Source organism: Sinohyriopsis cumingii, chromosome 4 (assembly GCF_028554795.1).
Source record: "Sinohyriopsis cumingii isolate HCF-2022 chromosome 4, ASM2855479v2, whole genome shotgun sequence".
NCBI classification, from domain to species: domain Eukaryota; kingdom Metazoa; phylum Mollusca; class Bivalvia; order Unionida; family Unionidae; genus Sinohyriopsis; species Sinohyriopsis cumingii.
This window is the reverse complement of record NC_142964.1, coordinates 70,391,215-70,635,007: the sequence shown is the minus strand read 5'-3', so window position 1 is coordinate 70,635,007 and position 243,793 is coordinate 70,391,215. Positions and strand designations below refer to the sequence as shown.

Below are 243,793 nucleotides of genomic sequence, written 5' to 3'. Positions count from 1 at the left end.
GGATACCATTACGACTCGTGGAGGTATGTACCAAAGGTGCCTAAGAGTGAAGACTGCAAAGTGATAAAATAAAAGTTAGGAAACATTGTCATCTCTAACAGGACGAACAGAGAAGTTGGCAATAAGAACTTCCCTTCAAAGATGAAACTCTTCTAACTTGTTTTGATACATAAAACTTCCAAACTGCTTCTAGGGAATTGGTACCAATCTGATATCAAGGGGAGATCACAAACTGCCACCTAGGTAGTCAGATAACTTTTAGCCTTTTAGTTAAAGGCTTTAACCTTGGAGAGATGGATTTGTAAGGTAACCATAGTTCTCCTGAGGTATTATGATTGGGTAACATATGTGAAATAGAAAGGACAACAGCAAAAAGAAAATGGTACCATTCCTGTTTAAAGCAAGTTTCTGCTGGAGAAACATTTGAAGATGGAATCCACAGCTTTTGTCGTGAATGCTATAAGATCTGACAATGGGGGGGGGGAGGGCTCTTTGATCTTCAGGATGTGTACCTTTACATTATTATCTTCCTCATCACATCCCACATAAGGTCACTTGGGATCCCAAACATCAAGTGGCCATTTAGAGTACCTCTGATTAACTGTCTTGTTGTTGGTCCATAGTGAACAAACTGGTTCTTATGCACAACCTAGAAAATCTAGAACTTACTCCATCTTATGATTTCATCTATACGGGGATACATTTTTCTCATGAACAGAGGATTATTCCATGTCCCAATGGATCAAGAACTTGCAAAGCAATGGAACAGTGCAAATGTCTGCAAATAAGGACTCTTCTCTTTCTACTTCCTATCAAACCATTTGGTGCAAACAGTGTTAAATTGCAACTATCGTATAAAGCACATGTTGCAGATCTGATTTCCTATGTTGGCAGATGTAGTGAATCAAATCTGGGAATTTCATTTCAGAATGTAAAAAGTGTGAGCAGTGAACTTGTTCGATGATTTAGACACGAGTGAAATATTCAGCATGTTGTTATCATGTATTATTCTATTAATGATACACATTATAAGAAACATTAATTCACATCTCACCTTCATAATGAAGAACAGATTGAAAATTGAATAGCCATCTATACTTGCAGTTAAGTCCATCTGAAAACCATTAGAAATAGACCTTCAATGTCACCTTATGAAACTTTTCAGACTGCACAAATTTTTTATTCAATAATTACTCCAGCTGAAAAGTTCTGTTCAAGTGGGAGCAGACATATGCTTCAAACAAGAGTGTCAGTCAGTCAGTCAGTGAGCAAGCGAGTCAATCAGTCAACCAGTCAGTGGGTGAGTCAGTGAGTGATTTGGATTTTTAACATAGCTTTAACAAAATTTCAGTCATATTGCTAAGATGTCTGCAGTGTTGCAATTAAGAGTGACGTCTAGCAATAAGGCATTATGCTGCAGACATGTAGCATCATGTCCCAGCCAGTCGCATTATTCTGACACCAGACCAACAAGTCCTAACACTAACCTCTTAATGCTGAGCGCCTATTGAGGCAGATGTTAGTACCATTTTTATAGGTCTTTGGTATGACTCGGCTGGTTCGAACCTGTGACCTCCCACATTTGAGGCAAACGCTCTAACCACTAGGACACCATTGCAGTCAGACAAAAGTATGAATTTGAATACAAAGTCTCTGGATCTCCCAGGCATAAGGCTATGTTATCAGGGAGATGGAAAAACAAAGAAGCATCATTACACCCACTGTTTTGGGTCCACATCATTACACCCACTGTTTTGGGTCCACATCATTACACCCTCTGTTTTGGGTCCAAGGTCTTCACATCCTAAACACAGTTACTGAGAACAGATTTCTGCAATGAGGTTTTTAAAAATTGATCCATTAATCTTAATTCCTCATATTCCAAACAAACAAGGTGGCAAATTCTGCCGAGTGCTTTAAGTAATGGCCATACATGAGGGATATATCATTTGTAAAACTAATTGATAAGATTTGATGCAAAAGGTCTGTTATATTTGGTAACATTCTGCTCAGCAGCTTTGAGAAGGCATGCAAAAATGTATCTATCTTCAGTAGCAGTGGTCATTTAAGCATTTCAACAAACATGAAAGGTCAAAGTGCAAAAATGGTCTCTATCTTATTTGGTCCAATCCAGTTCAATGGGTTTGAGAAGCCACGTAAAAGTCATTCTAATTTCCATAAGCACATTTGATGAAGACAGAACTCTTAAACAAAGGTATTGGTACTGGAATGCTCCTGTTAACTTCTGTTGAAACTCATCAAGCAAATTTTGAAAAGCACCAATATAGCAAATGAAAATGCAAAACAAATGAAAGACCACACCATAAACTAAAAGTAGAATGTAATCATCAGGTTAAATATTAGGTACCATGGCTGTACATGAAACAGCTTAAGAAATCTGGAACTAAATGTTGATATTCAAATTTGATGCCTACTTACATAATAATAAACAATAGCAACAACAATGCCATTAGAACAGTGATATCTATGTATTGTGCACTGCAAGTGTGACAAAAAAACAAAACTAGCGTAGGAGTAGAATTTTTTTAATATATGTATATATAATATGTAGAAAACCTTAGCCAAACCAAAATAGTCACTCAAAATATGAACTTGGTAACACAATCTACTTGACATTGATAATGCATGTACAGTGTCTATAGGTAGCCTGTTATTCTTATGTACAGTATACTGTCACTAATGTGTACAGTTAAGTATACAATGCTGAGCTTTTTGTGAGAATTAAATGTACAGATATGTATTTTATGCTTACTAAAAGTCAATGTTGTCTGAGTTAAATAAATGGGTGGTACATGCATCCTGCCCTCCTTAAAGTGTATCCTGCTGCCCTAAGAATTCACAGTGTTGACATGATAATAAAATTGCCCTTTATAAGTTCAGCCACAAACTCTGAAGCTAATGTTCTTTAAACACATGTGTATTTTATTGAAATCAATTCATTTCACAACCCACAATACATTTCTATTTTAAAAATTGATTGAATTTATTATATGGTTAAACTGCAATTACTGCGTAACAACCAAGATATTATGCCCTTGAAAGTGTATTGTTCTGCATAAAATGCCTCCATAGGGAAGGTGCACCCTGCTGTATTGGATGGTCAAGAGACAACAATGGAAGAATGCAATACATATTTTACAAAAATAAAGAAAATACTGTTCCTTTCCAGAGATTTTCACAGGAGAATGAAGAACTGAGAGATTTTTGTATGATTCGAATATATGTCCAATAAAGATACTGATGCCCATAATTAAGCCTTATTAAAGTGGAAAGGTTTCCATGGAACAAGATGTTTCTCAATTTCTGGAGTTAATATTTGTCATAAAAACTGTAGTATTGGCTTCCATAAATACTTAACACCGAGCTGATGCTGATGGGCAACTGCTGTTTTGCATAATTCTTTGAAAAAGGGGAGGCAGTAAGAAAAGAATTTCATAATTGAAACAAACTCAATCATTCATATTTCACATGGATATTTGTGGGTATGATCTACAAAACCAATTTGATCTGCGCATTTTCATTTTAAATGCCATTTATAATGAAGCAATAACATTAAATTTGTGCCTGTGTTCATTTTAACGTGATTGCGGGAGCCATGTGACTTCAAGCAGCTTACATTTACATGTATTCGTTTGTTTGAGAATTATGGATAAATAATCATCACATGAAAACTTAAGAGATATAATCTGCCAAAGGACTTCCTTCATTTACAAGTAGCATATGGGAAATTACTTTCAATGTATGCCAATTTTCAATTTACACCATAACCTCAGGAGCACATCAGTGGTGTAAATGAATCATTAACTGTAATGATCTTGGAGTAACTGGTTCCATACAGCAACTTGTGAAGACCCTCCAGCTTGACAAACATATGCCTGGTCATGGGCATGTTTTAATATTCCAAATTATTAGTTTGTGAGGAGTGAGAGAAATAAACATTTGTATATTATTTTCCTCTTTTCTATGGCTACCCACCCTTTCATCAAAATCTGCCAGGCACAAATAAGCATTCATGAGTATATGCCCACAACATAAAAATTTGTCAGGCTATACAGGTAAATAAGGTGTAATGTACAACTACTGCTTCCTAGCACTTATTTCATTTTACCTACAATATAGATGCCTTTTTTATATCATATACATCATATAAAAGAAATCTTTAAGTCAATACAAAATAAAAGTAATATCAAATAAAAAGTGCAAGTGCCTTAAATATAGAGTAATTATTCAAATTGCCATATGCAACGCATGTCATGGATACACAAGCTTGTAGATCATTTAAATCATTAACACACCATTATATGCTAAGTTCTGTTTTATAAGTACAGAATAAAAGACAAAGATAACAAAAACTTTGAGATCATGTAAAACCAAAAGCAACTGAACTGGAAAAAGTGAAGAGAAACTCTTTTAAGTAAATGTTTAATATTAGTGAACAAAAGAAAAACAATCAATTTAATCATGTTTAAAGATGCTATGTATAGAACATATCAAAAACCACCATTAAGGATGTGTAAATTTTGAAGATAAAAAGCATCCCTTATATCTATAAGTCACAAATGACAGAATTGTTCATGACAAAAAAAATTACAATGTAGAAAAAATAAAAAGTTTGTAAAATTAAAATATAAAACAACTATTGCATAAACATGTGGGCTTTATAAAGACTTTCTGGAAAACTACTATCATGATATGTTTGCTAACAACCAGTTGGTAAGTAGCAAGCGAATAATGCACGTATTAATACTGCACACACAGAATGGGATTTCGTTCACAAAATAATACAAAAATATAGTACATACACTCAATAATAGTTCTAATAAGAATTATACCCAGATGCTTGTAGGGAATACAAGTGAGAACAATGCTCACAGTGGGAACTATTTTAAAGACATATGCATAAGGTAATTAAAAAGTATAAAATAAAATGAATGAAAATGACACAATTTCAATGGTAGTGAGGACAGAGACCATTTACTTTTGCAGACCAATATAAACATGATGAATGATAATTATGTAAAAAAGATACTGAATAAGTGCCATGGCAAAGGATTGTTTAAATCCCTAACTAAAAATATGGAATGATGATCAGATCTACAAGCGGAAATAAATATTAGATAAGGCTGGATAAACTGAAGAAAAAAATAAACAGTGACCATTATCAAATTTCACACCAGCATGCGTGGAGGAAATCAGAAAACATTTCAAGCATAGACAAGTTTATGGGAGTTGGATAATCATTAACAACCACAGGGAAAAAGGTCATGATCCTGCAAAAATGGCTCAGTAAGCATTTTGATATTCGGCTGGACTATAAGGACAATGCCTCAAAGATAATGGTTATCCAAAAATCATATTCGGTATGAGAGAAAAGTGAGTGTTAGTACATCTCTTGGTATATTTTGTCATGATATATGCAGAGAGATAGAGAAGAGAGGAAGGAAAGAATAAGCTTAAGTGGAAAGTTAATGATGTGTCAGGACATTTCTATGAAAATGAACATTTTAGTGTAGTAACTTCTTTTAGGTGAACTGGAATTGTTTCCACCTGCAGTGTTTATATAAACAGTTATCATCTACCATATCTTATTCTGGTGATTATTTTATACCAGAGGTCTTGTCCCCCACCCCTCAACCCCAATGATCTTCCAGATGAGCCAGAATCACCAGCCATATATCTATCAATAACAGTCAATTACTGTAAAGAAAAAAAAGCAACCAAAAAAAAATGTAAGAGGAAACATCTTTAAAAGAAAATTCTCACACCCTGAAAAAGTAATGCACCCAAAATTGGTCACATGATTATGCTGTATAAGAATTACAACTAATAATGGCATTATAACATGTGTACATCAAAGTTTTCAATTCTGAGTTAAATTTGTTATACAATACTGACGGAAGGTTTATCTAAGAATAAAAAAGATGTTATGGCAACGAAAGTTAATAAATGCACTGCTGAAGGATGGAAAATAGGATATTTTTTAATGTATGTTTCATTTTCGCTTGCTATATGCTGTGAATTTTAGTATCTTAAACTGAAATCATAAATCCAATCCATCACATTTTCAAGTTTCTCATCTAATGCAATTTGTGTGAAAAAATCTCAGTCACATAATGTTATTTCAACAAGATTAAACATGAACATACCATGAGAAAAGAATCCTCAAGTTCTTATTAGTTTTTACATATATGTTGAGTGTATCATATAACGTCAACATTTTTTGTTTAACTTAAAAACTTTACTGCAGCAGGAATCATAAGCAACATAATCTTATCAATTTCTGCACAAAAGAGAATTTAACAAAGCATGTAGAATAATATTTAAGGAAAAAAGTCAAAAACTGATAAAAGCTACAGAGAAGGGATCAAAGAAAATATCAGAATTATAGTTAAATTATACTGAAAAACACCTAATATCTAAACATATTAGTGTTAGAAAATAGGTATTTATTTGTAACATGGTTTAAACAGTTTTATAAATGAAGTCACAGATTCCACCCCACCACACCCATCCCCAAAGTGAAAATTATTACAAAATCTTGATATTATAGAATCTGTTTGTATAGTTCAATAAAAATAACCAGGACTCAATTTTAGCTGCTAATGTTTTGGAATGTGGGAGAATACATGTGACCTGAAACAAATGTGATGGAATATACTTAAAAAATAAATCTGAAAAGATGACAGGCAAACTGCTTCCAAAAGAGGAAAAAAAATTCAGCCTCTTATACATTGTTAACTCTTCCACATCTGAAATCTCATTGACAACATATAAATCTAAATGTGTATGCTGTCATTTAATTAAAAAGATGAGACAGTGTGGCAAAAACAAGTAAAGCAAGAGACACCACTAAAGAAAGCATAATTAATGTACCATATTTACCAGCTTTATAATTATGGTCAAGCTGAAAACAATACAGACCCTATTCTGCCGTTGCATCATATTCCAACAAATCAGAGTCAATACTCTATTTTCTACTTATTATGCATAGCAAACTGCATAGACCCAGATCTGCCAGTGCATTATGTAATGGCAGATCTGGATCTTTGCAGTTTTCAGTTTGATCCAACTTACATACAGGTATTTATGGTAATTGATGGAATACCAATACAACCATGTCTGCACCTTAGCAAAGTAGCAAAGTCTTTTCTGTAAAACCAAAGTTTTTCTGTTAATCATTTTTTCACTCTAGGAACACTGCCAATTTCAAACAAATTGGATATATATAAAAAAACAATCAAACAACATATCTGGTTACACAGTATGAACTGTCTAAGTGTGTGATCATTAGGGCACCAGATATTATCCTAGTCAAATCAGCAAACAACAGGTGTCATTACTTGATTGATCACAAAGTGCACAGGACAAGGTTGGCTAGTGGTTCACTGGAATTTCAAATAAACAAATGACTGACAGATGGAGGAAGAGGTAGGCAGATGTAGTAAAGGGATTCTTCAATTCAATTAAAAGGTCTCTGTCCATAAATGAGATTGTTTTAAGTGAAACACTGTCTTAATATCATGTATCAGCAGATTAAACAAAACTGGAAGAATAATAAAAACATATTTTAAAGCAACATATGATACTGTCTACACTTCATTTATGATCCAGTAACAAATATACAGCCCAAAAGTCATACATTTTGTACACTGTAACCAAAAATGGAAATATTCCATTCAATAAAAAAAATGTATGCCTTATTATGGCATAATTCTATGCCATCTCATGTGGCATAATCCTAACATTTTTGTATGATGTTTTGGATATGATCAGTAAAGCTGTTTCAGTGGGATTAGCTAAATGACAATTACTGACAAGTTATCCATCCAGACAAATCTAAAGTACTTTTTTTGTCCATGTTTCAAAATGACATCTTTCACATGCTCACACAACTGTGATTTTCTTACAGGTAAACACTGGAACTCATGCACTGATCTGAATACAGGAATGACTTAAATCTATGAAGAAGCTAACATGTACAATGATCATCTTTGACTAAAATGCTGACAATCAAAATGCACATTTTAAAGTGCAAAAAGTAAATGCACACAAAAATTAAAAATAGTAAATACATTCAGACAAAAACAAGAATATATTTAAGTACATAAAACACACCATAAAGTCTAAATAAAAGCAAGGCAGAATTTTCCGCATGTGAAGTTAATCAAACAATACAGTTTAATTGTAACAAGCCAGCAACCTGGAAGAAAATGCAACTTGTTGCTAAAACTTCACCTTCAATTTGCAGTAAAGTGACGTTCATTTGTCATGTATTTGCCAGTTACCAGGTAAGATACAATATAGTTCCAATCACCTCTCGGATTAATTGTAACATGCCAGCAACTAGAAAGGAAAAGTAGTTTTGGGGTGTAAAACTTCTCCTGCAATTAGCAGTAAAGTGATATTCATTTTGCTATGTATTTGCTAACTATCAGGTAAGAATATTTGCATCATCAAGTTTAGCAAATCATAGTATTGGTTTTGCAATTTGAATGTGTAAGTAATAGCAACAAAGGTCCGCTTGAACCTTAATTATACATGGCCATCACAAATTATCTATCAATGTGTTTACCCATGAACATGAATCTCCTCACCAACATGAGCACATTTCAACTAGCCAACAATATACACAAGTCACTCAAGCATGCAGATTAGTTCATAGTGAAAAGATTTGGTGTGAATGAGTTACTTTCGTAAAAATGTATCTACATTCCATTTTTCATATGTATAGGTTTAAAAAAAAAGAAGACATGGTGGGTGTAATTGATGAAATGCTCACCATTCAAATGTACAAATTAAGTTGCAATTTCCTAGTTTTGATACAGCTAAGATACATCCATATACCAATTCTTCTTCAGTGCAAGTGAAATAAGGTGTGAGATACTAGTGGGGTAATGAATGAATGAACAAATAAACAGCCAAAAGACTATATCCCTTCCCAACACAAAACTGATCACTGTTGCATTAAATAATCAATGACTTTGAAATTATAAACATCAGTACTGACATTTTATTTCTTCTAAATCAACTTCAGAAAGATTGTATGCAACTTAAGGCATAAAGACAGTTTGTTGATACTGCAGAGGAATAAAGTCAGAGCAAACAAAATGTTACTTTATGTTTAGACATGTTTCATGTCATTCAAGTTACACTGATAAACCAGCCTAGCGGCCTTCAACACTAGACCTGATCACATATCAAGTTATTATATGGCATGAGACTACGATAAAATATCCCATAATAATCTGATTTTTTATAGTCACAAACTTTACAAAGAAGAAAGTATTCTCTATCTAGTGTAAAATACATGCAGAAATAATTTTATACCACAGCAGCAGCTACAAGCACTAAAACTACTACTACTCTGACTACTACTACTATTATTAAAAACTATATTGTATTACATTGGTCTAATCATCAATATATATCAAGTATCCCTGATGGTCTTGCACTTCTTTCTGTTCTGACCTGAAAGAAAAGTTATTTCTCACCCAATCTGAAGCCTAGGATTGTCCCTGCAAAGGTTCCAAATAAATTAATGTCTTGCTGTCTTGCCCTCTGCCACTGCAGTTACATATCCCAAGTGTTTATTACTTGCAAAAACTTTAACAATGAAGTGTGAAACCAGATGATGCATCTGACACCATTTCTGCTGCTGTTGCCACTGAAGAAGTTAGGTCTCTATCGGCTAAATGAAGGCTCATCAAGAAAGAAAAACTTCTTCTTCCTAAACAAAAACATGAGAGATCCCTATGGTAACACCTAATAACATGGTACAACATTAACAATCTGCCCAAGTGGGCCTGATCCTGCTCATCTGGATAGCTTGCAAAATTCACATACATATTGAAATTGCTAAGGGGAAAGAAAAACTTGGAACACATACCATATTTACTCACTTATAAGTCAAGTCTAACTGCAAACAAAGATCCTAATCTGCCATAGCATAAAGCACCTGCAGATCAGGTTCTATGTTGTTTGTGCGACTGATTACTCCTAACAAACTGCACAGACCCAGATGATGTGATGGCAGATCTGGGTCTGTGCAGTTTACAGCTGGGCTCGTCTTATAAGCAAGTATATTCAGTAGTTGCTACATGGTAACGACAATGTTCTTCTTTCCTAGACCATATATAAAGGGTCACTTTCCTGGTATAAAAAGGCCATATCACATATATGATCAGCATTGTTCCCCTGAACTTTATCAGATCGCTCCCTGCTCCCAGGCACTTGGCTCTAATTCATAAACTGTTCATAGCTCCACCATTAATGTATTTACCCACTTGTCATTACAAGGTATCCTGGTTTTTGCAAAATTCAGTCAAATTCTGTTGAGCAGTTTTTGAAAGGTTTTTCTACTTTTAATAACTGCCATTTTATAATGGTGAACTAGCATCATTTAAACAATATGAAAGAGTTTCATGCCAAGATGCTTTCTTTTAAATTTTGTCAAATCTACTGAAGAGTTTTTGTAAAGAAGTCATATTAATGTATCTCTATTTTAGAAATGGTGGCCACATTTAACGGTAGATTGGCATCATTTAGACAAATCTAAAAAAGATCTTCATGCCAAGATGATGTCAGTCAAATTGGGTAAAATTCTGTCAAGTTGTTTAATGGTTGCTTAATGGTTTTTCTATCTGTATTAATGGCAGCTATATTTTATGGTGGCTCTGCATCTTTGCAACAAATAAGAAACACTTCATGCCAAAATGCTGTCAAAGTTTGTCAAATTCTGTTGAACAGTTTTTAAGAAATCATTGAAAGGATTTTCAATTGTTAGTAATTTGGCGATATTTGCTAACAGATTGGCATTATCTGTGTAAATTGTAAGTTCTTCAAGCCAGCCTGCTTTTTTTAAATTTAGTAAAATTCTGCAGAGTGGTTTTTCAGAAGTTGTACACAGAAACATGTCTGATCCAAAATGGAAGAAGGATCATTATTTAAACTCACTTGGTCTCCTGGCCAGGAAAGCTAAAAATATGATACAATATGTTGGATGTTAATCTAATGCTTCAAATACTGTAGCTATTCTAACAGAATCCCTCTTCTAATAAACGCACCCCTTTTTTACCACAAAGAAAGACATCCTACCTTACTGAGGCTTATAGATCCATACATATCCATTAAGGTATGCCCAAATAATTAAAACAGTAAACAAGTAATCCAACAATTGCTAGAGAAATCAAAACAAATTAATTTACAAATGTTTTCAATCAAACAGCAATGTACAGTATTCAGTGACCCCTTTGGAGATTGTATCGCCCCCAGGGCATCTATAAGAATAATTGCAGTATGCAGGTTAAATAAAATAATTCTTCTTGGCCAAAAAAGGGATAAAATAACTATTAGCATTTATTAATAAAGCAGAAAACTGTATTTTGATTCAGAAGAAGAAAAAAAACTAAATTCAAATATATATGATTAATTTCTGCCCAAAAATTGCATCAATATGGTTAATAAAACAAAATGTGAAGCATCAACCTCCTTTTCCCTAATGCCAATATATTTTTAGTGACAAAACAATATTTTGTGCCAAAAAAGAAAACTTCAAGAAAATTAATTTGTATAATATAGTTTCTCCAAGACTTCTTCCCTAATCATGTTAATGTTAGAAAAATATACTCTTAAATCCAGCCCTTACAAAAATACAAAAATTCATCTTTCCCATCTATATGTGATGTAGACAAAAGGGAAGAAACTTTTTTTTACACATCACCTCCACTAACTTCACTTCGCAGCTACCCATCAACTAGATGTTTACCAGTTTAAACTCGGTGATGCATTTGCAGGAAGATGTTGGAGGATTTAATAGCAATGTGATCGAATAAGTATTCTCTGAAAAAAGTAATTTACTAAAACATTTACATTCTCTAATGATTACATTTCCCGATCACATTAACATTATAAGAATAGGTAACATGAAGAATATCCATTCAACAGATATGCCATGAACAGCTGGCATGTTGGTTGAATGGTGGTCATATGATGGTCATTGATGGACACCTGGAAATAATGAAGATATCCTTGGATTTCAAGAAGCCAAAGTATGATATTAATTGTACTGGGCAAAAGCTTAAATTGGTATACACTAATGGGCTGTCACCCAGTGGTGTCAAGGGGAGGTAAGGGGAATGAGTTTCTTCCCTTTGTGTACATGGTCTACACACAGGAAAGATGAGAGGGCTAGACTGCCACCTATATATCACTGGAATATTTCACACCACAAAGAGGAACATTTTGCCTAGATTACCCAAGAAAAGCCAACAGAAAACTTTAAATAGGACACTCAAGGCCTAGTCTGTTTAGGAATTGAGCTGATGTATGTATGGGTTAATAAAAACATATTAATAGTCTTCATGTATGCATAAAAATGCCCATATTCCAATTAAAAGATGCCAGTATAAACCATATCTATTACAACTTTGACCAACCCTCCTTGTTTATAGGGTTGGGTTATGTCGGGTAGGGTCAAAAGGTCTCAATGATGACAACTAAATCTGCTTTGTTTGAAACAAAAAACATACAATCTCTCTAACCTACCCAAAAAGATTAGGACCCCTTTTCTAAAATCTGTCTGATCATAAACAATAAAATTAGACTGATAGCCCCTAAATCAGTTATCTACTTCGCTGTTTTAATTTATTAATGTCAATTACTTTCAGCTTGAACGGAAAGAAAATGATTTTGCAAAATTCCTAAGACTTTTAATAGTCTTACTTTACTGTCATGATTGCACATAATGTAGTACTAATTTACACATTCATCAGCTAGACGACATGCCTTGACCTGTGAAATTACGACACTTGTGCATGAAATGTGTGTCAATGAGACAGAGCTGCATGCAAAAAGGTGAATCAAAATGATAAAAGGAATGTTTTTTTGACATTTTGTTAAAAAAGACACGAAAGAAACTACAAATAGATGACCTTTTGTATTGTGTACAAGGAGTTAAAAATGAAACAAGGTCTGCTGAACATGCATCCATGGGAAAATAGATTTGTATGTCATCACTTCTATTTTGAAATAATACCTTGAAAAAATAGTTACATGTACATAAATATTAGCCCTAGAAAAGTAAAATATCTATCTTGTAATGAATACACAGTGTGCATAATAATAAAACTATATACACACTTCACATTTCTAGGATATAGACGGTGATATGTTATGCAAAAATAAAGCCTACAACACAAATGAAGTAACTTACAAAAAAGATGCATTAAATCTTTAAAATCTAACACACCCACACGCATTTGGATGCAAAGCTTAATACTACATTAAAATACTGGGACTGATTGTCTAAAAGAAGCACTTAAATTTTCCAAGTGATAAACAAAGACAACATACAATGAAGCTGAAAACCTGATAATAAAACAAAAGTTTCATGTCACTGCATTTCTATAAATGTGGAAATTAGAGGAGTGATATGTATATATCTTCTTCACACACACACATGCACACACACACACACAACTGTTAAGTCCGATACCACAGAAAACTATTCAATTACTTAATTATGTGTAAATCACAATTTTCTCAGACCAAGCTAACTAAAGACTTGGAAACATTGCAAAGTTGAGTATTAAGGTTGAAGGTTTATTCCAGATCTAAGTTAAAATTTTTTTTAGAAATTATATCCTTCCAGCATTTACCAAAGAAATGATTTTACATTTTAACTGCAAAAAATACCACCAATATTCCAAATTGAAAATTAGCACAATGAAAATGGCAACAAATCGTCTGAGATCAGAGATGTTTCATGTGGAATTGTTTTGATATCATATCAAAAACAAGGTGCTCTAACACGGAATGACAAAATTAAAATGAAACATAAAGAGAGATTGTTTTGTACTTGCAATACTAACATTAAGCAGATAAAAATGCATATTCACATGTTTTTGGGACAAGACCTCAATGAATGATCAGGAAATAAGACATGTTTAGCTATGAAAATTGCTCCTAAATGCGATGTCTGGAAACAATTTACACTAAAAAAAAACATAAGACTGCTTATAGCAGTCAAAATTTAAAATAGATAATAACATGTTCACACAAGACTCACTTCTGACATTTGGATATAAAAACCTATATATGCATCTGTATAACATATATTTGAACATTTCATTACTTAATCAATACTTCCTCTCAGACAAGGATTCATTATGGAGATGCTTTGGTAAACTGTGTCTCTATGACTTCATCTTGACAAGTGGTATATTTTTATGTGATGAGCATTGATTACAAACCCATTCAGCATACACTTCCTGTGTCAACATGAGAAATGCTGGTTCTGTTAGACCAGTGCATGCTCGATGGAACCAAAAATTACACCCACTCTCACACAATATGGCTTGGTCATTATCGTGCACTTCTTTATGACAAACTCCACAGGGATATATTGGTGGTGCATTTGGATTGGATGGATTGAAAATCATTGATGCATTCGGTGGATACACTTTGCCAGCCATTGGTGGTCCAGACATAGGGGGTAATGGACCTGGAACTGGCATTCTTGTTTGCATGTGCCTCTGACCAAGTGTCAGTCTATGTGGCAAAGGAGCATGGGGTTGATCATCAAAAGGATTCTGTGCAACTAATGGCCCCGGGGTTGGTCCCATAGGCACAGGAGGAATTAGGTCTTTGGCATTGGTATTATACTGAAAAATGGCAAGAAAAAAATAGTATGATGGCATAGCATAATCAATATATTTTCACTCTTTTTTCATGGCTTATTCAGGAAATCTTTCTCAAAGATATTAAAATATTTTTTATTGACAAAGCAATAGGTTGAGCAATTATAAGCTTAAAATAATAAGCCAGAACTCTGAGTTTAAAAAAAACAAACATGCAGAGAACAAATTCTCTTAAACTGGGTTACAGCAGTCTTGTATATAGAAAAAAATTTATGAAACACTACTATATATATATTCATGCATACAGTACAGGTCACATTTATTTTCGGAACCCCACGCATCAAAGTGGGGGACTTGATCCCATCCACTTTTGCTCCACGATGGAGCAATAAAATACAGACAAATCACAACCATACTTTAGCCAGCATGGCGATGGTACCTCAACTGTGGAGCAGCTGATCGGCATTACTGATTTTAACAGCCAATCAATGAACACCCATGGAAAAACCAAGAGGTCACGAATGATTTACAAATAAAGACCATTAAAAAAAATCAGTAAGCTTTATTTTGAACATATATATGGACAACAGAAATTAATTTTTTAAGTCTTGTATATCTTGCACATTCATAAAACTTAAATGCTGACTTGACGAGAGCCATACCTTGCTGAGCTTCTCCTGAACAGTGTAAATTTATGCTACTGTTTAAATATGAAAAGTAATCCTGTGAGGTATGAACAATTAAATTCCAGATAACAGCAGCATCTGCTAAAAAATACAAACAACAAAAACAGAAAGAAATTAATGTACACATCAATGCAAATCAAGTGTTTAGTACTTAAGCAGTAATGGCCTTGTTACAAGATTAAACATACATGTACACAACTATTAAACTTGTTCAATTCTGAATGCATGGGTAATGTAGGGGGCTGGCCATTTAATTTTATGGGGCTAAATTAATATATAGGCTATACATGGTAGCCAATATAACTAGTGGAGGAAGAACCCCATAAAACCACAATAAGAACCACTGGCCCTCAGGGAGCAACTGGCAAACTTTCTTCTATACCCACAAACACTGAGCTTGATTCTCAAACCCACATGTAGTACTCATCAAGATGCATCCACTCATCAAGTTTCATGAATCTAGATAGCAAAGTATTAACAGCATTCACTAAACTTATGTGGTCATGAGCTAAAACTTGACCTAAGCATGTCAAATGTAGGTTACAGTGACCATTTTGCATGGGTGTGGAACTAACAAGAACAAAAATCATCTAATTTGATAATTCTAGCATGAACTGATATTGAACTGATATTGAGAAATAAACTTAAAACACTTTATTGAACCGAAGTCAGTTCAGCACAAAATATGGGCCATAGCAAACTCCTTGTGTGATGAGAGCATAGTAACTGTTATGATACACACCCTCATCAAATTTCTTATTTCCAGTTATAACAGTATATATACAGGATTCTAGATACCTGAGCTAAACACAAATATTATAACCAAAAATGTACACTGTAGCATATATGCACAAAACTATCCCCATATCCCCCACTCAACTGGGTCTAAGTGTTGTGAGACCCACTTCAAACTGTTGCCTTGGACCAAGGAAGAAAGAAAGATTGAGATACAGTGAGGGTTTACTATTAGTAAAAGGCAAACTAGAGCTTATGTTGATATGTTGTTTTAAATCACGCTGGCCTTAAATAAATGTGATTTTATCTTATCTTACATGCTTTTATATGTACAGATACCAATGCCAAGGATAGTATAATTGCTTTACTCTGTGTGTGTGTGTGTGTGTGTGTGTGTGATTAGGATGTTTAATGTAGCTTTAACAATTTTTCAGTCATATCACTACTATGTCTGCAGTGTGACAGTTTATAGTGATGTCTAGTACTGGGGCAACATGCTGCAGACATGTAGCATCATGTCCCACCCAGTCACATTATCCTGACACCAGGCTGACCAGTCCTAACACTAACCTCTTAATGCTGAGTGCCTAGCAAGGCAGCTGTTAGAAACATTTTTATAAGTCTTTTGTATGACTCGGCCAGGGTTCGAACCCACGACCTCCTGCTGCTGAGGCAGACGCTCTAACCACTAGGCCACTTGAGCAGTCCGCTTTAATGCAAAGAGCTAAAAAGTGAAGACAGAACAATATTAACCATAAGACTACCAACTCTATCTGAATGTAATGGTTTTTACACCAGCTAATGGATTCCTTAATGCACACATACCCTCAATTTCCTGACCAGGATTTCACGATTTTAGGAGACTGAGGGACTAGGTCTCACCATGTCAAAAGACTGACGAGACCTCTGTGTGTGTGATTAGGATTTTTAACATAGCTTTAACAATTTTTCAGTTATATCCCTATGATGTCTGCAGTGTGGCAGTTTATAGTGATGTCCAGCACTGGGGCATCATGCCGCAGACATGTAGCATGATGTCCCACCCAGTCACATTATCCTGACACCAGGCCGACCAGTCCTAACACTAACCCCTCAATGCTGAGCACCAAGCAAGGCAGCTGTTAGTACCATTTTTGTAAGTCTTTGGTATGACCCGGCCGGGGATTGAACCCACAACCTCCCACTTCCAAGACTGACGCTCTAACCACTATGCCACTGGAGCGGTAACGAGACCTCTGTATTAAATAGTTTCATTATCCTGGCCTGGAAATGAAAATTTGTATGGGCTGCCAGACAGATGGATGAATACATCAATTACATACAAATGGGGGGCTGGTGGAGGGAATATGCAAATCCTCAGGCTTTTACTGCATATTCCAACCCCTTTCCACTCTCCCTGACCCCCAAATAGTGACCCATGGATCTTACTGCAAAACTTCAATATAAACATGATTCATTTTCTGCTATAACTGCAAATATGAAGTTTGGTCAGAGACAATCTGAAAATCTTATTGTGACATCTTTGTACATACGAATTTTAGCACTCTGAATTAATGCATTATTTCAAAGAATAATTAATGCAATCTATTCCCATAAATTGTTATTCGGATGCTGACACATGCAGATCAACTAAATCCAGGCCTGGAAACCATAACATTCTCAGAGTCTGAGATTGAGATTTGAACATCAACCAATCAACAAAATCTTGTGCTCACAAGTTTGCTGACCAAGAAATCAACCAATCAAATACAGTTTTACTTTTGTAATGCCACATTTGACTTGTTGAAAGTGAAAATTCCTTCTCAAACTCAAGCTTTATGTTCTTCAGGTCAGATGAACTAGGTGCTTAACTATATATGGACTGCATATTCTATATCTTCAAGAGTACTTTTTCATAAATAATCTTATCAAAAACTTGCCTGTCCTTGGGATTTCTTTCGTCGCTTTGGCGGTGTGTTGGGCTGACTGAACTGTTCATCACCAGGATTTCCTAGGTTTGGAGAATCTGAAATTTCAATGAAGAATTATATAATAAGAAAATAACATTCATACTGAAATAAAATTTACTGTGATAATAGAAAATAACATGAAAGTAAATGTAGCATTTTGATTTCCTCAAGACATTAAAGACCCATTTCATACTTAAATGATCATTTGCTTGACATATCAGAATATACACGAGTATACAATAACTGTCCATGGGTTCCATAGTGTATACCATCATACAGTGTGAATATATTATAATGAAGTACATTATATAATACTCCTTCATTATAATACAATCCATGAAGCCATAAAATACGCTGTTTCATAGTGAGACTGCCTTATTATGAAATATGATACAGATCGACCATCTGCATACTGTACTGCTTCACTAAATTTTTAACCAACAAAGATATAATCATAGGTTTCAAAATGCTTTCAAATGCTCAAGAAGATAATGACACATTTCAGAAACATTTTAACTGATTCTTTAAAATTAAAAATTTCTCCATGGCCGGAATCAAGGTCCTCAACTTTATAATTGCACCAGGATTATGACCCAATCCAACATCTTTTACAAACAAAGTCTGTTCTGTATATTCACCCTACCTGACGCTGATGTATGGAATCGCATCATTGGTCAAATGAGGCCATTCCCAAACTAAAAGTACACAAATATTTAAATACAGCATCAATCTAACATCAACATCCTAGTCTCTAAAACTTCAATAAAATTCAATTTTGTGCAGCATAGGCTATAACGTAGCCTGGAATGCTGCGGTGCTGAGGGTCTTAAGGTTAGTGATCAGCAAACAGGTGAATACAGACACTTACCATGATGATACTATATACGTCTATTAGTTGTTCTTTACTATTTATTAAAATGCATTTAGTTTCCACTTTAAATCAGATGATTGTGGGAAATGTAGATTCCAGGATATGCAAGGGAAGTTACTCTGATATTGTGGCAATACCCTAAAAATATCCATACAATGGCATATACTTGTCCTAATGTTTGGAACTTAATGTATATGTTGCATAACGGGCAAGTCAACTTGAAAAATGTATGCTACTTAATGGCCCTCATTCTGCCACCTGACCCTCAAACAACAGAAACTTACTTTGAGAGAATTAAGCAATGCCTCTTTAATCACCTGTAATGGGGAAGATGCTGGATTGTTGGTGAGAATGGGCCCACCAACAATAGCATGAATGTACATGTCGACCATTAACTATTTAAACTCCAGCTGCTCCATCAAAAAGTAAGAAGTCATGTACATCCAAGTTTAAAAGTCAACATCACTTGTAAATGACACCAAAATACAACAACATTAACATATTTCACATTTTGACTCATATAATGCTACCACATATTTGATCTCTTGCTTCTTGACAATGATGGTAATTATTAGACCAACAAGAAGATCTCCGCTTTTTTTCTGACATTACTGGCAGCGGAATAATGTCAGAAAGAAATAAAAGCAGAGATCTACTTGTTGAGCTATGTAAGTATGTGACCCAATTCCTGCATAACATCATTGGACATGATCAGATCACGAACTGGTTAAAAGATCTGTTACAGTGATATTTTAGAACATGGGTACGGCTATGTTTGGAAACTGAAATTTAGGAGTGCATTTTTAAAATAATGTTCTTGCCATCAATCACCAAATCAACTGTGATGCAGAACTAGTAATTTATTGTCAACCAGTGTATATGACAGAAGCACATGATAGGTAGCGATATGCAGTAAAATACCGAAAACCTCGAATACCGCGATACCACAGAACCCGCGATATCGTAGAAATTTACTTATACTAGTCACACCAACAACGCAAAGGACGCTATACACAAAAGAAGCACAAAATCAAGTTTTATAACAAAAATAAACCTTGGACTTGAGATGGTGTCCTTCTCCCTTTGGGCATTAGTTTATGTTTTTAGAACAAATTCTTCTGTGTAACATTATAAATTAAACATAATCGCATCTCTAGAACAAAACTGAACAATTTCATAGCCGGAAAGATGAGATGCGGAACAAATTTCGCTGAGCGCAAGTTAAAGACCGGAAAGAAAGGTGGCGTGCCCATTAAACGAGGAACAAGCTGCATACGTAAATACAGTTAAAGCGACACTTGTTTTTTGTTGTGGGGTGTGTGTGTGTTTGTTTGTCTTTAAATATACAAATATCTTTTAATTGTTTTATAAAAACGTTATGTTTTAAGAGCATACATAACGCCTCTTATAATAGATATGTTCTTCATCAATAGTTATGTATGCATGTATGTATGTATGTATGTAAGATCCCTCCCGTACTTTATCGGAGCCACGTCAACTTATAATTATTAGTTTAACATCAATGTTTACCACGAAAGTTGTCTTTAAAATAAGATAACATTTATTTAGAGTCGGTGTAATTAAACCAACAATTTAACATAACCTTTACTGATTTAAAAATAAATAAATTGTATGCCTTTTCTTCAAGTCTTTTGAAACACCAATAAATATATTTTTTAAACAGGATTTTTTATTTCATGTGATTTTTCACTTAATTTTTCCCCCAGCCTATTTCCAGAGTTTTGGCTGATTTACTGACCGAAGTAGTATAGTGGGACAATATGGTCTCAAACGGGAATTAACATTAACTAATGTTAAACCAACAAAAATAGGAACCCTGTGGCCTCCGACTGGAATTTAATATCGAGACTATATGGGGAGGGGGGTGCTGTCTTTATGGCATCTAACTAGAAAGGTAATGTTAAAATTACCGTAGGTTTAACATGATGTGTTTGTTTGGCGGCAAGGAAAAACGTGACTTTTTTATTCCCCTTTTCGCTATAAACGCTTTTTAATAAGCCTTTAAGGCACAATGCTAAAAAAGTGTAGGTGTAACATGTACTTTGACCAATCCATTCATATAATATCCATGCCTCCTCCCCCATTTACTATCTAACACGCGGTTTGGAGTGACCAACATTCAGATTTTGTGAAAATAAAGTAATTCTTTTAACAATATATTATCTTTAATTTCAAAACATCTGTGGAGCAATCTGATGTAAATCAATCAAAAAGAGTTCGTTCTCCTGACCACAGTAATACTACATTTTGTTACATATTTTGATCAATATAATCACACATTTGCGAATAAAAATTAAATTAACACTTCTTTTCTCCACTCATTTCTACCACACCATTCCATCGACTAGATGGTAATGGGTCAAGAAAGAGCAGTCAGTCTCATTTGCAGGAGGAGTCTATATTGAAGGATATATTATATATTATAAAGAAGTACTTAACGGCATCTCAGTAAAAAAAAAGATGGCTATGTAGTGCCAAAAAATGGTTAATTGCACAGTGAATGAATTGCACAGAACTTAAGACATAATGCTGCACAAAGCATAAAAGATAAAATATAAAACGTAAATATGCATAATAAACTGTGAAATATAAAACAAGGAACAACAGATAAAGTAACACGTTTAAAATCGTTGAAACGTGATTATAATTTCTTGTACAGACAAAATTCCCTTAAAAATTCCAAGATTTCCTCGGGTGGTACATTCTCGTAGTTTCTTCAAACAGTTCACGTTAAAATAACGCTGTCTCACGCGGTGCAAATCGACATACTTAACAAGAATGTTCTCAAAAATTAATGGACACTGGCATGGCACACAGTCTGGTCGCTGTTGTCCCCTAAATTGGTATCCATGAGTCGGGAAAGTGTTTAAAATACCGACGGCACATGACTACGACATCACTCAGGTTTGTTCTTTACGAGCCCTCATCATTTAGGGGTTAGTGTTAGGACTGGTCCCCTTGGTGTCAGGATAATGTGACATCATCCGACATGTCTGCGGCATGAGTCCCCTGTGCTAGACATCACTATAAACTGCCACACTGCAGACTTCGTAGCGATATGGCTGAAAAGTTTTAAAGCTACGTTAAAAATTCAAATCACACACATGCGCGCGGGCGCGCGCGAGGGATGCGCATCATAAATAGTGAGTTATTAAAGTTTGTTTGTGTAGTTTTCATTTCACATATTTTGCCAAATATGACGTACATGCCAACGGAGATAGAAACAGGCACGTATCCATTAAAACAAAAGAACAAAAGTTAAAACCACATTAAAAGAATACCCAAAATACATTTTCTCGATAAAAATTCTTGTTTACTTCTTTTTCAAAATACCCACGTATACAGAAAGGGTGGTGACACAGATTTAAAACAAAACAAAAAATATCAAAAGGGGTCGCCTCGAAGCTGGTTTATCATAGTCAAAGGTCAGAGAGTTGTCCACACTAATTAAAACAAAACAGCGTCTGACCCAGGGTGTTTAGATGGTAGGATTCGAGTCTGCATTCTTTCGGTCTCAAGTCTATCACGCTAACCACTGAGACACCGCAGCTTCTGGAGCCAAGTGTGAAGAAGTGTGTGATGAAGAACAGTAAAGAGATATAATCTATTTTAACAACTTAGTTAACATATTAATCGTTTACTTCACAAGATAAAATGGTATAATATTTCTTCCTTAAAATCTACTCTGGTAGGAAGTTGAATCATTACATTGCCGTCGACGAGAATCCTCTAACGTGCTTCAAATCTGGTCCATATTTAAACAATGTAATCAAATCCGATGTTTATTGAAATACTTTTAACTATTTCCAACTCATCAACCCACTGGATTTCGCACCATCCTTCACTCACGAGCGCGTGAGCAAACTATGCGATTGACCTCCATCCATCTTTGCTAGCCAAGGTTCCGATATGATAATCCCATCTACGCCTTGGCAAATCGAAAAAAATGTTTTTTGTAAGTTTAGCATCAAAGTGGATGCAATGGCTTGCCGCAGCATCCAATGAAATTCACAGACCAAAAGCACGGAAATAGGTGCAGATAGGGTTATCATATCGGAACCTTGGCTAGCGAAGATGATAGATCTACGTTTGTTCTATGTCTTTCACAACCAACACCTAAAGCCCCATGTATACTTATACGTATAATGTGTAATCTTTCCTACTCTAAAGTGCGTGATATCAATTATGTATTTTGTACATATGTGTGTAAGCACTCATGCTATTGTCATAGATGTTTGCATGATTGTGTGATTACTCCTACCATTATCAGGGGCGATAACCAATATGATTGAAATCAAATCGCCGCTGTCCTACGTGAAGATCTGACGACGACCGCTTAAGGGCCATGTTCTGGTGACCTTTGAATTAGCCAATATAAATGCAGCTTTAAAAAATCAGAAAGTGAATCAGATCGTTCGGTTCACATTCACGTTCTTTATCCTCACTGCTTAGTCTCCGAACGCGAAAATATAAGACTTCATGTGACTGATTGTTAAAATTAGCGATTATGGTAATAACATAGGTTGCAAGAACATGAAACCCAATCGCTCTCTCTCTCAGATTTTCATGTATAACAGTGGATATCTGATTTTAATTAGATTGGGGTGATAGCATGTTTGTATATGTATTATCACTGTTACCATCTTGTTGGTTAGTAAATGCGGGTATAGGTTATTAGATAAACATCCATTCCAGCGTGATAGAACGTTTGTGCATCTGTTAGCATTCCTACCCTTTTGTTGATTTGTAAGTGTGAGTGTTGGTCAATCACAATGGTGCATTGGTTATAAAGCTGAGTTTTAATATTACATGTATTTCCATCTTTTTGGACGGTTGTAGCATCAACATTCTCCTTGTACACAGGGTGCGATTTTGAAAACTGTTCCTAAAACCATAACATACATATGGGCTAATGTTAAACTCGCCTTGTTTCCAGCGTGACATATGTTTACATTTTTAAACCATGAATATGACAATCATTAAAAACTGCCTAATGATAACTTCTCCTTGTCTCCCAAGTGTCATATGTGATATGCTTATGTGTGATTTTTAAAACTACCCCCCACCCACATACATGCACACACATAAAATTAATTTTCCATTGACTCCAGAGTGCGATGATCAAGTTCCACCTGTAGACATTCTTCTATGAAATTTTCCCAAGATGACGGTCTGATGTTAAATTCACTTATCTGTAAAATTCATTGCTGTTTACTATACTAAATCTGATTCCTTTTTATTTGGTATGCTTAGTTTAGTGATGGAGTGAAAATTCACCACAAATCGTCGAGGTACAAGAAGGCCAAAGCTGCCACCCTAAACATATAACAGGAAAAGAAGCAACAAACAGACTTTCTATAAGTGTTTGAAGATATTTTAATCAGCGAGATGCGAGAATTGAGTATAGGATCAATAACCATAGAAGTGCGGCACAAGGGCTTTAGCGATTATACTCATAAAAACAGTGGCGTACACAGGGTGCATGGCGCCCGGATCGACGATGAAGGCCCAAATGGGTTTTCGCGCTACAGGACCTCTGGCGCCCGTGCTTTTGGGCCTCGAGACATCTGGCGCCGGTGCCCTCCACCCGTCCCCGTTTGTACGCTTCTGCATATAAACCAATATAAATATTCTTCAGGTATCCATTAATGGAGTTGTTTAATTCATTCATAATGTCTGATTAGTCAGTCTTTCCATGTAGATTTTTCCATTCATGAATAACTTGTAAGTTGAAGAAGAAAAAAGTAGTTTCGAATATTAATCGAGAAGCAACTTAACATTTTAAATTTGAGACTGTCCTAAACGAAAAGATGTTGTGTTTAGCTGAACAAGTACTCATACTAATTGTCCGGATTTGTGAATGAAAAATAAAATATGAATTTCAAACTTCGGAGAAAGTAATTTTTCCCGAACACAGTAGTTCCGCACCATGTTAATTCGAATCAAGTAATAGTACGAAGGAAGAAACAAAAGTTAAACCAAATACAAAAATCGAAAGGGATACATATTTTCAAATATACTTTCCAGCTATGTTACATTTTGTATGAACAACATTTTAAACTTAAAATACATTATCTGGCGAATATAACTGTAGATATATTATTTATTTTGTTCCATCTATGATGCAGTAGCCGAATATGCGTTCCAGTTTATCACAATAAGAATGATATGGTATGTGTGTCCCTTTTAAATTCCAATGAGAGAGTATGGCTGCCGACAATTGAATTTGGACAACTAAGAAATATCTGTTCGCTTATGTATTTTTTCGTACCAATGTAATTCATAATATTGGTGTGAGAAATATCAGTAAGTACACAGATATCATTTCTGTTTCATTTCACGGATTCCTAAATCAATATTCATCGTGTTTACTTTGCAGGAACAACTGTTGTTGATTGAAATAGAAAGTAGATTTTAGTGTTGGTAATGCACAATTCATTACATGTGGGTAGGGGATAGTACACTGAGTGTGAACAAGTGACTGTAAATTATGGTAACAGTGATGGCCCATTTCTTTAAAATTAAGAATCCTCAAACATTTAGCAATGAATGTTTGAAACGATAACATAAAAAAAAAAAAACAAATTCCATGCCTTTTTCGCATAATAAATAATACTTTTAGTGGTATGGGTTTTCTACACCTACTGTTTGCAATCAAATGGATTTTGTTGGTCCTGAACAACCTTGACAGTAGGTCCTAAAACAAAGTATTTCCTGTATTACCAGAACGCTGTATTATCACGGTATTTAATCTTCTTATCGGTACGTATTAAACTGTTTTGCTATTGCTGCTTATAATTTGTAAAGTTTTATTGGCTATCCCTCTTTCTATTCCTATGAAAAAAATCGTTGTCAATCGAAGCACATAAGTGTAAATAAAACAGATTATGGTTGCTGACTCAGATTAACATACCATGGGGGAACAACTCTGTATTATTGTGGTATTTGCCTAACTTATGTATGGCAGCACGCAGATATTATAATATACATAAAATACAACTTACCTATGAGAAAAAAATGCCCACTCTTATGTTGGCATAATATTTCCACAATAAACAAAAGGGTCCAATGATAAAATCGAACACAAGTATAATTCAAGTGTAAATCCATGAATAACAACGTTACAGATTACAAGCAATTATTATTTAACATTATATGAATTTTAAATGCGATGCGGGCAATGAAATGTAAATACATAACACTGTTATTAATATCATTGAAATATTACTGATTTCAAGAATGTTTAACTGTTATTCTTATTTTCATACGAGAAGCATGATCATAAGCAACATTTTGTTCATTTTGGTCCATATTGACTACCATGAAATGAAAATGCAACCTTAAGGACATTTATGTCACCATCAGATTATGACTGATAATCATCAAACATCAGATGATACAATGAATATATTTCATAATCAAAGCCAATGCAGGTATAACAGTTCGAGTGGAGTTTTTTATATGATAATCAACATAATTGCATGTACTTTACAAAAAGTGATGTTCATTCTTTTTCATTGTAAACTTATACAAAATCTTGACATTTTAGAGGAAATTGTGTTATAAGATATTTGCATCCATCCTGGTTACAGCTTTACATTTGTAAACAGCTGCTAGCTGGTGCATGTCCAAAATTAATTGGAAAATCCTGTTTGCCGCAATGATATAGCGCCTGCGATAATACATTGTTGGAGTATACTGGACATAGCAGCATTTTATGATGAAAACAATTGCACAATTGTATAGGTATTTTTGTAATACTAATAACACAAATATCAGTCAAAAACATTATACTGATCTAGTGTTATTATCTTACAGCTTTCAAAAATGAGGACATGCTGGATAGTGGGTGTATCTGTACCATTTATATGTATATATTTAAGAACAGAAAAGGATGACATGTACATGAAAAGACGTATGACAACCTTATCTGATCCCCAAAATGAACAGTGTGAAATATTTTTATATTCTCTTCACACTTATCTAACTTTACATCTGTTTATTCTACCACAACTTGTAATTTCATTTTCTATTCTTCATTAATGAATGTGTCTTGAGTTTAAATCTTTAACCACTTTCTTGGTATCCTTGTACTGGGTTCAAGGCAAAATGTAAAAAAGATAAAAAAAATGTGTTGTCTAATATTTCCTCTTTATGTAGACTATCAGCCAGAGGAAAGCCTATCATTGTATCCCACTTTCTGAAGCACCCATATCTTTGTAAATGACTGTGCTGTACAATGATACAGATTAATTTAGCCAGTGTTTAAGTGTCACATGCAAAACAATATCAATAACTATTTTTCACAAATGCAGAAAAATTTCATTAAATATGTATATGACTGATTGTACAAATAAGCATCAACACATTCCCTATATATGACATATTTGACACACTAGAATCCACTGAAAAAAGCACATGGAAGATTATTACATCTATCAATGTCATATTTAATGTAACTAAATTGCGCTGTAATTTAACATTGACAGAACTGTGATGTATCCTGGTCTAAAGTATGTAACTGTTCACGTCTCTTACTTGATTAGGATGTAATTTTGTTAAAATTCATCTTTAATTTGGGGACCCCGAGTGGTCTAAAGTGCTCATAGTTCCAGATCACTGTCATCTCACCTCTATCTGCATGGGTTCAAGTCAGGCTCAGCTAATGTGGGTACGTGAGAAAGCCTGCCAGTTGCTTCCCATGGGTTGGTGGTTCCTCCCGGGGTTTTCCAGGGTTCTTCCTCCACCAGTTATACTGACTGCCATGTATAGCCTATCTTGTGCTGAAAAATGGCAGCACCCCCGATGCTTTAAACTGTACCTGTTTGTTCATGCGAAGCATCTGCCTGATCAAACTGTTGATTATAGAATTTTTTAAAATGGTGTCCAGAAAGTGATGCTTGTTTAAGACGAAGGGAGAAAATAAACTTATAGAAAAGCGTTAATAATCAACACAGAAGAATCAGAAGGAGTAGTTAGATTCCTGTTAATTAAAGCTGGAAAGGACACAATTACTTTTATTGGACATCACATGCCAATTTGAGTATGACTTGTGGCGGGAGATATGATTGCTGTCATCAAGTGAAATGGAAAAGAATTTCCAAGAATTATATCAAGTTGAGAGATAGCAACAAGCCATTGAGCTGCATAGGGCTTGGAACTAGAGTTTGTGCAGCTGTACTAGTATAGTGGTAAATAAAGTCTACGCGTACTTTATAAACATTTCAGTTGAACGTAATGTTTATCGTCGATGCGTCGAACTTTTAATTACGTTTTCCAGCTTTATAATAGCAGTTATTGATATTTTATTGCACCTTACTGAAAACTGTTCAATCTTACATGAAAAAAATCAATGGACTTGTTCAGGGTTGGCAGGTCTGAAATATCAAAGATGTACATCACAGAATTGTCAGTTCACTTTTCGACTTATTCTTAAATTTTGTAACAAATTTTGGAGATTGACTCTCCTCCTCCTCAGAACTGACACTATCTTTCTGTTTCTTTCTAGCCTCGGTGTCAGAATATTCATCACTGGCAGATTGTTTTTGAGACAGAGATAGAAAAGAAAATATACTTCTTTGCACCATTGTGATTTTAAAGTTCAGATGTATGCACTGAGTGTTATGTCCATTAAATTTTTTTTCTGAATGATCCATGACTTAAAGTGTTTGAGGTTTTGAACGTTTGCCAATTTAAGCAAATTAATTGCCGATAAAATACAATTCCAAACAGAAAACTGGCTTAGCAAGAAGCCATGTATTCTCATTTTGTCTACCTGATTATATTTTAAAGTGCAATCAAACAAATGCTGATATTTTATCAGAAATGAATCCAGTGAAGTCATAAATGATTCCAGACTTTTAAGCATCATGCTAAATGAAGCAACTTACCAATAAAACAATTAAAGTTGGTCCACTTCTGTTAAAAACCAGCTTCGTGAGCCACCATAATGATATGCTTCAGTTCTGACCACAGGGGCTTGTTACAAAGAAAATTAGGAGTTTACGTCAATGAACTGAGGGCTGGAGTCTAACCTTTAACAATATAACAATGTCTAGATTATTGTTGAGCAGATGTCATTCTTTGCCTCCTACAGTAAATTTGTTCTGGACAGCGTACTCTTAGTAAGAAAGTAAGCTGGAACCAAATCAAGGGTAATTAAAATTGATGTTCCAGCCAAAATATACATGCGTCAAAAAGACGCACAAGTCAAAATTTCTGTGAATCAAAAATGGATAATTTTTTAATTGCAAGTGTCAAAACCCTAGGGTACATGTCTGTTGAAAATCTTGTTTTTGTACATCGAGTCTAGAACTTTGAAAGCTTTCTACAGATACCTATGTTGATTAAAGAAGTTGGTAATTTTATAGTGTCATTGGAATCAGAAGTCTTGAAAAAGTCTACATAAGACTATAAAAACAACTTCTTTTTACTCAGGTATTTCTGGCCCATTGTTTTAAGGGAAAAAAAACATTATCTATTACTGAGTAGCTTTTGCAGAATCCCAGCTGAGCTTCTTCAGTTTTATTATTGGCTTCATACCACTAAATGAGGTGTTGGTTTAAAATTGTATTTAAGATATCAGTGAGAGAGATTCTCCTGTACTTGTTAGGGTTATCAGAAGAGCCTATTTTGTGTAACAGGAGGAAAATGCTTTCACCCCATTGTTTATGGAAGTGCCTAGTAAAAAACTGTGTTAAATAATATGACTAAATAAGGACATATACTTGGAGTTTTTTTTATCATTTCGGCTATTATTCCATCCAGTCCACTAGACTTTCCTGATATTAGGGATTGGATGCTTTTGAGAACTTCAGCTTCAAATATCGGAGTTTCAAAAACATCAGGGGTTTCAGCCATAGAATTTAAATGGTGGTTGATTTCTGAGTCACAATCACAACCTGAAGTACCACTGATGACTCAAAATTGTGCTGTTACTGCATACTTTGCATGTACATGTTTGTTTGATCAGCTTCCAAAGCTTTGAGACATCTGGCCTTCATTCTTTTTAATTCCTGTTTCTTTATATACTTATAAATCTCTGTTTTCATGTGAATCGTATTGGTACTCATTTTTGTCAGATTTTGAATGAACTATAAATCTAAAATTTATGGAGAGAATATTTTTTGCCTTTTGAGGAGATTACTTTGTTTATCCCACCAAAATGGTCTTTTTCTTATCTTTTTTACCCTGAAACAACATATATCAGGTTGACTTATGATATTTATCAATGATGCAGTGCACAACTTCTCAATCCCACAGGATAAAGAATGATTATATTGATATTGAAATTCAGAAAGTTCACATTGTAATGAATTAAAATTTCATTAGTCTTTTTTTTCTTCATTTTATTTGTACCTGTCAATATGTGTATAATTCTAATGTTGGCAAGTGGAAAAGTGACCACAGACATAATGGGAAAGTGTACAGATTCACTGTTAGAGCCAGTTTTGAAATCTGTGCAATATTTAAAGAGGCCGATTGAAGTGATCATATAGATATCTACACTGTCCCATTCATTTGTGATACATGTGATATTTCCATCACAATCTTGATGCATTATACCATTTAAGATACATGTATGTATAGAGTATGTTTCACATATGACAGTCAGTGAGATATGGAATGCATTACAAACAGAACCAAAGATCATGAGAAGAACTTAGCATTAGCTAATTAACCTAAATAAACCTTATATGTATGCATAAATGGGATATATATTGAATTTGCATGTAAGTGTTGTGGTTGTGTATGCTTTTCCGCAAGTGTGTGAGAAACACACATGTGATTCTAACAGTGGTATGCCAGCATTTCAACTTTAAAGGCCATCTACAGCACATTTTTTTCATAGAATTAATTTAAAAAATATTTTGTGTTTTTATATGTTCTGTCAACAGATTATAGAAATCAGCCAGAACCAGTCTACTGGGGACCAGAAATGTCTAGTTCCAACAATGCAATGACTGGTGCAGTGAAATGTGGCACTGCTGTAGGATTAGATTTGTTCATGTCCCTTGGTATTTTAATTTCCGGTAGTACATCAGACTGTTCCAATATTTGAGCTCTTTGCATCAAAATCATATGGTATACCTGTCTGATGGGTCAGTAGTTGAGAGTAATCATAGAATTCAGCAAGGCTATGCCATTGGGCATAACCGACTTTTGATCCGGAAATCGGATTCCACCGGACAGTATGAACTTCCGATTAATCGGAGTCGGACAAGGCAGGAACGACTGATTCGGATAATAAAAATAATAAAGTTGAATTTCTATAGCACCGTGTCTAACACTGCGTGTCATTCGATAGTGCGTTAATAAAGTTAAATAAGAAGTCGGAAAAGTCCAATATGGTCAACACAACGGGGTGAAACGATAATACTTGAGTTAGACTGAAAGATTTAAATTTATTAAAATATATAATACAGTCCTACCCGTTTATGTCAACATCCTCAATAATGAAGGCATAATATTGAATACATTGACACATGCTAATGAGGTATTAAAAGAAAATGATTCTTACAATCGTAAATATAAATAAAGTTAATAAGGAAACTTTCACAGCACAATAAACTTGTTTCAATCACCGATCACTTTGGAAAATGCAAGAATCGATCAGATTTCATTGCTTTTATTTAAGTCGCCACAAGAGGCCAACTTTATAGGACCAAACAAAAGCCTGTTTTATTTTTATTTGACCGCGACATTAAAGCATGGCAGCAAGATCAACTAATTGTTGAATAAAGTACAGGATGGAACTGGCTGCTTGCCGACATAAATGATTAAGGCGGGAAAATTAAAGCCTGGCGGCAAGATCAACTAATTGTTGAACAAAGAATGGGTCGGAACTGGCAGCTGGTCGACATAAATGATTAGGCGGCAAAACGTGTGTAACACGGTTTAAAAAGTTAATTTGAAAAACCTTTTAATTTAGCATTTCCGATTAATTGAATCATATCCGGAATCGGAAAAATTTCATGCCCAAAATCCGGAATCGGAAATCAGTAGAAAAATGCTAATCGGTTATGCCCTACTATGCCACAATAGTATACAAAAGTCTGAAAACTTGAAATTTTGCCTGGATACTGTACTAATTGTTCATTCATTCTATAAACTTTAACTGAGAAATAATGTAGTTCATCAATTGCATCTGAAAGATTAAAATCTCATTTATTTCATATCTTAAATGTGTAAATTGTTAAATGTTACAGAAATAAGATAAATTGAAGAAATCTTCATTCTGTACATTTTATCTTGGTAAAAAGGATAGATCCTCTAGTATTAATTTCATAATGATTATTATTGTATTGAAATTTATCATGTGCAATTAGGAAGGACCTATTTTACTTTTTTTATATAGATGAATTGTTTGAGGAGAAGAATGTGGTGCTTTATAGTATAAAGGAATCTCTTTGGCTGTAGTATTTTGGCAATAATATGTTTATTTCCTACCATGGTATTGATATAGTAGAGGTGTACAGTATACTGGTTATCATGGTATTTTTTGTGATGGTACATACCACAGTACTTTTTCAAAGTACTGGTGTGTCAATAGTTCCTGTCAGTAAGAAATGTATGGAAATTCCCTAGGAATCTTGTTACAAGTTTAACGATATTAACAGCATGTTTTTATTACTCATTAGAAAGTAGATCAAAAAATTTTAGAAAACAGTTTTATCTGTCATAGATTAATGGTGAATTTTACAAATATATTTATGATCTCTTAATTACATGCTTGACACGAGTCATGCCACCATGGTGGGCAAATGGAATGTGATTAAGCTTATTTGTGCCAACAGAATAATGTGACTGGGTTGGACATCATATTACATGTCTGCGGCATGATGCTCCAGTGCTGGACATCACTATAAACTGCCACAATGCAGACATCATAGCAGTATGACTGAAAAATTGTTAAAGCTACATTAAATATCCAAATCACACCCACACACACACATAAAATTTCAGATTTAAAAAAAACAAAAATCAATACCAACAACAATCACATCATAGATTAGTTACTAGCATATGTGAATGTGTTCAGTAGATGCATTCATTTTTAAGACTAAAATCGTAGCACACTTATTTTCTGTCAGATTGTTACATAATTGCTGAAGTCCACCAAAGATGTTCTCATTTATTTGAGTGTTTTATGTTTGCTGGTATTTTCTCTTAAATACCTTGTCTTGGTGGCATCCTACTTAGTCCTATTTTTATCAGTAGGCTCTCTAATGTCAGCATGTCTTTCACAGTGTAAGATATTATGTAACCCTATTCATTCCACTTTAGTTACAGCTTTCAGAACATGTATAACAATTAACATACACATAGCAAATTCATCTACTGTATGTACTGGCCATTTAATTTTGTGGGACGGGTTTGTGATTTTAAAAAAAAAAACTGAAATCTTTCTCTTTTTATCAAGATAATTATATTTTTCCAAATAATATCATGGATATAATACAGTGATAATTTTGTTAGACATTTTTCCTGCTTTAGACTGACAGAGTTTAAACAAACACTTGTCAGGCCCTGCTCCAAAACATTTAATTATTGGTGCTAATATCATTGCAGCATACCATGGTAAGACTCCTGGTACATTCAGAAATACTGTGGTAAAAAAATGTTTGTGGTACCCAGCTCTGTGATATAGTCTTGCTGTTTTCCATCTTTACAGTTAAGTTTTCAACTTGAATCCATTTTCAGGCCATGAATTTTCCATGAACATATGTTTGGTTCTTCAAAAGTTGCAAGATTGATGAAGTAGTACCCTTTAGTTTTAGTAGTGTACATATATATTTACATGCTTTCTGAAAAAAATATTGTTCAATTTTCATTATACTCTGTCAGGAAAGATGTCCCAGCCAGTGGCCCCCTCTCCTGTGCCCAGGCCAGCAAGTACCAGCAGCCTACAAAGCATCAAGAGCAATTCCTCCGGCTGGAGTGATAGAAATCGAGATCGTGGGCCACGACCTAACCAGCCGGTCTGTATCAGTGAGGAGGTTAAAATTGGAGTAAACCTTGCTGTGGAACGCTTTCGCATGAATGAGGAGCAGAAAGGTGGATAATGCTTTGAGAATTTTCTGATTTGCTCATTATGAATTGCCATACAATTTTGGGGGAATATTATGTTAAAATTCTTTTAATGTTTAGCTTAACTGACCATAAGACCAAGTGAACTTGTGGTAATGCATCTGGCTTGCATTGGTTGTGTGTCATTAGTCAACAATGACTATTTTGCACTTTTTGTTTCAAAGACCACTGGATCAATTGCAAAACTTGGCATAGAGCTTACCAGCATGTAGTTCATTTAAGTTTATACAAATAATGCCTGTCTGCTGTCAAATACAGTAACCATTGCTAAAAATTTAAAAGCCTCTTCTCAGAAGTTGCTGAACAGAATTTGGCCATATTTGTGAAAAGCATCCTGGCATAAAGGCTTTTCAGGTTTATATAAATAGTGCTGATCTGCTTCAATACTACCATCTTTACTGAATATCAGAAAAACCTTCAAGAGACTTCTCAAAAAGTGTGAAATGGTATTTTTCCAAATATGTCAGAAGGCATCCTGGAAATAAGGCAGTTCTGGTTTGTACAAATGTCTGTTGATACTAAAAAATAGTAAAATCTTCAAAAGATTTCATAATACCATTGAAAAGAATTTGACCAAATTTGATAGAATTCATCCGTACATGAAGGCCTTGCAAGATTTTAGACTCAATGTTCACTCTTCTAACAGATATTGCTGTTGTTGCTATTAATACTAGAAAAACCTTGAAATGACTTCCATAAAAGATCCACACTCTAAACATTTGACCAAATTTGACAGATCATTCTAGAATAAAGACTTCACAGTTTTGTGCAGTTGATGATGATCCATTATTAAATATGGCCACTGTTACAAAAACAAAATAAACCTTTAATTTATAGGAAAAAATGCTCAGAATTCTACCAAATATTTATTGAAAGCATTCTTGCATAAAGGCATTCCAGACTTTATTCAAATGATGATCCCCAAAAATATTTGGCCTCTGTTTGCAAAATTAGAAAAACCTTTTCTTTTTGAATGTGGTCAGCAGAAGTTGACAAAATTAGACAGAAAGCATACTAGAGTAAGGCCCTTAAAATAGCCAGTCAACTGTGAATTATGGATGTCATTTCTAAAAAATGTAAGAAGCTTTTATTTGTCAACATTATAGCATAAGTCATCTTGGCCAACTACCCTGGCATTTGCCTGTGAGGTAGGTGACTGCCAGGTGAGCAATCTCAAGCCCAGTTGGATGTTTTTAACCAGAGGAGCAACTCAGCTAATGGTTTGACCAAGGAACTACAGTAATATTTCTTTCTAAATCTTAAAATTGCACATTTCCCATAGGATTGCAACCAGATTCAACACAGAGTTTTGGTTTACTGGGTTCACTAATGGGTTTCATGCACAAATTATTTGTTGCAACATTTGATAATTGGTACCCTTTTTTTAACAAAAAAAATGCTGCAAAAATATTGATAATGCTCCATTATGTATATCTCTTTTTGGATGCTGACCAGAAACATTCTGTCTGACAGGTTTGATGAATGGCATTTTTCATCACTATCTAGCCAAGTTATTGCCCTCTGATCAGCTCCATAACTGTACAAATTTTGATATTCTAAAAGAAATCTTTGAAAACATAACCAAAGTTTGTGTGAAAGTTAACTTGCATGGCCTTTTATGGCTTAAAATTAAGTTGTGCCCAAATCACAATGACATAGGTTTCAAAATGTAAATGTGCATATCTTATTAAATTTGTGCAGTTTTATTGGTTGAACTTTGCAATATGAAAACTCTGAAACCTTGTGATTAAATCAGTTTCCAAGCTGAACATGTTTGTTTAAATCTCTATTCAGATTGTTTCCTATTACAACTCTGGCATCTCAAATACTCACAGGGCACTTACTACGTGCCAGTAGCTGGGTAGTTTTCCCACTTGAATCTGATAGAGGAGCTGGTTACATTTTGCTGCCTCCTCTACCCCAGAATGGGGGAGCACACTCAAAGATCCCATGTTACTTCATGTTACTTCCAGTTGATGGAATGCTTTGACTCTTATTTCACTCTTAAATACTAAATTTTAAATGTTAAAAATATTTGTTAACCACTTTATCTGTTAGGAAAAGTTTAGGGCTTTATCAGCTAGTTGAAGTTTCAGAATTCTGTGATTTCATTTCTGCAACACAACTTTGGTATCTAAACTTCAAGGGTGGCTTGCATTTGTGGTAAGGATAAACTCAATTACCTGGTCAGTGGTAAGGGTCACTCAATGAAAGAAGAATAGCAATTTCAGCACATAGCTTGAGTTCTCCACCACCAGTTACCAATTTTCTGGATAGTTTGCACATGGGTTGAATAAGAACCCATTGGTTTGGGGGTCAAAAGGTCAGATGTCAAGGATGCTGAATGAAAGATTTTGTTGTTGTTGTGGGGTTTAACGCCATTTTTCAGCACACGATAGGCTATACATGGCGGCCAGTATTAATGGTGGAGGAAGAACCCGGGAAAACCCTGGAAAGAACCACCGACCCACAAGAAGCTACTGGCAAGCTTTCTCACATACCCACATTGGCTGAATCTTAGACTCAAACCGCCGCAGACAGAGGTGATATGGCAGTGATCCGTAACGAAGAACGCTTTAGACCACTCGGCCACTTGGGGCCCCTTGAATGAAAGAAGAAAAATCGTTTCTACACAGTAACTCAAGTTGTCCATTATCTTCAGTTAATAAACATTGTGGATGGCTTTCACTTGGGGTATGGAAAAAGTCCATATATATATCATGGTCAAAAGATCAGAGGTCATGTAATTGAGTAAAAGAAGAATAATGGTTTCTGCATAGTAACTCAAGTTCTGCATTGCAGATCAGTACCAAATGTTGCTGATTGCTTACAAGTAGGGTATGGAAGAAGCTTTAAATTTTGAAATCAAATAGTTAAAGATCAAGGACACTGTGACTGGAAGAAGAAAAAATAGTTTTGCAAAATAACTTTTATTTCTACAACACAAATGTGAACTTAACTTTGCAGATGGCTTGCACATGTGGTTTAGGACAATGACTATTGCTTTTGGTGTTAAATGTCAAAGAAACAGTGGCTAAAAGGAGAAAATTGGTTTATGCATGAAAATATCAGTTCTCAACAACATACCTTCACCACCAAAGTTTGTGGATGATTTATCCACTGAGTACAAAGAAGCCTGCTAACTTTGGGATCAAAAGCTCACAGATCAAGGTCACCAAGACTGAAACAAAGTTCTTTTCTGCTTAACTTTACTTACAGATCGTGTACCTTTTACCAAGTTGGTTTTGTTGTCGTAGGGTTTAATGCCATTTTCCAGCACAACATAGGCTATACATGGCGGCCAGTGTATATATATATAGATATAGATAGATAGATAGATATATATATATATATATATATATATATATATATATATATATATATATATATATATATATATATATATATATATATATATGGAAGAAGAACCCAGAAAACCCTGGAAAGAACTACTGACCCATGAGAAGGTACTGGCAAGCTTTCTCACATACCCACATTGACTGAATCCGAGACACAAGCCCATGCAGACAGAGGTGAGATGGCAGTGATTTGTAACGGTGAGCGCTTTAGATCACTCGAGGCCCTGACCAAGTTTGTGGAGGGCTTGCAATTTAGATATGGCTGAGGCCTATTGGTTTTGGGTAATAAAGGTCATGATCACTCTGGCTCAAAGAAAACAGTTTTGCAGAATACATTCTTGCTGCTGAGCCCTGCAAGTCTGCTAATAATTCAGAATTATATCTCACGCAGTTTAAAACTAGTTATGCATGAGAACTCGTACAATAAAAACTTAACTCATGTAATAAAAATCTATGAAGCAGAACTAATCTAAAATGAAGTCAGACAGCTTTGCTCTGTCTAAGGTTGTCTACTTTAGTCTTCATGATCAAGATGTTTTTTGTGTGTGTCTGTTGACCTTTTTGTTACTTCATTCCCACTGTCTTATTGCACATGACCAGAAGTCATATGCACTCAAGACAATGGCCATTTGTATGTTGACCAGAAATTAAAGTTCCCTGTCCTTGGATTTCTGCCATGGATCATGTTATTGAACATGTCATTGATAACTTGGAGTCTTTTATACTTAGGACACATTTCTGTAGACCACTCATTGAATAGTAACAATTGAAGTTTCTCTTGATCAGAGTTAGAACATTGATAGCATATGATGACCCCCCCCCTTTTTTTAATAGAAAATAACAGTCAAAACTTAAGATCCCATGTTTGTGTTGAAGCAAAGGCCTCTGCAGACTACATATTTCGAGAAGAGTTTCTCTGCATAGGAACATTCACACTGGAAACAAAAACAGATTTTTCATCTTTTGAAAATGTCAGCAGAATAATGCAGTTTAATGGTGGTTTATATTAAGATTTCAAATTCAACAGAGTACCTCTCCAGCTAATACTTGGCAGCAACACTTGAATAACTCGTGTTTTGCAATAAGTTCTTGACCAAACTTTATGCATGACTTGCACTTAGGATAATAAAGAAACCTATAAATTCTTGGCTCAGTGGTTAAAAGGTCATGGTCATGGTAATTCTAATAAGAAAATAATGGTTTCTGCACAATAAATTTAGTTCAAGAATGCTTCCTTGACCAAAGGTTGAGGTCATTATGACCCATTGGTCAGTAATCTCCAGAGTAAGTCATATCCTGATACCTACAGAGGATTGTTAAATACAGGTCAGTCCTATAATGTGCTGTTGATGTTACTCTTGTTGCACTCTGTATACATAATGGTATAACCCAGATCATGAAATCTGATGAGGATATGCATTTTATTTGAGTTTTACTATGCCCTTATCATTAAATTAGGTCACTAACCCATATTTTATGCTTCACTGAATTTGTTTTCAGTTTTATATTTTAAGTTTATTTCTCAAGTGCTTTTCATGCTAGAGTCATCAAATTTAGTGATTGAACATATCTCTAGTAGTAGTACCCACTTCCATGAAAAGAAGTTGACTGTGACCTACATTTGTATTTGACTGGCATAGAAAGATTTTGTATTAGGTCATGACTACATATTATTTTGCATCCATTATAAATTAAGTACTGTTATACCTGGGATCAAGAAATTTGGTGAGGGGATGCATCTTGATGAGAATAATGTAGAACTTGTGGATGTTAGCTTTAGTTTTTAATCTTGTGGCTTTATTTTTCAGAACTAGAGTTCCCTTCCTCACTTACAGCTACAGAAAGGGCATACATCCATAGACTTTGTGAAGATCTGGGGCTAAAGTCAAGGAGTAGAGGGTATGAATACATCAAAAGTTGATAAAAATAGCTTTATTTTGTGTGTAATGTGCAGGCTGAGGTTTACCATTATGGTATTTGAGAATTTCACGAGCAGCAGTGAAGAGATTTGATCTGGGGAAAAATTGTGCAAAGCCATACAGTGTTTTATTTGGTGAGATAAATAGTTGTCCCCTACCTTTTCACTGAAAGTGGGGCACACAGCATTATAATTTTCTTTCTCTCCCTCTGTCTATCCATCTTTTGTTTTTGTTGTGTAACTTGTAAGCCTGTTGAGATTAAGGGATGAAACTTGTATTTGTTTAGCATCATCAGAAGGTGTGTTTCATACTGAATTGAAGGTCAAGGTCGGGTTCAGTATATAAAGTTTTCCACCACTTTCTTAACATTTTTTAACTTTCAAATCTGCTGAGATTAAAGGATGAAAATTGCATCAGATCTTCAAGGTTAAAATCATGTATCAATATTTTAGGATTAGATGTATTGTCCCATCCTATTTAGCTTAAAAGCTATTTGTGATAAATTGATGAAATTTATTATCACCAGATTTTTTTATAGTCAGGGACACTACAGGGTAAAGATCATGCAACATTTTAAGGTTTCTTTTGTTTTAAAGCAGTTTGAGGTACAAGGTTGAACCATGGTACATTGCTCTTTCAGAATTTGATGGCAACTCTTGTATCATGATCAAAGTTTTCTATTTAGGGACAAAATCATGGAAAAATTTGTTGCCCATTTCTGCATTTTTACTCTGATTATGACCAAGATAAATCATGAACCTTGGTTACTTGCCATATCTGTTATGTAACTTTACAACTTGGTGACAAAGGTCACAATCAGATTTCATCAATGTGCACTAAAGTGAGCTTAACTCCGTAGGTAGGTCATATGTTCACAGAATTCACTTGTTATTCCTATTTATTCATTACTTTTTGATGGCCTCTTGCATAATCATTTGGAACCTAGGATTAACCTGTTATTTTTGCTTATCTGTACATGTAGAATGGGAGGTATAGCAGTAAATAGATCTTTGCATATGTGTTTTGTTCTTGCGACTAAAATACAATTCATAGTCATGTAGGCATTGGGGACTGATCTTTAAGCTACAGGCTAATTGTTTAGAATTTGATTACACGTACCTTTAAATTGCATTTGTTCACTTTTTTTTGCTCCTCATTGCTTGGAAGATCTATATATAAATGCTTCGAGAAATACATACAACAAAGTCACTGTTACAGTACGTCAACATTTTCAGACAATGCCAAGCAAGATGTGTGATCCAGTTTAAACTAGATTGAATAATACACAATGATGTAACAGTGAAAGCACCACATGTTGGAAGAAAATGGAACTACCTTCTACATTGGTAATGATTAGACCTGACATATGCTTTCCTTGACCTAATTTAGTGCTAGTCTGCCATTGTAAACGTCCATACCAATCTCTCTATTTCGTCCAGAAGTTTTGTGATAACTAAGGTACAGAATACTTAACAGTTAGGAATGAACAGACTGGTAAAACTACTTGATTATTAAAGTTTAGAACAACAATTAACATTTTATATAAGGTTAATAGAGGCGCCTACATGACTATGTTGATGTATCAGAGCTAAATATAGATATTCCAATGCCTGAGGCACATTTAAATCCAGATTGGGCTCCTGCTGTGTTCAAAATGAGTCACCCATTGGGGCCTGCCCTGAAAAAATGTTATTTAATTTGCCTGAAAGAAACCTTGAGCCTACCTACAGAATGCAGCATTTTCATTTTCAAGTTCATGGGACTCCATTTGAAGGTCCAGCCACTTCATGAAAATCATTTGCTAAATGGTATCAAAAGCAATATACTTTGTGTAAAAAGCAAAGCATGTGATATATGAATGGGGAACTGTACTGTTTCTGTTTTCTGTACTTCTTTGGTACTTATAATTAGTGCTTACTTGTACTGCATGAATTAATAATAAACTGCCCCATTGTGATGCTGACTTGAACACTGGTTAAATATAATGAGCAGCTGGAGGATTATTGATTTATAAAAGCCCCCCCCCCCCAACAATGTTTTTCATTCTAAAGGAACTAAGATCATTACATCTTTTTTTATTCCATTTGTCTCAGAGAGTTGGTATTTAATTTTATTAATCTGGAGTGTTTTCTGCAATTGTGACACATCCACATAGCTACAGCTCTCCCCCATTATGACGTGGTTGTCAGGGTCCATAACTACCAACCATGTTATATACTGAACAGTGGAATAGTGAAAATGATCAAAAATGTTGAGTATACTTGTATGTTTGGGGAAGGGGTATAAAAAAACACCAGTCAAATGCATTATAGTAATACATAATCTTTCTTCCAAATCTTACAAATTTTGATCCTGTTCTGAACATTGTCAAATGAGTTAATGTCCCTGTAGCACAGCTTCAGTGTCTTCAAAATCCTCCTCCATTAATCCCATAAAATCACAATCCAGTTGATGAAATAAGCTTTCCTTTTCCTGGACTTCTCCATTGCAAGAATAAAGGTCTTGATACACTTGTACATACTGAGAAAACTAAATTCACTTTTAAATCTGATTTCACTGGAAAGTGATACTTAATTGTTTCAATAGACCTTATTCGTACTGTAGATACAGAAAGCAAATGAACACCTATCTCATCTGGGTTGCACTGCAACAGATTCCAGAAAGCAGTGGCAACAAGCTGGTCTTTGTATAATCAATGAGCTGTGTTTAAAGAGATAAAGTCACTGATCTGCTGGAGTGGCTTTAGTGCTAAAGGCAAATTTGACCTTCGTGTGTACTTTAGGCAGATACAATAGTTAATACAAACCAGTGACAATTATGACTTATTAGAGACATGGGTAATTTCAGATATTTAATAGCCTATTAGAAATACAATATCTTACCTTGACTGAATACAACAGTGGCTAATAAGAGTTAAACCATGATCTTTAAAATGTGTTCTGGTAATGTCTAAATCAAGTGCACTAGTTGTTGTTCTGAAGGTTTCAGATGATAGATGTCAAAAATTATTTTAAATTTATTTTAAAAATTATTATTTTATAATTTTGATTTTGGGGTCCAAATTGCTACTGCATTAAACTCAGAATCACATTATAGTGAGGCAAGTTATAATGGAGAAAGCTGTATCACATGATTAATTATGAAACTTGAAGCTACTGTTTTATACTGTTGAGATGAAAACTAAAAAAAAGAGACCAGTGCCTTGCTGACTTCATTTCTGTTTTCAGTGTTGATCAAGATAAATGGAGATGTTTTTCTGCATTCAGATTATGAAACTACTTCAAGGTTCCAAAATATTCATACCTACAGATGATAATAATATATATCAACCTGATGGCCAAACTGAAGGCATACAGTCAGCGATTGAAAGAATCGAAGTGTATGCCACATTCCATACCTGATTATGTAGAAATTGTGAAATTGTTGGTGATCTTGTCAATTGCAAGCCCCTTGACAGCAGAATATGAATGAGTATTCATTCTCTTGAACAGTATCACAAGTATAAAGGACTGGCTTTTTAAATTTTTGGAAGGGTTGTTTGTGTCAAAATAATAGTACAGACCTATGGCCTTGTCTGGCAAGAGGATTTTAAGTTGGGGCAAGTGACTTTTTTCAGTCACTTGTCCAGGGCTTATATGAGAAGAAAATTTTCTTCGGACACTGTCTGTACACTCTCTGTTGTGTTTATGCATCAGTGCATATAAAGTGTAATAAAATCAGGTGACAGAGAGATTTAGAAAGCAAGGAAATACAGTAGAAAAGATTTTTAAACTAAACTGTTGGATTTTGGATAGTATTCTTTTATTGTGTCAATAGTGTCATATGTTCTGTTTTTACAGAAGTAGAGGAAAGCATCTGTTGTACACCTGGTATCTCTGTCCATTCATACATCCTCACTGCATCTCAAATATTCTTTTTTCTTTGTTTTTAGGCAACAGTTTGGAGTGGATTTCATGTCACCACATGGGAAGGGGGCCAAGGGGGCTAACTATGTATATACATGTGCATTATTTGTACATTCTTTGTTAAGTGTTTGCATTTTGGCTGATGACAACATAGGTTTTATGCATACTGTAAACCAAGAATCAAGATTCTTGGATGAGGCATTGCATCTTGATGAGTACTATACCCACATCATACGATACATAGCTGTGACACATTTCTTGCATTGCTTTGGTGTAATTTTATGTTTTAAGATTATTTTTCAAGCACTGTTTATGCTACAATCATTAAATTAAATGATTATTTGCATCCTTATTAGTACCACTCCCTTCAAGGTAGCTGTGATCTACATTTTACATGTAACTGTCTTAGGCTAAGTTTTTTGTGTTTTGCTCATGACCACATAAGATTTTTTTGCATCTAGTGAAATTACTTTCCTACCTTGACTCATGAAACTTTGATGAATATGTGTATTAATGAATGCTAAACCTTTGTTGTAAATGTAGGTCTCAGTGAGCCATATTTTACACTTCACTGACTTTGGTGAATTTTGGTGTTTCGGTGTTATTTCTTCTGCTCTGGTTATATCACAGTCATTAAACTGGACAGTTGTATGCATCTCTTTTGATATCATAACCTTTGGATAAAAAATTCACTGTGACCCACATTTCGTATTTTACTGGTTTTTGTATGTAGCTTTTGGAGACATAACTCTAATAATGCTCAGTCTTGGGACAGGAAAAATAATGTTATTATCATAAATAATAATACTTGTTAAATTCTGGTGATGTATTTCTTTGTGCTAAATGATTTGTTAAGTTTCTCTTCAGTGCACATAAACGTGAAGTATTTTACTCTTCTTCATCTCTGTAATCATTAAGAGATATGCAGAACAATTTTGATTATGGTTTGTTTTTTGTATCACTTGGTTTCATCTAAAATTAACAACACTGGTAAGGAAAAATCATAAGATGTTGAAAATGAATTGATTTATTCCAAATTTTAAAAAAAAACTCTTTGACAGTTCTTCAAACAAGTTTTAAAATCAATTAATTTATTCCAAATTAAAAAAAAAAACTCTTTGAAACTTCTTCAAACAAGTTTTAATTATCAAGATATCTCTATTAGAACCAAAGTTACAATAACATTATGTTGTCATTAAGTTGTCAAAAATTGATTCATTTTCAGAATTTATTGTCTTGTAACAATGCCTGGTTTGTTTTGATCCATGACAGATAAAACCAACCATAATCTTAATTAAAATGGTGTAGTTTGTTTATTTTTGAAGATATTTTTATGAAACTTGGCAGTTCTTTGTAAGTTTTCCTGCTGAATGTATTTTGCTGTCAGATATTTTGTATGTTTATGTGGTAATGAGTTAGCTTAATTTTTTTTGGGTAAAAACTCTGCTAGGCTGAACCCCAGATCATCATAATTGCTGCCTGAGTGAAAGTTTCTTGAATTGGTGCAGATGCTTTCTACATTTTATACATGAATCGTGTCCCATGCAAACCATGTAATTTTAGTGACAAATAAAATTAAAAACTTAAGTTTTGTGCATATCATTTAGTCCTAAAAATATATGTACCTGATCATTTCAATTACTAATGACTTGATTATTTCTTTTGGAAATATTTTTGAAGATGGAAATCTATCTTGTATTTTCATGCAAATGAAATGACCCCGAATCAGCTGTGAAGTCATCCCAGTGTATTGTTCTCATCTGTTCCAATGATACAAGACCATCAGACATTTGACTCAGAAATATCAGGTGTTGACACAGGGCTTTATCCTGTTTCACTGAATTAAATGATAGTTCAGATTTGTATACACCCCCGTCCCCAATCTACAGAGGAGGGATATAGTTTGCCCATATCCAGGTGTCCTGGTCCAAACAGTCAAAGAATTTGTCTGTTCAGTAACTTTAGAAGGACAGAAAGAGTTGATATAAAATTTGATATTACGTTTTATATTAAAAAGACCTAGTTTTAAGTTACAAGTTGGATTTTTACCATTTTTAGTGCAAAATTTTACAGGGTTGTGGCCTCTTTTTGACATGGACCATTGCAATTCAAGTTTGTTTCCACTTAGTAAGTTGTGAAGGTCTTTGTGGATTGATATGTAATTGGCATGATGCTTTATTTACATTAATTATAATAAGCAATATATGCACAGATTAATTACATGGTCCTGCACCTGACTGCTTGACTTAGATACCCAACTGGAAACTCTGTTCCTCCTGCAAAGTTTTACACATATTAATTATTATATCTGTTTCATGACAATATAGGACAAGATCGATTGTCACTTTTGTCTTGCATTATGGTACAGAGTTATTTCTGCTGTTCCGTCTGGAACTTTGCACCTATAATTTGACTCTATTTAACAAGTTTTAAAATACTTCATGGATATAATTCACACTTGGTGCAGGCTTTATGTTAAGAAGACCTAGGTTATGTTTGATTTGAAGTGTTGCAAGATTTTTCAGAGGAATGGGTGTTTAATATTTGAATTTTCTCTTGATTTCCCACACTGTAACTTTTGAAGGACTCTTGGATTAAAACCAAATTTCATATGAGGCTTTATATATAGAAGACCTAAGTTGAGTTTAATATTTACTGTTTTCGGGGACCCAGATGGCTGAGTGATCAAAAGTGCTCGTCTTTACTGCCATCTCACCTTGGTCCATGTGCATTCAAATCTTGGGTTCAGCCAATGTGGGTATGTAGGAAGCTCACCAGTAGCGTCCCATGAGTTAGTGGTTCTTACTGTGGTTTTCACAGGTTCTTCCTCCATCAATATAGCCTATTTTGTGCTGAAAAATGGCGTTAAACTCAAAATTGCAATTTATTGTCTAGGGTTGAAATGATTCATCAGTATATCAATACTTTTACCATACCAATACACATATCAAAACAAGGCGGAGAATCAATACCAAATGATACTTACCATATGCAAATTATTTTAGTTTTCAGCAATTATGAATAATTATTAGTTCATGTTATTCTTTAAATTGAAAATTCATCTGAGACAGATGATGCAGGCACAAGTTTTCATTTTTGTTAGAAAGAAAAAGGCTATTGGCAACACCCTTTTGCCTTCTACAGATTAACTTAGAGTGATGTGGTTAGCAATCTGTGCTCCTCTTTGCCAATTCCATGCTAATTATATTATCCAAACAGCATGTTCAGTATAAAGCAGACATTTCACATGTGTTCCAGATGTATAATGAAGTACTTTACTCATCATTTAGCCAAACTTTTTCATTTTGCAATGTTTCTTTGTTGATTCATATCTTGTTTTCCAGGGTCGAGTTTAAAAGCCATGCTACCAGTGTGTCATGCAGTGAAATATCTTACATTGCATTCCCATTGATATTTATTATTTGTTCCGGTCCTGGGTCATCTTCACTAGTCAAGGTTCCGATAAGCCTATTTTCACCTTGGCGGATCGAACAGCTATATTGGTGCTTTGCCCTAGCAACATTTTTGGGTTTCATGTGTTACCTCCCTTAGTATGCAATGCCAACTTACCAATAATGTGGTTCATTGTACATCTGCAGAAAATGGTGGTTGCAATTGACCTCAAAAGGATACTTTGGAAGTTTAACATTGAAAGTATGACTGTGTGCCAGAGGGAAGCCATTACATGTGTATTTGAATGAAAAATATTTGTGCAAACATGGACCAGCACTGGAAAATTGCTTATTTATCAGTCCATTCAAGTTGTGTGTTCCCCTTGAAATGATTACATAGGAATAACCAATGAAATTCACAGACTTGAAGCTCAGAAATATCTGCTTGATATACCAAGGTGTAGATAGGGTTATTGGAACTTTGGCTAGTGAAGATGGTCCAGGGTAAACATTAACCACCAATCAGAACTTATGTAGCTTATTCCTAGCATGAGAAACATGAAGTGTTGGAAAATAAATATAGAAACTTGAGCAAAAGTGGCCGTTAATTGATCTGTAAAGTACTTAATGTTTACATGGGGAACAAATTGAAATGTCTCTTTTTATGTTTAGATGTTTAATTCTTTTATAGAATGGGAGTGGGTATTGTCAATAATTTTCCTTAACAAAGAAAAACAAGTATCTGTGAATCAAATTACTCTTTTGCATCTGCAGAAAATACAGTGTGATAGATTTTTTTGGTATTCATCCACATTATCATGCCCGAACTTATTTTAGTTGACACTTAACATGCACAAAGAAATTGCATTATTACTTCTGTTTTGAAGATAATATCATAATGTCTTCCAAATTAAAGTGAGACTTGAAATTGGTAAGATGTTTTTTAAGCATTTATTCATTGCAAAACAAAGGGTGTGGTGGTCAGAGCGAGTCTTGCGTTTGATCAAATGGAGCAGTCTTAAATGGCCTAAAAGATTGAATTGACCACACTAGATAATCTGTTTGGAACTATTTTTGTTATCTTGTCATAGATAAAAAATGACATATAAATCGATGCTACATCTATGTCCGTCTTTAATCTGCGTGCTGGAAATACAGGCAGTATCTCTATACCATAAAAGGGCACCACCTACTACTGACAGACCCTCTAAAGATGGAAAGACCATCAAGTTCATATGTGTATCAATTATATATTTTATTGTAGGCTGTGTATCATGAATCTTATTGATACATTGCACAAGTGTATCATTTAATCCTTAATATTGGCAGGGGCATCCATGACATGGACACAATTCTAGTTTCAAATTTTGAATTTTTATAGAATTGTAGGAAAAGAAATTATTACATGGCAACTAAATTGTCGATCCCAAATAAGTTCCTGTGTCTGAATTTGTCATTAGTCATTCTTTTGCAAGGATATGCTGTAGTAATCGTCTTGATTTCTTTGTCAAATCATTCACAGAAAGGGAGCAGACAGGTTCATCAGCATTTTCAAAAAAGAAAAATCTCAGTGTGTGTCAGCTGCCGGCACCTTCCAATTGGCCCGTAATTCTTGCCACCAGATTCATTGTCTATTGCAACGCTTTCCTGTCACAAACAAGGAGCGCCAAGAACTTCAGCCAAGGACTGATAAAAGTCATGTTGATGAAGGTGGGTATTTCATAATACATTCACATTCAGCCCTTATGTAATTAAGCAAGGACTGTTATTGCCCCTAATGGTTGATATAATGTGTCTCATGACATGTACGTCCTGATGCATTAAATATGTTGATACACATCATGAGCTTAATTTCATATAAATAGCATATGATCAACCTAATTTTGTCATCACAGTTCAATACCATCTTAGTATTACTTGCTTTTTTTAAATTTTAATAAATACAAATTTAATTCATTATCATAGTTGGTCATAATGTGACAAAATTTTAAGGAAAATTGATACAATATGAATAAAGCTAGACCAGACAATGCATTTTAGTCTTGTCCAGATGTCACTGAATTAATAAAATTTCATAATTGTGTAAAGTTGTGTGGTTGTATTGTGTATATTATGATATGTGGGTGGCAGTACAACATACATATTGTATTGTCACAAAAAAATCACCATTCCCAATATGTATGACTATTGTTTCATCCCATTTGATGGTGCAGCAGGAATGCACTTTCTTTGCACATCTTTGATCTTGGCTTAAATCCCTGATGCAACACATTCATGAGTAAGTTGCAGACATTTTACAATTTTTGGCAGATTTCTTTTTTTTTTTTAAATCAGGAAAGGTCCTGAGATTGGCATATGTTTGCTTAGAAAAAAGTGATTGGTTTGTTTTGGGGCATGTTATTCCTTTTGGTGATTGCCACCTGCTTGCCACAGAGTATAGCTAGTAAATGGCAGCATTTGTCAGCTCAGTATATTTTTGAACTAGGCAATATGTGTATTATTCTAATGGGCTATCATTAGAGAAACTATGATAGCCCACATTAAAATTTGGTAACCCATAATTTTTACTGGATAAACATTTACATTTAACATGTCACTAAAAACATCTAGACCATTAAAATTGTATGGTGGTGACAGATTCAGAAAAACAGAGAGACAAACACTCCAAGTGCATAAAGTTGTTATTTTATTATTTTTATTTTTTTTTTAACATTCAGCACTCAAATTTCAGTAATTTAAGCACAACAGACATGCTTAGAACATTAGAAATCTTTTTTTAGCTTTTGCGAAATAAAGAAATAATTTATCTTAAATTATAATACAAATAAAAATAAAGCAGTAGACCTGGATAACATGGCATGTTACAGTGTATAGCAGGGTCTGTTTAAGATCTATCCAGATCATAACTATAATATACACATTTTGTTCTTCAAAAATATATATTCTTTTACTTTCAAGACAAGTCTTTCAAAAGATCTGAGTATGTCTTGATGCTATTTTGTTCTTAAATGAAGTACAGACTAAAATCTGAGAGCATTTGGCCAAATGTGATTAGCCACATTTGTTTCGTTAAAGAAAAGTAATAGCATATTAACCAACTTTGGCATTCCTTGGCTGAAGAAAAGTAACAGCATGTTAACCAACTTTGGCATTCCTTGGCTACCATTGCTGTTCAGCCAACTTAACTGAAATGGAGCATAACAGAATTTGAGAAACTCACCCACTTGATTATGCTTGGATATACATTAGTAAGGAAAACATTAGTATAAAAAGCGTAGTATGACTAAAGGACTTCATGTTGATTTGGTGCAACAGTGTCATTATGGGATGCCAGGTATGTGAGATATTCTTGAAAATTTGACCTCTAGTTCTTTAGGATACATGTTGTTGGTACCACTTATTCAGGCATTAAGAGTTCATCCCATGCCGGTCATAAATATCATGGTCAGTGTCTTTCATTGTTGGACTAAACTTTATACTTATAGTGAAAAATAAATGTAGTAGGTTGTCCTACAGACAGTAGTTTGAAAACCAAACTTTGGTAGTCCTGTTTTATGGACTACTGTTATTTCCCCTGATCAGCATGGATTCAAGCCATAATTGAAATGGAAAAATATGTATATAAAAATATCAACCGAGATATTAAACATGCCTGGAAGTGGGAATGGTTTTGAACAGGAAGTTGATGCCAATTTGCTTTGGTAGTTTGCTGAAAAGTTAATGTTTCTGGATAAACATAATGTACTTTGTGTCAGAACTATATGAAAAATGCTTCACATAGAAACAAAACATTTAAAAGTTATGTGGGAATGAATATTCACAAGCTATCCATAGTCTGCCAGGTGAGAATGAACTTCAGATTAATGCATGGTTTATTTATTATTTTTATAAAGAAAGTTTGAATTCTTTCATTACTTGAGAGTGGGGTTGAATAATGTACCCTCAACCACTCTGACAACCAACTTCCCCAGGGTGTAATGGGGGGGGGGGCAATGGTTTCTGCCTATGGGGACCATGGTGCCTGATTTGTTTTAACTACTAAAAAATTAATAATAAGAAGAACAAAAATGCTTTATATTCACCTGGTCCCTCCCTCCCCAAAATAAGGGCACTGCCATCTCCAATCCCGGCTAGAATAGGATCCCTGATCCAGATTTCTGATTCTTGTAAAATTGCTTCACTTTCTTGCCTGAAGTGGTTGCCCATTCAGGATCTTTAGTTTGAATAATAATAATAATAATATGTAAGTTCTCTGGTTTCCTTCTCAAACACTCAACGTGACTGGAAGATTATAATACTTAGAGCTTGAGTTTCCATTTTTAGCTGATAACAAATGACCTTTCAGAAGTAAGATCATTTGGGATTAGTCGAAGCAAAATGTTGGGATTGAACTTTAGCTCAAGAGTTTTGTGATTTCCAGGCCTGTGCTGTCAAGAGCGCTTTCATTAAGCTGCAAGAACTTGTGTAATTGATGTAAGACAAAGTTTAAACAAGTTTAAATCCAATTTTGTTGATAATTTACATGTGAAAATTAAGATGTTTTTATGAACCAATTTTTCTTCTGTGGGCTGTTCCAGTACAGCATACTTGAGCACTTTTACTGTGGAGTAGTCATCCATAGATGTAACTGAGAATTTTTTATTACTTTCCCTTGAGTAATTGGAGAACCCTGGCATATATTGTCATAACACTGGGTATCATATGTTTAAATTAAATGGCTCTGTTGAAGTTTGTAGAATGCTGTTAATATCATACATTTTGTTGGAAACATTATGCATGAAAAGCATAGCATATCCTGGTATTCAATCCATTTTGACACAGCCCTGCAATAGAAGAATAAATGGGTAGAACATAACTTTTAAACTGCTTACAACTTGAATAGATTATTTGTTTGGTATTCCAGGTTTTGACATTTGTACCTCAAAATGATTGATGTAGGGTGACATTTCATGATTCCTCTTGTAATTGAATATGTGGCCATGCTGCATTATTCAACAAGGCTATGTTGCATGATAGTAAATGTTGCAAGTGAAATAAATCAATAGCATCCACCACCTCCACATTTATTCAGTAACATACTATCCATGCCCATTCCCAAGGGACCACATAATACAGTTTAGAATTCAAGCAAATAGAAATACCAACCATTCTGGATTTTATGGACTTAATACAGTGTGACCCCGCTATAGTGCTCTCCATTATAACGCGAATTCGGATATAACATGGTCATGGCATTGCTCCCGAAATTTCATATACATGTATTTTTCTTGTGCACAAAAAAAAGTCTTAAAAAGTATGAAAAAAAACATAAAATGTTGCTTATCATTTTGATGAAGAGATCGCATATGAATAATACAAGACGATCGTGGCTTGGCTCCTGAAATTTTATATGCATTTTTCTCGTACACAAAAAAGTATTTTTTTCTTCTTAAAAGTTAGAAGAAGAAAAAAAACCGCATAAAAAGTTTATTCTGGGATCATGTAGGTCTTCGCCAGAGTCGCAAACTTGGATTGTTTTTCCTTATTGGCTGCAAAACATACCATGTGGCTTTTTTATTTATTGGCGACATTGTTGGCTGTTTAAAATTTTTTATACAACCATTGGTTTGGAGTGCAGAAATTCAGAGGCCCCATGAAAGGAAGCCACAAACTGGATATAAAATGCACTGAAATGTATCTATTGTTACATAAACAAATTCTTTGTCCATTCTGACAAACCATCTAAACAGTGCACTGTTATATCATAATCCGCTTATCTTGACATCTAGAATGAGTTCTGTATGTTCTGAAATATCCGCTTTTTTGTTGTTGACATTTCTGGTAACGGAGATCAACCGGATGAGGCATTGTCTCGTAATCTATCTTTCATCAGATTTTCGGCCACTCGCTAGTAATTAATACATTTACAAAGACTGACATTTGTATGTGGATGGTAAGTAAAATTCCTCTTCTTTTCACTCAGAATTAAATCCTTCAGAACACTCACGTTTTCTGTAATAATCCCTGTCATCAGAACACCTGCGTCTCTATCGTCTATTGACCCTTTGTTATTTTTCAGACACATGCGTGGAAGGCAGCATCATACTGCTACCACGAATGTAACAAAAACAAAAAAATACATCTTATTGGTTTATTCAGTAGGCATGGAGGGACAGTAACTAGAATAGTCTAAACGACAGCCAATTCCTTTTTAAAAATGAACCCAGATAAAATAGTCTGCTAAAATTTCAAAGGAAACAGATTACCTTTGAAGCACCGACTGTTATGAAAACGTACTCAGCAAATGGAAAAAATACCAGTCTCAATCATGCAATACAATTATTTGATGTTGTCGCCACAATAAGAAATGGGCATTCGTTTGGTTCTCCAAAGCTGTCCTTTAGCGGTGACTTCAATAGCGCATGCACCCTTCATCAAAGAAAGCCGACTACAATCTTTCAACAACAGCAAAGAACTTTTCTTCCAAGGAAGTCAGTACCAGACTTATATAAAAGTGATGGAATCTGATGGATTTTTGCATTTTTCAACATGACTGGAACACATTAACTGTGCTGTGAAAGTTTCCTTTTTGTAGGGAAAAAGTTTATGCTTACGAACGCTACCAATGGCAGCTTAAAACGCAAACTAACTTTTACCAACTTGGAATGTACTTTAAATGTGTTTTGTCATTAGTTACGTGATTGCATTATGTTTTTCCACTCAGTTCAGACCAATATGACCTGTTACAGAATTAATGAATATTTTAAAGCTGTGTGTGTGCATATTTTCAATGGAATCACTTGTATTGTGGATTCAGTGTATATGATGTGGTTCACAGGTAAGTACACAGTGTTGATACTCTAGTCATGCTACACATTAGACATTTATATATAAACAGGATTCACGTATATGTACCAATTCATGGTTCTCTAAATAAAGTAAACTATTATATTATGTCTTCTCTGTTTTCACTACAGGTGTATTTCTCATTTAATATGCATCAATTTAAGATGGTAACTTTGCCGACGAATCACGTATTTTACCATCCGCATTTATTAACCCCACCCACCCACCCACAATTTTTTTTGTTTTTTTGGGGGGGTATATTTTCTTCAGCTAACTGATTTGGTTGCATATAACATGGTTCAGTATATAACGTGGTTGGGTTTTATGGCTCCCAACTACCATGTTATAGCGGGGTCACACTGTAATGAATTTTATCAACTACATGTATTGACATTCCGATTTATGATGAAATATTGGGATATGATTTTGAACAGGAGTTTTTGTTGTTGACCCCATGTCAAAATTGTCTTGTGCTGTTGATTGGTACATAGATTGTAGTTTCTAAATTGAAGAAAGCATCATGTAAATATCAAGAAGTCAGTCTTTTTAGATTGTAATTAGATGAAAATGGTGGCTGAAAAAAGTGAAAAGAAATGTTCATGTGAACTAATGTTGGTGATTTTTTTTTTACCCAATATGTTTAAGAAATTCATGGTTCAGGAATTGAGCAATGCTTTCACCATTTATTATTGTAGGATTTTCATTGTTTCTGACTGGGCAGGTATGTGTAGGTCCATAGGAAGATGCAGCATGATTGTATAGGTTGTTTTATATCTAGTGAACTTTTTATCTATATTAGATGAGCTGCATAGATTCCACAAAATCAACAGTAGGATTCCTGATAAAAATGCTCAAGGGCTGGTTTCTTGGAATAGACAACAGTCTTGACACTAACCTGTTTTAGGAGGATATTGCACCCTACCACATAAGTGTCCTCCCTCCCCATGAGTGCCCTTTTGTCTTTGGTGGCTGCCCTGTCTTAAATATGTGGACAAATGTGGCAAATAGTAGCATTCTAGATGTGCATCTTGGGCTTGGCATTAAGAACAGTGCAGATATTGTCTAATTGCACCAGTGGAGTTTATAAAAAACAAATTACACTCATTGATTTGGTGCCTTCAGAAGAGACTTTTTTAAACTTAAATGCCTTGCCCAGACTACTGGTATAGGGAGAATGCTGAATGACTTGAGTAACCAGTTTACAGATTTCTCCATTAAGTAAATTACCTGATAACATTTACATGTGGCATAGTTCCATTGTGTAATACGAATGTGAGCTATACACCATACTGAATATTCAGAGACAAGTTCTTGGCCACTTGTAAGCATGCTTATGAAGTTCTAACTGCTTCCTCAAGAAAAGCCCAAGTACACGCTGCTATTGATACAAAAGATGGTATAGCTTGTACAAATGTACCCTTAGATCAACTTATTTCAAGTCCTGAAAACTTAATAAAGATGAGATTTTGCATAATCAGTTGCTTGAATTTCAAGCTATCTTTGCAACATTGTCAGATGATATGGTGTGAATTAACTTAATATGGGACAAATGATTGATACAGGTACTGCTCATTCAAGGCACTGTTCATCCAAATCAACAGCTGCAAGACAGATTACTGTGTAAAATTGGAGAAAAGAAAAGACAGGAAGATTAAATAAGGGCAAAGTGGGAATCATCAAGTCCTCTTTGAGCTCTTGGTGCTCTCCAATAAAGTTGTATTTGTGTTGGCAGTTTCTGATTTTGTCATCTTTTCTCATATAACTTAAATTTGGGAGACCCACAAACATGTAATTGACATTTTAGTCTGCTTGAAGTAAACTCTGAGGGGCCTTTACAGTATAGATAGGAAACTACATTTATCATCTTTTTGGGAGGGCTGTAGTTGAGAGGTAGTGAAAGTTACATTCCATATTTAAATGTATGTGGATTCCTTAAAAAAAGATGATCTCATAGCGTCTTCTCAAGAAACTTTTTTTCTGTTATTTCAGCCTCAAAGGAGTTTGCCAAAGGTGCTATAGGCCGTTTAAACAATGGAGTACCGCAGGTGCCTCCTAAACGGGGTGATTCTGACTTGCTGGCATTTAGAGAGAGTTTACCAATTACAAGATATGCTAGAGACATTCTGCAAGCCATCAATAATAACCAGGTTGTACTTGTGTCTGGTGAAACAGGATCAGGCAAGACAACCCAGGTAAAGTATATATATATGCTCCAGTCTTCCAATGAGGGTTGTTTTTTTTTCTCATATCTAAGTTTGATAATAGGTATTACATTGGTATAATATAGCAGCTCAGTAAACTGCTGTCTAAAATTCTCATTTGCTATAAGTCGGTTGGATTTCACATACTTGTGTCTTTATTAAGTTTACCAGATTATAGAAAAAAAAGTAGAGAAATGTTGATACAGCTACCCATCTGCTGTAATCATTGTTCATACCATTTACTTAAGGTCTTTATTATATTCTTATGAAAGTTTGTCGTCTTGCAGTTTTTAAGGAGATAGGACTTATTGTAATTTTTAGCACTAATGGTCATAGACCAGAAAAGCTTATGTGATCTATTGTCCATCTGTCCCTTAGCACAAATTTGTTGTTGCTACTCCTCTGAATCTACTTGGAGGACAACTTTGAAACTTAATACACACATTCATCCGAAGGTCTAGTTAGTCTTAAATGAAATTGGTGCTGCTCAGACATATGGAAAATGTTATCACTACTCCATTTGAACAGATGTTCATATGAACATGTGGTTTTCACTACAAGCCTTATTATGATACATAGTTATTTCTAAATGAAAACGATGCTTATATGAAGTCCATTGTGGCAACCATGGTAGCCATGTTGAAAACCTTGTTATTGCTGCTCCTCCTGAACAGAAAGTCATATTAACATACAGTTTTCGTCTGAAGATTCTTTATGATGTCAAGTTGGTCATAAACGAAAATGGTGCTAATCTGATGAACAATATGACCACAGTAGTAGCCATTTTAAAAATTGTGTTATCGCTGCTCCCGACAGGATGGTAATGTTTACACAGGGTTTTCACTTAAAGATTTTTATGATATCTAGTTGGTGCTAAATGAAATTGGTGCCGACTTTACATCAATTTGCTGACAGAATAATGTTATTGCTACTCCTTCAGAATGGACAGCCATATTGGCATGGAGTTTTCACCTCAACACTGCTTATGATGTTTAGTTGGTCATAAATAATAATAGTGCCAAATAGTATCAAATATGGGGCCCCAAGTGGCCAAGTGGTCTAAAGCGCACTCCGTTACGGATCACTGCCATCTCACCTCTGTCTGTGCCGGTTCGAGTCTTGGATTCAGCCAGTGTGGGTATGTGAGAAAGCTTGCCGGTAGCTTCTTGTGGGTCAGTGGTTCTTTCTGGGGTTTTCCCTGGTTCTTCCTTCACCATTAATACTGGCCGCCATGTATAGCCTATCGTGTGCTGAAAAATGGCATTAAACCCCACAACAACAACTGACATAAAATATAGCTATAACTGCAGCAGTATTGGAAAAATATTGCTATCATCCTGAATAGAAAGACAAATTCAGAGATGCTGCCAGGGTTCTTGAGTGAGCAAATCAAAGTTGTACATATAAAAATTCACTCTGCATAGCATAATGTTTACTAAGCTGTTAAAATAAACTGAATAAATAAGCAAATTTTTTAAAAAATTTATGCAAAAATCTTGACCATTACGTTACATATGGTTACAAAAGAACACTTAAGACAGTAGGTAAGTTTTGTAATCTTATAGCAATTATGGGAAAAAAGTCTAGTTTTATGTCTGAATTTGGCATTTTAATTTTACAATGTGCTGAATCACCAGATCACATGAATTTCAGAGCATAGATATCCATGAGAGAATACAGTACAGCTCACACAATTTTTCAATTCCCCATGTTTTGAAGGGGGTGGAGAGGATTAAGAAGAAAAAAAACTCACTTTTTCTCCATGCGTCCAGATAAAAAAGAAGTGGTTTACTGTTCATGACCCCAGCAAGCATGCACTAAAGAAGTTCACAGAGAGAGTGAGAGGGGACACTGATTTATCTACAACTTTATCTCATTCAGGAACAGTTGGTGGATTTTTTTTAATGCTGAAAAACTGTTGTAGCTCAGTTAATTATAAACATTAGCTGGTTCTGACAAAGATAATATATGATAACATAATGCCAGATCATGACATTGCCTCATTAACTGTATTATTAAAGGAGACCAGAAATCAAACTTTTCCTTTTACATATGTAATTCTCTACAGATTTTAATTTGACTGTAATGTTTATAAATTAAATATTGTAAGCGGGTAGTGATTATATTCTGTGGAAGATACCATGATTCTGTAAATTGCTGAGTTTTTCTGACTTTTGATGAGACGACAGATCCCGTGGTCCCATGATGCAATAATTGACAGTCCTCAAATACAAACATAAACATGGCGAGTGTGACAGACAGGAGGAGACCAGATTTGGGTTGCACATTCAAAAGTTGAATCTGCTGTCTGATATAATAGTTTATGTACTGTACTGGTCAGTGCTCAAAGAATTTTTTTAGGCACAGGCCACGGGCTGGTGATTTAAATAAATTCAAGCCCTGACTGAAATTCCACAAGCTCGGACAGTTCATACCTGTCAGCTCTCAAGCCGGGAGAAAAACCTCCCGATTTTTGGGGTATTTCCTCATCTCCCTACCGATCTCATAATATCTCCCAATTTTTTGCAGTGAAGTCCCGATTATTACATTATGTCTGTCAATTTTCATTTCTCAGAAAGAAAAAAAAAACCAAACCATACATAAACAGAAATAACGTATGCAATCCACAGATGCCATATTCTGTTTTATCACTTTTGAATATTGTAGTGATGAAATCAGTGCTGGATTTAGGCATAAGCTAAACAAGCTTCAGCTTAGGGCCTCACTGTCTGAACTCAAAATCTGAAGGGGCCTCTCAATTTTGTTTTATACCAAATAGGGCCTCTACAGCTTCCCATACCTTAGGGCCTCACTATGTCTAAACTGCCACACTGCAGACATAGTAGCAGTATGACAAAAATTGTTTAAACTATGTTAAAAATCCAAGTCACACACACACAAACACATTTAAATCCGGCACTGGCCGAAATAATTAATATCACTTGACAGTTTTTTTTCTTTAGTAAATAGAACGTTAAGATTAAACATTATTCATGTAAATTTCAGATATTTTTAAACAACTACAACAGTACTATAGTATTAAAAAAAATTAAAAGCATAAAATTGTGACCAATTAGCTTAAATAAATGATCACTGTGAATGCTGTGGAATTTTCTCTGCAAACATAATCGCATCTCCATTTCCACCAAAGAAACTAGGCCAGTTAACACCTGACATTTCTCTACCATATATGTAAAGTTTAATTACCATGATTAAATTAAAACAAAGAATAAAACAAAATATACCATTCTGTGTATTTGCCCCTAAAGAACTAATTCAGAATAAATATTCTATTCAGTAAACAGTGTTACATGCATTAAGACTTAAACCTAGGGAAATAAGGTGGGGCACAAAATGTGGGAATGGTTGCCACAAGTAACGTAACTTGTGACTGCAGATTTGAACTGTTAAAATGAAGTCCTAGGCATCGTAAGTTACAACAAAATAGGCATTGTTTATTTGGCAATCAATTGTTGGTGCTTATATATACACACTGTCGAACATGGTTTCTTTGAAGTATGTCCAAAGGGCAGTCCTTTTCACAAGATAAATGTAATGATAAGGATTAACTGTTAGTCGCACTGGCTTTATTGTTTGCATACTTAAATCAAAACTTTAGCTATTTTGCAGTTTAGCCAGAGATGACCAGAATATGAAAAAGGGGCTTGTCCTGGGGGAATAATAAGGCGTATCACAGGGAGAAATGGCACGTCCCATGGGTGCTCCCACATTGGGGCAAGGGGGGTGGGGTCAATAGTCTCCTCCCCCCAGTTTGTATTGTCAGCCAGTTAATGTAAAACTTTGACCTCTTTTCTTTTAATCACTGCTATTTAAACTACCCAAGGGATAGTTTTACATCAGTTCCAGTCATTACAGATTACCGTTTATACATACTACATGTAACCGGCATAGACTGAAGAATTTTTTTTTAAACTTTTTTTTTTTAAGATTAAGATTTTTTTAAAGATTACTGAAAATTGTGTTTTCTCAAAGCACGACAGGTTTAGAATCTTATTTTTAGCAAAGCTTCCATTTGATTAAAATCAGATCTCAATTTCATCTAGGACAGTGGTGATTTGATTTAGATTGTGCCATGTTAAGGCATGTATGTCAAAATCTTAAAAATACATTTACTCATTTCACCAGTGCGATCAAAGTTTCCTCAGGCAAGCAATTTTTGTTTCGACAAGCCCGATGGGCACCTCACTTTGAATACAGGATGGGCCCAAACTAAAATCAATGGGGCCCCGTGTATCGGGCTGTCAGATTTTTTTAGCACTGCTGTTGTAGATATAAGATCTGTGAATTGATTGTTGCATTTTTTGGTCACTTACTTGGCCTTCTGCCTATTTTCATAACTCGCATGTTTAAGACTTTTCCCAGGATTTAAAATATCCAATGGTATGTCTGGAACAGCGCCAGCTTTTAGTCTAGGTCTAGCATTTGTGTATCCTAGAGCTGCCATTCTTTCAGGATCCATCTCGTAACATTCCTTTGAGAAATGTAATGAGCACAGAGTGCTGTATGGTGTTGCTTTGCAATCGACTCGCTTGTAATAATGTATCCATACTTTCTTATGTCTTTATCTTTTGGAAAAGAAAAAAAAGTTGTCCACCGGCTTTTCTTAATGTGCTATTAGACCCATAAGCAACCCAAGACTGCATTGTTTTTTACTCTGGCAGCTCCCACTTGGGATGCTGAAGTCGCTACTATGATGTCACATCCCGAAAGTAACCTTGGATGATAATAATAAAAACCTCAGAATAAGGTTTTCTTATATAGTGCTTTTATTATTATTCTATATTTCTATTGGTTTCTGGTCTCCTTTAAACTGTACTGTTACTACATTTTTTGTACAATGAATCTAATGGGTTTTTTTCAATACTAATTTGTTGTAATCTATAGATGTATTCATGGCCTTGTTTCTGTTGTACTTCATGCAGTATACTTTTCTAATGATCATATGAGAAAGTATGTGTGAAAAGTACAATAAATGTTGAACAGATTGATAACAAAATCGCATTCATAACTGACTGAAGTGAAAGAAAATTAAACAAGTAGCGACAGTTATCCCATGCATGAGTTCTCATTAACAGAATGTACGATTTCTTCTGACATCTAATCACAGGATCATAGAGGGGTAATTAAAACTTATGAAACCATAGTTTTGGCAATTGCTGTATGATCATACAAAAATAAAAATTATTGTTAAAAGCTAACTGGGTATGTAGTGTTCTGTAATATGAAGATCATATCAAAGTTAAGTTCACTCTAATGCTGAATTTCTGTATGTTGTGAAGAAAAGAAGATGCATTCATGCACTTAATAATGTGTGAGGGCCCCCAAGTGGCTGAGTGGTCTAAAGCGCTCACTGTTCCGGATCACTGCCATCTCACCTCTGTCTGTGTGGGTTCGAGTCTCAGGCTCAGCCAGCGTGGGTACGTGGGAAAGTCTGCCAGTAGCATCTTGTGGGTAGGTGGTTCTTTCCTGGGTTTTCCAGGGTTCTTCCTCCACCAGTTATACTGGCTGCCATGTATATCCTATCTTGTGCTGAAGAATGGCGTTAAACCCTAAAACAGCAGCAACAAATCTTTTAAGAACAACAACAACATGTGTGCATGGGCAGGGGCACTACGTATATGTTGGTCTGAGATACATGTCAAAGGGAGAGGGAAAGAACATTAATATTTCATATCTTTACTTTAGTTGAAACTACCATTTTTAAAATTAGTTATCAAAGTAGGATGTTTCTAGTATAAATTGTTGCATAAAAGTCATTACAGATACATGTAGGTTCACACATAAACTTTTTGAAGATAGGTACTCAGATGCAGACTAATAACATAACCATCAGAAGCCATCAGCTTGTTTTGTGTTCCCTGCCATTAATGTGTTAATTTCATGTCTGAACTGATAACTTGATAGCACTCTTCTGCAGGTTGGTTTTCTTATGCTGACAGTAAACAATAAACTTAGGGATATGTGAACATTGTTTATTTTATTGAATGATAATTCTCTTCAGTCATACTGTATTACTACAGGATATTCCATTGTTTGATTCTCATAAAGAAATGTTAGTGATGGAAAGACGAACCTATGAACTTATAAAAACAGCTAGTATTAAATATTTGCATATATATGTGTGTTGTCTTCTATTCCTTATGTCATCGGTGTGTTGTCTTTCATTCCTTGTTATCCGTGTGTTGTCTTTCATTCCTTGTGTCAGTCAGATTACCGAAGTAAATATTATTTGTTAATGAGGAGGAGCTAAAAATAAGATTAGTTGTCTAAAATGGACAATGGTCTTGCTTGCAACTACTTAACAGTGATGTAATTCCATCTTTGGTTATTAACAAATTAGATCTACATCACTCACTCATTTGGCTCCCTTTTTGTAGAACTATCTTGGATGAAAATTAGATCCTGCCTTTTAAAAATCATGAGTGGAACACATTACCAACAGAAATTATAAGTAATCCATCTATGCAAAATCTAAAACCTTACTTGAACTGGGATAAACATAAACATATTACTTTTACATATTCTGGCACTGATGATTGGGTAGACCAAGTCCATCATATGCTCCTTGAAACCAGCTACTTTAAATATCAACTTATTTTCAAATCATGTTTCCAACACTAGGTTCTGTACACACAATGCGAGTTTCAAAAGTAATGCTGAAATGCTTGTTAACAGTAACCAGATTTTTAAGTTTTCATTGCGTATTAGGCAATCTTCAGAAGTAAAATATTAACAATTGACTATATATCTACACATTCACAAACTGAAATCTGAAAAAGTCATAAGTGATATGAAAAGTAGTATATAATAGACATTATGGCATCATGGGGGATAAAATCGTGAAATTTGTGTATATGAATGTTTTAGTCACATACTTGATCTACTTTTGAGGATTTTAATTTTAGTATATACTAAACAGAGTAGAGCAGGAAGAAAGAGTGTGTGTGTGTGATTAGGATTTTTAATGTAGCTTTAACAATTTTTCAGTCATATTGCTACAATGTCTGCAGTGTGGCAGTTTATAGTGATGTCTAGCACTGGGGCATCATGCCGCAGACATGTAGCATGATGTCCCATCTAGTCGCATTATCCTGACACCAGGCTGACCAGTCCTAACACTAACCTGTTAATGCTGAGTGCCTAGTGAGGCAGCTCTTAGTACCATTTTTTGTAAGTCTTTGGTATGACTTGGCCAGGGTTCGAACCCACGACCTCCTGCTTCCGAGGTGGATGCTCTAACCACTAGGCCACCAGAACGGTCTGGAAGAAAGAGAGGCAGATACTTAGGTATTGGGTAAATGAATAATGTGCTATGGTGATTTCCTTGGGTATTTCCTACTCTTGTTTTGGTGACAAGCTGGGAGTTCCCTCCTTCAAATGAAATCCTGGTAGCATATTGAAATGGGCTTTTGACCTGAAGATTTTTTTTATGATGTCTAGTTGGACCTAAACAAAAAGGGTACTAATCTGACACAGTGGCCATCTTGGAAGTCTTGTTGTTGCTACTTCTAGTTGGCTGGTCACATCAGAATGGGGTTTTCACCAGAAGTCTTCATGTGATAACTATTTGGATCTGAATGAAAAAGTTGCTGGTTTAATATTTAAAATGGTTGTCATAGCTGCTTTCTTGAAAACCTTGTCATCATAACCTCTCAAGCAGAAAGTCATATTGACATGGAGTTTCACCAGATGTTTGTGATATCTAGTTGGTTTTAAATTAAAATGGTGCTGATCTTATCTCCAGTATGGCCATCATTGTGTCCTTTTATAAATCTTGCTGTTGCTAATTTTTTTACAGGATGGTCATATTGACATGGGATTTTCACCCAGACTTCTTATGATATTTAGTTGGTCATAAATGAAAATAGTGATGCTTTGACTTCAGTACAGTAGACCCTGTCTTGAAAGACCATCCCTTCTGCCACAAAATACTGGCCTCTCAAGACAGCTGGTCTCTCATGACAGGTCATACCACTATATAACGAATAAATCTGTTCAAGAGAACATGGTCTCTCAAGACAGGTGGCCTTTCATAACAGTGGTCTCTCAAGACAAGTTTAATATGAACTCTGCAAAATCAAAGTACCCTGGCATATATTTTTTAAAAATTGCCATCCCTGGGTACCATGTATGTTTAAATGGAACAGCCCTTAGGGAACACAGTTGTAGGCAAGCTATCACATTTCCCCTTAGAGATTACCATAGTATAACACTTTATAATGATTATGAATAATTATACAAGAGTTATTGCAATGACCCTTTATCAGCTGTGATGTATGCACTATCCTTTGGTAAGATCTGCATCATCCATTATTAAGTGTGTTTGTGTACTTACAGGTACCACAGATGATTCTAGAAGATTGTCATGTGCGTGGACAGCCTTGTAGGATTATCTGTACACAACCAAGAAGACTAGCTGCATTGAGTATATCAGAGAGGGTGTCCCAGGAGAGGGGAGAGAAAGTTGGACAGACAGTTGGCTTTCAGATTCGATTGGAAAGTAGGTAGGTAGAAAAATTTTGATTACATCTTAAAAGGTTCTCTTCATAAAGTTTGAAAGTGGTTGTTTTCTTTCTTATTTGGAAACTGTAGTATCATTTATTTTCATTGGGCTCAATTTTCATGGTTTTGTATTTTAAAAATGGCATTTTCGTGGGTACTTAAATTTGTGATTTTGCTTGTCAAAGTTTGTATATTAGTAGGTATTTAATTTCATGGTTCAACCTCTACAAATACCCAAATTAAAGAATACAAATGAATAAAACTATGCTGATGCAAACGGCGGTCACTTTAATGTTTAAAACAATGCTACCACCTGTATGAGCACAAATCAAATGATAATTACCTTTTCACACAGTTTTCAAGCTTTAAAAAATTTTAAAATTTTTTCTCTAAAAAAATACACACATTTTTAGGACTTGGCTACAATAGTGTTACATCAGAATTCATTATATAATGAAATATGTTATAGTGTGGTTACTTCTGTTATTTGTTCGTGTGTGTGTGTGTGTCTATATATATATATGGATGACAGTATGTTCATGATTTATGAGCACATTTTTACTTTAGAGGTATTTAAATTACCTCATGGCCTAACTATATACATGTAAATGTAGTAGAACGCCAGTTATACAGATTGTTCAATTGTACTGACTCATGTCCTCCCCCATAAAATGTAACTCTGCATATTAAAATCAAATACCGTCGTATCATTTATTTTCATTGGGCTCAATTTTCATGGTTTTGTATTTTTTTTTTAAAGCCGTTTTTGTGGGTACTTAAATTGATTTTGCCTGTCAAAGTTTGCATATTAGTAGGTATTTAATTTCATGGTTCAACCTCTACAAATACCCAAAATAAAGAATACAAAAGAATAAAACTATGCCAACACAAACGGCGGTCACTTTAATGTTTAAAACAATACTGCCACTTGTATGAGCACAAATCAAAGACCTGGCAAGTTCAATACTTACACATTGTTTTTGACCAAGTGATTAACATCAGTCGAAGCAGATGCAGCCAACAACATTAAAAAAATACTTCCATCTCTATGAGCACAAGTAAAACACCTGTCAAGATTAATCACTTTTGCCATGTTTTCATTTGAGTGCTCAACATCAAAGGAAGCCGACGCAGCCAACAACACTAGGCCACTTGATTATTAAAGTACTTATGAATGATCTCTTACTTAAACCACTGTCCATCAAGTTGCACCATCTGTACTTTCTGACAATCATGGCGTTAACACAGTGGCTTAAGAGTGGTAAAATTCAGCTTGGACCCCCCTCGGTTCCTGGACTTCCTAACCTGTCAGAAGCTGCAAACACAGCACAGGCTCTTGCTTACCAGGCAGCTGATGACGCAGTAGAACCCCTGCTTCAGTCACTATCCCGGAAAAGAAAGCAAGGAGAGTATAACAGAGTGGTATGCTAAACAGGTCATGGACACCGTTATGGAAAAAGATGTTACTGGTGACAATCAGTGCACAGCATTAGTAAATCATGCAACCTCATTAATCAAGCCAATTCACACTGAATGGATAATTGCAGCTCACACGACAATGAGTGAAAGATCGGACCTAATTATTAGTGGTTTTGAGAAAGCCGGAGTTGTTTAATGTAGCATTTTGGGGATTATTTACCTGAGAAACATTTGTGAGTATCATGAGACTTAATTGACACGATGCTGATACAGTGGCTTTGTCCAAAGATCTGTGAAGTGTGAGCTTTAATACTCTGCTGTAATTAGTGTATATACATAGTTTTTCATTAATGATAGTGTTTCAAGAAATAGTTAGAGTATTTTGCATGATTGCTGCTCATTTGGATTAAAAATGCATGGATAAAATGAAATGTGCTTTCAGAAGGATTTAAATGTTTCAACAACAGTTGTACTCGAATGAAGGATCGATTTGAATAAGTATTAAATTTAATTTCATATACTGTTACAGTGGAACCCTGCTATAACATGATAATTTGGGTCCCAAAAATTGGGTCACGTTAATAGCGGGGTTGCATTATTGCAGGGTTTTACAGTATTTTACTTTTTTCAGAGAACAACTCATTGGCACATATACGTGTATTCATGTCTAATGTATATGATGATAGGGTATCAACATGGATGACATCCTTCAGAAACACATAAGTTCTATCATACCCCAAGGCAGGAACAATCTTCTCTCCCTTTTAGATCATCTGGTGAACTGGGAAAAGTCAGACCTGTCCATCTCAGAGTTTTGTCCATCTGGGCATGGAACTTTTAACCAGCTGGAACCTGGTGCGATTTTCTCATGTTCATCTTATCAAAATCATCAAACTTATCAAGTCCATTTCCAACAGGACTTGGTTTTCAGTGAGAAAGATTTTGCAGTTCCTCAGCTTGTTCAGTATGGCAGCAGACTTGATCCCACTTAGTTGTCTTTTTCTGCGCACTTAAACAGTCATGATCACACCTGAGATTCAATCATTCCTGTGTCAGTGGTGCAACCCAGGTTGCCGGGGGTGGTGGGGAATCCTGCTGGAGAAGCCCCAAGTGGAAATAACTATGTACTAATATCAGTGCACATATTTGGGGTACCTACCAGTTGCCAGACATCACTACTGTCTGTGGTATGTGGGAGCTAAGGGAATGGTATGTGGGAGCTAAGAGAATGGCCTGTACACATCAGCATCCTAAAAATGAAGGCTGTCATCAATGCCATTCACTTCTGAGAAGATCTACTCTCATGTAAGATAGTCCTCATTAGGTCTGACAACTCTGGTGGTGACCTATCTCAAACCCAAAGGCACCAAATCACCCAACCTGTGTGTTCTGATTTTATCTATGACAATCCCCACTTCAACGTACAAATCAGACACATTCCTAGCAGACTGAGAGGAAATTGGCTAAGAAGCTTTGAGCCATCTGTGCGAGCCTCATGTTCAAACGTAACATTTCGATCCAAGATAAAATAGAAGTTATTGGCTGTCACAAGATTTGAGCTTCTGAAGTTCTTATTTCAAAGATTTAGTGTTGCAGAGGTAAACCTTACATCTGGTTGGTCTGGTAGCAGTAGCACAGATGGCCATCAGACCTAACTAGGTTAATCAACACAGTCATCCTGTTAGCTTCATTGGATATACTGGTGAAATTTTTTCGGTAAGATTTCAATATTCGTCTTCTTGACCGTATGTAAGGGTCATGGATCATGTGACCCAGGCTGTGTTATGTAATTAAGAGAATAGGTTATCATTCATATGGGGAGCCAGCCATCATTCTCTAGAAAGATACTCAGTATTCCCTCCTCCTATTACTTATTCTTCTTGCATTATGTGGTAGAGCATCTGCCTTGGATGTGGGAGGCCGCAGGTTCGAACCCCGACTGAGTCATACCAAAGACTTTTAAAAATGGTCATAACAGCTGCCTCACTTGGCGCTCAGCATTAAGAGGTTAGTGTTAGGACTGGTCGGCCTGGTGTCAGGATAATGTGACTGGGTGGAACATATGCTACATGTCTGCAGCATGATGTCCAAATCTAAACATCACTATAAACTGCCACACTGCAGACATCGTAGCGATATGACTGAATCTTTTTATAGAGCTACATTAAAAATCTAAATCACACACACAACATCTTATATTAAGTTATTGGGGAACGTATTCAGAAGAAAAAGCAAATTTTTAAGTAAATTATGTTTCTTTGAGAGTACTTAACCAATCACAATGCTTAAAACCACTCCCAACCACCAAGCAAGCATCCTCATTTGTATATCGCTGAACTAAAAACTAGCAATACCTGGTGGTGGCAAGAGGAGATAATAGTCAAGAATTTTTGTAATTTGTCTATATGAAATAGACAAGTAAAGATGATTTTTATATTTTAGTAGAGCTAGATTCACAAGTTAGCAGGCTAATATTCCTAATGTAATGTGATTAGGTAAATATTTTTGGAGAAACATAATTTACTTACAAATTTGCTTTACCAGATTGAATGATTTGTGTAAATTCTGGTATTTGTTTATTACACCCTAATATCTTCAGCCCTGTTACAAGGAAACCTTGCAGTAACATACTTTGTTATAACAAATTTGGATACACTGCACTCAGGGTTCACATTAGGCTGTGCTCTTGTGTCATTGAACTTTTTTTTATATATTTGGTTCAAGAATGCTTTCTCCAGGGTGTCTGTAAGGCACATAAAATAACAAAGACCGGAGAAAATGAAGACAGAAGATCACAGTTGATTTTAGACTGGATTGCTTGCATTCCAGGCTTACCAAGTAGAGTACACTAATTGCTGAATAATCTTAAGATGATTCATTTCATTAGCTGACATAAATATTGTACTGATTTGATTAGCTTGGGCACCAGTTAAAAGCATATGATCCATGATGACTTATAGAAAATGTTGAGACAGTCTGGAGTTTTGTTTGCCCCAATGTCCTTGTCGGCTAAAATAACTGTGACCTTAACAGTGGGCAAGGCATTTGTAGAAAACTGATGTGGTCTGACAAAAACTGATTTAAAGCTTGTAATATTGAAAAGGAGTACATTTATGGCAGAAAATAATAAATGTTATGATGCAAGTACCTGTGATGATAATACATGTATGTTTTAATTGCTTGGCTAAACAAGATACTGGTGTGGTGTTTGTAAACCCTAATGTTTTTTCTAAATGACCCCACTTTTTTTCCCTGGTATGCTTGTTGTGCTCCACTTGTTCATTCTTTGGAATGAGGACCGCACAGTCATGGTATGGCTTCAAAAATGTTGGAGCCTCATCACTAATTTCTCCTGGCTGATTTGAATTACTGCAAAGTTTATTGCAAAAGTAAATGAGTCTGATTTGTTAATATGGTGAGATGTGCTGTAGTTTTTGGAGAAAAAAGTTTGTCCAACTTTAAAGATGTTAAAAGTATGTATTTTTGAATTTTAGTGCAAATGTATCAATAGGATATCATGGTACTTTGCTATTAGTGTATTATTTTTGAATGACTTGAGCTGTTATAAAAGCTGATAATTGTTGATCTAATTTGTGCTGAACCATCAGCAAGAGTGCTGATAATTCTTATTTGTGTTTGTCTTCAGTGCATTTTGTAAATTGTTGTTCTATCCAGGCCAAACAATAAATCATGAATGCATGCTCAGTCAACCAGCATACATACCCATGCACTCAACAATGTCATTATTGAAATAGTTTATCACCAGAATTGATAAACTGATTTACCTACTGGGTAAGTAATTGCAAATCATCAACATTAATCCCTTAACTAGCGATTGTTGCAACTATTTGGTGCTGCTTTATTAACAATCTTGAAACAAAAGCCTTTGTTGTCAGCCATTGGTCACAGCAAAAATTGATCAGCAGCTAAAATCAATAATTTCAAACTCAGTCTCCAGTAACTATCACTTACCGATAGTAAGTGGAATGAGATATGCTGTGTTTGAAGATGCTGCCAAGGTTGAGAATATTTGTTGGCTCATTTACCATCGACAGTGATACATTGTACCTGGAAATTTGAATCAATATTATGAAATTCTCAACTTTTATTAGGAAATCATATATTTTGTTACATTTTCTTTCTAAACAACATTTTTAATAAACCCTAAATAACATTTATTCATTGAAAATTGACAAATGAATTATGTCACATATGCCTACAAGTTGCAGTACTTTAATAAATAAATACCAATTAAATAAATTTTTTCAAGTGAAATTAGTGTTTTAATTCTATCTTTTAGTTCAGTTTAAGTGTAATCATCACGTGTCCTCTTGTATTCAAATGTGAAATATGTCACTCTACTGTAACAGCTATGTTTGCAAGTGTTTCTCAGAGAATCTACTTAAATGCTGATCATATATTTGTATCTGACTTCCAAAGTGTTTGTTCTTTTGTTGCACTGCATTAAAACCAGACCTTTGTATTATGTTAATTCTGTTGTTTTTTATCAGATCAAATAAAGGGAGTAGAATAAAAGGAAAGGTAAAAGGCGTGCAAATCCTACCTGTAAAAGAGCTAGTGGCCCTTGTCATATGTCAGTTCAATTAATTTAAATTGATCATTGAATAGCTTAAAAATATTACTGTGTAAGTAATAGAATTAAACTACCTTAAATTAGCCCTCCTCTTTTACAAATGTGATCAAAGATAGCAAGGCAACCAAGCATAACAAATACTTGGTGAAATAATAAGATTTGTTTCACATAAATGGTTCATTGTGGAGAAGTGAGTTTCAGAGTTCATAGGTAACTTAAAATTCCTAAATTGCCACTCAGAGATTTCCTCTGTGTGTGTGTGATTTAGACGTTTAATGCTTAGATTTTGAATGCAGCTTTAACAATAGTACTCTTATCACTACAGTTTTGGCAGTGTGCTAGTGACAGTGATATTGAGCACTGAGGCATTGAATCAACACTACAAAACAAAGTCATGTAATACACCATGTTTTTCGTACATGTGAAGGTTGTTGAAACCAGTTGAAATAATGTTATTGATCTTTCAGAGATTGGGCATCTTGAATTAAAGGTAATATATAAAGAAAACTAACAACTTCATTAGTAAAAGTTGTATTGACAGTTTTTCCTAATAAGACTGTAAAATGAGTATTCGGTGATTAAACAAGCCCAATTTGCTCCCCAGCCCAAATATTTTTGTATGCCCAGGAATGTCACCCCTTATTGTTTTGGAGGTCATTTAGCTAAGTACTAATGTTTAAGCAAGTGTCTATTTGACTATTCAGTAAAAAAATAATTCATTAAACTTAATGTCATCTACAATATTTTCATATATATTTATAATCTTTGTATTGTAAAAAAGAGAAGAACATTATAAGGCATTGGCTTTTATTCAGATCCTTTACTTTTTATATTATAAATTTTGTAATCTCTAAGTTTAGGAAATAAAATACATTTAAAGTAATATTTCCCAAAAGCCCTTGAATTTATCGGGGAATCCAAATGTTAAAATTTAATAAATATATCGCTTTTTAAGCACGGAATATTTGTTGAAAATGTATTTTCCCCAAACTAAGAATAAATAAATAATATTTCATAAATTTGGATGGATGAAATTTCACATGACTATCAAGTCAACAGGTGGAGTAGATCCCCTTTACTAGAGTGACATGCAAAATTACTATTATTTTTCTTTTCTTTGCTACTTTTGCACCCATTTTTGGAGGTAAACACAAAGCAACATGTGGAGAAAGTTCAATTTCTGTAAGTAAAAATACTCCTTAAAACTTGTAGAAGTCCTTGAGAAAACAATTCTCTGGAATTGTATGATCCATGAATCAGGTTTTCAAGGATTAATATGTGTACATTAATCATTAGTTTGGTCATATTATGGCAACAAGTTCTTGATAAATCCATAAAACTGCTGAATGATATTTTTTTCCCAGAGTTTCTCCAAGGACATTACTGACCTTCTGCACCAATGGTGTCTTGCTTAGGACTTTGATGGGAGGGGATTCTGCCATGGATACTGTCACACATGTCATAGTGGTAAGTTTTTTGAAAACTCATATAGTCATTGTCTGTTGTTTTAGTTATTTGATCAGATTCCCAATGACCTTGTGTATTCTTTCTCAATATAAATTTCATAATTCAACCAGATGTCAGTAATATTTATGTCTTGTATTCCTCGACCATCAACAGTCCCTTTGCTACCTGATTTGAAACAGCTTCTTTTTCAAGAGCCACTTACAATGCTGGCTATGTTCTATAAATAATTTCCACTGATCTAAGCAGACTTGCCAACCCTATGATTTTGCTCTAAGTCTTACGAAAATGACCCTTAAAATATGGATTTACGGAATAAAATGAAAAAATACAGAAATAAGATTGTTGCTTGTCCATGTTTGATTGGATCTGGGTTTAACGTTAGCTTTAATAGGATTAGTCAGAGAACCAGACTAACTTTATAGTAGTACTTAAGATGCTTTACACTGCACATATTTTTCCAAGAAAAACATGTCTGTGATTAAATTGTTGTTGTTTTTGTTGTTGTAGGGTTTAATGCCATTTTTCAGCACACGATGGGCTGTACATGGCGGCCAGTATTAATGGTGGAGGAAGAACCCGGGAAAACCCCGGAAAGAGCCACCGACCCACGAGAAGCTACTGGCAAGCTTTCTCACATACCCACATTAGCTGAATCTGAGACTCGAACCCATGCAGACAGAGTTGAGATGTTAGTGATCCATAACGGAGAGCGCTTTAGACCACTCGGGGCCCCGATTAAATTGTTGATTATAGAATTATTTAAGAATAAAAAGGAATATTTAGATTGTTCTGAATAAAAGCAGGAAGGGACACAGTTATACTTTCTGAACATCACGTGTATATTTGTTTGTCACATGACAGGAGATACAATTGTCATCATGTGAAATGAAGAAACATATTCTAAGAATTACATCAAGTTGAGAGATAGCAACAAATCATCGAGCTGCATAGGGTTCGGAACTAAAGTTTGTGCTATTGTACTAGTAGTAAGTAAGGTCTATGCTTACTTTACAAACTTTTCAAATGACCATAATGTTACCGTCGATGCATCAGTTTGGAATACCGAACTTTTAAAATACACATTTTCCAACTTGACAAGAGCAGTACATGATATTTTGTTGCACCTTTAAGTTACTGAAAACTGGTCAGACTTATGTAAGATATCATCTGCCTTACTGAGATGATCTTGTTAGGAATGGCATGTCTTTCTAAGCCATCTCACTGAGTGCACCTCAGCCAACTTTAACTAAAGCATTTTAAGCATCTTTTGTATATTGCAAGCACATTCTTGCAACATGAAGTTGAAAATGGTAGAACATATTTCCAAGAATATGTTTCCATTTGGGCATGAACAGTGCTGCCTGGGATTCTTGAAGGGACAATTTATATGCATAAATAGTGAATTCCAGTTAGGATTGGACACTCCAGTTTAATCCTAGCAACAGCACCTCTCTTTCCAGCCATGATACATGCACCATTGGTTCCAAGAGCAGCAAGTTTGGTTTTTGAGTCCTTTTATTCTCATGTTCAGCTGGAAACTTCTCCACAATGACACTGGCATTGGCAGTTGATTTATTTTTTTCACATCTAGTACTTTCACTGAGCAGCAACAAAAGAGTTCCTGCTTATTTCTTTTCTCCTTCAGCTTTTCCTGTTCTACAACCATGGCAACATCTTCCTGAAACTCAGAAACACTCTTGTGGCTTGCATGCTCAAATACCCTATTACAAGTTAGCTTCAGGTCCAAACTGTCAAACAGCTCAAGAATATGCTTGAAATCTTTCTTGAGAAATTCACTTTTGACTAGATAATGTGCTTTAAAATTTCTGCATCTTTTAACAGTTGGTTTTCCACAGCTATAACATGGTTGGCAGCTGAAAAGTAACAGCAAAAAGAATGTTTAGATAATTTTGAGGAATTAATGTAGTCAGTGGTAAAGCATTTAGCAATTCAGGTTAAAAGTATATCTGGTAAGACTTAATACTACAGTAACAAATTCAATGACTACATATCACTAGAATCAATACTACTTCAGCCAGAATTTATCTTTAAATTTAAAGAGTGCTAATATACAGGGTTCTTGCGGTCTTTGAAGGTCATTGTCAGTTCGGGAAAAATGAGGTAGCATTTTAAAGGCCTTGAAAGTTTGGGAAAATCTAGCAGATTACCCTGAGGTCTTTAAAAGTCTTAGTAAATTTAAATAAACCCAAACATTTTAATTTCTTTCCATAATCACAAATAAAATTGTCCAAGGTTGTTAGATTCGGATGTAGTCGAGTTTTCGTGGTTTCTTTCTTTTGATTATTTATAGTTTGAATTTCATCATTAAACAGTATTGTAACATTTTGCATTCATTGTTTTCTCATATAACCTGACCTGTATACAAAATGTTAGCAAAAATAGGTCTTGGAAATCTTTGTTTGTGGTCTTTGAAAGTTTGGGAAAAGTCTTTGAATTTATCATTCAGAATTCTGTATGAACCCTGTAATAAATCAAAGAAACTACCCATTACTACTAAATAGATATGAGACAAATGTTACGTCAAGTACAACTACTACTACTACTACTAATACAACTATTACACTCCCTTTACTTAAAAATTGTTTAAATCTGTGATCCTGTTTTTACAATAGACACAGTTTGGTAAACAACAATACAATAGTATGTAGGAAATCAAGAATCAAACTATTACAAAATCACATGCATCTTTTGGTTTAAAAAAAGTTTCTTTATCATGGGAAATGAAGATTAATCTGATGGAACTTAAGGCAATCATACGAGACTATTGCATAAAATAATTAATGTACATTTATCTTTTATGTCAAATAATAATTAATGCGACAGGAACTCATTTTTGCTCATTAATAATTTGTTAAGCATACTCATTTATAACATGTCCCACATCTTTATCCATTTTTATTAAATTTAATTTATATAACACAACATGTAACTTTGATGTTTGACAGTAAGATTAATATGTTCAATCCATTTAGTTTTGAAGTAATAAATTAGTTACAATTGATGCCCAGCCAGTTATAGTGAACTGTTTACTTACACTTAGCTTGAGTCTCGGATTCAGCTAATGTGGGTATGTGAGAAAGCTTGCCAGTAGCTTCTCATGGGTCGGTGGTACTTTCCGAGGTTTTCCTGGGTTCTTCTTCCACCATTAATATTGGCCGCCATGTATAGCCTATCGTGTGCTGAAAAATGGTGTTAAACCCTACTACAACAACAACAACAACAACTTACCCTTAGCATGATACACATTTGTTGTTTTGGGTGAGGTTTTGTGTCCATCAGCATAAGCTGTGTCAAGTTTGACCTCAGTGCAGCATGAATAGTGCCTGCGTCCATAATTATCTTGCACGTGGCAATCCATTGAATCCAAATACAATCATTTACATAACTTTTACACATTTGTAGATAGAATCTCATTTTTGTTAGATTGGATCTGGCTTCGTCAGTGTGATCAAGCTTTCTCTTGGGTTTAGCAGGGCTTGTTCAACCTGTTTTAACCAACTATTAAATGTCCTTGTGCATCAGATGAATAGTTTAGCAATTCATATGAGTTCCAAATGAATAAAACTTGTGTCAGGTGTGAATTATTGAATTATTGGTTCTAATTTGTAAATCTATTGACCCACCTCATTAACAGAAATGCAGTAACATATATTAGCAGCAAAATAAATGTGCCATTGGCTGTAAGATTGAATATTTAGAATTTAATCGTAAGTAAATGTAGTCAGTGAAATGTATAACTGCCATAACATCATAGTTCTCCCAGATATGGTTCTGCATCCTAAAATTGTGCCTAAGCCATGTGGTATATTTTTGTTTGGGACATTTTTATTTGAATCAATCAACACCCTGTCATCCTTTTCAAAGGTAATAAATCTCATTGTCTGTGAATATTATTAATCATTTAAGCCTGTGATCAAGCCCTTAATCTTCCCGTGAGTGACTGCTTTATTTACCCATCAACAAATGGGCCACCATTTTACAAGTAGCAGTAGACAAAAATATAGGTTACAGGCCAGTTTTTATCTGGAGGTAATCTCAGAATAGTAGGTTAAAATTTAAAGCCTCTGATATGCACAAAAACATGACTCTGCATAAGAAAAAAAATTAACATGAAAGAAAAGTGACCATAAAATACTGTCTTTTGTTTTAACAAACTGTTAGAATGTCATTGCTTTTCTTGACTTGCAGGATGAGGTGCATGAGCGTGACAGGTTCAGTGATTTTATACTAATTGCCTTGAGAGATTTGCTTCCCAAATTTCCACATTTGAGACTAGTGCTGATGAGTGCAGCTCTCAACATACAGCTGTTTGTAAAGTACTTCAACAACTGCCCTGTTGTCAGTGGTAAGTTTGCATGCATGTACTTATTCTCCTTTTTTAAAAATTTGGTGAATTAGATCTTGACATTGGATATCAGTGTAGATGCATTCATTGACAAAATAAACAAGAAATTAAATTAAACTGTTGATGGATATACATTAGTGTCTTGCCTACCACAAAATATCCTAATGAAAACCACAAGTTAGACAAACAAACAGATATTTGTCAAAATTAGATGGCGGTCTCATTATGGAGGTAAATTTGTTTTTTCATACTTGTAAACCTGGTTACTGTTTTAGAATGGTCTTTATTCAAGGTTGGTTACATTGTGGGGGTTGCTTTTATGACAGCTCTTTGTTATTATTGCCTATCAAGTTTAGATCTTTCGTAAGTTATTTCAGAGATGATTGAACAGATCTTTTGTTTTACAATTTGTACCCATCCTTAAAAAGAGGGTCAAATAATATTTGAAATTTTTTATACATTGTCGTTCACCAGATACTAACTTCAGTATAAAAATCACAGAAATCGTAGTTACATGGCAGGCTTTAATTGAGTTTCTTGACATTGTAATTTATCCTTGCCTAAAAGTATGGTGCTTAAGACAGGATTAATTCACATCACAAGAGGAGTAAGTTTTCTATTTCGTATTTTGATGCATTCATTTGTAGGATAGTTGGAGGTATATATATACTTTAAGTTGTTCATATACGTGTATAATGCATCAAAATAGGATTAGATTTCTTTATTAAGGTTATTATTTCATGCCATTCATGTTATAGTAAAGAAACATGGGGTGAGGGAAATGGTTTAACATGCATTTTATCAAGTACAGTACCCTTATCACCTTCACCATTTTGGTTACTATAGTTTTTATTCTTATATGTCAGTTACAAGTGTTCAGTTTTGAATGTTTCCTAAGGCTGGAATGTCTTTGATACATGAAGTCCACATATTTCTAGTTCACTAAAATTGCTTACTTTTTTCTTCTTTTTTTTTCTTTAACCAGTACCTGGTAGCTTGTTCAATGTACAGGAATTTTTTCTGGAAGATATTCTTAATTGGTGAGTATTATTAAAGAGAAATTGAATGCATTTTAAAGAATAAAAAAAACTCAGTAAACTGTAAGTTTAAAGACAAATTCATTATGCAATAATTGTTTTTATTTTGTTATACCCAAGATCAAGCAGTAGCAAACTATGACCCATGAGCTGGATCTGGCCAGTGACATGGTTTGATCTGCTTATTTACATCATCGGGTGTAGCTTGAAAAATCACATACCCGGCCTGCACTATGGTAGAAGTTGCCCAGGCCTGCCCAAAATGCAATATGGTGCAAATGTTGGGGGCCTTGGACTCGTGTTAACAATTTATAAGTCAGAATGAGTGGATCAGATCTACGAGGTTTAACTACAGTTAGTGCATCAACTCATATATATAAAGGAATGTATTACTCACTTTCATTATCAGTACCTGTAATAAAGATAATTTAATGTATTTCAATTTCTTGCATTTTTGCTTCATTTTTGCTTCTTTGGATTTGCAGTTATCAATCCTTCCACCCATGTATGCATACATACCTTTATGCATAAATCTTTAAAACATATAGTATGCAAAGATCTTCCTCATTTTAGCATAGTAGTTGGGGTCAATTACCACCAATAGTATTATGTACAAAATGATGTTATAGTGAGTGCCATATTATGCTGTTGTTGCTGTTGCTGTTGTAGGGTTTAACGCCATTTTTCAGCACACGATAGGCTATAAATGGCAGCCAGTATTAATGGTGGAGGAAGAACCCGGGAAAAGCCCGGAAAGAACCACCGACCCACGAGAAGCTACTGGCAAGCTTTCTCACATACCCACATTGGCTGAATCCGAGACTCGAACCCATGCAGACAGAGGTGAGATGGCAGTGATCTGTAACGGAGAGCGCTTTAGACCACTCGGCCACTCGGGGCCCCGCCATATTATGTAACAACTGGTATCACAAGAAAAGCATTATATTTTGAATATTTAAAATTTATCTGTTAAAAGTGTCATAAATTTAAAGTAAAGATAAAACACTAAAGTTCCTCTTTTCTTTCAACCTATATTGTATTACCTAATACAAACAAAAATTGGTGATGGGTTCCATAGTAGTACTGTGTTATATCTGAAATCTGGTTAGAACAAAGTGCATTATAATGAGGGAGAACATACATATGCAGACCTGCCAATCCTTATGATTTTGCCACAAGTTTTATAGAAATGACCCTGAAAATATGGACTTTTTACAGAATAAAAGTACAAATTACTGAAATAAAATTGTTTGCAGCAAAATCCAGATACTGGCTTGTCAGATTTAGATCTGGGTTTCTTATTAGATTCAGTGGAGTTGGTCAGGGGAACCAGACTAACTTTACTGGAGTGCCTCATATGCTTTAAACTGCACATATTTTTTTAGTGAAATGTCTGCATGATCATGATGTTGCTTGTTTGTTTTTTTAAATGACATCCAACAAACAATACATTTTTAGGATGAAAGGGACAATCCTGAAAAAGACAATAAACCTCATAGGAAGTTTTAATAGTTTGTGCCAAAGAATGAAAAAGAAACATTCAAATTCTTGGGGGAAAAAACAGGAACGGACAACAAATTTAGTGGACATCTTGTGTGGATTTGAGTATGACTTATGGCAGGAAAGATGATTGTCGTTGCCATGGCCCATTTGAATTATTTTTTGAAGGATTACGTCAAGATGAGAGATAGCAAGAAGCCATTGAGCTCTGTAAGGTTTGGAAATGCAGACTGAAACTGTACTGGAGGTAATTAACACATAACCCCTGGAGGTTTTTGCCATTTTTGCCTGAAAATCGAGTAGGAAACACATTTTGAAAGCTATTTCTGAATGGACTCGAAAACACCAAATCCCCAGTCATCTTTCAATAACATACTGCCTAGTTGTGTTAGAAACATCGTTTTTCTTTGGCTATTTGACTTGCGCATGAACAGAAGGGTGAAAGTTGGACTGGTTTTTTTTATTTTATTTTTTGTTATTTTTTTTTATTATTTTTTTTGCTAAACGGAGCCATTATTTTCATATGGAGACCACTCTTTATTCCAAATGCCCATCTTATCCTACTTTTTGCAAAGGCTTATCTGTCTGCTTGCAGTTCATACCGGTTTGCCTTAGATCTGAGACCAAAAAGTCTAAAATCCGGACACAAAATCCGACCACGGGCGAATTTTGCGCTAAAAAAAAGCCGGGTCCAAAAAATGAGGTTTTTCTATCTGTATTTTGTAGTGCAACTAGATATTCCAGATTATTTGGTATCATTGTAGAGCTACATCTGTCTACCTTCCTATATAATACCATCCACATTAGTGTATCATGCATGACCATGATGCTACAGAGCTCAGCAGTAGGCTACTACCTCCTGCCCCGTAAAGTCGTCGCTAGGGGTTAATGTGTTAAGGCCCAAATATACTTTACAAGAACACAATGTTTACCATCACAGCATTGGTCTTGAATTACACTTCTGGACTGTTAAATGCATGTTTTCCAGATTGTACATGATATATTGTTATACCTTACTGAAAAAGGTCTATTTTACAGGGGAAAAAATCGACTGAATCAGTGAGGGCACATTGTTACCTTGTGTAAATGTTTAATTTTTGAATAGAATTGGAGTGGATGTGTCAGTAGTTTTTTTCTTCACTAATTAAAACACCTTTTGCCATGGCATTTTTTTGCATCTGCAGGAAGTAGTGTCATAGATTTTGGTTTATTCATCCTCATTCCCATATTCATTCATGTTCTAGATGAGATTTTCCTTGCACAAGGAAATTGCATTATTTCTTCTGATTTGAAGATGACATAATATCTTCCATGATTTTAGTGAGACATGAAATTGTTAATAAGATGATTTTAAAGCAGTCATGCAGTGCAAGACAAAGGGCAGGATGGCCAAAGTGAGTCTTGCATCTGATCAATGAAGCAGTCTTGAATGGCCTAAAATATTTAATAAAAGTAACTGACAACTAGTATGTGAAACTATTTTTGTTATCTTGTCCTGGATTAGAATGGAATATAAATCTATGTCAAGACTATGTTTGTCTGTAATCTGCATGCTGGAAATACAACCAGTATGTCAGCACCATAAAAGGGTGCAACCTACCACAGACGGACCTTCTAAAGATGGAAAAGGCCATCAAGTTTTTATGTATATCAATAATGTATCATATACTCGTCTGCATATTGTGAGTCATATCGATATGCAGTGTATCATTTCACCTCTAAAAACAATAACACAAATTTTTCAGAGAAAGGGTCATGTGGGTGAAAGAATGCCAAGAACAGTAGGGTTGAATATATCATTGTCATTTGGTATGCATGCCTTGCTAAATAACTTGTTAATAAAATGAGAGGTATCACTGTGAAATGAGAATATTTCTGAAAAGTGAAAGTAAGTGGTCAGATGCATAAAAACAGAGATCTTGGGGATAATATCACTTTAATTTATTAATATGGGCAATTTTCCATGACCTAGTCATCAACATATTTGTTAATCGCCTCTCTTGAAGATGTCTGTTGGCATTTCGTATGAAGGTTATCATTTATCATTATATTAAATATAAATTTGCTGGCATAAGGATGTATAACTAGTCTAACTAAACCATCAGCCACAGAATGACAAATGCTTATCTGCCTAATGCTCATGATATGTAAAGGGCAGAATTTATAACCAGGAACATGAATTACATGGATGGTCTGCTGAATATAGTGGGTCATAAGTTTTGTGCATTTGGAAGAAATGCAGCCTAGATTAACCATGTACTTTGTTCTCAAAAACTACCTTTTTTCATTTAGGAATTTGGTGTTTGCATGCATAATCTTAGAGATGATTCCTTATTTTAATTAATACTCATAAGATAAAAATATTCTTGGTTTTTGAATAGAATCGTTTTGTTTTTGTAGGACTGGATATACAAACAAGAAAATGGAAAAATATAAGAAGGAATATACCAAAAGTAAGTTGTTATATGGTTGATGGCTCATCTTTTGTTGCTTGAGCTTTTGTCTTATCATGGGTCATGGAACATGGCAGTCCTTTCATGTACCAAATCATGTAGAGAGAATTGTATTACTTTTTCAGAAATAATGGCAGGGTGGCATTGAGGTCAGTAATTGTATGGTCTTTTGTTTACATTTTTTAAATATAGGTTACATGCATCATAGTACTTCATCGCAGTTTAAAATTCATGCTTGTCTCTATGTGATCTTTATGCTTTTCTTATGCTTCATGGAAATATTACAGTAAATAAAATTCCACCTTCATAAAATTTATAACTTATTTTGTTGATTAAGGTACACTTCTGAGGTTTCAATTTGGAAAAAAGAGGTTCTGTGATATTGTCATTATTCCTGCTAATTGATGGTTTGGTTTTGTGGAGTTTAACACCATGTTTCAGTACATGATAGGCTGTACACGGCAGGAAGTATATTTTGATGGAGGAGTAACCTAGTAAGAACCACAACCCACAGGAAGGTAGCAGCAAGCTTTCTCTCATCCCCACAACTTTTTGAGCTGAGACTTGAACTCATGCAGACAGAGGTGAAATGTATGAGTGATCTGTAAAGGTGAGTACCTTGGACCACTCAGCACCCCCAGTCTCCCCTCACCCCCATTAATTGAACACATACTGCTGTTTTTAGAGGTTAATTGTTTTGATCTACTTATTATATTTTGTTTTCCTGTATGACTTGAGTTGAAGAAATGGAGGATTTTAATAAACAAAGGTATTATCAGTGAGACAAATAAACTGGATGTTTGTAATTCCAGCAAAGCAGCAACAGGTGCAACTGGATGAGTGGTGCAGTAAGGAAACCACCAGTGTGGCTGAAGCAGCATCTGGGCCCAACCAGCCCCACATATTGAATCAAGGGTTCAAATTAACCAACACTGATTCATCCATGGAGAATGTGACTGAGAGTATGGACAGCTTTGGAAAGGAGAAGGAGAAAGACGAGGTGGAACCCTGGCTTGCACAGGAACTAGATAGGCTTATTGGTGAAGTCTGGCTGACTGGGGATGAAGATTTATTCTCACAGATACTCCACCTGATACTGACAGAGAATGTTTCAGGTACTTCTTTTACACTAAATATACCCAGTATGTTCCTTAGCCTGTGACCTTCTGTGTTATTTCATGATCAACTTTGGAAAGGCACATATACCATATATACTCAGTTATAAAACAACCTAACTATAAGTTGACCCACCAAAACTACCGCTGCCATTTGTTAGGGCATCTAAAAGGTAAAAAAAATGTTTACCCTCATATAAATTAAGGTGTATTTTGAAAACCAAAGCTTTCTGTAATGGTTGGCTTCTTGCCAGTGAATAAGAGTTGTGCTTGTGGAAAAATAAATAAACCAAATTCATGTTCTGCAGAGCAGTTTTTATGTTTCTCAGAAAAGTCTTTAATTTATAACTTGAAATCTCCATTGTATGCATTATTTTCTCCTTTCCCCATATTGGTGAAACTTATGGGTACCCAGTAACTAAGAGAATACTGACAATTCAGAAAATTGTGTCATTATTTATATGGAAATCTCAATCAAAGGTTTCTACAACCAAACTGGTATCACATTTTGGCATGACAAGGAGTTAAACTAAGCACTGACAGTTAACTGAATTTGGACTTTACTTAGCACTGAACAAGTATTAAATTCATGACTTGATCAAAAAATTGCCAATTGGTACGAATGCTACCTTTACAAGTAAGGAATTAAAATCAGACACACACAGGGAGTCATTAAATTACTCAAATGAGGTACCCACAGTTAACGATATCAGACTTTACAATGGTAATGAATATGTATCACATTTATGGCCTTATTAAGGGAGTTGTCAAGTGGAAAAACAAATTTGGTGCTACCTTTACAGAATAAGGGCTTATTGTCTCATGTTCACTGGAAAAGATTCACTTGGGAATTTGAGCTGGCTTATGAAAAATGTGAATACAAATCAAATCAAATCAATATTTAGCAATTAGATCTATTTTCTTTTTTCCAATACATTACCTGATCATTGGAAAACTACAACAGCCTTGCAAATTCATCCATCTCAGCCTAAAACATTTTGGCTAAAAGACAACAGTTATATGCCTACATAGGTTGCAGTTAGATAGAGCTATCCCCCATTAATATGGTGATTGGCACCAAATCCCATGCAGCAGAGATGATGCTAGAGTTCTTAATCACATGATTCATGCAAAATTTGTACAAATTCACGTGCTTATAAAGTGGTGATGCACGAGAACTCCTGCAAATTAATTTCACTTCATTCATATGAAAATGTACTCTGCGCAGTATACAGTTTTATGCAGCCATTCACCCTTGAAGTACTTGTAGAAATGGTAAAAATATTGAGCCACTTGTTTTGTGAAGTGTATTTTTTTGTAACTGTTTACACATCTGGTTTCTTTTGTTTGACATGAATGGTTGTTAAACTAAATTTCATCGGCACATTGGGCCCCATAACAGGCATTTTGTTGAAGTTTGAACCTTGCATAAAAGAAGTTTTACAAATGCGAGTTTATCTAGAAGACCCAAAATGGCAGATTCCCTGTGTTTTGTTCATCTATAGATGACAATTTAGTTTGGTAAATACTGGCTGATCATAGTAATGAAGTAAATTTATTTTTAAAGTCAGGAACTATATCAGATTATTGGGAAAGTGTTAATAGAGATGCCATTGAGTGATTTTGAACCCAAAAATGGTGTTAAATTTGAATCTGATGTACATGCTGGTTGGACCAAAGCAGACAGCATGACAGTCAATCCCTCATTAAAGTGGTATTTTGAAATTAAACGTAGAAAAAGCAGACAAAAAAGCCAAATTAAAATACAGTTTGAAAGTAGAGTGCACTTTTCTTTTTCTAGCAATTTAGCGATGTGGAATCATGTGCTGCACAAAACCATATAGCTCTAGCATAAAGGTTATGATAAATCTAATAAATCAGAATCTGTAAATGAAATTGAAAAGTACAGATATTTATTTGATCAAAATACCTCTGTTTGAACAAGTAGACAATGGCACTAATGGACTTCAAGTTCTAATACAGATTTTTATGGAATAGTAAATCTGGCATAGTAGTAATTCAAGAAAGTTGGACTTTGGCAGAGTTATGTTAGTGAAAAATCTTATTTTGCAACAGAATTATCCAAAATCCAGTACCTGTGAGCTGTGAAAGGGTGTTCTCAGTACAGAACAATATTCATACGCTGATATGAAACCGATTAAGCTTCGAAACAATGAACAGATTAATGCTTATTCAACTAGAGGCATCATCTTTTAAAGATTTTGATTTCAATAGGGGCATACAGAGTGGATAAGGAAGAAAGAGAGATGGATATTGAAGTGTTATGTAAATATTGAAGTATGGCCATTTTTCCTCCCCCTCATTTTTGTTCTACTCCCCCCTTATTTTTGTGACAAGGTGGGAAATCCCCCTTATGTTAACATCAGGGGAACAACTCTGATGCAGTTACTACTTCAGCTACTACTTCCACTCCAACAGGGGGCCCCGAGTGGCTGAGTGGTCTAAAGCGCTCTTCGTTACGGATCACTGCCATCTCACCTCTGTCTGCGTGGGTTTGAGTCTCAGATTCGGCTAATGTGGATATGTGAGAAAGCTTGCCAGTAGCTTCTCGTGGGTTGGTGGTTCTTTCCGGGGTTTTCCTGGGTTCTTCCTCCACCATTAATACTGGCCGCCATATATAGCCTATCGCGTCTGAAAAATGGCGTTAAACCCTACAACAACAACAACGACAACCACTCCAACAGAGTGGCACACATGGTACAGACAGAGGCCTCACAATCCACTTATAAGTACTATTGAAGTTTTCAACTTTAAGGCAAGTTGGAGGAGTGTTCTCTTTGAAGGGAAGTTTACTCCTTATAAATTTCCAACTTTTCTTTTCTTTATTCTTCAAGGACAAAGTTTCTGGCTTTTCGGTATCATCACTTTGACCTTCTCACACACTTTGGCGCACTTGGTATATACCTGCATGGGTTGCTAGTGCATCCCCTTACTTTGCTATAGTTGTATTTAAATGTGTGCAGGTCTAGTGTGTGATATAGAAAACTTGTCTTGTCTAAACTGTATAACTTCTGCTACAACCAGATGTTAGTGCATAAAGTCATTTGAGCAAGATGGCACCTGAAGTGTACAAAGGAAACAAATTTTCACGTAATGACACAAGTGTGAACACTTTGTACAATCGATGACATCAATACCTCAATAACTAACTTCCTACTTTGGCACTTTGATGAGAAACAGTTAGCACCAGTCACTATAAAAGGCTGATATTAAATGATATCCGACACACTAAGTCATCATGGAAGATAGGATATCAAACAAGACCTATCCAATCTTCTGTCATCTACAGGACCCAGTTCATGCCCTGAAGTGGTACTTAAATATGACTGAGTCAATGCATTGAGGGAGATTCATGCCTCTTCTTACCTACTCACAGAGGGATAGATGACATATCAACACAGACATTATCATTCTGGATAAAATAGGTTATTTGTTCTGCATATTGGGAAGTAATCTCAAATCAAATGAATTTGCTATGCATTTTGGCTCATGAAGTTATTGCAGTCACAATTTTTGCGTTTGAGCAAAAATGTTAACTGTCATTATCCATGCCATGGGATGAAGGTCTTAGTCCACTTTCTGCAGCTTATCTTTGAGATCTTTCTTCCCAAAAGGCTCAGTTCAACCTGTTAGGATCTATAGCTGTGGCACAACAAGTTACCATTCCAGGACATTTGACAGTTTCCTAAGGATGTGGCTTCACTACTTTTGCTGGATTTGCAGGAGGGAGAAATTTTTCCTTTCAAAGCTGCTTCCCAACATAATGGAGTTTTTTCTCTTGTTGGGTTATCCAGAAGCTGTCTCGCATACCTTATAGGACTGGAGGTGGTCTCTCCTGGTAAGATGTGACTCCCTCCACCCCATACTTATTCTCCCGAGGTATTATGACCAGTTAAAGTATTTGAAGAATAACCAATTTTTTACCTGTAAAGCATGTTTCTTAAATAATATCCAATCATAATACACATACAGCCTTCAAGCCTCCTTGCAATTATATCCATATGGAGAGCATACCTCTTGGTCCAGTAGTGACTGAAGAAGTATTCATGGGATTTGACACCAATTTCTGTATCAAGGAGAAATCACTCTTAACTGTCACCTAGGTGGGCAGATAACTTTAAGCTTTCTAGCTAAATCATTTTAGCCTGGGAATGCTGGATTTGTGACATAGTGGTAGTTCTCCTAAGATATTATGATCACATAAATATTTGAAGAAAAATTCATTTTACAAGAAAAAATTGGATTCAGATTTAAACAATTGATGATGATGATACACAATTAAATATGGCTACTGTTGCTAAAATTTAAAAAAATCGAATAAATGACTTCACAAAAACAACATGGCAGAATTTTTCCAAATTCTAACATGACAGGCTTTCTAGGTTGTACAAATGATACTGATCTGCCATCCAATATGGCTGCTGCTAGTAGAAAGTTTCATAACTTTACTGATAAAACTGAAGAGAACTTTGTCGGTGTTGATACAAAGGGTACTGGCAGAACGGTGTTGATACAAAGGGTACTGGCAGAAAGCAACCTACTGGTCAATCTCAAGAACACTTAGGCCTTGGTTTCTTTCATGCAGTCATGTGGTCAAATCACTCTAATGTGATACTAGTTGAATAACACTAATGAAGGTTTGCAAGCATGTTTACAAATTTTATGAAACTGCAAAGATACATTTTATTGATGGAGAATGTACTGAAAGTAAATAGTGAACTTGTGTAAATACAGATTTCTATACATAAATATTTGCTGTGTGAAAATTTGCATACCACAAATGTTATTTTATTGTGAATCTTGGGATGCCACAAACATACATATTAGAATAGACCCAGTAGCCTTTTGTTTGCTATTATTTGTAACGATGTTTCCTCTTGGTAAGGAGGGGTGGTTAATTAGCTTTGGCTATCATTATCTAGAGATGACCTTCCTCGATTTTATTGCCCTGTGTGAGTGGATAGATAGAACATCAACAGAGAACTGAGCATAACTATTGAGGAGAAATAATACAATATAAGCCCTCTTTAGACAAGAGAATAACAGTTTAATCACTGACATAAGCTAATAGTGTCAGATTCAATTCAAACAAATTTACATTTACAGAATTTCAATAGCAGTGTTCTATTATTGATTCATTTCATCATTATAACAAGAGTGTTGAAACGAGCACAATGTCCTCGCCTGCTTTGCATCACCTAGCATTGCTTCCCGTCTTCGTCTCTGTGTATCCCACATCTTCCCACCTTCACGTGTATACATCTGGATTCTTCTATTCTAACCACCTAATCTCTTAGCCAGACTTCCGCCTTTCGGATTGTCCCAGACTATTCCAGAGAGCTGTTTCCCTGAAGGACAAGATTACCACTCAGTCTCAGGGGCCTCAAGTGAACGAGTGGTATAAAGTGCTCATCGTTATGGATCACTGCCATCTCATGTCTGTCTACATGGGTTCGAGTCTCAGAATTGGCCAATGTGGGTATGTGAGAAAGCTTGCCAGTAGCTTTTTGTGGGTCTGTGGTTCTTGCCAGGGTTTTCCAGGGTTCTTCCTCCACCATTAATACTGGCTGACATGTATAGCCTATCTTGTGCTGAAAAAATGGCATAAAACCTTACAGCAACAACAACCACTCAATCTCTATTTGTATCACCTTCTATATGTATATAAAATTCTCTTACTTTCACTAGTCAGAAAGCATAAAATAGCTATCTAAACACTGCATTAATTCTGATATAAGGTGACCGTAACGGTTAATGGTCCTTACAAATTTAGACTGTATTTTGAGTAAGGTACAGTTATTACCTCTAGTTACAAATGACCCCTGTAATGTACATCTAAGTCTGACCTAATTTGATAGGCCATCACCCTCGCATCACAGCAACTGACCATAAATTAACTTGTGCATGGTGCATATAAGCAAACATTCCTGTATCTCTCCTTGTTATGTATAAATGATTTAAATATATCTGATTTAATATATATTTATTTCAATTTAAGTGTTTGTCAGTTTTTTTTTAAATTATTTTATATTACATGCTATTGTAATGTAAATTTATTCTCTAGAGATGATACTTTTTTCAGAAAATAGTTTGACCATGACTGTTTGTTTTATAAACACTAGGTGTTGATCTAAATCCTGACCTTGATTCAATATTTGTAGCAACCACGTAAACAAGTTCTGTTTTTATTTTAAAATGATTGGTTGTTATTGAGGTCATGATGGGACTATGTGTTTAAGATGTAAACATTTTTTTATTTTTTATTTCTTAGAGTAAAATGACTGGTTTTTATCAGGGTCACACTGGGTGGACGTGATCTTTAACAAGTACCTAATTTCTGTGAGCTTCCAGAACATGATCATGTGATCCCCTGTTTACGTTTTAGAAGACCATATAACCTCAGTTTTGGAGAATTATTTTCAGTAGAAGTTGTGGCTATTATACTGGAAGCTGTTTGTTGTGCTGTTTGGAGTTATTTCAAATTACTTGGATTCAAAAGGATTAATTCTTTTTTTCCTGGAAAATACATGTGCTCATGTGAAATTCTTAATCAAAGACAGTTCTTATAAGAAATTTATTTAGATTTCCCAAACCAGAGTGATAATTCTTTTGTTTCTACAAGGAACTATAGACTTCAAAGCTACAGGTTACAGCATACGTCATCGTCTTCCATCTTGGATTCTTTGTCAGGATTCAAACTTGAAATCAGTCGAACATTTTGTTATTAGGACTACTAAAATTTTATTCTTGGATTATTTTAGGATTTGATTCTATAAAACTGTAAGTTCATATTTTTTAAAAATTTTTACAGAATTTTTCCAGGGAAATAAATTATTGTATTTTTTTCAAAGCTTGTTTTCACTCTTTCTTGTGTTACTGTTTATTTCAGCCTAAACACGTGACACTGCATATGCTACCACATGACTCCTTAGATATCCAACCTAGTCAGTTCCACTTAATAAGTTACATGCTGTCAATTACTATTGCATAAGACTCAATAACTTCTAGCTCACAGGAATCCCTAACCTACAAAATTCTTAAAGCATTAAAAAATTAGATATAAATATGCAATTATCGTTAACTCACGATAATCAGTATCATGTTAACAAAGGAAATTAATTCATATAACCCTATGAAATCCTACACATCTGAAAATTGGGATCCCATGTAATAAATTAGTTCATTCATTGAACTGTTAATTATAATATTAAAAAAATAAATTGCATAAGCAACTCTAGCATATCAACAGATTTCCATGAAGTCGAATAAATGATACATATTAAGGATCCAAGGCATATCGAACACATTTGCATAAAAACAAAACCAACAAAAATAGAAAATTGCAGGAACAATTTAATGTTTTCTTTCCCAGAACAGCTTTGCAATGCCAGGGTCAATTCTAAATTAGCTGCAGATGCTGTCCCCCACCCCCCACCAATGAAATGTACCAACTAAAAAGGGAAAAGGTCGCAGTGACCCTTCAGGTAAAACCTTGCTGGCTTGACTGTACTAAAATTTTAATGCAGAATGTATTCATTTTTAAGGTTCAATACTTGTTCAAAATTCGACACATTACACTATTGTTGTTACACTTGTTTATTATTATTATCATTATTATTATTATTATTAATTGTGTTATTTTTTCTCCTCAGTGGATTATCAACATTCAGAAACAAGTGCCACTCCCTTGATGGTTGCTGGTGGTCGAGGCTTGATCGGTATTGTGGAACAGCTCTTGAACCTGGGGGCAGATCCCAGCCTCAAGGCATCCAATGACTGGACAGCATTGGACTGGGCCAAAAAATTTCAACATGAGGAGATTATTGACATGTTAGAGGCTGCCATGTATGTATACTTCAGTCCTGCTATGGTGATTGCATCTGTGTGTCAGCCATCTATACCTGGTTGACCACATTTGTTTTATTTTTGTTTTCATTTTATTTTACTTTTGATGAACTGAATCAGCAGTGGCATTGTTGCATTTTTCCTTAAAAATGTGTATACATAAATGAACACAAAACAATTGTGCCGTTCCTGATAAAACACTAACACTTCTGCTGCAATTGATTTTTATGCATACGTTATCACTTAACAAGTTATCCATTGTTTAAGAAAAAGCACATCTATGTGATAGATGAGATCCATTTTGAAGAATAAGGCATGAAGGTCTCAGAAAATCTTGTTAATGCCTACCATGGAACTGCTGCTTAACCCTTAAAAAAATTATTTGTAACTTTTAATGAGTCTTATTTAGTCACCCAGCTGTATAAGTCGACCTCTTCATAATAGACCGTATCTGTAACAGATGTGTTTCCCTCAGTACAGAGACCATCCTCTGATGATGGTCCTTCTCTGACTCCTTGGATGATGGTCAATTTCTCTGACACCCTGGATCACATCATGGTCAAGAAAGTCCATGTGCAAGATAAAAACTTGTGAAAGGTTCTTGTATTTTATAGTTGACTACATGATAATGTCCAAGTATACCTGCTGATACATTGAGGAGATTAGCCTATTTTATTTTTCTTAAATATATTAGGTTTCAAAGCTGTTATTTACATCTTTATATTTTTCATTGTTTTTATGTATGTATGTATGTATGTATGTAGGTATGTCTGTATGTATGGATGGATGCATGCATGCATGCATGCATGTACAATACTGGCTATACAGTGTTGATTTAAAGTTTTAAGAAATGTAAAGCTAAAAAATAACACAAGAACTTGGGGGGGGGGGGAATCTTCCAAAGTAGATGTAAACATGTGGTATTACAAAATTTAAAAAAGGTAAAGATGCTAAAAAAAACTTTAAAATAAAGATAAAGATAACAGAATATAAAATTATTAAAGTATAAGTTCAGAACTTGTTGTATTAAGCACAAAAAGTCCCCAGATTGTTTCTTTGCTGCATCATCATAAATTCTTTAAGTTGAGTTCATGTAAAAAAAAAAAACTTGTGTTGCAGAGGGTGAAAGTTGACTCCATAACATAAATTAGAGTTATCCATAAACTGTGAACAAATACTCTTGTTTGAATTGTATTAATTTTCTTTTGTATAAATTATATTAATTAGAGTTACCCAGAAGGTTATTTTGGATTTGGTTTTATTCATTGGTTACCAATATTGATACATTTTATGGCTGCTCTATACATGATGTATGTATAAGTGCAAGAACTACAAAAATATTTCATTTTGTCAAACATGAACATGATACAAAAATCAATCTTTTGGATCTTCTATATCAACCAGGGTCACTTCAGAAACTGGAAACAGTGTTGATCAAGGGGATGTAGAACTTGGTGCAGGGGGTCAGCCGCTTAGTGATGAAGACAGAGACCTGCTAAGTATCTACCAGCACAGTTTTGATGATGAAAAGGTGGATGTGGAGCTCATTATCTCCTTGTTGAACAAGATCCTTTCCACACAGGCAGATGGTATGTATTGACAGCGATGTTTTTGAAATTGACATATACTGCTTTATTTTCTTACCCTAAGCTGTGTTCGATGTTGAAAACATCTTGTACTTTTACAGGGCCAATAACCTTCATCGCAATTGGCATAGCACATACATAAATTTTTTGCCCACTTAGGTATGTTTTGGCAATATTTTAAAGTATTTGCTGGCAAGTTTCAGTTAAGACATGGAAAACAGAAGCCCGTCCCCAAATCTGAGTACTTTAGTACTGACACAAATGTCATAGAATGAATATTGTTGGCACTGATGAGTTTGTGTTCAAAAGTACCCGTCAAGAAGGTCCACCCCTCTATCATGTTCAGCAGCTAACATATTGGTGCACAAATGTAAAATTTACCCCTCACAAGTGGCCACATTTTATAATTCATATGTGTCCAGAACCAAAATTTAATTATGGTAAGGTAATCCAATAATCTTTCCCAATGTCTGTTTCTGGATGTCAGGTTTTAGTTACTGAAAGAAGTGTTGGCTAGAGTATATGTATCACTTAGTATAGTATTATATCATTAACGCTGATGTTTGCAGGAAATGGGGTCAGCAACGTTTTGATAGAGCTTTGGACTTGCACACAGTGGACTTTTAAAAAAATTGATTACAACAGACGTAACTTTGTCAAGATCATAACTTGGTCAGATAGCTAAAACTAGATTTTGTGGACTAACACACACTCACACACAGAAACAATTAACCTTGAATAAAACAGGGTACCAGACAAAGACCAAAAAATCACATGACAGTACATGTATCACTTCCTTTATAAAAATGGAATTTCGTCAAATGTACAAAATATTTGTAGTACTGTATAATTAGCAAAATATGAATAAATCATTGCAAAACTTTAACATTTCATCACGTCAACAAAGAAATAAAAAAATTTTAAGAAAAAGTAAAAGTTGTTGACTTGCCAAAAAAGTTTATGTTGGGAAGACTCAAATAAACAAGATCATAAAAGATAAGGAGAATATTCTGTAGCAGTGGGAAAATGGAGTAAATGGAAAGAAAATCATTTTAAATATACAAGCAAATGTATGTACCTAGATGTAAATAACGCTTAGGAATGGTTTTGTAAGGCACATGCAAACAATACCCTATTCACATTTCATGCCTAAAAATAAGAACTGTTAATTTATGCTACCTTGAAATAACTCTGATTTTAAGACAAAAAGAACATTTTAATAATTGATGCTACTTTTAAATGAAGATATTAACTGCTTTCAGTTACAAGTAGCTTTCCTACTATATGCACATATACATACACATCTCACAAACAGTCTCCCTTGGGAAAGGCCACCCATCTTATAAGGCCACTTTCCAGGTGCAAAAGGAGTGGTCATATAAGAGGGGGACCACTGTACCTGCTACAGCCATTTGCAGTTTATGAAATTAAAAATAGATACCTTTCTGTCACAAACCATAAGCTTTCAGTCTTTTCACAATGCCTTCAGAGGAATGATATACGGACTGGTGTCACATCATCAGCTAATTGTTGATCACATGACATAATCCTTCTTTATAAATGTCATTTTGTGTGTGTGTGTGTGTGTGTAAAACCACAAAAATAAGCAAATTCATGTATTATCTAGTGCAGGGGTCTCAAACATGCAACCCATGTGGAGTTATTTCCTGACAACATTATTTGTACACTAATTAATATTGCAGATTTTTCTTCATATCCAACCAGTTTTGATAAAAAAAATTATTGTTTCTATAGAATAAAAATAAAATGGGCAGGCTTATAAGGGTAGGCATGTAATTCCTTGCCACTTAGCATAACGGAATAGTATACTATATTACTCTTCATTCTTTTTTTTTCTTCTTTCATTTTTGATTACTTTTTTGTATTTCTGTATGAAACAGTTTCAGTGATGCAGCCTTTGGGCCAATGTACTAGTCCTCATGTGGCCCTCCTGTTTATTTAAGTTTGAGATCCCTGATCTAGTGTGTATTTCATGGTTAAGAATATAATATATGTCATGGAGTAAAGTTAGGATGGGTACTGGACCTGCTATAACCTGCATCGCTGAGCACTGGACTTGGGGGAAAAAGGGGAGTTAAGTGAAAATGAGGCACATGAAATAATGGAGAACTAGGCTGCACTATGAGCAGTGACTAAAGATAAATTAAATCAATGATGAAAACAAAGCCATGCTGGCATTCTATGCAAAAAAAGTGTGATCTTAGGATTATGTCATACTGAAAAAAGTGATTCACAAACATACCTTTTCTTTATGCATTCGATAAGAGGAGTCTATGATCTTCAGTTTGTGTAAATTTTAGTACAGTTTTACTTATTTTGGTGTTTATTTATGGTCAGTTTACTTTTTCCATACTTTTCTATATTATTCGTTTCTTGGGTTATAGAATTTTGAGTGATTTTGAATCTCTTTGATCCTTATCAGTTTTTAAGAAGTTGTGTACTCTAACATTTCAAAAGCAATCCTCCTTGATTGTTCACTTCAATTTAGCTAAGGGATTTATCTCATACTTGCAGAATTCTCAGTTCATAATTCCCCAATTTATTCTTTAGCTTCATATTGAAAAACAATCTAAGCAGTCTCTCATTGTAGATTCAGATTGATATATATGGAATTTAAGGTAATATTAAGATTTTTCATACTGTTTACATACAGGTTTGTGGAGAGCTATATTTGTCCATTTTCTGTATGGATTTAATTATTGTTTCCTAAAACATGGGTTTATCTAACTATCTGCAACATTTGACACAATATAACTTGCATAAAGAACCATAGGGCACATATTGATTTTCTTTGTAAAGAAGAACTTTGATTTAAAACAGGATTAAATATTTTGTGTAATTATTTGTAATTAAATGAGTACTGTGCTTATATCCAGAAATTAACTGCAGTATAATTTGTGTTTTCAGTTTTATATATAGTAGTATTCATCTATTGTAATCTCAGGTAAGTTTGAATCTTGTCATTGATATGAGGCCAATAAGTTTTTTAATATTTGTATAACTTTTCTAGGTTGCACAAATGTAGATTTTATATGTCACCTTAGTATACATGTACTGGAAAGCAATTCCTTTCTACACAGGTAATAATTACATGCACTGACAATAATTACAGGTGCAATTCTGATATTTCTTCCGGGTTATGATGACATTGTGACAGTTCGAGATTTGATTGAGGAGGACAAGTCATTGCAGAGTAGCAGGTAATTGTTGACATGGCCAAATTGGCTATGGGGCTATAAAGTAGGTCCAAACTATTTAATGTTTTGAACCTAGAAAAATAGGTGAATTATAATCAGTCCAACCTTTGTGTTTGTGTCTTGTGCATTAATATGAGTCATGACAGATAACTACTGTTCAGTTTTCAAGACAGATGAGGTATACTTTGGTCCAGAAGGCTGGACTTATGCATGTCCATTGGATTGTACAGCAGTGAAATGTCCAGTTAACATTTAGATTTAATGAGAAAATGTAACTCTCTTTCTTTGTTATTTTTTAATTAAGCACAATGTTTAAAATAGAAGACAATTTTGTCAGTGCAAGACATTGAGAATAAACATAAAGAACAATGTGGAGAATTTTGGTATTAGTCCATTACAAATAATGACCACAAAGGCAATTTTACAATGATATATAATAGTTTATGTCTCCAGATTGCAAAATGTTTCGTAATTACAATTTCAAACAGCATCCAAATAAGAAATATCATCATATGCCATAATAAACAATCACCACTGGATGGTCCTACCTTAACGCACATCACTTAGTGATCAGGTTTAAAGAAAAAAAGTTTCAGTTATTTTAACTACAGACAAGCATATTTAACATTGAAGTCACTCAACATAATAAAGTTTAAAGATATTAATCCTATAATCTTTGTCTTGGTATTCTTGGTGGGAACAAGTTTAGTATGGTAACAGTCTATACAAGGATTAATTTGTCACTTGTCAATTTTCAGGTATGTGCTGTACATTTTACATTCATCAATGCAGTCCTCAGACCAGAAGAAAGTCTTCAAAACACCACCAAACGGTGTTCGGAAAATTGTAAGTAACAGGATGACTTGCAGATAGAGTTCTTTGAATCTTCATTTTCAGTTTGATTGAGTTTTGTATATTTGGTATTCTAAGAATTTGTTGAAAATTCTTATTATAAATTCAGAGAACCCCAAATCCAGAACAGTTCCAACATAAGTTAATCTATTTTTACATTCACCCAGGCACATTTTATATTACTATTAATTATTGCTTGACCAGAGAGCTAAACTAATTTCTGTGTGTGCTTTATTTCATTTTAAGTTTCACTTCACATTTTCCTTATTTTAATAATTTCTTTGGGTTTAAGACACATTTCCCTTACTATGTTTCATAATATGATGATTTATTAGTTTAGATTACTTTGACTTTTTTCTGGTAATTGTTTAAGCAATATATCTTCACGCTGAAAATTTATTTCAATCATTGCAAATTCATATTTTCATCAAGACATTCATGTTAAGGTCAGTTGGTATTTTCATGTAGCCCTCTTCATTGAAGGATTAATGAGCCATTACATTTTGGTCAAACTCTGTAAGGATGTTTAATTTAATCAATATTTAAAATAAATACATTTTGGCACCCCTTGAAATAGTTTCTTTCCTCAAGTGGATAACTTGTTTTTCTGCGTAATTCCATTCATGCTCTTCAATCGGATTTTGTGCAGAGAAAAAGAAAAACTGTTGAAAAAAATTATCTTTTATTTTCAGATTTTGGCAACCAACATAGCAGAGACTAGCATAACAATTAATGATGTTGTGTTTGTGATAGATTCTGGAAAAGTGAAAGAGGTATCAATTTTTCTCTTCATAACACTTTTAAATTTTCTTAAAAATTGATATTACATGCTGTTTCTTTTTCTTTTAATTGTGCTTCAATTTTTAGCTCATAAGGCCACAAGACCAGGTAACCTCCTAATGTGGCCCTGTGTCCATTGTGCATGATCTGCAACATATCCAGCTGTCAGTAATTGCTTGTTACCTCTCTGGAGTCCATATTTCTTATCAGTTTTCAGTCACATTTGGAATGAGTTTATATGTCAAAAGGTTTTATAATGACCAAGATCATGCATATGAATGAGGTGATCTTGCACCTGATTGGCTAACTTGTTTTCATGCTGGAGGCCATATTTGTGATATGAATTTGATCAGACTTGGAAGGTATGCTTATATTATGATCTTGGACAAGGTTGTTAATGAGCAAGATTCACACATACTAATGAGATCTGGCACCTGATTGGGTAACTTGTCATGCTGGAGACCATATTTGTGATATGAATTTGATCATACATGGAAGGTATACTTATATTATGATCTTGGACAAGTTTGATAATGAGCAAGATCCACACATACTAATGAGATGATCTTGCATCCAGTTGGGTGAGCTTGTTACCACGCTTGAATCTGAATTTCTTAGCCAGATTTGATCAAAGTTGGATATAGGCTTCTGTCATTAATGTCTCGGACATATTTAGTACTGAGGTGATCTTGCATCTGATTTACTGTGCTTGTTACACCTTTGGAAGCATATTTTTTGATCTGATTGTGACAAAACTTGCAATTTGAATTGCATCATCAAAATTTTGGATGGGTTTATGAATGAGTTAGAACAGTGCATACTAAGGAGGTTTGTCTAATAATGTTACAACTTAGGAAGCCATATTTCTGTGTTCAGAATTGAAATATAAGCATATATCCTGGTGAGTTTGGATGGATTTGATAATGAGCATTATTTGAGTATTAATTTGTGGGAAGAGTTTTTCTTGCTAAATTTTTGTTTAGCTCAAAATGTCATGATCATTGTATTGTGATATCATTGATAGTACATCACCTTTTACCTTGGTGTATTGTAACACTTTTAAATCTAAGGTTGAGCATAGACTTAACATTCCTCTTATTTAAAATGAAAAAGAGCAATTCTTGTACAGTTTTGATCATTGCGGTAACAGTCATATAAAAAAAAGTGATAATGTCAATAAAAAGGAAATGAGACAGTTGGAAATCTTCAGCAATTTACAACCTGCCATAAATTGGTTTCTCAAGCTTTCTGCTTTGGAAAATATCTCAATATTTGTGTTGTACTGCATAAGTTCACTCATCTTTCTAGGAGTATATTATTTTCTGCATTTGCAAATGTCGTGATTTTATTTTATGTGCAATTAGTAACAGAGTACACTATGTAATGACCCTTACTTTGGAATAGATCTTCACCCAAGAGAAGTGCAAGAAAATGCACACCAGTCAATAAAGGATTTAGTGATTTTAGTCTGTTTTGACAATGATAATTTTTTACAAAAATTAAATACAGCATCCTTAACCCTTTACCTTATGCATGCGCCTTTGGATGCCTCTACTCCATTTGCATGGATGTGCCTTTGAACGCCTTGACCTGATTTGCATGGAAGCACATTTTAACACCTCTACACCATTCTCACGGAAGCACCTTTCAATGCCTGCTGTAAATATCAGCCATTTTGAGTTGGTTTTTATAGCACCACCTTTGGGGAAAACCCCTATTAGATTCTACATTCATCAATGTGAATGACCGTTATGCCAGATCACTTGGTATCTGTTTAAGCTCTAGTTGTAATCTGCGATTTTGAAGTAACTGGGTTGTATTCTCCACTCTCCAAAATGGAGACAACATATTTCGTTCAGTACTTTTCAGTTTGCACGATTAGAATCACTATTATGAAAGCTTCAGTAACTTAAGGCTCTGATATTGATGTAGGCAACAATTAGTTTCTCTAAATTATCAAATTCAGATGATTTAATGATGTAGACATAGATAAAGAACTTGTGCAGACATGTGCAGGGACAAGTCTAACTCATACCACCTCATGATACTCGTTCGGCATGATAACATGGAGTACACTCTAATGCCTCAACAGATGTCATTTTGCAATTTCTATACACTCTGCCACAAGAAGAGCTTTTTTGCTCAGTGAATTTCTTGAAGTCATGGTTTCTAATTCAGGGCATTCTGTGAGTTTGGTGAGTGACAGACATCGTTATTTTTTGCCATATAAGTCTTAATGCATTACAGGGGACTGTAGCACCACTCCACACAAACAAGATGATGTTGGTTGTTCTACCGGTACCATCATCGATTCTACCCTACATGAGGGCACGGGAAGTTTCTGCCTTCTGAACCTCCATTGAGGAAGTTTTTCTGCCCTAGGAGCTTTGTCCTCATTCCTCAGATTACATCAATAACATGCACCAGCACTCCAGCATCTGTTGATCTTATGATGAACGGATGGTTCTGAGAGTTATGGACTTTCTGGCCCGCTTTCATCATCAGTTCATTGGCAGTTCTAACATTTGCTCTCTGACCAGCTATCATTTGGAACCCCAGCATTGACAGTGATCTCACCACATTGGGGGCGACATAGCCACACTCCATAATTATGGATCTTATGGCATTTGTTTACACTTTGGATTTAGCTAGCAATATCGTTAACGTGACTTTGTTGTTGGACATTTGTTCTCTCAGGCTGCCTTCCAACCGACAGAACATACCTTATCTCATCCCACTCAGAACACCCCACGGCATGCAAGGGACTGAGCCTTAAGGTAAGAACATGGACATTTTTTTCCTGTACCTTCTGTTTAACATCTTGATGGATAAGTATGCTAACAAGCCATCAAGGAGACACATTTTCTCCCTCCACAACCACAGCATTGATGCAGGGATAGTGTGGGGAATCAACAAAAGGACCCAAGGGTCACTCATAGGACATAAACATCTGAAAGCCATCCTATCTAAGCTCCACCAATTGAATACCATGTGGATGTAGCACCGAGATGGTTCTATTGTTCTTTCCAGACCTTTTTCTTGGTTCCAACAGCAAACAACTCTATACGTCTGATCATTGGCCAAAACACCCTCAATCCATTTATCCATGCCCCTTGGTTCCCACCAGAACTCCACAGCGCATTTTGAACAATATCCATGATGGAGACTTTGCCATCACTCTGGGTTTAAACAGTGCATACTGCATGTCTCTATTCATAAGGCTCCCAGGATATTCCTGCGATTTGCATGCAACATTGTATATCAATTCAGGGCACCCCATTTGAGGCTAAGTGTTGCCCCGGGGGGAGGGTTCCCTTGTCTGACAAAGCGAGTAATGGTGCATGTCCAAACAATTTTGATGGCATCAACCTCAGGTCACCTTGACAACATCCTGCAGCAACATCAGCTCCAACCAGTCATGATAGCCCTTGTTAACAATCTGGACTTCTCATCAAGAAAGAAAAATCTGACTTAGTAGCATCTCAACGATTCATTCACCTAGGTATGGACTTAAAAACACCGGCACCATATTTTTTCTCCCTCAGTATTGGGCATTGAAACAACCCAAGAGAGCACCTTTCGACATATTCTATCTGTACGAGATTGCTCAAGGCAGCAGTGGACAGTACGGCCCTAGGTTGCCTTCTATTGCATTGCTACTTTTTTCTCTGCACGAGTGGAGTCCTCATTTGTACCTACTGGACCATTCAACATCTGCACCCAGTTGAGGCACCATCTACAGAACTGGGAGCCACCTAATTTGGATTGCACTGGGTATGCATCTATGCACCCACCTGCTCGGGTTTGCAGTCTGTATGATTGCACGTATGAAAGCCTGGGGAGCCCATCCACTACAATCATTTCTGGATGCCAGTGGTGCATGCTTTACCCAGGAACAACACCAAATCAATATTTCAGGAGAGGATGGCCATGTAAGCCTTTCATTTGGGGGCTAGAATACTTAGAGGGCAATTGAGGTCTCATTCTGATAACTCAATAGCGATGACTTATCTCAACAACAAGGATTATCTCAATCCTACAATGGTGATTTATCTCTGGCGGTAGGGAGGACTCCAGTCCCCAGACCTTTGCATCATCGATGGAGATCACACCTTTTTTTGCCTCTTAAATCAGGACATGACGATACATCAGCTCAGACTACCTCATCCTGGATCAAGTGGGTTATTCGCTCAGAATACAGGAAAATAACCCCGGCTGAAATTAACTTTTTACACAGCTCGGCTCATGAGGTTAGGGCAGTTGCCGCTGGCCTAGCATTTGAATGGAAATGTTCTCTGACATCATTCATGCTGTGGGATGGAGATTGGAGTCCACATTTTCTTGCTTTTATCTCCAAGATTTGTCATCCCAAAGGGCCCAATTTGATCTAGTAGGACCTATATCTGCAGCTCAGCAGGTCACACTTCCAAGTCAGTCAACAGCTTCTTAAGATGTGGCTTCTGCTGGATTTGCAGGGGAAAGTTTTTTTCATTTTGCAGCCATGCTCTGACTGTGCTACCTAGAAGCTCTCTTTCGTACTTTAGGGGATTGGAGATTTTATATCTGGGGTAAGCGGATGTACCTCACTCTACCTCATTCTTATCCTCCTAAGGTATTATGATTTGGTATTAAAATGCATTCGAAGAAGAAACCAATTTTTCCTCTAAAATACGTTTCTTTGAAAATACTTACCCAATCATAATACACATACACCCTCCCAGCCTCGCCGCAGTTACATCGATAGCGAGCATGCCTTCCACTCCATAATAACTAAGATATCCGTGCGTGTTGCAACCAAGTCTTGTATTAAGGGGAGATCACTCTGCCCAACCACCAAATGGGTTGGCAGACAACTTTTAGCTCGCTTGAGCTAAAGGTAGTATCTGGTAAGGCTGGGTCTGCTAGGTTGTGGTAGTTCTTCTAAAGTATGATGATTGGGTAAGTATTTTCGAAGAAACATTTAACTAGGAAAAATTGGTTTCTTTCAAAGACTACATTACTTTTAGTAAGGCTGAGTACTACAGTTTCTAGGTGTGTGTGTGTATGTCTGTGAATTCATCTTCAAGCTAGTATGTGTGCAGTTGCTTCCTGTCTCTGTTGATTACATCATTGCTCTGAAATAATGGCTGCATAAGACAGGTGACATGGTACATGTGCATCAGTTACACAGAGATCATCTGCTTTAACTGGCCCATGTTATTTATGAAAAATGTCTGCATGATCCATTTTTTGCTTATATTTAAAAATGTCTAATATGTAAACATGTGTTGAAGTTGAAAATGACAGTTTGCATCTTAAAAACTTCAACAATTAGCACAGAGATATAGAGAGGAATATTCACATTATCGGAAAATAGGCAAGAAAGGTAAAGGATATACAAGTTACGTTTATTGGACATCATATGTTGATTTGAGTATTGTTTATGGAGAGGGAGATGAAAACTGCTGCCAATGTTATTGTTGTTGTTGTTGTTATAGGGTTTAACGCCATTTTTCAGCACAAGATAGGCTATACATGGCGGCCAGTATTAATGGTGGAGGATGAACCCGGGAAAACCCCGGAAAAAACCACCAACCCACAAGAAGCTACCAGCCAGCTTTCTCACATATCCACACTGGCCGAGCCCGAGACTCCAACCCACGCAGACAGAGGTGAGATGGTAGTGATCTGTGACAGAGAGTGCTTTAGACCACTCAGACACTCTGCTGCCAATGTGAAATTTGAACAAAATGAAATAACTCGTACAACTTAGTGAAGAATACTGACTACTGAGAACGTCTTGTCTGGGTTGGCATTTGTGTGATTGGATGAACTAAACAAGACAAATAGTCAACACAGTTTTTTTCTATTGCTTCCAGGCTTATTTATTTTCTTACTCAGATTTTAGTGTTCGTATTCAAAATGGTGATATGTGATATTTGTAAATATTTAGAATGATGTATATAACAGATGTGATAATCAAAGGATGTTGAAATGATAACAATGTTTGTGGTGTTAAATGGCAAGTGAAAATCAGCCTAAAAATATTAAATTAATCATGATTCACATAATCTCTAGTTCAGATAATCTTAATTCCAAAACTAGTTGTGCATAGAAAAAGTTACTAGTTACCAAAGATTTGTTCATGTGAAATACCAAATCTTGCCTCTGAGATGAAGATTATTTTTCTCACACGTGAGAATAGGATTAAGCTTGATAAACAGGCCTACATCATCAGTATCTTTGTGAAAATCAAGAATATTCATGTGATCTTGCATCTGATTGGCTCAGCTTGTCAACAGTCTAGCAACAATATTGTTAAATAGTTTTATCAAGTTTTGGGAAAAGTTTGATTAGAAGCAAGATCAATGCATATTAATGACTTAACCTTGTGTCAGATGTACTGAGTTTATTATCGCTATAGGCCGAATTCCAATTGGAGTTTGCTCGACTTAAGCTTATATTATCATTGTCATTGACAGGTTCTATAATAAGTGAAATTAGTGGATATTAATGAAATACCTTGTATCTCATTGACTGAGCTTCTTTATCATTCATTTTTTTTATAAAACTTGGCAAATGGGTCTATTATCATCAAAATCTTTGATGGCTCTGACTGCACAGTTATCTTTAGAAGAAATTTTTATCAAGATGTAGTAACATAGTTAAAATCAACATGGTATACAGTTTGGGAGATAATTTACTGAAGTTGTGTTCTGGCAGTACTACACGTACCTACTTACTGAAACAGTCATCTGTTAAGGTTCATAAGCCAGATGAGTGATATCATGCCCATTTAGAACTCATATTACTCAAAAGAAATAACTTCCCTTTACATACTACACCTGATGAGACTATTTAAGTTATAAATGTTAATGCTGCAGTTGCTGTTTATTTTTCTAAAAACGATTGTTTTTTTGTGTTTTCAGAAAACATTTGATGCCTTATTGTCCATAAGTATGTTAAAGAGCAATTGGATTTCCAAAGCAAGTGCTTTACAAAGAAAAGGGAGGTAACAAGTGATTTACATAAGCTACCCTCATCAGTATGTAGTGTAGTGCCTATATCCTGTTTAGTCTCATTAGTTCATTAAAGATGTATGATTATCCCATATTTTGGATAAATTGATCATGTTTTGAATGGCATGAAACAAATAGACCATTTATCAAAATGCCACGTGGATGCAGTATTTCACAAGAGTTACCCGCTTGGGAATAATAAAGAGACAAACATGGATTGAGCAAAGAGCATTTCATGGTTCATGCAACTTTGAAGAACATTGGATTTGAGAGGATACCTTGAAAACTCCAGCAAACCTCCACAAATTTATCAGGGTTTCGATGCTAACAGGTAATAGGAAATTGGGAAGGAGTTGGGAGAAACAATCAGTGTTTTCTTGGCTGGGAAAAGTCCTTGAATTTTGCATATAGGGAAAAACCCATGAAGTTTTTGGCACCACATGATGACAGAAACAAATACATAATCAAATTGTAACTGAATTGATTTTGAGTTAAATTCATTGAGTTCTGACCAGAACATTCAGCGGTTTCAATATGAATCATTTGGGTGAATGCCATCAACATATTTGTTGTTGTTGTTGTAGGGTTTAATGCCATTTTTCAGCACACAATAGGCTATAAATGGCGGCCAGTATTAATGGTGGAGGAAGAACCCGGGAAAATCCCGGAAAGAACCACCGAGCCACGAGAAGCTACTGGCAAGCTTTTTCACATGCCCACATTAGCCGAATCTGAGACTCCAACCCACGCAGACAGAGGTGAGCTGGCAGTGATCCATAATGGAAAGCGCTTTAGACCACTCGGTGACATGGGGCTCCCAACATATTTGTAAAGTCAGTCGAAATTTTCATTCAGTTAGATTTGTCTAGTAGACTGGTTAGTCCACAGACAACTCTATATCGGTATCTTTTATGTAGAAGTTATGAGGACTAGTCTAGCATCACAACAAGCCAGCTTGTGCAACATGTGATCTCAGCAAGTGTAAAACATAAATTATACAGCTACCAGTTTCCATTTTGATATCTAAAGTTATAGAAAATATGTTATGATAAAGTTTATTATAAGGTAGTTAGCAAAGCAAATACCGTGTTAAACATTATTGTCAATAGTAAATGTTGCTAAATATGTTGGAACCTACAAATCTATTAGTTGACCAAAATTAAATACTCCATCAGCTGATAACCTCATTTTTTGTGGACCATTAAGAGGGAAGTATTGTATTCAACATGTTTTACATGCATATTAAGTTGGCATGCTCATGGCCAAGTCTGGCAACAATGCTTGAAAATGGGCTGCCATTCCTTGTAGATAGAGTAATAAGTCAAATTTGATGTAGGTCTAAAATGCTGAATATCACAGTTGAATATTGGTGCTGAATTATTACACTATTTGATGTGTAGCTTGAAATTTCTGTGTTGATTCTTAAATAGGTTGCAAGAGCAATACAAGTATCTTCCTTTGTATTATATATTAGTAAATTTTAAGACACAGTATGAACCCTTGTGAATATTAGTACATTCTTGGGGACTGGATTGTTGAATTACAAGCAGACATGAGTGGATTTTATCGAAAATTTGATCCTGTTTTTGTACACCAGTATATAATTTGAAAGAGTTTTTTGTCATAATATAAATCAACCCTTTTGTAATTAAGTCTTTTTAAGTGATGGATTTTTAACCAACTCATTTTAAGGGTGTGAGATGAGGTGGCAGTGATCAGTGAAGACAGACACTTTTTATCACTCATCTACATGTGGCCCCTCTATGTACAGTAACTCTTGTAATTGGCAGATGTTGACACTCAGTACATTGAATTACTGATAGAAAAGTAAACATTAATTTGATAACAGAGACTAGAATTTAAATGTCCAGAAATTGCATATCACACACACAAGGGTCTCTACAACAAATCAGTCAGGTTATGGTCTGGCTTAATAGGATGAATCATCTTTTAGTCTGATTGTAACAGTTTGATAAATGTCATCAACCATGCAGTTTTTAAGATAACCTAATACTAATATATAATTACATTCAGATTTGTTAAAAGTGTCTGATTAGTAAGTATCTAGATTATGAGGAGTTCATATGATGCTTTGCACATTCTGAATGGGTTGGAAATTAACTTGAATCATTTTGTTTTTTACTTTCATATTCTGTCAGAGCTGGGCGCTGTCGACCTGGACTGTGCTATCATTTGTTCAGTCGAGTACGATATCATAGTATGCAGGACTATGCCACACCAGAGATTCTGAGGGTTCCACTGCAAGTATGTTACTCTCTTTCTTTAACCATACAGTTCATGCCAGGCCAAGATGAAGCTGTTATTATTTTGATCTAGTTACATGATGTTTAGACTTGCACAAAAATGGAAGCAGTATACTTACTGGTAAATTCCCAAGGATAAACAGCACCAATGGACACTTCATATTTGTAATGAATAATATTTTATATTTTCAGATTATTATGGTCCAAATAAATGTTGATGAAAGTATTGTGTAATGCATAATGTAATGAAATGATAAACACTTCATACCATGAATACATTTCTGGATGAAAACATAAAAAAATATTTTAATTTACAGTATCTTTATATAATGCAAATATCTAGAGTTTAAAATTTTACTTCTAGGTATATGAAACTGTCATGCTTATAAGAACTGAATTTTATTTTAAAATAATGTCAATTGTTATGGTACCTCACAATTCCACCTTTGCCACCAGTACCACTTTGATGTAGTAGTTACAACTTGTACAGTTAATGCAAATTAACTTTTAAAAGTGAGACAAAACAGTCACATTGTTTTCCATTATTCACCATCGGGCTTTCCATTGTTCACCATCGGGCTTTTATTTCACATCAGTTCATAATGAATGAGATAGACAATGCAAAACATGTTTTAAAAAATTGAGTTGATCTTGAATTCACTTCATGATGAAAGGAGTTTAAATTGCAATGTAGGATTGAAATTAATAAGATGGAATTCTTTGACCTTGCAACTGTCTACAGGCTACATTTGAATTATAAGTCAGAATACCACTGGTGTTATTTTAATATTTTGAATTATAAATACATCATTTTAGGAATAGTTTTCTGCCATAGTTTTTTTGACAGGATGATAAATCATGAGAATTATTTCCTTTGAATCTACCAGTTATAAAATCAGGAAGAAAACAAGAGTGACATCCTTGCAAACATATTTAGCCAGGTAAGTAATTCAAGGATCAGAAGTTCTATACCCATCCAGTCGAGGCTGGATCAGCTGCCCCAGTGTCTTCTTGTGAGTGTCATTTAGCTAACATTTCCTAACCATGATAAAGCCAATAAAGTGCTGAAAGTACTATTAAAAATCAACTCTGCTCTGCATTTACTATTTTCTGTTTTCCCTTTAAGGAGTTGTGCCTGCATACCAAGCTTCTGTCTCCATCTAACCAACAGATAGCTGACTTCTTAAGTAAAGCACCTGAGGCTCCACCATTCCTAATTATCAGGAATGCAGTGCAGCTCCTTTACGTAAGTACCTAGCACAACCTGTGTGTGAAGGACACTTGGGGGAATGTAATATTTTTCTTTATGATCGAATGTCCCATGTATAGTAGTTAAAAGGAAATGATGAATAGGGTTCTTAAATTTCTGTGTTCATTTGATTGGATATATCCATTAAGATAAGGTTTCACTGTATAATGCATGCATGAAAATTGTCTGGATACATAAAAATGGAATTCAAAATTCATAGGCCTCATTTGTACATCATAGGATGTGCTTGAAGAAAACATTTTTTGAGAATTTCTTTTCCTTAATGCTACAGCAGCATAAAGTCATGACTTTAAAACAGAAAAATGAAAATTAAAATTAGATGACCTTTTTATACAAACAGATATTATCTGGATGTGACTTGACCATGGCTGTGGCATATATAATTAGCATGTAATGATGCTGCAAAGCCATATGGTTTGACAGTGGGTACCATAACTAAAACAAGAAGGACTTGTTTACTCATTGGTATTAATTGATAATGGAATATAGGATTGTTGTAGGACATGAACAAGATCACAGTTGTCAGGTAACTAAACAATAAAATTACAATCATCCTGAAACCTCTATCTCTCACACACACACATCTGAGCATATTTTATTTGATCACAAGGTGCAAGAACAAAATGCGATGGAATATCAATCTTTTTTATCATGGTTATTCATTTTCTAACTTGACTGTTCTAATTCACATATATGTAATCAAATTTAAACAGCTGTATTACTAGTGAATGCTGCTTTAGTGCAATTACATCTTATGTAAGTGAATTTAATACTGATGATTGTGTAAATATTTTAAATTCTTCTCACTGTGGGGTCCTATATTTTTTCATACATGATCTCTTCCCCAAAATGATTATTATTTTTACATAAGTTTGAAGAATTTTATTTACCCCAAAAAATTACAGGACATTTGATAAGGAGATTTTAATGAAATAATATATATAAAAGAAATTCAGAGTAAAAGATGAAGCTGAGATTTTCTGGTCAAACGGTATCGGCTGGCAAATATGGTATTTGTTTTGGCTGAATTTGTTACCTGTCTGCAGATGGAATTTCCACTGGATTTTTTATCAGACTTGATAAATAGTTAATATATCATCATGATGTTAGATGAATTTACATACGAGATATTCTTGTATTTGTTTTGGCTGAATTTGTTAACGCTCTATAAACAGACTCCATTGGATTTGCTCTAACTCATTAAATTAACCTATATCATCTTTTTCTTAGGTTCTATAATAAATGAGATCTACACATATTAATGAGATAATTTTGCATCTAATTGGCTGAGACTATATTTTTCATTCAGCTTTGATAACATTTGGTAAATTGGTTTATATCATCAAGATCTTGGTTGAGTTTGATTGTGAGAAAGAAGCTATGTATATTAAATATACATTACCTTTGGAAATAGTTATATTCAGACTGTTAACTGCTAAGCAATTAGTAAATTCTAGTTTGTCAAATTTGAAGAATAGAGAGATAGTTGCATGACATTATGCACACAAATTCTCATCATCTTGTTCAACATAGACTTGGTACTATACAGTTTCTATTTGTTAACTTTTAATTGAAGTTCATAGTTTCATCAAGAAACAAATGCATACTTTTTTGTCATTGAAGCAAATGGATGCTTTAGACTCCTTTGAGGACTTAACAGAATTGGGTCATCACCTTGCTGACCTGCCAGTAGAACCAAGGCTAGGAAAGATGGTGCTGAATGCAATTGTGCTGAAATGTCTGGATCCAGTGCTGACAATTGTGTGTGCCTTGGCCTATAGGGACCCATGTAAGATTCTTTTTTAGTTGTTGGTGAAATCATAGTACACTGCTCTTTCACTAAAAGGCCATTCAGTTCACCACTGCATCTCTAATCTTTTATAATTTTGATTGTGATCATGGATCTCATTTACTTTGGTTAAATTTTTATTGTTGTTAATTAGTGTCACTCACTTTTCATCTTTAACTAACGAGAACCATTTGAAATGTTGTTTCACCAGATTAATTTCCTATTTTTGTTCTTTTATGCTGAAATATGACACTACTATCCCTCAGTTTCAGGTTCCTTTTCTGTACTTTAACTTTAATGCTTGTCAATTTTTTTTAAAAATCCATCACTTTTTCTTAGAAATCAGTTTCATTGATTGCTCAATTACTAATTTGTAGTCATCCTGCCAGCTCAACCCTACCAGAAAAGAGAAGCAACTGTTGTCAAGAAGAAATTCTCTGCAGGGACCTTTAGTGATCATATGTGTCTTCTGAGAGCTTTTCAGGTAAGATGCATCAACATTTTTTAATACAATTTTCCATATGTCTTACTGAACTGACCTTAAATTACAGGCTTGAGGGATAATTGAAAAAAATTACAAAAGTGTAATCATTATGGTCAAATTCGGATACTGATTTATCAGTGTTTGATCATGTTAGATTTAGTAGAGTTGGTTAGGGAACCAGACCAAATTTGTGGGAGTACCTTAGATGCTTTAAATTGCCCTTATTTCTGTCAAATACATTACCCAATCACGTTAGTTTTACGAATTACTTATGCTACCTCTGGAATCTGGCTCTTCTATAGACTTGAAAAGATTCCGAGTTCATAATTTGATATTCAGTAGCCATTATCTTACCTTATATTTACACCATATTGTTTGTTCATTATATTTTAAGATAGTCTGCGATATCATGGCTGTGAAATGTAAAAAGCGCAGGTGATTTAAGGTGGGGAAGGACAGTCATGAGTCCTGCCATGTTCATGTCATTCATTGTATAGTCTTTCTTTTCTAGAATTTTAAATATTAAAATTCATTTCAGTACCTTAGTTTTCACTCCCAAAGACTTTTTGGTGAGTTTTTGCTGAGCATTGCTATTATTTATACACTTCAAACTTGAATGATTTTATTCTATGAAAGCAAAAGCAAAAAAATATAAGGAAATTTAAATCGTTTAATAGACCACTTTTTGTCTTTTGATTTCAGTTTTTATAAAGGATAGATTGTTTTCTCCCTTGATTCTTGGACAAACAAAATTGGTTTTTCAGTATACTACCTAACTATCCTCTATTTCATCAAATTCCTGCTATTGTTGTCATCTTTAGATAAAATACCAAACCCTGTACACACAGAAACCAAATTTCATCTTTTGGCATGCAAATTCGTTTTTGATCTAGATGCTGCAAAAATACAAATCCAGATTCCATTTAATACATGTTGAAAATTAAAAATTTCATTTAATAAACTGCAAAATGATGCATTAGCGAGACTTTTTGAAATAAATTCTTATACATGGATGTGACCCAGATCTTTATGCCTTAAATTCATTTGTAATATCATGATGTAATATTACACTGTCAAAATAAAGGATATGAAATTAGCTAAAAAACTTAATTTTGATGATGTCATGATAAAGTTCAGAGTTGTGTTTCAAATAAACAATGTAAACTTTCAGGCCTGGCAGAAAGCAAGGACAGATGGCTGGGAAAGATCTTTTTGCGATAGAAACTTCCTTTCATCTGCCTGTATGGAGATGATCGTAGGCATGAGGTGAGTGTATGACTTGTACAGTTTGTTTATACAAGCAATGACATTGTTTAACTGATCAGTTTGGTCATGTATTGATCACTGTTTTTAAAATTAATTGATTACTACATTATATTTTTTTTTAGGTCAGTTATTGCTGTAATTTTGTTCTCTGCCATTTCCTGTTGAAACGATAGTCCTGGTTTTGGCAAGATATAATGTGGATAAGGTGGTCCTTGGTTTTGCCATTAGCTACCAGAGTGGCAACCACTATTTAGAATGAGTGACCATTGAAGTGTCATCTGAATAGCTTATCACAGGTAGGAGTAGGTATAACCTCAAAAAGCACTTACTAAAAAGTGGCTTAATACCATGAAATTCCAGTTACAGATTGCAGGCTGACAGCCTACTGCAGATTGAAAGAAAATGTTTACAGCTTACAAGGGAAAGGTACAGTTATCCACTGCAGAGAGTCTGATCTGCATCCTAGATCAGAAATGATCATACTTTTATGCCTTGGGAAGGAAATTCCCATAGGATTATCTCCTTTCACCACATTTTGATGTCCATCCTGGTTGAAAAGTTTTGTTTCCGGGTAAGAATCCATTCCAGAGATCTGCAAGATAAATGTGCTTATCATGTATTCTTTCTCATCATACATTGTTGGGTATGATGTCCACTGGATAGACTTCATCTACAGGCACCACACATTGTGATATGAGAGAGATTCATGTGTTCACTATCATACTGGGGCTTAATAAGGGCCACTTAAACCCTAAAATTACCATAGCACTGAAACATAATTGGCAGCCTGACTCATTGAGGCTTGGCAAAGATTATGCCAATCTTTCTGCACTCTCTGGCAAATCAGCCATTTGTTGCTTGATAACTGCAATGTCTGCCATGTACAGGGTATAAAGCAGTGGTTCCCAACCCCTAGGTCACATACTATAATTTCCCCATGGTGATCCTTAAGTGTTTACAGGTAAAGGTTCATCTGTTGGCACCAGACATAACTGCAATTCGAGACCATTCATTCTTTTAGCACTCTCATTCATTCTGTGGATGAAAACTTTTGTGAAACATAAAATGTCTAATTTGTACGCCTAGACATTGTTGTTGAAGATAAAGAATTAGCAGCATTTGAACTTGGGTGGTTTGTAAAAATGAGTTACACACAGGTAATTAGAAATTTAGTTTTTGGCAAATAATGCTGAACATTTTCTCAGTTGATATAACAAGTAATTATGTTACCAGAATACTGTGTGGGGTTTTCTGTAAAGGTCAAGAAGAACCAACATTTAATTATACATGTAATATTAAAACGTTGAGAATTTCAGTACCCAACACAGAAATCTTTAACATGGTGAGGAATACTTAGTGAGTGAATTTTATTTTGTCTCTGCAGGGCTCAACTTCTTGGTCAGCTGAGAGCCTCAGGGTTTGTTCGTGCACGAGGAGGAGGGGACATCCGAGACTTGAACACCAACTCAGAGAACTGGGCTGTGGTCAAAGCTGCTTTGTGTGCTGGAATGTACCCTAACCTGGTCCGAGTGGACAGACAAAAGAAAGCACTTGTCACAAGGTCAGCACCTGAGCTGAATGTGCATATTAAAATCATATAATTTTCATGAAATTTTTACATGTTTAGCAAGGAAGCTAATTTGTTATAATTCTGTTTAAGTTAAAATATGTAATATAACATTATATATAGTACTGAGCTGTTGCAAATCTTTAATTCAAAAACACCATAAAGCATCTTGTATGTACATAAAAGGCAACACAGCTAAAATAACCCACTGTACCATATGTGATTAATTTGCTGATTATATTGAATTTGAAAATTTCTAATTTGCTTAAGTATTATTCATATTTGATTGTATGGTATTCACTGAAATTTTTTAATACTGTTATTTGAAATCTTGTGAACTTCATCTTGAATTTTGGTCTCAGATGCTTCAGCATCTTCTTCCTTGCTGTTTCTTTTTTTTTTTATAAAGAAAATTATTTGAAACTACCAGTGGAGTTGGGCGAGCATTTTTATAAATTATGTCAACTAACTCATCCCCACCATTCAAGATAGAGACTTGAAACCATGGAATATGATTTAGGATACTCTCTAGGTGTGCACAGTAGTTTAACAATTTTTATCCATTCCCTGGGCTGGAGTGTCGGGAGTATAGGTGGACCCTTATAGGGAGGGGGTGGAACTCAACTGAGAAAGGTGCAGGGATATGCCACTATGCTGTAGAATTATATTTTATTATGGCTTCTTTTGTCTGTAAAGAAAGTACATTTCAAAATTATATTTTTCACTTTCAGAAATATTGAAGCTATAAATGTGATTGGTGACTTGAAAAGTGAACAGAACATGACCTTGTTTTATGCTGTTTGGTGACTTGAAAGGTCAACAGAACATGAACTTGCCTTTGGCCCATGAGGTCTACTTATTAACATTTGCTTATTAGCCAGACCCCTGTGTACCATAGCCAGACCCCTGTCTCAAAGTCAAGATCACAGAAAGGGATAATGTAATTCTGTGATTCTTATCCTTGCCTGGAGAATAACGTTTGAACTACAGAAGATAATTTTTAAAAACTTGAGCCAGTCATACTATGTTGAGATGGCCTGTTTTTGTATCCAGGCAGTCACTTCTTAACCCCAACATTATGTTGATATTGTATCCAGGCCCACACCTTATCATGCAGTATTCAAGCCCCTAGCTCAGATCAAGGTCACTGGTAGGTAAAGGACACAAAACTATTGTGGTACTGTTGTCAAGATACAGCACAGAAGATTTCATGCAGATTTGGAAAGTTAATCTTTTTTACTTGCATATGCTGCTGATATAACTGAATGAATACTTTTACCTGACATGTATGTATGCTATTATACTTCCATTGTCCAGTATTTGAATACATGCTGATCATATACAAATACTACATACAAACATACAACCTTTGCTAGGCATGCCATGGCATTGACAGAAATAAACAAAATCTGTCTGTTTTCTTCCAGTGCATTCATTTAGATATATTTCCAACACTTTACTGTGCACAATTATGTTACATCAGTTACTGTGATTTTAGAGACGTGTAAATAGGAATATCATCAAGATTTTCTCCAGTGTATGTCAAGGTCATTTGGAAAGACTAATTCCATAGAACTAATAGTCTAAATATTTTCCTGTCCAGAGTCTAGAAATGACTGAATGAAATAATAACTAATATCTTTATTTTTCTTCAGGAATGCAGAGAAAGTGAAGATCCACATGTCATCAGTTCTAAACCCAGATCCTTCTGGTGGCAGGATTAAAGAATTTAAGAAATTTGTGACAGACTTGGCCTCAGACTGGCTTCTTTACGAGGAAATGACCCAATTCAATAAGATGGCCTTCATTCGAACATGCACTCTTGTCTCACCAATCACAGTGGCCATATTTACAGGACCTGCCAAATTACCAGCTGATGCTTTGAGAAATAACAGTGTTTACAGCTTAGGTATCTGTTTTTCTACAGGTGACAAGTCATGTACATTCAGTTTTTTATGGTAATCTTGTTGATATTTTGGTCAGTAACACCAGTGCAGATATGTGTAAAAAATTATTTCACCTAATCATAAGCTTTCAGATCACCAAATGTGATAGTCAGGCTTCATGGTTTTATGCTTCTGACTTATTTCACATTCCAGGTTCAAAGTAAGCATGAAAATTGTAATGCTCTCCCTTGTTATAATCCACCAGTGGTGGTAGACAACTATGGATCAAATTATGCACCAAACTGCCTTCTAACATGAGAGCTCGTGAATGAATATGTACTTGTGTTGGTGTGGAGGTATGGATACAGCAAATGCCTTTCCAAATCTATCAGCACTTCACTCAGTAAATCCTTTCAGAATCTTAACAGACTTTGTAACTTTTCCTGTTAGTGTAAATGTATCTGATATTAGGTATTGTAACCAGTTAAGGTGAGTTGATTCAGTGAGCAGATAAGCTGTGGTTTTTGTTTTGTATCTGTCTCAAGTCAGTTGGTGAGTCAGTTGTCTACTCTAAGTTGCAAAGAATAGTTTGACTTTCTCCACTGAATACCTTATCCAATAAAATTGCTCTCTGTTTCATCCAAATTCAGTCCAGTAAGGGAAGTAGCTCGTATAGATTCTCTCCACTTGTTTTCACTGAATGACCATATATATTCCGGATGTTTAAGAGTTTAAACTTTTGCTTTATGAGCCCAAACCAATCTGCTTTATGAGCCCAGCCCAACTAACTGCACTAGACTGGCATTCCCCAGCTGGACAATGCACGATTCTGGAGAGGACTGGCGTGTTCCTTCTTGCATATCCAAGAGGTAAAACCTTAGTAATGAATGGTGATGTTTCAGCATCATCACTGCCATATGGAATGTTATAACTCTGGATGCAGAGCACACAGATGGACAACTCCTGAGCTGACAAAGGAGGCAATATGGACTTCCTGAACATTCTAATTTAACCATGGAAAGGACAATAATTCAGTTTTAAGGTAGCACTTGAAAACTTTGCATTGTTTGGAATTCACTCCACCACTGGTACCTAATACTGCATACAATGTCAAGGATCCATTGGACATTGATGAAGATGATAAACATGTCAAAAATTGCAGAAATTACTCAGCATCCCTTATAAAATTTGCAGTCCCAGTAATTCAGGGGCATGCTTTTTTGGTGAGTCATTTGCCTGCAACTTTATGACCACACTGGTACAAAATCACATACTGATGTTTGTCATTTGAATATACCTAGCCTAGGCAAGGATATTACTGCCATCAATGTGGCTACTCCTCTCTTATAAAAGGAGGACAGAAATATGTTTAATTCCATATTGGGGCCTCAAGCGGCTGAGTGGTCTAAAGTGCTCTCTGTTACGGATCACTACCATCTCACCTCTGTCTGTGTGGGTTCGAGTCTAGGATTTGGCCAATGTGGGTATATGAGAAAGCTTGCCAGTTACTTCTCGTGGGTTGGTGGTTCTTCACAGGGTTTTCCTGGGTTCTTCCTCCACTGTTAATACTGGCCACCATGCATAGCCTATCGTGTGCTGAAAAATGGCGTTAAAACCCACAACAACAACATAATTCCATATTTAAGTTTGGTCATGAGTGTTGTGTCAACTTATCCCTCTTCATTTTGGCATTTCTTGTGATCTTATGCCCTGCCAAGGTACTCAATAGGGTTGCTCGCCACATAATGGCAAATGCCCTAATGGCCTCTTGTAACCTTGATTTTGTAGAAGAGATGCACTCCTGCAATCTTCTTCTCTTAAACACCACCATTTGGCAACCCTGCACTCCCCTTCAATTACTTCCTCTTTGTTTAGGGTTGAATTGAGGAGGTGAGAAAGTGGATATACCAGAGAAGAGATGTTCATCAACAAAAAGACCACACGGGTGAATCTCAGCAACAATGGCAAACTATTCTTAGCAAGGCAAGATATTAGTGGCCATATGCCCCAAGAGGAGGAGAAATTGTTTCTCCTTCCCCATGCCTTCCACCATTTGTCAATAACTAACCATCCCTCCTGCCCACTGATGACCCTCTTGTGAGTGCCAGATTCCTTTTATTCCATCAGGAATGGATCCACCTATTTCCAGCAAAAGATTGGGCCATCCAAGTTGTTTTTGGAGGGGTACCAAATCTTGTTCATCCAACCCCATCCACTTTCATTGAAGATGAATGTTTTACTGAAGAAGATTGGGCTTTTGCTCACAAAGGAGACTGTTAAGGTAGTCTGAAAAACTGTACTTCTGGGTTTCTGTTCCAAACTTTTTCTGGTTAGAAAAACCAGTGGAAAATTGAGATCTGTCGTAGCTTGAGCAGACTGAACCAGTCTATTACTGCCTCAAAGTTCAAGATGGAGACAGCACAGTTTTTCTGTCTGATGTATATTTCTATAGACCTACTCACACAGTATCACACAAATACCTTTGCTTAGGCTAATTCCATTCTTTTTCATTTTGCCTTAAACTTAAACTTTTTTCTGTGCTATAACCCACTTCAAGACGACCTCCTCCACTGTGACACTTTCATACCAGGATAAATTAATGCAAAATCATGTCATAAGGTCAGTTTTTGGTTCATGATATGAGCAGCCTTCTCTACCTCTTTTGCAGATTAGGTTGGATAATCAATGTGAGGTTGGATCTTGTATCTTCAGTGGCAAGTGGATGCTTCAAGAGAATGCTCTTCACGTCAGTTTCTTGGAAACAAAAGGCATTCTCAGTGCCTGCCACACATGGGTGGATTGCATCAAGATGAATACAGTTATCATAATATCAGACAAGTAAACGTTCTTGTCAAGCACAGGGGAGGGGGGGGAGACAGATTCACTGGATCTCTGCATTATGGTATGAGAGTAATTTTGGTGTGCCAAGTATTATATAAAGATACAAGTCCAACACATCCCAGGCTGGCTTAGTGACTTTGCTGTCTCATTGTCAAAGAGAGGCCAACTTTATACAGAGAGGTCTTTCCATTCATGTATCTTCCATGAGTCTGCACCCTATGGGTGCATCTGATGCTAGGTCCCACACATAAAGAGGTTGAAAAACAAACTGCCCACCTTTGTCTCACCCTTCCCCGACCAAGAGGCATGGGCTGTCAATGCTACTTGAATGAACTGTGAAGAGAATATGGATAAATGTCTTCCCTCCAGCAGTTATACCAAAAAACATACAGAAAATGGGTGACAGGGCTTGCAAAATAGTTCTGATTGCCCATCTCTGATGGAACAGATCCTGCATCAGCAGTATGCTTGATCTAGCAAAAGGATATACCCAGGAAAATCATAATGACCCCCCTGCTGCTAAAGCAGTCAGGGTTGCCAGTATCCCATCCATGTCCAGAGAAAATTCTCCTTCATGCCTAGCTTTTATCAGGGATGCCTTGTGCAAAAAGGAGTTATGTGCTTCAGTTATGGAGAAGATCATGATAGATAAATGAGTCTCCACTTTAAGTGCATTTGAGGAGAAGTGGTGCATTTTCATTGGCTGCTTGACATCATGCCACTCTCAACTTCCATCCCCCAACTGGCTATCTTTTTTCGTCTTGAAGACAAGAAGCTTACCCCTGACACAAGGGATACCATTCCATGATCTTGGAAATGTTCACAGAAAAGATGATGCTGGCCACAACAATAACCTTTCCAACTTGTAGTTTTCATATATCCTGGCCATGTTAGCTCGCCTTGTTTACAAAATGGAACCCCTTTGAGCACTTGTCTTTTACCTTTCTTGAAACAATTATGATACAAGACTTGCTTCCTAATAGCACTAGCTGCAGTTTGCAGGATGAGCATGCTGCATGCACTGTCCATGGTTCCAAAGTACATGCAGTTCTGCTCCATGTCTCACTTGTGTGTTGCAACCTGGTTTCATTTCTTAAATTTATGGGCTACCAACAAATAACTATCTGCTCTCTCTGTCCTTGATCAAACTGTCAAGAGTGGTGAAGTTGCATGACCCATTTTATGCACTCAGATGCTCTCCAAGAATATCAGTGGTGACTCTCAAAATACAAATTGCTCTTACAAAGTGATTGCCTAAATGTTGTGTATCAGAATGTTCTATAAATTTGTAAAATCAAATCTCTCTTCAGAGATAAAGTGAAGTAAAGACGAACATTTAAATCAGATTGCATGTATTTAGATGTATGTTTTAGCCACTTGCTGCTCCTCATACCGGTATAGGATACTTTTCACAACCCTTTGAAGCCCCCATCCAGATCACTCATCCCAAGCTATTTGTATAGGTTGATTTAGAGCTCAGCTGGTGCAGTGTAGTGACAAGATTGCCTCTGTTATGCCAAAAATTATTAGAATATATACAGTCAACCTTTCAATAATGGTATGTTGGATGTTTTGTTAAAATTATAACTTCATTGCTTAAATGTTGAACGGTATGCAATGCATCTTTCTCTGGCCCCCTGTATGGAAACCCATGCCCATTTTAGTTGAATGTGAAGAAAATCACTATCAAAAACTTTGATATTTTGTTCTTTTTATTGTTGAAAACATCCAATAAATTTGATGCAGATATCACAAAATTTGTAGCTTTTAATAAAGTTGTATATTTTGTTACATTTTCTTAAAACAAAATTCACAATCACTGTAAATAATAATATATGATGAAAAATTGATCAGTTAAAATGTCAGTAATGCCTACTGGTGGAAAAACCATAATAAATAAATATCAATTAAATTTAAAAAAGTTGAAAGGCATGCAAATCCTACTCACACAAGAGCTACTCCTCTGAATGCTGTTAGAAGTATTATTATGAAAGTAACATAATTAAAGTTTCTAACATTAACCAGTTTATCCTACTTATTGATAAAAGTAATCAAGAGAACCAAGCAAAAGGTGTACTTCTGGCATGAAAAGCTTTGTTTCACAGATGTATTTCATAATAGAGAAGTGAGTTGCAAAGTTTATAATGACCTTTAAATTCCCAAATTGGCACTCAAAGGTTTTCTCAAGGATGTGCAGAAATTTCTCTGTTCAGTCAAATTATTTTATCAGTATTTTACTAATAGAGCACAAAAACGTTGAGTTTCAATAATGATTTTGATGGTTGTTGTTTCACAAAATGAATATCCCAAGTTTTATAAAAAAAGTGATTTTTTGTGATTCAACAATAATGCTTGAATATATCCACATTCACATGCACAAAGCAGTGATGTAATATGGAATGTTTTTGCAGGTGCACATGTGATGTATCTTGAAATCTCTTGGAGTAATGATTTTAACAATTAGGGAAAGTAACTTATTGACAGTTATTCCCAACACAAATATAAAATGAGTATTCAGCAATTAAACAGCGCCCCTCATCCCCTTGCCCCTCTGTCCTCTCTCTGTCAATGTCCAGCTGGGACGGCATCCCCTTCCTAACTTTTCAGAAGTCCCTTGGTATTTTGTGCCCTCATGTATACTGTGGCCTCTATTTTTGTCACATGATTTATCAAGGGAGATGTAAGTAATCCGATTATCCTTCTTGCTGTGTGTTCCTTAGATGTCCGTTTGTCACTATAATAATTATTGGCTATTGTTACTACCAGTAATTATCAAGATGACAAAACATCACTGCTGAAAAGCACAGTATTGTTCATCTCAAGTCAGCATATCTGGTGGCCATAAAGCACAAATGGCAAAAGGTACATTAGACATTATGACTTTCCTGTGCTAGGTCATAAAATGTAAATGAAAGGGTATCAGACTAAAACTAATTGTTCTTGTAACAGGCTCACTTCTTTTATAACAAAGAACATGTAACTGAAAGGGTACCAGACTAAAACTAATCGTTTTAGTCACAGGCTCACTTCTTTTGTAACAAAGAGCATGTAAATGAAAGGGTACCAGACTAAAACTAATCGTTCTAGTCACAGGCTCACTTCTTTGTAACAAAGAGCATGTAAATGAAAGGGTACCAGACTAAAACTAATTGTTCTTGTCACAGGCTCACTTCTTTTGTAAAAAAAAGAGCATTTTTATATAGTGGCCCATAAAGGAGATTGTAAAATATTGTCAGACATTCTCGGTTTAAAAGGAAAATTGAAAGCAACTTGACCAAGCAAAAGGAAGGAGACTTAGTTTGATCATGGTTGAGAAATTGTATGTCAGAAAGATTCAAATAAACATCATCAGTGTTACATTTGTCAGTGGTGGGAAAATCATTGGATGAAATGATAGCTACAACCAGATGTTTCTTCACTGATTTTATCTCAGTTTTTAATTTTTCACCAGTTGATCATAATTATTTTAAATAACAATGATATAATGTTTGTGAAATTTAATGTATAACTTGCATGTGATTTTAGTTTAGGACTATATTTAATACTTAAATATGAGTTATGATTTTCTTACTTTATATGTAATTAATACTGTGTGATCCCCCTCTCAAAAGGCCACCTTCCTGTTGCAGATGTGTTGGCCTTGTAAGAGGGTGACCACTGTACTTTGATTATTGTATTTTAGGTATTTGTTTTAAGTGAGCTTACCCAGTTTTGAAGATTCTTTTTTGAAGAAATTATGCCATATATGACATATGAGTTTTTAGGTGTTACCACAGAAAAGAAGACCATTTTCATAACTTACAAGGAGATCCATCAGGTTTTCAGACATGCCTACCATCCCACATTTTGCATATTAGTCCTGCAAAATGCCGAAATTTGCCTTTGCATCCTGCAAATATGCATTTAGTGTTGAAAATCTGCACAAGTGGGATAAAAAATCTGTATTTCATAAAATATGCTATCACTGACCAGAACAGGAAATCATAAATTCTGCACGCGCATGATGGTTTAAAATAGCCATTGCAAAACGTGTTCTGAGGTGGTTCTAGTAAAAAAAATCTACATTCACAGATTCATTTACATTCTGTTTACGGCGAGTTGTTTTTGATTCTGGACAAAAAATTCAAGGCTTCTGATGAAAAGCAATTGGATATCAATGAAAGTGATTCAAAACTTACATTAAAAAAAATACAATGTTTTCGTAAAGAATACACTGAGTAGTATGAATTCATAAAGCCAGGAAAAAATGCAGACATAAATGCTTTCTGCAACATCTGTAGCTGTGAATTTTCAATAAAGTCTGGAGATATGTTCGATATATGCAGACACGTTTCAGGTAAAAGGCATTCTGACCTTGAAAAAGAAGTTAAATGCTATATGAAAATTGTTGGATTTTTTCCATTATCGGCTGGATCTAATGTACGACTTCATCTTCTATGCCTAAGTCTGATGTAATTAGAGCTGTTAAGTGATGTTAATTGTTGTTGTTCTAGGGTTTAACGCCATTTTTCAGCACAAGATAGGCTATACATGGCGCCAGTATAACTGGTGGAGGAAGAACCCTGGAAAACCCAGGGAAGAACCACCAACCCATGAGAAGCTACTGGCAGGCTTTCCCACGCTAGCTGAGCCATGGACTTGAACCCACGCAGACATGAGATGGCAGTGATCCGGAACGGTGAGCACTTTAGACCACTCAGCCACTCTGGGCCCCAAGTTATGTTAGTAGATATTATTACTGAACTCAATCTGCCTATGAGCATACTTGATACATTTTCAAAGGATTTTAAAATTATGTTTAGTGACTTGACATTGCTAAACAATTTCAGTATAGTAGATCAAAAGGAACTGCTATTGTTAAAGAAATAGCGGCCAATAATACATTAAAATTAGCTGAAAATCTGGAATTGCTCATTCACTGTTTCTATTGATGGAAGCAGTGATCAAGGAAACATAAAGATCTTGCCTCTTGTTGTCATAACTGTTGATCCAGTATCATCATAAGTGGGGCCCCGAGTGGCCGAGTGGTCTAAAGCGCCCACTGTTCCGGATCACTGCCATCTCACCTCTGTCTGCGTGTGTTCGAGTCCAAGGCTCGGCTAGCGTGGATACGTGGGAAAGCCTGCCAGTGGCTTCTCGTGGGTCGGTGGTTCTTCCCTGGGTTTTCCAGGGTTCTTCCTCCACCAGTTATACTGGCCGCCATGTATAGCCTATCTTGTGCTGAAAAATGGCGTTAAACCCTATAACAACAACAACAACATCATCATAAGTAACATCAAACATTCTCTCAATCTTTGTTTGTGAAGGCTCAGCAACAGGTGAAGAAATCTGATACAGAATGAATTACAAGTTCATGACATTCCTTGGAAGAATTGCTTGGCTCCTGAGTCTGACAATACCTCTGTGATGGTTGGGAAGGACAGAGGAGCCTGTGGGTTTATGATTAAAGAGCAACCCAGTTTATATCTTTCAGGCTGTGTGTGTCGCCTGATGCATATAGTGACATAAAAGGGTGCTGCATGTCTGCCATTTAATGTTGACCAGCTTTTGACTGATGTGTATTATTATTTGGACAAAAGCAGTAAACAGCAAGCAGTGTTCAAAGATATGCAGATTCTACATGATACAAAAGCAAATAAAATTCTAAAATATGTTTCTACTAGATGGCTAAGCATCAACAGGTGCATACAAAGACTTCTGGACAACTGGGACCCTCTTCATGAATTTTTCAAAGAGCAAGAGAAGTCTGCATCATCCAGATCTTTAAAAGAAAGAGTAAGTAAGCTGAGACTCACCTTCTCTTCTCCAACAAATCACCTTGTATGTCTTTTCTTGGTAGATGCTCTAAAACCATATGATGATGTGAATACAGAGCTACAGTGTGATGCACTATTAATACATGTGCTAAAAAGACGTCTTGAAAAGGTTCTTAAAACCATTCTTTTGAAGTTTGTGAAGCCTTCAGATATGCTTTATCAGTCTGTAACAGAAATTCAGTTTGAAGTTAGGCACAATCAGAAAGAGGATATAGATATTTTGATTGGACAGCCTGCAACAGACTTTATTGCTAGAAAAGATGGAAAGATAAGGTCCACCTGAGACAACAGAGGCTGCAAGATTTTTATGATGGGGAAAGAATCTTTTTTGAAACATCAGCAAAATACATAAGATACAAGTTGTCCCTTAAATATGATTTATTAAAGCTTGCAGATATTTTTATCCAGCATTGCAACTAGAAGCTACAATGGCATCTTTGCATTCTTCTTTGAAAGATTTTCAATATTATTACCTGAGGAGTGTGACTGCAGCAGATGTGAAATCGGAAATGGCACAATAACAATCTATAGATATTCATTCATGTCTAAGAAATAGAATCTATGAAACCTGGGTTGCTATCAGCCAGTTGAAGGAAGATGGAACAGTGGTCGTCAAAATATTGCCAAAAATAATGCTTTCATTAATGACAATACCTCATTCATCTGCACACTGTGAGCGAGTTTTCTCCCTAGTGAGAAAAAATCAAACAGAGTTCAGGAGTAAATTGAGTGCAGAGACTGTAGAGGCACTTTCAATTTCAAAATGTAGACCAGGGTCAGCTACAGACATGATCTACACTGAAAATGAGCTGCAGGACCTGAAAAGCGCTTACTGCAGGTCCCTTAGGATGAATTAAGTAGTCCTGGGCTTCAATTTTGTATATTTGTATAATTGTAATTAGGTGGGTACTAGGTTTTATACATAAATAATTATTATAAATATGCATTACCGGTATTTAGTGATGTTTTGAGAGAATTTATTATGTTTATTCATGCTAACATACTTATGTTCCTCATATTCATGCTCTGTCCCTCATTTTTGGTGGTGGCATCCCTCAAAAACATTTTATGGGGTAGGCATGTCTGGGTTAAAAACAGGTTTCAGACCTTGCACCTTATGATCAAGTAAGTGGGCTATGACTTTATTTCAGATAATCCGGAGGGTTTCCAGGATGATAGTGATAGTGAAAATGAGGACAAAGATGACTTGAAGAACTCCACCCTGCAGCTGGATGAATGGCTCAACTTCAGAGTTGATTCTGAGGTAGAGCAGCCCTTTAGTCAAGTCCCAGAATGAATATTTTGACCAAGATCTAGATAAGAATTAATGGATTGGGTAATTTACTCAATATGACGATATGTTTTGCAAGCATATCAGACACAAATTTGCAATGGTGGACTGAGTCTTAATCACCGGGACATTAAATGTGCCTATTAAAATGTACAAGATGTCTTAGTGACCAGGATCAGTTCAAAGTGCATTCAGTAAATTTCTCAGTCATCAGGTGCTATCATTTCAAACATGCATGGAAAATCCAGGATTTGTCCTGATAGCATGGTTAATAATGGTCAAAGGCACCATTGTAAAACATGGACTGCGCTTACAGCAGATCAATCAATACACAGGCAGATTTGTACTAAAGGCTTCAAAGAAAATTGTTTTGTATAATTGGAATGCATTAAAAATTTCTTTATGCATTTTTAGTTCATAGGTTTGCATAAAAAATGTTGCCAATGTGAAGGCATCTTGACAGAATGGTGGTATATACCAATCCCTCTAACCAAAATTAACCCTTATTTAACTTTGTTCTTCAGATTACTGAAGTACCCCATTAAACCAGTTTTGTTAGAAGTAGTGATCATAGACCAAAGAGTTTAAGGGATGATCTTATGTCCATTGTCTGTGATTAATTGTCTGTTCATGAGCGTAACTTTGTTATCATTACTCCTAAACTACTTGGAGGAATGCCTTGAAATTTGACACACGCATTCATCCCATGATCTAGTTGGTCCTAAATATCCATGTCACCCCCTATGTCGACAGAGGAGTTGTCCTCCTGTGTGTTCTCTGTCCATGGGTATACTGTTCCAAACAGCAGTGATGCTGCCAGATTTTGAGGGTAGTCCAAGTGCTGGTGTGGCATGGTTGGTTTGTCTAAGCCAGATAGCTTTAAATGTGATGCTGGATCAATGTGTAATGGTATCATAGATATGGTCAGTCTGGCAGGTCAGCTTGCCATCCAGCATTGCTTGAAACTGTCAATAGACGTTCTCATTCAGTTTGGCCACCATGGCAGCCATCTATAAAATCTTGTTATTTCTACACCTCTTGAATTGAAAGTTGTTTTGGCATGGGATTTTTACCCGAAGACTTCTTAATGATATGTGACTGGTCCTAAAAAAAATTGGTGCTGTCTGGACATCAATATGGTGTCACATTGACCATCTTGAAAATCATGTTATTACTACTGTCAGCATGGAATTCTCACTAAAGACTTCTTAAATTGTGTAGCTGTTCCTAAATGAAAGTTGTGTCAGTTTCAAATCCAGTATGGCCACCACAGCAGTCATCTTGGAAATCTTGTTATTGCTACTCCTACAGAACAGAAAGTAATATCAGCATGATGTTCTCACTGGAATACTTGTTATGGTGTCTGGTTGGTTGTAAAATAAAAATTGTGTCAATAACTTATTTAATATGAAAGCCAGTGGCAATCTAGAAAATCTTGACACTACTCCACAAGAGACATAAAAGCATATCCAAGCTGAGTTTTCACCAGAAGACTTCATGTGTCTAAATTCTACTAAATGAAAATGGTGCTGATTTGACATCCAATATGTCATCATGTTAACCATCTTTCACAATAAGACTCATTATAATGACAGACGATCTTGAATGAAAATGGTGCTAATCTGACCTCCAAAATGGCTGACACAATGAACATATTAAAAATCTTGTCACTATTTCTTCTGAAGGGTTGGTCATATCAGCATCTTGAAAAATGTAACAATTAGACAAGACAAAAGATCAAAATACTTATCAAAGTGTTTCAGACACAGAAGCCATCATGGATCACCTTTTAATCCCTTTATTATTTAAACACCTTTAAAAATATCCCACATTTGACCATAAAGTCTGCAAATTAAAACAGTAAAGTAATCAGTTTACAGCATGTTGCTTACACATGTCAGTCATCATGTAGCAATTCTTAATCAGATTACTTGGCACCCTTCATTGCACCAATGGTTGCTCTGTTGGAACATGTCGAGTCCACATCAGACTAGTACTGTTTTTTGTAATGTGCAGATGGAATGCTTAAAAAGTGACATTTTGTGTTAGGTTATAACTTTTAATTTTCAAAAGCGGTAGATTTCAGCTATAAAATGGTATGTACCTTTAAAACAGTAATATTGTCCTATATGTTGTGTGTGTGTGTGTGTGTGTGTGTGTGTGTGTGTGTAAATATGCAGATGTCTTAAAAGGATTGCATTTACAGGATATTGAAACAGGTTTTTTTTCTTCAATCAGGCTGCAAATCTTGTATACCACTTGAGACAAAAATGGTACTGCCTGCTGATGAGGAGAATGCGGGCACCATCTAAACCTTGGTCCCAGGCAGATGAGGTAGGAGATTTTTAAATATTATTTACAGCTGTTATGTGTTAAAAGTGTCTTTGAAAAACCAACAACCAATAAAGAGTTTCAAGAAGTCTCATAAGGAGAATTGAGAAATCATGCATAGGTACAGATTACATAGATGGGTATTTTGTAGATCACAGTCTGCCTTTTTTAATTCTTCTGTTGATCCATTTTAACGTTACAAATTCTGTACATTAATATTGCAGAATTGCAAAATCGTGCAGAAATCTTGAAACCTATACTGGTAATAGAAAAAATAAAATGACAAAAAATATTCAAATGCCTATATTGATTCATAAAAACTGGTACCATTTAACTTATTTCAGGCTGTAATACGAGCTGTTGTGGCTGTTCTTACCAATGAAGAGCAGGCACTAGGTCTACAGCAACCTGCTGGGATTGGACAGAGACCCAGGCCAATGTGTAGGTTTTTTGTTTAACATATAAACATTGGTGAGACATTAGTATTTCTCTTCCAAGGGTATTTCCTTTATCATGATTGTTGTGCCTGTAGGCAATATAGTTAACATTTTTGTGATGACTTCCAGCTTTAGTTTAATTTTATTCAGCTCAACTGTGATGTTTAAATTTGGTTGCCATTATATTATCCCTATTGATGATAGAAATGAAACTAAATGTTACAGTCTTTAAACAATCAAATATAAAAACACATTGTTGTACTGAACAGTTCTTAGATTTCCTTGGACATGGGGACAAATTTTATTAATGACATAAGGAATAATGGGCAAATCACAAGTTAGCAACTTTGTGACATAAGCACTCCTTATGATGTATAACAAGTCTTGGCATCAAAAATTAATTTTGTCTATCCTCTTGTCATCAGATTCTACTCATTTAGTACCATGAATCCTGACCGCTTCGGTGGCTCTAGTGGTTAGAGTATCCACCTTGGATACAGGAGGTCACAGGTTAGAACCCTGTCCAAGTCATACTTATACAAGTGGTACTAACAGCTGCCTTGCTAGGCGCTCAGCATTAAGAGGTTAGTGTTCAGACTTATTGGCCTGGTGTTTGGATAATGTGACTGGATGGGAAATGATGCTGTATGTTTGTGCCATGATGCCCCCAGTGCTAGACATCACTTTAAACTGTCCCACTGCTTGACATAGCAATATGACTGAATTTTTTTTTAAAGCTACATTAAAAATCCAAATCACACACACATGCACCATGAATCCTGCATGTTTTTTTACACAGGGTGCAAGTAAACTAGCACATAAATGGACATGATTGGTGTGGAAGTCTAAATTTCATATAAAATTTAAATTTTATAAGGACACTATTTACTGAAATATTTTTTCTCTCAGGAAATATGAGTTAGAATTTTATTTTATACTTTGACATTTTCTTTTCAGCTGCAGAGACAATAATGTCGGGAGGAGGTGGTGGAAAATATGGCCAGGAACTTGGTGAAACAAAGCAAAGAGGACCTTCCACAAACAAAGTAGTCTCAACCCCACCAAGGAGGGAGGATTTTCTAGCTCCAAGTAAATGATCACTTTGTGTTTAGCTTGCGATACATTCAGATGAGCTTACAGTAAAGCAAATTGTTAGTTGTGATAGGTTTGTATATCATAATTTGTTATTTTTAAGCTCATCAGCATGGTATGACCAGCTTCAAATTCCCAGAACTTCCTGGTGACAAGGTCATTCAGATGTGCACACATGTTCCTTCTTTTCCATCAAATATTTTTTCAAATCAGCAAACTATTACGACTTCATTATAAAGGAAATGTGGCTTAAGTGAATTTGACTGAATTTAATGTTCTTTTTTTTTAATACTGTCAAGGCCATTCAAATTTATACAGTGATATTGATCTGCAAACTTTACTAAAGGTGAAGAAACATTGAACAGACTCCTCAAAACACATCTTGACCAATTAAAGTAGTAATGTAATGTATATTTTCATATTCTTTATGATAAAATATGAAAATCTTTCAATAGGATTGTGCTTTTTTTCATTAGTATATCAGTGTATTGTGGTATGGATGGTTCCACAGTACATTGTCAGTTACCTGGTTTTTGTGGTTTTTCTATAAATAGTATACCAATAACATTTCTACTTAAGCCTTAATTTGAAATTTTAGTCCCTTTCAACGTCTATCCAAAAACACCCTAAAAGATTGTGATAAAATGTGTCTTCCAAGAAAATGGTTATACTGTATATAATAAACTTTCTGTTGCATAGAAATGACTCAGAATGGTAGAAGTAAAGCTTTGTAACTACTTATGCTGGATAAAAAAGGCAAAATCATTTATCTGGCAGCATTTTGGGCTGAAATTCTCCAAGAAATATAGAAAATGAATTAATAACCATGCCATTTGGCAAGAATTTAGTGTAAAGTTGAAGTTTGCAGGTGGAAAAACAAATTTGACTACATTTTCCAAGATCATCCCTTCATGGCTGCTAATGCAGTGAGAGTTGAGAAGATGCAGATTAATTGTGTAGTTTTGAGTCACCAGTGTGTAAGTATGTTTTAAAATCACTGTTCGCTTGAAGAAAATTTAAAACAGATTAAAGTGATATAGAACTTTGACTTCTTGTTCACACTTTGATATTATTTCGTACTTCAGATTTTTTCCATTATATTGCAGTATGTATTACAATACACTTAAATTATCTCAGTTTATTGCAGTATGAAAATTCTGGTGATTGTCAACCTTCCTTTTCAAAAGCAACATTGATCTTCTGTGGTTATAAAAATATCAAAAAAGTTTGCATGTGTCCATCACTAATGTCCAACCTGCAGAATTAGTGAACTGATTGATTTCACAGGCTGACTGGAAATGATGTTTAGTGAGAAATAAACGATCTTACAGGCCATGAAATTGGTAATTTTACCAACTCTGTATTTTTGTTGCATTTCATTTGCACCTTATTCGCATTTGAAATGCATTCTGAATTCATTTCATTTGCATCTTGTTTGCATACAAGTTTGTGCCTTCATGTAATTAGAAATATTTTCATTTAGTAGATAAGAAAAGTGATATCTTATATGCATGCTCCTTAATTTAGTTCTTCAAAAATGAATTTGTTAATATAAGTGTGACAGAAGCAAAGGAAGTGGAGTAGGGGGAGCAATTCCCTCCCCCCACTCCTCCCCCCCCCAAGCAATGAGCTGTATTTTGTTGTCATTGATGAAATCAAATCTCCAGCTCCCTAACACAAATTATTGCATGTAACCTAAAATGTTTTTATTCTGTTTGTAATCCTGAACTGTGTCCAAGATATCTTGGATGATTGTTACATGTTTGCAGCATATTTCTAGTCCTTGTTAATTAATTACAGCCATTCATTTATAATCCAGATGATATAATTATGCTTGAACAACCCATAACTGTTTAATATGGGTGTTTCAAGGTGAGTTATTAAATGATTAGGCTTTTCAGGATGTATTAAAAGACAGTTGAATCAACATATTTTGCATGTATATGAATTGTTCAGATTACTGTTAGAAATCAAACATGCATTATATTCTGCAAATTTGATCTATCTAAAACTGCTTCTACAGTCCACTGAGAGAAAATAGTCGAGGAAGAAGTGTCCCAAATATACTCGATTATAAGTTGAGTCAAACAGCAAACAGCTATAGCATAATGCACCTGCAGATTATAGTCTGTGTTGTTTGTTCTACTGATTTGTTCCTAACAAACTGAACAGACCCAGATCTCCCAGCACATTATGCAATGGCAGATCTGGGTCTGTGCAGTTTGCATTTGGGCTCATCTTATGCGTGAATATATACAGAGACTACTCTAAACTTTTTTCTGATGTATCTAGTTGCAATATCCTTTCATCCAGCCATCACTGTATGTAACGCAAATTAGCAAGTATTGATTAAGTATGGAATTTAAGAGGTCTAACAAATTTTAAACAATTATTTTATTTATCTGGCCCTGACTTTTCTTACAAAGATAAGTACATGCTATAATATTATTAAATAAATACTTTTTAAAAATGCACATACAAGAGTACTGGCCAACAAGAGATGCTTGTAATTTTTTACCCATTGCACAAATATTATCTTTACAAGGAGATGATTTAATAACCAATTTCAAACAATGCAGACAGGAATTATGAATAGCTGCATAATTGCCTTTTTTTAAAAGATCATATTTGTACGTGTCTACTCTGTATGAAGGTTGTTTTTCAGATCAGTTAGGCAGCAAAGGTATCTGTTAGAAACACATAAATCTGTAATAAAACTAAAGTAATAATAAACACTTGCTTGATTATTCACACATTTGCAAAATGTTAATTAACTGACAAAGTGAGTGTTGTTGATATGAATTTACTGGAAAGAGGAATAATGACTAGATAAATGTATTTATGAAATTCAGTATCAGAGAAATCATATGATGAAGTGTAATTGCAATATGTCTGAAGTAATTTTGCTGGACCTATTCAACATGGAGATCAGTTTCTTGTGTTGGTCCATATGTCCATATATTCTACCACATTCTTGATTAACATCAGTTTTAAAGATTTTCATGTTGTCATTTTCTAATATACAGTTGGCCATAGAGTGATACTACTTGGTATGTGGACACAATTTGATGTGTACAAAATCAATTTACGGTATGTACTCGCTTATAAGATGAGTCTAACTGCAAACTGCAAAGACCCAAATCTGTTGTTGCATAATGCAGTTTGTTAGGAAAAGTAGAACAAACAAAATAGACCCTGATCTGCAGAACAGTTTGCTATGCCAAACAGGATCTTTGTTGTTTGCAGTTTGACTCATCTTATAAGCAAGTACAGATGGTACCAAAAGCAGCTGTGTAGGCTTGAGATGCAGGCCATGGCCAGCTTCTGGTTAGCTTCTGGTTAATAGTTACAGTGCTGTACTGAATTTTCACTTGTTTTTCTGCAGAGACTTACATGATAGGGTCATCAAGAGGCCAGGACAGTTCCCCAGTATATTCCAATGCCAGTAATCTTTCCTCAGGAAGTACCAGCTCAGCAAACAGTCATATAGGGAGTAGGGCCAGCACTCCTGCAGGAAGCCCACAAACTGATCCTTTGGGTACACTCCATGACCCGGGGGCAAACACCACAAGTCAAAGTCGATACTTTATCATGAAATGCAATAGTCAAAAGAATCTGGAGGTCTCTCAAAGCACAGGTCTATGGGCCACTAGTGGGAACAATAAGAGAAAACTAAATAAAGCATTTGAGGTAAGTTGGATAGTTTCATATATACCAATTCCCAATTAAAACATCCTAAGTTGTCTAAAATCTATAGTTGGTTTAGCATTTGTTTTGTTTCCATTGCATAATAATCAGTGGAATTTGTTTGATGAGCCTACCCAAAATATTAAGAAATTCTTCAAATTGTTATAGTTGGGATCAGTATGTTTAAAGTTGGGATGCAAGTCAAATCATCAAGTTATAGTTATTATAACATGATCTGGCAATTAGATCTTTCATTCACATTATTACTGAAGCCTTATCATCCCAAGAAATAAGTAATGAAATTTGCATTATATATATATATATATATATATATATATATATATATATATATATATATATATATATATATATATAGTGAAACTCCTCACAACCAAAAGCTCAGGATACCAGAATCCCCTCAAAACTGATTTTTGTTTTAGTCCCAAAATTTTCCTTCTTTAATATCATAAATTTTTCCCAAGTAAGCTGGATCCCCTCAACTCTGAAGACCAGAACAATTTTTTTTCTCAAATTTCAGTTGAAACTTGGAAATATATTTTATTACTAACTCACACTGGAACAGATTAATTACGGTTAACAAGTGCTGTAGTAATCTGATCTACAAGACATAGACCCATCAACTGCCCCAGGGGCACATGTTAAAACAATACTTGACACACATGCTGACACAGATTATGGCTGATAGTTGGGCTAATTTGAAGTATATGCACCATACTAAAGAGTCAGCTTTTCAGGCTGATTATATGTATTAATAACTAAATGCTTACAGCCAATTGAGAAAGACTATGTTTATTTGCTGATGATCTAATTGTGATTGATGCTATTCATTCGGATACAAGATCAATAGAACATTGTTTACTTGTTAGTTTTTTAAAAAGTTAAATATCATTGCTTTAATAACCAACCATGTGTCATTGCTTTTGATTGGAAACCAACAATACAGTATTACAAATGTCAGATTCATTCAACTGATTTTCAGTAGAGAAACTTCAATGAAAGGAGAGGATTCAGAAGGCCATAAATCCTCCAAGGAGAGGATAACAACAATACTTGTATGCAGTGCCATGGGTGGGATATTGAAACCACCTGTAATCAGCAAGGCTTTTAAATCCCACTGCTTTAAGGACATTAATGTTACAAATTTGCCAGTGACATATGTAGCTAACTGGAAATCGTAGATGACTACACAGATATTCACAAAATGGATAAATGAAACAAACAGGTGTGTCGGCAGTAGAGACAAATCATTATATTCTTGGACAATGCTACTTCACACATACCTGATCAACGTTTGAGTCGCATGACTTTGAAATTCCTACCAGTTAATACATCACATTTCTTGAGACAAGGACTGTTTTTCTTTGTGGGGCAACTGTATTTATTAGTGTGAAAGGATACAATTTTCAGCTAATTCTTCAATAAATGCATGTAGTACAAAAAAAAAAAAAGTAACGTCTTTCTTAAATTTGTGCACTTTTACATACTGTCACTGATGTTTTCATAACTGCATTCTCTCTGTCTCTGTCTCTGTCTATCTGTCTGTCTGTCTGTCTCTCTCTCTCTCTCTCTCTCTCTCTCTCTCTCACGTGTCTCATAAGCACTCACTATGAGATTTTTTGTACACATCTGCAAAAGCCTGATTAAACCAGAAACTTCTCTAGACCGTAAAAAAATGAGACCCAAGGGTGTTCGGTTTTCACTAGTTTTACTGTTTCAAATGTATGCATAGAACGTAGTCAACAAAATGATGTTATTTCATTGAAATGATTCAAAACTTGGCCTTTTCTCCTTTGAATATGTTTCCCAATCACATTAATATTAAGATATAAGCCTGCTAATTCCCAAATCCAGTCCTACAAAAAAAGATGAAAATTTGTCTATTCTGTTTAGCTAATATATACAAAGGGCAATAACTTCTGACCTATACTCTCCCTTTCCACCACCAGGTATCATCAGTTTTTAAGCTTTGCCTCTCTACAGCATCATATGAGACACCCATCCCATGAATCCAAAGTCAAATTTGTGTTAAAATTGAACCATCCATACAGGATTTTGGATTTATTTTTTATTTACTTATTATTCATTCCTAAACAGGTGGAAAATATTATATTTGAATTTTGCAAACATTTTGCAAAATTTTTACACTTTCTCAGACTTAGCAAATTTTAAACCACTTGGTACAACATGCTGTTGTTGATGTATGTTGCTCTTCATTGTTTTGTGCACACTGCCTATTGTTGTCTTACCTAGTTAGTAATGGGTGTTTTATCGATTTATGTAAAGCTGCTTCGTTCATTTATGCATTTTTGTTGTGTTTTATCTTGTTATTTCTGTGAAACCTGTTGACAAAGTGTAATAAATGCAACATGTTCAAGGCTAAAGATGACATGCATGATTTGTTCCCAACTTGTACAAAATATACTTCATCAGTACCATACAGTGTGTGTGTGCTATATTGTTCAAGAGTGTATACACTAGTTTTATGACGGCATCCAAGGCAAAGGTAGGTTGATGATGATGATTTTTTTTAAAAAACATTCTGATAAGATCTCTTGTCCCTTTTGAATCATGTCGGCTTTCTAATGAATTGGGAAAAATCAAACCTTCGACCATCCCATTGTTTTGGCCACCTTTGTACAGAGTTTATAATTATCTCAGTCATGTATGTCTCCCTCATGTCTGCATCATGTCATGCAGATTGTCAAACTTGTACAGTCATTTCCAACAGGATGGGAATTTCAGTGAGAGTTATTGCAATTCCATAGGACATCAAAGCGGCAGCAGATTTTATCCTGCTGGGCTGCTTTATATGCGCCAGTTACAAAATGCCTTTGCAGGTTCACTGGTGCCCTTTTCCAGTTCACCTAATCAAATGTCAATATCACAGATGAGGTACAACCATTCCTGTGTCACTGGTGCAACCATGGTTAGCTCACAACAGGAATTCCTCGGGAAAGGACCCAACTGGAAGGGACAGTTTGTACAGATGCCTTTACATACAGTTCATGAGCCCACTTGTTGCCTGACTTCAATTATGGTCAACAGAAAATGGGGACATGGGGAACTGCCTCTTCATGTCAGCCTCCATACAAAAGGTATCATAAATGCCTTCAGTTCTAGAAGGACAAACTCTGAGAAGTCAGTCCTGACTATGTCAGACAACTCTTTAGTGATGACTTGTTCACTCAAACAGGGGGCACCAAATCGCCCACCCTACGAATTGGCAGTTTCTTCATCACTGCTGCCAACTACAGATGAACATACTAATCAGACACATTTCCAGCAGACTCATTGTCCTGACTGATGGTCTCCCCAGAAAGGGTCCGGTTATCCATACAGAATTGCCCCTTCATCTGTCAGATTGGGGGTGTCTTATGATCAACCTTTTGCAACAAGGTGGGTCACAAATGGACCTCCTTTGTCTCATGGGTTCTATACACTAAAGCTCAGGTCAAGGATGTACTGTTGATCATTTGAAAAGGGTTCTGGGCATTAGCCTACCCAACACAATCTTAGTACCAAAAATAATTTAAAAAGTCAGGGGTCAGAATTGCAAGATAATTCTGATAGCGATAGACCTGCCAGGAATATTATGGCCCAACTGAGTCTCTTAAAACAACTATGGCCACAAGTGTTACACGCTTCTCTGGACTGTCATTCTCTTCTATGGCTCTTGTTAGGACAGCCTTGCAAGAGCAACAATTTAGTCCTTCAATTGCTGATCGAATCTCAAGAGCAAGAAGGCCCTCCATTCTGAAAACATATACGGTAAAGTGGCTTGTTTTCAGGGACCAGTATTTAGTGCCTCAGAACCTCATCTAGCAGACTTGTTTCTCTGGCTCTACAAAGAGAAAAAGTGTGCACCAGTTTCCATCAAAGGCTACCACCTCATGATATCTGACATATTCAGGCATCATGGCAGAATAGATATTGGTCATGATGAAGACCTATTAGACCTTCTAGCCGATTTTGATTTGAATTGACTGAAATTCCTAACTCTTTTTAAAACTGGAATCTGTCCTGGATCTTATCCTGGCTCAATTCAGAAAAATTCAAGCCATTAGTCCAGACCTAGTGGAAGCTGTTTCCTGATACTTATAGTTTCAGCATGCAGGTTGAGCTACTTGCCTTTTCATTCTCCCCAAGTTATCTTTAGTTCAGATCATATGGTTTGATGATCCTCGTGTCTGAACCAGGTGTAATAGCCAAGATCCAGTCACCATCAGGGACAGTCAGAGAGAACATTATACGTTTCTTCTCATCTGTTGATAAATCAAGCACAGTGGTCATACCATGTCCTGTCTATGCCCTCAAGCACTGCTTGAAGCACACATAGACAAGTCATGGCATCCACAAAGGATTCTTTCTCCCTGTGAAAGTGAGAAAGCAGGTCATCACCTCCCAAGCCAATTCATGGTTCAGGTGGGTTATATGCTCTGCGTACTCTGACATCTCAAAAGATGAGAGTCACCTTGTGAGAATTTCAGCTTCTGAAAAAAGAGCAATCTCTGTGAGTCTCACATGTGAATGCAGCATTTTGATTGGAGACAAAACCTGAATCTTGTCCCATGGCCATGATCAAGATAAGTAGGAGTGCGGGTTATCATTCACATAAGGAATGCAATCGTTGTTCACTAGAAGGATACCTGAGGTATAGATAGGATGCTATTACCTATTCTTCCAATGATAATATCATCAGGGAATGTATACTTTTGTAGGCACTAAAATGATAAGAAACTGCAGTGGCTTACAAACATGATATAATGTAAGATATTACTCATCGCTTTTGATTATTCACATGTCTTCAGTCTCAGTATTATTAATGATTTTTATTGCTTTGCTTTTCCATCCAACTATCAATTTCATGTACGTTTCTGGGTTAGAACTTCTGATGCCAATTACTTCCTTATATACATGTAAATACAAGTGCATGTGTATGAAATCTGTGACATATCCATCTGTCATCTAAAACACATTGTGGTGGGATGAGTCATATGACTTTGTCTTGTAAATACCTTAGTCTGCATTTATTCCTCAATAGAGATGTCAAAATTTTAGGAAATTTTTACCGTATACGGATCAATCATATTGACTGGCTACCTGGGTACCCAATCAAAGGGAAATTTTATTAAATGTAAACCTGAACAGCTTTGTTGTAGGTTCACACATGCCAACCACCAAGAGAGGTATAAACTTAATTATTACAAATATAAGTGTCAAAAAAGTGTAATCTGAAAATAGCAAGAGCATTCTGTATATTACATGCCATAATTACAGAAAACTGTATGATAAATATTTATTTTTTCTATTTACTTGGATCTGCAGTTAAAATTCTTGTCACAAATCTCCTAATTCCAGGTGGATTAGTAGTAAGTACATGAGTATAGACACAAAAGAAATTAATAAATTATTTATGCATAACACTAACTTTAACTAATCTACATTGTCTCCAGAAACTTTCGCAAATAATTGTAAAGTCCACAAATGATGATTCCTGTATTACATAACTGTCGAATTCTTGTTTTAAAAGTTTTGAAGTGCTATTGATTTGTCCTTTTCTTGATGCAGCATGTTTTTAAATTTACCAAAATCCCTTTCCTGTTACATTTTTCAGTCATATAACATCCGTCAGTTACATCGATAAAGTGTATTTGTTAAGATATCTGGCACAATTTATTTTCAATTAGTCTGGTCTGCTACATATGTGGGTATTAAAATAGAAAGAATCTGTGACATGTGGTTTCACATTCAAGAAATATGTCTGTTTTCTTGGAACAGTTTCATGTACATACTATAAATAGAAAATAAGGAAATTAGACAGAGGTTGAACGATGAACGCTGGACTCGTATTGTAGCTTACAATTTAATGATCATCATATATGTGCTATATGATAATACAAAATAAGTTATAAATAGGTGCAGTATGGCATTTTCCTTTGGCCAATGAGAGGGCACTATTCCATTCAGTGAGTTGCACTTGCATATTAAGCAGGTGCAATTATGGCAAATTTGAGTGGTAGCGTGGGAAACTAATCTGGCATTCCTTAAAGATATGATAGTAAGTCAGACATTGGACAGGCATACAAAGTCAAATGCTTGAGCTAAGCATCAGTAACAAAATTTATTATGCTACTTGAAATCTAGTTTGAAATATCAGCCTTGATTCTTAAATAGGTCATGCAAGAAAGGAGAGACTTGTCCTCCCTTGTATTATTATATTGAACATGTATAAAAGGTAAATTGTAAGCAAGGAAACGAGTCCCAATGATGATTAAATAAATGTGCACACGACACAAGCCTCAATTTGTAATCTTTGTTCTGTATCTGAACTTGGAATTTTTTTGGGTTTTTTTTTTTTTAAAGGGGTACCTGGTTGGACATTTTATTACCCATGGTGTTATCAATGGGTGGGTACCCGAGAACCTGGGTACCTGTTGGCATCTTGATTCCTCAACTAGTTCTAACATAGGTTAGCAGAATTTCTATATGGTCAGTTTTCTCTCAGAAGACATCTCTGTTTACATCACTTTATTGTCCTTACATGAGACATGCCTAAAATTTTAATATTGGAAAATTACACCCTTGTATATATGTGCCTTGGTGCTGCAGAGATACTGTTTCATACTGAAAACAGGATTAATTCGTACATGCTTAGTAATATAGATGTAATAGGTATGATAAAAATGCAAAACTTGACTTGCAAACCTGACTTGTTGCCTTTATGCTGATGGTAATATAAGGATGTCTTATTGTCCTATAGCCATTGCTGACAAAAATTGCAGAAGATAGTAGTGGATTAAATGAGATGAATATTGATACCTGACTTGATGGAAGTGGTCATATAAATATTTTTGCTTGCAAGATTGGGAGATTATATACAATTTTGTAATTGTGTCCATGGCATTACCACATTATATCCAGAATCTTGGTGTACTGTAGAACAGCTGTAGAAATGTTTCTTTATAGAATGATTAAAAAATGATGCTGTTCAGTTGCATCTGTCATCTTTGAAAAGCAATGAAATTAATAATTTCATTTTTCGTGAATTTGTATAAATAACCCTCATTTTTTTTCTTTATCAGGATGGAAAGACTGTGTACCTAATATTCTCAGTACAAGGCAGTGGACATTTCCAGGGTTATACCAGAGTGACCTCCTCTGTCACCCAGGGCAACACAGGAGACTTTACGAATAGCAAATTTTCTCATGCATGCTCAGTAGAGTGGATCAAAAGGTAAAACCTATATGATATCTTTTTCAGGGGCATAGCATATCACTGGGTATAAAAAAAATTATTTCTTGATTGCCATAATCATAATGTCATGATTGCCATGCCATAATCATAAACATAGTTTTTTTTAGTGTCCACCTGAAGTCATAGGGTAAAGGTGCTTAAATCTTTCATATCTTTTGAAACTGTATACATGTATAAAATATTAAATAAAATGCCTTTTCACACAGTGGCTTTCTTAGCTAAGTTGTACATATCTTTGAAAGAGTCTAGAGTACTATGACATACTCCTACATATGACAAATTGTGACAGTACATTATGGTTGTTTGTCTGGTCATATTTCTGCAAAAGTATGCTGCGGTTGTTGGAATAGGGAACATGCAAGAGTACATTGTGGTTATAGTTGCATCATGCATGGCAAATAAGTAGTCGAAGTGAATAGAAAGTGACACTGTAGCAATGAAAAATAAAATGACATTGAATCTTAAGTACTAATTACCTTTATAATTAACATTATTTGGGTGTAAAAACTAGATTTATTAATAAATAAAAAATTATGTTGCCTGCCTATGGTTAAGGCAGAAGTCTGTTGGTTTTGACACTCCTTTTTCCATGGTCGAGGTTACTAAGTTGAAAATGTGATTTTCCTTTCTGCATTGTAAGTCAAGAATCCTTTGCCAATCCTTTCTCATCAAATTTAATGGTAGACTTCATTTGGACATGGACAGTTACCTGTTGATTCTGATGCAGAGGTGAAAGGTCAAGGTCATTTGAACTGACATAAATTTTGGGGGTTTATGCTTGATAATGGCAAATATGTGACTGTTTTTGTGTGTCAGCTTAGACTTTCAGCAAATGAGCATTTACTTTTCAACATTAGAACATTGTTTCAAATATTTTCATCCAATTTTTTCCATTGAGGTGTGAAATATAAAACATTTGAAATGATTAAGAGATTTTAGGCAAGTTCTTTCTATTTTACAAAATAAACCAGTTATATTAGACAAATTCAGTTTGCTTATGTTCCTACTTTTACTGAAATAATTTTGTTGATCTTCGTTGTTTTATAGCTTATCTCATAAAAAGAGGATTGATACTATTGATAATATTTTCTGTTACTTTCTGTGCTTCCATCTTTGTCTCCTTATCTTTACTGAACAGCTTATCTTTCTACCCTACAACTCTTCAGTTGTTTGAAAAACTGGTACACAATTAGATTCAGCATCTACCAGCACAGTTTTTTCCTACCTTCAAAATTATGTGATTCAGTGTCAGACAAAATGTATGGGACTTTTCATACATGTAAATGATGAGATATATATCTTCGATGTTTGGCTGTGTCATCATCAGCATTGTGTGGAATCTTTTTACAATTTTTGAAAGCCATAAATCTTCTACATCAGTCACTGTGCTCAGTTCATACATTTTCAAATATTACTCAGTGGCCACAGGTTGTACCCTGAGGTGCTGGACTTACCTGACTACATAATCAGAAATCTCTGCATTATGACACTATTCACAGGCAAGACACATCATTTAACTGAACCCTTCATTAACAATTGAGTCAGCACAGCTCCATAAATGGAATCATTGTTGTCATTGGTCCCTTTAACCATCTGTTAACATTGGTTAAGCTGGGCCTTAACTTTGGAGCAATTGAAGAAATTCTCATGAAACTTTGCCCAAATATACTGTATTTTGGTGTGTATAATGTGCACCCCAATTTTGACCTAGAATGAGGTGAAAGCTTGGTTCTGCCATGTAATATACAAATATAGTATGCAATGTGATTGTCTTTATTTCAGAAACTTGTCGATTTCATTCCATTTTCATCATGTAGCATTATTGCTATTTTGGATAGTGAACTGATCACCATTTGTTATGTGACATTTGATTGATTTACAATTAAATAGTGCTTGACAGTTTCCCTGTACTTGTCCGAGTATGTGAACAAGATACCAGTCTCCTTTGCATTTCCAGTTGAATCACAGAAGAAAAAACCCACAACAATGTGAAATAAAACAAGTTTATTAACATAAGCAGTCAAATAACAGGATTATCAAGTTTTCCAAGTGTCGTTTATTTCATCAATAAGGGTAGAAACAATATAACTACAATACAATAAATTCATTATTTCACAAGGAGTGAATCTGATGTGTTGTCAAGTTTATTGCCATGATCCTCTTGTCCAATCAACCTGGGGGAAAAATAAAAATTTTTTCTGTTTTACTGTAAAATGTACCTCATCCTGAAAATTTTAAAAATAGGTGTACAGAATGTATGTTATACATACCTAAATGAAGGATATCTTGATTGGATAGTGTATCGTGTACGATAATCACACCACCTGCAACAAGGAGACAATCACAACAATGGAAAGTGTGTTCTGACTTGTGTCCCTTGAATAACATTTGAACTGCTAAAGATATTGTAACGAAACTTTAAATAGTTATTTGTCATGAGTTTATCATGTGCCATGTGTGACATTCTTGTTCTTTTACAGAGGCAATATTCCCTTCCAGAATACCCACCATCTTTTGAATCCCTGGAATGAGAACAAAAGAGTTCAAATCAGCAGGGATGGACAAGTATGTTTAAATCATAGATTGTACAACTAATTATGTAGTAAAATTAAAATGATTTAAATCTTTCATGGACTGTTGTCCTCATTTTGTTGAAACAGAGTCATAATTATAACCTTTAATTATTTGGGCTTAAGTGCTTTTCAGAGATATGGGCCAGTAATAAATAATCAGGCAGAATTTATATCTTGGCTGATAATGCAAGTCAAACACATTTGGTTCAAAATGAAATGCTCAATTCTATAATCTAAAATAATTAACCTATGACATATCAAGAAATACTGTTTAGAACTGTTTTATCTCCTGCATTTTTTACTCTTTCTCCGAGTACAGATCTCAGTAATTACATGATACTGCAACTGTTATGAGTTAAAGTTGATATATAAACAATTACTTCTGACTGCATGACAGCAAAATTAAAGTCAAGTTTAGGTGTAGATGATAACTATATGAGAATAATATTCAAAGAAATATTATCTTGAGAAAATGCTGAGTCGGACACCCACAATGAGAATGGAATGAGCTAAAGAGAGTTCTGCATATGCTAAACTTGGGCAAGGTCATTAAACAAGCTGGTCAAGCGGGTCTTTTTGTTAGTATCTTGATGCAGATGATTACTTTACGTATCCTTTGATAAGTAGAATATGATAGTCAGTTCAAGGTATATTTAGTTAATTAGTGATATGGAAGTCATGGAATGATAAAACAACAACAATGAAGTTAAAAATCATGATCAGTTATATTGTAGCTGAAACCTGTTGAATATTGAATGAAATGTGATGTAAAAATGAGCAACAAAAGGTGAAAGAATGAACAGAAGTCGGTGATCCTATGAGCATAACTTGCATGGTGAAGCCATTCCTGTGATGCATACTGAAGTTCCTGATTTTACAGTAACATGGTAAATTTCACATATCTATATAAATTGGACCACATGTCATTTACACAGTTTTGGAGTTATGATGAACTGTTGACTTGGAATACAAATGATCTTTTTATTCATCAACAGATAAGAGGGCCTTTTAATAGAAATGTAGATCCCATGAAACTTGACCATGCATCATTTCTTACAAACCATAGTTGGTATGGAATGGGGGGGACTGAATCGTAAGTCAGCAATGTTAGAAACTTAGATCTTTAGTCAGTTACTTCAAAATTGTATCAGGTATACCAAGTGTGAGTGTTAGGATGAGCAACTATGAACAGGTGGCTTAAATTACAAACATGACTTCAGCAAATTGCTAATAGACAACTGTCTGGGTTAACAGGTTTGGATGTGACTTAAATTTTTTTCTTTTCTCAACAGGAAGTAGAACCATCAGTGGGAGAGATGCTGATAAAACTTTGGGATAGATTTCCAACATTTCAAAAGAAATTCAGCTCAGATGCACAAGGTCAAGGTCAGACAGCTTCCACAAATCAGTCTCCTTTACAAAAGAAGAACAGTATAGAGAACGAGCCAGATATTCAGGTGGAAGTCACAATGGGAACTGATGGATATTATTCTGACTTTCAACAGAATCCTGATCAGGGAATGTTTTCATTGAGTGCTTATTCTCAGAGTAAAACTCAAGGTCAGACGCAGTATTTCTCTGACCAGGTTCAAGGCCATTTCCAGGCAGCCTATGGTCAAGGACAGTCCCAGGGTCACAGTAGAGGTCATTTCCATGGTAACAGAGGTAATCATGAGTCGGGACACTATCACCATCCCAACAGTCAAAGGTCATCTGGCATGCACATTGGAGGAGGCTACTCACAGTCCGGAAGCAATTATAGTCAGTTGTATATGGGATCATTTGTAAATGATGGTGGGTCATATATTTCCCAAGGTCAGAATGTTTCACCTGTAATGATTCTACAGAGAGGAGGAAATCAGAGACCACATCAACAACAGCCAAACAGTTACAGCCACTATCATCAAAGCTTTGATTCACAAGGGCACCACTAGGTCTAGGATATTTAAAGAATTATCAGCATGATCCTGACCAGTGAATGCAAGAACTTAAGAGGAAAATTAAAACTTTCAATTTAGCTTTAGGGCACAAGGTTAGTACTGGATGTGGAGCATTTCAAGCAATAAAGAGAGAAGTGGAAAAATTCTAATATATAAACTCACAATCAGGCAACTTGATGAAATTTACGTGCTTGTTTATACTTTCATGGGAACATGCGATTATTGAGTTTTCAAGGGATTCTTTTGTTTTTTATGAAGCCAATGAAGTTTATATGAATGTGATTATTTAATGTTGGAGTTGTTATTCTTTTAAGCTAGTCATGCATGTACAAACATTGCCATTCTTTTATCTGCTGTCAGCTAGCATCTACTTGTTAACACAACATCTTGCTCATTTCTCTCAATATACTTAATCTTATTTGTGTTGTCTTATAATACCTGTAATCAAAACATTGTTATTAATGTTTCCAGTCACCACATTATCATGACAGTTGCTACAGGTACTCTACTAACAGTTGAATAACTTGGACAACAGTCTCTATCAGCTCATTTGAAGAATAATTAAAATCCTTTTGTACTTCATTGAAGTGTTGTGGTTGGCCTATTTCAGTTATCAAGTGTCTTTACTTTTCTTGAGCATAAAGTATATGATAGAAGCACATATTATCATATTTCTGATCAGTCTGATTCAGGGGTGAGCAAAATATGGCCAGCATACCAGATCTGACCACTTACTTGGTTTTATCTGTTAATTTACATCATAGGGTGTGACATTAAAATCTCTTATTCAGCCAGCTGCACCCTGGGGGAAGTTGCCCATGCCTGGTCTAATTAATGGCTTGGACAAAGGACCTGATCCTGTGTTAAGCCAATTGGTACCAAATAAGGTATAAATAAAGTATTAAACAAATGCTTTTATTTTCATATTTCATTACTTTTAAATAAGTATAAATATAAGATCTCTATTTCATGTGTAAATAAACGAATTGTGGTAAGAGCATCATGCAGTAGTTTCTTTTATATATATATATGTGTGTATTGCATTAGATAAATTTCTAAATGGCTAATTATGACATCGACAAAGGTACCATATCATCATAATCTAAACAAAATATAACTTTCTTCTTCCTAAGCCCAAAAGGGAATTGTATAAAAATGGTTTGGCTTGTTCTGGTCCAATCATTTGGAACTATCTACCTGAAGATGTTAAAGAAGCATCATCAGAGTATTTTCAGCTTGAGTTGATGGCATCACATTCACACAACTTTCTTCATAATCTTTACATTTGATGAAAGAAGATACTCTGTACAGAGTCTATCCTTTCTACCACTTGTTGTCTGCCCTCCGTCCCCCCTTGCCTCCCCCATCATCAATGTCATCATTGTTTATGATATTAGTTTTGCATTACAGTTTTCTAAAGTTACATATCTTCTACATCAGTTGCTTCCTTTAAATGAAGTTCTTTAATAATATCACTATGGGTCTAAAGTTTATTCCTTTTTATGGTTGGAGTTCTTGTCTTGGCTGTCACAACCGCTTAATCGTCATGGGGAATAATGATCAAGTTTTATGTTAAAATTTTTGAAAGTTGTGTATCTTCTAGATTTATTGCTACTGACACTTTTGTATGTTGTTACAGTGGGTGTTTATGTGCTGATATTCTAGTAGTTCTTGACTAATGATAGTAGTATCATTGTAAACAGTGTTAAAGTATTGTGACACAGTCTTAAATTTTGTGAAAGTCACATATCTTCGCCTTCATTGCTCAGTGAACTCAAACTTTAAGTTAATATTATTATAAGTTGAATCTATACACTGAAATGGGAGGTTGACAGAAAATGACAAGAATTGAAATCCATCATAATTTTGGTGGGGCCCCGAGTGGCCGAGTGGTCTAAAGTGCTCTCCGTTACGGATCACTGCCATCTCACCTTTGTCTGCATGGGTTCAAGTCTCAGATTCGGCTAATATGGGTATGTGAGAAAGTTTGCCAGTAGTTTCTCGTGGGTTGGTTGTTCTTCCTGAGTTTTTCCTCCACCATTAATACTGGCTGCCATGTATAGCTTATCGTGTGCTGAAAAATGGCGTTAAACCCTACAACAACAACCATCATAATTTTGAAAGTAGATGCATGTATTACAGGCTATAGTGTTACTTATAACTAGAAATATTACAATATTAATGTGTAATTTTGCTCAGTTGAATTTTAAAACAAGATAGTAATTCTTGTGGATGCATGTTATGTTTGTTGTTACCTAGGTTTTTCTTATATGGGTAAGTTTCTTGTATATCAATATTTTAACAATCTAGTTTTAATTTTTAAGTATTCATTTGCAGTATTGAGTATTTACCTGAATATTTTCAGACTTGCTGAAATTTGCAAAGTGCCTGCATTTTAAGACTTTGATGCCCTCAGCCCGTTTTAATTATAGACAATATGTACATATTACTCAACATAAAGGTCTTTCTAATCATGATTTCCAGTCAGCCGTCCTTTCTTAAACAATTCTTTTATTTGCTAATTAAATTTATGAATGCATGATTCATTGCATGTAAATTAAAATTTCAACTGTGATGTAAATATAATTAGTGTGTCAATTTTATATTTGTCATATTCCCTGATATGTAGTCTGCACAGTGGTCCCCCTTATGAATGGCCCCCTCTGACCAGCAGCCACCCCCTTTTTATGGCCAGAATCCTTGGCATCGACAAGTTTGCATTCAAAAGTACACCTAAGGAAATGCCACCCACCTAACATGACCAGTGGCCAGCATATTAGTGCAAAAATGTTAAATATACCCCCCTCACAAGCGGCCATATTTTATTTTGTATCGAAAATGACTATTTAATTCATTAAATAAGATAAGTACTTCGATTATCTTTACCGGCATCTTTTTCCCCAATGTCAGGTTTTCGTTACTGAAAGAAGCATTGGCTAAAGTACATGTACCAATAAGGTTAATATTATTAATGCTGGCTTTTAGAGGAAATGGGGTCAACAATGTTGTGATAAGAGTTTTGGGCTTCAGGCAGCAGTTTTTGTTTTGTTTGACAATTACAACCAGACATAATTTTCAATATCATAACATGGTCAGCATAAACTAAATATATTTTGTGGATTAACACACGGAGAAATTAACCTTGATTGAAATAGTGTACCAGACAAAGATCCAAAAATTTCATGTGACAGTATATGTACCACTTACCTCATAAAAAGGCATTTTATCTACTCTACAAAAGTTTCATCTGCATAATTAAATTATACTCTACAATAAGCAATTAGAAATAAATCATTACAAAACTTTAACATGTAACACATACATGGGGAATTAATTCTTTAGAAGAAAATGCACAAGTTAAGTTGACTTGTTGACAATGGGGAGAGTTCAAGAGTTCTTGCCAAAAAATTGTATGTGGTCTCTAATAAACAACATTCTAACAGATAAGGAGAATATTCTGCAGTAGCGGGGAAATATAGTAAATGGAAGTAGAATTATTTTAAATGCCAAGCAATGTACATACCAAGATTTAAATGATGTATTTGATTGGTTTTGTAATGCGCATGCCAACAATACCCGACTCGCATTTCACACTTAAGAATAAGAACTGTTTATGTTAACTTGAAAAAAGTGTGTTCTTAAGACAAGAAGAATAATTAATGACACTTTTAAATGAAGATATTAAATGGTTAGATGTTAAATGTAGCTTTCTTACTACATGCATGTACATGTGCATACACATACTTCTCACAAATGTAGTAGCCATCTGGAAAGGCACCCATCTTATATGGCCACTTTTCCATTGCAGAACGGGTGGACATTTAAGAGGGGGACCACTGTACCCAACTGCAGCTGTGTAGACCCATTTCTGTTATGCATAATGCACCAGCTGTGTTTACCCATATCTGTTGTGCATAATGTGCCAGCTGTGTAGACCCATTTCTGTTGGGCATAATGCACCAGCTGTGTAGACCCATATCTGTTGTGCATAATGCTAGGCTGTGCTGACCCATATCTGCTATGCATAATGTGCCAGCAGATCTTAGTCTACACAGTTGTGAGTGCATTCAAAACTGATATTGTACTGCTTTATCAATTGAGGTTGCAACTATATTTGAACATTTTCCTGATTAGTTTTTATATTACATGCTGTTTCTAAATTTTCTTATGTTTAGCAATTGTATTTTGAAATCTGCTTCATTTAAGCCACTTGATCTAAAATATATTTTAGCATATAATTTCAGTATTGTTATCATTTTAATGACTTTATACTTTTCTGCAAAAATGTAGGTTGTGTGTAGCAGTGAAAACATGCTTAAATATTGTACAGTAATTATTATTTACAAAGTCTTTATTCCTCACTTCTGTTTGCTTTACTACAAAAAAATGTGCCATTCTTTTAATGAAATATGACATACCTGATCAAAATCTATAGTTCAAATTTGGTCACCGATACTCTTTCGAGTTTATTGGTATAGTGTTCAGGAACCTTTTTTCCTAAAATCAACATATGTAAATGAGGTCTTGTTGTCAAAGAACACTTCATAACCAATCAAACTCTGTTAGACTTTAAGAACTATAACTCTGAGAAATCAAGAATATGTAAATATGAAATTGTTAAATAAGTGTCATTCTTGTTTGCAAATAAATATCTGAATCATAGAAAGCTTTGGATATGGTACCTTTTGCTCAGAAATAAAGCAAAATCTGAAATAAAGTGTCAAATTTAAGAGCTAAGAGTTTTTAAAATTCATAGCTTTAGCTTCAGTCGGAGATCAAGAATGTTCAAGTGTAGCAAGACTTTGTTTTGGAACAGAGTTTGGGAAGGTGGTGTATGCGAGATATTGCTGGTATAACCACTCCATTGTCTTGGTTACACAAATCAAAGAAAGACTTTTCTCTTTACCTTGAAGTTATATATACCATGGTTTTCACTATTTTCAGACAAAAGTTCTGAATTTTTACCTTCTTACACATATGTTAAACCACAGAAATCACAGATTGCAGAATAATTAGGTTAAAGAAAATTTTTTGTTTAAGTCTTGACACTTTTTTACATGATAAGAACAAACATGTTCATAATGAGAAGAAAATCCAAATGCCCTAAAGCACAAATGCAGTAAATGTACAGTGAAACTGTGTATCTAAAGGAAGAGTCTGTTGGAGAGAAATGAGGTTACTGACTTTTTCCATGCCATTATTTGTTATATAAAATATTACACAGTGATGTATCTTTTGTTGTATATAATGATTACCTAAAAAGTTGGAAGGTTTGTGTGTAAACTGTACATGAACTGGATGTGGAATAATATAAAGCTGATATCAACAACTCTTAGACTTCTTTGATAAGGTGGTTAGTCTACACTTTATCACATTGTGCACTATAGATAACTTCCACTTTCATTGTTGGGAAACAAATATCACATGGCTATCTCAAAAGCTTTCTGTGGGCTATGTCTTTGAATATTAATTAGTAAACAGTGAAAACATGTTAAAACAGTGAGGCAGACTTGTGAAGTATCGAAACTAATGTCAAGGTTCTGTTTTATGCGTTTAAAATGTAGAGAACAATAGAGTTCATTATGGCATACATAACTGAGGCAGGGTAGTTTAGATGTTAGATATTGGTCTTTTTTTTCCAGCTACAGTATAAAGTTACGGTGACGGTCTTGCCAGTAAATGGTCGTATGGTAAAATGGTGCATAGAAAATTAAGTTATTCAGTTTGATGGTTTTAGAGATACATAAAAGGCATGATAATGTGGATTTTTTGTGTTAGTACATGTTTTGATAGATTTGTAGAACCTTAGACACTTAAATCTATATCTTGACCTTTGACATTATCATCAGTTTGTAGGGTGACAGTTAAAGTCCATTTTCAGAGTCATTAAACAATGAATTCAGGTGAGCATAGGATCAGATAAACAAACCTTTCCAATTTATGATGAAATTCTCTAATGTTTTTCCTTGAGATTAATTATCATATAGTGACTCCATATTATCTTGTATCCACTTGGTTTCCACATCCATGGCTGTTAAGGATGGTAGCTTGTGAAATGTTGGAGTACTTAACTTTTTTAAACATTTCTATATATATGTTGACTTTATCATTTTCTTTAATAGGACTGTTTTTGTGATCTCAAAAATTCCTTAAGTTTTCATTTTCATTTTTTGTTAAGCTGAAGGAAGTCATAACTATGTCATGCATGTCCAGTCTCTTGTGGAATTCATAATGCTACAATGCATCTGGGTAAAAAGTTGTCATATCAGTAACATCATCATGTAATGATCATGTAATTTCAAGCTGCACATTTAGCATTGATTTTTACAAAGAGGACTTCCTTAAGCAAAGTTTGTGCAGAACTTGACTTAAGAGTCATCTTCGATGTTATCATCATCATCATCATTACAGTCAAATTGTCTCCAGAAAGTTTGTTCATTATTTTCTGCTTTAGGAGACACTGAAATGTCACTGTAACGGCAGATCCAGGTTATTCTTCATGGGTTGTTAATTTCATATGGTGTACTAATTTAAAAGGACTAAAACTGCTATAGTCTCCACTCATTACTGTGTAGAAAAGTCTTTGTATGACTTTATATTCTGGATTTCTTTCTGATTCTACACTTTCTCTATTTACATTCATTATATACTTTAAACCATGTCTCATTCATTTTGAATAAAAGTCTATATTCATTATTTTCTCATATTGAATGTAATCATGTCACAATGTATCCAAACCTTTGTTCATGCCATTGCTAACCATGTGACAAAGAACTTCTTTTGTTTACAGAAAGCTTGACATAAAGAGAGAGGCTGTTGGCAGGGTAATGAAATTGTTTGGTTTAAAGTATATAATAAGTTGACCTTTTAACAAGTACACCACTCCCACGGTATCTTCTGCGAGGGTGCAAGTTATCAAGGGACCTCCATAACAATATGAAATGATGCCATTCTTGCTGGACATCGAGAAAACAGCGAGGGTGGGGAATGGTCTGTTTAATGGCGGAATACTCGTTTTAAGATCGCATTGGGAATAATTGTCAAAAAAGCACTTTTCCTGAGTTATTCATTTTTATGTAAAAAATGACCTTTATTTTCAAGATGCCCAACCACTGAGAGTTTTTGGTAACATAATTCCAACTTGTTTCAACAACCGTCATGTGTACTCAAAAATATTGTGTATTATATCACTGCTTTATGTTGTTGTTGTTGAGTTGTCTGGTTCCCAAAACTGTATATTCCCTGCTTTGCTCTCTACTGTAGTGGAATACAATGCAATACTAAGCAGGGAACCAGGCTAGTTATTCGTTCATATTCACAATCAAACAAAATTCCTTTCATTAATAAAAAATATGGATCATTTAGTTAATGAAACAGCCGTCATTGTTGACAGTCAACTTTTTTTATTGTTCTATTAGTAAAATATTGATGACATGATTTCATTGCAAGTAATAATGAAATGTCTTCTCATCCATGAGGAAATCTCTGAGTGCCAATTCAGTAATTACAAATTAATTACAAACTCTGAAACTAACTTCTCAATAAATCGTATCTGTGAAACAGAATTTTATGTCATCAAGTATTCACTTGGTTGTCTTGCTATCTTTGGTCACATTTGTGAATCAGTATGCTAATTTAAGATAGTTTAATTATATTATGTTCATCCCAAATAATGTTTACATTGCTCAGTTGATCACTTGAAATGAGTTGACCTGACGCTAGCTCTTACACAGGTTAGATTTGCATATCTTGTAACTGTTCATTTATTCCACCCCCACCCCACCCTTATTTAATACAAAAGTCTAATTAACGTGGTAATACAAGGAGGTCAGCATAAAATTCAATGCAACAATACAACAAATACTTATGCAAATTATGTATCCAAACACCATCGGCACATATTTAGGTTCTCACTGAAAAACTTGCGGACATGGCTGTTAAGGTAGATTGACATAGTTCACATTCATATACAACATTTATGTATTTATGATCATTACACTTTAACCGAACTAAAAGATGTAATTAAAACATGCATTTTGCTTAATAAAAAACTTAATTAATTGGTATTTATTTATTATAATGCTGCCTCAAGTAAGCGTTAGTAAAATTTCATTGATCAGATTTGTGTTGCATACTGTTATTTACAGTGTACCAAGAATGTTGTTTGGAAAGAAATTTTAACAAAATACATGTCATGATATTAAAAGTTGATAATTTCATAAGTTTGATTCAAATTTGCAGATGATATTAACCCTTTTCGATGATAAAACTAGTGATATATCATGGTTTCAATTACCAGTTTTGATCGCGATTATCTTCATGTTTAACAAATATGTGTCAAATTTTTGGTACGTTCTAGTGAAAAAAATGCGATCTATGACTAACCCTGCGTTATAAGTGGGTTTGCAAGTTATTAGGGTGTAAATTATCGAGGGAGTGGTGTACTGACAAATATTCATGTGAAGAACTTATTGTGGTAGTCCCACATACATCCAGCTGACCCACCAAAACAACAAGTCTAGACCACATGAACAATTTTCATATACATATATACATTGTTGTTTCTACTTGTGGTCTTAGTAAAATGGTATACACTTTCTCCTGCCAGTACATAATGTGTCAGTATGTGGGAAAGCTTGCAGTAGGTTTTGTTGGGTCGGTGATATGTTCTTCCTGCGGTTTTCCAGGGTTCTTCCTCCACCAGTTATACTGGCCACCATGTGTACTCTATCTTGTGCTGAAAAATGGCATTAAACCTACAACAGTAACAACATAATGTGTCAACTGCAGCCATCTAGCTATGCATGGCCTATGCTTTTGTTTCTGCTTGTGGTCTCAAGCAGCTAACATGCACTCTGTTTTATTAATGCATAATGCACCAGCTACAGCCATCTTGCCAGTCATGACTGCACTGTTGTTTCTTCATGTGCTCTCAAGCAAATGGAATACACTTTGTTTTGTGACCACTCCAGTGGTCTAGTGGTTAGGGCATCCACCTCGGAAGCGGGATGTCACGGGTTTGAACCCTGGCTGAGTCATACCAAAGACTTACAAAAATGGTACTAACAGCTCCCTCGCTTGCCACTCATTATTAAGAAGTTAGTGTTAGGACTGGTTGGCCTGGTGTCAGGATAATATGACTGGGTGGGAAAGCAAATGGCATACACTCTGTTCTGCGATATTACTGAAAAATTGTTAAAGCTACGTTAAGAACCTAAATCACACACACTGTTCTGTCATTATATAATGAGCCAGGAAACATCCATTTAACAGTCATGGATGCACTGTTTTCTCTTCATGTGGTCTCATGCAAATGGCATACACTCTGTTCTGCCATTAACAATGAGCCAGGAAACATCCATTTAACAGTCATGGCTGCACTGTTGTTTCTACTTATGGGTTCTAGCAAATGGCATACACTCAGATTTGAAAATGCAAACAGTCTGGCCCCAGTTGCACTAAACATCTGAAAATTTTGTTCTCATTTGGAGATTTTTGGGTATCCTATTGCTTAGTTAGTTGGTAACCATGGTTATTTCACATTTAGCATGCATAAAAGATTACAACACAGTCATGAAATCTAAACTTTTCCCTTGAGTAATCCTCCATTATATCCAAGGAGATTTGGATGATTTTTGCAAAATTAAGGAATTCCTCAACTTCCTCAAAGGGTTTCCATTTGTTAAATTTTAAAACAAAAATGATTTTGCATCCTTTCAACTATTTCTGCCAAAAAGAATGAAATTGTCTGAAATCGTTTAAGCAAGATAATGTAAAATCTCAATTTGAGAAGAGAATCTTAATGAAATGGGGGTTTGGACTTGTAATGCAGATTGTAATGGCTGCAAGTTGCACATGAATACATATCTACATGTATTTCACGTGTTCTTCATATGGATTTCAACCCTTTTATATCAATGCTGCTCATATTCAGTTTTTTTTCATCATTATAACATTTTAAATTGTTCTTTTTTATTGTGATGTATGTTAAAATAAAGAAATTTAGACCCTTATTCTTATTTATGTTGTCTTAAAATTCCTGTAAACAAAGCTATATGCAACGGTTTACCAGAATGAGCATGTTTATTCATCGATCTATTGCAATTATATGTCCAGGCTATGACTTTGGACCAGTGTATGCATTTAGACAACTTGTCTGTGCATACTTCATGACTAGATGGTATGTTCTTTGTGGTTAAGGCAATACACGAAACAACACTTCAACTGCTTTTTCAACCAAGCTTTCTCTTTATGCATGACAAGATTTAAAAGCTGAGAAGCAGTTTGGGATAAAATAGTCCATATTCAGAAACAATTTCCATAAATTCATGCTGAAATAAAGTGACGTTTTGTTACATGTATGTTGTGTTCAGATTTATGCCTACTGTGAAATGAGTCAGAATCATTGCATATTTTGGGCATTTGTAATTTGTATGACATATTTTAAATGAAGAACCCATCTGGCATAATGCATTTTTAACCAGAATGACCTCAGACCTATAGCAAATAAACTTAACCCAGAGAATATGCAGATTAGTCGGTAGCAAGATCAGACTGTGACTCAGACATTTTTCTGTCTGTATCGTGTTATTCATGTCTGTCATATGAATCACAGCTTCAGTTTCTGAACAATAACTTTGGAGGACTTAATGGGTTGAAAACAGATTAGACATGAAACTTGCATAAAGAAGACCTAGATCATGTTGAGTTTGAGTTTTCAATTTCATTCAGTTTGAGTTATCAGTTGTCAGTTTCTGGTTTGTAGCTTTTGAAGGGTTCCATAGACTGAAACCAGATTTGATGTGAGGCCTTACATCAAGAAAAACTAGGTCAGGTTATATCCTTACCATTTTCCAGAAAAACTTGTCCTATGTTTGACTTGGAACTTTAACCTTCAAATTTTACATGATAATTTTGGAAGGACATTTTAGATTGTAATCAATTTCATACAAGACTAGATGTTACCAAGAGATCTAGGTCATGTTTGACTCAAAAGATAACACAGCTGATAAACTGTATTCAGAAATTCTATGACTGAAGAGGATACTGATGATGAGGCATTGAAAACCACAACTTTTAATAGGAAACAGACAAAGAGCTCAAATATAACTTTTTTGCTACTTGCATTGTATGCAAGTGGACAAAACAGTCAGCTTACAAGTTCCTATTTCTACTGGCAATTTTGTTTTACTGGTTGCTATTACATTTACTGCAATCCAGAAGTTTATGAAGTTAGAAGGAACTTAAATACTTTCTGTCAATTTCAATTGCAATTTTTAGTGTCTTTCTAAATAACAACCACATGTACAGCTAATTGTTTTTCTTGCTTATAAATGATGTCTAATTTATACACATGGGCAATTTGCTTTTATGTACCATGTAGGGTTTGTGAACAGTCAGTCTCAATATATTTGGGACATTTTTCATTTTTCGGATAGTCAGGATAATATGTGGTGCAAATATATAAGATCAGCTCTTCTAAAAAGCAATACTTGCCGAGCATGTCATTGGAGTAGACATAGCAACAGATTTTCATTAAGTGCTGACAGCATTGGAGAAATATTGATGTACTTGTAAATAAAATGGTTGCATACAAAAGAGATTATGTATCCAACATCCCTTTGAATAATTATTGTGCCCCAGTCTACATATGTACATGTATGGCCACAGTATTAGCTAAACAGCAAATTTCATAGTAAAGGAATCAATGGCTTCCTTAGCAACCTCTGGAAGACATGTTTTACTTCAAGGACAGCTGCATCATTTTTCAGTCAAATTTGTTAGGAATATTTGTTAAGACAGGAAAATTCAAAATTGTGTCAAATACTTTTCCCTTAGCAATGATGTGTCTTCCTTTGTAACTGTGTAACTGGGGAAAAACTTGCAAATTGATACTTGTCTGTCATCAGGTTTGGCTTTTTATTATTGATGTAGTAAAAACTCTCATAGAATTGCTTTCAAAAACTGTCTTAACAATATCAAATCAGGTATGTCAGTTACAGTTCTAGCAAAAGCTCCATCTAGTCCAGCTGAAGTTAATCCATTGGTCACTGTGACCTACTTTCCAAACTTCGAAATTTTCTATAGATTGTCTCCATTATCCCTGTCAGGTCAGCAGCTTCATACTACTAGGCCATTTTACTTGAAACATTCATTTTATGTGATTTTTGGGATGAGCATGGTCATGCACTGACATAATTTCAGGATTAGGTAATTGCTGACAATTATGTCTTGAGTTCTAATTTCTAACTATTGCTACCAAACTTTGGCTCAGTGCCTGTTAGAATGAAAGCATTTTACACATCAAAACTGGGTAACGGTAACTCTTAGGAGTTTGAACATTTCTAAAAGATAGTATCTGATTTCAAAATCTTCAAACATATTGCCACCATATGTGCATTGAAGGTGTGTCTTGAGATTAAATAGTGTCACAAAAACTAGAATGATTTGACCTACTTTCTTCAGTTATTTGCACAGTTTTTAAAGATACTGACGTAGGCCACAGAAGCAAAGTTATCTTGTGAGCTTCAGCACACTAACCATTCTAGTTTCATTTAAATAAAAACATAAATTACATAATTAGAGCTTTTGAGTGACAATTTGACATGGCTTAATGATCATTTGAATGAGTTTAATTTCTGTTTGGTAAACAAATACAGTAAAACTTCTATAGTTTAAATTTCAGTCTCTTCATCACTCACTTTAACTTGAACCACTTGCTGGTGTGGTTCAGTGGTTAGTGTGCAGGACTTGCAATCAGCAATATAGGTTTCAATCCTACCATTTGATCAGACTGTCTGCTACTATGATTTGTTCATGGATAAAGCACTTTACTCGTTTCCAAAGCATCAAATATCCTTTAATTGCTGTGCAGTAAAAAAACAAAACATCAAGCATACCAAACCAGTTAAACCACTTGCTTTGAGAAGGCATAAAATATTTACAATGCTTGTGATCTCAAGAACTTGAGCAAACACTAAAACAAAAAAATAGGAGGCTCACTGGACTTCAGTTTTTGTCTCTATTGATCATAGAGCAGAATAGTTTATGGGATGGCATGTTGTCCATCATCTATTCATTACCACCAGTTTAACCCTACTCCTTATAAACTACTTGGAGGATTGCCATGCAACTAAACATACATATACTCCAAATATTGCAGCTCAGACATTCTGTATGGCCAGAACAGCAGACATCTCGAAATTTGTGTTATTGCTACTTTTTCTGAATAGATGGTATATGAAAATGTGTTATTCACTAAAAGACTTAGGAGGTCCAATTGGGGTTAAATTAAAATGGTGCCAGTCTGATATCCAATATAGCTTCCATGGCAGCCATTATGAAAATCTTGTTGCTTCTGAACAGGAAGTCATATTAATGCGGGTGGGTGTGATCAGAAGACTTCTTATGATATATACTTGGATCTAAATGAAAATAGTTATTGTTGTTGTTGTAGGGTTTGACGCCATTTTTCAGCACACGATAGGCTATACATGGCGGCCAGTATTAATGGTAGAGGAAGAACCCAGAAAGAACCACCGACCCTCGAGAAACTACTGGCAAGCTTTCTCACATACCCACATTGGCCGAATCCAAGACTCGAACCCACGCAGACAGAGATGAGATGGCAGTGATCTGTAATGGAGAGCGCTTTGGACCACTCAGCCACTCGGGGCCCTGAAAATGGTTCTGCTCAAATATCCAATATGGCCACCACAGAGGCCATCTTGAAAATGTAGCTTTTTCTACACCTGTATGGACCATCATATCAGGATGCGATTTTCACTAAAAGGCCTATGATGTTAAGTTGGTCCTAAATGAAAATGGTGCCAATATAACATCAAATATGGCCTCCACAGCAGCCATCTTAAAATCTTACCACTACTTTCCTAAATAAAAGGTTATATCAGCATTGGTTTATCACCAGCAAACTTTTTTGGTGTCAGGTTAGTCCACAATGAAAATGGTGCCACCATGACATCCAGTATGGCCTCAACAGTGGCCATATTGAAAATATTTTTATTGCTATTCCAACATGATGGATGGTCATATCAACATGGGATTATCACTGAAAGACATTGTATGATATCTAAGACCAATGTTGGCATCACAGACAGCAATCTTGAAAATTATGCTATTACAACTCATCCTGAATGGAAAGTCATATTAGCATGGAATTTTCACCAAAAGAATTCTTAGATGGTCTTAAACAAAAACTGTGCTGATCTGGTACACAATATGGCCACCAAATTGGCCATCTGAAATACTATTCCTCCTAGATGGAAAGCCATTTCTGACATAAGGTCTAGTCACCATGGCATTCATCATGAAAATCTTGTTATTGCAACTCTGATGAAAAGGAAAGTCATAACATGAAGTTTTTTCCAGAAGACTTTGTATTGTGTCTTGTTGGTCCTGTGTGAAAACGATGCCAATCTGACATTCAATATGACCACATAGTGCCATCTTGGAATTTGTGATATTGCTACTTTTCCAGAATTTATAGTCGGATCAGTATCTAGTTGGTCCTAAATGACAGTGGTGCCCCACACATATTCAGTATGACTGCCACAGTCAACATATTGACAAACTTATTAATTTTCCTGAATGGATGGTCATATTGGAGTGGGGTTTTCTTAAAATGGTGTCTAGTTTTACCCAAATGAAAATGGTGCAGATCTTTCATACAGTATGGTTGCCACAACAGCTAATTTGAAAATCTTTTCACTCAGGAATGTCAGAGATAGTTTTAACAATGCAGTTAATAAGAAGAAATTGTTTTATATTAAATTCTTGGAAATTCTTTTTGGACAGTAGAACATCAGTCTCATTGAGGGACTCTTGTTGGAAGTTCATAATTTTAACGTAAACTGATATTGTATTAGTATGGTATGTCTTTGGTAAATGTACATGCATCATTATAACATATCTTCATTTAGTCTTTTGATATTAATTTTAAATACACTTGTTACTACATTATATTAAGAATTATATGTTACTGTTTACTTTCCAAATTTTTCAGCTCAGAGTGTGATATTTTGGGATTTCGTTGGTTTTGATAGCACTTTTAACACATTATCAGATATTATCATGCTGAGGAAATGGGAGTAAAGTGACTTTCCCAATGACACTAAGGCAGCTGACCCATGCAGGCCTGGGTGGTATCAAACCAATTACCCTTGGGTTACATGTCCAGTGCTCTGCCATATAGGCTACCACAGCGCCAAATGATATTTTGATCTTGTTTCAGTTGCATGATTCAGCTACCAAAAGTGGGCATGAAAATGTTTCGGTTTGGTCAGGTGTTTTTGTGGAACATTAACACTTTAAATGTTATAGAGTAAAGTGCATTACCCAAAGACATACCATGGTAACCTATCTGGACTGATCCAATGGCAGGAACTGGACCCACACTCTTCTAGTCATGAATCCAACATCTTAACCAATGAACCACAGTAGTTACACTAGGCATGCAAAAGGTAGGTTTTAAATGTTATCTGTGCACATTAAATTGATGCTGACTTGGTTATCAAAACTTGCGTTGATGCATAACTTTGGTTTATGTAATATTAAGAGTGTTAAATGGTAAATGTGTTTGATTGCACTAATTGTTTTTTTTTATACACCTGCCATACAGCAGAGCTTATTGTTTTATGATGTTTTCTGTCTGTCCCTCTTTTACCAATTTGCTTTCTGCAGAATTTCTTTTATTGTCCACCATCTACTGTTACCAAACTTCGTGGATGGCTTGCACATGGGTTTGAGAAGAACACTGATTTTGGGCTCAAACAATGGTTAAGGTCAATGAGAAATGGTTGCCACACAATTACTTGAGCTCTTTATCATCAGTGGTAACCAGTCTTTGAGGGTGGCTTGCATTTGAAATAATGGGAAATCTATTCCATTTTGAGTTAAAAGATGAAAGGTCAAGGTCATGGTGACTAAAATAATTAAGAAATGGTTTCTGCACAATAACGTCAGTTCTACACGATTTTGTTGTGGCTTTAATGCAGATTTTTAGCACATGATAGGTTGTACATGGTGGCCTGGCAAAACAATGGAAAGGACCACCACAGGAAGCTACTGGCAAGCTTTCTCATATACCCACAGTGGCTGACCACGAGACTTTAACTCATACAGAGATGAGATGGTAATAATTGGTAAAGGCAGGTGCCTTAGACCACTTGGCTTTCTGGGGGCCCCATAGTTCCTCATGATATATGTCAACCAAATATTTAACTCAGAGAAATCAAACCAGTCAATTAACGTCATGGTCATGATCATCCTTGTACTCGAAAGTCCAACAACAACCAAACATTGTGAACTGCTTGCACTTTTGTTAGGAATAAGGTTAATAAATGTTGGGTCAAATGGTCAAAGGTAACCATAATTGACTGAGAGAAAAATCAATGGTTTCTGTATAATAGCAGTTGAACTACATCACAGACCTGGTCCAACCTATGTAGATGACTTGGATTTAGGGTAAGAACAAATTCTTACGATTTTGGGGGCAAATATCAAACTATTAAAGGACTATTAAACATTGGGCAGTCACATAATGTGCTGTTTCTTGGTACTCTTCTTTACAGTGAGATATTGGTTTATATGGTTTTCTTGGTTTTAATGGCATTTATAACATTATGGTTATATCATGCCAAGGATATGAGTGCTAAGTGAAGTGCCTTTGTCAAGGACACCAAGGCCACTGACCATGGCTGACCAGGGCAGGTATTGAACACACACACACACCTGACCTCTGGATTACTAGTCCACTCTACCAACTGAGCTACCACTGCTTCGCAGTGAGAGAGAACTTTCAATTAAAATAATGTGCACACTATACAGTGATGTATTATGGACTACCACAAAGAAGTAGGATTGCTTTGGGAGGAAGTTATTATCCACTTTTAAATTTGGGGGGTGTACATCTCAACATAGATTATAATGACAACATCAACCTGTATCTCAGTGTACACTGTTCAGTATAGTAGTAACAGCCACAACACTTATTAAAACAGAACTGTTTAAGTATAAACAGGGGGTGGATACCAGGCCAGATTGTAGCTGATATGTTGGAGTTAAGTGCTTACTAATTGGTCATGGGTGATATTACAGCCAATTGATCAGCATGATAAGGAGGTGCAGTGTCCACTTCTGAACAAGATCTACAAATCAGAAAAAGTCTGGATTACATTTCAGTTATTTAGAGCATCCTATTCAGTAATTTTTTTCTCTGCTGAGCCTGATTTTAGGTAAGTAATTTCTGTTGTGTGTGTAGATTTGTGAATGAAAATTGTAAGAATCAGTATCTGTTACTTGAGTGCAAACGTATCTCACACTCTTGCTTTTCTGTTTCCTCTTTTAACATTTTTTCACTAATTATCCTTTGCATTCTTGTTAATTTTGGCATCATTATCACTGTTATTATGCTTGTTATTATTATTATTATTATTATTATTATTATTATTATCATCATCATCATTATTATCATCATCATCATCATTATTGTCATTGCTCTCATTGTTAATTGTGCTATGAATGTTTTTTTAAAAGTAAGTAATTTTTAGGTCCTGATGAGATAAACATTTTTTTTCACAGCAGTGTGTTTGAGCACAAAATATATACTTACTAGTAGTAACAAAATAAAGACATGTTGGTACTGCTAATAAATCTATCCCCTTCATAAAAACTATACCCTTATAGAAATGTTAGACTTGAATAGGACTACCTCTGGGTACACAAATATTGCAGATGCATGATAATTGCATAGGTTTGAATATGAATTCATGCTAGTTACATAATAAAGATACCATACGTACTTGCTTATAAGTCAAACTGCAAACAATTATCCTAATCTACCGTAACATAATGCGCCTGCAGATCAAGGTCTGTTTTATTTGTTCTGCTGATTACTCCTAACAAACTGCTCAGATCTAGATCTGCTAGTGCCTTATGTTACAACAGATCTGAGTCCATGCAGTTTGCAGTCACATGCAGTTTGCATATTTCTGATTGAATTTCATGAACTACATGGAACTAAAATATTTCCTCTCAAAACAAAATTAACCACCCTTGACAAGTATGGATTTATGAAAGTAGTGATTTTTTGTATGTCTGTCTGTCCATTTGTGTTTTTGTGCACAGGACAAGGGATCTAAAAATTTCCCTTTGCTGATTTTTATTCCTCTTTGATCTATACTCTTTTAGTCCAGTATACATCTTTCAATAAATGTGCTTTATATGGATTTATTGAAGTCTACATCCACTGGTAAATTAATTTACTTTGTAAGTGTTAATCCCACAGAAGAAATTTGGTCAGACTTACATAATTTAGTAGCATATTTTGGAGTTTCAGATCTTTCTCAGTTCAACAGGATTGTAAATAATGACATAAAACAACAACTTAATAATATATGTATTCATAAAAAAGATCCATTGAACATGTTAGTGCAGTGTGCTAGTTATAGGCTTAACATTTGTAATCTAAACAAGTACTTCATATAATCACCAGCTTGCATTACAGGCTTTACCATACACTTATCAGTATAGGTATCTCTGCTGAACTTCATATCCACCTCTACTGGCTTGATCTTGAACCAGTACATTCAGGGTTCGTGTATTAGGACTGTGTGGGATTCCTCTACTCCAATATGAAATAAACTCAAGTTGATGTACCTGATTTAGTGAGGCAATGAAGGTTTACATTAATATATGATTGAGGTGTGTTGTAAGATGGTATATGTGGTAATCATAATTGACACACTATCCCTATTAGGGACTAATGATACAAGTCTAAGTGGAGACATTGGGAAAAAGTACCAAAAGTCAGAGGTCAAATTACAGAACTGTATGGTAACCTATTTACTCCATTTCTCTGTCGTAAAACCAATGTCTTTAATGATTGATATGCCATATTTCATGTCCAAACTTTGTCTAACTCGAGATTACATATTTTCCCAAACCATTAAACTATTTTCTTTTCATGGGGTCATGGAGAGAGAGAATCTTACTTGATTTAATTTCTGTGAATGACAAATTTTTAAAAAAATGTGAGGCTAGTGAGTAAAAGAGTAAAACAGAAATTGAAACCAGTTTCTTTTCTTGTCCAACCTTCTGCTTTGACAAGATTATACTTTATTGCACATAGTATATGCATTAAGATAATGAAAAGTAGTTGAAAGGCTGAAAAGAAAGTTAAAAATGAGACTGATTTTCAATTCCTCGATTAAAAGGATGAACTCATTTACTATGAACATAAGACAGTTTTTACTTTTCTAATTGATGTCTTCCATTTTGTGAAGTGTAATACTGCCAGAGGTCAGCAATCTACGGCATGCGTGCCACAAGGTGGCACATCAGGAGGTTTTGTGCAGCATGCAAAGGGCAGCCAAAAATCTTGATTTTAACAGTGTTACTCTCTTACTGGTGGCACATGCTCATTCATTGTGTAATTAATCCGGAAAAAGTGGCACGCTATTTAAAATAGGTTGCCAACCCCTGCTGTATGCTTTGAATCTGTCTGCCTATGAATGCTTCCTATTCTGCACAATAACTTAAGTTCTACAGCAGTACCTTCACCAGCCTTTGAGGACAGCTTTCACTGAGATATGGAACCCAATTGATTTCAGGGTCAAAAGGTCAATGGTCATGGTCACTGGCTGCAAGAAGAGGTTTTGTGAAGACTTATAATGTTTGGAGTCCCAAGGTAGGGTCAGTGCACATGACCCTTAAAAGTGGCATTGTCCAATTGAGAATAAGTTATCTTTTCATATAAGCTTATAGAAAATTACTTGGAAAATCAAATCTGATGACAAAATCAAAGAACTTTTTTCTTTGAAGAATTTAATACACTTAAAAACAATTAAATAGGTCATAGACTTAGCCTTGTCCCGTGTGTGTGTGCGCAAGTGTGTGTGTGTGTGATTTTTAACATAGCTTTAACAACTTTTCAGTCGACTTTTCAGTCATATTGCTACGATGTCTGCAGTGTGGTAGTTTATTGTGATGTCAGACAGGGGCATCATGTCAGATATATAGCATCATGTCCCACCTATTCACATCACTGTAACACCAGGCTGACCAACCCTAACACTATCCTCGTAATTTTGAGTACCAAGCATGGCAGCTGCTAGTACCATTTATAGAAGTCTTTGGTATGACTTCAAATCTGCAACCTCATGTATCTGAGGCAGATGCTCTAACCACTTAAGCCACTGGAGCAATCCATGTCCAATGTGGATGCACATATGTGCCTGTTCCACTCACATAATCACAACAATACATACATTAAGCAAATAAAACATATACCAAGTTTCTATCTTTAAAAACCATTGGACAATAGAATACTTTCATAAATAGATGCTGTCTTTGCTGCTCTCATTAGTTCACTGGGGTTCAAGTTAATACAAGTTTGATTTATGTTCATCTTTGCATTCATTAAAGACTAGATATCAATGTTGTTCAGACTCGCTACGATGTCTGCAGTGTGGTAGTTTATTGTGATGTCAGACAGGGGCATCATGTCAGATACATAGCATCATGTCCCACCTATTCACATCACCCTGACACCAGGCTGACCAATCCTAACACTCTCATAATTTTGAGTACCAAGCATGGCAGCCGCTAGTACCTTTATAGAAGTCTTTGGTATGACTTCAAATCTGCAACCTCATGTATCTGAGGCAGATGCTCTAACCACTTAAGCCACTGGAGCAATCCATGTCCAATGTGCATGCACATATGTGCCTGTTCCACTCACATAATCACAACAATACATACATTAAGCAAATAAAACATATACCAAGTTTCTATCTTTAAAAACCATTGGACAGTAGAATACTTTCTTAAATAGATGCTGTCTTTGCTGCTGTCATTAGTTCACTGTGGTTCAGGTTAGTACAAGTTTGATTTGTGTTCATCTTTGCATTCATTAAAGACTAGATATCAATGTTGTTCAGACTCCCACAAGATCTTAATGAATTTTTCTCAGCATAGAAAATGATTTTTCTGCATCTGCTTTGCTGCGAGGGATATGCTGGGTGTTGTTGCTAAACTATTCCAACTCTCAAAATAATCATAGTTTGTGTTTGATGGTTTTCTGACAGCAGTCTTCAAATGATTTGACATGGTGTAACTCTAGCTATTCTCATCCAGTTAAGTCTCTGTGAAAAGGTGGTTGCTTATGTGTGATCACCTTATCTTTTAATTGCTTCTATGATAATCTATCATACAGTCTACCCCATGTATGCTTTTACATGTGTTTGAAGGAGGACTGTTGACTGTTTATACAGACTATTTGCTAGGGACATATATATATATAATATATATATATAGCAGTGGTAATAATACATATATATTTATACTGAACATAGGAAACCTTCAACTTCAAAAACATTGCAACATAATTTCACCAAATTTGACAGTAAGCATTCTGTTACCATATGAAGGCCCTTACAGTAAGGATTTTATTACATTATGAAGGCCCTTACACTAAGCATTTTGTTACATTATGAAGGCCCTTACAGTAAGCATTTTGTTATATTATGAAGGTCCTTACAGTAAGCATTTTGTTACATTATGAAGGCTCTTACAGTAAGCATTTTGTTACATTATGAAGGCCCTTACAGAAAGCGTTCTGTTACAGTATGAAGGCCCTTTGATTTTATTCAGATGTTGCTGATCAGTGCGTAAAGTGATTAAAGTTTTGCATGATTTTTCTAATCAACTGAGTAGAATTCGACCATTGTGGACAGAAGGAATTTTAGCATGAAAACATTCTAAAATTTATACAAATGATGTCAATCCACCTTCAAACAAGCCACCATTACTCAATATAAAAACTTAAATGATTCATTCTGAAAATATACTCATTAGAATTGTACAAACCCCAACAGAAAGCTTCCTGTCATGAACTCCTTTCAAATTTATGAAAATTATGCCAGTCTGCTATCCAGTATGTCCACTTTTTTTTCCAAAACTAAAGAAGACAATTTGGACAGATAATATCTTGACCTAAAGTCCTTTCCATTTCGTGAAATTGATGTTGATCTGTTGGCAAATATTGATGAATATTTTACCATAAATGAAAAAAAGTAAGAAAATTTGAACAAAATTTGACAATAGGTATCATATTAACTCAGGTTTTTTTTAAAATCTTGCATTTGACTTTTAGGCAGATATCAGCCAGGTGTGTGATCATAAGCCTATATGGGCATCTTGTTTAATTAAGAGAGGTTTTGAAGTATAAAAGAGAAAGCAGCATTAACATAGATATTTTCCTGAGCCCAAAACAAATTTTCCATATTTCTTTTAATAAGCACCCTGATAGATTGCATGTTCTAAATGATTGGCATTGTCGAATTAAAGCAAACTTTAAAAGGAAATAGCTTCAAGACTCCTTTTTGAACATGTTGGATTATAAATCCATTTTGTAATAACACAATGCATTCAACCAAAATTTTAAACTGTCTTTACACATCCATGACTGTTTTTTCCTAACTGAACTTGAACTACACAATTAGTTGATAAAAACTTTGCAAGGCATGCATTTCCTTATATTTTGGGGTTTTTAACAGCGTGATTTAGTTTTCATTGTTCTGCCACAACATTTGCACTGCTATAATAATATTATTTTTATTTTCAGTCCTTAGAGAAAAAAGGGGATAGGCAACATATATTTATGTGTTTATTAAAATTGTCATGTGTCATTGACATGATCATGATAAATATGGCAACTGCTTGCATATGTTTGATGCTTGATGCTAAATACATTTTTATATCTGTAACAATCTTAAGTTATAATAAACAATTATGTTACCTATGTAAATAGCAAACCTGTGTGCCCAGATTTTTAACAAATAGTTTACATTAAAGGATTTTGTCACTGTGCAATAATAACGGTTGTTTCTGAGCTTATTTCCTATGCAACCAAATGAAATTATCAACTCATGAACTTGAAACAATTGAGAAACTTTCCGAGTTGTAGTTCCATTAAAACAATGACATGCATAGAAACAAGATTGAAAATGAATCTTTCTTTGAGTTAAACACACACACCTGCACACACAATTACCATATCACAACTGTGCCCCTCAGACCATAACACATGTTGATACCTATTAACCAATTCTGTCACTGGCAAAGGTGTGAACACTATATTTACATGCACACTGGCAAATTGTTAGACTTGCAGAATTAATTTCCATCACCTCGCCAACTGCCACTGTCTGTCTGTCTGTGTGTGTGTGTGTGTGTGTGCATGCATGCGTGTATGTGCGTGTGTGTTGCTAATGTGTAGGGCATGCTTTGGTGATAAGCTATGCATATGACTACATACGGCTTCAGTACTATACTCATGTATTAACACCTTTATCACTAGTCTTTTTTTGAAAGATATTAGTAGTTGTTGTTTTTTACAACATGATTTACATTATTGTTTAGACCTAAAGATAATGATGCATGCAAGCTATCTCAAGCAAAGAACTTTACAGATTTTATGTTGTAAGCAGTGTCTGAATCTAATTGAGTCCTGTACTTAGATCTTACCAAGTTTTAATCTGTATAAAAAGAGGCTGGGCTCACTTGAATGTGGTTATCAGTGAGGGAATTAGGCCAGCATACAGACTGACTAAAGTCTGATCAGTACAGATCACCACATAAACCTGCATCAATCTGCTGCTCTAGAGGGATTTATATTTCTCAGTATTTCAGTTGATTTATTCATGTTTGGTGAGTTTTTTTCTCAATATTCTTAGCTCCAAATGTAAGTGAGATTGCTTTTCACCTATAAAAGCTGTAAGAGAACAGCAAATTATAAAAAATTAGGAGGAGATGAATTGTATTTTGTAATATTGAAAGTATACAGTGGCCTCGGGTTTTAATTGTGTTAAATAACACATAGTATGTCAGTATTTCAAATCAGAGGTATGGGATAGACACTTTTTTAAATTTTTAATGGCTCAAGGAAATTTGCAATAATGTTCAGGTCTAGGCAAAGAAAGGTTCATTAAAAAAAATATTGCCAAGTTTTAATTTGTAATGTAATATTATTGTGTAGTCATTGAATGTATAAGTTTTAAAGTGTTATAAGTGGAAAATCACCAGATATCAATACTTTTATTGAATTTTTCTGAAATGTATGTTGTATGATATTGATTTTAGGACACTTAAACGAGCTAGTTCATATCCTCTGTTATCATTTTAATTTTGGAGCCAGTCACCTCCTGCGCTTGACATAGCTACTATGAGTTTTTAGCTATAACAATTACCTTTTTTGAACTTCAGGACAGGTGTTTGGACAGATTACTTAATTATTATGAAGAAATCTTTTAAAGAAACAATTTGTGTTGACTCTAAAATCATTTTTTGCTCACCTGGCCTGGAAAAACCAAATCAGTTCATGCTATGGCCCTATATCCAGCTTGCATCTTTTGTCTTGTGTCATCCACCTTCCTTCATTAATTGGTATTTTTTACTTTTCCAAAACCACTGGATGAATTGCAGCCTAACTAATCACAGAGCATCTTGGCATGAAGGCTACTTTTTATTTTCTGCCTTAAGGTGAAACAGCATATTGCGTTAGGATGTTCATCCTTCTGTCTGTTACCAATTTCATTTCTGCACAATAACTCAAATTGTCCATCACCTTCTGTTGCCAGAATTTGTCCATCACTTCCATGTGTGATTAGGAAGAACTATATTGATTTCAGGGGTCAAAAAGTCAAAGGTCAAGGTAACTATAACAGGATAAAAATGGTTTCTTCACAATAACTTAAGTTCACCACCATTTACAAAAACAACCTTTGTGTAATTGGCTTCCACTTTGGGTAAGGAAGAACCCTGTCAGTTTCAGCATCAAACTGTCGAAGGCCATGGTTACTAGAACTGGAAGAATAATAATCGATTTGTACAAAAGCATTAGTTCTAAATCATAGACTTGGACCAAACTTGTCAATGGCTTATACTTATGATAAGGAAGAAGCCTATTGATTTTGTTGTCAAAGGTCAAGGTCTCTTACACACACAAAAAAAACCCACAGACAAAACTTTGTGAATGGTTGCACTTGAGGAATGGAAGCCTTTTGATTTGGGACTCATAGATTATTTGGTCAAGATGTTGGAAGTCATGACAGTCATGTTAAGGTCTAATAAGAAAATAATGGCTTCTTCATATTAAGTTTCATTTTGACCAAAGGTTGAGTTCGGTGAGGCCCATTGGTCAGTAATCTTCATAGTCAACCATACCCCACCCCCAACCCCACCTCATGCCTACATAGAGGATTATTAAATTATTAAACATGGGGTGTACATTTAATATGCTGTTCATTGTACATGCATTGAAATTAATTGGGCTGGTCCTCTGGTATTATTGTGGGAAAAATACTGTGTATTTGTCTATGCTGATGTCATGATATATAAATTGTACTTGCATTGAAATTAATTCGGCTCATTCCCCTGGTATTATCATGGGAAAAATACTGTGTATGTGTATATGTTGATGTCATGATATATAAATTTCTTTCATATAAACATGTAAACAGACATAATATGGGATGCAGGTATAAGCACTTTCATCTTTTTGGGGATATTGACATCAATTTGTAATTAAAATTTCATGTATATAATTTATATTCCTAAATAGAAATCAAGTGGGTTTGTGCATATAGCTGAGTGTTCATTTTTTTTTTTGTTGCCTTGAAGTTAAATTCTTGTGAATTTTGAGTCATTATCTTTGACCTTGTTACATCATTCCTTTGTGGATCAGTGCATGGCCATGCTGGTTAGGGCACTAGTGCTGAGAGCTTTGCAATAGATGTAATTACTTGTGTTTGGTTTGGAAGGAACACATTTTTCTGAATATAAAATGGTATTTACTTCATGCATGTATCAAAAGTGTTTGCTGAGGGACACCATTTTAACACATGCTTACAGCAGCATAATAATATTGCTATTACGGTCATGCATTATTTTGTGATGGCTTCATATTGAAGGTACACTTTATATATATATATATATATATATATATATATATATATATATATATATATATATATATATATATATATATATATATATATATATATATATATATATATATATATAAAGAAAACAACAAAACTTTATATAACTATCGGGGATCAGTTTTTAATTCAGTTTGCTAGAAAACATCTATATCACATAGGTAACCCATGGGTCAGTCATTGTTTTCCTTTCAATTTGAACCAAGAGGTTAATATGAGCTCCACTGGTCAAAGTCCCGAATAACTAATGGGATGGGCTGTTGTTGGTTATCCATGATCCATTCATCCATTAGTACAATTTTGTTATTGCTACTCCCCTTAAACTACTTGGAGGATTGTCTTGAAACCTGACATGTACATTCATCCCATGATCTAGTTGGTCCTAAATAAAACCTGTGCTGCCTGGATATCTGATTTGGCCATCACAGTGACCAGCTTAAAAATCTTGTAATCGCCATCCCCTCTGAATGGATGGTCATTTCAACATGGAGTTTTCACTAAAAGACTTCTTATGATGTCCAATTGGTCCTAATTGACAATGGTACCAGTCTGTCATCCAGTATGACCAACACGGTGGCCATCTTGATAATCTTGTTATCACTACTTCTGCATGAATGGTCATATCAAAATGGAGTTTTCACTGAAAGACTTCTTACAATGTACTTGGTTGCAAATGAAAATGGTGCCCATTTGATGTCTAATATGGCCATGGCTACCAAGGCATCCATCTTGAAAGTCTTGTTATTGCTGCTTCACCTGAATCGATGGTCATATTAAAATGGGGTTTTCATTAAAAGCTATTTAGTTGGTCATAAATAAAAATTATGCCACAGTGGCAGCCATCATAAAAATATTGTTATCACAATTCTGTTTGAGCAAAATGTGATATTGACTTGGGGTTTACTCTAGAAGACTTCTTATGATGTCCAGTTGGTCTTAAATGAAAATGGTGCATATATGATGTCCAATATGGCTGCTAGAGCAGCCATCTTGAAAATCTTGTTATTGCTACTCCTCCTGAATGGAACATAATATCTAAAACAAAATATTGTTATCTCAACTCCTCTCCAAAAGGACGGCTATATCAACATAGGAATTTCACCAATAGACTTCTTGTGATACCTAGTTTTGTTCTAAAGGAAAATAGTACTAGCCATACATCCAAGCAAGATGACTGTCTGAAAAATTGTATTGTCACCATTGCCCCTAAATGGATGATCATTATCACATGGAGTTTTCACCATAAACCTTTTGATAATGTCTACATTTTCCTAAATGAAAATGGTGCCAAGTTGACATTCAGTATGTGTCACAGCAGATAGTTTGAATATTGTTTTATTGCTAAAGAATGTAAGAGATGGTTTCAACACTTGGCAGTTAAAAGAAAGAAATAGTCTTATCCTGAATTCATGGAAATTCTTTTCACTAAGTAGAGCATCAGTTCCAGTGAGCGACTCTTTGTTAAGTTTTAAATTCTTTGTCATCCCAATACAGTGCTTAAGTTAACTTTTGAGCCAAATTCAATTTAAAATGCACCTAAAGGTTTGAACAATATCAGTAAAACATGCATTCAGTCACATACACCCAACAGATTCTAAATTTTTATCAGCCTGTTTATATATGCTTCAGTATTTCATTTCTCATTCACAAAGTACACACCTAAGATCTTTTGAAATACACTTGTTTCTCATATTTTGTGGCAATAACTTTTTATGACCCCACACTGTGGAGCATGGCATCTTGACTGGGTTAGGTTCACATTGCCATTTCAAGAAAATTGTATCTGTGCATTCAGTGCAGATAAATGATTGGACTAGATTTTCAAGCTATTACAGAAATTTGTAAAAATATTTTAAACATTTTTAACTGTTAAGATGTTTGTTTTGGTTTGTTTTTTGTTTATATAAAATAACCTTGTTTGCATGATTAAACAAAATCTACTTGAGGTAGACAAATAAAATATAAATGGCATATTTATAATTACATACAGATGACCTAGTTAAATTTTCAGGCCATTATATAAAGTTTTAATTTTTTTAAAGCATTTTAGTGCTTAATGAGCTTTTCCTTCTTTCAGAGAACACTGTTAGCACAATTAAACAAAAACCAATTACATTAGACCAATGATATGAGCTGATTAGATTTTTATGTCATTACAGCATTTTTTCAGATTTTTGAACTTGGTGGTGGATTTTTACTGTTTTTCTGCAGCACAGATTTAGTTTATTGTAATCTAATAGAAAAATATCAGCATCAAAATTCATTTAGGATGAATAATGCCAGCTTCTAAAAGCTTCAACCCTAACAGAAAATGAAGCTTATGTTGCTAATCAGAAACAAAATATTTTCAACAATTCAAGAGTTTGGTCATAGGGTAATTCAAATTAAGAACGTTCAAGATTATGTATGAAATAGTTCAGTGGGGTGTGAATCAGTATGGTGAAAATTAATGGGGTTGAATTAGTATCATCCACTGAAGTTTTAAATTGATAGCATTGAAATGAAGATTCTACATTTATGCTGTAATTGTGAGGTCATTAGTAATGTAGTCACTCCTGACAAGTTGTTCAATAGGTCCGTTAATTTTTCATGATTTTTAAAAAATAATAATAATAATAATAATAATAATAATAATAATAATGCTTTATTTATAGAGGGTGACTCATTAGTCAAGGACTATTCTCCCTTGAGGCCCTCTTAAGGAGAGTATAACAATGCACATTATATGAAGATGGCAATAATTACTGTTTATTTTAACATGTTTAGTATTAAAATACTAAATTCCATTATCTGTTAGAAACACATACATGCTCATGATATCTTTTCTTAAATATTCTAATATTTTCAGCAGATGAATTGTTTATCAATTTTGTTCAGAACTGCCAGGCATGTTCTCACTGAAACTGAATTTTATTCAAGCCAGAAATGAACACATAGTTCCATATTATCATTCAGACATAAATTGTTATTTTTTACACCCAGTTAACCTGATGAAACACTTTAGGTCTAAAGTCTTGTACCCAGAAAAATCAAGCTGGGACCTAGAAGTTTTGGGGCCCCAAGTGGCCGAGTGGTCTAAAGCGCTCTCCGTTATGGATCACTGCCATCTCACCTCTGTCTGCGTGGGTTCGAGTCCTGGATTCAGCCAATGTGCGTATGTGAGAAAGCTTGCCAGTAGCTTCTCATGGGTCGGTGGTTCTTTCCGGGGGTTTTCCTGGGTTCTTCCTCCACCATTAATACTGGCCGCCATGTATAGCCTATCATGTGCTGAAAAATGGCGTTAAACCCTACAACAACAACAACCTAGGAGTTAAATATATATAACTCCTATGTTGTTGTTGTAAGCCATCATAAATCAAAAAGTATTCACAAAAGTCACAGATTTAATGTGTTTTGACTGTTTTGTTTTAAAAAAAATTCTGATTTTCAGTATTTGTAAAGTGTGTGATCATGTATAACATAAAAACAGATTGATAAAATGCAGTCTATTGAGCCTGCCATGGTGCTGTATTGGATGATAACTTTGGCATTGTGCTTGTCTTTTCATCTGTCTGAGCATACACCTACACCCTGCATTAATGCCAATGTTGAACCTTAAGCTCAGTGTTAAAGGTTTTACTTTTTAGATTGATAAAATGTATGTTTTACAAAAAGGAGTCCCTAATTACTAATTTTTATCTGGATTGAAGTGCTTTTGTTCAGGAGTTACTACTAAATTTGACCTAATACTAATTACAGACTCATGAATCAAATAATTGTTTGTCATATTGTTCCAGATATTAGATTACTGGTCATTCAAGTTCATTGTTATGCATTCTCACTTTGCATGGACAGTGTATTTTATCACTGATTCAAGGACAATACATAAGCACTAAGATCTAGTTATCTGGAATATGAAATCATGTGGACATTGACCAGTTTATATCACAAATACAGCATGTACATTGTTTACATAAACTTGGATAGTCAAAATAGGACATAAATAATAATAATAATAATAATGATGATGATGATGATGATGATAATAAAAACAACAACAATAATAATAATAATAAATAATAATAAAAATTATTATTATTATTATTATTATTATTATTATCATCATTATTATCATAAGAACAATAACAATAGCAACTAGCATTGATTTATATTACGGTGTGATCATATTATTTCTGGTGGTGTATAAAGTAGTAGAAGTGGTTACAGTAGTAATATGGTCCTACAAAGATTTGATGATCTCGACTGATTTCAGACATGGGTGTGTCAATATTTTTGTCAACAGACTTAGGTTAAAACCATTATGTAATTGATGATTCCCTCATGTTATATTACAAACTTTATTTTCATAGAATTACATAATAAATATGTAGAAAGTGGTGATTGATTTTTTTATCCCATTAATTTGATTCCCAGCAAATTAGAGGGGAGGGATTGGAGCAGTCAAAGGTCACACCCAAATAACTGCATATTTTGAGAGAATTCAAAGCACATTTTAATTCTTATCATTGGAATATTGCCTAAGTGACAGTTAACTATATCTTAAACAGTGTTCCTGGGTCATGCCCTTAATTGCCCCTAACTCCTTGCGTGGTAATTGGTTTTATGCAGCTCATGGGTCCCTCTGAGACTTTCCCTGGTGTATAAGTAAAAACTGTTCATATCCCCCTATTTTAGTATATATTTGGCATGATAAACAGAATATACTTAGATAAAGCAACAGAAAAAGGTAATAGACTGAAGTTAAATAAAAGGCAAGATAGTTTTCTGCTGATACCCTTGTCTTTTTAGAGCAAGATTTTAATGAAAATTGTAAACTATACATTTTAATATTTTCCTATATCATAATGTTTGAACAAATAACTTTTATTCACTCTCAGAAATCATTGAATATGATTATTTCATTCTTAAGTGCCAACATCAAAGTAAAGAAGTTTAAAATAATTCAGCTTGATAAGTTGAGGTATCTTGTTTGTTAGATTGACTTCAGCCCTTATCAGTAATGCTGATTTGGGGACAGCACTAGCTGGCACATGCCTGCCTCATCATAATCTGGGCTAAAATACTGTACACTCCTAACTTCATAAACCATTGCTGTAATGCTTATGGTTACTTCACTTATTAACAGTCCTCATCCTTATAATTCAACCTTTAATGTGCAATATAATAATAATAATAATAATAATAATAATAATGTGGACTTTGTGCTATGCCTAATTACAATATTAGATAACACATTAAAATATATATGACAAGAGTACAGAAACAAACACCATGAATTACGAAACAAAAACATGCTGATGATAATGTTACAAGTAAACATTATTAAGTCATTAGGTTTGTTCAGGTAGTCATAATAGATGAGTTTTAAGAGCATTCTTGAATGAGATCACAGTATCCTTGTGTCTAAGATCAGTGTTTAATTCATTTAATGTAGCTGGGCCCTGGTACGCAAAAGAACATTGTCCGTATGACTTAATTTTAACAGTGGGAATAAGAAGAATACTAGTGTCAGAAGAAGAGCACAAGTTTCTAGATGGGGAAATATGGGGATTGGTATATTAGACTGGAGTCAGTCAACAAAATATAGCTTAGTGAGGAGACTTTTTTAAATTCTGGATCGAGCAGGTAGCCCATGGAGATTACAGAGCGGGAATTGGGGTGTACTCATTTCTTCATACTCAAAGGATGATTCAAGCAGCTGTGTTTATATATGTAGAATATGTCCATTTTATGATTGTCAGATGGAATGATCGATTTGTGTGTCTGTTTATGCATTCATATAGGCATGTATGTGTAATGTATGTATGTTAAGTGAATGTATATTAGTCTTGTATGCATGGATTTGTATGTTAATCTACTGAAGAAAGAGAAAGAGTAATACTTAGACTTCTAAAAATTGAATTTTAGGAAAAACATTGTAAAGATTTAAACAGTTAAAGTTAAACTTTTTTTCAAAGTTTCCTGAATTTTATAATTGATCATAAATGACTACATTGTGATTGCTCAAATGCTATAAACGTTTAGCACAAAAACAGGATATGCATCTCTTGTATATCTCAAGTAATAAGCAAATAAACAAAAATATATCTAATAGCATGAGTTATTTATAGTGATAATCCATTTGCATTGATCCATCTGTTTATTGCTTATATTATCAAGCATAATTTGTTCTTGTTTAACTCAAGCAAAGTTTTTTCCCGTTTTATTTGAAGGATTATTCAGATTCTTTTAACTGAAGTACTGTATTAAATTTATCGTTAAATATCTCAAGATGCCAAATTAACATTATCAACATTACACATTTTAGTTTGTTAATGTTTCTTTTCAAACATTACTTGAACAAAGAAATACATTCCAGAAAAAAATCCCGTCCAGTATCTGCAATTGATTTATATAAGTTTATATCCAACAGGATTTATGAAAATAATTTTCATGTAGCTAATGTAGGCATTCAGAACTGACTATTTTAGTAATGAGTGTCATTTTTGAGAATTTGAATATAACTTTCTTTTAAATGGCAATTATTCACTTTATTGGGATCATCATACCTCGATATTCCTTCAGAAGTTCATTATTTACATGCCTAAGAGGGGTGGCCGAGTGGTCTAAAGCGTTCTCTGTTATGGATCACTGCCATCTCACCTCTGTATGCATGGGTTCAAGTCTCGGATTCAGCCAATGTGGGTATGTGAGAAAGCTTGCCAGTAGCTTCTCATGGATCGGTGGTTCTTTCCGGGGTTTTCCCGGGTTCTTCCTCCACCATTAATAATGGCTGCCATGTATAGCCTATCGTGTGCTGAAAAATGGCATTAAACCCTACAACAACAACAAAAACAACATGCCTAAGAAGTGTATACAGCAAATTCAATCTTAAATTACGTGGACATTTTTGGAGGAGGTCAGCCTAAAACTGTGATCCAGTACAAACCAGATAGAATGTCGCATGCTGTGATGTCACAATGAAAGCACCTTGTGTTGAAAACAAATTAATACTACCCTGCGATCTGTTGCAATAGGTCCAATATCCTCTTTTCTTGACCCAATTTAGTACCTGGCAATGATTGTAAATGTCCATAGTGATCAATAATTTTTGTCTGGAAGTTTTTTGATGACATTTAAGATGCAGAGCATTCAACAATCAAGATTGAATAGATAGTTAAAACTATTTTTTAGTATTAAATTTTAGAACAACAATTAACATTTAATTTGAATAAATATGCATACATGACCACATTGACATATGCTTAAGTAATGTCTGCCTTTGACAATGTTACTCAGTCTTTTGTTTTGTTAAGACATTTATGTTTCAATGTTTCTTCCTTAACAGACATGCTTACAAAGAGAATCAAGTTATATGGAGAGATTCAATATTCTTTTTACCAGAAATAGCTGCACATCAAAATCATCCTTATCCATTATCCAGCATTTTTATGACCTCAAGAGCATTGGGTTGGCCATGTTTGTGTGGCCATTGGATCAGGAATTCATGAATTATAATAGGACAATTAAAGTTAAAGTGTTTCATTATAGGGTTCCTTCAGTTTTATCACACTCCATCTTTGCCACCAACATTTAATGCCAAAAAAATGTAATGTATAAATTGCCTTGAGTAAAGGTAATTAGCATTGTTCAACTTTGTTTCTAATAGCCTAAGGAAACCAATAGTACATGACGCCGTGCTTAATGCAGGCCACATTATGGCTGACTGACCATAAGATCATAAACAGTGTGTAAACAACAATTATCACTGTGTGTGTGTGTGTGTGTGTGTGTGTGTGTGTGAGAGAGAGAGAGAGAGAGAGAGAGAGAGAGAGAGAGAGAGAGAGAGAGAGAGATTGGGATTTGTTAACATAGCTTTAACAGCTTTTCAGTCATATCACTACAATATCTGCCGTATAGCAGTTTAAGGTTGTTTGGCAAAGTGGCTTCATGCCACAGACATAGAGCATCATGTCCCGCACCGTGAGTCGCATTATCCTAACACCATGCTGACCAGTCCTTGCATTAACTTCTTAATGCAGAGCACCAAGCAAGGCAACAGCTAGTACCAGTTGTATAAGTCTTTGGTATGGCTCAACCATGGTTTGAACCCACAACCTCCCACATCTGAGGCAGACACTCTAACCGCTTAGGCCACTGGAATGGTGTGACCATGAGTGTAAGTAGATTAATTAAAATAAAGCCTACGTAAGCTTTGATAAAATCATTGTCTTACATCTGATGGGAAAGAAGTTCTTGATAAAGTATTGTTATGTTTGATTTCCATTGATACTTGTAAGGACTATGGAATGCACATGATGAAAGGACTTACTGATGTGTGGGAATTTGCTGCTGTTAATATGTAGCAAGCTTAATTTAGTTAAAATCCTTTTGAAAGATCAATGTATCATTTTTTAATGATCCGGCCTAGCATTGTCAGGTATGTTTTACTTAACACTTGACCACAGGCTAGTTTAAGACCAGAAACATCAGCATTTTATGATATTTGGCAACTAAATACAAGTTTAAAGTGAATTTTGGTTTTATGGGTTTATTTTAGTGTAAAATTGAAATCCGAGACCAAAAATTTGTTTCTGTTTTAAAGTAGAGGGGTTTGGTTTACTGGGAAAAATATGATATTAAAGAATGAAAAATTCAGTACCAAAAAAAGTTCAGTGTTATGAGGATTTCAGATTGCTAAGGGTTCAGTTTTTATGGGTTTCACAGTATATATTTGCATGTCTTTGACAGTCTTGAATACAGATGGACATTGATGCTATCTCTCTCTCTCTCTCTCTCTCTCTCTCTCTCATGTGTAGACAGTTTTTTGGTATTTTATATTTCCATTTGACATTCAAAGCAGATATTAAAATCATGAGTTTTTATACTTGTGGAAGGAGTAAAGAAAGAAAAGATATTGGACTAATGACAGGTGAGGACCAATACTGAAAGAAAGTCTTCACCCCAACTGCAAATTTCTTTTGTCAAACACTGTTATCAAAGTCAATTGCTAAAACTTGATCAATTTATATCAGTCAAAAAGACTGCACAAGTTGTTCATAAGATGCATCAATATAATCATTGCCTCCTCGGTGTTACAGTTGCTAGAAGGACTGATACAAGTAAAAGAACTTTAGCCACAGGAGGCACCAAAGAATATGCAGAAAAGGACAAGGAAGTCAAAAACATCAAGAATCAATAAGAGACAATTCATTGAAGGGCTTGCAGGAAATTCAAAGGAAGCAGTGGGTAAGAAGGACATGAAGACCCTGTACAAAATCACGAGACACCTAAGGGGCTAAAATGGACCAAACCAGAAAGACACATATTATAGACTCATATCTGATGATAGATAGAAGATCTCAAGATGAAGCAGCTTAACAGACCAGAGCCAGCTAACACAGCATATAGTCAGGAAGCAGCTTAACAGACCAGAGCCAGCTAACACAGCATATATTCAGGAAGCAGCTTAACAGACCAGAGCCAGCTAACACAGCACATAGTCAGGAAGCAGCTTAACAGACCAGAGCCAGCTAACACAGCATATAGTCAGGAAGCAGCTTAACAGACCAGAGCCAGCTAACACAGCACATAGTCAGGAAGTAACTTAACAGACCAGAGCCAGCTAACACAGCATATAGTCAGCAAGCAGCTTAACAGACCAGAGCCATCTAACACAGCATATAGTCAGGAAGCAGCTGAGGATCTAAATGTTGACTTAGATTGCATCACTGAAGTTAGAAAAGACATAAAGGTATTCATGAACAGAAAAGTACTAAGTGGAATCTGCTCAAAGATGCTGAAAGGAGAGGAAGAAGAAGACCCAAGATCCTCTTTAGACTTTCCAGTAGATATGAAACACAAAAGACACCCCAGATGAATGGAAAACTGGAATGATTATCAAGTTTTCTAAGAAAGGTGACCCTGGGAACTACAATAACTGGTGAGGGATTACATTGCTGTCCCTCACCAGCAAGGTCTTCAGCAGAATCCTCCTCAAAATAACTGCAGCTGCTATAGACAAAGAGGAAGGATGAAACAGGTGGGTTCCAGACAAGGGTAAAGCTGCATTAAACACATCTTCACACTCAGTCACGCTCAGTTAGATTTTTTAACAGTCTACTGAATGAACATCATGATTTACATAAAGTGCACAGACTTTTAAAGGTTTTCGACAGCGATCAACATGAATCCCTCTGGAAAATCCTCCATTCATATGGAATCTCCCAAACATTGGTGAATATCATAAGGTTACTTTACAGCAGCTTCAAGTGCAAGATTTTCTGAAACAAACACCTTAACTATCATTTCAGTATCACTATAGATATCAAGCAAGGCTGCAGCCTGTCATCATTTTTTTTATTGTTGCCATAGATTGGCTTATGAAAGAAACCATAGCAGACAACAGAAGAGGAATTGATAGACTTTTACATCATGTTTAGATTATGCTGATGACGTCAGCTTGCTTTCAAGTTATCAGAAAGAAAAGACAGCTAGACTGACTTAGATAGCCCTACTGCTTAAAGTGAACATCAGCAAGACAAAATTGATAAAAATTAATAAGAAAACAAATAATAACCATATATATATACATCAATAGCAATCACATAGATAATTGTGGATGAGTTCAACTACCTGGGAAGCAACATGGCAAAAGATGGAGACACTGAGAGAGGTCAATTCAAGAATGAGTAAGTCCAACTTCTCCTTGCCATACTGAAGAACATCTGGAAATCAAAGCAATTGGGAACAAAATCAAAGATAAGGATCTTCAACAGCACTGTCCTTGGTGTGATATTATATGGGTCAGAGTGCTGAAAGCTTATGACAAAAATAGTTCACAAACTAGAGACCTTCCAAAGCAAGTGTCTGGAGGATCCTTCAAATTTTCTAGCCAAGAAAATGTACAAACAGTGAGATGCATTGTAGGACAAATGCAAAACCTTTTGTCCAAACAGAGATGAGGAGGAGATGGAGTCAGGTTGGGCATCTTTTGAATGCCAACAGACGCAGCACCACGCAGCCCTACTTTGGACACATGATGGAAAGCATAAATGGGGTCAACCCATAGAGACATGGCCAAGGACAGTTGAGGAGATGAAGGCATGAAGTCTAACATGGGAAACCATCAATAAACAAGGTGCAGGCTAGCAGTAATGGCAGTCTCATATGGAAGCCTTAGGCATGAAGAGGATTGAATGATTGAATAATGAGCAAGCACTAAATCATGTACTTCATGGTAAGTCAGACTCACTATAAGGCAGTATACTCTGTGGCTGTCATGGACAGCATTATTGTGAGAAAGTACTGTACTGTGAAGGGTAAGGTCTTATTGTAATACCAATCTATTTTTGACATCGCTGTTTTTGTACATTTAATGCCATTTTCAGCACATGATAGTGGTGGCCAGTATATCTGATGGAGGAAGAACTCAGGAAAAACCACAGACCCAAGAGAAGCTACTGGCAAGCTTTCTTGCATGCCCACATTGGCTGAACCTGAGACTCAAAGCCCATGTGGACAGAGGTGAGATGTCAGTATTCTGTAAAGGCAAGCACCTTAGACCACTCAGCCATGCAGGACCCCTGCTATTTTTATGCAGTAAAGTTCACTGTTAGTAATATTTTATGAACCAGATTAGTACAGAGTGTGGACATATTGTAGGGCACTGACATATTAATTCAATGCCAGTAAGTTACAATGCTAATATTTGGTCCAATTACTATAGTTTTGTGGTAAGACTGACAAATTCACACTTACATCATATGTTGATCTTTTCAAAAGGAAATTGGTAAAGGATGAAAACTATTTGCTGTTTAACTCGTTTTGTTTAGAATAATTCTGCTGTAGGTACCCACTTAAAAAAATCTTATCCAGTGAGATCTCTCCATTTATATTTGATAGTATCTGTGCAGTGACAGAGATAAAATGAAAATGGTTTTAGATTCCACATTGCTATTACACACAACTTAATGCAGATGTACCAGTTTCTTGTGGGAAAACTGGGTTGATTTTTTATTGTAATTGTTTTCAGCCAATTATCAAGCTTCATTCTTTTAAATAAAGTTTTTCATATACTACCATACACCAGCTGGTTCTTTTGCTCATAAAATAATTAGTTGCCTGTGACCTAAAATTAATTTTACTATCATAATAATTACTCAGTCAGCAGCAGTTTCCTTGAAAGCACCTGCAAAAGCATAATTGTCTAACAATTACCATTTAGAAAATATCAGTGAATTTGCTTCAGTTTGGGAGTCTGCTGTAATGATAAATTGAAAACGTATTCCACAAAAGAATAAAAGTTCTCTTCTTTTCTTTTGTTTGATTGAGCACCATAATAATGAAACATCTTGAACTGAACATTTTTAACTATTACCTCAGCATTTAAATCTTTTTCATTATTTAACAACTACATGGAAAAATGATTTTGTAATTAACAACATTTTCTCAATCAGTATTTTAAGTATGGTTTCTGAATTTGCAATCTACAGCTTTGTGATTCCAATTTTTTTTAAAACTTTATCTCTTATACAGGGTTGAAATGTTTATAGCTAAGCTGTTATCTGTGATCAATTCCTACACCCAGTGTCCTGACCTGCATATCAGAATGCACCCAAATACACATGTATGCTGCTGTCTTGGTAATATAGACTTTCATCAGCACCTAGTCAGTCATCATTAACATTTGGCACATTAACAATGCTATCTTATGAGATTTAAAGATGTAGTTCATTTCTAATTTTTTTAAAGCAATGTTTGGCCAAATGAACATTTTATATCTCAAATAAATGATTTTTGGGAATAGGGTGTCTTGTGAAAATCAAAATTGTGGTTATTTGTCTTGGAGGACAACCACAAGACCTCTGAGCTCTTTTGAACTTCAAATTGTCACTGATGTGGAATGTCAGAGTTAAATATTCAAGAATTGAAGTGTCTTGGATTTTTTTAAAAACTGACTCACAATTTATACTTATAATTATCAGGTGTATAATCATGATTTCTGTGTATTATAAAAGCAATTGTCCCAACCATAAAAATTTGCTACATATGTACAGAAGTATTGAAAACACAGTATGCATTGTTAGAAGGTGATTCCTAAATCATACATCCTCACCTCTGCTTTTGACATTTGTGGGGTAAAGTTTGAGATATTTATTTATCAATCTTATATTTAAGTTTGACCAGTATTGGTAGGTACTATTCATTGTTTGCAGGTACCCTATTTTGGAAAGTTCCCATCTTGCTATAAACATTTCGCACATTCTGAATAAAAGTAAAGATACATCAGTTTTTCAGTTCTTAGCTTATATTGAATGTCATGTTACTTTTTTTTTTTTTAATTCTTAATTCATAAAATTCTTTTTGGCAAGAGTTTAATTGTAGTGATTTATCATAACTTAATAAAATTTCTCTCTCTTGCACACACACTCACATACTTCCCCACTCAAGGCATGACATGATCAATTAACAGTTTTCTCCTTCTAGAGTTACAGGCAGCCATCTTTTGCATCTAAAATCCATTGCATGATGCGTAAACAGGGTCAGTACACTAGATTTAGGAAATTTGAGGGAGGAATAATTTTTCTACCATGTGAGAATCTGCAGACATTTCCACTTTACTTTCTCTTTATTTAGTGTTTTTCTCTGTATCTATTGATAATCACAGAGTTTCCTCTTGGTGATAGATTATGAAGAAAGGCACTTATGATGATATGAGAGTGTGTCAGTGACCAGTAAAATATAAATTTAGTCAAACAGATTCACACTTCCGTAGCAGAACAAAATCTATAATTTGAGAAGAAAGAAAATAAGAGGCAAGTTTAGGTTTAAATTCACATATCAAATTGAAAAGTATTGTATTAATGATTTTTAAAATAAATCTTTTTCAGAAAATTCTACAAGACTAGATGCCTCTTGTAGAGAGTAAAGGTGGAAAATTGAGACTGTGCAGCAATGATTCAAGTGTTGGGGATTTCCCTTGGTCTTAATTTAGACATTCATTCCATACATCTACTCATATAATGGAACATACTATAATGTGGTTTCTATTTGTATTGTCAGGTATTGTTCTCTTTCTCTCTCTCTCTCTCTCTCTCTCTCTCTCTCTCAGAAAGTACAACATGAATTGTAACACATTAAATATCATTAAATACAAAGAAAAATCTGCATATGTTTTCCTCTCAATTCTTTTCATTCTTTTTTCAAAAAAAGTCTCCTGTTTCTTCTTTAAATACATTACCCAATCATAAATAATACCTAGAAGAATTATTACTACCTTGCAAATCCAGCCCTCCCAGAAAACATTTTTAGCTATAAAAAAAGAGCAAAACGTTATCTGCCCACCTAGGTAGCGGTCAGGCAGAGTTATCTCTGCTTGATACAGGGGTTGATAGCAAAATCAATGATTGTCTCAGTTACTACTTCCACTTATGCCAAGAAGCATGCTTTTACCATGAGAGACCTTGCAAAAGCCAGACTCAACTCTGATACAAGTTGGAGGAGTTATCACTTCACAAGGAAAGTATACTCCATTTATATTTCCAACTTTTCTTTATTTCTGTGTTGACAAAGTTCTGCCATTACAATTTTACCACACTTCATCATCTTTATACATTTAATTGTACTTTGGTTATTTGCACTGGTAGCCTATGTAACTTCACAAATAAGTTTAGATTGTACTTTTATTATGTTTACTTACAAGTCTCTGAGACCTATAGAAAACTCTTAATACAGTTTATGTATAATTCCACTAGGACTGGCTGTACAGGTGAGTTTGCCAATATATTAAGTGTACAGGTCTTCCTTGAACCTCTCACCATTAGTATGGTGAATTATTTTGGTTTTTACCTGGACACTTCATAGCTTTATTAAATTCATCTGCTATTTCCAGGTAATGCTATAAGGCCTAACTCTGCACTGACTTTGTGTTCAATAATAAGAGACAGGCGCAAGGCAAAGAACAGAAATGCATGACTAAGGATGAAGACACCACAAGATTACATGCTGACATGCCTTCAGTGTGGGAATTTTTGGCAGATAAGGGAGGTAATTCAACACAGGGTTCTCTAGTACAAAATGCTGGAAATCTACACAATCAGAGGCAGTCCCAGCACCTATGTCACCACCACAGGACTCCTCATTGCTGGCGATACCTTTAGACCTTGTCTCCGGGTTCCACTATATAGCTGTTGATGATAACCAGCATAACAAAGTATCCTCTCACTCCACCAATACATGAACCAGTCATGTACATCAAGATCAAAAATCCCGTAACCCATCCCAATATTATGACTTGGACAACATCCTCCCTATAAACTCAGCCTGTTTCCATTTTGACCAGCCTAGGCCTATTACAGTGGATCTTCAGGGACCTCAACACAAGAAGTTCCCAGAAATCAGTGTCATCCAATCTGTCAAACCCAGTGTATACAGGCAATTATGGAGACCAGTCTAACCCACATATGGCCTCACTGCACTCTCTGTTTACAATACCAAGTTTAGTACCTTAGCTTCTGACAAATGCCACCTCTTAATTCTTTCAACCTTTGGTCAGTAAAAGGGACTCTCTAATTGGTGACCAATTGGAAATCACTGTTTCTTCTTCAGGGTGCTCCAAAAGTTTTGTTAGCGGCAGACCTCGAAACTCTTCACCAACTCTTTCTCAGGCAACTCAAGAGACATTAGCCTCACCTCATGCAAGCAAGATGATGATGCTGACTCTCAGGCTCTTTCTTCCCATCTCGATTTTACTATGTCATGGGAAGACTTAGCTTTCAGAGCTTCCATTGAAGAAGTTTTCTGCTTTTTGTCTCTGGAGTTCTGCCTTCGTTATCCTACCTTATCAACCACATGGATCAGAGCTACAGCATCTGTTGATCTTGCCACAAAGAGAAAGAATCCAAATTCAAATTACCTCCACAGTCTGGCAAATTTTGAATTTTGAACTGTTGATATCATCAATTGCATGACCCAAACATCATGTCTCTTTTACACACAACAATACCTTCCATCAAGTTTTCCTCTGTGGGTCTACTATTACCATACAGCAGCTTTTCATTTGGACACCTTAGCAGTTGACCATGATATCAAGGCTTTGGGGATGTCAAAACCATACTACATTTGTATAGATTGAACATCTTTCAGTGATAGTCAACATTTGGTATGCAATGCAGTAGCAGGCAGAACAGAGCTCATCATCTCTTACTCCAAATTTCATGGTACATGCATGGGAGGCAGTGTCCAAAATGGCCCAGGTCTTGAACGGAGCTGCTCAACATACTTTAGCCAATGTCATCACACCAGCTACAATTTACTATTGGCAGAATGAGATGCGCTGCTCTCCATTTTCACCTTCCTTAAGTGATCATCATAATCTACTTTATAATGGACAGATCAATGAAGTACACAAATACCCCTCAACCACAACACTGATACAGGGTAGTTTTTGGAAACCAACAAAAGGAACTAAGGGACATAACTCAAACACAAACTTCTGACAAGTTGCCTTGTCGTAGTTTCTCACATCGAAAAACCATGGTTATCATGAACCAAAGTGGACAAAAGACAGAGAAGTAGCAATTGCTTACTTCACAACCACCTCCATCTGTCAAAAAATGACACTGCCTCAATACTACCCTTCCTACTGATCCCAGCAGGAGACAAGATTTACCATGACATTCACTGGACCCTGCAAGTGGTTCCTGAGGGACTCCGCTTCATTTTCAAAACGCCTCCTCCTCTGTGAAAAGTCTCATCATCTACTAACATTCCTACAGACCCATTCAAAGCCACCACCTTGCAGCAAGAAATAATTGACCTTCTTCAGAAAAATGTGGTAGAAATCATTTGAAATTACCCAGGATTTTATTCCAGACTTTTCTGGGTCCCAAAGGCAAATGGCTGTCTGTGCCCTATCATCAAATTAAGTACCCTAAATCAATTCATTCATGCTACTTGGTTCTCAGTGTGGAAACATGATGGTGCATTTGGATTGCCATTCAGAAGGGAGACTTTTGCAATCAGCATGGCCTTAAAAGATGCATATCTTCATGTCTCTACTCACAAGGCTTCCAGGAAGTTCTTGCAGTTCACCTACAATGACATTGTTTATCAGTTCTGAGTGCTTCCATTTGGACTCAACATCAGTCCCTGGACTTCACTTGTCTGATGAACCATGTTATAGCTCATGTCTTGACAATCTCCCAAGGCAATGTCATCAAGTTGCCAGGATGACATCCTGCATAAGCAACAGGTGAGTTATATATTAGAACATGATATGATAACCCTTGTTACACTGCTTACAAATCAGGATTTCCTTCTCAACAAGGACAAATCTGACATAGCACCATCTCCACAATTTCTTCCTCTAGGTGTTGAATTCAACACGTAGGTAAACAGACTGCATCTTCCTCAGGAATGGGCATTGAAAATCAGGACCACAGTGGCTTTGTTACTCTCAAGGAAATCTCTCTTTGATAGGAATTCCTTCACCTTCTTGGAACTTGCTCAACATGGCAGCAGACCTCATCATCCTGGGCTGCCTTTATATGCACCCATTACAAATGATTTATTTATCCCAATGGAGGACAAAAGTTTGCCCATTGGACCAACTTCTCCCCATTTGCACTAATATGATGTACCATCTGCAGAATTGGAGCAACATAACCTGGCTCACAGTGGGTATACCTCTGCAAGTACAACTGTCAGTGTGGATGCAGGTACAGAAGGCTGGGGTGCACACCTACTACCGTCTTTTCAGGAAGCCAGAGGAATGTGGTCTCGCCAGAACTGGCATCTATATATCAGTATTCTTGAGATGAAAGCCATTTTGAAAGCCTTTCACTAGTCACAGGGATTTCTCACTGGAAAGAGAGTCCTCATTCTTCTGACAACTCTATGGTGGTGACTTTTCTCAAATGGCAAAGTGGAACCAAGTCTCCAGTCATTTGCATATCGGTGTGAGACTTTATAGTAGGGTTGTCAACAACAAATCCATGTCCAAGTTTGTCATATGCCTGGACGTCTTAAAGTAATTGCAGATTCCTTGTTCTGGAACAGTCAACTAATACAGATGGAATGGCAGATATGCACCTGATAGGACTGACCATTGGTGGACCTATTTGCGATAAGGTGGAATTTGAAGCTCCTAACCTTTGTCTCATAGTCCCAGATCCCAGAGCCTGGGCAGTTGATGTGCTTTCCATAAATAGAAATTGCCTGGACACATATGCCTACCTTTCAAATCTCTGGTTGTAAAGATGATACAAAAAGCAAGAGACTCAGAGTGTCATCTCATCCTCATTGCTCCACTCCAATGGGAGAAGTCAAGGACTGACATTCTCATCAATCTCACAATGGAAATTCCATGGAAAATAGAGAATTTCAGACATCTACTCAAACAACCATGACAGCAGTTATTTTGCCATAAAACAGACCTACTGAACCAGCATGTCTGGATCATATTAAACATGACCCAGAAATAAACAGTTCTCACAACCACTCAAGCAAAATGGTGCTCCACTCTGAAAGCGCATGAAGTCAAATGAAAAGTTTTTACACAGTGGTGTACATAAGAACACATTATATCACTACCAGTATCTATACCTGAAATAACTAACTTACACATATGGCTCTTTGATGTGAAAAAGTTAGCACCAAGCACAATCAAAGGTTATCACTCCTGGATCACTGACACCATTTCTCATCATGGAAGAGAGGATATCTGATAAAACAAAAGACATTCTACCTCCTCTCAAACCTTGTTTTTCGATGGCCAAAAACATTGGCTCTGTGTCCAAAGTGGAACCTATCATAGGTACTAAGCTGGTTGAACAAAACACCATTTGAAGCACTTTCTGATGGCAGGCAGAATGAGCAAAATTCATGCCCAAACAGGGGACCCAAATTACATGCAGTTCTGAGAAGAATAGTCATTTCCACCCATGATAGTTCCCTCTTTCATTGGTATCTTAAATGGACAGAGCCATTGTGTCAAGGGAGATCATGCCTATGTTTACCTCTCAAACAGGGACAGGATGATATATCCTTTTCATCCTGGATTAAGTGGGTTATTCACTCTACATATCAAGAAATAACTCCAACTCAAATGAATTTGTTATGCGTTTCAGTCACAAGGTTGGAATAGTTGCCAGAAGCATTGCCTTTGACTGGAATTGTTCTCTAACTGATATTGTCCATGCCATGGGATGGAGATCTGAGTCCACATTCTCCAGTTTTACCTCAGAGATCTTTCATCCCAAAGGGCTCAGCTCAATCTGGTAGGACCTATAGCCATATCACAACAGGTTGCCTTTCATAAATTGTGCTGGATTTACAGGAGGAACATTTTCCCTTTCTGTAGCCACTCCCTGACAGATGGAGTCTTCTCCAGTTGCATTATCTAGATGCTGTCTCACATACCATAGGGGACTTGAGGTGGCATCTCTGGGGTAAGGGAATGTACCTGTCTCCACCTCTTACATATTCTCCTAAGATAATATGATTTGGTAAAGTATTTAAAGAAGAGACAAATTTGTTCTCGTAAAATATGTTTCTTCTCGAATACTTACCCAATCATAATACACATACATCTTCCCAGTCTCCCCACAGCTACTTCCATATAGAGAGCATGCCTTACACTCCCTTAGTAACTGAGACATTCATGGGTTTTGCTGCCAATCCCTTAATCAAGGGGAGTTCACTCTGCCCAAATGCCACCTAGGTGGACAGATAACATTTAGCTCTTTTTTAGCTAAAGATGTTGAGCAAGGTAGCAGTAGTAGTTCTCCTAAGGTATTATGATTGGGTAAGTATTTGTGAAGAAACATATTTACTAGGAAATGATCTCCTAAGATAATATGATTGGGTAAATGATTCGGTAAAGTATTTCAAGAAGAGACAAATTTTTTCTTGTAAAATATGTTTCTTCTCAAATAATTACCCAATCATAATACACATACATCTTCCCAGTCTCCCCACAGCTACTTCCATATAGAGAGCATGCCTTACACTCCAGTAGTAACTGAGACATTCATGGGTTTTGCTGCCAATCCCTTTATCAAGGGAAGTTCACTCTGTCCAAAAGCCATCTAGGTGGACAGATAACTTTTAGCTCTTTTTTAGCTAAAAATGTTGAGCAAGGTAGTAGTAGTAGTTCTCCTAAGGTATTATGATTGGGTAAGTATTTGTGAAGAAACATATTTTACTTGAAAAAGAATAGTTTTCTGTACTTTTATATTGATGAAGACTAAAGCACAAGGACACTAAAACCTTTTGATTTTGAAATTATTATGTAAAACTAAACAAGATATAATCATGAATAGAAGCTATTAGAAAATCATATTTCTTTGAAAACTGTAACAAACTCATAATTTTTGAATGTCTGGGAATAAGCCAGTTTACAGGGTGAAATATATAATATCATATTTTCTTCCTTTCAGTATGCTTGGGTTTTACTGGGACACAAGGGATAAACACCTATCCGGGTACATCTGGGGAGATCCTTCCTGGGGTACAGGACCAAAACCAACAGATGCAAAATCTTCCATTGAACCCACGTGAAGAGATTCCTTTGAATGTAGACCAGTCAGGTAAGGAGATAGAAGAACCTGAAGTTGATCAAGGTTCCAAGAGATATGACATGCCAGATACTGAGTACAGACAGAATCACACTTCAAGACCACAGTCAGGAAAGCTTGAAGGTGGACCAAGTACAAGAAGGGTTATTATGGGTCTTGAGGAACAGGATGTCCATTATAGGACTATTGTGAAGACAGAGGACAGACAGAACTCTTCAGCTGATGTTGATGGAGAGGCCTCTGGTTTTGGCCATGCCAGACTAGATTTACCTACAATTCCAAACCAAGAGTCTCAGTCTGTCAGAAGCCTATCAACTTCTAGACTTGAACTTCCCCATGGGGACATTACAGAGCATCCACATATTACAGATCACCCAGGTAGAGGAATCACAGAAAGACCACCAATAGAAAATACACCAAAGCCACAAAAAGAAATTACAGAACAGCAACAAAGGCCTATTGGGTATCTTTCATCAAAGAAGACTGAAATCCCCATTGAGCAAACAGAACCTAATGTTGCTGAAATAGCAGAACAACAGAGACATGGGCAATATTTGACAGAACCCAATCCTTCCAATTTGATTAATTTCACTGTTGCAGATAGAACCTTACCAAACCCAAGAATCATTCCAGCTCAACCAGATTCAGTCAGGACTTTGCCGACACCAAGAGAAGAAGTTGTTCAAACTTACAGAATAACTACCAGTAAAAGGCCTACAGAAAATGGCCATGGATCCCTCAGGACTTTGCCAGCTCCAAAAGAAGTAGTTGGTGAAGGAAACAGGACAATGCCCACACCTTCAGGTGCTTCCTCTTTAACTATAAGGACTCTACCCACTCCCAGTGATGTGCACAAAACTGTCCAAACACTTCTAAACCCTGATGTAACCGAAGAACCTGTAACTCAGCCAGAGCTTGCTAGAACAGCAAAGTTATCTGGAACCACTACAATTGGTAGAATGCATCAATTGACAACTGGTGCAACAGAAAATCTGATTCTGACCAATATATCACCAACTCCTGTTCAAGAAAATGGACAAACAGGTGATGTTGTAGGTAATTCAGAAGGTCAGGGAGATAACTCTGGAGAGGACAAAGATCCAGGTAAAAATGATCAAGAAGGAGGAAAAGTAGTGGACAAAGAAAATCCTGAAACAGTCTACATCTCTAGCTCATCAATATCACAGCATGGAGGGAAATACTATGCTACCACCACAAATGTTTCTACGAAGAGTTCCTCCATGGATGAACGTTCAAGATCATCAAATGTTCTGCTGAGTAGCAGAATAGTGGAACTATCTACACTAGTACCATCTGATCATATACAGATGCTTCAAAGTCATTCCTACCCATGGAAAGAATCCTCCATCAATAGTAAAGATGTTACTTCCTCCACTGTACCATTGATTGAACCTAGTCTAGTACATGTAAGTTTGCCCTCCAGCTTGCAAAAAACTTCTGAAGAATATGTGCAATCCACTGTCAGCTCTACACTTGCACATGCTCAAGGGACTGTATCATTTAATGTATCTTCACATGCTCAAGGGACTGTATCATTTAATGTATCTTCACATGCTCAAGGGACTGTATCATTTAATGTGTCTTCAATGCCTCTAGGTTCTTCATTCTCTGGACCACTTAGTGTCACATCTTCAGTACAGCCAATGCCTCATGTGACACCTGATGTAGAAATATTGCATACATCAATACCAGTAGTGTCTCACAAGACACAGACGTCCTTGACACCATTCTTACTTAATACCAAATTAAGCACCAACACCACTTTCTCCAGTACACCCAGCACACCGTCATCCTCATCCAGACAATCTATTTTTGTTCTAAGCTACATTCCAACTCTGTCTGCATCTGTGGTTTATCATCTTCCAAATGGATCACATGACCTGATCCTTAAAGAAAACCAGACTCATTCTACAGCAGGTCCATCAAGCCCTAAAGGAAACATTACCACACAAATCACAACTACTGTCAAGAAAAAGAGTGATCCTCTGATCTCCATACTAACCACAAGTAAATCTGAATTGAACAAAACTGAAAGAACCAACACCTCTACTACATTGACCACCAAAGGTAAAGTAGTAGTTTCATCCACAAAAGCTAATAATCAAATGACTACCTTTAGATTCAGTTCAAGTGTAAATAACATCAGGACTACTGGAGCCACAACAACAGTCAGACATGATGTCAACCAACCTGTTACAACATTTCTTTCCAATACAACTTCACCTCCAGTCTTCATTACAGTTGTCCTGAGGATGACCTGGTTTGATTTCTGTGCAGTGAAAACTCTCTTCAAGGAGGACCTCCAAAGAGTGATTTCTGAAAATGGACATACTGTTCATGATGAGCAGATTGTGATCATTTCAAATATTGCAGATAAGACTTGTCTTCTGCAAGATAACAATTCCCAACAGCAAGTGACAGAGACCACAATATACTTTTACTTTGTTGACTCTGAAGGAAAATTGGATGTCACCTCCACAACAGATTATGGCAAACTTCTAGAAAGTGGATTCAGAGACAATACAGCTCACTTTAGGGATAAGGTAGGTACAGGGTAAGACAATGAATAAATTTCGCTCAACTAAGGATGTACATTTATGTCTTTAGTACAAAGTTCCTGGAAAAGGCAAGATATAAACCAACATCAATTCTTCGTTCAGCCTCCGTTAAGCTTCTTGTCTACATTTTTTTAAACTGCAAATTTGTTTCATTGAATCTATAAGCCTGTTATCAAGGTCACAGGCAGCAATATCAGCCAGCCTGTTATCAAGGTCATAGGCAGCAATAAGCCTGTTATCAAGGTCACAGGCAGCAATATCAGCCATATTTAAGAAACTGATTTTTTCTTTCTTAATAGAACTGGGGGGTTTCCATTTTTGGGAATTTTTCTTTCTTTCTTTTGTTAATTCTTGTTTATTTATTTTCAGTTGCTTTCTGTAAAACTAATCCAGCTGGAAAATAAAGATGGAGATGTGAAAAGCAGTGAGCAGTCAGTATCACAGACATATCCAGATGAAATGCAGCCTGGCATCACAATGGTTGTTGTTATTGCCTCAGTAGGTGGCATCTGCTGTGTAGCCTTAGTGGCTCTTCAAGCTGTAAGTATGATCTTAAGAAACATTTGCAAAGCTTAATTGGTATTTGTATTCTCAGTCACTTATTGGTCAATTTTGTTGTTTTAAGTGGTCTGCCATTAAGGTGCAGGAAACTGGAGATACCAGGTTTACATGACTATAAGTTGACTCAAACTGCAAACAACAAAAATCCCGATCTGCCAAAGCATAATGCACCTGCAGATCAGGGTCTACATTGTTAGTTCTACTGATTACTCCTTACAAACTGCATAGACCCAGTTCTGAAGGTGCATTATGCAATGGCAGATCTGGGTTTATGCAGTTTGCAGTTGGACTTGTCTTATAAGCAAATACCGGTACATACAGTGAGTCTGAAAAGAACAAAACACTCATCTTGGATGGGTGGCCACAACTGGCCAGGTTTAAATGTTTTATTTGGTTCTTTGGTGTTTGGCAGCTTATTTTCACACGGAGGTCATGTTGTGCTGAGGCAATCAGAGTAAAGTGTCTCGTCCAGGATTTGGATTTGCACCCTTCTGGTCATGAGTTCAGCATGGTAGGTACTGAGCTGCTGCATATCATATGATTTGACCAGGACAGCACAGGTGTAAAGCAAGTATTCTACCACTGTAGTTATTCCATGTTGGTATTACATGTACTATGATGCTACTTCTAACATTGTAAAGAAATTGTTATAATAAACACAGTATAAATTATGTATTTGAATGGTCCTGGTGGTTTACATCCTATGGTTATCACCAACAGAGGCAAGATATTTTGTAACTGAAAAATTAAAAGAGCATCACATTGATTGATTGGACAGGATCAGTTTGACCTTAAGATAGTTGTTCATATAATTGTGAAATTTAAATCAAAAATATCAACTATCCCATAAAGAGAAAGTTTCTTAAAATCTAGCTTTTAGTGAATTGAACATATGAGTCTTTTGATAGAGAATCATCAACTGAACTCATGAGTGTCTGCTTGAGGCTCATAAAATGAACTTATGAGTGTTTAATGAAGAAAAATAATTTTAATTTATCAGTCTGGTAGAGAATTATAAATTGAATTTAAAAAATGTCTGCTAGAGAATCATCAGTTGAACTTATAAGTGTCTGCTAGAGAATAATTATTGAACTAGTGAGTTTTCTGATAGAGAATCATGATTGAACTTGTAAGCATCTGATGGAGAATTATAATTGAACTTGTGAGTGTCTGATAGAGAATCATCAATTGAACTTGTAAGTGTCTGATGGAGAATTATAATTGAACTTGTGAATGTCTGCTAGAGAACCATACTTGATCCTATGAGTGTCTGATGGAGAACATCTCTTTTTCTCTTCATATAAATATATCCATCCAGTAATATATTAAAAATGCTGTTTAAGCCAGCAAAAACAAAGAACAGCATGCAATTTTCCAAACTGTGTGTATTGTTTTACTTTTTTAAAAGAACAGGTGAAAGCAAACTGAGTCCTCAAAATTAGAATTATGTAAAATTGTTGTCTTCTGTATCCAAATGATGTCTCAAAAGTAAGCTGACAGTAAAAGATGCTGGTTGATATGAGTAGAGATAATGATAAATGAAGAATGTCACTAATAACATCCTTCTAAAAACAGTCTACTGTTCTTATCTGAAATTCAGTTGTGTTGTCTTCATCAGTTAAACAGTTACTATTTAAAATCACAGGTGAACTTCTATTTTACATTTAATAAATCAGATGAACAGCTGGATGTGTTTAGTAAGATGCTTCTAATGCTATTTTATCACTAACCTTACTTCCTAATATTTGACCTTATTTGACCTTTACTCCAAAAAAACAAACTGCCAATAATTCCGATATTAGATAGATAGAGGATATTGTGAATAATTCTGATATTAGACAGATGAGGATATTGTGAATAATTCCGATATTAGACAGATGGAGGATATTGTGAATAATTCTGATATTAGACAGATGAGGATATTTTGAATAATTCTGATATTAGACAGATGAAGATATTGTGAATAATTCCGATATTAGACAGATGAGGATATTGTGAATAATTCCGATATTAGACAGATGAAGATATTGTGAATAATTCCGATATTAGACAGATGAGGATATTGTGAATAATTCTGATATTAGACAGATAAGGATATTGTGAATATTTCTTGATATTCAGCATCATGGCCAAATATTAACAGATCTCACTTTATCTACTAACCTCATTTGGTCATGCATTTTCCCCCTTATATAGGTTCTGGTGTACCGACGTAACGGTGTTAAAAAGATGCGTCCTCATATGCTTAGTCGTTCATCTGTTCGCAGTATTGACTCAGTAGCCCTGGGGGTTCTGCCTAAATCCAGACCAAACAGTGGATACTGGAACCCAGCACTTGAGCAAAATGAATCCGGGAGAGTAAGTTGCATAGAATAAAGTAATGTCTGCCTTAGTCTCTTTCTATATTTACTTTAAAATGATTCTGAAAATTTAAAGTTTTCATTGCTCAAAAATTGTAAGAGTATTCATTTGTGAATGTTATATATTAGAACTTGCACAGGTGACTGACCATGACTTAGCCAGGCAGCTGTATAATGTATACATTTATACTTGCTTATAAGTTGAGTCCAACTGCAAACTGCACAGACTCAAATCTGTTGCTGCATAATGTACCAGAAGATCAAGCTCTGCATTGTTTGTTATACTAATTATTGATAACAACTGAGATCTGAATAAAATTCTGGATGTATACTTTAAAAGCTGTCCTGGTAGCAGGCCAAATGTTTTTCTTTACATTTTGGAATATAATGAAAGTTTGAAATTAATAATGTATTTAAATAGCATTTGTTATGACTCTATGGTTTTAAACTAAGTAACTTACAAAGCAAAACCAACAAGTTTCATAAAATTTAACAAAATATTTATTTATTTATGTTACAAAGTAAAAATGTAAGAGGAACTTACAGTATTGTGAATTAAATCCCAAATAATCTCAGAAGTTATATCACATCTTCAAAAATATAGAGTGTTTGAATGAATATGCTGATGTATCAATAGTCTTGAATATGTGGATATACCAATATACCAAATCCAGCTAAACATATTTTTACAAAATGACATAAGTCAGGTAGGCCTAAACTCCTACCCTCAATTATGGACAAAGGTCAAGCACACAATATAAATTACATGTACATAACACATTGTATGGTCAAATACAAATGATAAACCTGACTTTCAAGCACATGGTAAAATGTCTTAAAATCCAAACAGAAAATGAATAATAACTACATAACAAATAATATACGCTCACGTATAAGTCAAATCAAACTGCAGACTGCACAGATCTAGAACTGCTATCACATTATATGCCAGGATATATGGATCTCTGCAGCTTATATGCCAACATATATGGGTCTCTGCAGCTTGTTAGGAGTAATTATTTGAACATACAACACAGACATTGATCTGGCAAATTATTTGACAGAGATCAGGGTGTCTGTTGTTGGCAGTTGGACTTGACTTCTGAGTAAAAAAGGTAGCTATTTTTCATTTCTTCAAATTATGTAGTAAAGTAAGCATTTTGACGTTAGATATAAAATAGCTTGTAAAAACAAAAGTTTCATTTGACCATTGCTCTACTATTTCAGTTATAAATATATCAAAAGTTTTTATTTAACTAAAGATGTGGATGGGAGAGTTTATTCAGTTTTTATAATTGCTTATGTTATTTTGGTTGTTTTGGGGTTTGGGGGTCTTTTTTTAAAATAAAAGTTATTGTAATTGTCTTCATTTTTAGACAGAAACAAAGGAGTATTCCCATCTGCTGAACTATTCTGGGCTGTCTGATTTCTGCCATGATATCAACAAAATTTATGAAGAGTTCAAGGTAATGTACACTTTCATTTCTCACATTGAAAACAATAACAAAAATTGTATTGATGTTCTCCAATTGATGAAATTCAAATACTTTAAGGCAATATGTATATTGTTCTGTATAGCAGAATATTCCTTATTGGCAGTATTCTGTGCTTCAAATCTTACAGTACTTTTCCAGTGTTTTAATTTACATTGATGTTTTCATCAAAGATTATCTTTATCCTCATTTGCTACCAGCAGTGGACTTTCAAACCTTCAGATTTTACAAATTTTAACATTGTAGTTATCTTACTTTTACAACACTTTATTATTCCTGGGCTGGATTTTAAAGCATTTCATGCTCGTGGACTTTATAATATCTACACTCTTCGCCAATAATTAAGTACTACATCCTGACAAGAGTATGGACCACTTCTCTTCAGCTGGTGACAATTTTGATCTTGTAATCAGTATAAAGATTGCAGAGATGATGCACCAACCTGTACCAGAAAGCCTTACGCAGAGCCTACCATCCCAACAAATGACCAAACATTCATGGTGGTGGACAAGTTCACCTATCTCTGTAGCACACTGTCATGTACAGTCCACATTAGTAATGAAATCATTGCCAGAATTGCCAAAGCATGTATGGCCTTTGGCAGACTAGATACAAGTGTGTGAGAGTGCACAGGCATCAATTTAAAACAAACAAAACTGAAGGTCTACAAATCCACTGTGCTGCCAACCTTTTATGCATGTTAAACTAGAACTGTATATAGACTTCATGCCAAGAAGATGAATCATTTTCACATGGGCTGCCTGAGGAAACTGATGAGGATATGATGGCAGGACACGGTCCTAGACACTGAGGTTCTCACATGGGCAGGCATTCGAAGCACCTACACTCTGCTAATGAAATCACAATTCAGATGGGCAGGCCACATCACTAGGATATTATAAGAGTGAATGCCAAAGAAGATCATATATGTCAAGCTGAAGGAGGAAAAGCATTCACAGGGAGGTAAAAAAACAACACTTCAAAGACACTCAAATCATCAATGAAACACTTCAGCATGGACTATTTCTTGGGAAGATCTCACATAAGATCAATCCACCTGTTGCAGTCTCATCCATACTGGAACTTCAGACTATTTAAATTTAATACAGTATGAGGCTTTACATGAAGTAGTCCCAGGAAGAGTTTGTTTTCACTTTCTTTCAGTAAACATTTATGGACTTTGGTCCCTGTTTGAATTTGAACTTTTGCCCTTCAATTTCAGCTCAATACCTTTTGAGGAATTTCATGGTTTGAAGTCAAATTTAATATGAAGCTTGTTATTAAAAACATGTATGTTTGATTGTTTTTTCAAAGATGTTTTGGAGTTTTGGGCCTTGGTTGACCTTGCCTATAAATTGCATGCCTGCCATATTCCCAGACATTGTTGGGGCTGGGGGATGGAAGGTTTGAGACTCAAAAAGTGTTTTGAGTTCCAAAATCGGTCAGTACACATTACCCCCCAAAAGTAATGTTGTTCAACTGAGATTAAGCCTTTTATATGAGCCTATAGAAAAAGATCAGAAATTCACATTGGATTAAAAATATTAATTATCTGTTTTCTTCAAAGCATTTAATACACTCACAAAGACAAAATAGTTGGTAGACTTAGCATTGTCGTATATCACCACCATGTATATACACATCTGTTCCAACTCAGTAAATCACAAGCACATTGACCTTAAAAGTAAATATTTGCCAAGTTTCTCTCTTTAAAATCCATTAGATGGCAAAACATTGACTTAATTAGATGCATTCTATGCTGCTGTCAGTAGTTCAAAAGAGTGTCTGAAGGTAATGCACATGTCATTAAAAGCTCATTTTTGCACTCACTAGAGACTGGACAGTACTGTTGTTCAAACTTCCTTGCTGAATTTACTGAGTGAATCATGGTCAGAACCAAGTTGCTATTGCTGACCATAACATTAGCATTGTCAGAATTGTATCGAATGCAGTCTGACCATGAGATATGCTTGTCTTTATAGAGAGAAAGAATATTTGAGACTGACCATTTCATTGGGCAGTGGGGGTGGATAACATTTTCAAGCTTAATGTTTATTTTTTATACAGGTAATACAAAAGTAATAAACACCACTGTCCAGTATGGGAGTTAATGCTTTATCAACACAAATCAACTGTGTAAACAAAGGCATGTTTTTATTATTATTCTTTCAATCAGTCTATTTCATGGGTAAAATATCCTGAAAAGGATGGGTCAGTAAGATATTTAATGATAATAAAGAGAACTAAACTGAATGTCCAGATATGTTTCGGCAGGTCTCTATGTTATGTACAGGTGCTATTTCAGTGGACTTTGAATATCTCAAAAATGACCTAAGTTGATATAGTGTATGCTCCCCCATGTTGATGTGCTTCACACAGTCAAACTCTATCAATCAGGAGTTCTGAAATTTAGTTTTGCTAGGTTGTATAGTATCATTGTTTCCTGAACCACAGGAAATGTCTTTTAACATTTTGTCTTAAAAAATTAATCACACCTGAATACTGTTCCCATGACTGAAATAATCACACTTTATGGAGTAAAATCTTACTAAAAAGAAATGTGCTGCTGATCAAAAACTTGCCAATAATCTTTAATAAAACATTCTCATTCAAGGCAATAAAGAGTAATAACTTTTTTCTTCAATGTACATATCTTTGATTTACCTATAAGTGAAAACAAATAGGGTTTTCCCATATATGTACTTTACCTATGCAAATTAGTCTCATAGATTCCCACACAGCAGTCATGAATGGACTTAATGCATCACCCTAACTATTGTCAGCTGGTTAAGTAATATGTGAAATGGTGATTGTTTATGCATAACTTCTTTACCTTTTAATTGCCTTTATGACATATTGCAATAAACTGCAACAAGGGTAATTTTTATGAGCTCAAAGCAAGGTTGCTTCCCATTTATACATGCTACATGTTACAGGCATATATTGAGGTTGTTTTTTAAAAACTATAAATCATGTTTTTCCAATTGCATTTTTCAAATCATGTTTTTCAAAACACAACTGTGTTGTGGGGTTTGGGGGTAAAACAAATCATGTTTTTAGCATGACACATACTGTTATGGTAGGTATGAAATTGCATGATATTGGCTGGGGATTTGGTATATATCTTGCTAGATTCAACTCAGTTGGGGGCTCCATTAATTTCCTAAATGATCATCTTCAGGTTCCTGGGAAGTCCCATCCTTAAATATTGGAAGCCCCATAATGTACAGTTGCATTGTGACTTTAAATATCTTATTTGCATACTTGTTAGTGCATTATCTGTTGTATTTGTGATAGGTACGAAGTGATTGAAAGAGGTAAAGCTTTTACAGATTATGGCACAATTCTATTTCTGTTTGATTAGGAAAGAAGAAAAGATTAAGGCAAGTCCAGAAATTTGATCATGGAAAGATCTTGGGTGTGGAGTGAGAAGGAGGGAGATAGTTTTGCCTGACCTGATTAACTATAAATAGAACAAATGAATGCACTACACTCTTTATCCTCTAAATACAGAACTATATAATGTTTCATATCAAGTTTACTTGACAATTACATGATGTGCTTCTTTAGGTGGTATGCATACATGCAAATCATTGTATAAAACCACTTTGGATATGAACAACACAAAACACTAGCATCTGTTAGATCAAAGTTCTGATATCTGATAAGCAATTAGCATGCAGCCATGCATCTTTCAGAAGCAGGAAATGCTTACTATATAGCCAGTAAATTACAATACATTACATTTTAACGTCTTCTTACTTTTTATTTTAAGAACTTGGCTGATACATTGTTGCTAGGGGCTGTCTATTATTTTCTAACCAATTACTGACAGCCCTTGCAAAAGGGAAAGATGGAATGGGTATTCCTAAAGCAATTTTTCATGAGTGCATTATAATCATGTAAGCAAGCATCAGCCATCATGTAAACAAAAAAATAAATATTTTAAAAAAATTAAAGGAACAAATCTGGTTATGATGATATTTACCTTGAACAGGTGACATTGTGAGTAATGTTTAAACAACTTTAGCTGGAAGTTCTTATGATTTCAAGCTGCTGTCTTAAAGTATGGTGGAGTAGTGTAACAGTTAGGTGTATGAGGCCATCTAGCATGGATCCATTAGTCTTGTGGTACATTATGAGGCCATCTAGTATGGATCCATTAGTCTTTTGGTATATTATGAGGACATTTAGTGTGGATCCATTTTTCTTCCAGTACTTTATGAGGCCATCTAGTGTGGATCCATTAGTCTTGTGGTACATTATGAAGCTATCTAGAGTGGATCCATTAGTCTTGTGGTACATTATGAGGCCGTCTAGTGGGGATCCATTAGTCTTGTGGTACATTATGAGGCCATCTAGTATGGATCCATTAGTATTTTGGTATATTATGAGGACATTTAGTGTGGATCCATTTTTCTTGCAGTACTTTATGAGGTCATCTAGTGTGGATCCATTAGTCTTGTGGTACATTATGAAGCTATCTAGAGTGGATCCATTAGTCTTGTGGTACATTATGAGGCCATCTAGTGGGGATCCATTAGTCTTGTGGTATATTATGAGACTATTATGCATGGATCCATTAGTCTTGTGGTACATTACAAGGCTATCTAGTGTGGATCCATTAGCCTTGTGGTACATTATGATGCCATCTAGTGTGGATCCATTAGTCTTGCAGTACATTATGAGGCTATCTAGTGTGGATTCATCAGTCTTGCAGTACATTATGAGGCCATCTAGTGTGGATCCATTAGTATTATGGTACATTATGAGGTCGTCTAGTGTGGATCCATTAGTCTTGTGGTATATTATGAGGTCATCTAGTGTGGATCCATTAATCTTGTGGTATATTATGAGACTATTATGTGTGGATCCATTAGTCTTGTGGTACATTATGAGGCTATCTAGTGTGGATTCATTAGTCTTGCAGTACATTATGAGGCCATCTAGTGTGGATCCATTAGTCTTACAGTACATTATGAGGCTATCTAGTGTGGATTCATTAGTCTTGCAGTACATTATGAGGCCATCTAGTGTGGATCCATTAGTCATGTGGTACATTATAAGGTTGTCTAGTGTGGATCCATTAGTCTTGTGGTATATTATGAGGTCATCTAGTGTGGATCCATTAATCTTGTGGTATATTATGAGACTATTATGTGTGGATCCATTAGTCTTGTGGTACATTATGATCCCATCTCATGTGGATCCATTTAAGTTTTGTGGTACATGTACCTGACTGTAAAAGTGAAGTACCAGATCTGATATTCAACAGCAGCTATGTTTTGTCCTTTGATTGCTACATGTACGTAGTAATGTTACTCATGATTTAGATGTATCATGAACAATGCATGTATTTTGGTGGTCAGAGAAAATGAAGTCATTGTGACCTATAGTTTTCATTCCAGTGGTTTGAGTTAAGTGTTGACTTTAGCTCTAAATTCAGACACCATTGATTGCAGACTTTTGAAACATGATTGGTAGATGTATTCTGTTTGGAGAAAATGTATGCTTATGTATATTTTGTCATCCTAATGGGTTTTTGGTGTGGTGTTCTAAGTAAGTATGTATCTGTCCATTCTACTGTCATCCTAATGGGTTATCAGTGTGGTGTTCTAATTAATTATGTATCTGTTCATTCTACTGTCATCCTAATGTGTTATCAGTGTGGTGTTCTAACTAATTATGTATCTGTTCATTCTATTGTCATCCTAATGGGTTATCATTGTGGTGTTCTATCTAATTATGTTTGTAAATAATATGAGGGATTCATAAGTCTGAGGTTATTGACAGTAAAACCATCTCCAATGTGAAAACCTTTTCAACAATTACAATGAGACCTGTCTAAAAATGACACTTAAGGGACCACAGTTTTGTCCTTTGTGCATATTATCCTTTATATAAAAGTGAAATACATTAGTGAACTTAGGAAAAGGGGTTCATAATTGTTGCTCTCTTATCAAGCGACCTTGTTGTAGGGGTGTCTTGGACATACTGAGAACAATTACAGCTTGCTAATAAACATAAGCAGACTTAGATAGAGTCAGGGTTATATTGGGATTTTTGTGTAAAGCAGACTTAGGTAGTGGTAGGATTATATTGGAATTCTTGTGTAAAGCAGACTTAGATAGAGGCAGGGTTATATTGGAATTCTTGTGTAAAGCAGACTTAGATAGAAGCAGGGTTATATTGGAATTCTTGTGTAAAGCAGACTTAGATAGTGGCAGGGTTATATTGGAATTCTTGTGTAAAGCAGACTTAGATAGTGGCAGGGTTATATTGGAATTCTTGTGTAAAGCAGACTTAGATAGTGGCAGGGTTATATTGGAATTCTTGTGTAAAGCAGACTTAGATAGTGGCAGGGTTATATTGGGATTAATGTGTAAAACATACTTAGGTAGTGGCAGGATTATATTGGAATTCTTGTGTAAAGCAGACTTAGATAGAGGCAGGGTTATATTGGAATTCTTGTGTAAAGCAGACTTAGATAGTGGCAGGGTTATATTGGAATTCTTGTGTAAAGCAGACTTAGATAGTGGCAGGGTTATATCGGAATTCTTGTGTAAAGCAGACCTTGATAATGGCAGGGTTATATTGGAATTCTTGTATAATGCAGACAAATCACTGCTTCTGCAAATTTAATAGAGTCATTGACCTTTTTGTCTCACATCTAAAAGCAGTGAGTGACAGAATCTTGTAAACAGATCTTGTCTCTGAGCTTTTTATTGCTAAGAAACTGACTTCATATTATAATTGACATCTGAAGATGTGTATACATTAGAGTTTTCATGCAAGTTTTATCTGAAATTTTGCCCATTTTGAATCAAAGCTGGATGTAATGTTTTACAGAATCTTTTGAACATAAGTAGTCTCCAATGTTTGAATGGATTGCCATGAAACTTAGGAAGTGTTATGGTCATAACCTGATAATGTACATTTGGACTAGGAGCCAGATGTAGTGTGTGACAGAATCAGGTAGTCTCAGTTTTCAATGTGTTGTCATTAAACATTTTTGTACATGTTGTGGTCATTGCTAAAGATATGCATATGGACTAATTACTGTCCTCCCACCAGACTTGTTAGAATTATTGCCTCATTTGTCTTGCTGCTTAATACATTTTATGAGAAAATAGTGCGAATGCAGTTTGTCCTTCAGTTTATGAAGTGAAGTTCAGCTTGTATTATGGTCATCAAATGAAGATGCTCATAATCAAGAAACAAATGTGCCACTGCAGTTTTTGTTACAGCTCTTTTTGACTTGGAACTAGATGTAGTGTATGACAGAATACTGTGAACTCAGCTAGTCTCACAGTTTTCAATGGATCACCATAAAACTCTATACATGTTATAGTCATCATCTGAAGCACATACTTACAAAGTACTGTGCTCTCACAATTGTGGTTGGAGTTAGCCCCACAGCTGGATGCAGTGCATGACAATACTTTGTAACCACAACTTGGCTTGTAGTTTCTCGTGGATCAATCATTATCTTAAGATATACATACATGTTTTTTGACAAATCTAAGTGGTCCTGGAATTTTTAAGAGTTATTGCCCTTTTTGACAGCTATATGTAGTATGGCAATATTATGAATGCAACTAATCTTGCAGTTTTTAGCGGGTTGCTGTGACACTTAATGGATGTTGTGGTAATCATCAAAAGATATGCATGTTAACCAGTCAATGTATGTACACTATTTTTGAAAGAGTTGTGCATTTTCTTTTCGCTGGACCCATCTCCATCTGTGGTTGCATAGTCCTTATTTCTTTATGTTTAACATGATTTCTAGTTGTCTCATTGGTTGTATAGTCCTTTTTTGTTTATGTTTCATATGACCAATGGGATTCTTAGTACATATGACCAAAGGAATTCTTAGTACATATGACTAATGGGATTCTTAGTACATATGACAAAAGGAATTCTTAGTACATATGACAAAAGGAATTCTTAGTACATATGACAAAAGGAATTTTAATGTGGGAAAAAGTAAAGTCTATAGCAGTACCAATATTAGGTTTCTAACTAGTAATATGTTGGGTATGTGAATATGGGAATTTCAGAGACAGATGTGAGTGAAGCAATGATAAATCTGGGTAAGTAGGTCGTCATCATGGAAACTAATGTAAGCTGGGTGTGAAAACACATCAATAGCAAGTAAATTGTTTTGTAATATGACTTAGTGTTTTAATAGTCTGGGGTAGCTGACTTTTTAGCTCAGCTGGAACTGAGAAAAAAATACACAAAAAAAAACATGTCAGGGGTGGGGGGAGAGAGATTTCATCACCATACCAGCCTTCTCTGGGGACCAGGACAGTGCAAAAGTGTGGCATTCAAAATTTGAAAAGTTTTGCAAAATCAAACAACTAAAAGAGGAAGAAAAAGCACCACACCAGGCATTAAGTTAATCTGGGGAAGCTAAAATCTGGTTTTATTCACTACCAGAAGATGTACAGGCTGATTTTACAGCACTGTCACAAAAGTTTAAAGAAAGGTTCTTCCCATCAAAGGTCTCACAGTACAGCAGAGTGAGAGGTCCTTAATCTGATGTACAAGGAAGTGACTTTCTGCTCTGTGATCTTGAGAAAGTAAAATCAAAGGGGATGGACCTGTGGAAATCGACTTCAGAAATCCTTGACATAGCCATAAATTGACTGGATCCAAGTGTTCGCTCATTCATCTTGGCAAAGGAGACAAAAGCACTGGAGCATATAGCAAAGTATGGCAGCATGGCTCATTTGGTGGAGGCAGCGAATTCCCAAAAACTGGAAGGAGAGATTTTGAACTTGAGAGCTGAAATTCAACAACTAAAGCTTAAAAATAACTCTCTCAACACCCTGCAGAGGAAAAGAAGCAGCAAAAAAGGCTGAAACCACTAGGGATTCGAGGGAAACAACACGCCCATGTTACCAATGTGGCGAGTACTGCCATAATGCATCTGATTGTAGATTTCTAAATGCATGATGCTTTAAATGGAACAAATTAGGGCACATCAAGGCTGCATGTCTGTTTGCACCATGCACACCACCAAAAGTAAAGTCAAGATAGGGATATGTGCCTATCCCAGGGTATCGTACCCAAATCCCCAGGGATACAAACTTAAACTTTTCTAAGGATGGGGAAAATGTAAGGCAGGAAGGTAAAGGAAATACTGTATGTATTAGTAACTTAGAAGCATAATAAGTGTTATAAAAAGTACAGGCTTTAATAGATATGTGTAGTACTAAAGGACATGTGCTACTGGTAGGTCACTCAGAGTTGATATAAAAATTTTAAGTATTTGTAAATCTCAGTTACTCAGTCATATTAGGCATAGATTTCTTAAAAACAAAAAAAGCAAAGACAGATTATACAAATAACTGCATAGAGATACAGGGTGGTATGCATGAGGTAGCCATACCACAGTTAGTGGAGGAAATTGTCCACTGAGGTTGTACTTAGTGAACTCTCTGACAAAATGAATACTGGAGAACAGTTTTTCTCCACAGTAATGTATTAATAGAATCCTAGCAGTGTTATCAGGGGTTTAAATCAGCTCTCTGTTGCTATAAATAACAACTTGACAAATGGCAGGCTCCAAGCATCAGTCATCAGTAAGTGTCTGTTCAGGTCACTGACCTGAAATAAATCAGCACAGCTATGAACCAAGGATTTAATCTATCCAACTCTAACCAAACTGAGGGTATCATAATGAAAATTACATATGTTTTTGTGTAGAATAGAGAAGTTTGTGCCCAAGACTCTAATTAAAGAGTTTCATATACATAAAACTCTCAAGGGAAAAAGAAAACGCAATGGCAAACCACATAATTAGTAAAATAATGAAATACCACCTAGTTACATGTATGGGGGGAGAAAACAACAAAATAAAGCAAAAATTAATAAAAAGGGAATCACACTATGTCTATTTGGCTTTCTGAGTCTTTATTCTTATTTTGGTGAGGCCAGCTGAATGAAGCCAAGAGCCAATTCTTGTCAAAATTGTTAAAATTGGGGCCAGTTCATTGGGACATTTGTTTTTAAGTTTCTTTAATTACAAGACTGGTTTAGGTTTGTAATGTTTGGTTTTCACTCTTATAGAATAATTGACAGTTATGCCTTTGAACATGCAGTGTTTGGCACTAGTTGAATTAGCAGAATTTGAAATAGTTTCTGACCCAGGTTAGAAGGAAAAGGGTGAAGCAGTATTTTAAAACTACAGAAAAGGAAGTAAGTACTAGAAAAAATGTGTCTATACATTCTGGGAAAGGGTGTTCATATTCGCCAAGTTCATGGTAGGATGGAGTAGATTTTTATACAGTGATAATCTGAGAATTCAGATGTGTAATATAAATAGATGTGTGGTTTATGAGTGAAGATGTGACACATGAAGCATTCATGTGACCAGATGAGACAAAATTGTTTATAAGGGTCCTTGTTACTTCTAATTGTAATGATTTTAGAAATATTCATGACCATATTGTCTCTGTCATGTAGGGTCTACCTTGCTTACTTTTTAGTGCACACAGGAATCTACAGTCATGCATGTGTAAAAGGGTGGTACTCAACTAAACAGTGAAGAAAGAAAAAAATGGACGCTTTTTAAACACAATTAACATGATGTTTTTGCTGTATTGATGTATTATTTGTCCTGTCCACCTCAGTCTTGTCATTATTTTCATGTTGTTTGGAAACTGAGATTATATTTTGTTGCACAAATGGAAGTTGTATAAGGAATTAGCAAAATGTTGTAGTGTTAACTAGTTACTCCAGGATGCATGTTTATTATATGCTCATTTTTTTCCCCGTTAACTTTACATTGTCAGAATTGTTCAGCATTCCCTGATACTGAACGCGCACGACAATACACATATAGCATTCACGTGCATAAAGGAACTACTTTCTATTGTAAACAAACAATGACGCAGACGCCTGCACTTTTGATTTGTACACAACTCATGTACACTCACGTAAGAGGTTCTTTACTCTGTGGTTGTTTAAATTTGTTTCTGAATGAACTAAAACATTTTCATGGACTGCAAAAAAACTTTTGGCACATTCAGCATTGATACAATGTTACGGATTTAGGCTAGCTACATTATATAAAAGACGGAAGATAAGGTCCTTACAAGTAACATACAAGTGACAAGGCATATACTGTCTTCTTTAGCTGGTGATAAGAATGGCAAAATAAAATATACTTACAGTTTTACATCCTGAATTTCCTCAAAATGTATTTTCTTAATTCTGCAAACCCGAATTACATGAGCCATGTCATCGGTTTTCAATCTGGATTACGCATTTAGAAATTGTGCTGTAATTTCGATGATAAGTGCAATTGCATCCTCCTTACTGCACTCAAAATGAAATAAGCATTAAATTCCATAGCGTCTTTTTGATAATTGCAATTGAAAGACTTCATATTTTTCCCACATTATGATTTCAAACATTCAATGACAGAAACAGAAACACATTTGCAGACATAAACACGCTTCTCCCGCACCACTTCAATCCAATGTATTTCATGTATAATTTGCACAAATGAATCCAGTCCAAAATCACAAACTTTCATCGAATTGAAACAAAATACCAAAATATATTCATTCCAGATCAAATGGAACAGTTGTTGCAATGCGCATTCATTCACAATATGACTGCAAATTTTAATTTTAACTAGACACGCCATTTTCTTTCGAAAGTTATGTTGAGCGCGCAACTAAGTTCAAATTTATCTGGGCGGAGTTATGTGTGCATTAATAATGATGTATTGTGTAATGACAAATCTGCGCTTGTGTGTTTAGTTTGGAATATGGCATTCATTCATTTACGTTGTTTCTTGAAGTGTATTTTGTTTATATAATTAAACCTTAGGTAGAATAAAAAAATGAGCATATAATAAAAAGGTTACTGCATTTGTATGGGAAAATATGAACTCATTTTGTCAGAAGGATATACTGCACTCACAAGTTCGTGCAGTATTCCATCCCAAAACTCGTTCATATTTTCCCATACAAATGCAGTAACCTATAAATATAGTACTTCCAAGGAAGAAGGATTATATTTTGGTTAGAAAAAAATTGATCTTACATTTTAGAATCTTTGATACATATATTAATACTATAGGATATATGTCTGTACTGTAGCTTGATTAATAACAATTTCATGGAACAAAATCAAAATGGAAGTGGGGCACAAATGACCAATGGGATTCTTAGTACATATGATAAAAGGGAATTTTAGTGTGGGAAAAAGTAAAATATATAGCAGTACCAATATCATGTTTCTAACTAGTAATATGTTGGGTGTGTGAATATGGGAATTTCAGAGACAGATTGGGTAACTAGGTCAGCATCATGGAAACTAATGTAAGTTGGGTGTGAAAACACATCAATAGCAAGCAAGTTTTTGGGTTTCTGGAAGGCTTTGAAAAATCTGGGTAAACAGGTTTGCCTCATGACATATCTGGATAACTGGGCCATATTCCTGCTGTTTCAGCACCATTTAGTTATGGTATGATCTGGGGGAAGGGAGCTGTCATGCATCTAGTAATGGTTAGCCAATCATATTCTGAATGTGGGGAAAGGGTGTGGGATTACAATATGTCTATATAGATAGATACATGATATAGTATGGGGTAGAAAGCAGAAGGCAGAAGGATACAAAGTAGAAAGAAAAGCAGAAAGAGAGCAGAGAAAGATAAAAGGACAGTAGAGTTAAGATGTAGTTGGAAGAGATAAGAGAAAGAAAACCTAATAGACATAATGGAGTGATAGATAGATGTTCTGAGTGGAAAAATATAGTGAGAAACAATGTAGATAAACATTAGTGTAGAATTTGGAGAGATGGACAGAACTAGTGTGTATTTTGGATATAAACAGTAGATTACAATATGATTTAGTGTTTTAATTAGTGTACCCCTGGTCCCCGCCTCACCCCGAAGTTAACAGAAAGACCCAACAGACAGACTGACCACACATAATGGGTCAGATTAACATGAAATTTCTAGTTGACTCATTGGTTGTTTAGTCCTTATTTATGTATGACATGAAATTTCTAGTTGTCTCATTGGTTGTTTAGTCCTTATTTATGTATAACATGAAATTTCCAGGTGTTTCAGTGGTTGTCCTTATTTGTTTATGTTTAACATGACATTTCTAGTTATCTCAGTGGTTGTTTAGTCCTTATTTATGTTTAACATTAAATTTCTAGTTGTCTCAATGACTTTATAGTCCTTATTTGTTTATGTTTAACATGAAATCTCTAGTTGTCTCATTGGTTGTTTAATCCTTATTTATGTATGACATGAAAGTTCTAGTTGTCTTAACGGCTGTATAGTCGTTATTTGTTTATGTATAACATGAAATTTCTAGGTGTTTCAGTGGTTGTCCTTATTTGTTTATGTTTAACATGAAATTTTTAGTTATCTCAGTGGTTGCATAGTCCTTATTTGTTTATGCTTAACATGAAATGTCTAGTTGTCTCAGTAGTTGCATAGTCCTTATTTGTTTATGTTTAATGTGAAAGTTCTAGTTGTCTCAGCCATTGTTTAGTCCTTATTTGTTTATGCATAACATGAAATGTCTAGTTGTCTCAATGGCTGTATAGTCCTTATTTGTTTATGCATAACATGAAATTTCTAGTTGTTTAAATGGTTGTAAAGTTCTTATTTGTTTATGTTTAACATTACATTTTTAGTTGTCTCAGTGGTTTTATAGTCCTTATTTGTTTATGTATAATATGAAATTTCTAGTTGTTTCAGTGGTTGCATAGTCCTTATTTGTTTATGCTTAACATGAAATTTCTAGTTGTTTCAGTGGTTGCATAGTCCTTATTTGTTTATGCTTAACATGAATTTCTTGTTGTTTCAGTGGTTGCTTAGTCCTTATTTGTTTATGTTTAACATGAAATTTCTAGTTGTCTCAACAATTGTTTAGTCTTTATTTGTTTATGTATAACATTAAATTTCTAGTTGTCTCAATGGCTTTATAGTCCTTTTTTGTTTATGCTTAACATGAAATTTCTAGTTTTCTCAGATGTTGTTTAGTCCTTATTTGTTTATGTTTAACATTAAATTTCTAGTTGTCTCAATGGCTTTATAGTCATTATTTGTTTAAGTTTAACATTAAATTTCTAGTTGTCTCAGCTGTTGTTTAGTCCTTATTTGTTTATGCATGACATGAAATTTCTAGTTGTCTCAGCTGTTTAGTACTTATTTATGTATAATATAAAATTCCTAGTTGTTTCAATGGTTGTAGTCATTATTTGTTTATGTGTAAATTAAATTTCTAGTTGTCTCAGTGGTTGTTTAGTCCTTATTTGTTTATGTTTAACATGAAATTTCTAGTTATCTCAATGGCTATATAGTCCTTATTTGTTTATGCATAACATGAAATTTCTAGTTGTTTAAATGGTTCTATAGTCCTTATTTGTTTATGTATATGGTAACATTAAATTTCTAGTTGTCTCAATGGCTATATAGTCCTTATTTGTTTATGCAAAACATGAAATTTATAGTTGTCTCAGCTGTTGTTTAGTCCTTATTTGTTTACGAATAACATGAAATTTCTAGTTGTCTCAATGGCTTTATAGTCCTTAATTGTTTATGTATAACATGAAATTTCTAGTTGTCTCAGCTGTTGTTTAGCCCTTATTTGTTTACGAATAACATGAAATTTCTAGTTGTCTCAATGGCTTTATAGTCCTTAATTGTTTATGTATAACATGAAATTTCTAGTTGTCTCAGCTGTTGTTTAGTCCTTATTTGTTTATGTATAACATAAAATTTATAATTGTCTCAGTGGTTGTCCTTATTTGTTTATGTTTAACATGAAATTTCTAGTTGTCTTAGATGTTTAGTCCATAATTGTTTATGTATAACATGAATTTTTTAGTCATCTCAGATGTTGTTTAGTCCTTATTTGTGTATGTATAACATGAAATTTATAGTTGTCTCAGTGGTTGTCCTTATTTGTTTGTTTAACATGAAATTTCTAGTTGTCTCAGATGTTTAGTCCTTAATTGTTTATGTATAACATGAAATTTCTAGTCATCTCATTGGTTCTCCTTATTTGTTTATGCTTAACATGAAATGTCTAGTTGTTTCAGTGGTTGTCCTTATTTGTTTATGTTTAACATGAAATTTCTAGTTGTTTCAGTGGTTGTCCTTATTTGTTTATGTTTAACATGAAATTTCTAGTTGTTTCAGTAGTTGTCCTTATTTGTTTATGTATAACATAAAATTTATAATTGTCTCAGTGGTTGTCCTTATTTGTTTATGTTTAACATGAAATTTCTAGTCATCTCAGTGGTTGTCCTTATTTGTTTATGTATAACATGAAATTTCTAGTCATCTCAGTGGTTGTCCTTATTTATGTATAGCATGAAATTTCTAGTTGTCTCAGTGGTTGTCCTTATTTGTTTATGTATAACATGAAATTTCTAGTCATCTCAGTGGTTGTCCTTATTTGTTTATGTATAACATGAAATTTCTAGTCATCTCAGTGGTTGTCCTTATTTATGTATAACATGAAATTTCTAGTCATCTCAGTGGTTGTCCTTATTTATGTATAGCATGAAATTTCTAGTTGTCTCAGTGGTGGTCCTTATTTGTTTATGTATAACATGAAATTTCTAGTCATCTCAGTGGTTGTCCTTATTTGTTTATGTATAACATGAAATTTCTAGTTGTCTCAGATGTTTAGTCCTTAATTGTTTATGTATAACATAAAATTTCTAGTCATCTCAGTGGTTGTCCTTATTTGTTTATGTATAACATGAAATTTCTAGTCATCTCAGTGGTTGTCCTTATTTATGTATAGCATGAAATTTCTAGTTGTCTCAGTAGTTGTCCTTATTTGTTTATGTATAACATAAAATTTATAATTGTCTCAGTGGTTGTCCTTATTTGTTTATGTATAACATGAAATTTCTAGTCATCTCAGTGGTTGTCCTTATTTATGTATAGCATGAAATTTCTAGTTGTCTCAGTGGTGGTCCTTATTTGTTTATGTATAACATGAAATTTCTAGTCATCTCAGTGGTTGTCCTTATTTGTTTATGTATAACATGAAATTTCTAGTTGTCTCAGATGTTTAGTCCTTAATTGTTTATGTATAACATGAAATTTCTAGTCATCTCATTGGTTCTCCTTATTTGTTTATGTATAACATGAAATTTCTAGTCATCTCAGTGGTTGTCCTTATTTGTTTATGTATAACATGAAATTTCTAGTCATCTCAGTGGTTGTCCTTATTTATGTATAGCATGAAATTTCTAGTTGTCTCAGTAGTTGTCCTTATTTGTTTATGTATAACATAAAATTTATAATTGTCTCAGTGGTTGTCCTTATTTGTTTATGTATAACATGAAATTTCTAGTCATCTCAGTGGTTGTCCTTATTTGTTTATGTATAACATGAAATTTCTAGTTGTCTCAGATGTTTAGTCCTTAATTGTTTATGTATAACATGAAATTTCTAGTCATCTCATTGGTTGTCCTTATTTGTTTATGTATAACATGAAATTTCTAGTCATCTCAGTGGTTGTCCTTATTTGTTTATGTATAACATGAAATTTCTAGTCATCTCAGTGGTTGTCCTTATTTATGTTTAACATGAAATTTCTAGTCATCTCATTGGTTGTCCTTATTTGTTTATGTATAACATGAAATTTCTAGTTGTCTCAGATGTTTAGTCCTTAATTGTTTATGTATAACATGAAATTTCTAGTCATCTCAGTGGTTGTCCTTATTTGTTTATGTATAACATGAAATTTCTAGTTATCTCAGTGGTTGTCCTTATTTATGTTTAACATGAAATTTATAGTTGTCTCAGTGGTTGTCCTTATTTGTTTATGTTTAACATGAAATTTCTAGTTGTCTCAGGTGTTGTTTAGTCATTAATTGTTTATGTGTAACATGAACCATACCATGAATAGCATAATGCAGCAGCATATCTAAGTGTATGCTGTTCATTTTACACCCTGTTCTGGTCCCTCATTATAACGTTGTTCAGGGAAATTATTAAAGCATACCATGATATAGGAAAGGCCACCTTATACTGGAACACAATACACATTACATTGATCCATCACTACAACACTGTTCAGGTGAGCCACAGAATTGTACTGTGATGTCTCTTTATATTGGGGTACAATATATATAGTACATTAAACCCTTACTATAGCATAAGGGGAGTTATTGATCTGTACTGTGATACAGGTAATGTCACCTTATACTTGGGTACATTATACATAGCACATTGTTCCATCACTATCACACTGTTCAGGGGAACCATAAAAGTGTACTATGAAGTGGATAATGTCACCTTATTATAGTGCTGTACAGTTTCATATTTTACTTATGGTTAGATTTTTAAAGAAAAAGAATTTCCCAGATTTTTTTCACTGGTTGTACTGGCTATTTAGAAAAGACCTTGCATATCTTAGGTATTGTTCAAAGAAATTTTAATTCTACTTTGGTGTATGACTGATGGGTGTAATTTTAGGGTATACATTATACAACTCTGACTTTCATTAGATGTGCACTTATTAAAAAGACTGCTATCTCCAGAGGTAAATAAAGGTAAATTGTAAAGAAAAAAGATTGAGCTGAAAACTTTTTACTTTTTAGATATTTTGTAATTCATTCATTGCACTTTTAGAAGCTGGAACTGCCAACTCTGACAAAGTTAAAATTTAATGTACTTTGGACTAATTCATACTGATGTTTTTAGCACATGGGAGCAGACATTTTGATTAGCTGTGTGCTTAGATCTTGTACAGTTTACCTAAGTACAATATGTGAAGACGATTCAGCCACATTAGTAGGATAGAGGTATAGTAACATTCTCTCCATCTTACATGTTGAAAATACAAACAACTTCACCTTACACCAGTCACTCACAGAAGAGTGTAATATCTATAGAGCAACCCCTATACTGGGATACATTATACATTGGTCTCTAACTAAAACACCGTTCAGAGGAGCCATTGAACTGTACTGTGATATAGGCAAGGTCACCTTATACTGGGGTACATCAAACATAGTACATTGGTCCCTCACTGTAACACTGTTCAGAGGAGTCAAAAAAGTGTACTGTGATGTAGATGAGGTCACCTTATATAGGGGTACATTTGTCCATCACTGTAACACTGCTATGGGAGCTGTAGAACTGTACTGTGACGTAGATGAGGTCACCTTTATCTAGGGTATATTATGCATAGTTCACTGGTCCTGCACTGTAATAATTTTCATGGAAGCCATAAAAGTATAATGTGATGTAGATGAGGTCACCTTGTACAAGGGTACATTATACATAGTTCACTAGTCCCTCACTATAACACTTTACAGGGGAGCAATACAAGTATACTGTGATATAGTTGAGGTCACTGTATACTGCGGTACATTATATGGTAAAATATAATTCTTCCAGTATATTGGATATTGAGGTATCAATCACCATACTTGTGCAAGGGACTTTCAGTGAGGATTCTGGGGAGTTTCAGTATGACAGCAGATCTGGACTGAAGCTTTTTGCGGGTGGATGTATTTTAGACACAAGCAGGTATCATAAAGTCCCATCTTATTTACAGACCATTCCGAATGAGATGCCTGGTATGACTGCTGTTCCATATGGGGCAGAGGAAAAAAATAGATTTGCCAATGTCATTCCACGTAAGTATTATTGCAAATAACATTTATTTAATAACTTCTTGAGTAAGATATCCAATAGATCAGGGATCTCAAACTCAAATCACCATAAGGGCTGCATGAGGACTAACATTGGCCTGAGGGCTACATCACTGAAGCCTTTTCATACAGTGAAAGGAGCTCATATAAAAGGCAGCCAACTGAATTGTTGGAAACAAGAAGTAAACAATGTAATAATCAACATTTTATCAAAACTAGCTGGCTGTGAAGAAAAATTTGTATTATTATTCATTTTATAAATTCTGAGTGTCATTGCAGGCCATAGGAAATAACTCAACAGGCCACACGTGGCCCGCAAGCTATGTGTTTGAGACCGCTGCACTAGATGTATGTCAAAAAATGCAAGATACATGTCTGATTGCTTGAGTGAAGATAGCTACACATGGCATTCTAATCAAATCAAAGAGTTTCTCTTGACAATAAATAAATGCAAATCTGAATCACTATGTGAACATTTTGTGAAAATTAAATGTGAAATGATGATGTTATAACTACAGAGGTTATTTAAAGTTGTATATGATATACAGCAACAATCATCTGTGTTTTGGGTCCTTTATCATTTGCAATCTCCCAGCATAGCTGTAATTACATTATTATTAAATTTGTCCATGATGTGACCTTGTTTTTGGAGTTAGGAATCATTATGGTAATTATAATACACACTGTGTGGGCGGTGGGTGGGAGATTTACACTGATCATGAAATGTGCCTATTTCTCTGGCAGATCTGATGTTTTCACTGGTACATAATATCTGCCGCCCGACATTATAAACAGAGTCCTCATGGATCATTGTATCAGATTGTCTTTGATTTGTTTGTCCATTATACTGCCCAAATAAACACCTTAATGAAGTAAAATTAAAAGGTCACCAGGTCAAGGTTACATCGTGTTTCCATGTCCGATAATCACTTTAGATGTTGTACACTAAAGTTAATTCAAATGTTACTAGGTTTTATACTAGGTTTCATTGTTAGACAATCAATATAGGTGTTACCAACTAAGCTTGTTTAAATAATAACCACAAAGCACAGACAAGGGAGGTCTAAAAGTTTAGGAAAAATGCTATAATTTAATGATTGCCAAAAGTGTGTCCTGTAGACACTACATTAGTCCCTCACCCTCCTGGTTTGTGTCACAGGGCATCAGGACATCATAACATGAAACCAGAAGTTGAAAAAAGATAAAACAATAACTTTTATTATAAAAATCAAAGAATGCTGTTGCTAACCATGAATTGGCCAATAATCTGTAATAAAGATGACTTAAACATTCCTATTCAAGTCAACAAAGTGCAATAATAATAATAATAATAATAATAATAATAATAATAATATAAATAATAATAATAATAATAATAATAATAATAATAATCATAAATACTTAATTTTATGAGCATAACTCAGAATAAATGTACTTTTCTCCCCTGAGGCCTGAGGATGAACAAACTGTTGTAAATACAAGAGAAAAAAATAATTACTAATAAAATAGAAGCTTTTGTTTCTTCAACATACATTTCTGATTTATATAACTTCAAACGAATTGGGTTGGTCCATGGGCTCTCCCACAGGAATACAGGAATGTTTAACAGAAAACACCACAAAAATCACTCCTAGCTATTGTCAGTCATTTGTGGAATGCTGGTTGTTTATCTCTGACTGCCTTTATCTTTTAACTGACTCCATAATAATTAGCCATATAAACTAGACATTGAGGATTGCTTTCCATGAGTAAAACTGAAGGAATGTAAATCACCCTTCTGTAAATAATAAAGCTACAGGTTTTAAAAGGCATATATTGTAGTGTCAAAGAAACATCTCTCTCTCTCTCTCTCTTTCTCCATTAGATGACTGGAAATTGTTTTTGTAACAAATAATAAAAATACATTTAGGGTGTGGGGAGTAAAACATATCACTATATATATACTTAGAGTTAAAGACATAATGCTAATTTTGAAAGTCATAGAACACAGTAACTCAAAATGATCAACCTGCTGAAGTTTTTACAAAAATTGATATTATACAATCTGCTAACATTTAAAATGGCTACAAATTTATGGTTTCTTTTTAATCTGAATTGCCTCATTTTCCAGCTTTGTATTTTACCAAATGCAAAAATGTAACAGAATTGAAAAAATTTTCATTAATGATAAAATCTTGATCAATTTTCAGATCCTCATACTCGAGTTCGACTAAAGAAGAATCCAGACGATGATGTATCTGACTATATCAATGCCAACTATGTTACTGTAAGTATGGCTACAACATGGCACAGCTGTCTTTCTGAAAATTAACATAAATTTGATTAATTTACATTGATTGCAAATCATGTTGAGCATTTTGCATCAGCAACAGTACATTTGCTGCCTGGATAGTGCAGCTGTAAACCTCTTGATGGTACAGTTGGGGTCTGGATAGTACAGCTATAAACCTCTTGATGGTACAGTTGGGGTCTGGATAATAAAGCTGTAAACCTCTTGATGGTACAGTTGCAGTCTGGATAGTACAACTGTAAACCTCTTGATGGTACAGTTGCGGTCTGGATAGAGCAGTTATAAACCTTTACCTTTTGACTGTACAAGTTGTGGTGTGGATAGAGCAGTTATAAACCTTTACCTTTTGACTGTACAGTTGTGGTCTGGATAGAACAGTTATAAACCTTGACCTTTTGACTGTACAGTTGGGGTCTGGATAGTGCAGCTTTAAACCTCTTGCTTAATTCACTCTTAATTATGCAGCCCAAGATTTTTTCTTGAAGCTAGCATAGGCAAAGTTTTTGTTACCCCCTATCCATGACTAGCAATTTCATACTAGTCTATTTAACATACATGGAAAGCAATGTTGGAATCACTTCTTTCAATCTCTCCTTATCACTATGATTAACATTATTTTGTATTTGAAGAGAAAAATTTGATTTGTCAACAGAGAGAAAATGAAAAGAAAGGAACATTTATAATTACCTCATTCAATCATACAGGAAGGGGCAGTGTGATGGAGACCATTATATCTCTATCTCTTTTTGTTAAAGGGTTACAAAGATGACCATTCTGCATACATCGCCACTCAAGCCCCTATGGTGAACACTGTTGAGGACTTCTGGAAAATGGTTTGGGAACAGCAGTCAAGGGCCATTCTTATGTTAACACCAATGAATGTCATTGGACAGGTAAGATGCACGAAGGGGTTTTCACATCTAGGATCTTTTACAGCATATATTTTTCTATCATCATCATTTTAATTTTTTCAAGAATTACTTTCCTTTAACAGCCATGATAAAATGTATTATTTGAAAATATATGGTAATTCAAAATGTTTAATTTGTTTATGTTGTCTGTTCTTAAGTAATGATGATAATAACATAGTGAAGCCTCATAATACAGAAGCCTAGAGAAAACCAATTTTTTTTTGCTACTGGTCTTGATTTCTTCCTATTGTTATTTCAGTGTAACATAATGTATCAGTTTTTGCCGTAGTGGGGTATGAGTTTACTGAATCAAATTATTTTGGAATAAGGAAAGAACATTTTCAGGACCAGTTTTGTTGGATTTCAGAAAATTCAGGTTTCAGTCTCCAGAGGTTTCACTTATTGTTATTATTATTATTATTGATATTATTATTATTATTATTATTATTACAGAATGTACTATATTTACTTTGATTAGTTAAACCTGTTAGGAAAAATTATATATATATATATATATATATATATATATATATATATATATATATATATATATATATATATATATAAAGTCAAGCCCAACTGCAAAGAACATAGATTCTAATCTGGCATCATGTAATGAGCCAGCTGATCAGGGTTTATGTTGTTTGTTCTACTGATTACTCTGAGTCTATGCAGTTTGCATTTGCATTTGCACCTGACATATAAGTGAGTACATATTGTATATTTAGCCAAACATGCCATAACAATGACTGTCACCTTTATATGGCAGTCTCGGAGACCCGTGTGGTCTAAAGTGCTCACCATTATCGATCACTGCCATATCACCTCTGTCTGTGTGAGTTTGAGTCTCAGGCTTGGCCAACATGGTAATGTGAGAAAGCTTGCCAGTAGCTTCTTGTGGGTCGGTGGTTCTTTAGGTTTTTTTTCCTGGTTCTGCCTCAATCATTTATACTGGCTGCCATGTACAGCCAGCCTATCTTGTGCTGAAAAATGGCATTAAACAACATGGCTGCCTCCTGTCTCAACAGTCATTCCTATTTTCCCATTACATTTTGTCAGTGTAACTTTAAATTGGTGAATCTTTCCTTTGATTCACCATAATCCTGTTAGTCTGTCAGTGTAACTTCAAATCCGGTAATATTTCCATTACACTGATGTGGTTTTTTGTTATTAAGAATTGAATAAATGCACTCTGTCACTTATAAATTCCCTGTTGAGGTAAATAATCATTCTTACAGTCCCCCACCCCTTTGTTAGGGTGGACAGGGAGTGGATGTGCTGATTACCATATGCTAAATGTATTCATCCAAAAAGATTAATAGAGGACTAATTTTACCCAGATTTACCTAACTTTATCATAGTGTGTGTGTGCATGTGCATGCACGTGTGTATGATTTGGATTTTTAATGTAGCTTTCACAATTTTCCAGTCATATTGCTCCGATGTCTACAGAATGTCAGTTTATAATGATGTCTAGCACCGGGGATTCATGCCAGACATGCATCATCAAGTTCCACCCAGTCACATTATCCTGACACCAGGCTGACCAGTCCTAACACTTACCTCCTAATGCTGAGTACCAAGCGAGGCAGCTGTTAGTACCATTTTTACAAGTCTTTGGTATGACTTGGCCGGAGTTGGAACCCACGCCCTCCCATATCCGAGGCAGATGCTCTTACCACTTAGGCCACTGGAGCAATACTTTATCGTATTGACCAATTCCACAGTTAAACAATTTCTATTAGTTTTGACTGCATGATTTAGATAGTAGAACTCTCTTCCTATATGTTGTTTATAATGCCAAATATAAAATTCAGCTTTGAAACATGGCTCATTTCTGTTTGATAAGTATATTGCAATTATTATAAGCAAAGAAACAACAACAGTGTGGTAAAGTCAGCATAAATCCATATGGTGAAAACACACTGTAGTCAGAGAGAAACTGATTGGCAGCCGTAATTAACATATCAGATCTTCAATAAATATCCATGCATGTTTGAAATAAAAATGTTAACAGGCATTTAATCATTAGGGCCTCGAGTGGCCGAGTGGTCTAAAGCGCTCATTGTTAGGGATCATTGACATCTCACCTCTGTCTGTGTGGGGTCGAGTATTGAGTTCGGCCAATGTGGGTATGCGAGAAAGCTTGCCGGTAGCTTCTCATGGGTCAGTGGTTCTTTCCAGGGTTTTCCTGGGTTCTTCCTCCACCATTTATACTGGCTGCCATGTACAGCCTATCTTGTGCTGAGAAATGGCATTAAACCCTACAACAAGAACAAGAACTTATTTAATCCAAGAAAAGATAATTGATGAACATTCCAGTCACAATTTCATTTCAGACATTTTGTTGGTTCAAAATTTTCAAGGAATGCTATGCTAAATTCTGCATGAACACAAGACTGAGGAAGATAACTTGTGTGCATTGATAGCAAAAACATTAAAGGAACAGTTTTTCAACTTAGAAGGCATTTCAGGTATTTTAAAGAGGGGAACCTGTTAATCGCTGAGTTGATTTTATTTGTACATGTTTTTGGCCTAGGTCTGTTACTTCTGGGACAGCTGACTCCATGTGCAATATGCAAGCAGCTGAACTACTTACCTCCTTCCTTACCATATTATTATAAGCAAAAATGTTCTACATAAAAAGGAGAGAGAGAGGACAAGTTTGAAGTCAATGAATTATATTCTTTCCCACCAGATTATGAATGACAAGTTTATAGAGTGTATGGTTTTGAAAGGATAAAGGATTCTTGATAAAATGCTACAACTACTACTTATAATAATAAAAATGAATTGGCATTTTAGTTGCTACTATTGACATGTTTGACTTGTATATATCTTTCCAATTTATCTTGCAATTTCCCAAGATAAAATTTATTAAGCATAAAAAATGACAAATTTTGTGTATATATATTTTATTCACTCATACAAGATGTTAGCTCTGCTGGGTATAGACCAGATTAGTTTATGGGCTGGTCTGTCATCCTTTGCCCATCAATCTATTTACACAAGTTTTTCATTGCTACTCTTAAACTACTGTACTTGGAGGATTGGAGGACATGATACAGTACTTTATACACACACATTCATCTATCAGTTCTCATTAGTCCTAGATGAAAATGATGATGCTTGTACATCCAAAATGGCCAACATAGTGGCCATCTTGAAATCTTTTTATTGCTAGTTCTCCAGAATGGATGTCATGTCAACATGGATTTTTCACCAAAAGGTATCTTAAGATCTAGTTGGTTCTAAATGAAAATGGTTAATATCTGAGGTCCAATATGGCCACCATGACAGCCATCTTAAAAAATGTTTTTATTACTTCTTCTGAATGGATGGTCATATCAACATAGAGTTTTCACTGTTAGACTCATTATGATGTCTAGCTGGTCTTAAATGAAAATGGTGTCAATCTGAAGTCCAATATGGCCACCATGGCAGCCATTTTGAAATTTTTATTGCTACTTCTTCAGAATGGATGATCATATCAAGATGTAGTTTTCACTAAAAAGATTTCTTACGATGTTCATTTGGTCCTAGATGAAAGGTACTGATCTGGGGTCTATTATGGCCACCACAGTGGCCATGTTGAAAATCTTATCACAACTCCTCCTACTATTTGGATGGAAATATCAACATCAGGTTTTCACTAAAAGATTCTTATGATGTCTAGTTGGTCTGAAATTAAAATGGTACCGATCTGAAGTGCAATATGGTCACCATGGCAACAATTTCAAAAATCGTATTGTATCTCCTCCTGAACAAATATTTATATTGACATGGGATTTTCACCGAAAGACTTCTTATGATATCCAGCTGGCCTAAGTGAACATGGTGCCAATGTGACATCCAGTCTAGCCACCACACAGTGGCAATCTTAAAAACCTTGTTATTGCTACTCCTTCTGAATGGATGATCATATCAGCATGAGGTTTTCACTAAAAGAATATGTCTTCTTGGTCCTAAATGAAAATAGTTCCAATCTAATGTCCAGTATGGCTACCTCAGCAGCATCTAGATATTTTTTTTTAGTGCTAGCCCTCCTGAATTGAAAGTCATATTGACATGGGATTTTTACCAAAAGACTTCTTATGATATCTACTTAATCCTAAATGAACATGGAGCTGATCTGGGGTTTAATATGGCTGCCACAGTGGCCAGCTTGTAAATCTTGTTATCTCTACTTGTCGTTAATGAATGGTCATATCATCATGGGGTTTTCACAAAAAGACTTCTTTTAATGTTTTGTTCATCTTAATTAAAATGGTGCTGATCTGATGTTAAAGAGCAAGTCATTTTGTAACATGGTTTTCATCAGGAGAGTTCTTATGGTGTCTAATTGGTCCTAAACAAAAATTACCAACCCTTAATACATCCACTATGAAGGCCATCTGGAAAATATTGTTATTTCTACTCCAAAACAGATGGCTGTATTGATATGGGTTTTGACTGATATACTACTTGTGATATCTATTAAAATGGTGCCAGTCATACATGCAGTATGGCTGCAGTGATGGCTGTCATGAAAATCTTGTTGTCACTACTCCCCATGAATGTATGATCCTAATAACGACATGAGTTATGATCAAGAGACTTTAAATTATGTCTAATTTTTCTAGATGAAAATGATGCCAATCTGATGTCAAATATATCCACTACAGCAGCTAATTTGAAAATGTTTTTATCACTGAAAAATATCAGAGATAGCTTCAACACTCATCAGTTAAAAAGAAATGATCATATCTTGAATTCCTGGGAAAAAAAACTCACCCAGTCGAGCATGGGACTCTTCCTTTTCATGTGAAATTCAAAAATTTATTTTGCCTTAAAGCCTGTATGTAACACCTACTGGCCAGACAGTGAGGGGATGGATGCCCTGAGAAAGTATGGAGATTTTACCATAGCTCTGAGAAGAAAAGATGTCCAACAAGAATACACAGAGTTAGTGCTGGAAATGAAGGATTTAGAGGTAATTTGTTGAGGCTAATTTTGAAACGTTTTTGTCAATACTTATGAATGCGTCATTAAAAATAACTCTTTGAGGAACCACCCCAGCAACAGTTGACATTTCTGAAAAACAAGATATTCTGCTTTCAAAAAACATAACTATTTCTTTAGAACCTTACCTTTTTGTTTATGAAAAGCAAAAGTCATAATGATTGAGATAGGACTTTTAAGTGAACTGTGACACATGCAGTACTATAGTTAACTTAAAATGATTTACCTTTTAGATGTCAATGAGGGTTTTGGGTTTAAAGAACAGCAGCAAAGTAATTTTGTTCAGTACCGAACACAAAAATAGGTATTGGTAAACTTGTTAGAGATATTCTCTGCAAAAATTTGTGTTCTGTTTTATTCTTGTTTTTTTTTTGAAATTTCATTTAACCTTTCGCACCCTTAGGGACAGCACAAGATGATACATAGGTCATGTGCCTAGTCAGTATGCATGTCCAAAGTGATGGTCAGTTTGTGGTTTTTGATACAAATGAAGGTTTTAAAGTTTTTTCCATTAGTTTAGGATTTCCTTCTTACATTTCAAGATCCCTGTAAAAATCATCAGACTCAGATGAACACTGTTTCCTTTATTTTGCACAAAGTGTACAGCGATTCTTTCCTACTGCAAATGTTTGGTGCACTGTTTAGTGCTGCTATTACAAGAAACTACAACTGACCATGCAGGGTCACAGAGGATACACTGTAGGATACACTGCAATTATACACTGCAATCATTCTTGTAGGATATACTGCAATTATACCTAACGTTGAAATGGTTCCTGATACAGAGATTGTCCAGCAGGGCCAGTTTTGCCCTCTGCATTTCTACTATATCCAGTGTCAGTATGGTTTCTAATGCATGTTATTTGGGGCTGCCATTTAGATTAGCAGGGCCAGTTTTGCCCTCTGCATTTCAACTATATCCAGTGTCAGTACCGTTTCTGATGCATGTTATTTGGGATTGCCATTTAGATTAGCAGGGCCAGTTTTGCCCTCTGCATTTCAACTATATCCAGTGTCAGTACGGTTTCTGATGCATGTTATTTGGGGCTGCCATTTAGATTAGCAGGGCCAGTTTTGCCTCTTCATCTCAAGCAGTGTCACATGAGATGAACAAAGTGTTTCATTTCTTGTAGGAAACTCACTGCATCCATATCTAGCATCGGTATGGTTCATGACATTGAAGTTCAGCATGTGCAGCAGAGCAGTCATTTCAATTATCAGCACTAGTTTCATCCTCCTTGTTCTGAGCAAATTCATGAGTCATGTGACACAAACATGGTTGCTTGTGGACCAGATTAATAAACAGTGTGCTTCAAATGAATAGTTGTAACAGCAACAAGCTGATCTAAAAATAGCACAAGGCTCTGGCAATAAAGATTCACATTTTTTTCAAAATGTCAACCTCATTATGCCTGGTACTTTCTCTGCTTTCATATGTAATAATCTGACATCGTTGTATGTGAATGTATTCATATTTGAAAGGTATATGCATTGCCTATTTTGCACAACATATTCAATTAAAAAAAACAACATAAAATGAACATATACAATCAGCTATGCATGCTTTGAAATACTCTGGAGTTCTTTTTATGAGAATAATGGCAAAATGTGTGGGGACATTTGTTTAAAACCCGTGAATAAGGACTTTTATAAAGGCCACCCATGACAGCAAGAACTGTAAATCTTCCTGGCACATGGCTACATCCAAAATGTAAACAATGAAAACAGTATGACATAGTGAAGAACAGAAAATCGATCTATATTGTTTTGCAATTTAAAAACATGATCATAAATATTTATTGTGAACCAACTTTGTGCCAGTACCTTCTCTCCCCAATCACACATTTTAACAATTGCCTGTAATTCAAGAATTGTGCTGTGTTGCTCAAAATAATGGTCAGAATTCTTATTTATTTTTATTTTTAAAATGTGAACATTGACCAAAAATATCTTATAATAACTAAATTTTAAAATGACAGTTTACTAATTTGTTATTTCAGATCTGTGTATATATTTAGAAAAACACTAATGAATATGCACTACTGGTTTTAAGAGCAACATATAATTTCAAATTGTGTACGACTCCAAAATATGGTATTTCAAGCAAAAAATGTTGGCAGGGGTTTGCTTAAAAACCATAGAAAGGCTAGACAAAGTCGATTTATTTGTAAAGGTATTTGTTCACAAAACATTTCTCTATAATCATATGTAGGAAATATGCCAAAATCAGCATGAATATTATGAAATCAAGAATTTGCACACAAAAAAAGACCAAACACTAGTATTAAAAATGATGGACAGTGTAAGTGCTTGAATGCTTTCATAAAAGAATTTCATAACAATGATTTCTTAAATGAAAGATCAACCCAAATTTATGACAGTTACAGGAGATTCCCCCATCCCTCAATAATGACAATGACCCACTCTCTCGGGCAACACCAAGGATGAATTAGAAGACCTCTTTGTGGAACATTTCTGTACAAATGTACTTATCTTAGAGGGGAGGAGGGGCTAGGTATATGATACAGAATGTGTGAAACATATTAGCAGCGAAGGAATGACATCAGGTTCACTACAGATTCTTGTTTGATTTCAACACAAAACAAGAATATAGCCCATAATAATTTGTCATTTGTTAGGTGTCTACTGCAATTAAAAAGTTAAGTACTTGGTATTGTGAAAAAATGATAGACAAGACGAACATCATACAAATGGTCAATAATGATCATGTATAGATTATTGTGTTCTTCATTATTACAGAATAATCTCCTAAGAGAAATTCATCACTTCTGGTTCACTAATTGGCCCAGCAACAGTGAGCCTGATCCTCTATCCATGGTAAAGTTTGTGCTTGACACAAGGCCCCATTATGAGGACAGTGGGGCACCTGTCATTGTACATTGCAGGTATGTATGCCCTCTTTTTTGCTTTTATGGGGGGGGGATATGAGAAGTCAATATAATTTTTGTATGGATAGGTCTTAAAATAGGGAAATTCACGAATGTTCATAAATGAGCCCCAAGCATTGTTCAAGTCTGTTGTAATGGAAACAGTTGCCATATATGGTGCATTTTAATATGTCCATTTTGTTAAAATTTGCCTGACAAGACGGTAGATTTACAAGTTACATATACTGTCAAACTTACTGGTTTAAAGTCAGCAACACAGTTTAAATAGAGAAATTCACAATTATTCATAAATAAGCCCCATATATATATATGTATGTATGTATGTATGTATGTATGTATGTATATATATATATATATATATATATATATATATATATATATATATATATATATATATATATATATATATATATATATATATGTGCTTAAAAGTCAAGTAAGTCCAACCACATACAACATAGACCCTGATCTGCCATCACATAATGCTCCAGCAGATCAGGGTCGATGCTGTTTGCTCTACTGATTAGTCCTAACAAACTGCATAGACCCAGATCTGCTGGTATATCATGCACTGGTAGACCTGGGTCTATGCAGTTTGCAGTTGGATATGACTTGCAAGCAAGCATGTATTGTCATTTCTGCTTACAGTCCAGGTACAGGGAGAACAGGAACCTTCATAGCTGTTGACATAAGCATGAGGATGTTTGAAGACAAGCGTAAAGTGGACATACAGCAATGTGTGTGCAAAATGAGAAAAGAGAGGGCAGGGGTTGTTCAAACCAAAGAGCAGTATGCCCTTATATACAGGGTGAGTCGATCATCACTAATATCAGTAGCATCTCAAGGGTTTGAGCTGTGGTAGATCAGTTGGTGTAGTCTTAGCTTCATAATCCAAGGTCACGGGTTCAATACCCTACCAGGCCAGCCTGAGGCGGCTGCCTCATTGTGTCCATGGGAAAGTCACTTAGCTGCTATTTTCTCTACATGATAATGTGCTAAAAATGCAGTTGAAACCAACAAAAGCAAAACAAAATATTCAGTTCAAGGTTATTCACTAAATAAATGTTAAAATAGTTAATTTCTTTGGCCTGTAAAGAAAAATAACCATTTTGTTTTACAATTAAACCTGCTGAAAACAAACTCTGATTTACTGAATTTTTTGGATTTAGTAAAGTCTTTATGGATCATACAACCTTCTTAAAGTTTCCTTTTGAGAAATCACTTTTGTTAATGAAAAAAATTATGATTCATAATAATTTGATTCTGTTGTATGGCATATTATTTTGGAGTTCAAAATCAGTTTAGAATGGTGTATACTTTTTTTGAAGGAAACATAAAATAGTCAAGATAATGTATTTTTACTAAAGCATGGAGAGAATTCCCAGAACAAAATATTATTCAGTCCTTGTTTTGTTATTATGACAAGTTGCAAGGCCATGTTGTGTCATATGTTGTGTGATATCTTGAGATTCCCATTTCTTCTTTACCGCATGTACTCGCTTTTAAGTTGAGTCATATTGCAAAACAACAAAGATCCTGAACTGACATAGTGCAATGCACCTTCAGACCAGAGTACATGTTGTTTATTCTACTGATTACTCCTAACAAACTGCACAGACCCAGATCTGCCAGTGCACCATGTGATGGCAGATCTGAGTCTGTGCAGTTTGCAGTTGAATTCATCTTATAAGCAAGTACAGATGGCATTTCAAGAATAACCATTATACTTGTATTACTGTCACAGGATGAAGCCAGGCTGGGACTGGATTAGGGAAGACACCAAAAGCAACTGTGTTTACAAGATGTTTATTTATAAACGCAATTTAAATATTAACAAATCTGACACCATTATAAACAAAAAGATATGGAGAATTATAAGGTTCCTAACATGGAACTATCAACAATTAACTCAACAAGAAAAAACTCAAACATGAATTTAACAAATGGAATTTCAAAACAAACGTGAATTAATTCCTATCACCGATCAACAAAATAAAAGTGATCTACACCCCAATATAAAGAAAGTCTTGAATGTATCGTTCATACAACGATATTGAAATGCATGTGAATTTGAATGTATCATTCAAATAGCGATTTAGAAAAGAATGTAAATTTGAATGCATCGTTTATAAAATGATATTGAAAAGCAGGTAAATTTGAATGTATCGTTCATATAACGATATTGAAAAGAATGTAAATTTGAATGTATCATTCAAATAACGATTTTGAAATGCATGTAATTATGAACCTATCAACCGTAAACCAATATTGAAATAGGAATGAATGAAATTATGAACCTATCAATCGTTCATATAACGATAGGAATGAATGAAATTATGAACCTATCGATCGTTCACATAACGATATTGCAATAGGAATGAATGAAATTATGAACCTATCAATCGTTCATATAACGACAGGAATGAATAAAATTATGAACCTGTCGATCATACACCGATATTTAAATAGGAATGAATGAAATTATGAACCTATCGATCGTTCATATAACGATAGGAATGAATGAAATTATGAACCTATCGATCATTCACATAACAATTTTGCAATAGGAACGAATGAAATTATGAACCTATCTATTGTTCACATAACGACATTGCAATAGGAATGAATGAAATTATGAACCTATCGATCATTCACATAATGATAGTGCAATAGGAATGAATGAAATTATAAGATGCAATAGTGGAAATAACATGGAACACTATATATAACTATCGTGGCGCCCATTTGACATCCAAGATGTTACTCTGGTTCCACTCTCTCTAGTCAATGGCCAGAGAAGCACCCATGCATGGACCGCTCCTCTCAGTCTGTTGAAGGATCCCTCGAGAGCCCTCACATCACAGACCCGATGGTCGCGAAGCCCTGGTCCCTCGCATCGAGAAAACCAGTCCACTCTTCCGATCCAACGTCACCATAACACAGCGTATACGTCACACAAAACCCCACAGAGTTCTGTGACTCCACATCAGACGATGTATAAGGCATGGCAGGCATGTATAAAGCAGCTCTACAGCTGGTGACTCCACATCAAACCATATACAAGGCATGGCCTAAGGCAGCTAAAATTATAACAACTAAACCGTGTAGTACATATGACACGGTTAAGTACTTCTGCATTGATATATGTTGCGCATGAGCGCACATGAATTCGTTACCCATTACATTAATCATTCAATGCATGTAGCGTATAATTAAATATAAATTTGTTTGTTCAGTTACAACAAATAGCTTACTCGAACCAGACTATAGTATTTCTAATATGGCGTTGTATAACCTAGGTATTAATTCTCTGTAGAATTAAGAATAAATTCTAAAACATCTAAAGTATGAGAACAATTCTGTCATATAAAACGAATAGTAATAAAGAAAATTTCATTACCTCTACAGCTGGAGATTTGCTTCCGTAAAGGGGTAAGCTTTCTGACAAGACTCGGCGTAATGTAATTTGGTTTTAGAGAATTTGCTCTATATGTACACTAGCTGTAACAGATATGCACAGCTAGGTACTTAGGTTTCCCGCTCCAGGCAATTTGCTCGTGCAGTATGGTCTGAGTTTTGCTCACGATTTTGAAATAACTAGAGCCGAAAAAATATACCACCCTCAGGTGATGCTGTACGCGGCAACGAAACCCGAGTACATTTTTGACAACATATACATATTGATATAACTCGTACACAATTTTGTGACAATTACTATTACATCAGGACATGACAAACTGCTGATTGATGAGTTATCCTCAATGCCATTTTGTTTCATTGTTACTATTATATTTTATTTTTAAAATATTTTTTGAGATATTTATATTTTTGCAGGCTGTCTATGAGTATGCTACGATAATGAATAGCCCAACCATCTCCACAACTTCCTCAGCAGCCACTCTACACAATATGCTCTGAGATGAACCTAGACCTTCCCATAATAATAACCAAGATTTCCATACAGCAGTCAACCAAGATGTCCATACAGTAATTAACCAAGACTTTCATACAGTAATCAACCAAGACTTACATACAGTAATTAACCAAGACTTCATTACAGCAATCAACCAAGATGTCCATACAGTAATTAACCAAGACTTTCATACAGTAATCAACCAAGACTTCCATATAGTAATCAAACAAGACTTCCATACAGTTATCAAACAAGACTTCCATACAGTTATCGGAATCCAGCTTGACAACACAGAATATCTTTAAGGAAAATTTCAAGCATAGTGTATATGAAACCTTAACAGTTTTGTTGTAAAAACAGAATTCATTTCTGTCATGGTGGAGAAATTTTAATATGAGAACAATTTAGGAGCAGCAGGACAGTAAAATGTGTTTTGTGTCCACTAGTTTGTGTTTGAAATTCATTGATGGATGTTTCTTTATTTTTATATGCATGTCGTCTGTATATATGTGTAGGTGTAATTATATATATTTTATTCTCAATATTGGTGCAGTAAATTCACATTTGTACAGTCTTAAAAACATAAGTGTAGTTACATAGTGCAATAGTATGTGTGTGCAATATTCTATAGTGCAATACATACAATTATATCATCTCAAATTTAGTATATACTGTTCATATCAGATATATTTGATAATGCCAAATAATATTGTATTTTTTCATGCATCAGAGAGGTTCTTTGCAAGGATCATGATGCCTTAGTTTAAAATTGTTTTACTAAAAGGTGGCACAGAGTAATTGTACAGAGTTATGCAGAATAGTTCCTTGCAAGAAATTATTAATTTTGGATTCATGCAGCTTATTTTTAAATATATGTATTATTAGCTGTGCCTATGTATTTGTTCATAACAGGGAAATCCTTTGTAGGAAGGGTTCACAATATAATTTGTAATACAAGATGTTGAGCTCGCTTAATAATATATTGAGCTTATTCTACACCACTGATGTCAGCATCAGAATCAGCACTGACAGCATCTTAAATTGGCTTTACTGCCAAATCCCTTGTCCTTTTTCTGTTGGTTGGGAACTTGAACATACTGACAGTCCATATTTGTTCTTGTATGGATTGGATCTATTTTATGCCATAGATAGCTACAAGAAACTAGCAAATTACAACGTGTTAACTTATGGACAGCAACTCTTTGCTTCACTTTCCACTATGTGACTATTTTGTGCACTGTTAAGGATACTTAATTGATCCCTCAGGAATTGATCCCTCAGGAAAAGGAGAACACACTGTAAAGGATACTTAATTGATCCCTCAGGAAAAGGAGAACACACTGTAAAGGATACTTAATTGATCCCTCAGAAAAAGGAGAATACACTGTAAAGGATACTTAATTGATCCCTCAGGAAAAGGAGAACACACTGTTAAGGATACTTAATTGATCCCTCAGGAAAAGGAGAACAGACTGTAAAGGATACTTAATTGATCCCTCAGGAAAAGGAGAACACACTATAAAGGATACTTAATTGATCCCTCAGGAAAAGGAGAACACACTGATGACTCCTTTACAGATCTCTTTCTTTCAAACCAAAAAGCTCCAAGCAGTTGAAACGAGATTTCTTAGTAAATCTATATTGTGAAAAGTCTTTTAAAAAAGGATTAAAAATGTTGAAGATACAAAGAGATAAACTAATGTTTATAATATAGTAAATTTTTTCTTTTTGCTTTACTGATTGAGGCAAGCTTTTTTTCCAGTCACCTTATAACCTGATAGTTTATATTTAGTTGGCAATTGAATTGGTAGGTGGTTCATTTGAGTTTCTTTTGTGCTGTTATTGATTTACAGATGCCATGCAATTTTTGGTCCAGGGGGTCAATCAATAATTTTGTCATACGGGCAATAACAGCCACAATTCCTGTCTCCAGCAGGTGAAAACATTGGTTTACTTGGGTTTTATCATTCTTATTATGTAAAATGTTCCAGTTGTGTAATCAAAGAATTTTTTTCAAAGTAATAATAAATAAATCACCTTTTTAAATAGGCCAAACAGGAGTTTCTGATTTGTTGAAGGACATTTATGATATACTGTATATACTCACAAATCTGGTCCAACTGCAAACAACATAGACCCTGATATGCCATCACAAAATACACCAGCAGAGCAAAGTCTGTGTTGATTTGTTCTGCTGGTTACTCCTAATGAACTTCATAGGCCAGATCTTCTGGTGCATGGTGCATTTTGTGATGGTAGATCTGGGTCTAAACAGATTGTTGTTGGATCCAACTTGTACACAAGTATCTACTGTAATAGTAAAATTATGAATTGACCTATCAACAACTATCAATTGATTACTGTTTATATATAATCATGGGACCCTGAGTGGTCTAAGGCATTAGCCTTGGCAGATCACTTACATCTTACCTCTGTCCATGTGGGTTTGAGTCTCAGGCTTGATCCACATGGGTATGGAGAAAGATTGCCAATAGCTTCCTGTGGGTCAGTGGTTCTTCCCAGGTTCTTCCTCCACTAAATATACTGGCTGCTTTGTATATCATGTGCTGAAAATGGTGTTAAACCCATAACAACAACATTATATATAATCATAGTGCTTTACCAATATCACTTAAAGTCTCTTGTGAATCATAGCACATCATTTCTGTGTTGGTTCTTTGTCCCATCCTTGTCAAAGCATGGTTAGTTTAAACATATAGTGAATTTATATTCTTTTAACTTGGAGTTCTTTTCTCCAGTATTAGCAACAATGTTAATAATATATTCATTGTGCTGCTGAATGGAGTTGTGTAATTTTTGAAAAAGAAAATCTGGTTGTGTAGATGCTGTATGCTAATGAATAAAAGTCATGTCAGTAGTGTTGACACACTATGAAGATATCCTTGTGGGGTGTTCATAATGATTTTTAAAACAAAATTTCAATCAGTTTGCTACAACTGGCAGCTTGAATGTTATGCCTATCTGTGAACAGTTTTGTTTAATGCTGAAGGCAGATACTATAATTGCTTCATGTGATTGGCTTTGGCAGCACTTCTTTTGGAAATTATATCCATGCACCATTTTATCCATGAGTTGTGTCCCTTTGATTGAATCGATGCTGTTCTGTTAAACTGCATTTTTGTTTTATTCAGCACATTCCAATTTCTTCTGAAACATACCATGTAAATTAGCTATCCGCACCAATCTATAATCAGAATAATTATATATATATTTCTCCAACCAGTAAAAGCACTAACTAAAATTTTATTTGGAGAAATATATTTTGAATAGTAAGTGAATGCATTAATGTAGCAGCCACATGTTCATGTTCATAAATTACTGTTTTGTTATCCATGAACCATTTTTTTTATTTCCCTTTGTCTTTTTTTTCAGAATGAAAATGAAGCTATATTACTTGAATATATTCTAAATATATTGACCCAAAATAAGAAATCAATCACTCTTTTCCAAAATAAGAAATCCATCACTCTTTTACATGTTTCTATTCATATGGTTTAACAAAAATAAACAGCTTCATTAATTTATTGTCTTTTGAAAGTATTTCCAAAAGATAATTTTTGTAATTTCAAGATGTCAATATTTCCATCTTTGAGGTCAGCCGGTATTAGCAATTGTTTGCAATCAGTTTATTTCTGGTAAAGAAATGCCTTTTATCAAAGGAATGCATTTTCTTTTGGGCTCAACATGAATTTGTTTTAATTGTTCAAGTCTAATATTTATTTCATGTCACTAAATGTAATCATTTGCATTTTATTCTGTGCACTAATGAGCAATAATGTTGATGTTTTATCAAATGAAATTAACTCTGTGAAAACTTTTATAATTAAGATCTTTGTATCATTGTCATATTTACGTTTATTGCTAGACATTCCAGTGCCTTGGAAATACTATTGTTCCTTTATGTGCCAAATAAGTTGTACAAAAATGCAATATAGCCATGCTAGAATACTCACAGTTTATTGTACAGATGCACCTTCACTCACTTATTTCTTGATTATATACTAACAATATACTCATTTTTTATTATGATAAAATGCTAATTCATGTCATCAAATGTACCCTTGCCAATCTTATCCATTTCAAAACATAATTCATATGCAGCTTAAATTTTTGAGTTAAATCATTGAACTAGAATTCCAGAAAACAAATCCAACATTTATGTACAATAACAGATATGCCAATGACGTCTTCATTGAACAAATATCACAGAATAATGCATGCCCAAAGTAGCAAGTTAGAAAACGCACTGCTCTGGTTTCAATAAAATAAAAATTCTCAGTATTTGTTACCTGTGGACACACAGATATTTTTGTGAGAAATATGGGATGATCTTTTTGAGGCTCATGAACTGAGTTTCTGTAAAAGGACTGAAAAAATCCCATGCACCTTTTCCATTTTTGTTCAAACCCATGACCACTTGCTTCCATGTTGATGTGTTTTATTGAATCCTCTAAGTGAATCCTCTCAGTGAATCCTCTAAGTGAATCCTCTAATCCACTCAGCTTTTAGTGATAACACTTTGGGGTAAATTTGCATGATGTTTATATGCAATATGTATTTTACAGTCTCTCCATTCTAGATTTGTTTCCTGATTTAAGAATTTTGATGAAATTGAACCAAAATATGGTACACTTTTAGCTTTTTTTTGAAACTGACATAGATAGGATTACAAAATACGAATTTCGCCATTTTAAAGTACACATTTAGTATGTTGACTTTTTTTCTAAAATGAGTTATGGAATTTTGTATTTGAAGAAAACCTCACACTTTTTCAAAGGTCAAGCCCAAAGAGAGTGTAATTCAGAGCTAGAGTCTGATACCATTTTTCCACTCGCAGACTATCAAATCTGACTTTTCAGAATTTAAACCCTTTAGGATTGGTTGAGAAACAAATCACAAGTTCAGATATTTTATGATCTCCGTTTCAATTGAAAATCTTTTGTGAATGAATCAAAGGTTCAAGGACTTTGTCTTAATTCTTCAAAAATTGCTTAATATTCATTTCAGATTTCATGACAAAGAAAAATACATCACTCACCTATTATAATGTTGTCAACTGGAGCCATAGAGTACACTGCCATATAGTGAGACCACCTTATAATGAAGTACATGATGTAGTACTCCCTCATTATAATGTTATCCATTGGAGCCATAGAGTATACCTCCTTAAAATGAAGCAAACTGTACATATTATTTGACTACAATATAATAATAAAATCAAATCCTTGAATAGCCTTAAAGTGAGTCTTATTATAATTAATGGGAATTTCAGTTTATGGAAGAAAACCTAAGGCAACCAGCAAAGCTGTAGCCAGAGCATCTTGTCTACATGGGGTATTGTAATTTACATTGTTTTTGTACTGAAGACTGATGGCATTGGTAGATCAGAATCATTTTTCTTAGAAAAGTCAATTGGTTCCAAGATGAAACTAAATTTCAACAGTAGGAAATATGTTCATGTAGTGAATCATTTTTAGAAAACAAATTGTGAAGGGATATAATTATAAATGACAGTCTAATAATCAATGTTTGAAATTAATTGTTATCCTCCATTAATTGAGAAGAAAATTAAAGATTTCAATCAACCGATGGAATCATCCTCATGTTTACTGATACCTTTGCCTCTGTTTACTTATTCTGCCGATTTAAATTTGACTTCTTTACTTATTCTTATTTGGGGCCCCGAGTGGCCGAGTGGTCTAAAGCGCTTTCCGTTACAGATCACTACCATCTCACCTCTGTCTGTGTGGGATTGAGTCTCCAATTCGGCCAATGTGGGTATGTGAGAAAGCTTGCCAGTAGCTTCTCGAGGGTCGGTGGTTCTTTTTGGGGTTTTCTCAGGTTCTTCCTCCACCATTAATACTGGCCGCCATGTATAGCCTATCGTGTGCTGAAAAATGGTGTTAAACCCTACAACAACAACAACAACTTATTCTTATTCAATATTATTAGAAATCTCATGATCACAGAATGAGAAACAAATAAGAAAGGTTTATGAATATTTGCCAAGCAGACGTGCAACAGGGTAAACAAGAAGTGTTAAATTTATAGTAGTCTAACTTACAAATATGTGAAGACACACTTGCACACATAGGCCAAAAATCATTCCCCTCACACAGCTGATTACTACCTGGGCAACTTATGCAACAAGTTGGTGAATTTCCATTTAGCAGGTTATTTTGAGAATTGATAACAGAGAAGAATAGTTGGACAAACAGATTTTTAAAAAAAGGAATATTCACCTTGCTAAATTGTGAAGTTAATTCTCTAATGTAACAACAACAGTTTCTTTCTATCGAATAAAACCTATTAATAGTAGCCATCCTTCCAACCTGTGACTCTTACTGCTTAACTGACAGCCATGTGTCCACTACTACTATTGTTTGTACCTGGTCTAAATTGACGAGTCTATTTCAAAGGTCAGTAACTACAAAAAAGTCAGCCTCCCAACTGGTCAGTTAGTTAAGTCACTCTTTCAGCTTGATTTTGTTCACACAATGGTCAGTCTGAAATGAGCTTGGAAACTCCCCTCTGAATTGTAGTAATTGATTGGTAGTGTCACTTCAGATGCATAAAGAGGCATGAATTCCAGAGAGTTGTTCAAATATGGAGGATGATGGTTATTCATAGTATCATGACTGATGGAAGTATGTGATGCAATAGTCAGTGAATATTACTCATTGCTGCTCACTTGTAATTCAATGTAATTCATCCTGTAGTTTTTTAGTGGACCTGTAAAGCAAAGAAATGTTGCCCAGTCTAGACTATTCTAAAACATCATGATCACACTGGTTGATGTAGACTGATGTTGTAACATGAAGAAAAAAAATTATTTACAGATCTTCACATCTAACCTGTCCAAAACAACAAAATTTATGTCAAAGAATACACTTTTTTTTCTGAGAAGTGTCATGCATCATTTTCACTGAGACCAGAATTTGCTGTGTTTTTACAACTGGTTATTATTGTCAGTAAAATGCATAACTGTTACCATAGTAATTTGTAAAATGACCCCATAGTGTCATTTTTGGGGTGAGTGGGAAAATAACATAATGACCCCATTGTGTGATTTTTGTAATTACAGGGTCATAGGGAAAGATAATATTAAACTACACCTACTGACCAACACACTGAACTACTGATCTTCAAAAACCTATACACCAAATGAACAGCATCCTCATATACTAACCAATACACTTTTACTTGAGCATCCACACCTACTGACCTATGCAGTCCAATTGACCAGCATGCACATCTAGTAACCAGCAGGCACTATGTACTGACAGATATACAACGTTTCTGATCAGCACTCACACCTACTGACCAGTACACACTTTTACCAACCAAGAGAGTGTTACTGACCAGCACCCATACCAGCTGCTGAATACTCATACCTATAGACCTACAGTCTTACTGACCAGCAGCCACACCTGCTGATGAACGTGCCATTTTACTGAGCATTGCTCACACTCTTATGTGTCAGGGTAGAATGTAAAGGGTAGAGTAAGGAGGCTTAGCAAACACTCATTAATATGGTTGGGTGGTGATCTGAACCTCCCAGACATAAATTGGAAGATTCTTGGAATCAATAGATAGAACCTCTGAGATATAAACTCAGACTTCATAGAAACCATCATTGACTGTGGCTTAGAACAAACAGTAACATTCCCAACAAGAAATGAGCAGACACTGGAGCTCTTTCTCACAAATCGGCCATCATTAATTTTAATACAAGTTTATCTGGAATTGGGGACCATGGCGTCATTTAGATAGACCCACACATCAACCCTTTGATTAATAAAGGAAGATTTATTTATGTAAGAAAGCTAAAATTGATTGCATGAAACAAGAAGCTCTAAATTTTCAACAACAGTTTCTCTCAGCCTTTAAAGTCAATAGCTTATATGATGTGGGATGATATAACGTATGCACTCCAGATAATACTGGACCAGAGATTACCATCAAAGATGAGTTCTACAAGGTATATTCAACCATAGATTAACACAGATGTTAAATGTCTTACCCATAGAATAAAGAAAAGCCTCAGAAGAACCAGGAAACTTACCTGACATTGCTGAATACAAGGAAATCAAGAAAAAAAGCAAGATCAGTTTGCAAACTCACCTATAAGACCTTGATGTATATTCTAGTAGATTCAACATCTAGTGACAACTCTTCAAAATTGTGGCTGTTCATTAATATCAAAAGTGTAGAAATACTGGAGTTGCTCCACTGAAAGCTGCAGATGTAATCACCTATTCTGATAGCAATAATAAAGCCAATATCCTTAACACAGTTTAGCTCAGCTTTCAGCAAGGATGAGAACACCTCCATGATGAGGGACAAGGGCCCCAGTCCACATCCTTAGATGCACCATATTGGCGTAACCTCAGCTGGTGTTGGTCTTCTATGTCACCCATAAAAGGCTACAGGACCAGATCAACTCCCAACCCGGCTCCTGAAGGAACCAGCAGCTGAGCTTAAACCAATTTTCACCCTGTTCTTCAAGGCATCAGTCAATAGTGGCACTATACCAGAGGAGTGGAAAACTAGCATTGTTTTTCCCCATATTCAAGAAAGGAGAGAAAAAAAGCAAATCAAAGAACTATCAGGCAGTCTCCCTCACTTCTTTAACCTGTAAAATCCTTGAGCATATTATCACAATCTGTATATGAAACTTCTGGATTCTAACAAGATCCACTACATGAGTTCCACAAAAGAAGATCTTTTGAAATTCAAGTAATTATCACTAACACAAAGCCAATTTGAATGACAATCAAGAAGCTGATACCATCCTACTTGATTTCTCTAAGGCATTTGATGAGGTATGCCACAACCACCTGCTTTACAAGCTGGACTATTATAAAGAAATCAGTAAGTCTTTCTTGATGGAGCAACCTCATGAACAGCACCAGTACAGTCAGGAAAGTGTTCTTGTACCCCTGCTATTCATACTGTTCATTAACGACTTGTCCGAATCCATATCAAAATGATCCACAGCATGCCCCATTGCTGATGCCTGCATTCTGTATACGAAGATAAAGTCAGTAATGGATGCTGAAGCATTACAAGCTGACCTGGACAAAATATAGAACTGGGAAAAGGATTGGATGATGGAGTTCCATCCCCCCAAAAGGTCAAGTTCTCCACACTACCAACAGGAAAAAGATCATTGTTATGCCATACATTGATTAATTGATTATTTTTAATGGCGCATCAGCACTATTAGGCTATTTAGCGCCAAACAAAAAGTTATTTGTATACTCTTTTTTTAAAAATTATAAAAGGTCCTATATCGACCAGCGATAAAAAAGAACAAATGGTTGAAATTAAAAACGGTAAGATGGTAACGGTGCAAAATAAAGCTTCCCGATCAACGGGAGATGTAAATGTTCTATGTTAATGAAAAAGGATGAAAAGGTATTAAAATGGGACGGTGTATATATTGCATAAAACTGCACAAGGTGATAGCATAAAAGTCAGAGTTTAGAGTAAATATTTATGGCTTTCAGGAACTCTATAATACGAGTGATGTTTATAGTATCAAAAAGTTCTTTCATGTCATGCACAATGTAATAACGATCGCGTGTAGGTTGCAGGTCAAAGCACTCTATCGTAAAGTGCTTGACAGTAAATGGTTCATTGCAAGAAACGCACTCTGGTGGGTCTTCACCTTTTTTTAGTACATGTTTGTGGGAGTGGGTGATATGAGTATGACCAATTCGGATTCTTGCAATGATTATCTCCTCCCTACGAATACAACATACATGGCAAAACAATAGATACTGTAGACACTGCAAAGTACCTCAAAATCAGCATCCATAAATCCCTATGCTGGAATACTCACATCAATTCCACTGTCAAGAAGGCCAATTCAACCCATGCATTTATACATGTACAGAGAAACATCTACCAATGTCCAGCCAAGACTAAAGAGCTACGCTATAAGACACCAGTGTGTCCCATCATGGAATATAGAGAAGTCAATCTGGGATCTGTATGCCAAGGAATACATAAACAAGCTGGAGATGGTCCAGCGCAGAGTGGCACGGTTCATCACTTGATATCAACACAGAACTAGCAGTGTTACAGCCCACAAAGAGAGAGAGCACAAGCCAGAGTTGTAATGATGTTCACGAACTTGTTGATATACCATTGGGATACCTAACAGCAATACAATCAAGGCGTGGCCACAGCTAGGCATACTTGGTCCAATTTGCGAAGACAAACATCTGCAAACATTTCCTTCTTCCCAGATGGCGTCTGACTCTGAACGCTCTGACACAGGCAGCAATTAATTGTGTCTCCCTCGATATCTTGAGATCGTAGGTGCAGGCCATCCAGCTACGCTAAGCATTCAAGTTCCGTTTTTAACTGTGCTGTACATAGATTATTTTAACTGGTACACGATGTTCCTGTTCTTCTCGTGCAATTTTACGCGGAATGGAAACACACTAGAGTGTGGTATTGTACCCCATTGGAAGAACTCTGTTGTTCAAACTGAAGAGGAAGGTTAATTACTGTGTTTTATATATAGTTTAAAGCATTATCTATGCCGCAAATTACGTTGAGCTTGTATAATATTGTTTTTCAAATCAATCTAGTTTAAGGTTAAAATCGTCCTGGAAAGAATGGGTCAATAAATAGTTACTTTTTTTAACAAGATGAAGATAACTCATAATAATAAAGAAAACTAATCTGAATGTACAATCCAGCGTGTTGAATGTGTTTTCTACATATGGTGCTCCTATTTCGACGGACGTCATAAATCCCAGAATGACTTGGCAACGTGTGCAACGAATTTAAAGTCATTCCCCACACTTGCCTCTGTGCTTCACAAAGTAAAACTCTGTCAACCCGGAGTTATGAAGTTAATGTCTGCTGATAGCTTAGGCTAAAGCTTCCTGAATCACCTTTAAAAAATAATCACACTTGAACTCTTTTCCCACAACGGAAATAATTATGTTTTGCATTTTATATATGGAGTAAAATAGGGCTTATACGAACGTTGCCGCTTTAAAACATTTGCCGATTAACTTTAATACAAATGGCTTAAACATTTGCATTCAATGCAGTGACTATAACTTTTTTCTTATTATCTAGTACCAATAATTTAAAACGAACGAGTTGTTCCACTTTGTGAACTTTACCGATGCAATTTTCTGAAATTAGCACAACAGGCGCCCCCACAACAGCCTTCAAGGCATGGGCACCCTATCCTAGATTTCACTTCTAAAGATGTTTTGGTCTACATACATAAAGCTTAATAACTGCCCACCATATATGGTGCCCCCTCCCCCCCACGCCCACACACACATTCTGCGGGCGCCCCTGCTTAAAAGGATCAAAGATGTTTTGGCATACATCCATAAAACTTAATAGCTGCCCACCCTACATGGTGCCCCCCCACCCACCCCCATTCTGCGGGCGCCACTTCTTGAAAGCACTTAACACAACCCTAGCTATATTGTCGTCCAAATAAGTATTAGTGAAATGGTGGTTGTTTATACCTGCCCTTTTCGCCTTTTAACTGTTATATAAGCTGCCCCAAGGATAGTTTTACATAAGCACTAAGCAGGACTGTTTACCATTTATACATGTTACGGCCATATACTGAAGTGGTGTTGCCCCACCCAGCCCTCGAAAATTGTTGAAAATCGTGTTTTTCAGGGGGGTTTGACAGCGAAAAGAAAACTGCGGTTTTTTGCGTGACACGTCGTGTTATGTCAGGTATGCCCGAGGTGTCCGAATTTAGAATTCCGAATTTCAGGCCCTGAATTTTGCAAATAGTCACCCTAATGTGGGCACCACCCATTGACATCGCCCTAATTTTGGATTTGAAAGCCAGAGTCTGAGTCCTGAATTCAGATAAAAAGCAAAAACGCTTAGACTTAACAGTAATAATAATAATGGATGCCTTCTAAACTAAATTTGTTGTAGTACAATCCAATTATCCACCGAGAATGTGTGACCTTCTCGTGCTGTAAGAAAATGAAGTGTTACATATTATATCTCTTTATTATGTTTTAAGCTGTTTTCCCCCAATACAGAATGCTTTTTGATGGATATATTTTTACACTGACGATTATATCAGTACGAATCTGTCTAGTATGCTTTAGAGTGCACTTTGAACATGTAAGCCTATTGCTCATGAGGCAATGAAAGATGTAAAATAAAAAAGAATAATAGTATTCGGAAGTATCAACAATCATGAAGTATGATAAGCAACATTTACATAAAATACTACTACTACTACTACTTAAAGCGCTCTCCGTTACGGATCACTGGCATCTAACCTCTGTCTGCGTGGGTACGAGTCTCGGATTCGGCCAATGTGGGTATGTGAAAAAGCTTGCCAGTAGCTTCTCGTGGGTCGGTGGTTCTTTCCTGGGTTTTCCAGGGTTCTTCCTCCACCAATAATACTGGCCGCCATGTATAGCCTATCGTGTCTTGAAAAATGGCGTTAAACCCCACAACAAAAACAACTGCTACTAGTACTACTACTACTACTACTACTACTACCACCAAGATGATCACAAAAAAGTTCCCAAAATACCCGCTTAGTTGTACCTCAAATCAACACGGATTCGGAATCGAACATCTTTAAAACTTTACTGCGCGCGAAAGTAGTTTAAGAAAAAACTGGAGGGCTTAGTAAATTCCTATTGTCCCTTAACAGTTCACGTCATATGAAAGCTACTATCTTAAGTAGTATCATTGTGAGGATTTTGGTCCAAGCTTATTGACATAAGTCAGTCTTTATACCCCATGAATTGACCTGTCTCACGCGAATATAAATTATTGGTATCCCCATTCTTCTATTTGTCCGCCACCTTCGCTAAAACATGTTGTTGGCCACATCAGTCCCTGGAAAGGATCGGGAAAGAACATTATGGTTTGAGGCAATATTGTATTATGGTTGCCATCCGTTTTCCATTATGCCAGTGGAATTCTTGTGGTTCGTGCGATTCTTTATCTACAGGTGGAGCAGGGCCCTGTCGTTCATTTCTTACAATTTGTGGCACAATTCGTATGGCAGATCAACTCAAGTATCTGCATTCATGTAACCTCCCACAGCCAACCTGCGACCGATCACGTTTGCCTTGTTCGCCTACTCTGTCGATCGTTTGGCATGAAATGAACTAAACAATGTCTCCAGTTCTTCCACCACTGGAATCACCCAGTCTGGAATGCTGCCACTGGAAACATCGTCGCCCCGAGACATCAGCTTAGGAGTGTCTCTGTGGACGATCTTCGCGGAATCTTCTGCTCGCCGTTTTGGAAATTTATCGGACACTCACACCACAAGACAATGTAAAACT

The 243,793-nt window shown here is 35.2% G+C and overlaps 3 protein-coding genes across 6 annotated transcripts; 2 read left to right on the top strand and 1 right to left on the bottom strand.

Annotated features, from left to right (window-relative positions):
- Window positions 1-2,530: 2,530 nt before the first annotated feature.
- Window positions 2,531-20,070, bottom strand: LOC149801421 (uncharacterized). Its single transcript, XM_089955523.1, has 3 exons — window positions 19,953-20,070; window positions 17,998-18,083; window positions 2,531-14,681 (listed from the first exon to the last, which is right to left on the bottom strand). Exons 1-3 carry the CDS (start codon window positions 19,987-19,989, stop codon window positions 14,214-14,216), a joined length of 591 nt encoding a protein of 196 aa, XP_089811649.1. The 5' UTR covers window positions 19,990-20,070; the 3' UTR covers window positions 2,531-14,213.
- A 5,047-nt stretch (window positions 20,071-25,117) lies between these two features.
- LOC149801420 (3'-5' RNA helicase YTHDC2-like) lies at window positions 25,118-153,207 on the top strand. Of its 2 annotated transcripts, none has more exons than XM_089955522.1 (32): window positions 25,118-25,225; window positions 33,767-33,976; window positions 39,177-39,267; window positions 48,107-48,294; window positions 55,399-55,601; window positions 63,969-64,135; window positions 71,511-71,613; window positions 75,823-75,979; window positions 76,965-77,019; window positions 80,917-80,969; window positions 81,782-82,084; window positions 89,758-89,950; window positions 91,355-91,539; window positions 94,670-94,757; window positions 95,513-95,600; window positions 96,299-96,379; window positions 103,295-103,377; window positions 105,544-105,649; window positions 106,775-106,894; window positions 108,542-108,707; window positions 109,085-109,191; window positions 110,363-110,457; window positions 111,842-112,018; window positions 113,680-113,933; window positions 123,719-123,831; window positions 126,097-126,192; window positions 126,534-126,630; window positions 127,584-127,715; window positions 131,104-131,408; window positions 138,509-138,660; window positions 141,162-141,246; window positions 142,547-153,207. In XM_089955522.1, exons 2-32 carry the CDS (start codon window positions 33,772-33,774, stop codon window positions 143,186-143,188), a joined length of 4,890 nt encoding a protein of 1,629 aa, XP_089811648.1. In that variant the 5' UTR covers window positions 25,118-25,225; window positions 33,767-33,771; the 3' UTR covers window positions 143,189-153,207. The 2 variants fall into 2 exon arrangements, with proteins under 2 accessions (XP_089811648.1, XP_089811647.1); XM_089955521.1 differs by having other exon boundaries at window positions 113,680-113,951.
- A 6,990-nt stretch (window positions 153,208-160,197) lies between these two features.
- Window positions 160,198-236,057, top strand: LOC149801419 (uncharacterized). 3 transcript variants are annotated; one of them, XM_089955519.1, is made up of 13 exons: window positions 160,198-160,446; window positions 183,084-183,255; window positions 189,633-192,334; window positions 192,719-192,889; window positions 195,107-195,268; window positions 196,647-196,736; window positions 215,330-215,411; window positions 217,616-217,692; window positions 218,472-218,609; window positions 223,462-223,599; window positions 226,389-226,534; window positions 227,186-227,345; window positions 230,372-236,057. In XM_089955519.1, the coding sequence occupies exons 2-13, from the start codon at window positions 183,216-183,218 to the stop codon at window positions 230,453-230,455; spliced, it is 3,990 nt and encodes a 1,329-aa protein (XP_089811645.1). In that variant the 5' UTR covers window positions 160,198-160,446; window positions 183,084-183,215; the 3' UTR covers window positions 230,456-236,057. The 3 variants fall into 3 exon arrangements, with proteins under 3 accessions (XP_089811645.1, XP_089811644.1, XP_089811646.1); XM_089955518.1 differs by lacking the exon at window positions 160,198-160,446 and adding an exon at window positions 166,798-166,921; XM_089955520.1 differs by lacking the exon at window positions 160,198-160,446 and adding an exon at window positions 177,234-177,370.
- Window positions 236,058-243,793: the final 7,736 nt, after the last annotated feature.

What these genes read in the sequence shown, in the direction of transcription:
- LOC149801421 (XM_089955523.1), bottom strand. Translation starts at nt 19,989, where the DNA reads ATGCCCAAAGGGAGAAGGACACCATCTCAAGTCCAAG. An exon ending in GACACCATCTCAAGTCCAAG is followed by an intron (nt 18,084 to 19,952) that starts GTTTATTTTTGT and finishes TTGAAATTTCAG; the next exon opens with ATTCTCCAAACCTAGGAAAT. An exon ending in GAAAGAAATCCCAAGGACAG is followed by an intron (nt 14,682 to 17,997) that starts GCAAGTTTTTGA and finishes GCCATTTTTCAG; the next exon opens with TATAATACCAATGCCAAAGA.
- LOC149801420 (XM_089955521.1), top strand. Translation starts at nt 33,772, where the DNA reads ATGTCCCAGCCAGTGGCCCCCTCTCCTGTGCCCAGGCCAGCAAGTACC. An exon ending in TAAAAGTCATGTTGATGAAG is followed by an intron (nt 48,295 to 55,398) that starts GTGGGTATTTCA and finishes CTGTTATTTCAG; the next exon opens with CCTCAAAGGAGTTTGCCAAA. An exon ending in ACAGAGACCCAGGCCAATGT is followed by an intron (nt 126,631 to 127,583) that starts GTAGGTTTTTTG and finishes TTTTCTTTTCAG; the next exon opens with CTGCAGAGACAATAATGTCG.
- LOC149801419 (XM_089955519.1), top strand. Translation starts at nt 183,216, where the DNA reads ATGGAACATACTATAATGTGGTTTCTATTTGTATTGTCAG. An exon ending in AGCAAAATGAATCCGGGAGA is followed by an intron (nt 195,269 to 196,646) that starts GTAAGTTGCATA and finishes CTTCATTTTTAG; the next exon opens with ACAGAAACAAAGGAGTATTC. An exon ending in ATTTGCCAATGTCATTCCAC is followed by an intron (nt 215,412 to 217,615) that starts GTAAGTATTATT and finishes ATCAATTTTCAG; the next exon opens with ATCCTCATACTCGAGTTCGA.